We start from the raw sequence: 266,970 nt of genomic DNA on the forward strand, positions 1-266,970 counted from the left end.
TGTTAAAAATAGGGGCGGTTTCCCGTAGGCCTACAGGGGTTAGACTAGTCCTAGACTAAAATAAATTTAAGTTGCCACAAAATGCACAGAAGTAATGTTTTTAGTAATGCATGTTTGTTAAAACTAGTTAAACTGAGGCATAGTCCTGGCTTAAACTAATCCCTGTCCGGGAAACCACTCTTTTTTATATTTCCATATTTCGTTTCCAGTTATTTACTCACGTGTCAGGCAGTCGTGTAACGTAATAAATTACTTAATGAGTGATGACACGTATGTAAAAATTGAATTGGATGTTTAATTCTAATAAAACGACAACACAAACCTTTCAGTTTGTCCAAGCCAAGGTAGCATCAATATTGAAATCACCAGCCAATGCCTTTGTTAGTGAAGTTACGAGTAGTGCAGTTCGAAAGTCATACTTTCAGCAAACATTGGACGGTCACGGTCGTAAATCTGCGCAGATATAAAGTTTTGCTCTCATCCGTTGTAAAGATGAGGGGCACTTTATCATGTTCAAATTAAACTACTGCCATCTAGTGGCTGCTGTCGTCTACTTTATTTCAGAATCAACTCCCGTATGTAATTATTTCTGTTCAGTAAAAATTAAATGTTGGCAGGAAATTGAAATAAAACGTACAATTAATTGTTGATGAATTTTAATTACATTCAAAGTGGATATTGTTAAAAACGTATGTTCACTTTGTAACACTTTTTGGTAACAATTTATAATAAGGCTGTATTTGTTAACATGCATTATGCTATCAACAAACAATTCTACAGCATTTATTAATCTTAGTTCATGGTAATTTCAGCATTTACTAATACATTTTAAAATCAAAAGTTGTATCTGTCCACATTAGTTGATGCACCATACACTATATGAATAACTGTATTGGCATAAACAAACATTAACAAAGCTGGATGATATGCTGATGATAAACTATATTGCTTATTGTTACTTTATGTTAGCTAATGCATTTACTAATGTTAACAAATACAACCTTATTGTAAAGTGTTACCAATTTTTTATATTTTGTGGACATTTGATGTTGCTGAAATAACTCTAGTGACCTCTAGTGGAAAACAGATGATATAATATTATATTCAACAAATTAATGTTCACCTCACATTAACTATGTTTACTTAATTTTTTTTTAAATACATTTTTTTAAGTCACAACAACAATTTTATGAATTTGATTCATCATTATTTTACAATTCTTCATTCTGACTTTTTTATCTGAGAAAAATATGACCAGTTTAAAAGATATCTGTCTATCTTTAGTTATATAGTATTAGTACATGTACTGCATTTCTAGTAGTAATAGTAACAGTAATAGTAATGTGTTTTTTGAAACTCAGGACATTCACAGGTTAAGATCGAATTAATTTAATCATCTCCTCCACAGAGATTCAGAAGAGCTCTCTGGTAATCACCTTTAGTTTGTTCCTGAGGAAACACAAGACAAGGAAAAAAGTGATAAATAAGCTTCTTGAACAAAAACTGAAAAAATAAAAGGGTGATTAATAAACAGAAGAAAAAAGAGACCTAAATACTTACAGAAATTGTCTGGTGCAGAGATTTGCCAAAGTTCCTCCTGAACTCAGCGCGGACTTTCATGAGATCAATCTCACAACGAGAGACCATGATGCGGGTCACTACTTTGTCTTTAACACTTTTACCCTGCAAACATCAGAAAGGAAAGATTAAATGAATGAGAGCTGTGAGCTGATGTATGGTCTTTTTTATGCCTATTGTACATGTCAAAATGCATTTAGTTACTTACCTTCATGGCATCATTGAGTCTGCTGGCAAAATAAAGATGCTTGTTTTCCAAACACTCGACTGCAGAAACATAAAGAAAGATCTTAGGATAAAGTTTCATATTTTCCTCATAAATAAATGAATCCACTTCAACCCTAGCGGCTTTCAGTCACAAATGTATTTCTATAAGGCTTCTCACAAAATGTTTCTAAGCAAACAGCTTGTGATTAAGTTTAATAAAACATGATGGAGTGATTCCCAGAAGAAAGAGCATGAAAGAGTTACTATGCCAGCAGGCATAACCATAATCAAATGTGCCAAACAGATCTTTACATGCTGGTGTTTTGACAGCCTGGTGACAGTCTAATGAATGACAGATGGATGAGAGTTACCTAGTGTGATGAAGGATTTCTCCAGATCCCCCTTCACTTCTTTCCGAATGCTGTCCTTTATGTCATATGGACTGTATCTCTTATACCTTTCAAACACTTAGAAAAGGATGTTTTGATTAGGTGGTGCATTTGTTATAATAATAACAGTGTTAATGATAATAATAGTACCTTTTTGCAAGTGTGGGACACTCCTCTCACAGAATATTGATATCCAGGTGGTTACATCAGTTCCTTTTCTCTTGACTCCAGCATCATAAAGAGCCTGATCGTCACCATAACGCACAGCATTACAGAAAGGTATATGTTATGTTGATTAAACATGTTAAAGATATATTTTTTATATTATTTATTTGAGTGATTAAGGGCTACTTTGGTTGGTTCACTCACTCTTGCATCATTGTCGATCTTTTCATAGTCCACCACACTAGTTGGCTCATCCCTTTTGCCCTGTGAGCAAAAACATAGAGTAATGTTCATTCATTTTTTGTTATTCTGTATGATAGCCTATACTTTCATTTGATCTTACTGAACAATATATAGTAAGATCAATATCAAGATCATTATATAGCTCTTAAAATAAAGCTAAATAGTTTTATATACTAAAAAGGTGGTTCTTTTAGGCAACTTCAACTTTAATGTTTATTGGGGAACCAAAAATGTTTCTTAAAACACCTTGATTCATAAAAGTGTACAGTACACTATACATCCAGTACATTTAGGGGGCGTACACACCAAAACTTTTAAACGCGGCTGAAAACGCCTGGAGGCCGCATTGGTAGCTGTGATACTTCAGCTGTGAGCCGGTTGGTGGTTGTGATACTTGTCCCGCCCCTCCTCCACTGTGATTGGACGGGCGTGTGAGAACTGACATTGACGAGCGGAACTTTTCACCCAAAGTCTTTCAACTCTCAAGCTGTTTTCAGCGTGAAAAAAACGGGGGAAGGGTTTCATTTTTTTATTGAAGCTTCCCCGAACTCTGCCATTGATTAGCGGACCCCCACCTGCTGTTTGCATTCCTTTGACTTCCATTCATTTTGGCGTCACTTTGAGAGCGAATAACTTCGATGCATTTAAAGACTCCGTTTGTCCATTACTTATTTCTAAGAAACACGAAAATTTATAAAATGCTCCATTACCTTGTATCTTACGTTATGGCCCAGTAGAAGCAGTTTTTGTAAAAACAGGCTAACGATTGCGTCATAACCTGCGACTCTCTGTCACACAGTAGAGAAATTACCGTATGGACAGGAGGAGAAGCTCGCAGGCAATCTTTTACTGTCTATGAGGCAATCAGGTGGACATGGAGGCATAATGTCAAGGGAGAAGCCCATAGAGAGTCAATAAAAGCAACGGGACAAAATTGTTCCTTTTACTGTCTATGGGTGATTCAGATTTCTATTGGCACAGCTATTAGAAGACTCACAATCGTCAGACAGGTTGCTCAAGTGACATCCACGTCATCAAGCTCAGTTTGAGTATGCGCAGTACGCCAACCCCCAGGAAGTGCAGGCTTTTAATTGACTTCACTTGTCTTCGTTGAATCCAATGGGGTCGTTGTGTCCATTTTTTTTACTGTCTATGAAAAAACGCTAGCTGCTGGCTTATTTGAAAAACGCCGAGTTTCCATTGGAAACAATTGAAAACATGCGCACCAGCTGCGGGCGTAAAAACTTTGGTGTGCACGCCCCCTTACAGTACATTCTAGTTATACATTTTATCAGTTATGTGTGATCCCTGGGAGTTGAACCTGTGGTAACACAATGCTCTACCATCTGAGCTACAGGATCAGTTTGCAAGAACCCTAATATTATTTGCATATTTACATATGAAGTAAAATGACACTGTTCTATTACAAATATTTTCACCACAAATATTTATTACAAATAATTACAGTAAAAACTAGTTATATAATATATTTTACCTGTACAAGGGCCAACAGCAGTTTAGCAAAATCTCCAGATGTGTCTCCAGCTACATCCTTATCCAAATCCTTTTTAAACACTGAGATGGGGAGAATAATATAATGTATTGTATATATTTGTATATGCTGCGAAAGCCACTCATTCACAAGCTTTTACTTACTTTCTTTATAAACTTTCTTGATCTCCACCAGCTCCTCAGAATTGCGAGAGCACAAAATTTCAATAAGACTCTCCTCATCAGTGCCTAACCCCTGCAAAAACACACTGTTAACTACCTACAGAAATGATATTAATGTCAACTTTAATTCAAATGACAACAACTGTGAAACCACTTTAAAGCATATGCATGTCACATTCTAGACTTAAAGGAGCTGAATGGTGATTCTTCAGAAGTAAAGATGCATCATTCTGAACACACCTTCACTGAAACTTTTAGTTCAGAGGCATCAAACTGTGGTGTGCTCTTCATCAACCCCAGAATCAAATTCTCCAGAGAACCAGAAAGCGCCCCCTTCAGGGCACTTAGTAAATCCTACAACACAAACATACACAAAGGATCATTTATCCTTTTTATAGTTTTCTATACTTTTTATAGTAACTTCATTAGGTTTGACAATGCAGATTATATCTAAGAATGACGGTGTTTACCTTCTTTACTTTTTTCTCATACACAAACGCAATTTCAGTCCTTTGTAAGTAACTGCGTCTTGTTAGAATATCAATGATTGTCTGCTCATCCACACCTGAGTAAAAGAAGTCAAATATGAATCAATGACTGAGAGGAGGAGATGGACTAAAAAAAGAAAGCCACAAAACACATAAAGCATCATTTAGCTGGGGTTCATCTTCTGCCTAAATGACAGATTTAAAGGAACAGAATGTAGGATTGTGGCCAAAACTGGTACTGCAATCACACAACTGGTGGCCAATACACAAAATGACAACATAAACATCAGTTGAGGGCTACAACTCCCCTTTTTAAATGACAATATCCTGGCCGGACCACTGTGGTCAGTGATATAAGTATTTGAAATGAAAATGATTTCTTAATGTCTATATCAGGGTCATTTTATGATTAATTAATATAAATATCTTACATACTATTCCTTTAAATCCTTTTTGCATCTTTTTATTTAAACATCAATAAACAGAATAAAGCATTCCTAGCACATATTTCTTACAATCCCACTCGCACACTTAGCTGCTGCATGCATGGGTGTTATTTGGCATTACATTTATTATTGCTGCACTGCAATGAAGAATTATTAAGTAGACTTTAAAATTACACATGCCAGTTTTCTTTTATTGTGTATGGATGCAGAAGCTGGCAAACATCAAAAGTGATATAAGACACTGATTCCTATGTGACACCAGATCAAGTTATGTCTACAGAGAAGTACTCTCCACCCATTGTAGCTGAAGGCAAGTGTAGCTAAGTCTCAAATTTTAAATAACCACACATCCTGCTTAAGAAGACAGCCAACGAGAAGTCCAAAGAAAGTTTGCTCTGCTCTTAGAGCAAATATTGTGCACGATATAAGCTTTACAAAGAGCAGAAGTATTTGTGCCATCCCTTACCTTTGGTTTTAATGGCAGTTTCTATTCTGGCCGCATCCATTTCTGGATTAAAATCGAAAACTGGCAGTAGTGTAGGACATTTAGGTTCTTTCTCCTGAAAACACAAAATAATCATATAAATACATTAGAAATGCAATAAAAAGGATATGCACTATAAAAAATATAACAAAAAAAGTATAAATATTGTACACTGTAAAAAATGCAGCATGAAGTTAAAACTTGGTTTTGCAAGTCAATTCACTATAAAAAATGATATCAAATCAACATATATTTTTTATGTTACTTTAACTTAAAGGAATAGTCTACTCATTTTCAATATTAAAATATGTTATTACCTTAACTAAGAATTGTTGATACATCCCTCTATCATCTGTGTGCGTGCACGTAAGCGCTGGAGCGCACTGCGACGCTTCGATAGCATTTAGCTTAGCCCCATTCATTCAATGGTACCAATCAGAGATAAAGTTAGAAGTGACCAAACACATCAACGTTTTTCCTATTTAAGACGAGTAGTTATACGAGCAAGTTTGGTGGTACAAAATAAAACGTAGCGCTTTTCTAAGCGGATTTAAAAGAGGAACTATATTTTATGGCGTAATAGCACTTTTGGGAGTACTTCGACTCGGCGCAGTAACACCCTCCCTCTCCCATTATGAGAGGGAGAAGGGGAGCGGACTTTTCAGGTGAGTCGAAATACTCCCAAAAGTGCTATTACGCCATACAATATAGTTCCTCTTTTAAATCCGCTTAGAAAAGCGCTACATTTTATTTTGTACCACCAAACTTGCTCGTATAACTACTCGTCTTAAATAGGAAAAACGTTGATGTGTTTGGCCACTTCCAACCCCATCTCTAAATGGCACCATTGAATGAATGGGGCCAAGCCAAACGCCATCGAAGCGTCACAGCGCGCTCCAGCGCCCACGCGCACGCACACAGATGACAGAGGGATGCATCAACAACTCCCAGTCAAGGCAACAACACATTCCAACATTGAAAATGAGTAGACTATTCCTTTAACAAATTGTGTTAAACACAAAAAATAGTAGTTTGAATTGACTTGCATAACCAAATTGTTTTAACTTCATGCTGCATTTTTTTTACAATGTACTATTTTAAGTTTTGACTGTGATGAGTTGACATAACTTATAAAAACAAGTTGAAATTGTTTAACGTAATTTGTTAAGTTAAAGTAACATAAACATATGTGTTGATCTGATATAATTTTTACACTGTTTGTATATAATATTACATTTATGTCAAAACAAACAGTAAATCATTGCATATGTGTCATTACAATCATCTTACCCCTCCATAACTCAGTGTGAGCTGACTCAAAATCTGAGACACTAAGGCCATTGTCCTGCAGTCGATCGACAATACATGCAATGATCCACGACTGGTGAGAAACTACTGAAGATGAAATAAAAGACAAACACAGTGTTTTATAACGTTGTGCAACCTCACCCTTAGTTTCAAAGGTCTATGTGATGGTTGTCATAAATTATATTATGGGGCATTTCCCTTAGGGGACTGCATTAGTCTGGTGACTTTACAGGCAACTATGCATGCAGATTTCAATGTGCATTACTGGTGTATCTAAAAATGCATATTGCAAACATAAAGAGACTAACAGCCTGTTGTGCTGTTGTCTCTAGCAATATAACAGCGGGTAAACAGTGATAACAGAAAATCATTTTCTCTGCAGTATAAATTATGAGGTATGTTTGATTTTCAAATGAGAGAGGAGGGTTTGCTCAAAGTTTGTTCAGACGCACCCAGATCCACACCCAGTACACATTCCACAGATGAACCTCTGACCATCACACGCACGCACGCACGCACACTCACACACATTCAACTATTTCTATATGTTAACGTCGTCTTTTAATAAAGTTCACAATACTTCATCTATCTTACTGTAAAATTACAGTAAATGAGTAGAGCTAGATTAAATGTGTGTTTTTTCCACTGGGGACACACTAAGGACTTGTAAAAGCATTCTAGTACTGGACACACACTTTAAGATTGCTGTAACTGTAAACAAAGACTGAGCACAACAGGAAAAGACTGGGCCTGATCAGTTGATATGATGACTAAATGACATTCATAATCTGTGGGAAAAGCGTTAGGTGTGTCCCCATTTTAAGTTTATTAACTGTGAATCATAAGAGAGAAAGGTATGAATCTCACCTGAGACAGATGATGATGTGATGAAGTGATAAAGTGCAGATCCAGCTGTGTCTCTCAGAATGGGATTTACCTCTTTAATGGTGTCAGCAAATGACTCCTCCTATCAAAGCCCCACACACTCACTCACCTACTGTACTAAGTCATTAAACAATTACTCATTTACTAGGTTACACATACTTTATGAAACTTTACTATGGCAACCACATTTTCCAACCAACAATTCAAAGTTTCTATAGATTATTGTTTCCACAGCAACAGTATATTTGGTTTTGCAATAAGTAAAAATGAATTCATGATCAGAAACAGAAAGAGATTTTTTACAATAGGGATGCCATATAAATTATTTATTAGTTCAGCAGTCCATTTAACATCTGCTGTTTTGTCATATATGCGTATGCCATTTTTAAACCTAATATGAAGGGTCTATTTTTTATCCAAACATCATTTAAAAAATTGAACAATGATATGCATATACATAAACTGATTTTAACAGGATACTCGTTTTTTATTTAATTTACATTTTACTTTAACAGTGGATTCAATCTGCACATTTGATCAGTACCTGAATTTGAATGAATCCTCAACTATTTTTTACTCAATTTTCTCCAGACATGCCCACTAACAATGAAACAGGATTGACAGTGCAACATGCACATTTAATGTTCAATAAAAGAGAGTCAGAAAGTAAACGGGTTTGTTGTCTCAGAGGGAGAGGCAAAAGCACAATACATGGGGAAGGGGTGAGCTATGCCTTTTGTATATTAGTTTTAACTAGATCGAATGGAAAATGGACATAGGGACTTTATTACAATGTATAAAATGTATCAGAGTTACAAACTAAAAAGTTATCTGTTGATGTGTGTGTGGTATTAGGATAACAAGGGCACTTTGGGATTCACAGGAAGTTTGCTGAAGGTGGAGAAGCACAAATAATTCCTATCATGACCCCACCAGAGTCACAACCAGTGTCCTGTGCTCGCAGTCATAGCGATAAAGACGTGGGATGGGTTTTATAGTAAGAGCAGCCATCGCACACACATACATGTATTGTATCTCACTATAGGCTGAAAGTAAAAGCCAAGTATAAGGAGCCTGAAGAGTAAATAAAAGAAGAGGACCTCTTGGTTATAGACCATGTTTTCCTCAGCAATCATAAGTCAACAATCACACAGCACTATTAGGTGATCTCATTCACATAAAATATTAAACCATCTGTCTGTTGAGAGCAAACTCCATGTAAATATTTGTATTTTAAACTGAGATGGACTAAACTAACACCAAATATTTATTAGAGCTGTAATGTGTTTCTAGCAGCGAGATTGCAAATTGCAACCAACCTCAATTTCGAAACTACAGTCGTCGCCTAAAACAATGTAGGGGCAAACACAGGCTTTGTAAAACAGTTTGTCCGTTTAGGGCTACTGTAGAAACATGGCGGCGACTTCCATGAACAGTAAGTGGTTAGCGGTGTATGTAAATAAAAACGGCTCAGTTTATTATACTCCACTAATATTATACACCCACCTAAAAGATTATTAGGAACACCTGTTGAATTTTTCATTAATGCAATTATCTAATCAACCAATCACATGGCAGTTGCTTCAATGCATTTATGGGTGTGGTCCTGGTCAAGACAATCTCCTGAACTCCAAACTGAATGTCAGAATGGGAAAGAAAGGTGAAGAAAAGGCATTTTGAGCGTGGCATGGTTGTTGGTGCCAGACGGGCCGGTCTGAGTATTTCACAATCTGCTCAGTTACTGGGATTTTCACGCACAAACATTTCTAGGGTTTACAAAGAATGGTATGAAAAGGGAAAAACATCCAGTATGCGGCAGTCGTGAGGGCGAAAATGCCTTGTTGATGCTAGAGGTCAGAGGAGAATGGGCCGACTGATTCAAGCTCATAGAAGAACAACTTTGACTGAAATAACCACTCGTTACAATCGAGGTATGCAGCAAAGCATTTGTGAAGCCACAACACGCACAACCTTGAGGCGGATGGGCTACAACAGCAGAAGATCCCACCGGGTACCACTCATCTCTACAAATAGGACAAAGAGGCTACAATTTGCACAAGCTCACCAAAATTGGACAGTTGAAGAAAAATGTTGCCTGGTCTGATGAGTCTTGATTTCTGTTAAGACATTCAGATGGTAGAGTCAGAATTTGGCGTAAACAGAATGAGAACATGGATCCATCATGCCTTGTTACCACTGTGCAGGCTGGTGGTGGTGATGTAATGGTGTGAGGGATGTTTTCTTGGCACACTTTAGGCCCCTTAGTGCCAATTGGGCATCGTTTAAATGCCACGGCCAACCTGAGCATTGTTTCTGACCATGTCCATCCCTTTATGACCACCATGTACCCATCCTCTGATGGCTACTTCCAGCAGGATAATGCACCATGTCACAAAATTCGAATCATTTCAAATTGTTTTTTTGAACATGACAATGAGTTCGCTGTACTAAAATGGCCCCCACAGTCACCAGATCTCACCCCAATAGAGCATCTTTGGGATGTGGTGGAACGGGAGCTTCGTGCCCTGGATGTGCATCCCACAAATCTCCATCAACTCCAAGATGCTATCCTATTAATATGGGCCAACATTTCTAAAGAATGCTTTCAGCACCTTGTTGAATCAATGCCATGTAGAATGAAGGCAGTTCTGAAGGCGAAAGGGGGTCAAACACAGTATGTGTATGGTGTTCCTAATAATCCTTTGGGTGAGTGTAGTTACTATATTGCATTTCTGTCAAGGGCTTCTTCTAAAAGTTGCATAGCACCTCATGAAAAATGCACTTTCGATGATAGCTCATAATTAGTTAGAAATAAACCAGAACTATGTACATAAAGCCTATTTTAATACTAAAACATTACAGAAGTGATTATATGCTCAACTACTTTTAAGAGTTAAATGCATTCATTCCAAGCTGTGTTTGACACAGCACATAAAGATTAGCTGTGCTGTATCACACAATGCAAACATTGTTTCATCTCTTGTTCTGAAAAGAACAGATTCTCCCTGTAAAAACTGAGGTGAGCACTTAGCTCCCTCTAGAGGAGCAAACAAGCAATCACAAATCTTACTTGGCAGTACACTCAAAAAACAGTGCTAAATAGCACCAAAAAGTGGTTATTGGCTCGTAATCATAGAGGAACCATTTTTAGTGCTATATAGCACCTATGAAGAACCATACGAGGGTTATGTAGCACCAATATAGCACCACATATGGTTCTACATAGCACAATATGGTTCTACACCCGTGCTACACAGGTTCTTCATCGGTGCTATATGGCACTTAAAATGGTTCCTCTATGATTATGAGCCAATAACCACTTTTTGTGCTATTTAGCACCGTTTGCTTTTAGAGTGTAGTATTGCAGTGGTTCTCAAACTGGGGTCCGGGGCCCCCAGGGGGGCCGCGAGATGGTGCCAGGGGGGCCCCAGTTTTATGACACTTTATAAAATACATTAATTTATCATGAACTCTGTGAAATTAAACCAAAAAATAAGGCAGCACTACTTTGTATAATTTAATGTTTTGTTTAATTAAAATGTGAAGGAATGCACCATACACAAAGGGGGCCGCACGCTGAAAAAGTTTGAGAACCACTGTAGTATTGTATTCTTTTCAAGTGTAAGACACTGATGTCAATAACCTGAAAAAATGAAAAAAATATATATTTAAAATGCTTTAGTTAACATTCAAAAATATCTAGCAGATCATAGAAGGTATGACACTAATTAAACCAACCCACCATTAAACAGACAGCAAGAGATGATTTTCCATCACAAGCGGTGGGATTTTTATTGTCATCTGCACGTTCAACACACTATTTGTCAATGTGTGACATGCGCCTTTAATAAAATTTAGGGGGAAAACCTCTAAATACAAAATCACAACATTAGATGAAAACTGTATTTCAAGGAAAACAATACTTTTGCATTTTTGTACAGGTGTATATACAAAACAAAGGCGGAATACCTTAAAACAAACAAACAAACAAACAAACAGTAGGAGACAGGCTAGAGATTTACTGGAGCTTGGTGGATTACATCCAAACAAAGACCGTTTGTTAACCTGCTTAAAATCAAGGATGGGAAAAATGTACAGAGTCTTCTAAACAAAAGGAAGTTTTTATACAAACCGTCATCCACTCAAACGATTAGCATTACTCACAAATTAGCACATTATGGTGTGTATATTACTGTATACAAAACATTTGGTCATTTGTCAGTGAAAATATGACAACTGAAAAAGGGACTGTGATCATCTTTTTTTTAACATGTACATAGAAGATTAAGTGCCCATGCCCCCAAACCAAAGCAAGAGAAAAATACAATACTGCCTTAGTGATGGACGTTTAAAAGATAATTGGCAAATGAAAGAAACATTCCAGGTCTCTGGACTAGCACACAAATAACACCAAACATTACACGTGTCATAATAATAATAAACAGTTAATAAGTCATACTGAACCTTGACAATGTCAGAAATCAATGTATTTGATGAGCGTAAAAGAAATCAGTTTACTAACCATTTAAGTGCTAAAAAAGTTAGATATTACCAACACAAACAACAACAGGGTGATTGAAAAGATATTCACAGAGATTACACAGGCAAAATAAGGTCTCTGAAGAAACAGGAAGGAAATAATGATATCATGGAGATCCAAAGCAAATTTAAAACGACGTTTCGCATTTTTTTTATTCACATGTAAATGCCGTTCGCAAAATCTGATTATGCCACTATTATTGCTTTCTGCTCAGTATTTTTTGGGATAATTCTTCATTTACATGGCTGACCCTGATGCTAGAAGAGGACGAAACAATTTCACAATATTTTACTGTAAATTTTGCACACTTATTTTTCATACACCATCGCAGTCTCCGACACGTTCATTGGCCGCCTCGACTATAAAACAATAGTTTCCCTGAGCAGTTCCAATATACCCTTTAATGAGGTCAGATATTTAATGGATTGTCTTTCACGACATCAGATACTATCAACAATACTACAAGTAAAGCAGTGCCAGCCCTTACAAAAAACATTTAACGCAAATGTTAGATTGGAACACCTTTACTAAAGGTTATTGCTGTCCTTGTTATGTTGGCTCTGTGCTAAATGCATCAAATTTGGTTTGTGTGTTTGTCGGTCGAGGGCACAAAAGTGTTGACACAAAGATCTGACATCTTGTTGGGTGTTTTGTTTAGAAAGAGCCTGTGCACAAAGCTACAAAGATAAGAAAGACAATCGTTTCTGTCTCTCCTTTTCTCTGCTCAGCTGCAGTACCGTGTGCATAAAATACATTGAAACCACCTCTAACTTAATGACATTTAATATAAACTGCAAGATTTCCTGGAATGTCAACACATGCCCCTGTCAATCATCTCTTAACACAACTCTCTTTGATGAAAATCTAATTACACAATCACTATGGCACAACAGGGTGTCACTTCACCATCTAGAGACACAGAGAGCTGGCTTTAAACGACAGAAATGTAACAAAACACAGAAAAAAACAACATTTTAGATCTCACCGATCTAAAACAACAGCACGTTCCTTCAGATTTTTTTCTCTCGCACAATTTCAATTGTTTATTGCTGGGAAAAACACAAAGTGCTACCTTTTGTTAGGTTCTATACATCATACATTGCATGATTTAACTAACCATATAGCAAGTACATACATATATATGCGTGTAGTTGAACTCACTGCCTCAAAATATGCCATTTGATCATGAAAACACGACAGTCAACGTTTCACTACAATAGTGATTCAGGTCTCAGGTTCGAGTCCCACGTCATGCCTTGTGCGTCTCCGCTGTTTTCTCCAGGGGCCGTGGCAGTGTTTGTGCCTGTGATGTCCCTGCTGAAGGTCCGAATAGTGGAAGAGGTCAGAAAAGGGCAGTGCTGTCAAGTTAGCACCAACATGGGCTATACATTGTGCCACCGGTGGAGAAAGACAGGGATTTCAGCATCAGACGTTCATTTCCTGTCTCTGATTTACCCTCTATAACCAGTAGAGGGCACCGCTGGGGTATTTAAAGACACGCAGTGGGCGTGTCTGCTCGCTCTCAACACTGAGATCTCATGCAGTTGGGACGCTAAAAGATAGAATACGGGCCGGCACCCCGAGGACAGTTTCTGTCAACCGTCTGATGTTTCCTGTTCTTCAGATCACCCAGCTGTCGGGCGCATGGCCAGAGGGACGAGTTCAAAGTGCAGCTGGACTCTAAGAAGTGCTTTGTGAGAATGCAGTGTACATGATCCGAGGCTGAAGTGAGCTTAGAGTTCTTGTCAGCATGTTAGTATTATCTCTCTCTCTGTCTCTCTTTCTCTTAGTCTCTCTTTATGGATTCGTGCAGCATCGAGATGAGTCTCTCTCTCGTTCAGGCCTCCTGAGGCAGAGCCTGTTCAAAGTCCGAACCAAACAGCTCTTTATAGAGCGGAGGGAAGCGCGTGTGCACCATTTCTGGGTACAGAGCTCTAAACGCGCTCAGTTTCTCCATGTGACGACGGCAGAGCATCCGGACAGTGGATACTTTACAGACCAGCTACAGGGGATCAAAAATACGAGAGGTCAGATAAGTATATGTGAAAGTTATGCGTGCTTTTAAGGAGGAAGTCGTACCTTTGTGAGAATTCCCTCGTCCCTTTGGTTCATCTGTAGTAAATTCTGCAGGGCGACCTTGATCTTCTGCTGGAGTTTCTCCACTCTGGTCTTTTCCTGCACCCAGCAGCGATCTATAGTAGACACACAGAGTTCAGCATCATGTTAATGTCTACTTAATTCATCCACCGAAAACCACAGTGCTCTACTGATCATCCCTTTCACATTTGGTTTCATTCATGAAACACAAAAAGATCATATTTTCCACTTATCATTCGTAAAACTATTTGTGGGCGGGGCTCCATCAGTGTGATGTCACATTAACAAGAGAATCAAAACAGCATGTCTAATGACAGTGCTTTGATTTAATGGGATTTAAAAAGGAGCAGTGGATTTTTTTGTCCCATTTATGTCCCACCTTGTAAAAGTGGATTTTGCATAAAAGGTGCCCTTTAAAGGTGCAGTGTGTAATTTTTAGAAGGATCTCTTGACAGAAATGCAAAATAATATACAAAACTATATTATCAGGGGTGAATAAAGACCTTTTACCGTTATGTGTTTATTACCTTAGAACGAGACGTTTTTATCTACATACAAAGAGGGTCCCCTTACATGGAAGTCGCCATTTTGTGCCGCCATTTTTCTACTTTTTTTCCTAAGTTGTTTCCGACGATGACATGTTTGTCCGGTGCCAGCTACCGTAGCTTCTCTATGTGTTTCAAAAGCGAGGGGTGAGCAGTGGACTAAGCCGTTGGTTGCAATTCGCAACTTCACCACTAGATGTCGCTAAAATGTACACACTGCACCTTTAAAGGGGACATTTTACAATACTTTTTTAAAAATGTAAAATAAATCTTTGGTGTCCCCAGAGTATGTATGTGAAGTTTTAGGTCAAAATACCATATAGATCATTTATTATAACATGTTAAAATTGGCACTTTGTAGGTGTGAGCAAAAATGTGCTATTATCGGCGTGTGCTTGTCCATGATTATAGAAAAACACTTTGGAAAAGGGAGTTGGGCCGACTACAAAAACACACTTGTAGCCAATCAGCAGTAAGGGGCGTGTCTACTAACCGACATAACTGCATGGGTTGAGTATGTGTGGGGCGGGTCTATCAAATGAAGGTCCAGATTATATTGGGGTAAGGGCGTGTTTGTTCAGGTGATTTCAAATGTCAACATTGGCTTTCAGAGATCATGCACCCTGCCTTTAAATGCAAATGAGCTGATCTCTGCACTACAGGGCAGTGTCGTGGTTGGATAGTGCAGATTAGGGGGCTGTATTATCCCTTTCTGACATCACAAGTGGAGCCAAATTTCAATTATCTATTTTTTCACATGCTTGCAGAAAGTGGTTTATCAAAAGTTACTGGGTTGATCTTTATCACCTTTTTCTTTGTTGATAGAAGCACTGGGAACCCAATTATAGCACTTAAACATGAAAAAAGTCATGATATTTTAACTCAACAATTTGCACAAGAGTAGGTGGTTATGAACTCTTTACACCCAAAAAAATCATTCAGCTTGTGTTTCATAAGGGAAGCACGTTGTCTTTATTGTTCCCCTCTCACCTGCAGACATCAGCACGTATGCTGAAAAGAGGCCGATCTCATCTTCGGTGAGCTGCAGAGAGCTCAGGCTTTTAGCAAACTCAAACACCGAGCTGATAAGATCATCACAGCCTGAAAAAACACGAAACAAAACAAAACATCAGCAAGCGCTTCACATTTCTATGTGCTATTTCCGTCTGTATAAAAGAAATAACAGCTTTTAATGCTCACCCAGAGCTTTGAAGACCTCTGGCCCTGCGTATTTGCTGTCGAAAAAGACTGTGTTGTTTTGGGAGTTGTACGCCCGACACATCCTCACAAACACAACTTCTAAAGAACCTGGGGAAGAGAAAACCACGCTTATTATTAGTATTTAGCGGCTCTGCCACCGTTTGTCACTTCACTGATGTGTTGATGTTGGTTTGTGTGAAGCTGTGCAGACTTTCATCTGCGGCGTACCTGCTTTGAGCAGCACGATCTGATCGTTCTGACAGAGCTCCATGAATCCATCAATGCGCTTGGCAAACTCGACCACATACTGCACGGCCTCAGTGACTTTAACCGCACACAGCTGCCACATGTCCTCCTGAGACTAGACAAGAGTGCAGATAGACTGTATGTTACAGGGATCAATAAATGCCCATCCATCAGTCCACCCATCCATTCATACATAAAAGAAAACATGCATGAATTTGTTTAAAGTGACACTTTGTAGTTTTTCAACCTTGATAATATATTTTCAAGACTCTTGTGATGGTACATCGATAGGTTGAATGACATGTCTACAGTAGCCTGACGGGTCTATATCTTGTTTGCTCGTACTTTTAAACTTGGGGTTTCGGGTAGTAACCCGAGCACAAAAAGAACTACAAAATTCGACTGCTTTACGGCATACGTCACTTTCTCCACTTCGTCAAATTCGGACGTGAGAGCGCAACTATTTATTTTCCTGATGTTTTTGTCATGGCCGAAGCAGCAACTAAAAAAAGAAACCTAAGGTTTTGTCAGAGGAGACCAGAAAGAGAAAACGGGAAAGTGACAGAATAAAAGGAAGGACGAGTATATAAGTCCTGTCTGGCGCCCGAACACTAATAATTTTTTTTCTGAATGTGAATTTTGCTGGAGGCTACTTGGGGAGTGTGGAGAGTGACTTGTTCGATTCTTCTTTAAGGCAATATTTTTTTTTATATAAACTTTAACCAGGTGACCACCATTACAATTGGCTTGTAAACGTGAGCTACGTGAGCTAAAAATAAAACCCATGAAATTATATTCATAAGACATGCTGGAAGGCACCCCGCAGACTTTGTGACCTAAAGAGTTGTCTTCTTTTCCTTTGCGACAGTGCTGCGGCGCTTGTGGCCTCTAGGGGCGCTAGACGTGAAAAATACATATCTAGCGCCCCTAGTGACCAAAAAGTTCCATGGTGTGCCTTTAAATTGAGGTACTGTACATTAGGAGCATCAAAGTTAGATTTTAATCTTTGCATGATCTTACTCAATCAATATTAAATATATAATGGTTATTTTTTACAGAATGATCTTTATAGTTTGTTGGAGGATTTTATGTAGAAAACAGTAAATAAAAAACATTTTATAATTTTACTTTTTTTATAATTGATTTACTCTTTATGCTACATTTTTAAAGCTGCATTGCAACAATGCAAAAACATAAAAAGTGCTATAAAGGGTCAATGACGTGACATTAATTATTTTGTGTCCGTATGGTTCAATTAAGTGTAAAAGGGTTAAAATTTCAAAATAAATTTGCAGATAAATTGCATACATTCTCTTATTTTTTAAAGGACAAAGTCTAATATTTCTGGTTTTATTTTTTTTAAAGAATATTTGGGGGATAATTTCAAAAAATGTCAATGTGGTGTAACCAGTCTGTCAATTGGTGTAACTAGTATTTTTTAAATGAAAATATAAATATATTCATAAAGTTTTGAATAAAATATAATAATTTAGTTTAATGTAATATAATTTTTTTACATACAATTTTACATAATTTGTCAAAGATGATTCAGAAAACAGAGCTGATTTCAGCATATCCTGGACAAATATTACAATTTGGATTTACATTTAGAAATAACTAATAAAATAAAACATTTTATATGATTTTTTATGATTATGCTTACATGCCATCAAGGAAAACAAAAATAAAAAGGTGAATAAAAAACATATTCATAAAAAATGTGGAATAATATATAAACATCTAGTTTAGTGTAATATGATTTTTTACATACATTTTTACAACATTTGTCAAAGATTATTTAGAAAACAGAGCTGATTTCAGCATATGTCAAGACAAATATTACAAAAACACATTAAAATTTACATTTAGAAATAACCAAATAAAACACATTTTTAAAAAGATTTTTTTTGGTTTAAGTTAACATGCTATCAAGGTGAATAAAATATTAACTATTTCTCATTTTGTGGCGCAATTGGCGGTTGTAATTTTTTATTGCATAAAATCAAAATAAATACACTATGTGCACTAAAATAAACCTGATTTTTATAAAGATTCTCATCTTGCCAAACCGTTTTTTGTCTTTGGCCCAAAACTACATTTGAATTGAATAAGTGTCTGCTTTCGATTCAATTATTATAGAATAATAGAGACAATTATTATAGAATAATACAGACAATTAACAAAATTAACAATGTTAATTATCCTTTCACACACAAGGCGTGCAATAATTCTGGGTGTAAACAGCAGTTCGTCTCTGCTGGCCGAACCATTCAGATCACCAGAGACAACTTTTAATAAATACCAGGTGTAAACAAAGCCAAACAACCATAGCCAAACACCTTTTTCTGGTAGGCGTCCAGGTCGGCCTGTAGGACTGTCTGCCAGTTGCTGGGCTTTAGCTCTTCTCTGAGATACTGGCACGTCTCCAGGTGAGACTTGCAGATGTTCTCTGACAGATGGTCTGTGTCAGAAACACACAAATAGAGTCAAACAGCTGGAGCTGACACACAAACTTCATTCCAGCGTTTGGGAAATGCAAACATGACAAATGTAACTGTCCGTTTAAGAAAGTACAGCGTTTCGCAATAAGAAACCATTTCTTTTGTGTGAAAAAGACGCTCGAGATTTCTGTGACTCTTTCACTTGTCTGTGTAAACGAGGCACTTCCTACTAATGTCGTGTTAAATGGACTGTGGAGGAGAGTTCACAGACTCCTGCTGTTTCAAACCCCACAGCTGTCAATCATTCTTGTATCGGCAGCATCCTTTATAATTATTCAGGATGGCACAATGTCATTTAATATAATAATGTTTTCCTTTTTGTAATTGCTTATGAAATGATGCAAACAAAAATGATAGCACAATTGTGATAAAACTGCACTAATATTTCAGTCTTTCATCATTTAAAGCAATATGATCACTCAAAAATGAACTTAAAATGGTTTTCATATTTTTTACTATTAGCAGGCTCACACAGTATCTGCACTGAATCCTGCAGATTTCAGCAACCAATAAGAGTTGGTATACGATAACACTACCAGCTCAGTTTAAAACATCTGACCATGTTTACAATCAATGTCACTAAACTAAGTAGAAAGTGTTGAGATTGCATTTGAGCCGTCTGATAAAAGCTTAAAACTCTTACCCAGATCACTGTCAGAGGGAGAAGAGTCTTCATTGCTATAGCAACAATATTGATCTAAGCCAGAGTCTGAGCTGAGGTCACACACAGGTTCTAGTTTAATGCCATCCATGTCTAGACCCGATTGGTCTGGAGAGGGCTGAATGTCCAGGTAAAATCCACCGATCGCTGAATCGGCCTTACCCCCGTCCGGGGTCTGACCGTTCGCGTATCCGCCGAGGTCATCGGGGAGCTCGGTGACCCCATTGGCCGAGATGGCGTAAGTGGGCGTGAGCGGTTCCGCCTCTCCAGGAGGCTGTGGTTCCCGTCCGTCGTCTGTATCTTTACCAACTTTGTCTTGCTGCTGCTGTTGACGGTGTTTCTGAACCTCTGCGAACAGACTGTCCCTCTGCTTCTTAGACATGCGGCCAAACTTCACAGCTGTGAGAGAAAACAAGCACATCAATGCATTTACAATTGATGACATAAATAACAGTGTGCCTAAAACAGGGAGTTTTTATGGAATAAGCAACAAGGTTGTTTTAGCAGCACAAAGGTCATGGATTCGATTCCTAGGAAACACACCTAACATATATCTTGAAAGCACTGCAAGGCACTTTAGATCAAATGAATCTTTATCAAATAAGTGGTCATAGATATATACAGGTTCTGGGGTACAGTACATACAGTATAATAGTGAGTGGTGTAGTGGTTAAAGTTGATGACTGATAACTGCAAGATTGAAGGCTTGATCCCTCACAAAGTGTGAATTTCAGGAGGAAAGTGTTTAATAATTTTAGGGTGCCGATCTTTGGTGAAATTATGTAAAAGTGTTACAAGAAATCCGCTTGGCCCTGGGTGTATGCAAACAAATAATACTTAAAGGATTAGTCTTAAAAAAAATCTAGACAATTTGCTCACCACCATGTCATCCAAAATGCAGTTTCAAAGGACTCTAAACGATACTAAACGAGGCATAAGGGTCTTATCTAGCGAAACGATTGTCATTTTTGGCAAGAAAAATAAAGCATATGCACTTTTAAACCACAACTTCTTGTCTTTCTTTGGCTGTGTGACAAGCCAGCGCGACCTTACAAAATTACGTAATGACGTCGAAATCACGTGTTACATATATGAAACGCACATTTGCGGACCATTTTAAACAATAAACTGACACAAAGATATTAATTAGGATCATTCCACAACTTCGGAACGGTCCTTTTTCTCCACACTTGTAAACACTGGGGCGGAGTTTCGCATACGTCATCCGTGACCTCTTGACATGATGACTTATTATGTGAGGTCACGGTGGTGCGTCACAGGACCGGAGGAAGATGAGAAGTTGTGATTTAAAAGTGCATATTTTTATTTTTATTGCCGATAACAACAATTGTTTCGCTTGATAAGACCCTTATGCCTCATTTGAGATCGTTTACAGTCCTTTGAAACTGAAATGCCATTAAAACTGTTAAGTGTTGGGGTCATTAAAGTCCATCAAAATGAGAAAAATCCTGGAATGTTTCCTTCAAAAAACCTAATTTCTTCTCGACTGAACAAAGAAAGACGTCAACATTTTGGATGACATGGTGGTGAGTAAATTATCTGGATTTTTTAAAAGAAAATGAATGAGTTAAAATACGGATAAAACAATCTACACCCTCTTTCCTGAGTAATTTAAAATAATATTAAATTAAAAAATAATATTAAAGTATACAGAAGCCGATTAAGAATGTCGAAATGTTCATTATGCTGTTTACTGTAAGGGAGCTTTAATTCCACTATTCCAGTTTCCATGGTAACAGCGATTTATCTGATTGGTGGATTTCCTGCTTCTACAGAAGAATATACCATCATTAAAGTAACGGTAAGTCTGTAGTCATAGGCCATTAAAAAAGTGAAGCTCTCTACATAATCCTAAACGTCCAGCCGCATGCACACTGCGAGGTAAAAACATACCATCTCTCGACATCCCCACTGCTAAGCATTTCTGCAGGCGACAGTGTTGGCAGCGGTTTCTGCTGGTGCGGTCGATCAGACAGCTCTTCTGCCGAGGACAAGAATATGACACAGTGCCCTGCTGACTCCTCCTGAAGAAACCCTGAGAAAGAGAGAAGCAGGTCACCTCTAGCTTGCATCTGTGCAGTTGTTATTATACGAATATTTATACGTATCAAAATGGATCGGCATCTGAGTGAAAAGACTGTAATTCCCCTGACTGTCGTACCTTGCATCCCTCACAGGTGATGACTCCGTAATGAATCCCTGATGATTTATCTCCACAGATTTTACAGGGAATACTCTCAATCTGAGCTGCAGGCAGAGAGAGAAAAAAACCCTGAGTTTACAAGGACATTACAGAGGTTGGGAAAAGGACATAACTGTGACGTAAAATGGCACTGAGACACAATGAAAAAACTATCCAAAACAACACACAACATTAGAGGACAAGTTCGGTATTTTACACTTAAAGCCCTGTTTTCAGATTGTTTATGATACGGTTTTGACTGACATTTGGACATATGCGGCTGCCCCGAGAATTTCCGGGTGTTTGTTGTATCACCTCCCACCTCTACAATGGCTGCATAGGTGCACTGGAACAATCCTTCCTAAAATGCATTAAACTTTCGTTTACAAAGACGTGAAACTCAGCGAGTGGTCAGGGGTGTTCACTGATATGCTCACACAAAAATCGCTGTAAAAGATGCATTCAAACAGGTGTTTTAGCATTCGTTGTAAACTTGTGGACCTATTTTTCCAAACGCCTCACACCCGTACATTCTTCCGTTGAGAGTTTGAATAATAGACACTCCAGTCCAGTTGGTGGCGATAATCCACCTTTCGCCAATTGCAAGAATACAAACAACGTTCCAGGAGCGGAGTAATCCCGTACCTCATAGCACATCTAATACAAGTCAATGAAGTTGGACAAAAACTACGATAAAACCTGTTGGAAAGCATCTTCATCATAAACAATCTGAAAACAGGGCCCCAAGTGCAAAACACCGAACCTGTCCCTCAATCTGCACTATCCAACCACAGCACTGCAATTTAGTGCAGAACCGCCACATTTGCATTTAAAGGACACACCAAAAAACGGCACATTTTTGCTCACACCTACAAAGTGGCAATTTTAACATGCAATAATAAATTATCTGTATATATAATAATAATTTTTTTTATAGCACCACATGTAATGCAGAGCTCTAAATAAATCATTATATTTGAAAGCATACTGCACATCCAGTCTTCTCCTAGGCCTCGTACACACAAAAACACTGTCTCGAACAAAGAGACTTTAAGGTGGGACTATCCAAACAACCGAAAACAGGTGGAGTGCCTTTCTATTCCATCTGGTGCAGAAATGACACTGCAGATTTAGTCGAGAGACTAAACGGCACATCTAAAGTCTCAGACTACAGAAGTGCTTTTATAATTCTCAAATCAATAGGACACATTAGATCCAGCACTTCTGCTCCTTTGGTAAAGCCCCTTTAGTAACCTTTAACTCCTTTCAAGTGATAAACCGAAAGAGCCCATAATCACATACAGGCTAATTTTACAGCAAATCTGACCTTTGAGATCACCAATGCAGAAAACAATGCCAGTGCTTGTTAAATGAGGACTTTAACCGCAGACCTTAGCTAAAAGAACAAGAGAAAAACGAATCAAGGCTTGCAGCACATAAAACACTTTATTCAAGCTATAAAAAAAAAGAATTGGCTTTGACTGCTGAAATCGCCGCGGGACTTGCATCATCTGTAAGTGCAATCTGCACTACTAACATCTAAGATTCATTTGTGTAGCTACAGCATGACAATGCCATCCTCCCTCGAGTCAAAAGCTCGCTCATGACAGCACTGTGGTGCGTTTCGGTAAATATCAAAGTCAAAATGCACTCCTAGTTGGAGATGGCGGATGTGTGTGTGTGTGTTGGATCGTGCGCTGTAGTGGTGCGTAAGCCCCTCGGCGGCTCCGCTGCGGTTGGCTGTGGAGGAGAGCGCAGAGATGGTGCGAGAGGATGTCGAGAGGAGTGCTGGGGGAATAGAGCTGAGGAGAAATCCATTTAGAGAGGAGATGCAGTCTTTCTGGCAGCCCCGAGGCGCATGCAGCTCAGGATGAAAAAGTAAAACACATCTCATCACCATCAGGACGCTTTCCATTTCTCTCTCTCCGGCGCAATTCGTGCATTTTTCAGACGGAGACTCTATTTGCGAAGGCAGCAGGGCTATTTGAGATCGACTATTTTCTCATGATTACAGAAAGGCCTTTAATCCCCTTTGGTTCTGCTTGGCGTGTTCATTAAGAGCATCCTCACTTTCTCTCATTAGATATGTAAAACCAATCGGCAATAATTAGTTACTCTGAAGCACAAGACACTAATCTGGTCTGAATTATGGATTAATACATCAAAGGCGCAGGATTCTCCCCGAGCAACTGCTGAAGTCTCATGCAAGTGCACAGCTTTTACTGAGCTGCTGAATGAATGTTTTTAAAAAAAGCCATATAGTAGATAGATAAAGAGATCTGTTTTTTGGGAAAGAAATGGACATCTTTCCCTTTGCTCTTCTGTCGCTATTGATCATGAAAACGCATGATTTGTGCACAACACACGAGTGTACACAAACAGATGAGTTTGTTGGATATGTTGGACAGCACAGGCCGATGTTTGTCCATTTTGAAATTCAGCATTGGTCACAAACCACGTGTACTTGCCACTCTTAAAAATAAAGGTGCTTCATGATGCCACATATTAAACTTTTTGGGGCAGTTTCCCAGACAGGGATTCGACTAGTCCTAGACTAAAATAAACGTAAGAGCAGTCCAAACTGAAAACACTGACATATCTTAAAATACATCAGTGCCCTTTGTTTTTCTCCAAAATGTTCCACGGGTATGCATTATTTTTTGATAACCTGTCAAATGTCTTGAAATAACCACCAGAGCAATGTTTTAGCAATGTCTGTGGTAACCGTGGTATACGTTGAATAATTAACTCCAAACCTTTGAATTATTTGAAAATAATGCACACCAGTGCCGGCTGGTGACTGCTCTTCCGAGGGGCGCAAATTCAAAATATGTGTTCGGAGTGTCTGCAGCAGGCACTTATTTTGACAAAACACGTGATGCACATAGGATAACTCGACGTGCCGAACAGAAATTTTGAAATGACGAACCACACACATGACGGGTTACATACATGTTGTGATGAACTTTGCATCGTGCGCCCTCGAAAAAAGAAATCACCGGCCACCACTGATGCACACACACTCTATAACAACACGCTTTCCACATTACCACCTTGGGTGTGCAATATTTTCGAATAGTTCAGTGGCCCGTCATCAATTATTCCTTACATACAAATTTATTTAAAAATGTCTCTTTAAAGAAACTTTGATTAAATGGTTCTTTGAGGAACAGATAAAAATGTTTCACATTTTCTATTGAATTTTACAGTTTTAATTGTAGAAAAGTGCTCTTGTGCACACTAGTTACCCTTTTTAAGCTGCACTATATCTACATTATATGAAACGCCATCATGTGTAGATACTGCATGACAGTATCAACATCAGAGTTTCCCGCAGCACTTTGCAGTTCGGGTGGCCCACCTAAGCTGGAAAACCCTACTGCCTCAACTAGGTCGTCCAAAAAAAAGGCCAAAAGGCCGTCAAGTGCATCTCGGAGAATAGCGTGGACACGCTTCAAACCACGAGCGGGCACGCACGCCAAACGGCCGAAATGAAAGACGTGGTCTGTCACTGTCTGAAGCCAGTTGATAAAACGTATCTGTAAGTGGACTTATGTTTTGGGTTTATTTAAGCCTGTTATTGTATTAGTCTATAGTTTAAGCCTATTATTTTATTAGTCTATAGTTCTTGCAAATTTAAAGTAAGTTAGCTGGTGATTTTGTTGTTTGATCAACCTGCTAGCTAGGTTGCACGTGCCTGTTGATTCGATATAATTGTTGAGCGTTCTCGCTCACGTTATTTATGTCCATTATTTACATGCTACAGTAGTTACACTCCTTTAAGATAATGTAATTAATAGTGGGGAATAATCAATTTTTACAATCTTCGTGCTATCTATCATCATTCTCCAGACGTTTTACAACATATGCATCAGTTTGTGTTTATTAACCCTTTAGTTTCACTTCATCACGCAGCTATTCCCGTTAGAGGTATCTGTTAAAACATTTAATGCATTAATAATCTATTATGTGTTCATTTTCTGTCATAGTTTCTTCAAAATTAAGTTTTGAGTGTTTTTTTTATAAAAATATTTTAATTTTCATCATGACGCCTGCGCCCCACCCCTTTGATTGCCACGCCCCTGCCCACACCTAACACCTTAACTAAAAAAAATTCAATTCAATTGAGCATTGACCAGTAAAAAAACATTATTAGTCAACAAGTTACCCAGTCTGTGAAATCCCAGCTAAATTTCTTTTTGTGATTTACTGATCCTACATAATGTATAGATCATTCTTTGAAAATATAAAACATTGACCGAGTACGATCATGACACTTCAGCCTGGATTTCACAGACAGGGCCACAAATGATATTTTAGTCGGTTTACAGAAACGTGCCTATAAATCAACCAACATTTGAGTGTGTGTGTGTGCGCAACCAACAAACACGCACAGGTAATAAAAACTCTCACACACACACACACACATACAGGCATTCTGTTTGCATATGCCGCTTCCTCCTCATGAGATGTTGTGGTTAAACGTGTTTGGTTTCTCTCCTGTTGTGAAAGTGCTGATCGTCTATGTAGGAAAAATGAAAGCCAAAGCCTGCAGACGGACACACATAAACACACGTGTTCCCACCCTTCCTCCCAGCGTTTGGGGTCTGCTGTAATCTGTTGATAACACTGACTCACATAGATTTAAGACAAACCCTCCATCATAACAAAGAGAAAGGAACATTATGTCGACACAGTCTCATACAGAAGCGCACCTTACGCCGCCATCAAATAAAAGCTTTCTGTAAACACTGTCATTATTTACTTATCCACAGATCATCATGTGTTCACTCATCACTCCCATTATCTGCCATTAGAGTAAAAGAAACCATTTAACAAAAAGAACAAATGATTCGCTATAACCAAATTATGTCTGAACCTTTTAATTCCAGACAACTTTAGTTAATACATTTAACTTCTAATTAGCCCAGTGTGTTCCTGTGCGTGAGTTTGGTTTGTTCCTGACGTGTCGGATCAACTTGAAGCTCGGTCTTCACACAACAATGTCAGCAGATCGGCCAAAAGATTTACTTTCACAACCTCACACAACTGATCATTGATAACAAAACTTCCATTCGAAAACACTGTAGGAGGACACATCAAAAGGGTTCAAATAATCGCTGCGAAACAGCAACGGAGACTTTTACATTACGGTCCTTTCAGAGCACCAACCTTATCGCTAATAGATAATGACAGCTGCCAGCAAGACTTTGCATTGCGTGTGTATATGTGTGTGCATAAGTGTGTGTATATGTGTGCATGGTGATTCAAAGTGGGGGTGGGGGGATTAAGCAAAACACAGCCGTTGGTGGAATAAACAACCGGGCGGTCCTATGGCAGTCCACTTCAGCCTCTGCCATAAATAGGTCAGTGGAACAACATTCCCCAATCATCGTAGCAACATTCCCATGTCGTTCCAAACAGCCAACATGGCCGCCCGTGTATGAGCTGTCAGACAAACGGCATCACAGCACATCACTTGACTGGGCACTCACAAACTTATTTTTACATTTCTGCAGTCTCGAATATTCCCACACGGTCTTTGATGGCATTTATGTTCTACTATAAATCACAAAACGTCCAATATTCACTTTGCAATTCAAATTCAAACAAAGCATGTAAATGAATATGCAAAAGAGGGATTCAGGCAGCCCACAAGTCGATTCAAAAGCAAAACAAACACATTGAACATGCGAGCCAGAAACATGAACAGCCTAAAACATTAAAAACATAAAGAAAGGCAACATTGCACACACACGCATTTCCAAGGTTTATCCTAACTTATCCTACCTTTCATGGCTGTGATCATTAAGTACATCCTGAGGCTCTATGGCCATGCAGATGAAAGGTCAACTCTCTAGTCATGTGCAGGTTCGAATGCAGCGTGTGTGTCTTGTGTTGCTGACTTGAGCGCTGCTCTGCCTCCTGCCTCTCGCCTCTACCGCATGAGAATCCATGTGACCGTGACATAAGGACTCAGACGCTTTCGTCCCGCCCCCTCAAGCTGCTTTGAGCAACAGCCGTTTTATCCAATAGGGGAAAGGTGAGCGAGTTTTCAGTTGACTGAGTGTTAGTTTTAAAGGGCTGGTGCTGTTTCACTTTGCATTGCAACATGATATTTTATTAGCCTATTTACAGGAAGCTACAGGAGGTGAAAATGTAAAGCCTGCGTGTAATGTTCACAGTGTGAGTTGAGACAAAGTATTTTTGTTTCCTCTTCCTCTTTAATAAGCGTGTTGTACACCAACATACATAAACACTGCTATTACACATCTCTGTGGAATTGAAATTTAAAAAACATTCAAATGAAGATATGCAATGTCATGAATACATTTATTTTGGTCAGCTTGGAAAATCCGGGAAAAGCAGTACTTTTTAGTATTAGTTTAGTTCACTAAGGGGCGGTTTACCTAGTCCCAGACTAAAATGCCTTGTGCTGACATATCTTAAAGGTGCCGTATAACGTAAATCTGTATTTAGGCATACATGAATAATAAGAGTTCTGTACATGGTATATACAAGACATATCGTGAGCCTCAAACACTATTGTTTCCACCTTCTTATAAACATGCAAAAGACCGATGGTAAACATGCCAATCTCAACATAACACCGAACGTGACGTTACAGTCATGATACGCCCCAACATTAAATTACACATTAAATGAATTACAATGTTGTTAAAATGCTAAAATACAACGCAAAGCTGTGACTGCTGAGTTAGCGCTAGGGGTGTTAACAATTAATCGATCTTCGATTAATTGTCGATAAGAATTAAATCAATAAAACTTAACGATTGTCGAAAAAGCAAGCACGTGTGTCCGGCGCCTGCGCAAAGCACATACACAGCTGGTGAAAAAAGTAACCAAGCGCGAAGAAGTTAAACTAGCCATGATCACAACGATGCTCGATGCCAAACACGCTCTTGGGTTTTTTAACTTCATTCGAGGCGAGGCGAGGCTCGCTGCTAATGCAACGAAATGGCATCCGCAGTGGATCTGAGAGGGTCCGATGCCGAAAATCTAAACACAGTTAGGATACTGAAAGCAAAGACCCTCTTCAAGAAAGCCTGCAAGATTAGCATAGCAACGCTGCTAACGCTGCTTTACACAGGGAAGGAGATCAGAAGCTGTTTTTAAACAGATTAAAATGTAAAACTTAAAATCTGGTAAGAAACTGTTAAATGTAAACTGTAACTGACTGTTGTTACACTCTGAATGCCCACAACATATATCATTGATCATCATTATTGACTGGCTGAGGCGCTACACACTAAACACTGTTGCGGGTTTTCTAATGGAAGTCTTCATAATATAAGCATCTTTGCTGAAAGTACGCCGCAGGTCTAAAGCTGAGGTGCCGACGGGAAAAGTGCCCTTTGTGTGCTTCTTGGACATAATTACAACAAGCGGTGTATCAATGACTCGAAAAGCGAGGTGAACAACTAGAAAAATAACACTTTATGATAATGAAACTTTTATTTTGTCATGGACGCACGGACTTTCATCCGACTGTTCGGAGTGCCCGTTATGAGGCGGAGTTTACTGTGTCTATTAGTCATTATATTTCATTACGAGATTAAATTGATGATTCTTATCAAAACACCAACTACATTGACTCATTTTACAATCCCACTAGCATGTTATTTAGACAAAATAAAATCTTTTAGCTGGCGTTTTTACGCACACTCTTATGTCATTGGCTATGACACTGCAGTAAAGGCTTATTGCACTAATACTGTTAATGATTATTCGATTGATTGATCGTTAATTTAAAAGATCATCGAATATGGGAAATTGCATAATTTGACATCCCTAGTTAGCGCTATATGCTAGTTAATGCTATATGCTAGCGTTTAGGCTGAAGTTTTTCTTTTGACAGTACAGTTACCCTTTAAAGGTCCAAACTGAAAAAACACAAACCTACCACTCAGGTACGTCCATTAACAATCCCAAAATAATTGATTATTCCTCAAAATCTGTATCTTTGTCTGATGGTGCATTCACACCAGCCGCGGCAGACGAAGCAAAACGGGCTATTCGCTTCATTCGCGCGTGAAAGCCGCTTGTAAAACTCTAGTCACTCAAGACATTCACACGGAAATTCGCATCATGGGAGGGGCTTCTGCGACTGCGCTCGCTTTCTGTAATCACGTCACTACTACAGTAAGGTCCTGATTGGTTAACGTGGTGCGGAAATCCGCCGAAGTTCAGATTTTTTAACTTGCGCGTTTCCCACGGCAATGCTCTATTCTTGAGGAACGCGACATTCGTGCTACGCTTTCTGAGCCATTCGTGCCGCACCTACCGAGCGTACCGCGCCATATGCCTAATCATGCCTTTGCATTGACTTCACATTTAAATCAGTCACGCTTGTCACCTCTACCGCGTCTGGTGTGAACCCTGCTTTAGTCCACGCACCCGCGTCGAGGCAACACGCTGAACGCGCAATGCTGTGAAGCCGAACACAACTCACATCACTGAGGCACTATGGTTTAAAAGGATGCCATGGTTTTGGGATTCACTTTGGTAGAATGAAAATACAGTCAATCAAATGCAAAATGTACAGGGCCGTAATCGCATATTTAAACATTAAATGTCAACACTCTTAGAACGAATGTGTTAAAAACAACACATTAGTGTTGATTCTGGGACAACACACTAAATGCGTTGTCCCAGAATCCACCCATCTCGGTGCTAGTATTGAAACAACACATTTTGTGTTACTTTTAACACAACTGACACATAATGTGTTAAAATTACAAATAATGTGTTAAAAGCTTAACGCACAAAGATGTGTAAAAAATTAACACATCCTTTCTAAGATTGAAGAGATACCAGAGAGCGATACGAGCATATCTTGACTGAGAACAGGTGAGAGGACGACACGACAGCTAATCGCTAAAATGATAGCACATCCACAACGGGAGTTAAACTTTCTGTCCAGTACATAACTTAGTTTAAGTCTTGCATTTTGTGCAGATAGATGCACATACGGACTACCGGCACATCCGGGAACTTGACTGTAAATTTCTTCAACGCCCCTTTTTGGGGGATTAAAAACCAGACCTTCCATTGACTTCCATTCAAAATAGCGGAACAAAGCAACGCTTTTACACAGCCGGCAGGCGTAAATAACTTATGAAATCACTCAGATTAAACATGTTGAGTAATTATCTGTCCACCCTGCCTGCCATAGAGCGCGAAAAATACATTAACACATTTAATTTGGTCAATATAAAAATATGTCCCTTTCATTCTCACAGCGTCAAATTTGTGTAACAACGCCATCCAGTGATTGCTGGAAATATCGCTAAGCCAGTTAGTTGTATGGCTCGATGGAAAAGTGCACTCATTACTCTAAATATAAAGACATAATATATAAATACGAAGTAAAATCATTCACTTGCTTCCCTGTTGACTCGATGAGGTACGAGTAAATGTCCGGGTAAGACACCTCTGTCCAATAGGGAGCGTTGTTACACAAATTTGATGCTCTGAGAATGAAAGGGACATGTTTTTATATTGACCAAATTAAATGTGTTAATGTATCTTTCGCGCTCTATGGCAAACAGGGTGGACAGATAATTACTCAACATGTTTAATCTGAGTGATTTCATAAGTTATTTACACTTGCCGGCTGTGTACGAACGTACTTTGTTCCGCTATTTTGAATGGAAGTCAATGGAAGGTCTAGCCTGTTTTCCCCCAAAAGTGGGCGTGAACCTGTTCAGAGACATTCTATGACGTTGCGCCTGTTGTGCGTATTGTATAATACATTTATGTTGTATAAAAGGCTTAATATTATGTTGAGTGCGTCATAAAGAAAGCGCATCAGTTTGTGTTTATTAACCCTTTAGTTTCACTTCATCACGCAGCTTTGCCTGTTAGAGGTTTCTGTTAAAACATTTAATTAATCAATAATCTAGTATGTGGTATGTGTTCATTTTTATGTCATAGTTTCTTCAAAATTAAGTTTTATTTGAGTGTTTTTAATAAAATAAATAAAAAAATTCACAATGATGTATACGCCCCGCCCCTTTGATTGTCCCTCCCCCAGTTAGTCGAGTACTCTTTTTTCAGACCTGTGGATTAATCGAAATGAAAAAATGCACATCCCTAGTCCTAATATAACTAAGGCCTAGTCCTGGATTGATCTAAACACTGTCTGGGAAACTGCCCCCTTATCAAATGTTAAATAAAAAGATGTGTAAGAGTAAAGGTTCGGTTCTGTTTGACTGTAAGTAACTTACTAGTGCAAGTGTTTAATATGAAATTAGTAATAAACAATTTATCAATAATAGCAATGGCGATAAACAGCAGAAGTCTAAACTATGAAAGACTGCTTGAATCAATAACATTTTGGAGGTGGTGTGTCCAAAATCTCATATGAACTTCCATATAACCACCAGTATTTAAAGGAATATTCCATTTTCTTAAAAGAAAAATCCAGATAATTTACTCACCACCAAAGGACTATAAACGATCCCAAACGAGGCATAAGTGTCTTATCAAGCAAAACGATTGTCATTTTTGACAAGAAAAATAACAAATATACACTTTTAAAGCACAACTTCTCGTCTAGATCTGGTCGTGATGGTGACCCAGGTGACCCCACGCAATACGTCATCACGTCAAGAGGTCACAGAGGACGAACGCGAAACTCTGCCTCAGTGTTTACAAGTGTGGAGAAAGAGGACCGTTCCTACGTTGTTGTATGTCAACTGATACTAATTAATGTCTTTGTGTCAGTTTATTGTTTACAATGGTCCGCAAATGTGCGTTTTATATATGTAACGTTACCTCCCTACGTCACTACGCATTTGCGTTAGGTCGCGCTGGACCCGACCTAGACGAAAAGTTGTGGTTTAAAAGAGCATTTTTTTTCTTGTCAAAAATGACAATCGTTTCGCTAGATAAGACCCTTATGCCTCGTTTGGGATTGTTTATAGTCCTTTGAAACACCGTTGAAAAAAACTGTTACGTGTTGAGTTAAGTGTTAATTGTTGGTGTCTATTAAAGTCCATTAAAATGAGAAAAATCCTGCAAAGTTTTCCTCAAAAAACATAATTTCTTCTCGACTGAACAAAGAAAGACATCAACATTTTGGATGACATGGTGGTGAGTAAATAATCTGGATTTTTCTTTTAAGAAAATGGAATATTCCTTTAAGTCACAATGTTTTACTTTCAAATTAAAATTATATTGTGTACTACATAATGCATATTTTTGGTTAATCTAATCAAATGAAAGATATAAAAAATTAAAACCATCAAATGACATATGAAAGACGCAAACTAAAAGATAACATTATTTTAAACAAATGTGCATAAACATGGTACATCATTACAATGTTTTAAGCCATTGTAAAATAGCCAGTACGCACACACCTGTGACTGTACAAGGTCCGATCAATTAAATTTTGTTTTTGTAATGTGTCAAGTTGCAAAACATTTTGAAAACCATTAACAACCACCTACAGTTACACACCGGACATGAGCTGCATGTTATGACAAGTTCAAACTAAATTGCACCGATTATAATCAGCAAAGCTATCTTTTCAGGTGTCAGCTTTTTAAATGCTGTCACACACATGTCATTTCATAAATGGTATGTTACATTTTTTTCAAAGATCGGCAAGCTATGACTATGAGACAGATATGAACATAATGTATTTTATAAGTGCCAACAGCCTATAGATGCTCAAATATATCAACCACTAGTTAATCATTACTGTTTTATCTCTACTATACAACCATACGGTATATAAAAGAGCCATCGGGAACACAGCAGTGATTTCAAATCGCATGTGTTTGCCTACAGGATAACTGGCTTATTTGGAATTCTACCCATATGTGCATGCGCTATGGACACATGTGTGCATGTAGCCTTATACACTCTGGGTGAATCTGATGGGAACAGGGCCATCTGAATGCTAATGACCTGGCCAAGACCCAGCACAACTCGTACTTCTCCAATTCGCTATATTGAATTGGTCTCCAAGAAAAAGCCAAACTGAGCCAAGCATCAAGCGAATCACTTGCTATGTTTACATGGACACATTTTTCAATCAAAATAAAATGATTCAGATAATTAATGAATGTGAATATAGTGTTTACATAAAGTGATGTGCATGTTTTTGTGTCACAAGCTTATAATTAGGCTTGATCTTCCTATTTAAAAGTTTCCCAATCTTTACATCGGTCTTGTTACCTGTAAAGCCTGTTGCATGCCAGCTGGGAAGCGCAGCATCGTGTCATGCCACATATTTAAAAATCAAGCACGTTATTTTCAACGTAGGTCCATCAAAGAAGCTGTTTAAGTGACCAAAACTTTTGACCCGAGAGCAGTCGCTGTGTCTAAATGTTAACCTCCAAAGCTCACAGCTTCTAGAAAGATCGCCCACATGCTATCCAACTGAGGACTGAATAGTTGAAATAGTGATGCTGGAGCTGTTTCTGCAAGTCTCATGTTTCACTGGCATGACAGCAGTGTGAGGATGGGGTTGTGGTGTCTGGGGAGATTCTTATGGAGAAATAAATCCCGGTGCGGTCCTAAGCCCAAGCTTTCACAGGGCAGGGTTTAACTTAGCAAAACATGCTAATACACGCGCCCAGCTGCTGCTTGTTTGCCTGGCGTCTCCAACGCAAACACCAAAACACACACACACACACAGACATGCACAAACACACATGTGCAAACACCCACGGTGACTCTTTACACAACGGTATGCATGGACGGAAATGTATTTTATTTCAGAAAAGCCAAAGTGAATCTGAATGCACAATATGAAACTAATGAGCAGGCCAGGAATTTTTTCTAGTTTGATTGGTTTCACACGTCTTTTAATATGCTTTTTAACACTTCGCTTCCAGTATATTTAAGCCCACACGGGACCTCTCAGCCAGTAAAGGGGATTTCATATCATTGAGTGCACAAACAGGAAGCGTCTGTTGGTAAACCGCAGAAGCTTCCCACTGGTGTGCAGATATTTTTAAGCAGCTCCTCTCACCTTGACCCAGGTTTATCTCATATGTTGGGGTGTGTGTTGAAAGTGTGAATGTAAACATGGTTTTTGCAGTGTGAGAGGAGGGAAGAAAGTTGACCTCCAAATTTGGTAAACACAACTCTAAAGTGTGGTATATGAAGATACAGCAAAGCATATCTTATAAGGATCACACTTGTAGCATCTATAAGTATCCTTATCGTTTTCACTGATGGGAATTGGTGGGAAACAGCACTGTTTATACTGAGGTAATGATCGTAGTCATCTGATACGTGCCTTTCGCGAAGATCAAAGCATGCTTCTTGTCACTTTCCCACATTAAACCAAACAATGTGATTAAACCGAAAAAAGAACGAGGTGAAGATGGTTTTCAAAATGAGCGTCAACATCCTCTTTGAAACTTTAGTGTCTCAAGCCATTTAAAATTTTTATAACATCTTTCATTTGCATTTAAACAACTTTTGCCACAGGATTGCTTTAACAGTACTTACATGTGTGTGCTTTCTTTGCTGAGGAAACATCTGTAAGAGATAAGAAATGAAACAAATAACATTAAACAGAGCATGTGACTGTTTACACTATCTTGCCCCTGACCACAAAATAATAAATGTATATAGAAAATATATTATTTCAGATTAAAACCCTTTTAACTATGAGAAAAGATTCACCACTGAAGTTTATCAACAAAGACGAACTGTCAGCATTGCCAATGAATGCTTTTAGCATGATTCTTATTACTGTATGTTTCATCCACCATGAAGCTTTCAGTATCTTACATCATTTCTAACATCTTTTGTTTTCCACTGAAAAAAGAAAATCATAAAGGGTTAAACATCACAAGACAAAACTTGTGTGTTGGTTTTCATCTCTTTTCACAAATGAGAAATAATTTGCGCTACTATTTTAAAGATCTGATCAAAAGTGTCTTAAAGCGGAACTCCACCCTAAAACAACATTATGCTCCAACACTATATTTCATCAGTAGTTAATTGTGCTCCCATCAAATGTACTAACTCAAATTAAAGCTTTTAACTGCTACCGTAACTGTGATTTGACGGGTCATTAAATCACTGGAATAAAAAGACACGACTACATATTCTGAACGTTCTGAAAATCTCTTGAGGCGAGATGATTGACAGTAGATGTATCGTTCTTTGATTGACAGCTGCACCGGTTGAGCTAACGTTAGCTTGCTTTGCTCGTGTTGATAATAATAACATAATAATAACTTTCTACGTAGTATGTTTACCATAGTTACACAAAACAAGCAACCACTAAGCCAAATGATGTTTTAGATATTTTGACCATTTTACATTGCCTGAGTGAAAAACAGTAATCGAAGTCCTCCTGACGAAAGTGCTGGTTGCATATTCTAATTTTCGAGTAATCTGTTAGTGGTGTGTCAACTGAGGGTCGCGTTGAGGTAAACAATAAAAACTAACTCCCGGTGGCCTGAATTTGTTGTCCTTACATCCACATACTGCACAGGTTCTAGTCATCTTTTATCGAGGGTTTTGGTGATTTCCCCTTCAGAGACGGTAAAAGCGGAGTTACTGTTTGGTTGGGTTCGTCTGCTGGCTAACTTCAAGTTGACTTGATTTGAGAGCAGGTTGGGTGGTAAAAGAAGCTATTACGGTACATTCACACGGGACAGAGGCGTTAACGCTTGACGGAAGGCTTGTCTGAAGCGTGGCCAACAGCCAATCACAGTGGCCGCAACACATGCTCCGGTCTTCCATAAACGGCTGGCTCTGCCTAGGTTATTTGCATAAGGCTATCTGATCCACAATACAGTTCGGCAACGCATGACGTTACCATTAAAAGTGAATGGGAAGCATTAACGCGTACACCCCGTGTGAACGTAACGTTAAGCTTGTTCGACTTCATATGGTGACGCAAGAATTGACAGCTGGATGACGTCAAAGTACCGCGAGAGCGATTCGCGAAATCATACGGAGGAGTTTGCTTTAAAATCGTCCTAGCAGAACTTTGACGTCATCCGGCTGTTGGTTCTTGCGGCGCCGCATGGGGTCAAACAAGCCTGACGGTGCATTCACACGGGGTGTAACCGTTAACGCTTCCCATTCACTTTTAATGGGTGACATCATGCGTTGCCAAACTGAATTGTGGATCCGTCGGCGCCGCGTCAGTGCCGTTGCTCGCGGCAGAAGTTGAACATTTCTCAACTTTTCAAGCGCCAATCAGATCGCCTTATGCAAATAACCTAGGCAAAGCCAGCCAATTACATTTATGAAAGACCAGAGCATGTGTAGCGGCCACTGTGATTGGCTGTTGGCCACGCTTCAGACAAGTCTTCCGTTAAGCATTAACGCTTATGCCCCATGTGAATGTACCGTGAGGGCTGCATCGATCAGTGGTTAGTGGGTGGAGCTAATGGCTTCGCACAGTGCATTCTGGTTAAATGAGTCCATCAAAGACCATTACGAAAATTCCGCTTCAACACACTATCAATCTAATTTATCGAAATTGTGCAATGCAAAATAAAAGTAAAATGCAAAATAAAAATAAATAAATTACCAGTGATAACAGGCTAGAATGTCTAGGCTTCAATTCTGCTTTAATACCAGTATATAGTATAGTTCCACCCAAGCAATAATCCTAAAAATCTGTGGTTGGCTTATTGTTGCGATAATCTCAGAATGCCAAATATCAGCAGATTTATGAGCCAGACTGATATACTGCTCAACCACTTATAATGAAATAGCACATAGTGCATAATGCAGTCAAGCGAACGAGCTGAGGGCTCTCTGTAATCCCAAGTCATCAGAGGCCTTTACATTCAGTGTAACTCCGGCCAGCACAGTCAATCACCATTAATCCACCCACTCCCTTTAATCAGGGCTACTGTACTACAGCCAAGGCGGCTATTGTAATGCAAAGTGTCCATCTGAGAGAAACACCATCTCTCATAACTTGCGATACTGTTGAAACAAGATAGAATCGATAAATGGCAACTGACAATCAACAAAGTATTAACTAGCAAAATGTGCCAAAGACAATTTTCATCTGTTTGTAAAAATTAATTTCCAACTAGTGCTGCACAATTAATCGCATCGCAATCGCGATGTCAGCCTGTGCGATTATATGACAGCAAAATGTTGCAATTATTTTAAATAAATAAATATGTGGACTTGTTAACGCAAACTTTCTGATAACGTTTGATGATTTTCCTTGCTGTTTAAAAAAAGAAAGAAAAACTAACAAAAAAGGCAGTGCACGTGTGGCATGCACATGTGTGGTGTGCGTCGTCACTTATACCAGAGCGAAGATGGATGCAGAGGAGGTTGACAGTGATCTGGTAGCTAAAAAAACTCTACATCTGTTGTATGGCAGTATTTTGGATTTAGGATTACTGACACTGAGCAGTTGCTACATCACGTGGCAATACAAAAACATTTCTAGTTTTACAAATACACATTTTAGCTAAACTGTGTGTGGATTTTCCTTAAAACGCATCAAGTTGACTCATGATACCATTTAGTATAATCGCAACCGCACATCGCAATATTAGCATCAATAACCGCAATGGGAAAAATTACCCAAATCGTGCAGCCCTATTTCCAACCCAGAACAAATAAGTTATACGCATTGACTAATTGAACATCAGGTGGTAATATAACTGTTTGATGCATTAACTGGTATATTTATTAAACCGATAAAAACAATTTCTCTTTTCTTAGCTATCTCTTTCAAACGATCTGGCTTGCTGCTTTTAAGGAGGCAGAGGCACATTCATTATTCCTTTGCAGCTGAAACAGGAATGATGCAAAGAGAGGAGCTGACTGCGAACCTTTATTTATCCATCTATTTATGAAATGAAACAGGAGAGGCGTGAAGAAAGCCTTCCCTCTTTGTCTCCCTCTCGTCTCTACAATGCTAAGTGAAAAGAAGCTTCAGATCTGATGTTGCTCAGCAGCGAAATGACAGCAGATCTCCGACCGTTGTTCTTTCCACCCATTTCTAATTGGTTTAACTTCTCGGTCTTAGTGTCGAGCAGCGTCCCCCTGAGTGTCTTTGTTTCTGTCTGTTCACATTGAAATTTCCCTGTAATACTCCTTCCATGCTGAGTTTAGCTCCTGAGAACAGAGAGCATGTGGACGCGCATGAAAAATGGCTGAGGGTTGAGCGGATTAGACTGTAATAATGCTGAAACCTTACACAAAGGTCAGACGGTCCCTACTTTGAAAAAAATACTGTATATATAGATGGTTTCAGCAGCAAATTGCTTACATGGCCCAAACTAAACTTCTGCATTAAAGTAACAACAGAGTCCTTCTAGAGTAGATTATTTCTGATAACAAGCAAAATAAATAACATTTTACCTTAATTCAAATCAAAGCTCAAGCGTATAACCATTACACAGAGCTAACATTACGGTGTAAAATTAGTGTACCAGTGTACCCAAAACATTTTTTTTCATAGAAAAGGTCAGTTTAGCCACTAGCCAAACTATTAAACAAGCCGAGTCCGGAAGTTAACTTCGAGCCAGACGTGTAACCGCGACACCGCACGTGCATCTGATGAAAGCGTCTTACTTTACCGTATTTATACATATTACTGTATGCATATATAGTGATGCACCTTAATGACAATTCTGGACCAAAACCTAAACCAAAAGTTCTGGATATGCTTGACCAAAAATGGCCGCTTTTTCTCTCCACTAGTATAGATTATTAAAGGAACACGCCCACATTTTGGGAATTTAGCTTATTCACCGTATCCCCCAGAGTTAGATAAGTCCATACATACCTTTCTCATCTCCGTGTGTGCTGTAACTCGGTCTGACGCAGCCCCCGCTAGCTTAGCTTAGCACAAAGACTGGAAGTGAATGGCTCCAGCTTGCAAACTGCTCCCAATAAGTGGCAAAATAACGCGAACATTTTCCTATTTATGTGTTGTGGTTTGTATAGTCACAACGTGTACAAATAACATGGTCATATGAGACAGCGATCTTTTAACAGTATACATACTGGGAACTATATTCTCAGAAAGCGTGGCACTGCTACTTGGGCGGAGTGATTTGCTCGCAGCACCCGAGAAGTCCCTTGGTGAGGAGTAGAGAGTTCGGTCAGAGTTGTGCAAATCACTCCGCCCAATTAGCAGTGCTTCGTCTTCTGAGAATATAGTCCCCAGTATGTATACTGTTAAAAGATCGCTGTGTCTCATATGACCTTGTTATTTGTACCCGGTGTGACTATACAAATCACAACATATAAATAGGAAAATTTTCGCGTTATTTTGTCACTTATTGGGAGCAATTTGCAAGCTGGAGCCATTCACTTCCAATCTTCGTGCTAAACTAAGCTAGCGGGGGCTGCGTCAGTCCGAGTTACAGCATGCACGGAGATGAGAAAGGTATGTGTGGACATATCTAACTCTGGGGGATACAGTGAATAAGCTAAACACCCAAAATGTGGGCGTGTTCCTTTAAGTGACTACACTGTACATCATAAATATATATTTTAGATTTAGATATTTACATATTTAGAGACATAGTAAATGCTTATTTTGTAATTCTCACTACATGTACTAAATATTAAACAAAATTTTGATCGAATTTAGTATCCTTGATCTCAGGTTGAGAGGACACAGCCCAATGGATTAAAAAAAATTGTGTCATTGGGCAGTAATCGGGGAGGGGGGTAACATACTGGGATATTACATTTTTTAGGACGGCTTTTAGAGCAGAACATGTGTGCTTTCTGTATTTCAAGAGATTAGTCAGTGTGGGATGGCATGAAAACTGCCCTCAGGATGAAGGTAAAACAGATCACATGGTGAATCATACATTCCTATTTAAACGAGAGGTTCAGGAGGGCGACACAATCCATCGAATTAAGCTTGTGTGTATATATTTAGGGAGCCACATATTCCTTCAATGTTGAATTCATTTGTTTATTTATCAATTTTATTCATAACAATAAGCCTTAATTGCACTCTGTTAGCAGCGAAAAAGGTCACAACTTTGATCCCAGGGAGCACATATGCTGATTAAACATATATAGATTAAATTCGCTGTAAGTCACGTTGGATACTGTCTGCCAAATGCGTAATGTATAAATGCTGGTAGTCTTCTCAAAGTGAAACAATACAGATGATTCTTCAAATCTTCAGTTCACACCCCAAGGGCCTGATTACTTAACTCACTTATTTTAAGCAAAACCACAACTATAATGTGAACCCATGTGATTGTGAGTTGAATGGGTTCATGTGAGGTTGGTTGGGTTCACTTCTACACACTTAGGCTTTCAGGCCCCTGCTCGCTATCAGAGGCAATAATAGACTTTCAAAGTCAGTTGGTGTCAGAAAACTAATAAGAGGTTGACATAGTGACCTTTTAAACCAATTTGATTGCTTAGACTTGAACTATCTTTTCAAACAGATATCATCATTTAGGTGACTCTGTAAGGGGTTAGATTTATTTTGAAATACTTAGTAATTCAATGTTTTATTCAATAATCAGGCCTAAATTATAGCATTTTTTGCCACAAGTTGAGTTATTATCCTCAAACTGATATCCTTAAAGGAACACTCCACTTTTTTTGAAAATATGCTCATTCTCCAGCTCCCCTAGAGTTAAACATTTGATTTTTACCGTTTTGGAATCCATTCAGCCGATCTCTCCTGCACTAGCACCCTTAGCATAGCCTAGCACAATCCATCGAATCTGACTAGACCATTAGCATCGCCCCCAAAAAGAGTTTTGATATTTTTCCTATTTAAAACTTGACTCTTCTGTAGTTACATTGTGTACTAAGACTGACAGAAAATTAAAAGTTGCGATTTTCTAGGCAGATATGGTTAGGAACTATACTCTCCTTTTGGCGTAATAATCAAGGACTTTGCTGATGTAACATGGCTGCAGCAGGCGTAGTGATATTACGCACTGCCCGAAAATAGTCCCCTGCTATTGAAAGTAACCAACTATTTTCGGGCAGTGCGTAGTATCACTATGCCTTCTGCGGCCATGTTACATCAGGAAAGTCACTGATCATTACGCCAGTTTAAGAGTATTGTTCCTAGCCATATCTGCCTAGAAAATCACAGCTTTTAATTTTCTGTCTAACTACAGAAGAGTCAAGTTTTAAATAGGAAAAATATCGAAACTCTTTGGTTATTTTTTAGCGTGATGCTAAATGGATTGTGCTAAGCTATGCTAAAAGTGCTAGCGCCAGACCCGGAGATCAGCTGAATGGATTCCAAAACAGTAAAAATCAAATGTTTAACTCTAGGGGAGCTGGAAAATGACCATATTTTCAAAAAAAGTGGATTGTCCCTTTAACAAAAAAATTAACCCAAGAGTAAATGTAACACGGCTACTTGACATACAGTATTTATATGCATTGATGCTTTATACAAGGATTGTTAGGGTCATGGATGGATGAATGTGTGGATATCTATGTATTATAGGCAGAAATATAAAAAATATCCACCTTTAGTAGACAGAATTTTATTGAATTATTTGTGTTTAAACCAATTTTTAGCAGGTGTTACAATTACCCCACCTAGGGGGAAAGATGTAAGTTTGCATTCCTGTCACTTTCGGTGTAATTGTATGATAACAGTATGTCCCACAAACAAATTTTAAGTGTTCATGTGTAGCAGAAATGTGTGTATTAGGATTAATCTAACATAAATATTTTTTTAATTATAGAGCCAAAGCTACAAAGTTTTGCCCTGCTTTCCCTTACTGTAACTTTGACTGTGAAATCTATTGATTTAGGGCTATAAATACTACATCAGTCACATCAAAGCACCAAACCCACAATCCAAAACAGATTCATTTTGTGATCAGACAAAACAAATCAAACAAGCTTATACTGCTCATACATCACTGTGCTGCCAAAGGTATTATGCAGGAAAGGGATTGATTTATAAAGTAAACTGACATCAAACTAGAGTAGTTGGCATGAAATCATGCAGTAACAGAAATGCCCTGTGTTTGTGACATGCTTTATGTTACGCAATAAATATAAATTATTATCTAATAACATCATTTTATTTATATAAATAATATCAATTATTTTAATGACAGTCAATACATATCAAGACATTATATGGAATATAGTTTATATATAGATATTAGGGCTGGGTAAAAATTAGGGATGGGCATAATTAATCGACGATCGATAATTGATTGTTAAGAATTTCGTCGATAACGTTAATTTGTTATCAATTAATCGAATGCATTTTTTTATCTAACTCCTGTTTCACAAATACTCAGTATGCAGTGCGTTTGCGTATGTGTGCGGCGAATCCGTCAAGCACCCGTTGCAGTGCGCTGCTGACTGCTTATTCTGCATATAAAACGTTCATGTGATTGACACTTTCTGTGAACACTTTTCCGCATCATTTTTTTTCACAAAACAATATATTTTATATAGTATTTGACAGACTAGTAAGTGTGGATTAAGGATGTTTAAAATCTCTAGCCTGGTGGTCAGGATCTGAATGGATCAAATCAGCAGTTTTGCAATGCTTTATTTATCTCCACATATATCATAAATAAAAATAAGCAGAGTAACTTTGCAAGTCTACCCTTCCACATTATATATTTCCTACTATGTATGTATATGATTTCCAAATAATAAACGAGAGTATTCAACGACAAAAAGCGTCTCATATGGAAATAAATCCTCACAATATTATTATTTCTCAAAACTTTATGACAAAAATAAGCAACTGTATTCCTACAGTTATTCAAAGATGCAGACATTATTCCGCATATAATTTGAATATTATATAAAAGTATTCATTTAACGGAACGTTTCATATGGCAAATAAATATCCTCACATTAACATAACAGCATAATGAAATAAATAAACAGACAATGAAACAGGATTGAAATATAAATTGTATTATTATTACCGGAAAAAAGCAATATTGCTAAAATAATCTCTGAGGTAAATGCGTCAAAAACGCTGTTACCCGCACAATAAGCCTAGATGAGCAATAACAGTGAAAAAAGCATTAGGCCATGTCTCAAAACTTTATATGACAAAATATATTTAAAAGAAATGTATACTTACAGTTATTCAAAGATGCACACATTATTCCATATTACTCCCGTTTATGAGCAAGTTTGTCTCTGGCCTCGCTCTGTTATGTAATAAATTGACAGGTGCGCATCTCCGTCTTTCAAACATATATAATTTTGTAATTACTACCTTAGGAAAATTAGCCATGATTTTATCATTGTGAAAATGTTTTTTTTTTTTTTTTTTTTTGCAGATAAAAAACGATTTGTATTTCCGCAATTTTACTACAAATAACATGGTTATGGTAGGCTATATTGTGGAGTTGGAGACCATAGTAAATTTGTGTCTACTGTTGTTTTACAACAAATAAAAACTAAAAGACTATGTTAGTATAATTAAACGATGGTGAATGGGGCTCACAAAACGCACGCTGTTTCACACATACTCTGTATGCGGAATAAGCCAAGTTAGCGCTGAGGTACCTGTGCATCCCGGTCAGTCTCCTCAGAGCGGCTGTTTTCGGCGGCGGCTGGACTGACGGTCACCATGGGTTGCGGTCGCGTCGGACCCCAAAACATGTTTTTATTTCTCAAAAAAAAATCAGTAGACTGGTGCAGAAGTTTTATGCGAGTTACTAAAGTTAGTTATTTTTCACAAGGCTTTAATGCCTAATTTGTTATAGCCTAATGTTAGGAAGGCTAATATCTTGCACTTTCTTCTGGCTTGAATAATTTTGAGTTACATTTTGACAAAACCTTTCAGATCTAAGTATTATGTTTTTTGTTTAATTTAATGTTAAACATGAATCTGTTTTTTTTATTTTGGAACTAATAATGAGGTCTCTGTTTTAGAAGGCTGGCTCGCAGCTGCAGGTTCCGCTGCTTTGAGCACTGCACATGCACGCACATATATGTTTGAAACATAGTTTAACTGTCTGCCACAAATTGATCTTGTAATAAAGGTCTCATCGAGGAAAAACACGCTGTATATTTGTATTCATTGCATTTTTTAAGTATTAAAGTTAAATAACAAATTTTATTATAAAAAATATTAATGATTAATCGATAGTCGATCGTTAATTCTCCCGACGATCGACAAAGAAAACTTAATCGAATGCCCATCCCTAGTAAAAATATTGATTCATCAATGCATTGCTATTATTTGTTTCTCAATTCAATATCGATTCATCAAATCCTATGAATCGATTCAGCCCCCCCGGCAAGTGGCACCGCTGTGGGCAACACTCTAGTGAGAGCGTTCAGCGTTGTAAGACGCGCTTTATCAAAACAGAAAGATCAAAGATGGCAAACAGCAGCACTTCTTTCAAGCCTTGACCATCAACGTGATCAAACATTAGTAATACTACACACATTATTTAAAAATATACTCAGGTACTTAATTGCTTGTGTATTTACTTATTATTGAATCGATATCGAAGCAAGCAAATCAATTTTGAATTGAATCGAATCGAATTGAATCGAAGCCTCAAGAATCGAAATTGAATCGAATTGTGAAATTCCTAACAATACCCAGCCCTAATATATATATATATTATAAATATATACAAAGCTAAAAAGAGGCAGTATTTTTTTTACTTATACCACGGGCCTGTTGAATGCTTTATTCTGATTGGCTGAGAATTGTTCCATGGGTGTTGATTATTTTCTGTAAACTGCACACCTAACCTTTAAAATGTCTTAAAAATAGACACCAGAGCGTAGGTTTGTGGTAACCGTGGTATAAGAGGAATAATTGACTCCGGTCTTTTGAATTATTTGAAAATAATGTGCATTATTTTCTTATAATTCAACAGACCGTCATCAATTATTACTTACATAACTCAGACTGTATTGAGCTAAAAGAAGAAAGTCTTGTACACATCCAATGGCATAAGGGTGCGTAACTTATGAAATATTTTTTAGTTTAACAAAAACTCTTTTTTAATGATGGATGTATGTGCTTTACCACATAGGCTCTGATATAAAACAATAACAACATTTTAATATAAAATAATTTTTTCTGTTTAACTGAAGAAAAGAAGTCATGTATATTTGGGATGACATGAGGGTGACAGACATAATTTCATATTTAATTATATTATCCTTTTAATTCTACTCTGGTGGGAAAATACTCAAATACTCTTTTGATATAAATCTTTCTGTTTTGCTGCTTTCTCATCTAAACAAAAGAGGTGCCTCATTGTTTTAACCCTGGGGGCCATAAAGGCCAAACGGTGTCAAAGTTTCACAACGCTTACTTAGACATGCTCATTTAGACTATGAGACAAGAATTCAGTGGACGGTGAATTAGACAAGCCACAATGTTGTTACTATCTCTCTCTTTCTCCTGCACTTGACTCTTTAAACTCTTAACTCCACTGGCATCAGTGACTGTCAGTTATAATGACGACTGATATTATCTCCAGTTTAAAGATCACACTTATTTCACTGACAAGCTTTACACAAACAGGCTCTAGTATTGGCTATACACTCCCCCCCTTCACCCTGGAGCACAAACACACACACTAATAAACCCCTGAATTCATCAATGTCAAACACAAATGGAGCAGTGTCAAACAAAAATGATGAAACATTTAGTTTCAACTCTAAATTCTCATTGGACAAGACAAACTGTTTTGAAGCTGTTGTAAAGTGCACCTGTCACCAAATTCTTTATTAACCTGCCAAGTTGCTATGTTGCTTGGTAACTTTCCAGCCAGGTGACAGTCTTTAATTACTCTAATAAAACTGGCTCCAATCATATAAACTGGTGGAAGAAATGTTTATTATGATTATTCCCTTTGTTAATATTGCTGTTGTCACTAAAATATATGAGCAACAAGAGAATGTGTGCTGCAATGATAACAGATTCAGAATAGACAATGATAACCTCACAACTTCTGCATTTCTGCTGCTCTAATTTAGCTAAAACTGAAGAGAACTGATTTTGTGCTTGAATGTATTTTGCACACTGTACTGTATACTTGCCAATACATTTTCTTACCACTCAGTTGACAACTGATGAGACTCAAAGTTTCACATGAATAATTTTTGTCCAAAATCATTGTAATGTAAATATTTACACTAGAAAATAGTCACGAAGAAAAATAATAGGCTATATAAATAAGAAAATGATAAAAAATATATTGTGTACGTGGTTGCATGCACTGTAAGAAAATTGCTTTAGTTATGCAGCTTTTTCATTAAAAGGTTTGGTTTTAACAAATTCACAATCGAATTCACTTTATACGCGAAAAACAAAAAGAAAATACGGCGAACACGTCACTACGGCAAGCAGCAAGTGTCCAACTTGGCGACTCCGTCTTCAACTCCTCCCTCAACTGCAAGCGGCACACATCGCCGATCGGTGTGTGCAGCGCCGCATGAACTTGAACACACCTAAAGACTTGCAAACACCTGCCAGTAACACTGTAATTTCTACAAAAACATTTTTAGAGTGTATTTTCTTGTCTAAACACCTCTCAAAATTCCTGCTACGGATGCGAAAAACATCGAAAATTGAACCTGGTCCAAATTTTTTATGAATGATGAAAGTTTCGGAGGCAGTGTGGTTGACACAACATGAGGTCATATTTATTATTTTACGTGTGACAAAGACAATGGTCATTGAAGTCTTTCTGTGTTACCTCGCCCTAATTTTCTCCAGGTGTGTCTTGTTATCCCTGATTGCCATGTGTGTATATATAGCCTTCATGTTGCCATTGTCCTTGGTTCTCGTGTTGGTTCTTTTACATATTCAACGCTGCCTACCTGTTGAGTTAAAGCATCAGTTTTGAGTTAAAGCATCAGTTTTGAGTTAAAGCATCAGTTTTGAGTTAAAGCATCAGTGTTGAGTTAAAGCATCAGTGTTGAGTTAAAGCATCAGGGTTGAGATAAAGCATCAGGGTTGAGATAAAGCGTCAGTGTTGAGATAAAGCGTCAGTGTTGAGTTAAAGCGTCAGTCAGTGTTGAGATAAAGCGTCAGTCAGTGTTGAGATAAAGCGTCAGTCAGTGTTGAGATAAAGCGTCAGTCAGTGTTGAGATAAAGCGTCAGTCAGTGTTGAGAGAAAGCGTCATCAGAGTTGAGAGAAAGCGTCATCAGAGTTGAAAGAAAGCGTCATCAGAGTTGACAGAAAGCGTCATCAGAGTTGACAGAAAGCGTCATCAGAGTTGAGAGAAAGCGTCATCAGAGTTGAGAGAAAGCGTCATCAGAGTTGAGAGAAAGCGTCATCAGAGTTGAGAGAAAGCGTCATCAGAGTTGAGAGAAAGCGTCATCAGAGTTGAGAGAAAGCGTCATCAGAGTTGAGAGAAAGCGTCATCAGAGTTGAGTTACAGCATCAGAGTTGAGTTACAGCATCAGAGTTGAGAGAAAGCGTCATCAGAGTTGAGTTACAGCATCAGAGTTGAGTTACAGCATCAGAGTTGAGTTACAGCATCAGAGTTGGAGATAAAGCATCAGAGTTGAGAGAAAGCGTCATCAGAGTTGGAGATAAAGCATCAGAGTTGGAGATAAAGCATCACAGAGTTGGAGATAAAGCATCACAGAGTTGAGAGAAAGCGTCATCAGAGTTGGAGATAAAGCATCACAGAGTTGGAGATAAAGCATCACAGAGTTGGAGATAAAGCATCACAGAGTTGAGAGAAAGCGTCATCAGAGTTGGAGATAAAGCATCACAGAGTTGGAGATAAAGCATCACAGAGTTGGAGATAAAGCATCACAGAGTTGGAGATAAAGCATCACAGAGTTGGAGATAAAGCATCACAGAGTTGGAGATAAAGCATCACAGAGTTGGAGATAAAGCATCACAGAGTTGGAGATAAAGCATCACAGAGTTGGAGATAAAGCATCACAGAGTTGGAGATAAAGCATCACAGAGTTGGAGATAAAGCATCACAGAGTTGGAGATAAAGCATCACAGAGTTGGAGATAAAGCATCACAGAGTTGGAGATAAAGCATCACAGAGTTGGAGATAAAGCATCACAGAGTTGGAGATAAAGCATCACAGAGTTGGAGATAAAGCATCACAGAGTTGGAGATAAAGCATCACAGAGTTGGAGATAAAGCATCACAGAGTTGGAGATAAAGCATCACAGAGTTGGAGATAAAGCATCACAGAGTTGGAGATAAAGCATCACAGAGTTGGAGATAAAGCATCACAGAGTTGGAGTTAAAGCATCAGAGTTGGAGTTAAAGCATCAGAGTTGGAGTTAAAGCATCAGAGTTGGAGTTAAAGCATCAGAGATGGAGTTAAAGCATCAGAGATGGAGTTAAAGCATCAGAGATGGAGTTAAAGCATCAGAGATGGAGTTAAAGCATCAGAGTTGGAGTTAAAGCATCAGAGAAGGAGTTAAAGCATCAGAGAAGGAGTTAAAGCATCAGAGAAGGAGTTAAAGCATCAGAGATGGAGTTAAAGCATCAGAGATGGAGTTAAAGCATCAGAGTTGAGTTAAAGCATCAGAGTTGAGTTAAAGCATCAGAGTTGAGTTAAAGCATCAGAGTTGAGATAAAGCATCAGAGTTGAGATAAATGATCAGTGTTAAGTCAAAGCATCAGAGTTGGAGATAAGATAAAGTATCTGTGCTAAATTAATATCTGTTGGCAGCTGAGCTCAGGCCAGAGGAAACGCAGAAGACTGAAGATCAATCAGTGTGATGGCAGGTAGAGTTTCACATCTAATCGTCTTTTCAATCCATCTCTCTCTCTCTTCCACCCTCTTCACACTCTTTCTTTGTATTTTTCCATCAGTCTATTTCTGGCAATGGCTGACAAGCTTAAAAGAGATGATGATCACATTTACGTAACAGACACACACACGCGAGCGAGCACACACACACACACAGACACACACCCACAGAGATCCAGACAGCACTTCTACAAACACTCCCACTGTGTATTACAGCACAGCACAGAGATTATGCCAAATTGGGTTAGTGGAGCAGTCCCGGGTTACAAAGAACAACAAATACAGGGGAAGGAAAATAAAATGAAAGAGGAAAAGGTCGACGAAACCGCCCCGGTTCACCACACTGCGCAACATCTCATAAACATTCACAACATATTAATCTGAACAAAATCTGAAGCAAAAAGCATGTTGACGTGCTCCTGCCGGGCCTAATGAGGAGCCTATTGGACCCTACTGCGAGACAGGAAAGCGATGGTTGTGCACCAAAGGGAGGGAGAGAGCGGGAGATCACATAAAGAGATCACGGAGGTTGAGTTAGCAGCAGGATAACAGGGCTTAAACATCCAAAGGGATTATTAAAATCTAGTTTTCAGGGAATATGTGAATTTAGAGATCTATGTGCAAACAGCAAGAAAAAACAAGGGAAAGATGTATGCATCTTTATCAGTATCATGTACCAGTCCTTCCAGAAAAATGTGTAGTTTTTTGTGATTGATGCGTTCAAAAATCCTTAATCTTGCGACATGTTTTTTTAAATGTGATAGAATATGCGGGATATTATGCAATTTTATGCGATGAAATTGCGGGAACTTTAAAAAATTGCGGGACCTTGCAAAAATTGCGGGACCTTGCAAAAATTGCGGGAACTTGCAAAAACTGCGGTTGGGGTTTGCAGCTTTTCAATGATGTTCACCTCGTGTAATTACATCACTTCATAACGTTCCCATAACATGGAACATGGCTGCGCTTGTGTGTAGTAAATGCAACATTTTTCAAGATATATGTGACTTTTTGCATTGAAAATGTGGGGATGAAATCATGCAAGCCCCACATATTTTGCGCGCGGACATCTGCAATTTATGCGGCGAAAGTGCGGTGTATTTGAAAAAATGCTGCCCCCGCATAAATATGCGTACTTTGGCTGATTATGCATTAAATCATGCGATCGCATAATCCCGTTTTTCTGGAGGGACTGATGTACGTCAGATGAACAGAATGAAAAGCTACTACAAATAGGAGTAACTGCTGTTCTGTCAATAATGTGTTTATTAAACCATCTGGTGATGTACAGATGCATTGTGGGAAGATGTAAGCATGGATGCTTACGCAATATGTTGCTCTCCCATGACATGTTACCACAACAGCACTTTGAGATTTTATCTCATTTTACGGTAAAAGAAAAGGTCACAGTGAAGTATACTGCCCTCACATGGCTTATAGGATTAGTCTCAAGTAAATGTGTAGGTGTCATGCTATTAAAATTATTAGTAAATTTGATGTTTGTAAATAATGCTTCCTTTGTATAGCCTAAAGAGAAAATGTACAATTCATTTTTGCACATAACGGGAGAATGACACGGTTGAAAGGAGAATGTCTGTTGCTTTTTTATTTACAAGCATAAAATGTGAATGCGCAGAAAGGAGAGAGAGAGAGAGAGAGAGAGAGAGAGAGAGAGAGAGAATAAAATACACTTTAGACTTTATATAATCCCAATCACTAAGGATTAGCTTCATCTTACATAAGCCCACGGCTCAACTCACTGCTCCCTCCCATCCGGATACTGCATCTGTCAAATTACTCATTTTAGCCCCTGCCAGGTTTCCACTAACAACAACCTCACTAGTATCTCCTCTCGGTGCACATGCTCACTCCATCCCAGCTGAAATCTTTAGTGTACATTTCATAATCTGCACCAACTAAAACATTTTAGCGCTCTAACTGTTTTGCGTAACTGTTTCACCCACTCGTTTATAAAAACACTAGAAGAGGTGACTGTCTGAATGCATTTGAGGATCTTTTTCATGTCAAGCTGAAAACCTGCTGCTTAAAAATAAATGTGTACCAACACTTTAGTCAGCCATAAATTCTATTATTAAAAGCACTCAGAAAGCGGCTCTAAGAGTGAGATATCAGGTAAATAACCCGAGTCTGTCTTTCACCCGCTGTGAGGTGTGAATGAGAGCTGCTAATGCATCTGAGTCACCAAATCACACAGCCAGCCATTACATCCCTCAATTCAAGCAGACATCTATCAGTGCCAAAAAACCATTAATAAGCATCTTCTTCTCAATCACACTTGACAGATGTTTATCTGACTATAACTAGTCAGCAAAGGTGAAGGCATATGTGTTTATAACTACAGCACATTTAAACAGAGAGAGAGAGAGAGGATGAATTGTTTGAACAGAGTTACTAGGCTCAGCTTCAGGCTGATGTGTTTAAAAGGACACAGTCTGAGTTCAATGGAAAAATGGAGCAGCTTTATTGACGTCATCTCCGTTTTAAAATTCCACATCGGTCTTTCTTTGGATGCAGATTTCTCTGGGCCACAGGCCTACACTGCTGCTCGCTCTCACCATCTCAAATTCATCAAAGACCGATCCAGAAGACTAATGCGGTTTTTGTTCATTAACAAAATTGAACGAGTGCCTTTTCAATTCTGAACATCTGACACGACAGACTCGGGGCAGTGCTTATGCATCTAGTTTTAATTGATGCAGTGGTTCAGACAACAGGTTTGCCCTGTTTGGAGGTGGCCAACGTCACGCCTAAACTTCTCTTCTTGTCTCCACGTTTACTCTAAACACACGCTTAATGTAATAGAGACAAAAAAGAGAGAAAGTAAAAGTAAATACAGGTAAGAGTAGTGGACATTAGCTTTTTTGTATCCAGACATACATTTTTACCAAATGCATGCATTTAAATGCACAAACGAAGAATTGAGTATTGACTTGTTTTCTCTAGCAGTGGTTTTGTATGTCATGTTAAAAAAAAATCCAATTTCAAAGCTACCTTATTAAGTCTAATGTTTTTGTAATAATAGATGTTGAGTTCCATTTTATTACAAAGGTTTGCTATTGGGGCACGTTGACACATAAGTTCAAGGGCATCAACTGCCTTTTTTTATAATATATTCCCCATTGGTAAAGAAAAAGAACAGAACATACAAATATTAACAAAATGAACTAGCATTCACTATGGCCGCTCTGTACCTAGTATAACTAGATCTGGGTTTATAACCAGGAGAATGGTGTAAAGAGATTATGTTCTTCTACTTTACAAATGAAGAGCTCAGATGCAAAAGCAGCTAAATGCCACCTCCGTCAAAAATGACAATGCTCTCTGTACTATTATATGTAGTATACGTATAATATTATATATCAAATACCTTCGCTTCACATGTGCTTAATCCTGGTCTCGCGCCATTCAGAAATTTTTTTCTATCAGAATCTGATGAACTCCACGTCAATTTGTTGCCATGATCCGCTAAAGGCCATTTTTGTCTACTTGCCCTCTAAAGTCCGAAATACACTGCAGTATTTTGCACTCCTATAAGATCACTACCTTATCACACTGTGCGACATGGATCGTTTAAACTTGGGTACAACAAGCATGTAGACTGTCCGATGATGACACGGAAGCTTCAGCGTCACACGTTAGCGCCAAGCGCTCGTGGTAAACAAATACCAGTACGCAAGTCGTAGCAGCAAACACACTGTGATCATGCTGAATTTCTGACACTGTCAGAAAACTATCGTAAGCTATCTTTGGACGCAAGACCGGGAAACCAGCTGTCTTTGAACCTCTCTCACTGTACGATATAGGACCACCGATGAAGAGCCACGATCACAGAAATCGCGACGATTGTTTCACGATGGCAATCTTTCGTCTGGGACAGCCAATAATCGTGCAGTGAATCCCGGGCTTAAGTGCACAAAAATGTATTCGATGAATGACGACATGTAAAAAGATCATGGATGACATTCAAACTTGTGTCCACTGTGGCTTGGACCTGAATACAACCCGTATGTGGCAGTCACATGGACCACATTACTACCTAATCATCATTTGCGATGTTTCTAGTTACATCTTTAGTGATTTTGCAATTGTTTACTATGTCTTTTCCAAAAAAGTGTATTTTTATAAGTGGAAGTTTTTGCCACAAAAGCCTGCATGCACTTAAAAGTGGAAAAGAGGATGTTTGTTTAATACATTTTTGCAATATTACTTGAAACTGTCTTTACTAAATGATAAAAGACTATTTATTAGGTGCACTGAAAGTAATAATATTAATATATGTCATCTGTGCATAAGGTAGGGCCTTAAAAACATCAGCCAATCGTTGACGCAATCATCACGTCAACGTTTGGCGCTCTGGCTTGTCAATCACTGCCATTACATTCCTTGTGAGAGACGTGCACGCTCTAGTAACTTTACATGAGTGACGCATGCGCATGGCGCATGAAACTCCGTCTTTAGTTTCGGTTTGTCACTCCTGTTTTCCTCCTCGAATTTGCACCATAGAAGAGAAGAAACCTGAAGGAGGACGTAAAAGAAAGACTTTTTAAGTCGCTGAGAAGAGGAGAAAATTGTCAGAATAACGTAATCTAACCAGAGTCGTTATTGGAGAAACATTTCAAGTTCACAAAAATTCTCCTCAACAGGTAACAGTGATTATTCTTTCTTTGTGGAATAATTATTGTTGTAGTGTTATTCAGGTATATCGACGTTGTTCTTGTACTGTAGTTGTAAGGCAGTGACCAGTCTGCTACATGCTAGTTAATGGGAGTAGCGTCGACTGATCTAACTTTACGTCTTATGTGTTTATTATCATATCATTTCACATAATGAATCCACTGACGCGAGCGTTCCCTAGAAGTGAGCTGTGAAGGAGGGAGGCTATTCTTACGCATGCACTTATTTAAAAAAATCAGTAACGGTCTTTGGATTCTCAGTTGGCGGAAACATCCCCTATTGCGCCTTTAAGAAAGTCACAATGAAATTACAATGAATTGGATGAAGTGACATTTGTAAAAAAAAAATTACTGACTAATAATCTTTGCCTTGGCATTAAAGTGAACTTATGGAAACTAAACATATAAGAGCCTGATAAAAAAATGCTAATTTACAAGAAAACGTATGAAAAGCCCTCTTAAGTGCATCTGATATTATACTACATACAGTATACTGTACTGTCCAGTACTGCTACACTAAGATGTATGACTACTGGTTTCCTTTTCACAAAATCCCCCCCTGACGCTTGTTATCTTGTTCATTAAGAAAGCGCTTTTAAAAGGTACAATGCCTTTTATCACCAGATACAGTGAGTGAATCAGCACACCATATGCAAGAAAAACAATTGTTTTCAGGGTACACAGTACACATCCCAGCTCATTTACAGATGTGCTGTTTCTGTGTAGTTGAAGCACCTGCCTTTCCCAGTGGGAAAACTGTCACTAAAGACAAATAGCCTGGCCTCAGTCCAATAGCGTAATGAATTAGATGTTTACTCCTACCTGGCAGAATCCACATATAATGTAGTATACGGATGACCTTTCTGTACGCAAATAGAATAAAGATATCTTCTCCTGACTAAAACAATGCCTGATAATTACTCAAAAACTACATTATTTTGATAATAACTGTTTGTGCATTCTTCGTTGAAAGGTTCTGACATATTTTGAGCACATGACATTAATAATACTATTATAACATTTTTAAAAAGGTGCACTTTGCTCTCCAAAATAGTAGTTGGTTTTTTAATACTATGAACGTGATTGGGACTCATGCTCGGTTTAGTTACAAACATGCCTTAAAAATATCTTCCTTTGTGTTCATCGGAACAAAGACATTTATACAGGTTTGTAACAACATGAGAGTGAGAAAACGATGACAGAATTTTCATTTTTGGCTCAACTACCCCTTTAACAAGCGGATAAGATGGGCATTATTTTATATCGCAACATAGCAGAATTCCACTTCATTGCATTAATCATGCTGCAAAACAAAGTTTTAAATCAGTATGCCTGCACAGACCACATTAAAACAAAACTGCACTCTTACTAAACGTTTAATTCACTCACTTGTCTGTGGTGAATTAACAATGCACTGTTTAAAATTACAGCTTGTCTGCCAGCTGCTCTGACATCATTCAACAAAAGTCTAACTTTCCATCAATGCCACAAAATGTGCATCCATCCAGGAATGTGTGATTGTGTGTTTGTAAGAAAGACACACTGAGTATTCCTCCAGCTGCACAAGGAGGATGTTTTGCCCTGCATGTTTGACATGACACTGTGACAAACGACAAAAAGAGATTCTTATTGTTTAGACTGGGACTCTGTTCTGCGGCACACTTCTTTGCAAAAAACATCCAGCTCAAATGTCTTTTCCTGGAAGGTCAGTGTGTGTGCACTGACAGCTAATCTAGTTAAACATAAATTCAAGCGCTAACATTTCTGACACAAGAACATTATTATAGATTATTAGTTATTTAACAAAACATTCTTTCATAGAAAGCAACACTTCATAAAACTATGGGAGGGGAGCACAATCTTTAACTCCTAATCAAATCAGCCTTCAGTCACTCTATTGCACAATCAATAACCCAAGATCATTAACCCCAGAAACCTGTATGTGGGGTTGATCTAAATGTAAACAGTCTAGCAGTTTTTCACTGCATGCTGTGGGTGAAACAGGAGGCTGTGGTGAGGAATTCGTTCCAGGGTTACAGCCCAGCGGGGAGAACAGAGTACAGCGCAATGTATTCAGATGAACTCGGTCTGTACACTTCCCCCTGGCTCTGAAAGCATTCTTCTGGAATCTCACTAAGCAAGAAGGTGGAAACTGCAAAGCTAATTTCATCTTACATCCACGTCTTTCTCTAAGATATTTTAGAGTAACTTTCAGCTCAGACATTGCAAATGGCAGCATTGCAGACAATAACATTTGGGGCTCTATCTTAACACCCGGCGCAATGCAGCGCAATGTGCGACGCAAGTGTCTTTTGCTAGTTTGCACCCTGCGCAATTATCATTTTTACGTTTAGTGCCACGTTGTTTAAATAGCAAATGCATTTGCGCCCCCTTTTGCACCCATGGGCGTTCTGGTCTTAAAACGAGGTGTGTTCAGGTGCATTGTTGGCGCGTTGCTATTTTGAGGCAACTAAAATAGACTACGCCATTGACCAACAAAAACCTGCTCTAAAGTCTAAAGTCAATGACACAATATGTTTTTTGTTATTTAAAGAGCGCATTAGTAATATGCGCCTATAAATGGGATGACAACGCGGGTTTGCTTATCACATACATGAAACAAGCACAAAAACGCTTTAAATATGAAAGATTAAAGGATTGAATGTAAAAGATTATTATTGAGTCTCTTGGACATAAATGAGGACTAATTATGAGACGTTATAAGGCGCAAAGAGCTGCTTCACCTGTAGCCTGGTAAGTAAATAAATGCTTTGCTTTAAACAAATGCATCTGTTTTTAAATGTTTTTTTAAATGCTACCTCACGGATTTATTGTATATGATGACTCTGTACCTGTGGATATGGTGAGATGAGAAACATTTTTAAGTAATGCTTAAAAAAACTTGTAACACTGTCCAAGTGCTGAAACGTGCGAAGAGCCGTTTGTAAATTCTTTATCTCCTGTTTGTTACAAATAAAGTATTTTTAGAGTACAAACCTTTTCTTACATACTTGTAAATAAATTTTTTATGATATTGGATAGCCATACATTTAAAGCAATTAAAAGCCTGCATTTTTACTTCCATGACTAAAAGAAAACGGGTTTTAAAGGTTTTAATAAAAAAAAAATTTTCAATTCAAGTGAAAAACAACACAATTATTTAAAATTAATCTTAAACTGGGGATCTTCTTCCTCTGCTTATTTCTTCAGTTTACAAATAGGGATTAGACATAGCGCCAGCGCAACAGGCTTTTAAAGGGGATGAGAGCTGAGACTCTCATTGGTTTATTGCATGTTACGCCAAAATACTCCCATTACTCATAAAAAAAATAGGACCAACCCTTTTCGACCATGCGCTCGGCGCACAAACCATTTTTCCCATCATTAAATTGGCAAAAGTGGATTCGGACACGCCCATTTAGACGTTGCGCTGTGCACTTAAGACAAAGCGCTTAGATCGTTAAAATAGGGCGCTTAGTATTTAATGTTTCAAACTTAATACTGAGCCCATACGATTTCCTGGAACAACTGACTTTGGTAAATGAGAGTAAAATGAGATTCTCAAAATATCATGTAATCAAATATTTCGCCAGATGGACAACGCATTTCTCTTCGACCTAAAACGAACAGTTCTTCTTGCTTTTATATCGCTATAGCTCCTAAGCAACTGCATTTATAATCACTCACTTCACTGTTCTGCCCCATCTAAATCCACAGGAATTCTCAGGTTACAGTAAAGCCTGGTAAAAACCAGCTAATTAAACCAGTAAGTGCATCCTTTGAAAGACCCCATATACCCTCTGTACAAGAGAGACGCCTCATCTCACCAAACGTCAGCGTTCTGGCCACTTTGCGACTGTGGAAAGGAGTCTGCCTGGCAGCGTGTGATGGGTGCACCTGTAGCCAATTATGCCTGTCAACACTGCAATAACACTCTACTGCAGTACAAAATAACAGTATAGGGCGTTTTTCTCTGCCTCTGTGAAAATGTGTGTTAGTGTATGTTAATGTTTCTGTCTTTCCACAATTCCAGACAAGACTGCGTCATAGCCACGTCTAAAACACCAGTCGACTGGAAACTTGCTTGTTTTAAAGGCACTCTGGCCTGTTTTGCGCTTATGTCTCCGGGCATCCACACAACGCAAGACAATATTTTCCATATTTATTCCATTTATCCCTGTTTGTATTAAAAATTTATTTTCAATATCTAGAAAGCAAGGTGGCTTACAGCCATTATAATGCAGACACATTCATTTAGGCATTTGGCAGATGAAACAAGCTTTGAAAAAAGTATTTTTAAAAATCTTGTAGGCGTGCACCGATGTATGGGCCGATGATGCTTGCTATGCTTCTCAATGAATTACGGTGAAATGCTGCTACACTCAAAGCCATAGGCTGTTTCCCAATTCCAAGAACACAAATAACGGACTTGCGTTCTCGTGAAGACTGGTCTTGCCAGGCGACCTTGGAAGAACGAACTCAGAAGGTCGCGAGAACACAGAACGCACTTGTGAGAATTGAGATGAGTGCGATCTTCCTGTTACCTGACCTCCCCAGATATCAGCACCAAGTCTGCACTCGATGCATCCTCGATATCAAGAACACATCCAGGTATTTTCATGCGTCCTCTGTACTTGAGAAATGGAATTGATCTTTGACTGTTAATGATGATGTAGAGCGAGAACACAAGGACGCGAGATCGTCGAAGAACGCATATTGAGAAACAGCCATGCACACACAGCTATGACCATAGATATGTAAAGGCTAGATGTGTTACGGCGGAGTGAGTCTCAAACGTCATCACTTGCTCAATTTTCTACCAATTTTCAAACGGTTTGGTTTCTCACAAACGTTATTAATGTGGCTATAATTCTGGATGCTCATAGGTATAGGTACATCTTTGATGTTTATAACAAACTAAACCGTTTGAAAATCAGTAGAAAATTAAGCAATTTATGGTCATTTAAAAGTACCTGCACCATTAAAACTCAATGCTACGAGTGAGCGAGCTGCCTGTGGTAAGATGGCCGCCAAATGCAGACGTTCCACTCAATTGGCCAGCAGCGCAGGCGAGACATTTAGCCTTTAAACATATCTATGACTATGACACGCAGCTCCAGGAAATGGCTTAAGGATATATTTATATTGCTGGTCTTAAAACCTTTTCAGTTATTTTCATGATAATAAAGAATATGTATAATGATTGTGTTTGACGAGTGTTGCTTTTTCAAATGCATGTTATAAACGACTCAAACTAACAGTGATTTCAGATCGATAAGGACTTACTGATCAAAAGCCGTAGTACATAAAATTAGCTGTGTATAATATCGACTGTGCGATTCAAAATAGTTATCGGCCACATATCATCAGTGTATATCAGCATTTATCGTTGCACCCCTAAAAAGATGTCAATGCATATTTTTGAGTCAGAAATAATGTGTTTTGTAAAGTTGTATTAATTAACAAAAAATCAGTGCACAGGTTTTTTCTTTTTGACTGCCCTACCCAAAATTATCTTTTTGCCAGATAAATTGTAATGCGCTCCCTGGCATTTAAAATTATAATCCTAAAATGGTTTGAAAGTATAAAACAACTTCAACATAAAACTAACATTTGAGACCTATACATTTTAGTCTACACAATAATCTTTTAAGTATAATCTTATCTTAAATTTATTACAACTAAATTATTAGCTTATTATCATTATCATTTCATAGGGACATTGATTAAAATTGCACCCTTTCACTCGGAAGCTCCACTTGATCTTTACAACTAATTTACATTGAACAGGCTTCTGCTTGAATGCCAGTTTAAAATGTAGCCTTTGAAGTTGATAAATATCATTTTAATTACAATTTAAAGATGTTTGATGAAATAGTTAAAAATATTCCTAGTTTTACATGGGTTGTAACACCTGATACAAAAAGTACACCAGTCTAACTATTACATTAAATTAGCAGTTTTTCAGAAAATCTTTTCATTCAGCCATAATGATCATCACTTGAGTTTCTCTGGATGATGTAATGTCATGTTTACTGTTTATACTTGTTAACTTCTTAATAAATGATTGTGGTTGTACCACACTGACATTTGAAAACATCAGAATTGTTGGCCAAAAGTTTCTTTTTTAATTATCCAAACAGTTATTGATATTTGTAAAATGATTTGTAGGAAAGGGTTTGAACATAAAATAATGCCAAAGTATTTGAATTTTTAATAAACAACATTTTTAATAGTTAATTTGTTCATTTAGACAGTTGCCCATCCTGCCATTTTACAAGTTTGAGATACAAAAACATAAATGCATATTTATTCTTAAAATTATTTAAACTATATGAGTTTTATAGAGTTACATATTTCATAAGTGTATCAAGTCATTTTTAAAGTAAATAATGCCCCTGAACAGTGATTCATTCTTCTCCACTATAGAGATATGTTTTGTGTGTTGGAATAATACAGACATTTTTCTTTTACACTTGAGCACCAAGTCAGGCAGAATCTTGCGCCTCACTGCACAACAGCCTGAAGTGGACATAAGAGGCTCCGATATCGCCTTGCACAATTTTGGCTGAGTGCTAGTGTGTGTGCCAGTCATGTTGTCCACCCTTAAGCTCACCACCTCCAGACACTTTACGTAACATCATCAGAGTATGTGGTCCCTGTGTTGTGTAGAATATGGAGCTTTTAGAGACATTGCTGAGAGGAAGAGAGTAAAAGCTACTGGGGATGAAGACTAGTCTGCCCAAAAATGATCATTAACTCACCCTCATGTTCCAAAACCCTATGATTGTCTTTCTTCCATTCCATCTTCCATTCTCAAGGAAGAAATAAGGCATAATGTTTAACTTCAGTCACTTTTATTGTACAGATAAAACGATGAAAAGTAATATTACCAGTACCTAAATTATTCCTTTGTGCTAGTGAAAAGAAATAACGTCTTATGGGTTTGAAACATCATGAGAACATGATGGCAGTATTATTTTAGGAGAACCATATGAGCAGGCCCACACAAAATTTGCAGGCCTACATCATGGAATCATAAAATAGCCTACTACATATCTTTTTAACATTGATATTACAAACCATATCTGAAAAATGCTAGAGATTTGCCTTAATGATATTTCTCCTAATATCTTATATCCTAAAATTGTAATTTGTTTAACCTTACAATAATTTCCTTGTTTTTCCACCATGCTGTAAAATGTAATTTCTTTGGCGTCAATAACAGAGTTGCGTGCAAAGTGTGTATTACACAATTATTTGGTAATTAGATAGTTATAATTAAAAATAATTAACCAAACCAACGTGATGGATCATTGCCAGTATTCCTTAATTGACTACAGTGTGCACCAAATAAATAAGTGCACAAATGGTTTAATTAAGTTGTCTGACTGACAGTAATTTATGAGAAAACATATAAACACATCATAAAACACTGACGAATAAAAGCTGTACTTCCAACATGCATTCCCCACAATGTATTACTTTTTAATACCAAGCGAATCAGTTGGCAAGTCTGGGGTAAACTAATCTTAACCGAGCAGAAACACTAGAGAAAATAGGTTAGCAGGTTAGGAGTATCAGACCCTTTCACCGAGCCCTACTAAAGTGAAACTACTCAAGCGCGTGGATCCATCAAGCTACCTGCTTACGTAACCGCACAACGAGACAGCAACCGCGCGAAAAAAAGAAGGAAAAAAACGCGTGTCAACAACACATGGGTAAATAATGCTTTACACTGCTGTTCATAAACAGATTACTCTATCGCAGTGTTTTAACATAAACGACATAAACGTCGATTCGTGTACATGAAACAAATACTTGCAAAAAATATCCCTTCATGTCTTCTCCTTCTGTGTGTGACCTGTTACATAACAGCTACGCACACACACTCTCCACACAGGCGCGCGCGCACAAACTGAGCGCAACGCCTGCCAAACACACAGGCGGTGTCCAAAACCAAGTAAACTGCCTATCTAGACAGCATTTCAGGCAACATAGCATGCCTAACCATGCCGTCTACGCTGAGATCTAACCGTATTTAGAGACACTACCACAGACATTTCTGCCAAGCCAAGCGGAGCTAAAATCTGCTCGGTCTACATTGTGTCAACTGTGCTAGTCAACCGAATGACACGTTAACCGACATTTCTTTGACTTAATATCCTCAAATCAAAGACAGACAAAGGGGTGTGGCTGTCCCGTGCAGCACAAACGGCTTTCTGCTCATTTACACATGAAATCACTACTTTGCTATGCAAATCTAGCCCGTCTGTGATGTCTACTAGCTTCAAATATATGGGAAAAGGACGAATGTGAGCATTGCATTGAACAGTTTTTTTATTATACAGTGCCATTTTGGTCACAGCGCTGCTGTCTGTCGAGCAAGCGATCGAGTGGATAAAGCAGTGACAGGCGTGAAAACACTGCTTCATTCACTAGCGAAAAACATGTGACTAAAGATCAGAAATGACAGATACCAATGGCCAGCAATCCTGACTCGCCCATATTTCTCCATTATGTCCGAGACCACATTGGTTAATGTTTAGTGAGCATTTACACACGCTTTACTATGACCAGGCCTACATCTACTGTATGTTAAACAACATGATTTTCATCTCTTCAATCCACTGTAAATTTAAAGATATCGTGAAACATATCGGACTCGCAAGCAAGCAAGGACTTTGGAGTTCAACATTACGCTCCCCTACAAAGTCAAATTTGATCTCTGTTAACTTGATAACGCAGAGAAATCATTTACAATCAAGTTTTTTGATTTGCTTTAGGCTTACCCTTGTTTGTACTTGAGCAACTCTGCCGCTTAACTGCTGCTGGTTTGTCGGTTTCAGCCTTGCTGTCCGGTTTCACCGGGCTGTCCTCCAACGAAGCGCCCGCTTCAGAAGCGCTCTTGTCCGACAGCGTGACAGGCTCTGGCGGGGACTCCATATTTGTATGCGGTTATCAATTACTGTTACAATAGGATTGATTTGTTAAACAATTCCGATTACATCGTCTATTGGTGGTGCGGGTTGCACTTGAGTGTATGACAGATCTGTTAGTGTTCATGAGAGCGGGTGTGGCCGTTCTGTCCACAGGCAGCGCTGTTGAGCTCAACTCATGGTCACACCACACACGCAGTACAACGATCGTTTCACATTGAAGCAAGTTAGTTGCCATAATAATCTGCTATAAAAATATATAATCATTGGCAGTGAGCATGTTACCTTTTAAATTGTATAGCCATAATGTGGAAAAGGCAGGTCGTCAGTGTTTCAGGACTGTTTGGGAAAAAAACATTTTCAAAATTATGCAGTATATTAATTTAATATTTGGTCCGTCGTTGTGCTGAGATTTTGATGGCTATTTCCAGAAGGCCGTTCGCCAAAGTGCATGCGGGTTAGTTATTAATTAAAATTATTTAATAAATTCCCTCTGAATTTGTCTGCGGCTTCTCTCACACACGCATGCTGCCTGTGACAAGCGAATATGATGCTGACGTACTTCCGCTAAACGCGAGGTGCAATGCGTGTAAAATTATTGTATATAAGTAAATATTTAATGTAATCAAAACACAACAGCTTTATTACAAACGTGAAACTTAATTTCAAAAGTGTTGTTTGTAAAAAAAATATTTTCCAATTTTTAATTGTTCTCTAATATGTGTATTATTTTATTTATATAGAAGACCTTTTCGTATACAAAATACACTTAAAATTGAGCAAAATTCTATCAGAATTGCAGTATCTTCAATGCATTACATTTAATAGCCTAGCATTCATAAAGTTAAACATTCCTTCGAGTTAAACTTTAAGACATATTGTGCTGCACATAAGCCTTGAACTATGTAAGAGAGGGTGTAATTACAGCTACAGCACACTACATGTTTCTGCAAAGAGCTTTTATCTAGTGTCTGATGATGACATAAGAGAAGTCTTATAAAGGACAAAATGTCTGGAGATGATTCACACACAAGAATGAGATACATTGAAGTATTTACTATCACAAGGTTTCCAAAACAGTCTCACTTACAAACAAAATTGATGTTGTCTCTGTTGGGAAGCAGCATGAAGCTTGAGGGTGACATCATTTTCACACAGCTGAAGAGATAAAATAATTATGTCTCCAGCTGTGTGCTTACCGTCTACACACAAATGTATCGGCCTGTAGTGTCTGGTCTACTTTTGTAGCTTATAAGTACTGTAGGAGGACATGGAAAGACCCAGAGTAAAGGGCACGGGATAACCAACCAATCTATCCTTTCCTGCCCACACCAGAGGTTAAAGTGGTCATCTGCACCCACATACAGGAAGCCCAGTTACTTAGCAACATGAAGAGAATCTAATGCCAGGTGTTTGACCTTACATTTACTGTACAGTGCCATCAATTCAAAGAACTTGCCATAGACTCACACACCCTTTATTACTGTCTTGGTAACTCCCAAACAAACAACCAGAAAGGTAAAGTTCAGCTCTCATAGATTCAATATCAAATAGCAGGCGTGTCCTACCATTCATACAGACGGCAGAATAGCACACTGAATAAAATACATGTTCCTGAATCATTCTTTACTTTCAGGAAAAAAAAGGTACAAAACTGTACTTTTCTGTCACTGTGGTGGTATCCTAAGGTTCCGTTTTGTACATGTATAGGTATACTAAACAATGTTGTTCCTTTTGTGGTACATTACTGTATATTGAAGAGCACCTATTTCATTGCTAAAAAGCTCCAGATTTCAGTCTCTTCCTGAAACGCGCGGATTTGAAAAGCGCTGTGTCCCTAATTGGCCAGCTAATTTGTACGTTGTGATTGGCCTGAATACCTCTGATGTCAGCCGGAAATGTGACGCTCCTTACCATGTTTGAATGATTCGGTGACAATGTAATAATAACAGGAGTTAACTTACAGGCTGTGAGACAAAGCGGGAGGAATTATGATAATGTCAGTCTTGTCTACCTCACCAATTCCAGGAAGTAAAATGTTGCCTACAATCCGTGTGTTTGTTGTAGTCCAAGAAAAGAGATTTACGTTGGAGAATATAACTCGCGTCACCATTTACTTTGGGGTATGCACCTTTTGCATATCGTTAACATGTAGTTATCATGTAATACACACTTAAACACCAACATGTAAAAACGTGAATCTGACAAGCTCTTTAAGGATTTTTTACTCCTAAAATTTAAAAGTTATATACCCAAAAAGGTATATTTCAATGTGTTGTATACCCATAAAGGTACAAAAATGAATATTTGAGGGTACCACCCCTTAGTTTTGTACCTTTTTTCTGGCAGTGTTGAGCATATGGTTCTATAAAGAACCTTTACGTCCACAGAACCTTTCTGTTGCACATACGGTTCTTTGTAATGGATAAAGATTCTTCAGACTAGGAAGGTAAAAATGAATTGATTCTTTGACTATGGTTCTCCTATGGTGTCAATAATCTTATTTTTAAGATTGCTGCAGTGACACAAATACAGAATTTCTCTACATAAACTGTAATACACCAAAGAGTATTTCTCTGGTGGACTGCTGCGTAACAAACATGACAAACAAGACAAGACAAATGTGGATCTCTTATATTTGTATTTCTGTAGTGCTTAACAAGAAGAACAAAATCATTATACTGTTAGTTAATAAAGGAGTGACCAAAAAGTACAGTATATCACCATTTTTGTGTATTTATTTATTGAGTAATAGTACTGTATGCAAAAAATACTTTACAGGATTTAGTGTTTAGTGCAAATGGATCTTTAATTTTTTGACAGGATAGGTTCTCGACCGATTAAACTGTTATCATTTACTCTCCCTCATAACATTCATTCTTCAATTGAACACAAGAAGAGAAACTGATGAATACTGTCAGTCTTATTTTCTTTTTTTTTTTTACAATGAAAGTGCATTGGGGAAGTCTGTCCCTAATAATCTGGGCATCTCCTCTTGTGTCCCATGGAAAAATACAACCACAGGTTTGCAAAAAAAGAGGGCAAGTAGATTTTCAGTTTTGGGTGAACTTTCTGAGCTAAATTGCAAAGTCATTACATTACTACTTTATTTTTTGTAACAAATCCTTTTAACAAAATAATCTTTTTTCCATCTTATTTGTTTTCTCTATTCTAAGCTTCCAGACTGACCAAAAAACAAAACAAAACAAAAAATATATGGACATTTGCATAATCCTGTTATTCATACAAAACCTCGACAAATCAAGCGATACATCAACAAATCAAAAATTCAGTGATACATCAAAACACCAGGTAATTTAACGAAATTATTTTTAAACAAAACATATACATACTTTATTTGATACTTTGAGTGCTAGGCAGTAAATGAATCAGATTTTAGGCATATAGTTCAGGCAGCAGCAAGTTTATGTAACTAGACTGACTGATTTAGTTGTTGCCCATTTTGATAAATCGCTGTGACTTCTGTCGAACCATCCGATGCAGCTGGCGTGCAGTCTGGGCTTTCTCGATACCTTCTTGCATTTTCTGTAGGAGGTAAAGCAAAAGAAGTCATAAAGGCCACAATTTGTTCTTAAGAAAATTTTTATTCTTAAATTTTAATGCAGTGTATTCTTACTCAATACATATAGGGGCATAAAAGAACTAGAAACCTGTGTAAGCTGTGGGGTAAATAAAAAAAATGGCCAGTGTATACTGGGCACTTTTATGTTTACATGGCTATTTTCCTTTATAATTAAATGACACATTCAAAAGCAAATTAACATCTTTGAACAGCAGTTTAGAAAGGTTATGTTTTGTGTGATGAGTTTACCTCGGCCATGTCTGCATTTTTCATGTGTATGACTCTTATTGATTCCTGTCCATCCTTCCTAATGATGTTTAGTTTGTTCTGTTCCTGCACCAACACCCAGAGTTGGGTTAAGCAATGCAAAGCCAGTAAAATAAGTCTACCAAATAAATGTATAAATGTATCTAATAATGTCAATTATAGCATTTATGTACCCGGTAATAAATCTTTAAATCTTCTCCCTCGGCACATGGACGCCTTAGGAAATTCTCAAACTGGCATTCCCATTCTTTATTAAAATGTCCAATTAAATCGATTTCCTTAACACACATCACCCTCCTGCATGATAAATAAATGAACACACAGCACGATGCAGTGAAATATATGCAACTGAAAAAATTGGCAATAATATAAAAATTATTATTTTATAATATATGTATATGTATGTATGTGTGTATATATAGAAACCTATATATTTGTGTGGGTGTATGTATATATATATGTGTGTGTGTGTGTGTGTGTATATATATATATTAGGGATGCACCGAATCCAGATTTTTTAGGTTCGGCCGAATCCTGAATCCACCGTTTAAGATTCGGCCGAATCCGAATACTACTCGCATCCTTATTCCATTAACACACTAAAACACATTAATGAAGTAAACAACGTCCACAGCAGTGTATTTTTTATTTTATTTAATTTTAACTGTACATTATGCCAGGATGACAAGTTGGAAAAACTATTTTGACAATTACCATAAGCCTATGCAAAATGAAAGCGATGCGTTGCGACACGCTCGTTCTGTTTCATTCCTCCTGACCGCCAGAGGCAGTGCTAAACACTAGTGGATTATCGCTGCCAAGCCAGATAGGTCGAGAAAACATAAAAACAAAGTCACGTCGTGACGCAACCGAGACGCAAGGATAAGTACCGTAGCAGCTCGGTGCCCAGCCTCTTTCGCTTTCTCGCTGTGATAGGTCATTATTGTGCTGTCTGGTGCAGCTCACCTGAGTTGCGAAAATTCGCCCTCCCGAGCTGTGACAGCGCTCTCAATATCATCACCTTTGGAAGTTGGATTATTTTCTGCAGACGTGAGTCTTTTATTACTTTTTAATAGTGTTGGCGATACCTCGTGCCTCACGGTCCTACCGGTGGCTGGTTCCGACCACACTCAGATTGCGTGCTCTCGCAACGTGATATATTTCTTGATATTTTGTTTTGCCGTGTATTTTTTGTCGTGTTAGCGATACCCTGTGCTTCACGGTGCTATCCGGTGGCGGGTATCGGCTGCAATTGGGCTGTGTTCTATCGCAACCATACATAACTTAACGTGACTTGGTTGGTTTTGTTTTTTGTTCGATAATTTGCGCCTACGGTACTATCCGGTGGCCGTTATAATAACGTTGTTTTTTTCACGTATTTGAGCCTTGCGGTGCTATCCGAGGGCAGCTGACTCATACTCCTGTGATTTTTCTTGTTGGACGCGGTGCAACCGAGGACATATTCGAACTATGTCCCATAACGCTTTTCCGCCGACGTGCAAATTATGTCCGAACATCCTTCTTCCCGACGACGGACACGATCGATGCCCATCGTGCCTTGGAACCCAACATTTAAAGGAGGCTCTAACTGATCCATGTTTACACTGCAGCTTACTACCGCTATCAGAGAGACAGCTCCGGCTTGCTGAATTAGACCCCAAGTCTTCTGTTAGCCTCGTTCAGCAACACTCGGCACCGAAACGGGCTAAGAAGCGTGACGTGTCGGCCGCAGCTGGCGCTCCGCCAAAAAAGATTAAATCTGTACCACCTACCGATACAGCGGAGCAAACGCTGTCGAACACGGTTGCTTCTCTCTCGTCAGAATTGGCGGAGATGAAACGTTTTCTTCTGTCTTTACAACCCTCTATCTCGACAGCACCATCTGAGGATACATCCAAGTCAGGACAACATGCGGAGGTGTGTAAATCCCAGCCTCCACTTACTATGGATGTGGATGCTCTTTCTACAAGTGCCTCTAATTCACATTTTTGTGAGGATGAATTCGAGGAACTCGCCATGCCCCCCCCTCATCAGGACGCTCTCTCCAACCTGTCCGCGGCAGATGAATCGAGCGGCGGGTCTGTACATTCATCTGGTACAAATCCATCTTCTCCAGATGACATTTTGTCCACACTGCGCATGGCGGGGGCTCGTTTGGGTCTTGACACATCACCTGCTCAGCCTGCACAAACTATGGTGTTTTTCAGACAACCTGCTAATGAGACTGCCTTTATGATGCCACCGTGTAAGGACTTTGTAACTGAGTTCTCTAATGCACTAACGGGCTCCAACGTACCTAAAAGGAGATCCAAAACCGCTCGCACTCTTGCATCTATGGCCGAGGCTGATTCCGTTGGAGTGGGACGCGCTCCTGAGATTGAACAGCCGGTAGCAGCGCTGGTTGTGTCGCCTGATGAGGCACTGAGAGGCAACGTATGCTGCCCTAGTGCTCAATGTGGACGTACTGACACCTTGTTAAAGAGAGCGTATGAATCGGTAGCTTATGTTACTAGAGCAGAGAACACTATCTGCCAGCTGCTTCTTGCTTGCAGTACAACCCTACAGTCATCTAAGGTTGATGACTCTGTGCCTCAATTTTTACAGACTGCTTTGCTGACTATGGGTCATGTAACTCGTGAGCTTGGCACGCTTTCGGCTACACTTCTGACAGCCCGGTGCCAGATATGGCTAGCGCAGGCGAGGTTGCCGGAAGATTGTAAAAAGACATTGAGAGAACTACCAATCGTACCAGGTCATCTTTTTGGTCCGAATGTCTCTGAGGTCTTGGACAGGAGAATGAAGCTGTCGGAAGCCTCGCGTCAGCTCACTCAGGTCCCTCGGGCGCCTGTTTTTCGGATGCCAGCCACACCAGCTCCACCTCGTTACCCTATTCCGGACCAGCGTCCCCGTCATCACAATGTTGCTCAGCCCCAAACTTCACAGCGTCATAGGGGAAATGAGGCTGCTCAGGGGCGACGCTCCTTTCACCACCAGCACCATGGTGGAGCGCGCCAGCGTCCCCCCATTGCAACTAAAAGCAAATACCAGAAACCCTGAAGCTCCTGGGCCGGCGATCGGACGTTTTACCGTGCAACATCTGGATTACTGGGAAAGTTCAGTGTCCGACCCCTGGGTTCTGGCAACAATAAACCGGGGTTACGCCTTGCAGTTCCGACGCCGGCCTCCCAGGTTTTCAGGGGTTTTTCAGACGGTTGTCAAAGATCCGGCCAGATCGATGGCTCTCTCCCAAGAAATCGGTTCACTGTTATTGAAGGGAGCCATAGAGCCAGTTCCTCCCCTCAGTCAGAGGGACGGTTTTTACTCCACGTACTTCCTTGTTCCAAAGAAGGACGGGGGTTTTCGGCCCATTCTGGACCTACGCCGGTTAAATGTGTTCCTAAAGAAGCTCTCTTTTCGTATGTTACGGACAAGCGACGTTCTGCGTTCCGTGATGGAAAGGGACTGGTTTGTGACTGTGGATCTGAGGGATGCATATTTTCATATTCCCATTGCCCCTCACCACAGGAAGTTCCTTCGGTTCAGCTTTCAAGGGCAGGCCTACCAGTTCAGAGTTCTTCCTTTTGGCCTGTCCCTGGCTCCTCGCGTCTTCACAAGATGCATGAGTGCAGTTCTGTCTCCTCTTTGGTCCAAGGGCATGAGGATCCTGCCCTATTTAGACGACTGGTTGCTCTGTGCCCCAACAAGACAACATGCTCTGCAGAACACCAAGATTTTACTGGAACATGTCCAGCGGCTGGGTCTGACTGTGAACGAGTCAAAGAGTCACTTGGTTCCAACACAGTCTGTAACCTTCATTGGCGTGACTCTCGACTCTCTTGCAATGTCCGCAACCCTGTCACTTTCTCGGTCGGACAGTATTCACCAGTTACTGATGCATTTCCAGCTGGGAAAGGAGATTCCTTATTGTGTTCTCCTACAACTAATGGGGATGTTAGCTGCCGCCACCCCTGTGGTTCCCCTGGGCCTGCTTCATCTCAGACCTCTCAGCCAATCAGGTGGCAGATGCTCTGTCCAGGGACTTGTTGCTCCCGGGGGAATGGAGGCTCCACCCGGATGTGGTGCAGGAAATTTGGCGACGGTTTGGCAAAGCAGTAGTCGATCTATTTGCGTCAGAGCTGACCACCCACTGCCGTCTGTGGTTTGCAAGGACAGAGACATCCAGCCCGTTGGGACAGGATGCGTTGGCTCACGAGTGGCCGAACTGCCTGTTGTATGCGTTTCCTCCATTTCCACTGCTGTGGGAAACATTACACAGGGTGCTCCTGTGCAATCACAGAGTGCTGTTAGTTGCACCTCGATGGCCGGCCAGGCCATGGTTTCCCCTTCTTCTGAGTCTGGTACGGGGCGAACCATGGCAACTTCCCATCAGGAGGGATCTCCTTTCCCAACTACAAGGTCGTGTTTGGCACCCAGATCCGGCTCGTCTTCAACTTTGGATTTGGCCGCTGGGTCCAGTTCACTCTTAGTGGGTTGTGAACCAGCTGTTATCAATACAATTGAAAATGCTAGAGCTCCTTCAACACGACAGCTTTATGCCGCTCGTTGGAGACTGTTTTCTTCTTGGTGTGAGAATCAGGACGTCGACCAAGTTCATTGTACAGTACCAAAAGTTTTAAGTTTCTTGCAGCACTTGTTGGATGGGAATAAAGCAGCTTCCACCTTAAAAGTTTATGTTGCTGCTATATCTGCTTTTCATGCACCAGTTGAGGGTTCTTCTTTAGGGTCTCATACCCTTGTATGTAGTTTTCTGAAGGGTGCAAAACGGTTGAAGCCGGTTCGTCTTGCCCCTTTCCCTGTGTGGGATTTGCCTCTTGTTCTTGAGTTTCTTTGTTCGCAACCATTTGAACCGTTGGCTGTTGCGGATATCAAGTTGTTATCTTTGAAGGCATCTTTTTTGTTAGCTATTGCATCAGCTAAGCGTGTGGGAGAAATGCATGCGCTGTCAGTGTGTGAATCGTGCTTGCGTTGGCTGCCTGAAGTTTCTGGGGTCATTCTTCGACCGAATTCAGCTTTCTTACCTGAGGTTTTGTCACCACAATTTGTGAATCAGTCTATTCATCTGCAGGCTTTTCAACCGCCTTTACCTGACTCCGACGTTGATGGGAGGTCTCGTCTCCTATGCCCGGTGAGAGCCTTGAAGTACTATGTTGACGCTACCACTGCTTTCAGGCAGACTGACCAATTGTTTGTCTGTTACGGGGGTGTGCGTAAAGGTGCACCCTTATCCAAGCAGAGATTGTCTCACTGGATTGTGGAGGTGATTAAGTTGGCATATGCAAAATCTGGTCAACCCTTGCCAAATGATGTTACTTGTCATTTTACCAGGGCCGTCTCGACATCCTGGGCCGCTCTAAGAGGGATCTCCTTGATGGATATCTGCACTGCTGCTACCTGGTCTTCACCATGTACTTTTGCTCGATTTTACAAAGTGAATGTGGCTGCTTCTTGTCGCATGAGTTCTGCGGTCCTTCAAGATCAGCTGTGATTCAGGTGGGTGACATTCCTCGTGACTATGTTGGTATGTGTCATCCACTAGTGTTTAGCACTATTTTCTGTCACTCGGAATGCGCGAGAAAGCATTTCGAGGCTGGGCACCGAGCTGCTACGGTACTTATCCTTGCGTCTCGGTTGCGTCACGACGTGACTTTGTTTTTATGTTTTCTCGACCTATCTGGCTTGGCAGCGATAATCCACTAGTGTTTAGCACTGCCTCTGGCGGTCATCCGGAATTCACAGAACCACAGTTACATACGTAACTAGCGTTTTTCCAATAAGCAAGCAGCTCCGTGCTGAAAACTATATTTAACTTTGAGTGAGAAGCTCCGCTCGTCAATGTCAGTTTTCACACGGCCGTCCAATTACAGTGGAGGAGGGGCGGGACATTACCACAGCATCCAACCGGCTCACTGCTGAAGCATCACAGCTACCAAGCGCTCGGCTGAAAAACAGCTGGCATTTGGCGTCCTCAAGGCGTTTTCAGCCGTGTTTAAAAGTTTTGGTGTGTCCAGCCACTAAAAGGCTCACCGAAAGAAAAAGCTCATCTCCACATCAGCACCCGATGTGTGTAATCAACGGCCGCGTGACGTCAAACAGCGTAGCGCAAGCCTAGGGTTCGGTTCGGTGGAAAAAAAATCTAGGATTCGGCCGAACCCGAACCCCGTCAAAAAGCCCATAATTAGGCCGAATCCGAATCATGGAGTAGGTGCATCCCTAATATATATATATATATATATATATATATATATATATATATATATATATGAAGAGTTTGGTTCCAAAACGCAATAAACGCCATTTTTGAAAAAAATGAGTTACTGCCAAAATCAGTATTATATCAGGTCAGTAGTTAAAAGTAAATTCTTAATTTTACGCAAAATCCAATATCCGCCGTGTTATTCTGTCATCTTTTCTCCCTTTTTTCCCAAAATGCGACAAACGCCACTCCCACTTTTTTACAGAACGCATTAACTCCATTTCTGATATTACAGCCCACCGTTCACGCAATGTAAACAAACAATGGCGGACGCGCCGAGTACACGGAGTCCTGGTTTTCCTCATCTACTTTGTACTACGTGATCAACAAACAAAACAAAATAATACTTTAATGGCATCGCTAAACCTGTGATGGTTTTCTGTGATGGGAAAGAAACGTAAGCCATCAGCATCTAACAATTTCCCTGAGAGGCACTCGGGAGACGGGTGCTTGTTCTCCCGACAGCATCAAGCTTCTCATGCTAACACATTGACCCCAGAGGATCTTATGAAAAACTTTACATAATTTTACTCAAAGTCAACGAAAATCGAATTACAGTCGATCGCTGTGAAAGACGTTAAGCGAAGACGTCAAGTAACCGCAATGACAGTGATCTTAATATGACAAAGTAAGTGTTTTGATTAATAACATTAATGTTTATATTTTTAATTAGTGTGTACAACTAGTCAACTAAATGAATATAACATGGCAAAGATCAATGCACATTTATATAGGCTATTGATTCTATAGATTTATAGCATTTTGAATAAAAACTTGTCATGGATTTATTGCATTTTGTGGAAAAAATAATCCGTTTTTATAATAAATCTTTGAAAATCAACTTATGGATTTGAATTTTTTATGTTTTTATATCCTAAAGATGCTGTGTGAAAGTTTGTAACAGAAAATAGTTGTTTTCATCTTGTCACTTTCTTGGTATAGAAAACACGTTTTTACCAAAATTTGTCAAAATGGATTTATTGCGTTTTGGAACCAAACTCTTCATATATATATATATATATATATATATATATATATATATATAAATAATTAAATAATAATTGAAATCATGTTTTTTTTTCTGTTGAGAGCTTTTTTTACCTGTTGGTTATAACGATGTTTGTTTTTTTGTGCCCTGGATACTCATAATGTTCTCTGAAGATCTCTCCATCCAGTGTTTTAATCTCAGATCTCTGAAAAATATACATACTCAGTCTAACCAGCACATGGACACTTAGTGACCTTTGTTCATATTCAGCAATTAGAAAAATCAATCAAAGGAACAATTAGCAAAAAGGTAACAAACTGATCATTGGAAAGTATGGTTTTATTCCAGATCACAGGGTTATTTTTGACAAATCACAGAACCCAAGCAAGCTTGTTAATGCATACAATTATAACACAGTAAAACAACATTAAACATGTAATTACATAGCATTGAAAAATACATCAAACATTAATGTTAGCATGCAGTGTAAAATGCGGATTTAGTTGGGTATAAATAACTGTATTCACAATGTAGAGCATAAACATTATGTTAATATATTAACATTTTATATAGATCGTAATATTGTCAGATCTAATATTTACAGACACAAATGTAAAGAAATTAACATGAACTGTAGAAAAATAGACAAACTTTGCCAGATCCACATCCTTAATGAAAATATTGTTTGCTGCCATGTGGCTACTACTTTATCTAAATTTCAAATAATATGTATAATACACTGAAAAAATATATAATAACTATTAACTGATAAAAAATAAATTGCTGAGGTATAATACACAAACTAAATCAGTATGAAAAAAATATTTTAGAGACAAAAGAATATACAGTAGATTGGAAAAAGATGCACAAGACAGACAGCTTCAGATGCAGACTTAGGATATTACATTACTTCCTAAACAAAACAATGTGACATTCTGCTGGACTGGCATTAGATATTCGTTTAGTTAATTTGAATGCTACAAGCATTGTGTTATCAACTGTATTAAAAACATAAATTGATAAGATAATATTCCCCCCACACCCGTATTTTACACTTCCTCAGGCTGCATTTGGGAAAGCGCAGAGAAAAATAAGAGACATGTTAAATGACACAAATATTAGTAAAACAACATGCAGGAGTAAGTTTAGAACAAGATTAATGAAAATAAGGTCAGTTTTAATAAAACAGCAATTTTACCTAATTGAAATTAGTTAAGCTCAAACCCCATAAAACAGCAACTAAATTACTTTCGTTCGGTTTCAACGCCTTATTATTACTAGTTTCAATCTAGTCTAATGACCTCACCTGAAAGAGGTCATAGCCTTCAGATTCATGGTGGTCATATGGTCGTATGATGCCATCCTCTCGTATCAGACGTACTGGCCGTAATTTAGTCACCTCTTCAGTTGATTCAGCCACCCTGCAAATCAACAGTCAGCAACTAAATGCATTAGATTACTTTCTCAAAGATAACACATATCTGATTATATTTATGTAATGGGTGAGTCATCCTTAAGAACAAATAGTGAATTAAAGTGCTCAATTAAAGCATGCCTAAACAACCTTGAACTTAATGCATCTCAACAGTCATTACCAGCAAAAATCTAAAGTTTCCTTGTGCCATCGCATGCAGTGTCTTGATTTCTTAAGCCCTGTCTCACCTTTTGTTACTTCTACAGTGCAAGCATGAAAAAGCAATGTGATAAGTTTACATAGACTCTACAGTACAGTGTTGTTCAGGTGAGGTGTATAAGATGAAGCGATGAATAGATGGATGATAAAGCATACTGAATATGCTACCGAATAAGTGGGCAGGAGGGGGGCTCAACGCTGTTCCGGCTTGTTTTGAAAGTGATTGGCATGAATAAGCCAGGGGTGTGAACACTGTCAAACGCAACAGATTTGCCACTCATCTTTCAAGAGCAGAATTAATGGCATGGGTGGACAATGTGCTTGGTTAGCCTGGTCACTGACTGCCATTGAAAGCCTGATGCTTCTTTGCCATTGGCTGACCAGGCAACTTTGCGGTGCTGAATTATAGAGTCCAGTGTATCAGCAGTGCAGTTAGCTCGTGCAGTGAACTTGGTCTGACAAGCAGAGCAGTCGGAGAAAGAGGGACAAAAACTTCGCTCAGACATACATCAGCGGCTGTATTACAGAAACTGCAACAGTTTTTTAAGACTATAAGCTTTGTAACTTTGAAGATAATTTTTTATGCCTTAAAACCAACAATACATACTAAATTAAAAAAAACTGTAAAAAGCATGATAGGACCCCTTAAAAAAATAGAAGTCACACATTTCGGCCTGTGTGAGCATGTGCATGCATTGTTGCCTACAGTCACATATTGTACTCTGTGCTGCTCTGCTCATTAGACTTTCCTTTATCCCCAAAATGCACCAGTGAAAAGGGGTGTGGAGATCAGAAGCAATGTTACAATGATGGGAAAATAGGCACATGTTGATTAATCCACGTATAAGAGGGTTCTTGAACTGTACTTTGTACCACAGCTCACATCCTTTGCTTCCCACGATGCAATACTTACCTTCGAACCAATCACACCCTGTAGATTACAAATTCAGTCATGCTACTGAGTTTTTTTAGGACAAACCTGACTGATTTAACACTGAGGGATCATTCAACATTCACTGTTTTCTGGATTACATAGATACACATAGATAGATAGATAGATAGATAGATAGATAGATAGATAGATAGATAGATAGATAGATAGATAGATAGATAGATAGATAGATAGATAGATAGATAGATAGATAGATAGATAGATAGATAGATAGACAGACCTTCATCTATACACATACACACACATCCATACAAATACTCACTGAACTAAAAGGACAAACACATCCAGGAATTAACTCATGAAAAACATGAAAGAAAGTCACAAAATTAGTAGACAGACACAGAGGAAAAGAAAAGCAACACTACACAATGAACATAAACATGACAATAATGACAAAAAAGACGAAGACACACAAAATATGACACAGACACAGTTAATAGTAAATCAAAAATTATAGTCGCATAAAATTAATATTTTCCTGTCATTCTACTTTTCCTCTTGATAATGAAAGATAAAACTATTTTTAATTTAGACCAATATTAGACTTACAATACAATATACAATGTGCTAGCCGAAAGTAGGAGAAGGTACTGTAGGACCAGACACCCTATAAAACTGCTGGTGGACAATATGAGATTATGGGTAAAATTTAGAGCAAGCAAAATCTTTTGTGTGTGCATATACTGTACAAACTGTATGTCTGTGCATGTGTCTCACCTCTGAATGCCTTGAAAAGTGCTGCTTGCCATGTCTACGATGCCCCCTGTAGGCCTGGCAACCACTCCAACTAGGCCTTTCCCAATGCCCTTGAAGAAGCCTGCAGCCCCCTCTTTCTTTGCACCTAAACCCACGGCACATTATTGTTATATTTCTTTTCTTTTTTTATCAATTTAAAAAATAATAATTTTGAAAGGATCTTAGGATCTAAGATAAATCTAACATTTTATAATTTTAGATTAGCACAATTGTCAATAAAACTAATTTCAAACATTTAAGTATCTAAAATCATCAGAAAAATATCTATAAAGGTTTGACCACTATTGTATATTCATTGTATATGCAAAGTCTAGTGGTAAATGTTTAGCATATTATATTTATAGATTTATAGATGTGAAATAAATAAATAAATAAATAAATAAATATTACATATTTGTGACCCTGTCTGTGAAATCAAGGTTAAAAGATTAGTTCATTTTCTTAAAAAAAAATCCAGATAATTTACTCACCACCATGTCATCCAAAATGTTGATGTCTTTCTTTGTTCAGTCGAGAAAAAATTATGTTTTTTGGGGAAAACATTCCAGGATTTCTCTCATTTTAATGGACCCCAACACCTAACAGTTTTAATGCAGTTTAAAATTGCAGTTTCAACGCAGCTTCAAGCGACTCTAAATGATTCCAAACGAGGCATAAGGGCCTTATCTAGCGAAACAATTGTCATTTTTTTGCAAGAAAAATAAAAAATATGCATTTTTAAACCACAACTTCTCTTTTTTCTTCCGGCTGTGTGACGAGCCAGCGCGACCTCACGTAATTGCGTAGTGACACAAAGACATTAATTAGTATCATTCGACATACAACAACGTCGGAACGGTCCTCTTTCTTCACACTTGTAAACACTGGGGCGTAGTTTTGCATATACATCATCCGTGACCTCTTGACGTGATGACATATACCGTGAGGTCGCGCTGGCGCGTCACAGGACCGGAGAAATACGAGAAGTTGTGGTTTAGAAGTGCATCTTTCTTATTTTTCTTAACAAAAATGACAATCGTTTCACTAGATAAGACCCTTATGCCTCGTTTGGGATTGTTTAGAGTCCTTTGAAACTGCAATTTTAAACTGGATTAAGTGCTGGGGTCCATTAAAATGAGAAAAATCCTGGAATGTTTTCCTCAAAAAAGTTAATTTCTTCTCGACTGAACAAAGAAAGACATCAACATTTTGGATGACATGGTGGTGAGTAAATTATCTAGATTTTTTTTAAGAAAATTGACTAATCCTTTAAAGTCTCATAATCTAATTATGGAGCATCAAAATTACATTTTGATCATTGATATCACTTTAATTTCAATCTTTGACATGGTCTTACTCAGTAAATATGAAATATATTAAATTTTATTTTCAAATATATTTGTTTTATTTTCACTAGGGTTGCAAAATGATTAATCCTGACTAATAATTTGCAGAATAAAAGTTTAAAGAGTAAAACCCACATGCATGTATAATTTTAAGAAAAAAAATTGATTTATATATTAAGTATATATATACATATGTAAATATTTCTTAAAAATATACTTTCATCTGTGTGTATTTAGGTGAGTAAGGGATAATCCACAACTAGCCATGCATTAAAGGATTTTAATGCACGACGTAGAGGCGAAGAACCACCCGACGCAAATTAATCGTTTTGCAGCCCTAATTTTCACAGAATGTTCTTTACATTATATCTGATGATATGATGTAGAAAACAGTAAATCAATACAATAATTTCAGATGGGTTATATCAATAATAAACCATAAACCACCATACCTTCCACCGGTTTGGTCACAATTCCTGTTACTCCACCAACCACTCCCTGAAAGAGAATAAAGAGATTTCATTACTATCAGACACCTCGTAACAGCCTTATCTAAAAGGCAGAAAACAGAATGTAAAGTAAGTATTTATCTTAGTAATCTTCTGATTAAGAGCTCTATTATGCCATCAAGGTTTCAATCAAAATATTTGTCAAGATTAAATGAGAGAAATGTGTGCTTGGTACCTTGAGAAAGCCTTTGCCTCCTTTAGCCAGACTCTCTCCAAAATCTTTAGTGGGTCTGTTCATCTCCTCCCTCCTCTTTTGCTGATACTCTTTGTCCATAGTGATAGCAGCCAAACCTTTGCCTACAGAGCCTGTTATACGAGACACCATCCCAGCTGCGCCCCCTAGTAAGGAACAAGATAATAAAGTAAGGATGTTTAACATGAGTATGTTTAAGGGAAAAAGGTTAAGTAGCCTTACCAACTGTGTGTCCCAGTAAACTACGGACACCAATAACAAAACCTTCTGCAAATTCTTCAGGTCCTTGAACAGCCCCCTGCATAAACAGCACAAATGGGACCAACCTTGAGCAGACCACATCAAATATAACTTGATAAAAAAATCCACAATTATAGAGAGGAGTTATAAGCTTGGATCTAGTCAGTTATTTATGACTCAAAGCATAAGTGTAGATAAGGCAGCTAAATGTTTTTTCTCAAGCCAGACAGTCAGTGATGTTACAGTCCTGCTCTGGCACCAATACCTCAACCACATGAAGTTATTCAAGCTCCCGTTTATGGAGCCTACAGTATGAATACCTAACGTATGACTAACACTCGAAACACAGACTGAATTGAAGAAAAAAGCCTGAATGGATGGATAAATGCAAAATATGTGTCTGACCTGGAAGGGCTCGTAAAAGAAAGCCTCTACTCCTTCTGACAACCCACGGATCAGTCCGAATGGATTTCCAAGAACATCCAAACCCAAAACCAGCACGTACATTTGTGTCAGGAACTACAAATAGAAAAACATGACCATTTGAACTTTTAAAGAGTGATATAAAATGTATATGTGTTGTAAAGAGAGCATACATTTTGGTCTTGTAATAGACTTGGTGTGCATGAATGTGTATCTGAATCACTCACTTGTTCAGAATAGTGTCTGATTACTGCCCACATCAGTTTCTCTCGCCGGTAAAACTGATATTTCACCTCAAAATAAGCCAGTCTGTATAAAGTGTGGGAGGAAAAGGCGTGAAGCAAAACCCATGTGAATTAAAATTTCTAACTTGCAAAACAAAGCAGAAAATCTCACTTAAAGATCAAGTCGTCCACATCTGTGAGCGTGGCACCAATGCTTTTGAGCAAGAGGTTGACGGACTGGATGGCGACCATATCGCCCTGCTCAGACTCATCTCCACTGGAGCCCAAAGACAGACTCAGATGCAGCTAAAGAAACAAACATATGGTTTCTTGAGTCATACATAAAGATGTCTCAGGGCCAGATTTTCTAAACAAGGCAGAGCGCATTTTCAAAAAAATGGCCGATGGCAGAAATTTCTCCAGGATGATTTACTGACAAGGTTAAAGAACACAGGTGCAACATCGCATTTCCATAATGGCCATGGCTAAAGCAATTTAAGACATGCTTTTGAGCGCTCATACAAGTAAATGGTGCAAATACCTGTCAATTCAGAAGCACAAATGTTCACATTGCAAGAATTCTTTAAAAACTCAAGTGCTATAAATTTTGTATATGAAAGGGAAACTTCTACGAATGCATATGCAATAACGCCAGGTGAAAAACTGCGTGTTCTCATTGATTTGAAAATCGCCATGTCCTTGATTGGCCAGCAAATCTGTACGTTGTGACTGGCCTGAAGTTCCGGAAATGTAACGCTCCTTACCATGTTTAAAAGATTCGCTCACAATGCAATGCTAACAGGAGTTAATTTACAAGCTGAGTCCGAAGTGAGAGGAATTATGATAATGTCGGTCTTGTCTACATCACCAAAGAAGCTGCCACCAGACAAACATGTCATCAATGGAGACAACTTAGTAAAAGGTTAGGGCTGCTGTAGAAAAATGGCGGCACAAAATGCTGACTTCCATGTAAGGGGACCCTCGGTGTATGTAGATAAAAAGGTCTCATTCTAAGGTAATAAACACATAATGCTTCATTATGAAAGGTCTTTATACACCCCTGATAATATAGTTTTGTATATTATGTTGCATTTCTTTTAAGAGATCCTTCTAAAAATTACACACTGCGCCTTTAATGTTCAGAAGTACTGTATTTTCCAGACTATAAATCAGACTTTTTTTCATAGTTTGGTATGATTTCATTTTGACATACAGACATCTTTACCGTCTACATCCGCAAGAGTCCGCTATATGCTGGTCCTGTATTTATGTAATTCAATGAATTCAGTGATGTGGAATAACGAACCTGCGAACTTGATGCGCATTGGCTTGTTCTGTTAATTTAGCCTATTCAGCTTTACAGGCATGTTCAGTATGCTAATGTATCGTGTAAATAACTGATAATGTTACGTTAACGTACAGACATCTATTCAGCGTGCTGTTCTGTGTGCTATTGTTTGGTTGAACAACTTGCTTGCCTTTCTAGATTAAATGTCTGTTCTTCGGCTTAGATTTTGTGAAATAATTTTCTAAATAAATGCGACGTGTAGTCCATTGCGACTTATAAATGTTTTTTCATCTTCATGACACATTTTTGATTGATGTGACTTATACTCCGGTGCGATGCAGTCCGGAAAATACGGTAACTTAGTCTATAAGGTTATTCAATATATCACAAGTTAGTATTAACATTAATGCAATAGATACTGAGTGAAGAATGTGATCATAGATTAAAATGCGGTTTGTTTTAACATTGCTATAAGTACAAGACAATACAGTTAATAACACCTATATAACCTAATCCCTGTTATAACATTTTATTTAACCTGTTCTATTATGCAAGTGAGTTTTTGTCTAAAATGTAATAACATCGAAGGACAGTCATTAACACCACTCACGGTAAGTGTGTGACACTATTATATAACTATTTAATTTCACATTTTTAATGCATCTACCCTAAATAGGCTTGAAGGTAAAAACTAAGTGCATTTTAGTGGCACCAACTAGAATTGCAATCAGACATCATAATATTGGTTTAATATTGGGGAGGGACTGACAACGACATTAGAGTATTTGGAACTTCATTATTATTGCATTTCTGTTCAGTGAGGCTAGAAATGACAGCATTAATATGAAGCATAAGGCTATAAAAAAACCTCTGTAACAATTGAACTCGAATCGAACACAGGCTGTGAATTTTAATGAACTGTGGTGCTCATTTATTACTTTAATGGGTGAGATGTGGAAATGCTCGAAGAAGCTCAAGCCTGAGGTGTCTGTCATGGAGCTCTCCATCAGCTGAGCCTGTAATGCGTCCAGATCCTTCTCTATCAGCTTATTCTGGTGCACAGAAAAACATAAACACAAGTCCTTGGCATACGCAGAAGTACACATGAAATGCCACGTACATGATTGAATTAATGAAGCAGGTCTAATCAAAGAGTTCAGATGCAAAAGTCGCTAAACGCCACCTCCATCAAAAACGAGACCATGATATTAACCGAATCCTCTCTGCACGTAATATAATTCCATCAAATACTTTTGTGTCAAATCCCACCCTCAGGCCATTCAGAAATACTGTTTGTTAAGCAGAATCCATTAAGAGAGTCTCATAAAAAAGCGAATTAACAAGAAATCCTGCCAGACGCACTTAGCGCATTTGGAATCTGAACTTTACAATATTCTGACTATTATTAATCTTTTTTTAGTGGGCCACAGTGAGTCTTATTAAAGACACGCAGTGGTTACCTTCTCTTTGCTGTCCTGGGAGTCAGTGGTGGGCGTAAACAGGGCGAGGATCGCCCCCAAAAAACCCTGATCAATCTTTACTGCCATCTCCTGCACTAATGCCATGAAGTACCTAGAGATCAACAGTTCAAATAGGACACTTACTTCATTTTTAAATTCAATGTGGTTAGTACAATTAAGTGTTACTCTACAGATTAGTCCATGTGAGAGTGTTACAAAATAAAAGGTAAATCATGTGATCAGTGTGTGAGGACAACGTACTTAAACTGCATGACTTGGCTGTGCTCATTAAACCTTGTGATGACACTCACGTCAATAAATGGCTTTGGCTCTAAAGAAAATAAAGTGTGCAGATAAAGCCAATTTTCAGAATATTATTGCCAGATGTAGAATATAGAAAATCTTAAATATTAGATCAGTGTTGCTGGTGTAATTTGTGTTCATACCCGAGTCTTGAACAATAGACTTTGGAAGAGGAACGGGATGAAACACAGTGGGAAATATTGCTCCAGCCAGCTGATTGTCCACCTGGAACAAATGTTGAACAATACTTTTATGCCTCACAACTGAGCTACTGCCAATAAATGACACAAGTGTGACATGTAACAAGTAACAGATCTGCATTTGTGGGCATCACCTGAAGCCAGTGCAGCTGTGCGCGTAAACTCCTCTGATGTGGCGACTGTTTCAACTCAACGTGAATGCCGGGCAAAAAGTTTCTCCTTATGGTGGACAAAAACGGCTGTCTCATTAACATGGGCACCCTCCCAAAGTTCACCTGTTTTAACAAAGAAAGATAATCAAGAATACAGCAAACCTAAGCAAAATCTGTGCAATGAAAAGTCCCTAAAATCCTTTGGGGGTTTTTCATAAAGACTGACATAACGCATTCAATCATTTGTTCCAATAAAACACCCTTTTTTGATTTTTTAAAGTTATTTTTTGGACTTTATTTGATAGACAGTATGCAAAGAAAGGAAAGAAGAGTAAAGGGTGGAGAGAGGGGTACTAGATCGGCAGAGGACCTCGATTCGAAGTGCATCTGAAGAGTTTGGTTCCAAAACGAGATAAACACAATTTTTAACAAAAAATTAGTTACCGCCAAAATCAGTATTGTATCTGGTCAATATTAAAAGGTAAATTCTTAAAAAATTCTAAATTCAAAATCCAATATCTGCCGTTATTCTGTCATCTTTTCTCCCTTTTTTTTAAAATGCGATAAATGCCAGTCCTCCTTCTCTGCAGAATGCAATAAATTAGCTTAACCAATCACAGCGCACCATTCCACACATTGTAAACAATAATGGTGACGCCCCGAATACATACAGAATCCTAGTTTTCCTCATCTACTTTGTACTTCGTAATCAACAAACAAACAAAAACAAAATAATACTTTGATGGCATTGCTAAACCTGTGGTGGTTTTCTGTGACGGGAAAGAAACGTAAGCCATCAAAATCAAATAATTTATGTGAGAGGCACTCGAAAGACGGAAAAATGTCGGCTGTTGCTTGTTCTCACACGACAGCATCAAGCTTCAGTCATGCTAACACACTGACCCCAGGGGATCTTATGAAAACATTTCCATTATTTTACGCGAAGTCAACGAAAATCGAGCAGGACCAAAACATTTTACAGCTGATTGGTGTCCCAAGGATGACAGCAGCAATGACAGTGTTCTTAATATAACAAAGTAAGTGTTTTGATTAATGCCATTAATGTTTATTTTTTAATCTGTGTAGACCACTAGTCAACTTAATGAATATAACATGGCAAAGATGATTGCACATTTATATATTGATTCAATAGATTTATTGCATTTTGCGGAAAAAATAATATTTGCAGTTATTATAATAAATCTTTGAAAATCAAATTATGGATATAAATTTTTAATGTTATTATAACCTAAAGATGCTATGTAAAAGATTGTAACAGAAAATAGTGGTTTTCAACTAGTCACTTTCTTGGTATAGAAACACATTTTTACCCAAAGTAGTCAAAATGGATTTATTGCATTTTGGAACCAAGCTCTTCATCTGCACCATACTGTATGTCGGAGCACTGCCCACTACACCACCGTCTATGACATAAAACACCCTCTTAAAGGTGCAGTGTGTAAATTTTAGCGGCATCTAGTGGTGAGGTGCTGGTGGATTGCAACCAATGGCTCAGTCCAGTGCTTAGCCCTTGTTTTTTAATCACATAGAGAAGCTACAGTAGCTGCCACCGGACAAACATGTTATCGGAGACAACTTAGTAAAAAAAAGGGACAAAATGGCGATTTCCATGTAAGGGGACCCTCGGTATATGTAGATAAAAACGTCTCATTCTAAGGCAATTAACATGTAACGGTTCGTAATGAAAGGTCTTTATACGCCACTGATAATATAGTTTTGTATATTATTTTGCATTTCTGTCAAGAGATCCTTCTAAAAATTACAAACTGCACCTTTAAACAAGCACCCCGTAATCCCATTTACTTCTGACCAGCAACATCAAGTAGAAAATAATGTTTATGTCTGCAATGGAAACTGTACATGTATAATATAAAGGACACTGGGAATGAAAAATGGTTTTAATAAGAAAATAATCAACAAAGCCAGTCATTTTATTCACCTCTAAGCCAGTTTCCAGTTTAATCCAGTCTGGTTCACTCTTTTTGCTGATATAGTTCTGGTAGGCCTTTTCCAGCAGTGCAATGTTCTTGTGGTTAAATGACTTCCATCGATTCTTTGGTCTCATCTCCCAGACAACACCAGAACTTAAAGAGAGTCACATTCATCCTTAATCCACCAAAGTCAAATCATTTGTGTAATAATAATTCAAACAATGTGTAGCGTTTCTGGTCCACTTTATTATATATTACTCTATAAGGAATTTGAAATTATTACCACTACAAAAACACTTTTAGGTTTTACGGTTTGGGTTTATGTACCTGGTAATGCCAACGTATGCAATCTCCTGCCTGAGGTCACTGTTGATGAGTGACAGGCCTAAGTTCTGTAACGAGATATTGACTTCTTGTTGAAACTGCTCCAGCTCTTCTGCCTGCCTTGCCTTTGTCACTATGCCGACGTCTTCAGTAAAGATCAGCACCCGTTGTCGGCCATCCAGGAAAGACACCCAGTGTATCTCAACTAAGTTTTGGTAAGAAAACTGCCCACATTCATCCTAAAAAAAAAAAAAAACACAATACAAGAATGACATCTCAAGTAACATCAGGACCCCAGCAAATTCGATTACCCATAACCTCTCTTTAACCTTCACAAGATCCAGTTCTCCAGAATGGTCCTGACAGCTCCAACAAAGCTTTCTCACACCTGCTGGATCATCCCATGCAAACCGCTGGGCTTCACCGGGTTGAAGTGCCCAAGACTTTTCACAGCCACTGAACAAAAACACATTCACATAAACGTACACATACTATACATTGATGTGGATGTACAAGAGAGATTGAAAATACTCTCTTGATGTGAAAAAATAAGTATTTGGTTGCAACAAGGGATAGACACAAATGCCCAAATAAATGGAGTTATAATAGAATTTAAATAAAAACACAAAATTTAAAAGTTCATCAAAAGGGACATATCATGAAAATCTGACTTTTTCCATGTTTAAGTGCTATAATTGGGTCCCCAGCGCTTTTATCAACCTAGAAAAAGATCAACTCAGTAACTTAGTTTTTGAAAACCATTCTCTGCAAGCATGTGAAAATATATGATGCCTAGCCGATGCGCGACCAACGACCACCGGCTGAACCAGTTTAATCCGCTTACCCGCTTCCTATCCCTACCGTATCTATATATATATACATATATTAATCTCTCCCAAGGGTTTTTGTCCTTCTAGGAGTTTTCACACCGGGTTTTTCTCCTAGGGGGGGTTTTCATCCCCGGGAGAGTCAGCCAACTTTGGCTTGACTTAGCACTTTACTGTATACGTTACATTATTAATACGCTAGCTTGTACGGTTTAACCTTAGCCGTTATATTCTACTTCTTATATTATCTATTGATTTTCTGTGTTCTCCTTTACATCTACTCATGTTAACAATTGTGAAAAGCGCTATATAAATAAAATTGAATTGAATTGAATAGGTCATTGAAATCTGGCTCCAATTGTGATGTCAGAAGGGGATAATACCGCCCCTTAATCTGTACTATCCAACCATGGCACTACCATTTAGTACAGAGATCAGCTCATTTGCATGTTAAAGGACACACAAAACGGCACATTTTTGCACACACCTACAAGGTGGCAATTTTTACATGCTATGATAAATTATCTGTATGGTATTTTGAGTTAAAACTTCACATAGGTACTCTGGAGACACCAAAGATTTATTTTACATCTTAAAAAAGTTCTACCTAAAGATAAAAAAACATAAAACTCCTCAGAATTTCCCAATGGGACTCATTTATTTAATCTAAGTACAGTATTGCTGACCTCTGTTTGAAGTTGATAGTGGCAGCAGGTGTGTGGTTCACAAGAAGAGCAGGTGCAGCTCCATCATAGTAATCAGTGAAGCTGATGACAGTGGAGTGATCTGAGATATTCACATCCACTATTACACCACCATACTGTAACCAAACATACGGTTTAGCATTTAGTAGTAAAACTGGTTTAACAGCATCATGATTATTGCATGAAATAGTTCCCCATCGCACGCCCACCTGATCCATGCACAGTAGGGTCCCATTATCCTGCTTGTTAAAGAAGAACGATTTGGAGGTCGATTCAGATCCCACAACTCGTACACACAGCTTCCCTGTGCTCGACTCGGGCCACAAAGGCAAACACTGTGACACACACAACCGTACGGTCAACACACACACATACGTTGTGTATACAGTCGCCTCTGACAAGAGATTTTAAGCAGCTCTGACCTCAGTAGAGGAGATGTAGTGCCATTTGTTGCTGAAGTCATTGTTATTCTGCACCTCTCCAACCTCCAGCTCAAACGAGGACTTGTTGACCAGCGTGTAGAAAGGACTCATGGTTACGATCCGTGTCAGATTAAAGCTGCTCATCTGGATGCTGACCCCCACCTTGAACATCAAAAGAGGATTCAGACAGCACGCACACAGAGAGCCAGACTCGTTGCATTAAAAATGTTCAAAGGGTTTACCAGGTAGTCTCCGGCTCTGTCTGGACAGCGCACACACCCGTAACTGCCAACTGTGTCCAGCGAGAAGCCATCCGACCAGGAGCTGGTGGACACACAGAGCTGCAGCTGAGATGAAAAGGTTTGTGTTAAAACATGCCATACTGTTGAAACATGCCTATAGCACACAAAGATGTTAAAGGCGTGCATTATTTAGTTATTCTGAATGTTAGGCAGGCCCACAAAAACATCTAAATCACTGCACACATATTGACCACAAGTGTTTGACTACATGATGCCCAATCACTCAAACAAGTAGCTTTTATGTGCTTATATTATGTATTCCAATAAACAAAATAAAGAGACCAATGCAACCTTATTCTTGGTGAAGAAATTCTTCTTTTTGAAGGAGAACAGAATGACGTCTCTGAAGTCAGACGGGTGTTTGACACACGTGTCTTCAGCGCGATACTGTAGCACGCGGGACGTCTTATTGATGATCCAGTACGGACTGTAGATGGACAGGATCATTTTGCCACTCACGCGAGACACATGGACGCAAACGTCCACGGTCAGATCCTCGGAGGTGTCGCAGGTCAGGCAAACAGAAAAGAACTCTGGCATGTCCTTACTAATCCTCATTCGGCCGCTCCAGTTGCGCCCTTGGTATTTGCTCAACACAAACTCCATAATTTCGCCATTGATCTGAGAGTTTAGCACATCTGCCGTACTGCCCTCCTGAAGCTCGTAGAAATCAGGTGAACCCTGAGAAAAGATTAATATGATTAAAAAAGATATAGGTCGCGTACACGCTGCATATTAATTCGGTTGTCACTTCACCTTTTACTGCTTAATCCTGTTCTGTACACACACAGTTCAGTAATGTACAGGACTGAACAACTAGTAGTTAATAAAGTGTTCAAACGTGCATTATGGACATGACAGGTCTCTCTTTGGAAAAAATAAATGCCTAGAAGCGGAAAAAGTCTTATGTATGCAGGGTTTCTCGCAGAAAATTTGTAAGTTGAGGTGGTAGGTTTGGGTGTGGCAATCAAAGGGGCGGGGCGTACGCATCATGAAGAAAATTTAAATATTCTTATTTAAAACACTCAAATAAAACTTAATTTTGAAAAAACTATGACAGAAAATGAACACAAACTAGATTATTAATGAATTAAATGTTTTTACCTCTAACGGGAATAGCTGCGTGATGAAGTGAAACTAAAGGGTTATTAAACACAAACTAAAGCAGATGTTGTAGAACGTCTGGCGAACGATGATAGATAGCGCAAAAATGGTAAAAACTGATTATTTCCCACTATAAATTACATTATCTTAAAGTAGTGTAACTACTGTAACATGTAAATTATGCACATAAATAACGTGAGCAAGAGCACTCGACAACTATATCGAATCAATAGGCACGTGAAACCTAGCTAGCAGGTTGATCAAACAATAAAATCACCTGCTAACTTACTTTAAATTTGCAAGAACTATAGACTAATACAATAACAGGCTTTAATAAACCCAAAACATAAGTCCACTTACAGTTCTCACGGACACGCGTTTTATCAACTGGCTATCCTCAAGTCATGACCGACCACGTCTTTATCTCATTTCGGCCGTGTGGTGCACGTGCCCGCTCGCGGTGGGAAGAGCGTCCGCGCTATTCTCCGAGATGCAGTTTTACGGCCTTTATTGCAGCAAATTATTATTTTTTGAACGACCTAGTTAAGGTGGTAGGGTTTCCCAGCTTAGGCGGGCCGCCCGAACTGAAAAGTGCTGCGGGAAACCCTGGTATGTGCGGTGCAGAAAATGACAGAGGCACGAGCGTTGACTAGTGTTGCCAGACTAAAAAACAGCGAACAAGAAAAATCCAATAATAAACCGAAATAAATCCAAATGCTTTACCTCAAGAATCAAAATATTGGGACCGGCATCTTCACACTTTAATAACATCAAAAACTCGATCGCTTCATGAGCCAAAAGCCATAAATGGTTAAGGGCCAAAACGATATGCAGGTACAAAAAAGAAGAAGACCTGGCAACACTGCAAGACATCCCGCTGTTGAGCAGCCTCAAAAATACGTACAACACACAACGCCAAGACGGAGGTTTATTGCAAAACATAACGCTGTTAAATTTGTTTTGGTCAAAGCTGTGAGTGAAGCACGCGAGAGACGGCAGAATGTTGCTATGGTTATCTCTGTGTAAATCGTCACATTTCTGAAGTGAATCTTGTACCGCACAGACATGAAACGAACATTTAGGTATTTAAATTTAAGAATTGTCAGTTTTGATTTCATAGGTACTTTAAACATAGCTACTTTTCATAGGTACTTAAAAATATTTCATACCTCCAGCAGGTAGCGTATTGAGTAAGGCAGCAGGTTTTTGATGGTAACTGTTGGGTGCAGGTGGATGACATAAGCTGGGTCCCAGTCCTCCTCACCATGGCTGGCAATGTGACTCAGTTCATCCGGCACAGCCAGCGTGTTCACCACCACCGGCGGGAAGCTGCTATCCATGGCGGGACACTGCAGCACTGCTTGAACTTCTGAGCTTACGTGAACATGCTCCTTCCATGCGATGTACGTGGTTGACGAATGATACTGATCTTCTAAAGGACCGAGAGGCAGCAAAAACAACTGACTCCTATAAGAACACACAAAGAACAGAACGTTATTTAATGAACCACAAAAGCAGATGTGTTATTGATGTTTTGGACTTTAGATGGTTGTCATAAAAGGAATACGGCCGATGCAGCATGATTTGGTAAAAAATAAAAAAATATTGACACAGTATAAAGAGAGTGTTGTTTATGAGTCTTTAATGAGAGTCAATTGGGAGTCTCGGACTGCTACACACCTGTAAGCTTCTAAAGGAACATGACACTCTTTCTCAGGCTCAGCAACTCCTACATTAACCAGCACTCCAAGCTCAGAAGAATACTTCAGAATGGCGAAAGGCACCAAGAAATGGTTCTTTATCTGCAAACATAAAGAAACCTTGATAAAGTTCATGCTTTTATAACAAGAACAACTTCATGATGATTTGTTTATCTAGACAGGTGAACAGATGCATGGTCTCTGCAGGTAAACTGAGCAGACGCACCTGCAGCGGGGAGCGAACTGTGATGACCTTATTGCCCTCACTGGCATCGATTTGAAGCAGTATGGACACGGCTTCATCATTCATGGGGCTTCTAACATTATAGAGTCTGCGACTGGGTTTACCCAGGGGAATATTTGACATCTCACTGTAACCTGAGGGAACTATGCAGGAGACATTATTAATGGGGTGCTAGGAAGGATAAAGGTTGGGTATTACATAGGATAATGACACCTTACTTGGGGATAGTTCAGCAAAAATTACAATTACCCCATAATGGCTGCCACCAAAAGCTAGTTATAGTTTATGAAGTTTTGAATATGGATATTTTTCTTACACAATCACATCGATTATCCTCAGAAGGCCTTTATTAACCACTTGGAGTGATGTGGATTACTGCTATGAAGGCTGGATTCACTTTTTTGCCCTTTAGAAGTCACGTACCCCGTTTTCTACCATTATAAAGCTTGGAAGAGACGGGGCATTTACTTAAATAAATAACTGAAATTGTATACGTCTAAAAGATGATGGACAAATTAATCTCGGATGGCTTGACAGTGAGTAAATCATGGGGTAATTTTCATTTTTTGCTGAAATTTCCCTTTAAACATTCTTTAAAGCTAAATACAAAAGACTGGTCATCAAGAAACTTAAAAAACAATAAAGGTAATTCTGTTAAAGGGACACTCCACTTTTTATAAAAAAAATAGGCTTATTTTCCAGCTCCTATAGAGTTAAACACTTCATTTTTATCATTTTGGAACCGATCTCTGGGTCTGGCGCTAGCACTTTTAGCATAGCTTAGCATAATTAATTAAATCTGATTAGACCATTAGCATCACGCTCAAAAATAACCAAAGAGTTTGGATATTTTTCCTATTTAAAACTTGACTCTTCTGTAGTTACATCTGTACTAAGACTGACATAAAAGTAAAATGAAATTACGCAGCGCCCGAAAATAGTCCCCTTGGTAACTTTCAATAGCTGGGGACTATGTTTGGGTGCTGCGCAGCACAGTTCCTTGATTATTACGCTAGGATGAGAGTATAGCTCCTAGCCAAATAGGCCTAGAAAATCTCAAATGTACATTTTTCATAGTTCTTAGTACACAATGTAACTACAGAAGAGTCAAGGTTTAAATAAGAAAAATATCAAACTATTTGGTTATTTGTTTAGCACGATGCTAATGGTCTAATCAGATTCAATAGATTATGCTAAGCTATGCTTAAAGTGGAACAGCCAAACTCGGAGATCGCCTAAATGGATTTCAAAACAGTAAAACTCAATTGTTTGACTCTAGGGGAGCTGAAAAATGTGCATATTTTTAAAAAAAAGTGGAGTGTCCCTTTAATATGGTGAATAATACGTATATAAAAAACAAGCTATTCCAGATCTGACTTTAATTGCATTTATATAAGAAAATATTTAGGTTGTATTATAAAACGTAATGAGCTGGTATGTTTGAACATTCTAAGAGGATGTTATCCACTGTGTCTAGGTAGGCATCTCATTAGGTTTTGAGTCTACAGTTTATTAGGTGTAAAGTGGCCTTGTAACTGACCTATGCTGAGATTGAACAGGCAGCTTTCCTGCCTCTGCAGGGCAGAAAGTCGTGATGAATGCTCAAAGGTGGAATGCTCAAAATCCACACTCTTATCCATAGGTAATTCGTGTAGTTTAACCGATGAGGATGAGCCAGCCAGGCGCAGATTAGAGCTGTGCTGAATGATGAGAGGAATGCCTAATGCATTACGAATAGTGAAGGGAGATTTCTCTTTCAGAGAGTGGTCGAATGTGGAGGCTGTGCTCTCGGAGAACGCCTGATAAGTCGGGTCAAAAAAGAGAAATGCATAAAATATTTAAAAAGAATCTCATAGTTTTTCACATTCATTATGGACATTTATCGAAAAATGTAATCAAAAAATGAATTACTGAAACTGTACGAACAAGAAAACGTATACAGTACTGCTATGCATTCTGCATACTGAAAAAATGTTATCTTTGTGAATGCTGTTCTTCTTTATACCTTAGCCAGGTTGTTGAAGACACCGAGGCAGCATTTGGACACCGTAATGTTCATGGTGTCTTTGGAACATATGGTGATGGCTGTGCGAGGTTCTGGCAGCATAATAAAATCATCCCCAGGAACTGGACTTTTATCTTGTACAGGGTTATTCTTCATCTAAACACACACACACCAACTCAACAATCTGCTTTATATTTTAGAGAGAAAAAGACTTAAGACTGCGTCCGAAAGCTAAGGCAGCTGACTGCCTCGCTGCCTCATGAGGCAATGACTTCGGCGGCATGAAGGCAGCTCATACATTCGGACAACATTTCAAAGGCAGCGTAATGGAATTCTGTTTGAAATACAGTATAAACAGAGGGCCGTTGTCATAACTAATCCCATATTTTAAAACTACAATACTAATTTCTTGTTAGAAATGCAATCAAAAGATGTAAAAAGTCCAAATTTATGCTCCAGTTGCTTTCTTGGCCGCTATTTGATTTTTTCAAACTCGACCCATCACATTCTCCCACACACACCCACACATAGGCGGCATTTTAGAGATTTCAGACACAGCCTTAGAAAGAAAAAGAGATTTTCTACCTCTAATTTAAGGTTCCACCTTCGTTTTCCATTGTCCACTCTCTCAAGCAGTGGCTCCCAGACTGCATGAGTCTCATTATAATAATTCACCTAAAACAAAATGAACACTTAATATAATCGGTATTAAACAATAATAATAATGAGCATGTATGAGCGTGCACGCACCTCCAGTGTCATATCTGCAGAGACACTGAGCAATGACGACCAGTTGTGAGCGCTGCCAGTGAAGGAAGATTCGGCAATCAGCAGAGGAACGGTCCTATGTCCTAAACCTGACTCTAGTGTAACCTGCACCACCTTTACGTTAACCCCAAAACTCTCCCCATTCTTGCTGCTGACCACTTCCTTGAAGCTCTCAGTGACCTCAGAGGCGGTGTCCACACCCAGGAACCAGTAGTTAGCGTTAGCAACGTTCAACACGGACCAAAGACTGTTCAGGTCTTCGGTCGTCTGCTGCGATGCTTCTTCCTTTGGTTTGGGTGTCATGGCCGCCATGATGGTAATGACAGTGTTAAGAATGATAGGAGAGATCTGAGGGATCAAAATAAAAATATGTTTTAGTTTAACACAAATCACCAAATGGATATGTAAATTCATGAGCCACTGATTTTACATTCATTTCAATCTTTGACATGGCCTTACTCAGTCATTATTAAAGGGACACTCCACTTTAAAAAAAATATGCTCATTTTCCAGCTCCCCTAGAGTTAAACATTTGATTTTTACCGTTTTGGATTCCATTCAGCTGATCTTCGGGTCCGGCGGTACCACTTTTAGCATAGCTTAGCATACTCCATTAAATTTGATTAGACCATTAGCATCGCGCTCAAAAATAACCAAAGAGTTTCGATATTTTTCCTATGTGAGGCTTGACTCTTCTGTAGTTACATCGTGTACTAAGACCGACGGAGGATTGGAAGTTGCAGTTTTCTAGGCAGATATGGCTAGGAACTATATTCTTATTCTGGCGTATTAATCAATGACTTTGCTGCTGTAACATGGCTGCAGGAGGCGCAATGATATTACGCAGTGCCCTAAAATAGTCTCCTGCTACTGAAAGTTAACAATCGCAACTTTTAGTTTTCTGCCGGTCTTAGTACATGATGTAACTACAGAAGAGTCAAGTTTTAAACAGGAAAAATATCCAAACTCTTTGGTTTAATTTTTAGCGTGATGCTAATGGTCTAATCAGTTTAAATGGATTATGCTAAGCTATGCCAAAAGTGGTAGCGCCAGACCCGGAAATCAACTGAATGGATTCCAAAACGGCAAAAATCAAATGCCCAACTCCAGGGGAGCTGGAAAATAAGCATATTTAAAAAAAAAGTGGTGTCCCTTTAAAGATATCAAGGTTATACATTATTTTCACATTATATATTGTGGATGATTTTATATGGAAAACAGTAAATAACAAAAAATGACTCAATAGCTGGGTTTTCAGAGACACAATTTAGCACAAAATTTAAACAATAAACATAGTTGTTGATACTATTTAATTGGTGAAATTTGAGATTTTATTTTAATAAGCATACAGTAGCATATACTTGCATTATAAACAGCACTTACCTTTACTATGACCTCTTGTACAGTTACTGAACCAGTTAATGGGGCATTGGTTGGCATTTTAGTCTCAAGTTCAACAGAACATGGTCTCAGTACCTACAGTAAAACAAATGCATGGTATTGATTATGCAATGCATTTACAAAAACTCTTTTTAAAAGACCCTCTCCCTGTTTTCACACAGTATTTCAAGCAATAAACATACTGTGGTCACGGCCTTGTCACCATCTGCCCTAATAAAGGGGCAGGCAAGAACTTTGAGGCTCCTAATGCTGGCCTTCATAGTCTGACCGATGTCTTCAGACAGGAGGCTGAAGTCACACTGGAATGAAGCTACCAACGCAGGAGCATCTGCCTTCATCAGGTTAGCCACAAACACCACCTCTGGGTCCACTACAACCGCCCGCAACGTGGTTTTCTGAGCTGGAACTGCATGAAAAGAAAAAGTACAGTATAGACATTTAAAACTGCAGTAATCACTGATCAGGATTTCATTTTTACTGTCCACACCTGCTCCAGGTTCACTCTGAATTGTGGGTTCTGAGACGTGTTTCAGAGGCAGCTGATTGGCTTTGTCTCGCTGTGCAGGTGGGCTCGTGGGCATGGCTTGTACGAAAAAGTCACCAACAGCCAAAAGAAACTCCACGCTAGCACACAGATAAAGCTTCTGTAGTACAGCAACCACGGAGCGTTCATCTGCACTCTGAACGTATTTCACATCAATCATCGGCTCTGAGGTCTTTTCATCACGCCTTCCCAGCATCCTGCAGGACACGGCATATACAAAGGTTTTGTTTTTGCTGTTTTGCAGCATAAACGTATTGAGATCATGGTATGTTAATAGATGCTTCTGTGTGATGTATGTTAGTGTGTAGATAACCTGGATGTGACTCTCTTAGTACCACTCCTCATGTCGTCCAGCGTACAGGTGGTGAGGGTGGTGGAGACCTCCAGATTGCCATTACTAAACATTGTGCCTGAAGTATTCATTTTACACAGCATGAATTCCCCTAAACACAACTGCTCCTCATGTGCAGAAGGCTAGGAAGAAATATTTTTTATAAAACATTGATCAAAAACATTCAGCAATAAAAATGTATAGCTTGTGCATACATAATGCATACATTTAAATTTCTAGGTAAACTCACTCACCTGTGTAGGGTCATTACTATAGAGCATGAGCCCAAGTGAATCTACATTAAAGTTGAACTTGACACTCTCCAACAGCTCTGCCTCCTTTGGTTTACTTTCAAGCAGCTTCTCTACCACAATCTCTGACCCTGTGCAAAACAAATCAAGACAACCCACTGAGTTCCTCACAGGTTAAGAATAGGCCATTCAACAGAAGGATTAAACAGGACATCAGTGTGTGTGTGTGTTTGTGTGGTATATTTGCATTGTCTCACCAGTCTGTGTACGTGCTTTGACCTGCACGATCTCTTGTTTGAGGGCCGCATCTGAGCCGATCTGTGCATCGGGCTGAACAGCATTCGCCTCTCCAATGTTCTCCATTAAAATCCGCAAGAGCACAGTCAGGTCATCTTGACTCAAGGCCACCTGGAACACAGACAAAGTGTTCAGTTTCCATTCTGAGAGAGAAAACGGGACTTTCTCACAATCACTCCAACACTGATTATAACCAGACCCTGAGAATATGGATCATCAGCCAATACTTAATTAATCACTACAGAATGACAGAAAGTGAGATTAGATAAAGGCAAAGAATACTTGCTAACGCCATATGTACAGACCTTCATTGGCTTCAGATCTCCATCCACCTCTATGGCAGCCATCTTCTGGTACCACGACGCTGCCAGATTACGTTTGACAGACAGAACCAGGTTAACTGGCTCCAAAAGTTTGGTGCTGGGTTGGTTTGAGTCCTGCTTCATGGAAATTCTGAGTATGAGGAGGAAAGGTAAGAGGAAACAGATGAAGCATGCTAGGTTATCACAGACTAGAATCTGGCCTTCATGAAATTTATTTTATTTTAAAGGTGCACTCAAGAAGTGAATTATTTTGAGTTTCATATGTTTTAGATTTTTATTTATATGTTTTAGTCTTTTTGATGGTCTAATAGAAGTTTTTTTTTTTTTGGAACTACTGTGAGGTGACACTGTAGAATCTAGAAATCTTACAATTAGAGCCGGGACTCGATTAAAAAAAATTATCTAATTAATTAGAGGCTTTGTAATTAATTAATCGAAATTAATCACATTTTAATCACATATAAATATTTGACCTGAGAACATTGAGAAGTTATTTTTTCAGATGGATTTTTAGTATACCATGAATAATGCCTGAATACATAAGCTTAAGCAACAAAATATTGTTTATTTTTGTTCAACCAAGTCGTTGTACTCGGAGTCGGGCTAACGTCCATGCTAGCTGCTATATGTTTTGCATTGAGATGATACTTGAGGCTCGATGTGCTGCGGTGATATGCAAATTCATTGTTGCATAGCTTACACGCAACCATGCTCTTATCGACGCTTCCATCCGTTCGTTTTTTATAAAAAAAAAATTCCCATCCACGGGGCCAACCAAAGCGATCTCATCAGCTTCTTCGTTCATGTTCACTGTGGTTTGTTGTTGTCTGAAGTCATGACAAAGAGTCATGATGAACGCTAGTTGGTGCTCCAGTATATTCGGTCCGCCGAAACTCATCCAATGAGAAATGTTCCGCGGTGCAAAAATAAGTGTGATTAAAATGCGTTAAAAATGTTTAATGCGTTATTTTTTGTGTAATTAATTAATCTTAATTAACGCGTTAAAGTGCCGGCCCTACTTACAATGCATCCAAAACTGAAAAAGACAAAAAGTGAATTTCTCATATATGGTGACCTTTAATGTGTATATGTGTATTACCTAAGACAGTGGTTCTCAAACTGTACGGTGCATTCCTTTGCGGCCCCACCAAAGAAAATGTATCACAGAAACTGTTCTAAAATTTTACATTTTAATTAAACAAAACATATTAAGTTATACAAAGTAGTGCTGTTGATTAGTAGCCTTATTTTTTTTTTAGGTTTAATTACACAGAATTCATGATAAATGAATGTATTTTATAAAATGTCATAAAACTGGGGCCCCCCTGGCACCATCTCGCGAACCCCCTGAGGGCCCCGGACCCCAGTTTGAGAACCACTGACCTAAGAGATCACTTAAATTGTGAGTCGAAAGTACAGATTTCAAATCATAGCACATAATTTTCAGCTCACAGATCCAACACAGATGCATGTCTGTACTCTCGAGCCAGAATTTTTACTCTGACAGTAAAATAAAACAGACAAATGTTGCTTTAAAAAATATTAGATCCTTCAACACGTTTGCATGAAATTTAACCTTGATCAACACTCACTGCAAATTTCTATAATGGCACTGGTAACTTTTGCGTAATGCTGCTTTCATGGTGATAAATGTCACTATTAAAAACTGCTGTATGTTGCCATGGAAACGATCTGAAAAGAAACCGCAAAAGTGGCGTTGCGTTATCACTTTTTATTCCGCGTTTATACGAGCGTGCATATGCGTGCATATGGTGACGCAAAAGTGTGTGATATTCAATGTAGTATGCACTCCAGGCCGCTAGGTGGCAATGTGAAGCACTGTAACACAACAACACCAAGTCGGTGTGCCTGCGTACAACCTTCTTCCTGGTTCTCCCAGGTCTCGTCCAAAGCCGTCTGGTTTGCCTCCGACGAATTGGCGCATCAACAGTTTCAATGAGGTAATTAATGCGCCTTCTCTGATCAGTAATACTAGATGTGAATATTTCGTACAACTGCTGGAAAGACTTGTATATTTATCAGAGCTGCTATGGGAACTTGAAAATCCGACGTATGGAAGTAATCTTTAGATGAAAACGCGACGGTAAATCGTTTTTAAGATTTCCACTCTGGAGGGTGATTTCACTTTTTTGCATTTTTAAGCCCCCAAAACGCCGTCGCCGTGTAAACGAAAGGCACATCCGATAAAATATTTTTACGTTTTCACCCTCGAGCGTTCTCGTGTAAACAGGCCCTAAGGCACTGCAACATGCTTTAATGTAACTCTAATTTAATTTTCAAATCAAGGGTTTAAATGAGAGTTTTTATGCTCAGACCCTTGAAAAGAATCTTCTTTTCTTTAATATGTGGCCGTACCTTGACAGTTTCAGCTGAGTGAGCTCTATATCCATATTATCAATGACAGCAGGCAGCGGACGACCTTCCACTGGGAGCAGAGAGAAACCGTTTCCTATAGTAATGAGCCCCAAGTCCGCCTCCACGGCATTATGGGATGTGGAGGACTGGGGGATGATGATAAGAGGGGCCTTCAGTTTGATGTCCATGGCGAGTCTGAAACTCTTCTGAGCAAAATCTCTCACACTGGAAGCTGCTTTCTCAGCGGCCTGAGCCGTGGCAGCACTCAGAGCCTCTTTAGCTGTCTGGAAGTTGTTACTGAAATTCTTCGCAGAAAGGAAATAAGTTAGCGGTCAAAATCAACACATGCACTAGTGTGTGTGAGAGAGAGATACAAACTCACAAGCAATGACATGACAAATTTGTGCAGGTAGACCACTTGAATACAGCCCACGTTGAGTTTAACTTTGCCGTCGACCTTTGAAGTATCTGCATATCCAGCCCCCTCAGTGGCTTTAGGTGTGAGACTCATGCTAAAGCTAAACACCTCATCGCCTACGATAGAGATCGCCTAGAGAACACAAGAATAAATGTGAGAAAAATATCTAAATAAGAGATTACACAGAGTTCAGTTGTGATGTCTTTTTATCTGAACAGTGCTTTTATTTTAATTTGCATGTTAAGCAGCTTAATGGAAAATCGTAATTTCACATTTTTATGCCTCAGTGAGCAAAGTCTCCTTACTCTGGCATTCCAATAAATGTACATATGCCAAATGCTACAGTATGTAGTTTCACTATATACTGTATATATACTATACTATATATGTATATGTATATACTATATATTTAGAGCACTGTGTAAGCATTGCAAAGGTTAAAAAAATGTACAGCTTTATGAGTATCTTAGGATAAAAGCATCTGCCAAATGTATACATGTAAATGAATAATAAGAATGTACAGCACTGTATGTGGTGGCTCAGCTAACTCGCCTTCTTGTGAACTGTTTTAGGATCCACATTGATGACGATGAAGTCACGCAGACGTGTAGACATGTGTGTCTGAGTTCCCTGCATTTGGAGAAAACCATCCAAACCTAAAGTAAAGGAGGAGCAGATTTATGAAAGCAGTGAGACAACATCATTTGGGCTATTGCTTTACAGTATATGAATCCCTACAATAATTAACTATAGTTAAAAAACATATTACTACAGTTACTAATATAAAGTGTATTATTCCATATTAGCCACCAAAAAAACGTATATTATTCAAGTTTCTATAATTGTTTGAAGGAGGATCTATAATGATTTATAACCGCTTAACAGTTGTAACCATGTAATAATTATTTATTAGCAACTGTATCATCTATGGTATTTGGCAGTCTCACCCTGAATCTTGATGTCTGCCATGTTGCTCTTCTGGTCACACACCAAAACATTAAATGCGCCCAGCTGCATGTTCACCTTGAGGTCAATGATGTCACCATCAGAGGGGGAGCTCAGTGCAGCTGAGACACAAACATTTCCGTATTACATCATCCTTAATACAGCACATTTCCAAAACACAATTCAATCTTTGTCAGTTTTACAACAGTGGACAAATTCCAAACAGCAATTTTTTGCCTCTAAAGGGCAGTTCAGGCAGAAGACAAATTTTCACAAAGTGAACCACCCTTCAGAGTGTGTAGGGCACTTTCAGTTTGAATTTGTCCAGCATGTGCAGTATTTACTGGATTTGGTTGAGGTTGCTCTTATGTCATCCGTCTTTTTGCTTTCTCTCTCTGGTGAAGGGAGACTGCTGCTGGACAGGGCGGCAGACAGAAAGTCCATAGTAGAGAGAAGAGCCTCAGTATGCAGCATCAAGTCTAGTGAGGAGAACATCACCTGAATGCAGACACACACAAATACAAAAAATGCTTTTAGCATGATCCAAATGAACATTGCACAGTTTTCAAAATGGTAAAATAGATGCTTACATTGATCATCTGCTCAGTATTGTTGTAGACACTAGCAAAGTTGGGCCCATTTCGATCAGCCTGCAACAACAAGAATCAAATAAGGTAACCATTTTTATTCACTGGTCAACTCTTATTTATTTTCCAATTCATTCAATTCAATTTTATTTATATAGCGCTTTCCACAATTGTTAATTGTTTCAAAGTAGCTTTACATGAATAGATGTAGGGGAAAACACAGAATAATCGATAGATATATAAGAAGCAGAATACAGCGGTTAAGAATAAACCGCACAAGCAAGCGTAGTAGTAATGTAATGTATACAGTATAGTGCTAAGTTAAGCCAATGTTAGCTGACTCTCCAGGGGATGAAAAAAAACCCCTAGGAGAAAAACCCTGTGGGAAAACTCCTAGGAGAAGAAAAACCTTTCATCTTCCATAAACAAGATGTCTAGAGTAATGCATTCATAAATAATCTTTTGCAGACTGTTTCTAGAAATGTGACCTGATCCAGCAAAATGAGTCACAGTGACCCAAATTTCAAAATTGAGATTTTGGTATCAATGGAAAGAGGAGATCATAAGCTTTCAAATGATATCCTAGTCAAAGTCATACCTTGAATGGTTTTAAAGATATATACATTTGAATTAAGGTTGTCTGTCCTCTTTTTCCAACTGAAAACCTGAGAAAAACGCCTTTAAAGTTTTTTTGCCCGTTTTTTGTAGATATCTTTCAAAATCCATTGCATTTTTAAAGGGATAAACGATTTATTTTACAGCTAAGTTTGACCAAAGACATTAATATAAATGCTATTACAGTAAACCAAGAAACAAGCTTATAAATCAAACAGAATGATGTTTATTGAAAATGTGAAGTAACAAAAAGGTTTCTGTGATGGCTGGGGTTTGAGTTAGGGGAAGGGAATAGAACATTACGTCTATGGAATGTCCCCACAAAACATGGAAACCAAAATGTGTGTTTGTTTATGTGTGTGTGTGTGTGTGTGTGTTTGTGCGTGCGCGCGCGTGTTCGCGTGTACGTTTTCGCGTGTGTGTGTGAGAGAAATTGAGAGAGGCAGAGAGACAAGCAAAAAGAAAACAAATAATGCTTGCTTTTGCAATCATATCTTTGTGTAGATAACAGTGTAAACAATTCAAAAAGGAGTTAAATAGGAGAGGAGAGTGCTGCGAGACTGACAGGAGGATGGCTGGACCAATCGCGTGCCCCGGGGTTTCCCATTGACAAATTATCAGCGTTTATGAAGATTTCTGATTGGCTCTAAAACAACGTGTAACACCATATTTGGAGAGATACGTTTCAGGGGATCCCCGGGAGATGCTCCGAGGTGACGAGAGGATTTGAGAAAAGCAATTTCCAGCGAATTTAGTAAAACTGTTTCAACTTTAATAGTCATTTAAACACCTTTACTCAATTATTTGGACTACGAAACTTTGGGAGATTATTTTTTAATGTCTGTTCTTTGAAATTAGCTAAAAATATTTTTTTTTATAATTTCATTGTTTTTCAACATTATCGGCTCATATCTTAAAATAGAAAGTTGCGACTTCCGACTCATTTCGCCAGAGCGGGTCACAAATAATGCACAACTAACAACTACACATTTAAACAGACCATTTTCCTCTCTACATCTAAAAACAGTCCACTTGTGCGTGATAGACACTCCCACCAATTTAAAATGAAAAAGGCACTAAGTACCTAAAAAACAGCCACTCCACAAAGACTAAAGAGCTTAATGGGTATTTGGCTTTATCTAAATGCCCCAATGCTTGCATAATGCAGTAAATTCTTGTGCTGATCTGAATTAAAAGATGAGAGCTAAAAGCCTGTCTAACCCTGAATAGGCCTCCCACTGGATTGTTGCAATAACACGAGATTTGTCAGTAAGGGACTTAAAGTAAAATACACATCAGTGTAATGCATAGATGTAGGGCTTGATATTAACTCTTTCCCTGCCTTTTACAAGTTTACTCATCAATTAAGAGAAAACCCTTCCCTGTCAATGACGAGTTTTTCTGGCAATCCATATTTCCACTATTATCCACCAGGTGGCGCTCTTACCCAACTTGTAAAACCCAGAAATATTCCCTAAGAGCAAACAGTTCAAACTCTGTGTATGTTCCGATGATCGCTCCGAATCTGATCCCCATCAAAAGTCCTTCACAATGTATTATATATTAAATTTGGTATTTTTGAAGAAACCTACCCATATTTGAGAGATGATAAAGAGAGAACAAATTAAGGTAGGATGAAACAAGTTTTTCATTTGAAAGCAGAAGGTCTGTTACTTCATTTGATATATTGTATGTTTATATATTTAAAGAAGAAAATTTTCTGGATGGCATTAAATTTTTGTGAAAATCATGAAAAATGCTGGCGCTGGCTGGCAACTTTTTTTAAAAACGCTGGTGCGGAAAGAGTTAGCATTGTCATGTGGTTGTCTATCGAACAAGTAATTTTGTCATTCACAAAGTTACATTTCAGTCATGTGAATTTGGTTATACCTGATTAATATAAATAAAAAGGCTATATTACAAATAAAAGCAGTTATTTATTTATATATATTTTGCCTTGTCATTTCATTTTTTCACACATATTAACAGTTTATTTGTGGCAGCACATCCGACGAGGAGATGGGTGAATAATGGGTGACTAACATGTGGTCAGGTAGAATGCGGAGCCGTGTGCAATTTACAAAAATACGGTGGACACCGCCATGTGCATCAAGCGTGCACGTACGCATGGTTGTGTGCATGACATTTTTGTAACTTTGCGCATGCCTCTGCTTATGAAAATGCCCGAATGTCTGTCAAGTATAATCAGACTTAAATGAGGAGTCAGAGTCGCATCGGAGCGACTGACGCCACAGGTGTGTGTACAAACTTGTCAGGTCAGCATGTGAGAGAGAGGTAATGAAAAAAAATATTTAAAGAAATTCTCCATTTTCATAAAAAATTCATCCAAAATGTTTATGTTTTTCTTTGTTTAGTGGAAAAGAAATTAAGTTTTTTGAGGTAAACATTCCAGGATTTTTTTCATTTTAATTGCCTTTATTGGACCAGTGCAACCTCAGATAATTGTGTAAGCACGTTGAAAGGTCACGTGTTAGCCTACATATATGAAACATACATTTGCGGACCATTTTAAACAATAAACTAACACAAATAGATTAATTAGTATCATTCCACATACAACAACATCGGAACGGTCCTCTTTTTCCACAATTGTAAACACTTGGGCGTTAGTTTCGTATACGTCATCCGTGACCTTTTGACGTCATGGCGCATTACGTAAGGTCGCGTTGTCGCGTAACTAGCCCGTTTATAAACGGCTCATTATAGTCGTGCGTAGGTCCTACGGCGTAGCCACGATCGCGTAGGTTCCGCGTCGGTTTTCATTTATACTTTTGCGTCATCGTGCACGTCGACGTGCAAACACGCGCGTAGACTTCTGGTAGGCAGTATCCACGCGTGTAACCACAGTAGCAGCGCCACCGTCATAGAAGAAGAAGCTTGGCAAGTTAACCCACAAACGAAGAAGAAACAGCAACTTGTTGTGTATGATTTGAGAAGACCAGCAATGATGAAAGTAAATAAACAGCGAATTTTGTTGCAGTTTTAGTTAAATCACTCCTCAACTTGGCCATTCTTTGTTTTCACCGTCGCAAACGGAAATACCTATGATGACGCAGTTTTTTTACCTGACAAAAGGGGTTCTGGTGGACCAATCACAGCGCTTGCGGTCCGCGTAGAACTGACGCGCTGTTAAAATTTAGCTACAGCGTAGAACATACGCACGACTATAAATCGGGCTTAACACGGCCAGTGCAAGAGGAGAAGTTATGCTTTAAAAGTGCATTTTTTAATTTCCTTGACGAAAATGACAATCGTTTCCTTAGATAAGACCCTTATGCCTCGTTTGGGATCATTTAGAGCCCTTTAAAACTGCGTTGAAACCGCAATTTTAAGCTGCAATGAAATTGTAATTTGTTGGGGTCCAATAAAGTCTTGTAAAATGAGAAAAATCCTGGAATGTTTTCCTCAATTTCTTCTCGACCGAACAAAGAAAGACATCAACATTTTGGATGACATGTGGGTGAGTAAATTATCTGTTTTTAAATAGAATATTCCTTTAAGGCGGTCAGTTTAGATTATTTGGCAGGCAAAACTTGTCCAGTTAGGCAAGTAAAATTCTCTCTCACTTGCCAATCCAAAACATTCACTTTTCCCGGACAAGCGTTAATGTTGAGCCCTAATAGAAGTATCATGTTCTTGTACTAATACGTAGTTCAGACTATTGAGAAGAAAGAAAGGGTTACCTTAAAATACTTGACTTCAAGAAGATCGGTTCCTGATTCTGCTGAGGAACTGATGATACAGAGTGGTTCCCCATTTGAATCTATAAAAAAACTAAGTTTAAATCATCTTTTAAGTTGTGGTTAGTGGCTATCATGATCTTAAAAATTCTTCTAATCTAGCAAATTCAATTTCTTTTTTATATGAGGATTGAAAACATAGCATTACAAACCAGGGAACTCCAAGCACTTCATGGAGATGGTTTTAATATATGTTGTCGCCTCCATGTCATATTTTCTAACTTTGGTGTCGATTCCAAGCTGAGCTACATGCAGGACCAGAAAGGGACCTTCCTTCACATGTTTGGACTTCTTTAATTTCAGCATAACCTGAAAGGAAAAGGGCTCTCAGTCCACACCAGATGCCAAATAAACAACCTTGGAGTTCTTTAGTGCCATCTACAAATATCTGAAGTACTATTGAAATGAAGAACTTAAGTCAGTTTAATAACCTCCTTGATTTCAAAATTGAGCAGCACGTTGATGACATTCTCACTGAAAGTGCCATTAGTGATAGCAGCTTGACTTCCCGTCTCAACAGAAAGTGCATTTACCAGTCCTTCATTTGTAACGGCTTCATCTATGAAAGAAAACCAGGGTCAACATGAGCTCTAAAATATGAACCCATTGACAAATAACAGAGATGGAAGAAGCGTAAGCAATAAATCTCCTTATACCTTTAGTAAAAGTTTTCGTTTCTTTCACAGCAGCAGCTTTGCTTCCTTCACCAATGTTCTCAGTTAGGACACTCATTAGAACCCCAGTGTCCTCTTGACTAAGAGTCATCTATAGATGGCAAAACTCAATTTAAGGCTTCCAAACTTGCGTTGAACTCAAGTGGAAAACACTTCCACAACGTCAGGAAAAACTTACGTTCATTGACTTCAGTACTCCTTTGACCTCCATTCCTGGAATCTTGTTGAACCAGGCAGCAGCCAAATTACGCTTGACCAGTAGCTCTAAATTGATGGGGTCCAGAATATCTATATTAGGATGAGCATCATCATGCTTCAAAACGGTCCTGAAGAGAGAATACAAACATAGAGATGTGTCAGAGAAAGTGCAAATAATTCTTCAAAACATCTGCTTTAGGTTTCTTACCTAGACAGTTTGAGTTGTGTGAGTTTTACATCCATGGTCTCCAAAACAGCAGGCAAGGTAAAGCCCTCAGCTGCCAGCAGCGAGAAGCTGTTTCCAACAGTTATGAGACCCAAGTCAATCACGAATGCATTATGGGATGTAGAGGACTGGGGGATGATGATAAGAGGGGCCTTCAGTTTGATGTCCATGGCGAGTCTGAAACTCTTCTGAGCAAAATCTCTCACACTGGAAGCTGCTTTCTCGGCGGCCTGAGCCGTGGCAGCGCTCAGAGCATCTTTAGCGGTCTGGAAGTTATCCACAAACATCTATGGAGGGCAAGCAACAGTTAGTTACAGCCTTGTGTGACTTGACAGTTCTGTATAGTAAAAAAAGGTTTTAATGTAAATGTCTGGGATCCATACTAAGGAGAAATCATGCAGGTTTGCCTGAAAGCCAAATTTACAACTAAACGTTGCAAATTCAGACTGAGGTGAAATAAGCAATGCTTTCTTGCGAGTGGGATGTGAATAGGTTGTGAGTAGTGTTAGGTTATGGCAGGTGGACTCCTAGTACAGTACTAAGTACTTCTACTAAGCATGAAAGGAATGACAATTAAAACCAGTCATATTAAAGCATTCATGTCGTGCGAAATCTCATCCTGAATTTCTAAAATTTCTAGTTCAGTATGCATCATATGAACACAAGCAGACACATGCAACTAAAGTCATACATTCAATATCAAGTTATTCAAATATGCTACACTTCACTGCATTCGCGACAACCAACACTGTAAGGTAGATACATTTCTTTTTTAAAACATATCTCACAGAACATGAACATAGCAAGCTAATATGTGAACACTAATGTTTCCAAGCACAAGGATCTCCATATACCAGAGAAAACAACATTAAAGCTAAAGTTTGTCATTTTTAATGCTTGAGACATGAGTTAACAACTTTTATATGTCCTGAGCATGTGTTGAGTGAGAGTCCACTGTGCCAAAGCGCTGATAAGTGTATTTGCATTGCATATGTTGGTGAGATTATTTACGAGATGCACAGAAGGCTACCATACCATCAATTTAGAGATTAGAAGAAAAACAAAACATTAAAACTAACAGTATTTAAAATAAATTATATATCAGTGTTGCACATGAGTTTAATATTAAAATATTATAGACAAATATTATTGACTCCATTAGTAAAACCACTGAAAAGACTGCTGCTGTAGAGCAATAGATTTACAAATAGTAAGATTTCAGAATATATTGCTGTCGGGTGGAAACCTTATATGTCCAAAACCGGTACTTTTTAGGCAACGAAAAAACACTATTACAACTTTTAACACTGCAAAGTTAATATTGGCCACATCAGATGCAGTATGTGCATCGCATTGTTTTTAAGGCTACATTCAAACTGCAGGAGAAAGTGGCCCAAATCCAACTTTTTGCCCAAATGTGACCCATTTCTGATTTTTTATGATAGTCTGAACAGCACAAATACGATTTTTTCAAATCAGACCCAGGCTGTTTTTATGTGGTCCTAAATCGGAAACCTCATCGGAAATCTCATGCATTGCAATGGGACTTCAGTCTGAACGGCCATTTCACATTTGATATGACTTTTATGTAATTGAAATGTGACAGACGTCCCAATTCTGAGCTGTAGGACATCGTCTTCTGAGCATGTGGGTTACTTCAGGGCCAGATGCGGTTCACACATGAGACTGATGGCAGCCGCATTTAAATGATAATGTGAACAACAGAGGATTTTAGAAAAAAATACGAACTGAGCATTAAGACCTTCAGTGTGACCTAAGCCTTAATGGGAGTTCAACGATTTGCACGAGTAGACCACACACAAAGTCAATGCAAAGACGCGACCAGACGCGTCCCCGCGCGGGGCGATTGCGAATGATGCAACACGGGCAGCGCCCCCGCAGCGAAAATATGCGCTATTCGCCCAAGTTGAAAATACTCAACTCGAGCGAAAAACCTGCATGACACGAAGATAATTTGCGCGAGCAATCCAGAGAAAGCAACACGACGCCCCGCATCCGGCGCGCACGCAGCACCATGCATGGTTCACACCAGACGCGGCAGAGGCGGCAAGCGCAGGTGATTTACATGTTAAGTCAATGCAAAGACGCGATTCGGCATCCTGTGGCGCGGTACTCGCAAATGGCGCGTTCCGCGTAAATTGAGGGTTGCCGCGGGAAACGCGCGAGTTGAAAAATCTGAACTTCGGCGTATTTCCACGCCGCGTTAACCAATCAGGACCTTGCTCTAGTAGTGACGTAATTACAGGAAATAAGTGGAGTCTCAGCGGAGTCACAGAAGCCCCTCCCATGACGCGAATTTCCGTGTGAATGTCTCGAATGCACGAATGGAACGAGTAAACTCAAATGTTCAAGCGTCCAACTATGTGCAAATAGCGCGTTTTTGCCGCCTGTACCGCAGCTGGTGTGAATGCACCATTATGCCATGCACACACCAAACGCGGGTCACCGCCTTACTTGCTCTAGATTACTCGCGGGATTTAACTTTGTGTCATGTGAATTTTCCGCTCGAGTTGAATATTTTCAATATTTTGGGTGAAGACACGCTTAAGGCGAATAGCGCGTGTTCGCGGCAAACGCGCCGCCCACATCGCGCCACCCGCACCGCCCCACGCGAGGACGCGTCCGATCACCTCTTTGCATTGACTTTGTGTGTAACCTACTCGCGCAAATCGTTGAACTCACGTCTGGTGTAAACCCACAGTTAGAGTTAGAAGATACTGTAGCTTTGTGGGCACTCATTTTTTTTCTGGGATTATATACATACGGCATTGTACATTGCAAACAAGCAAAGACCAAAATATGTGTAGCAGCACTATTCATAATAGAGGCAGGATGGAGATGTGAGGTTTCACTGACAATTTAAGGAGCAAGTGGCATTAAGATGTTTAGTCACAAATAGTTTAAATACTTTCATTGGTTAAAAAAAAATCGTGCAAAACCCATAGACAGACATGGATAAAAAATGCTGAATTATGGCAATACAAGGTTTCCACTTGACAGTGACAATATATGACAATAATGTTTTGCAAAACAATATTACTTATTAAGTGTAGTAAAATTAAAAATAAGACTAAATCAGTCATATACATTGCTCTCAATATGGGACCTAAATTAACATGTCCTTCAAAATTATACATAAAATATACACAAAACCCAGCTGAGGTTTAGTTTTGGGTTTAGACGTATCTCAGTGTGTGAGAATGTGCACAGGTGCATTTCAAGTTATGCTGCAAAGCAAAAGATTTGAATGCAGCATGCCCAAGCCTGTACCTCATCAGCAGAGGGATACTGATAGCTAAAAGAGTCCTGGAAAAAGGAAGACACAATTAACGCAAAATAAGAGGGAGAGAAGTTCGGGAACAAAAAATAACAAAGGGAAAAACACAAACAGGTAAGGACATAGACAGAAACTGACAAACATAGATTTTTTTATGTTCCCATTTGTCTTGCAATAAGGAAACAGTGCCTGTGCTCTATAGGTAAAAGAAATCCTTGTCATTAACTTTAGACTACGGACATGCACGCAAGTACAAATATTACAAATGTGAACATGTAAGGTGTGTATTTAAACTCACCAATAAAGACATGAGGAACTTGTGTAGGTAGACGATCTGAATGCAGCCCAGCCTCAGGATGACTTTTCCATCCACTCTGGATGTGTCAGAGTAACCATCACCTTCTGTGGCTCCGGGATAGAGAGTCATCTTAAAACTGAACACCTCCTCTCCAACAATTGACACCGCCTGGTGTTATCGAAAACACACATGGAGCTTACAAACATGCCTATAATAATCTAACAATGCTAAGGGTCACTGTAAATGATCTCTCACCTTTTTATGAATGGTCTTTGGATCCACATCAAGAACCACAATATCACGCAGACGACCAAAGACCTCAGTTTCTTTGGCCTGGACTACCACAGATGCATCAATCCCTAATGCATATAAATACAGGTTAACTGACAGAAATGTCCTCAAGGTGAATATTGGTGCTTCAAAGATATATATTAGTACATTAAAGGTTCAAAATGGTACATATTAGAACCTTTTTAAAAGGTACTGGCCCAACGACAGCTTTTGTACCTTAATTAAAATCTGTAATCAATGCATATGTATAGTACCCATTTTATTTACATAGGCATCTTTCAGATGCCATAGACCCCTACATAAATACTGGAATGTTACATCATTTTAAGATATTCCAACTTTACAGCAAACAACTAAATGTTGACTTGGAAGGCAGACTTCCAATACTCTCGACGTTTCTACCTTGGACTCGGATGTCAGCAATGTTGCTTCTGTCATCACAGACAGACACTCTGAAGGAACCAAGCATGGCAGACAGCTTAAAGTTCACAACACCAGAATCCTTTGAGCCCTTGGACACTAAAAGTTAGAGAAACACTTCAGTAAAAACAAGCATTATTCATACACCACATTTGTTTGACAGCCTGATACCAGTATAGTCTGCATCATGCTTGTACACAAGCAGAATCAATACATTTTCAAACTGCTGTTAGTGCATTACAAGACAAATGCAGTCTAAGAGAATAAAAATATTTTAGTTACCCATGAAAAAACCTACAAAGCAGAGACAAAGACAGCATGGACACATAAGCGATATTTAGGGTCTACCTAATGACATTATATTAATAATTCACATCAAAACAAAACTAATTTTGTTTCACAACATAAAATACAATGCGTGTATGATCACCTGTTTTCCCTGCTGCTTTCTCAGTCTGTCTCTTGGTTTCTCTCTCTTTGGAGGCTGTAATCTCATCTGGTAATGCTGAGTTCATGTAGTTGATGGTGGAAAGCAAAGCTTTAGTGTGCAACAGAAAGTCCAAAGAGGAAAACTCCACCTGTAAAAACGAACCAGATTAACTCCCAACAAATAAACATAATAGACCAATTTCACCAACAATTGGCAAATCAATCTTTTCTAACAAGGCTATTGTTCCTAGAATTGTCTCATCGCGATTGTTTGACCTCATCGCGATGATTTCAGATCACCGCAATGATTGCATATCTCTTTAAAAACACATGGGGGAGCTGCAGAACAACTTTCAGAACATGCTGTCTATGCTGTCTTTGCAAAATATTATAATATCGTTTAGATGACATTGTATCATGTGCTCCTCAATATAGTGTCTGAATTTCGGTTTACCTGCTGATAACACCCAATCAGTAACAGAACAAATATTGCATTACGAATTATCTCCATGATTTTGCTCCTCTTGCTTTCCCGCACCTGATAATTTGTGTCCAATGAATGAACAACCTTAATACACATGTGGTTTTGTTTACAAATTTTGGTTCACTTGCAAAAAGCGCAGTGTGAATGCGAACCGCACCAAAAAAAAAATAATAATATTTTGTCCGGACCAAAGCAAGTGATCTAGCGGACTTTCCTGGTGTGAATAGACCATTAGACAGATCCGGGTTCAGTACAAATTTTTTAACCTGTGAAGACCTCTACTTTATGGCAGTTGCATTGCTGTCAATGGGGGGGGGGGGGCAAAAAGCTCTTGAATTCCATCAAAAATATTCCAAAGATGAACAAAGGTCTTATGGGTGTGGAACGACATGGAGGTTAGTAATTAATGACAAAATTTTCATTTTCATATTCAATCCGATACAGTATTTCCGTCAATACAAAACATGCAGATACCTTCAGTGTTTGTTCTGTGTGGTTAAAGGATGTGTGGAAACTGGGCCCATTCACATCAGCCTAAAAATTTTAAAAGAAACAGAATCATTCACAGACCCTCATTAGCATGTCTGAACACACCAGCACAAATTAAACCATTCAGCGCACAAATCACAGTCAAGAGTCTTTTATAAAGGGTTTGATCAGTGGGATGTTTGTGCTCACTTTGATGAACTCCACTTTCAATAGATCAGAGCCGTGCTTGTCTGAAGAGGTAATTAAATGAAGGGGCTGATTTTGTGCATCTGAAACACACAGACAACCAGTCAAGAAAACAAAAGTTAAAATGCATGAAATACTTTAAACAGAAAAAACTGCTGATACTGTAATCACTTGCAATCCAGTGTAACCGGGAGCTAAATGCACTGAAGGTCTCAAGTATGCTGCATTTTTATGTAATATGGGCTTTTGCGTGTGTGCTTGTGCAAACCTCTTATCTCACAGTAGTCGAGGCTGATCTTGCGGAGGTAAGATGTGACAGTGAGATCAAAAGTTCTTATCTTGCCCTCTGCACCCAGTTGAGACACATTTAATGCCAACACCACGTCCTCATGGGCGGCCTGCCTGGTCAGCTCCAACAACACCTACACACATATGTACACACACACAAGCACTGATCTACACAAATGCAAACATACACAAAATAATTGGTATGACTTGTTGCAATGACATCTTTTAAAAAACCGGAAGCCACTGATAACTAAGCTGTCTTTGTAAGCTGTCTACAGAGAACAATGATGAAGCAGATCATACCGCCTTGACTTCAAACTGAAACTGCACTTCTGTAAGCTCTTCCTGGGTTGATCTGAGAGTGTCTTCATCCACAGACCTCTCACTGGTGTCTCCTTCAGAGTCTGAACACACACATACACAATTACACAGATATTTGAAGATACAACACATCGTCACATAAACAGAGAGTAGCTTTTGACTAAGAATTATTTCATGTAAATGAAGTAGTAGTAATATGATTTCCTCTTAGATGATAGTTAGTGCATATCTATTATTAAGACAGAGAGAAAAGATGGGATTCTAACCTGACTCAACAGTATAGGACAAAACTGCAGGGTCTAAGCCCAACACATTTGGTCTGGCATCAGATAGGGGCATCGCCAACACCTTCAAAAGAAGATCATAATTGTTATCCAAACAACGTCAAATTATAAAGAAAGTGACCAGAACAAAAGTGCATATTTTATCCATTAGTTCAGCATTCGTACATGTGCACCCAAGATGGTTATAGATAATTACACATTTTGTGAATAATGAATGTTTATATTATGTTGGTGTTTTTATGTGAGTTTTGCAGAGGCAGAAACATAGGAGTTATGCTACTGTAAAGTTAAAGGAACAATATGTAGGATTGTGGCCAAAACTGGTACTGCAATCACACAACTTGTGGCTAAAACTGGTACTGCAATCACACAACCGGTGGCCAATACACAACATGACAACATAAACATCAGTTGAGGGCTGCAAATTTACTTTTTAAATGACAATATCCTGGCCTGACCACTGTTGTCAGTGTTATAAGTATTTGAAATGAAAATGATTTCTTAATGTCTAATGACATATCAGGGCAATTTCTTACATACTGTTCCTTTAAAGTAACTCTTCATCTTCCAAATATCAACTAAACATTTATTTACTTATATCCATGAATAAATTAAATTGAACAAACATAAGCTACAGAAATGTTATTCATCATTTATTCTGCAATGTTCACTACTGTAGGCTTTTTTGTTGTCTGGAAAGATGATCATCACAAAGCTCATTGGTTTATTGCAGACAGTGATGCTGATTGTAGTCTTTCCTGAGCTCTGTAATGTGTGAAACCCAATGCCTTGTGATGCCCACAGAGAAAATTCAGGAGATAAATATAAAAGCAAGAAGCTCTTTGTTTCAGATTTGGCACATGAATCTCAAAGCTACAGTAGGCAGGCTGCAGTTTGTTTTAGAGGCTTGAAATATAAATGGCTTTCAGAAAAACAACAATCAAATATCGATAGGTTTTTACGTAAAAATCATCCTACAGAATGTAAAGAATATTCTGTTAAAATATAACCTTGTTATCTTTAATATTGACCAAATAAGGCCATGTCAAAGAGACAAACACATTTGGATTTATTTTAGTCATTGCTTGTCCGTGCTTATAATGGTAGAAAACAGGGATCAGGGAACAACTTTGACTTTGAAGCCCAAAAAAGTGCATCCATCCTTCACAGAAGTAATCCACTTAAATCCAAGGGGTTAATAAAGATCTTTTGCAGGTAATCACTGAAATATTGTAAGAAAAATATCCATATTTTAACTTTATAACTATAATAACTAGCTTCCGGTAACAATTCCATCTTACACCCAACATACACATGGCAATGAACGCTCATTGACCTAAACTCCCGGATGATGCAGTTACCAGAAGCTAATTATTACAGTTTATAAAGTTTGAAACATGAATATTTTCCTACACTTTCTTTCTTTCTTTCTTTCTTTTTTAACGCCATACCAGCTTCAAAGGCTATATTCATGGTGAGAATAAAGTATAATTAAATCAAATGAAGATTAAAAAAGATGTTTCAAATTTATTTCCTCTAGAAATCTTAAAACCATGCTTGGGCTCACTTGATTAAAAACCTTTGCAAAACTATCAACAGAGTAAAAACGGTTTCTCACAGGGGTAAATGTAATACAGTCTAAAAGGATATGTTTATTTTTCCTACACAATCACATCGAGAAACATTTTTTGTTATACTGGTTAAAAGTCTCCTCACATTCTGAGAGCAATCACTATATTAAGTTGTTTAAATGTATTTGAAGAAATTTATGTAATCTGTGAAAGGCGTAGGACCAAAAAAAGTTCAACCAATCATAGATCTTGGTCCGAACGGACGTTGCCTTTTTTGTCCCTCATCCGTAAGCGTAATTTGAATGCCAAAGCGCGCAGCTTCTTCCGCAGACACCATACGTCATCGGTGCATTCACATGCGTTCACCTCCCGTCTATAAACAGAGGGAGAACGGCGAACTTTCCTGCTGAATTGACAACCTGCACAGGAGCCACAAAACGAAAGACATGTTTTATAACAACAACAGCAAAAACTGCCTGGATCAGCAAAGAGCAAAAACCCAAATTAACATCGATAACTTTACTGCTTTACCACGAGATGCAAACAGCTGCAGGAGGCAAAGGGTCTGAAAGGTTCATTGCACTGTTTATTTTGGTAAGGTAGATACGCGATATGTTTGTATTGAGATGGATTCAGATATTCTACTTTGATGAAACATTGTGTTGCATATGAAATTTGTGTTCGTTTATGGATTAGCGTAACGATATAGTTACTACGTCTACACAATCGAAAGTGTGCTTAAACTAATTCTGATGTAAACCAGTTGTTTATGTTGGTTAATTTGGTAATGTTATTCACTTTGTACTGCAAAGTTTTCTCACTGGTGAATGAGACATGAGATGTGACCGTCTGATCTGTACGTGTTCATGTGTTTTGAAAGAGGCGTTACTTTGGATGCCGATTTGAATGGAGGGTGGGATCGTGATTTCATTGCTAGTCAGCTATCGTTAACATTTTTCAAAATGTGATACCCTACCTTTAACCGCAGAAGACCTTTATTAAACCATTGGAGCCATGCAGATTAACTCTGCGAAGGATGAATGCGCTTTTTTGCGGTTTAAAGTCAGAAGTGATTCCCTGATCCCTGTCCACCACCATCACTGAGACTGGAAAAGCAAGGACATTTAGTAAAACAACTCCAAACGTGTTCGTCTGAAAGATGATGGACATGTGTATCTTGGATTGCTTGAGGGCGAGTAAATCATGGGGTTATTTTGGTATTTGGCTGGAGTATCCCTTTAGATAATGGAAGTCAATACAGAGTGAACATACATTGTATACTGTGTGCCTGTCATTTTGTTTTTAATTAGGAAGTATTTCTGTGTTTTCTGACCTTTCCTGTAGGCGTGGATGGTGGGCTTGAGTTAGTCTGTGGAAGAGGAACGCTGTCCACGAGCTGCAGAACATCCTTAATCTTCTGATCCGAGATCTTGACATGCAGCAAGGGCAACTCTCCAGACACTTTGAACCTGGACAATAACAGACTTCAGTGTATGTACAAGGATTATGAGCTGATAAGCACAGTTGAGAGTGCACAAAGAGCTGACCTGGGCATACGTGAATCATTGTCTACCATACATTTAGCCAGCTGAAGAGTGAAGTCCATTGGCTGAAGGATGTGCTGATGGGAGGAACCTTGAAGACGAGCATTTTTCCATTTTTCTCCTTCAACACACATAAATCATTGGAAATAATCTTTGTAGTCACACCTAAAACATTGGCTTATTAGCTGAGCAGATATCTCAAATGGTCACTTTTCTTTTTTTATATACTTTTACTATCAATAAAGAGATCATCATTATAAATGCCAGTTATGTTATTTGTTTTTATTTATTGTGTTCACCTGACTTGCTGTACAGTATCTGGACACTGCGAAGCTCCAAGGAATATCTTTCATATGCTCGATCCATGATTTCCTCTAGAGATGAGAAACTGGCAGATACCTGCTGATGACTGCCTTGATCTATGCTGTTTAACTACATATATACACAATACAGTCAATATCAGTAACAAATGTATTTCTCCATGTTTCTTAAAATGTATTTAGTTCGCTTTCTTACCTGCAGGTAACCAAAATCAACGATCATGAGGTCTGATTTGCTGTCATAGAAGCCAGACTTGGGCAGTAGCAGGTAGGAGGGTTTAAGATCAATCCTCAAGTCAAACACCTTACGTGTCTCAATAATGTGAGACAAACCTGGTTTCAGATGAAGAGAAAGTCAAAGTATTACTGGCAGCTACCTTACTTTATTATTGTGATTATACTGTGATCATATCTGCGGGGAAGATGGGTAATGAGGATAGGTTTACCGGCAGCCGTCTTCTCTTTGATCTCCTCAAGTTTGCTGAGTGTTGCTGAGGTGATGGCCTCCAGGTCAACTCCTTTACCCGTCTTAAAGAATTCTGTGATGCTGATGACGGTCAGCTACAAAGCAAACCAGAAATTTTTGACATACTGCTTTTTATTAAACCACCAAGAAGATAAATTCTGAATATTGAAATAAAAAACACAGTTTTGGCTAACACCATCACAACCACATGCCCTACCTTCAAAACCTTGCCTCCCAAAAAACATTTTGATCAATCAACCCAAATGTGATGATTTTGACTATAAAGGGCATTGACAGGTAACATTCAACATTAGTCTCTATTGCTCACAGCATCATAGATGATCTCCACAGGCTGCGAATGGACTCTGAGGAGCTGGTCGGCATTGCTGTTCTCCGGGTTGAGCTCAAAAAGCACACTGAGCAACGAGGAGTCTGAGCCTCCCACAGACGCTATGAGAGATGGCACCTCGCCCTGCTGTTGAAGGCCAGTCACATACCAGTGCTCCAGCTTAGCCTCCACTCTACACAACACATAAAAACATAAAAAATAACATGTACACTAAATAATTTAGTACAGTTTACATACTAAAGTACTTTTTTATCCAATCCAACCATTAAAACAATAATATTTCATTCCCAATGCTGAAGCTTTTCTGTGTATACATAACAGACGTACTTGATGGCCTGGGCTCCAGGTCTCTGTGAGATGGCCGTACTGAGGTCGATTATTTGCACTTTGAGGATCTCGGGAACGCCGGGCCTCTCTCTGAGTGTTACTGAGGTGCTCAACAGCTTAAAGGTGACGACTATTGCTACATACTACACATGTGCACAGAAATAAAAAAAATATATCACTGTGCATCCAGACTAAGGGGAAATTTTGTAATATATACACAACATGTTTCACTACATTGTAGCGGTTATAATTTTCACTCACGTGCTTTGGTAAGGCAAGGTTATGTGAGCTTTCACTGTAGCCAATGGCTGTGTAGAGTTTGGCCTTTTCCTCAGAGGTCATGAGAGAATCTATACCTGTCAACACACACACACACACACACACACACATACACTTTATGTAAATAAATGCAAATCTATTTAAATTTACATCTGTGTTATTACAGACAGAAAGGCAAATGTATTGGAGATAAACACTAACTCTCTGCCTCTTTTTCCTCTTCTTCCTCCTTTTTCTTTCCTTCTTTCTTGCCAAAAAAGCTACTAAAGAAGCCTCCTCCGCTCTGTTTCGGAGTGGCAGACTTTTTAGCGACAAGCTTCTGTCCCACCTGCGTAGAAAGTATGATTACTACAACTGCACCACATTTCAAGAAACATTAGTAATCTCTTAGTTTCGGTAAGTGTTTTCATACCTCCATCTGAGTTTGCTGTCTGGCTAAAACAATGTTGAACACATCCAGAGCCTTCTCCAGCTCCTGAGAAGTGGAAAGAGACAGACAATAAAAAACACACGTACAGATGTGAATTTAACGTAATCATTTTCTGCATAAGAATAAATAGTGTAAGATTGGGCCAGACCATTGGACCACATCTATTACTATCGGTAGTCAATACCTGGATCTGTTTCTCTGTGTCCTCTTTGACCTTTCCCTGTGTAAGTTTGCATTTGTACGCAACTTTGTAGGCCTTAAGCGTGTCCCTGTGCTTCTTGATGTTTTTCCAGCTCCACATCTTGTTGAAGCGTTTGATATGCACCTCCAGTATACTCCTGATACTGTATTTCCACCTATTGACCATTCAGAAAAAACACATTAGTAACACCTGGTTAATTTCTGAATCTAATTTGATCTAATTCTCACAGAGAAGCAAACTGATGTCTACCGTAAGATCTAACTGTACTTACCAATCCTTTGCGTTTTTGTGGACCGGAACATCAGGCCTGAACTTTCTGTATGGGATGTTCTTCACCATAAAGTCTACAGACTCCAGAAGATCCACCATAGACAGGTACTAAAAATATTAGCAAAAAACATTATTATTGGTTACCTAAGGCAGTATATATTAAATAAAATAGATTAATTTAAAATATTTTGAGTTTATGACATACAAGCTATTTTTATATACTGTATCTCACTATTAAGCGCCGTTCACACCAGACGCGAAAGAGGCGGCAAGCACGAGTGATTTATATGTTAAGTAAATGCAAAGATGCTAAGACGCATCCTGCGGCGCGGTAAGCGCGAATGGCGAATTGAGCGTTGCCGCGTGATCTGCGCGAGTTGAAAAATCTCAACTTTGGTGGATTTTTGCACCACGTTAACCAATCAAGAGCTTGCTCTAGCAGTGACATGATTACAGGAAGCGAGCAGAGGCAGAAAAACAAAACAACAATCATCATCGCTACACGAGACATCTTCGTACTTTTACAGGAATTAAAAGGATCTTGTTTGGAAGAAAGTAAGCGAGGAGGTCGAACAATCTGGTAAGTTTACTCAATTTGAGCTATATAAGCCCCTCCAACGACGCGAATTTCGTGTGAATGACTAGAATTTCACACGCAAATGAAGCGAGTAAACTCAAAATGTTCAAGTGTCCAACTACAAGTGAATAACGCGTATTTGCCACCTCTTCCGCGTCTTGTGTGAATGCACAGTTAGCATGCTATGTAAACCTATACATGTTGGTGACTACAGTTGTACCTGAGGTTTAGTCATCTCTATTGCAATGTTCTGAACCTCAAGGTGCAGATTTGCTTTGGGTGATTTGAGCTCAACTTCAGCATTTGGGTTGATGCACATCTTTGCAGAGGCGAAAATGGGTTTGAAAACTGAACAAGGAAACAGATGAGTTTATCACAATGGACACAAATATTTCAGATGTGTATAGGGTTTGAAGAGTTATAGACCTGAATGTTAAATGTAAATTAAGTTCACATCATGTTTAGCTGTGTTTATGTATTAGAGGGGCGTGCTGTGTGTGTGCATGGTTTTAATCATACAGTTTGTTCAAACAAAGCATGAAAAACAATATATGAGCACACACCTATGTTAAAGTAGTATTCAGATAAATGAACAATTTAGAGTGTAAACTAAACTGAACTGTTGACTGGAACTACACTTATCCTATATCCTGGACATTAATTGATAAAATCAAGATAATAATGAATACAGTCATAAATAATAGATAATAAAATACATACTGTATTGATAACCTTGCAGTTCCTCATTTCTTGTGCTGATTCCTGCTTTCAGTTTGCTCTAAATAAAAAAATATATATTTAGGACAATTTTTTAAACAAATGTGATAAAATTATGTGGTTGAAACAAAATATTGAAAATGCTAATCTTAAAACAATTTTAAAAATCTTATCCAAACTGCACATACAAAAAGGGATTGCAAACAGCATCCCTGCACAACACAGGAAAAAGTGTTACGAAATCTTTCAGTTTACTTTGCAGCAAAGTCTCAGAATATACTAGGAACTCTTATGAATAGAAGTTTATCCTCTTGACCACATTAAGCACAATATCCTCCTCACAGATTATACACACCACACCCTTAAACACACATGGCATCAGAAAACACAAGCATGATTGACGAGACACTATTTTGCAAATGGCAACTGAATACCACGATTGCATAGCTAACTATGAAATCCAGCCAGGCCATATAATGAAAAGAATCCACTCATTTTAATCTCCATTAAACCAAAGCAGTCTCATTAGACATACTGTTTTAATTCTTTTACCAATGTGATGTCACACTGATAAAGCCCTGCCCATGGTCACTGACTGACATTACAATAGTTTCCGCCCTCAACGAGTTGTACGCTGTCCACCATATCTCAATAGTGAGATACTATTGTCTCAGACTGTATTTACAGGAATCCTGTAAGCACTCACTGTGTCTTTTGGTAACGGAGTGAGGAGCAGTAGCTCATTTGCTTTTAAAGGTACAGACACGAAAACACTGTGTTTTTGCCCCCACCCAAATATCGGGCATTTTGACATGTTATAATCAGTGGTGTAGTCTAGATTTTTGTAGTGAGTATACTGTGATTTTTCCCTCTCACCCTTATGCTCACTCGTCCCAGAGTGACACCCCATAAGCACCACCACACTTACAGATGCATACAGTATGGATCTGCATGTAATCGAGAGCATTCTGAAAGTGTACTCATAAACACATAAACTGAATGTGTTATTAACATGTCAGTTTGTTATAAGAAAAAAAGATGTTTAACAGTCAATGGGTTTACAGCTGGGGAAACTGGATGGATTTTTAGACTGGTTTAGTGTTAATCAACATCTAACTCAGGGCTAAAAGTTACTCAACTGTTAATTAAAATTAAATAAACTGTTTCCAATCTTCAATCCGTGGCTAACACATGCATTGAAGGAGAAAAAAATATCCACTCTTTCAATAGCTATTATCTGACAACTATTGATAACATTACCATGTGTAATTTAATGGTGTAAATGTTTTTAATTAATACACATTTAAGATGACCATGAATTAACTCTAATTTTCATACTCATTGAAATAAAAGCTTATTTTATGCATATAATACAAGCAGTGTCTAAAAATGAAAATAGGCTTTTACTTAATTATTATTACAAGACCATCATGTAGCCTAATATTAGACACCCAAACCAAAGTGAAGAAACTTATCTTTAATTTGCAAGTCTGAACTGAATATCAACGCAGACATGATTTTCCTCACAAAAGTTTAAGATCATATACATCTTGAACGTAGATATATAAATTAACACAGAGAAGGAAAGTTTAACACTATGAACCACAAGCAAACATGCTGAAAGCTAAAACCATCAGGATATAAATTACGGGCTTATTTTATTGCATTTGGAGCCTTACCTCCAGATAAACTAATAAACTGGACTGATGTTTTAAATGTTGTCTACTCACATGTGCGTTGTTAACTCTCCGGATTTTATATTGCAGCACTCGTTCACCTCACATGGTTTGTTTACAGTGTCGCGTGAGCAGCTACACTGCAGGTTCGACTTCATTTGGCGCTAAGCAGACCCTTTGGTGATGTCAAAGTACCGCGAGAGCGATTCAAAGCAGATTTCTCCATGTGATAAATGTAATCGCTCTCGCGGTACTTTGCTGTCACTCGCATGTGGGTTCTTCTGGTGCCACACCAGTCTGCTCCCCAGTCACTTTCGCGCCGCTATGGTAATTTGATTTCATACGCGAATCGGATCGCGCAGTTCGGCAGGAATTCAAACACACCAAATATATAGCCTAATATATATGCAGTTCAACCCGCTAAAATAGCAAGTGTAGCATGCTACTGGTCAGTGCTTTACATCTGAATTATGACTAAAAGTTTGAAATGTCAGAAAACCATGCTGTTACGCATCCTCAAGCTATTTTTAGTGGGTATACGGAAATCCTTGACAATTTCTAGTGGGTATACGGCGTATACCTGCGTATCACGTAGACTACACCACTGGTTATAATAAACAATCTGTGGGATATTTTGAGCTGAAACTTCAGGCCCCTTCTGGGCACACATGAGGTTTAAATTACATCTTGAAAAAAAAACAGGTGCCCTTTAAAGTCACATCTGTGACCCGTGCTGGCAAACGGAGTCGAAATGAGCACATTTTAACAAATGAATTATTTATATTTTGACATTCTCGATTAAAAAACAAAACTTTGAATTCTAAAAAAAATTACAGAACTACATGTGTTTGAAGTTGATAGAGTCAGCAAAGTCAATTATGAGAAAAACCCGAGTTAAAGATTTTTAAGGTTCAAAAACAAAATCATTGCATTCATACGTTACAATCACTGGTAAAACTAATAGATTTGGCACACACACAGTAAAAAACAATTCTTGAGGGGAAAATATATGTTCAACTTTTTCTTTCTTTTTTATTGTTTAATTGACATTGAGACAGGCAGGTTTACTAAACCTCATTACACAGCACTTTGGTCTAAAAATAACCCCATAAATTGCACTGAAAAAAAATGATTCATTGAATTTAATCAATTTTTTTAAGGTAAGTGGTTGCAATCAATTTATTTAAGCTACATTTAAACAAAAGTTTTATATTTAATTTTACTTTACTAATCTTTTTTGTTTAAATGTAGCTTAAATAAATTGATTGCAACCACTTACCTTAAAAAAATTTATTAAATTCAATGAATAATTTTTTTCAGTGTGCCAGACAGACTTCTGTGTGAACACAAACATGTCCCATAAATGTTCAGGGATCGCTCCTGGAAAGATGACCTAGTATCATTTCCATAAATTTCCCGGAAAACCCTCTGTGTGAACAAGCCACAGAAACCAATAATAAATCTTTAAACATCAAGAAAATCCTGCATTTCTTTTTTAATTCCTGCATGTTTTAAAACTGAAACCAAAATGTCAGACATGCATGTGAATGCACGTATCTTTGTACTAGATTAAGCATTTAGGATGGTACACCTCTCAGAAAACGTACAAATAAAGATTTTATTTTAGATGTTTAATGACTTTTTAGAGCATTGGGATCGCTAGACGAATGCTTAATGTACTTATTTTTATGAAGACCAAAATCAATATTTATACTTTCTTTCGCCTGTAGCTCAAAAAGCACATTCTGACTCATTTTGCCAGCATGGGTCACATTTAAGAAAAACAAAGCTCATGTGTGATACTGGCAGTTTAAAGAAATTAGTCTCTATAGTAAATAAATTGTAAAAATACAGCTATAGAAATTCCCACAGTTCAGCTGTCATTTGCTGTAATAAAGCAAAGGTTTTATAAAAGTTGGGCAGTGAAAAGGATCACAACTGTTAGACAGACAGCATGTACAGACTGTGTTATCTTGATGAAGCAGTTTGCTGTTTTGTGCTGATTACATAAACCTCTGTTAGCAACATGACACATTTCCTTTTGCATCTCTGAGAAAGAAAATAGAAAAGCTAAGAGCAAAAGCACGGTCATTATCACTCTAACATAAATATCAAAAAGCTTGAATGATAAGCCATTGTTGTACCCTGAAGCTGGTTCCCTTCCTACAATACAAGGTCTTCAGACAGTGACCCACACACACAGCGAATAAACACAGCCCTCTATCAGCTACTGACATCAAAGATATTTAGTACATAACATGAAAGAACTATGCTGTACCAGTTTTGCTTCCTGTTTTTATAAAATACAAACAATAATCAAACCATCAAATATATAGATTATTTTCTCTGATTATGTTTCTGATTAACCCACTAAAAATAAACTCAATCTGAACTTTACTTAACAAAGCATGCCACGCTTCATTCCAAGATGTACAAGTAGTTTCATTTCTAAACCCTAATGGTTGCAGAATGTGGATAAAACCAGTAACCAGTTTAAATATTTTGAAATGACTACTACACACTGAACCAGTACACGCAAAAGCATGCGTGTCTTGCATAACTGGTGTGAGTCATGATGAAAAACTTGTAACGGAAAAGTCTGCCCAGATAAAACAAAAATAATTAAAAAAGGAAGCGAGGAGTGGTCTCGCAAATAAAGTGTTTAGAGATGGGTTTGCACAAACACACACTCTACAAACATGTAAAGGGGCGAGTGCAAACAAACTGAAGAAAAGACACTTTGCTAAACATCACGAAAATAAGATAGAAATGGCTGCCTCATTAGTGCACACTCATCACCAGGACAGCACGCATCCCCATGCAATGGCATACAACAAAAAACCTTAAAGGCACTTAATATTCGGTGGCCGGTACAATGCAATGCATGCTTCCTGTTTGTGCAGCATATAACTTTTATAAAAGGTTTGTACGGTTTAATCTGATGAAATATGCTGCACAGTAAATGGCTAAACAAAATGAATACAATAGAAATCCATGACACAGTAAAGGTCTTTAAAAAAATACTAAATACAGAAAAATATTACAGTCACATTACCACTATCTCCTCCCAGGAGTCCCTGTAGAAGATCGGGCTGTTGACGTTCCAATAAGCACAAAAACACTCCAGGCGCCCCAGCTTAAGAAGAAAATGCAAATACATGAAGACACAAAATTAAAACTGTACTATTGTCAGACAAATCTTACTATGGCAAATAAGAGAAGCATAAGGATCATACCTTGTAGATGATCTTGGCTGCTTCATTTAAAATACATGTCTTCCAGTTTTCATCTGTTGTCTGTAAGAGAAAAAAAACTGTGTGAATTGCAATTCCTGGTTTAGTAAATCGATATCCATTGCAACTAAACTTCACTCTATGTGGCATATTTATAATACTGTATATTTGGAGAGATCACCTGTAAACTGAGTTCAGAAAGAGTCATGCCCATAGCAAGGGGTCTCTGAGGGTCCGACACCTGAAGTACAGATAAAACACATCGGTCATATTATTATTTAAAAAAAAACATTTATTACACCAGGTCCATCATTTCATATTACAAATGTTTATGCATGGGGGTCTCTCTTTCTGGAGACCAATGAATGAGGCCATATTATAGAGGGCCCATCTTCATCACATAGCCCAGGATGAACATCACCAGTTGTCTCCTGCTGTCAACAGCCATGATGAATGTGCACAAAACAAAGCACACATGCATTTAGATTCAATACTCACATCATCCTCATATCTGATGTGAATACTGGTGATTTTTACTTGAAGGTTTTTGATAACTTGTGTAGCCAGTTTCTCAGCGAATGTGTCTTTCTTTTCCTCCTGTGGCTTTTCTGCAAATAAAAAAAGGTTTACTGTAACTCCATCCCATTAACCAATCAAATACATTTTCTAGCATTCACACTCAACAAATGCAGTTTTTGAAAATATCTGCTCATCATGTTTGGGGCTCCAATCACAGTCATCTGCAGCCACCCACCTGCTTTATGTTCATGCTTTTTAGATCTCCTAAAGGGTTTTTTATGCTTTTTAAGCTTACGTCCTTTGTCTTATAAAGCGCAGCGTTGGGAGAAAGAGAAAAGCCGGTCAGGAAGAATAAAATGACAGTGCATACCAGTAAACACGCATGCACGACTAAGAAAAGATACGAGAATTAGTTAAATGAATGCACATACATGCAGTCATAGACAGACTTCAACAAATAATGCACAGAGGCGCACAAAGAAAAGAGAGGCAAAAAGTTGGTCCCTCAACATGTTTTTCAACACATCACATAAATCAATGAACGTCTCTCAAAACAGAAGATGGACAATTGACTGCTCTGCTACTGCAGTGAGTTATGTACGTACCCCGTGGGTTCTTATACACATAATTCTCCAGATTAAACACAAGCTCTCCATCCTGAGAGCCTGTGGTCCATCAGATGCAGCACAAAGCAAACACACACAACCGTTAGAGACAAAAGGGTTGCATAGTTTGGTGTATGGACAGACGGAGAGATGGTTTGGTGTGGGGATAGATGGATGGTTTGGTTGTGGATTAATATGGATAGATGGCGTGGTGTGTGGATGGATGGTGTGATATTGACAGAGGTAACTCACCTCTGTGTGCAACCATTTGCAAGGTTTGCTCAATGCGTTGCAGCTCCTTTTGCTTGGCCTCCTGTAAGTAACGCTCCTCTTTGGCTGCATCATACTTAATCGCTTTAAACACACAAAACACACTTAGTCACAAAAGTTATACAGAAGACATTCATTACATAGATCTGCCACCACCTTTTAGACGACACAGCAACACATCATTCACTGATCATTTGATTCACATAAAAATGGCAACCTCAGTCAAGTAGACTTGAATTTTAAAAGCAACTTCCTCCTCCGATCTGGCATCTACCTCTAGCACCTACCACTCTCTCAGAACCGGTTCAGTCAAACTACATGAGGAAGAAAACCTTTAATGCCTGCTATGGTATGTGCAAGCACTGTTTCCTTCTCCACACATACTGTAGATACAATTAGGTTGTAGAACCACTCAAACAACAATGACAATTAAAGAAATTGCTGTAAAATAAAATGCTCCAAGACATTTCCAAGGCAATTCTGTCTATTACAGATAAACTGAATACATTCATGCTATTATCTTGACTAAAACACTATAGCACACTGTTAAGTGCATGTAGCTGAGATGTTCCCAGCTCAGGAATAAGAAATCTGGCATGTTCCACTGGTTGACCGTCCGCATTCCAAAAGATGCAAAGGAGAAATGCACAATTTCAATGATTTTACATATGTTACAAAAGCAATAAGTTTTGATGACGATAAAGTAGAGCCCCAAAGAAATGCCCAACATGACATAAAATCATTGTAAAATTTGATGAAGAGCATACATATTACGCACTTGATTGGGGCATCACCAGTAAACCCACCAGTTGTTATGATTAACCATTCTATCCATAAACATTGGAATAGAGGTAAAAAATATGTAGGTAAAAATAGTTAACCATAACAAAAAAAAGGGCTTAGAATCAGATAAACATAAGAGTCATTGGTCCATGTCCCAACCTGCCACCTGGCTACCCACCACACTGAACCTTGCTTACCATTGTACGGTGAGGTTAATAACTTAAACTCAGCTGCAACATGTAAAAAACAATATCAGACAAAGACGTCCAAGTTAAACTGAATATAATATACTGGTATATTTTTTTTATTTTAAAGTATTTTCTATCATTGCTGCAACAATAAGCAAAAAAAAAAAAAAAACAGATCTACACCCTAAAAAAATATTTGACCCAACAATGGGTTAAAACAACCCAGCATAGGTTGCCCAACAGGATGGGTTCATTCTTTTTTGACTTAAAGGTGCAGTGTGTAAATTTTAGCGGCATCTAGTGGTGAGGTTGCGAATTGCAACCAACGGCTCAGTCCACTGCTCACCCCTCACTTTTGAAACACACAGAGAAGCTACGATAGCCGCCACCGGAAAAACATGTCTTGGTCGGCTTAGTAAAACTTAGCAAAAAAGTTTGTCCGTTAAGGGCTTCTGTAGAAACATGGCGGCACAAAATGGCGACTTCCATGTAAGGGGACCCTCATGTATGTAGATAAAAATGTCTCATTTAAGGTAATAAAAACATAACGGTTCATTACAGGTCTTTAAACACCCCTGATAATATAGTTTTGTATATTATTTTGCATTTCTGTCAAGAGATTTTTCTAAAGATTACACATTGCACCTTTAACACTGGGTTGAAAATAACAATTATATATAGAGTATATATATATATTAACAAACATAAGTGAATTTTAGGGTGTTAAATAGTGATAAGTGATTTCAGCCAGAATGTTCACTGTAAATGGATAATATAAGATTCTTTGGGAATGAGTACTGTACTTAAAATCAACAAATGTTACAAATAACAAGGCCAAAAAAAATGTAAGTACAAAATGTGTTTCTGTTAAATTTTTGCATTGATATTTTATTTATTGGATACTACATTCCTATTTTTCAAGACAATTTCACACGTCTGGTAAAGCACAATAATTGATCTGTGTTATAAAAAAAAACATGCAATATTTAATACTGACATAATGGAATGGAGATTTTATAACAGGATGTTATAATATAATGTGGTAGTATATAAACTTACTTGCACCAGGAACCACAAGAAGATATAAACCATCTAACGTAGCCACCACTGCCTCATTGTAAAGGTTTTTCCAAGGGATCTTCAGGGTCAGTTTACCTAGAAAACAGGCATTTTCAGTTTGGTGTCAATACATGAAACCTTACAATGTGTGAATTTACTTCAAAACAGGCTCTGTAGCGTTTACAAAAGTTGCTGTTTCGAGGATTAAAACCTCGGAGTAGTGTGGACGCCAGGTTTAACTGCAGTAAAAGGTATGGGTTTTAAAATGTGAAACACAAACGTAAATGTAGCCTAACATATTTGGGTTACAAAAGCAAAAACGTGAAACTGCAGTACATTTGAAAAAATGCAAGCTCTTGCATTATAGCTTTTTGTGTACAATGTTTGACTAAACGACAAAAATACAGTAAAAGATTATCTACACTTGCATGCCATTCTTGTTAACTAATAATTTTTAACAACCTTAAACTTTCTAGCAGGTGTTCAATGTCATCTGACTAGATCATGGGATAACATAAAATGATGACCTATTTAACAAGCTCTCTTTTATTGCCAAGACAACTGTCTGATATTTTTTTATACAGAATCAAAAGCTACACAATTAAAATTCTAACAGACTCTTAAAAAGTTTTAATACATTTTTCTAATTTTTCACAGCATAACTAAGCCTATTGAATTTTTACATGCATGTCACACTAAAGGAATAAATCAAATATAGATATTAGATTGTTTGAAAAGTTACATTTTCTTCCTCAGTGAAAGATGCAAACTTACCAATTTGACCAGCTTTTATTTTAAAAGGGACATCAAATTCACTCTAAAGCACAAAGAAATACAATGAATTAAATGTGAAATTTACATGTAACACTGCTCACTACTTCAATCCTCTGTAATGCAGAAAATAAAAATATATATTTTTTATACAACACAAATCACTGTTGGACACATGCATATACACACGTTTGTAACAATGCACATATTAGAAATAGTTCAATTATCATTGTTTTCTAGACAGTGAGTCCGCTTTGACACTTCCTGTGATTTTACACAGACTACCACTAACCACAGTGCTACTTTATCATGTAGCACTGTAACATTTTGCCACTTTCTCAGTCTGTAGTAAAATGGCATTACTTTAACAATACTTTAATAAATTAAAAGAAAGTAATTTAAATGAAAATGGTTGTCAAGTAAAAACTTACCAATGCATTCTCTTTCACCCTGAGGTTTTCTAACACAACATTACCTAAAAGATACAAAATAAAACATTAAACTTTTTGAAAAGAAATGAACATCAATCAATAGATCGACATAAATGAGCAGCATCTCAAGCATGCTCTCTGTAATAAAAGCCAATCCTATTAGTATACAATGCCATGTTAAGAGTTTAGTTGGGTATTCCCACCAGGATCAATATTTTGTTCACAAAATAAATCAATATTTTTTATGATAATAATTCAAATCTAGTTGCAACATTTTATGACTCAAAAGCACAGACAAAATTGCACATTTAAAACAAATCATATTATTAATAATAATAATACTATTGTCCTTGAAATTTTTAAACTGAGATACAAACAACAGTGTTATCTTGTGTAAACTAAACTGTTTACATTTACTCTGAATGGAGTATCAGTGGCATATATCATCATGTTAAGATAAACACAGATGCCACAGATATAAATCTATAGTAAGATAAACCTCATGGACTATGCCAATGTTTGTAGACTGCAAGATTAAGTGAAATAATACATATTTACAATTCTATCAAGCAAAAATAAAAAACATATTAAATCTCGTCTTTATTTCTGCAACAATATCACTTTTAAATGTGAATTCCCAGCGTAGCTTAAAGGCCCAATGGAGTAATCCCTTAAAGCAAGATAAAGTATCAATAGAATTAATGACACAATCAAACACATTATTGTCTGTAAAGGTGTGGCCACTTGATCTTTACTTAAACAGTGTAGCTTAACATTCAACGAAATAGAAGCAAAAACAAACAGCAATGTTTGCTATAATGACTGTGTGTATGCTTACATTAGCTAACATTGCGGTTAACCCTATTCTTGTGCTTAAATGTTATCCTTTTCAAAATAGGATTCACTGGACAAATGTCCTAAATATAAATACTTATATCTATAATAGCAGAGTGTTTGAGTAATGACTTTCTCCTCCTCACAAAAAGAACAGAAACCATTTTATTAAATTAAGATACATGACTCTGTTCATCGCCTCAGTTTCACATGACACGGATGATGGTGGTGGTGGTGGGTGGGGAATATGCAACTTAACAGACCTAACGGAACCGAAACCAACCCAACAAGCATATATGACATTACTAGACATTGCAGTGCATTTGCACCAAGATTGCGCTTCATATCAATAGCAGACAACGAACATTTTCCACACAATCCAGAAGAGCGCTTCTTGTTGACAAGCTGTTTGATGATATGCGCTTACCTCCCCATATCCCAATCTTCAGCTGCGACTTGTCCAGGTTTTCCACATAGTCTCCTATAAACCTGTTTAAGAGATCGCTGACTAAAGACTCAAACACCATTGTGACTCGTGAAGAGCAGCGACCCTGTCACAGGGAACGCGCTAAAATGCCACATACGCGTTTGATAAGGTTACTTCCCTCCCTGTGTGACAGGCGTTTAAACAGCAGCAGCATCGACTCAATCGGTGATCGACTTACAGGGCCTGCGTTGTGGTCCCTGGGATTACTTTAATATGAACAGACTGACTAGTTGATACAAGAACTTAGATTTTGAAAGTGAGAAGTGAAAGTGTAGAGTGGTCTGATGTTTACCAAATGAAAGAAGCCAATATTATTGATTAACTTATCTACAAGATAATTACTACAGAAACAATACAGAAAGCATTTTATTTCTTTCAATATAGCATACAAAGACATTGTACAGTACAACCTTTTCAGAGAGAAAAATTTTTTATAAAAAAGGTTAACTGGAATCATTCTCCTTTGCAGTCTTAAGAAGATGGAAAAAATATTAAAAATATCGAAAATGTGTTTGCATGTGTAAACTCCTTAAACTCTGTTTCTCAAATACTTTTTTGACTCCTTGAATAAAGGAGTCTTTGAAAATGTGTGATTAAAACATTTATAAAGATGCTATCTTTTATAAACTAAAAAAGATTAAACTTTATATATATAATAAATAAAAAATATATAGGACCAAATTGCTGCTGCATGATAGCATTGAGGTAATTGTTACTATTATATACCGTACAAATGCATATAATGCATGTTTAATATTTTATTGATATTCGCAGATCTGCACAATCCACAATGTGGCAACTTTGATATTTAGGTGCACAGTTTAGACCAGTAGTTGTAGATAACTCAAATCAAAAGTCTTTTTCTTTGTTGGATGAGATAAAATATGTTACAAAGTACTGTACTGTGGGTTTACATGTACAAGGAATTTGTCTTGGTGTACGGGTGGACAAAGAAAATTGTACAAAACATATAGAAATATCAACAGTGAAAAATGACATTCATTGTACATAAGTGCAGGATATATAAAGTGGGCCCAAAAGCACACATTTGAGGTAAAATGTGTATTTTTGAGAGTTGTGTGCTTAGAAGTTGGATTTTTGTTAGTGGAAAATTAATCTGTTATAAAGTGTAATTCCTGTGTGATCCCCATGCAACCTTGAAAAGCAAAGTTATCTTATATGGTGTCTGGACATACATAGGTTTGAAGTCTTTTTGTGCTAAATGTTTTATGTCTAAACATGTTGTCTCAAGATCTTAATGGAGTAAATAGACACTGTTAGTATCCACGCCCATTATTCACATTGCCATTGGGGCACTCTTAAGTCCTCTCAATGGAGCAAGAAAGGGAAACAGAAAATGACATTTAACAATATTATTGCAACTCACGTACATTCAAATTAAATGTGTGTGTGTTTTTTTAAGTATGCTTTTCACAATGCTGATATTTTTCATAAGCTTTTTTAAAGCATGGTGGCAACCATGGGAACTGGAAGGTAGTGTGTTTAGATTAGCAGATGACGAAACCTTGTAAAGTACCAGAGTTGGGGTAGCACATATCTCCAGGCTGTCACATTCAAACAAATTTATACAAACATGCACACATGCACAAAACTTGTATGACAAAATGTATTACATGCACAAACTGTTGTTGGATGTTAATTATTAATCTATCTGATATTAAAATAAGCTACAAAAACTGCAGTATATTTGTTTTGTATTCAACATTAAAAACAATGGCATCTGTTACAAAGAAAAGCATGGGCTGAATGCCAAATGCCAAACAAACACGCCATCATAAAGTAAACGACAGACTGCACTGTAAAGAATTTATGTGAAATAAAAGTGCAACAGCCCCACCTACAGGCAAATAGCTGTAAATGTAGCTTTTATTTATAAAGTAAACGCACCGACTCGTCCAAAGGCGAAAGCTGTAAAAATGCCTTGTTGCACTTACATTTTTAAGTTTAATCAACTTGAAATTGCAATCAATTTCAACTTTCTTGACTAGTGAGAAGTTGCTGTACATTATAAAAATAATGTAAAGCTGTAATTCAACTTAATTTTTTATAATTTATCAGCTCCTTACTAGTTAAGATAGTTGAAATGAATTGTTAATTTAAGTAGATTAAACTTAAAAAGTGCAACAAGATTTTTTTTTCCAACATTTTAGTGTATCATAAATAAATCACAAATAAACTGTGTTAAACGTTGTTTTACATATATGCAAGCTTAAATCTGCAGCCTATATCAAGATGTATATTTGTATATGAAGGATTTTGAATTATCATCAACACTGTGTTCAGTTTGTAATTTTTTTTATACCAATATCTTTACATTTTTAAACCCATTTTTAAATTCATGTTATAGATGTTAACCATGTTTTATATGGTAAAACTAGTATTTCTTCATACTTAGCCAGTTAGAGATTTATATTATTAAAGTCTCACGGAATTCATTTCATTGCTGCAATAAAATATTTTGTGTAGTTGTTACAGATATTTTAACAATATTAATACACCTTTTAAAGCACAATCCTTACTCACATAGCATAATTGTGATTTATTACAAGTGACAGAAGTGATGATGTGACAAAAGGGTGAGTTATTTACTTTCTATTAGTCATTTCGTTTGATTTATTTAAGCCAATTTGCGAAACGTATGCAAAAATGTTAAAAAGTGTAATGACAAACAGCAGACAGGAAATATCAATATTTCAACTCTGTAGTCCTGGGAAATTGGGAATCTAAAGATACCTTGAAACTATTCAATCCAAGCTTGATTTGTGTAATTCTCTTTGGATTTTATGACCAGTAGATGGTGCTGTTTCCAAACCGACCAGATGCCGCAGGTCATTATGACAATCACTAAATCACTTCAAAGCATTGCTAAGCTGTAGCCTCCCATAATCTCTCTTTTCATTAACTCAGCACAATGAAGAAACTTGAGCAAAATGTTTTTAGATCATCTTCTATTTTGTCTTTAAAGATTACATTTAAATAAACATGAACAAACACATAGGGACCTGCATACCTCCAGGCTTTTTGCAGGTCAACTGTGCAGGTCAGTGATCTACCTGAGCTCTGTCATAATGAGTCCTTACGCCCATGCTCTCTGGTTTCTCACTCCACAGACTATAGAATTACTTAGCGAGTGTCAAATGTGTGTCCCCTTTAAAATTCTAAACACCCCTACAAGCAGCCTTAAGTAATTCATTGCATGTTTTACATTGAATGGGTTACCACCATAATGTGTGTGTTTTCATCTGGAAGATGTCACTTTTACACACCATGTAAGTGTTTGCAGGTGCTTGCTGTGTTCCACATCCAGAAAATCTCTGAAACATTAATATACTGCCCTTTTTTTGGAACAATGGCATTGGTCACTTTTACAATACCAATTAGGTACAATAGTTTTTCCATATATTACTATATAAATATGACACCTCAATGTGGTAATAGTTTAGAATACATAATACATTACATGCAATAAATGATTATGTATATAAACTGACAACAAAACACTTTGGATAGAGGACTACACGTCGGGACTACATTCCCAGTCATTCCAAAATTTATGACGCATTTCCTCCCTTGCCCCGCTTTAGTAATCGGCTGCGCTCGGTGAATTCCGTAAGTCGAGAAGGGATTTACTCTAAAGAGGCAGGAGGAGACCGTAGTTTACTGTGCATCGAGGTGTTGTGAGCTTGCAATGAAACTGCGGTAAACAAACTCACCGGTAAGATTCAGTGTACTCGCATTTTAGTCCTCTGCGAAATGTGTGGAAAATATTTCGTGATCGCTCTTTGTTTTAATGTGATACGCGTTTACATACGATCAGTGTGTGTTGAATGGATTGGGATTTAGAGGTGCGTGGAAATAAGCCGTGTGTGCTGGACAGGGACGTGCTCTCAGAGACCTTATCCGATCTGACATGATACACATGCTTCAACAGTTGTTAATGACGAGATGATTGTGTGAATCGATAAAACGCATTGTAATAATGCGCATTGTTTTTTGGAAGTTAAACAGCATAGACCTTGCCTCTTAAATGCGAAGAGTGATTTGTATTTGCATCAAGGCAAATTTTCGTGTTTGTGTTGCCCTTATTTTTTCACGAGATCTTTAGTGGCTGTCTATGAAAGAAAACGTAATTTTTGTATGAATTACACGAGTTTCAAACTTAATGAGTTTTTTTTTTTTTGGTCTTTATGAGTGATTGTTAACTTTTGCGGACTAAAATTGGAAGCCGCCACGTTCAACATCTAATTCAGCTGCTTGTGTGTTTAATAACTTTTTTGCTATTTCATATAACACATTGCAGTTTTTTAAGGGACGTTTGCTTCCAATGCTTTATCAGGACAATAGCTATGATTAAAATAATTAATTCGTTTAACATACTCATGTTTGTTTTTAACCAAACACTATACGATAGTTGTAAATCCTGTACCACTCAGTTTAAACGCGATATATCGTTTTACATGGTTCTCTTTTATGTTTCTCATTACACTATAAATAACATTTTAAAATAAAACGTGTTTGAACGTTGTAAACTACATAGAAAACATCCCCCAAATAACATCACAGGATGAGCTTCAATGGGAATACGTGTTTTTTATTTGACGCTTCAGGCACATGTAGCCCATGCTGAGGCCACACCCCTTTGCGTCATCAAATTTAAATACCCCACATGCATAACAACCATATAAACATTATGGTGTTAATTTATCTTTGAGGATGATTTCATTCATTGTTTAAGAAATGTTTTGTTATACTTAAGCAATTTTGTGGCTTTTATGGTGTTGTCATTTGATTTTCATTGGCAGTGCTGTTACTGCGTTGCAATCATTTTGTGGAAATTTGGCAGACATGTTACATTTCATCTTCAGATTGTTATGACTAGATAGTGATAGGCATTTTTGATTAATCATTTGGAGAAAGTTAAAACAAGTTTTTTTTTTTTACAATTTTTTTGACACTTTGAGTTAATGTAATAAGGTCTGCCAGCTCTTTTCTGTTAAGAGTTCAGATTTGCAGATTAAGACACATGGTCTTGATAAAGTTTTATGCTCTTTTATCTTTATCAGCACTCTAGATTTTCTGTTCTGCTTTTAAAGTATTACGTTTATCGCGCAGTCGTCTTACTGTCTGCTTACTGTGTGAGTCAGCTTACAGTCTATGGTATGGAGTGATGGACTGCTGATGCTGATGAACCCAGTAGCTTGGGAAAAGGCATCAAGTAGAGTAGTGTCTCCTATCCTTTGATAAACTGCAGCTGCTGTTTATCACATCTGTCCCTTTTAATGGTAGTTGCCCATGGGTCATTCCTTTTGGCAAGAATCCTTGTATTCAGGATTCAGCATATATATATATATATACACACTGTATATGCGAACATGCTTATTGACTTTTTGCTAGTGAGTCATCACTTGTCATCTTCTGCACTATACCATTGCATATTTTCTCTCTTAGTTACATATCATACTGTAAAAGTAAAAGCATAAAGCAAGTGTGCACAAATAAATAAACTTAAATGTTACTTTTCTCCAGATAATTTACTCGCCACCATGTCATCCAAAATGTTGATGTCTTTCTTTGTTCAGTCGAGAAGAAATTATGTTTTTTGAGGAAAACATTGCAGAATTTTTCTCATTTTAATGGACTTTAATAGAGCCCAACATTTAATTCTTAACTCAACACGTAACAGTTTTTTTCAACGGAGTTTCAAAGGAATATAAACGATCCCAAACGAGGCATAAGGGTCTTATCTAGCGAAACGATTGTCATTTTTGACAAGAAAAATAAAAAATATCCACTTTTAAACCACAACTTCTCATCTAGATCCGGTCGTGATGCGTCAGCGTGACCCCACGCAATACGCCATGACGTCAAGAGGTCACAGAGGACAAACGCGAAACTCCGCCCCAGTGTTTACAAATGTGTTGAAAGAGGAATGTTCCTACGGTGTTGAATGTCAACTGATACTAATTAATGTCTTTGTGTCAGTTTATTGTTTACAATTGTCCGCAAATTTGCATTTTATATATGTAACACGTGACCTCCCTATGTCACTATGCATTTACGTTAGGTCACGCTGGACCGGGTCTAGACGAGAAGTTGTGGTTTAAAAGTGTATATTTTTTATTTTTCTTGTCAAAAATGACAATCGTTTCGCTAGATAAGACCCTTATGCCTCGTTTGTGATTGTTTATAGTCCTTTGAAACTCCGTTGAAAAAAACTGTTAAGTGTTAAGTATTAAATGTTGGGCTCTACCAAAGTCCATCAAAACGAGAAAAATCCTGGAATGCTTCCCTCAAAAAACACAACTTCCTCTCGACTGAACAAAGAAAGACATCAACATCCCGGATGACATGGTGGTGAGTAAATTATCTGGATTTTTCTTTTAAGAAAATGGAATATTCCTTTAATGTTTTAAAATGCATTTTCATGATACCAGCATAGGCTGGTATTTTAAATGTGAACTTCAAAAAGTCAATTTATTTGGTCTCTTTTCTTTTTTTAAATTGAGTTGCACAAGATTTTTTTAAAGTGGTAGTCTGGGTTAACACAAACCTGTTGCTTATGTAAACGGTATAGCATTGGTTTATATATATGCATTTGCCTATACAGCTTACACTGGACCACCTACAGTCCTAGTATATTGAGGGACATGTGTTTGTTTATTGCTGAACAGGAATGGAAGCAAGTACACAGGTGTATGTGAGTGCATACTTTTGAGGTTTTTAATTGGGTCTGTCTCAGCACACCTCCCATGTGATGGCCAAACCCACACTGTGGCCCAATGTACTATTTTCTAGGATACAATCCAGAGCATCAGAAAGCGTTTCTTGCAGTATTTGAACATAGTCTTAGTTTTAATATGCACAGTTTATACATAACTTGACGTGCCAACCTAAGTTTAACCCCCACCTCCATATGCAGCGGTTATAATTAGCAGGGGTGTCAGTGGGTGTGTGGTGGTTGTCACATCCTTTAGCTGAAGTCAACGGCATACTAGAGTGATTGCATACTATACTTCCAGATATTACATTGTCACTGTTATTTTTTTAATTCTGACCTATACATTTACTCAGATCATTGGATACGTTGTCACTCATTGTCCTTTTTTGTTTCTCGTTGTTGTGCACTTTTTTTGTAAATGCTGTTGACGTATTACATTTGTAGGTATTACCATTAGGATGGTAACGCTTCACAGTAAGATTGTATTTGTTAACATCATTATGCATTAACTAACATGAGCTAAAAATTAACGATACCACAACATTTTTTAATCTTAGTTCATGTTAATTTCAGCAATATTTAAAACAGAATGCAACTGTTAACATTAGCTAATGCAAAATGAACTAACATGAACAATTTTATTGATTAACATTAGATTTTCAGCATTTAATAATCTTTGTTAAAGTGGTTCATGATTCCTAATTCATTTACTAATAACAACCAAAGCCAGACTATCAAGTGTTTCCATTAGAACTACGTAATGATATATAAATAGTTATGTGCTAGTTTGCTGGGAAATTGGTTTGGTGCAAAAGTGTTCTTATTTTCTTAATAAAATAAGATGCATTACCTTTCATTTGTAACTTTCTCATTTTATTTGCAGCTTGATGGACTCAAACCAAATAACATTTTATTAATTTAGGCAGACACAGAATATCTTTATAAAAGCCTTGAGGTCTAAGGCCTGCTGTTGCTAAAAAACAGATCCAGGTCAGCCTGATATATCAGGAGCGTCTGCAACTGCTTCTCTTCAGAGTGGCTCACTGGATCGTCATGTTCCCCTTTCGTTTGCTAGAAGGGGCTCTTTAAAAAGGTGCTATTCCCAGTGCTAAGGTACTATGGAGGTTCTTGTGAGCCGCTGTCACGTGTGCACATTCCGCAGGAACGGTAGATGAGTGATCAAAGGAATGTGTTGAATGTCTTCCTAGAAAGAGAGAAATACAGTGGACTGAAGCTAGGATTGTTGTACAAATGCATATAGTAAAGGACATCACCCAGGTCAATTGAATGAAACGGTATAGCATGGTGCTAGCAAGGCCAAGATCAAAGTTTGAGTCCTTGGAGATGTATTAACAGATAAATATACCTTCAATGCAATTTCAATCGCTATTTTGTTTAAATGTCTTGCGAACGCATACATTTAAATCAATAGAGTTTAAGGAAACGCATTGTAAAATTCCATACGCTGCTCTCTCTTTAAGTACAGTTCTTCTTTGGGAATACAGCGTAATTTTGCCCTTTGACACAAGGCTCAATATGGTTACATGAAATCAGAGAGTGTGGAGGCTTTTTTGAGCCAGTCTACAGCTGCCTTGGAGGTGTATATATGCTACATGGATGCTTCCCATTTCCTTTTATTGTAGAGCTGAACATTTTGACTTTTTTTAAAACTAGCTTTTAATTTAGTTTGCAATGTGATGATTTTGAGTAGAAAGCTGCTTAAATGGTTATGGGCACTAAGATGTTTTCCTTTCATCTTTTTTGGCATGCATACAATTTTAAACTGTGGATAGATAATGGGGAGAAGCATAGGGCATGCACAGAGAATCACCCCTATCAAAACCTTATATTTAAAGGGACATTCAACTTAATCGCGCTAAAAATAACCAAAGAGTTTTAATATTTTTCCTATTTAAAACTTGACTCTTCTGTAGTTACATCGTGTATTAAGACTGACAGAAATTTTCGAGGCAGATATCGCCCCATTCAGACAGCCAACGACAAGCAGTAGCAGAGCGACACGTTCTCATTCATTTCAATGGAAACCTGGCGACTTCCGGCGACACGAGCGAAAGTGACCGTTGGCGACCGTATGGGCGTGTCCCTGGACGCGAGAAAGTTAAGAAAAGTTTAACTTTATGCAAATGTCGAGCGACTTTCGGGAGCGACTACCAATGAGAACAAAGCAGTGGAGTTCACGTCATCCTTCTCTCGTCAGTTACTGGCGTGGATGGTACTCATTTGTTTATGACAAGCAGATTTAGAAACGCCTCATTGAAAGAGACAAGCGACACACGGCGATAACGTCGCTGGCTGTCTGAACGAGGGGTATGGATAGGAACTATACTCTTATTCTGGCGTAATAATCAAGGACTTTGCTGATGTAACATGGCTGCAGCAGGCGTAGTGATATTACACAGTGCCTAAAAATAGTCCCCTGCTATTGAAAGTAACCAAGGGGACTAATTTTGGGCACTGCGTAATATCACTACGCCTGCTGCAGCCATGTTACATCAGCAAAGTCATTACTCTCAAACTGGCGTATTAGTCATAGTTCCCAGCCATATCTGCCTAGAAAATCGCAACTTTTAATTTTCTGTCAGTCTTCGTACACGATGTAACTACAGAAGAGTCAAGTTTTAAATAGGAAAAATATTGAAACTCTTTGGTTATTTTTTAGCGTGATGCTAATGGTCTAATCAGATTCAATGGATTATGCTAAGCTATGCTAAAAGTGCTAGTGCCAGACCCAGAGATCAGCTAAATAGATTCCAAAACTGTAAGATTCAAATGTTTAACTCTAGGGGAGCTGGAAAATGAGCATATTTTCAAAAAAAGTGGAATGTCCCTTTAACAAAGAGTTTAGGTGACCTAAAATAGCAAAAAGAGAAGATTAAGAGCACAATCGTGTTAGCGGAGGTAATAAAGACTGACACCTTCTGTTCACCTTGTTCATCTCTTATTCTGTGTGTCCAGCAACTCATTGCAAGTATTATAAACATGCAAACAAGTTCACTTACATTTATATATCTGTAAATATAGCTCTGTATATATAGCTTAGCAACACAGTTCTTTAAATGTCTCCCGTGGTCCCAAATGACGGAGGGTCTATAAAGTGAACATTGCGTGGGTATTTCTTCATCACATGACAGCATGGGTCTTGGGTTTGTTTTTTTAATATTCTTTTAAAATAACACCTTATTATTAATGATAGTAACATTTTAGAAACATACTTACTTTAATTGGTTTAATTAGACATGTTTTAGGGTTTTCCCACAGTTCTGTTGGGAAAGCATGACATTTATTTGACACCTATATGGTGATAAATAGTCAGGTTTTGTGAAGAAACTGCAGTGACCTAGGTTTGACTCAGGATATCAAGGCTTAGTTTAGTTTAAAAGCACTTTTCATAAATGTTAGTTTGACTGGCAAAACACTTCCCCACTCATCTTTATGCAGTGTCCAAAATTATCTGTCTCCGAGAGTCTAAAAGATAGACCGAATCTCAGCTTACTACTTTCTTGGCCCCTCTCTGTCTTTCTAAAGTTGGAATCTGCCTTGACGAAGAGATGCTAATATTTGCCAACCATCCAGTTGACCTTCACAGTGCCCTGTGTTGAGTAACTTATGAAGATGTTTTGAATTTAGACGTGAACTTCATTTGTTGAGCAAGTTCACATCTGCATCTCTCTGCATTCAAAGACAGTGCTTGGTTAATTTTACAAAGGGAACCATTTATAAAAATGAGAATCCCTTTCAGTCAGTCAAGTTTTTCCAAACACATTGAGACCAATTGTTTTCAGAGAAACTCAAAATTGCAAGTCCTTCAATGAAAAATTGTGCTCACTATGTGACATTGCTAGCATTCATGTTTCCATACAATCCATACATTTACACAGATCATATAGCAGACTTTGGAGCCCGGTGTTACCTCTCAAATCTCTATATAAGGTGATGTGCTGTTTGTTTATGGGTTGAGGGCCACACCAGTGGGTTTCCAGCTAAGATCTAGTGTTGTATGTCTGGGTTAACAGGAAAAACCTATCGTGTCCTGCTCCGTGACACCTACCCCCTCTCCTGCCTCTCAAATATGGAGGACTTTTTTTAAGAGAGTCATGAGAGCCCCAGCTGGATTCTATTACATGTAGACTGCGTAGTACTAATCGAATGTTGAAAATAGCCTTTTATTTGTGCTGAATACTCATGGAGTTCCCTAATGCAGCTGGATGGATAAACCGACCAGAACAAATTATCCAGGCCAATAACTCTTGACTGGCATGTTTACTGGAAGAGAATGCGATGTATCTTCTGAGGTGTACTTCGTCGTACGAGACATGACGTCTGTGACCTGATCTTTGATCTGTTACAGCTGTGTGCTCTGATGTCATAGTTGTGGCTCTGAAAATCGTATAATCAGCAGCTTAGATGTGGGCAGCGTCACGGCGGCGGTTTCTTCTGGCAATATAAGTCATTTGTTAAACTATGCAAATTATGTTCTAGTGACTACTCGTAGCCTAAATGTGTATATTTGGAGCAGAACATTTGTGATGCTGAATCTAAATGATCTAATTTGTTGTACATGCAGTGTGAGTAATAGCCTCATTAGGCAGAGGTTTTAGTTGCTCATTTATATTCATATACAGCTTTGATCCGAGTTGCTCATTTTTCACTTGAAAGGATGTTTTATGATGGTTTTTGAAGGAGTATAGAGACAGAGCGCCGTTATGCAAATTTGAAAACCACGCCCACCGGGGGGGAAAGCGATCCAACAGTCTCCATTGACTTTGTATTGCGAGAAGCCGCCTCCTTGTCATTTCTGGCTTATAACAAAAAACTGAATAATGCCTAAAAGCTGCTGTGTGACAATATGTACAGCTAACAAGCCAAAGAACCCAGAAATAAGTTTTTATAAGCTGTCGAGCCGTAAAACCCAGTCTTTAAGGAGAATAAAGTGGATCACCGACTACGTTTCCCCCTAGTGGACGCAGTTCTACTAATAGTATTACTATGAAAAGTTGGCTGTATCCATTTCTGTGTCTTTAAACGCTCGTTTTTTGGGGTCGACAGCTTATAAAAACTTATTTACAGATTAAACTTAAAAACAGATTAATACCTAAAAGCTGCTGTGTGACAAGGTGTACATCTAACAACCCAAACAAACCAAATACGTTTTTATAAGCTTTCAACTTCAAAAAAAACGAGCGTTTAAAGACACAGAAATGGAAACAGGCAACTTTTCATAGTACTCCTATTAGTAAAACTGCGTCCAATAGGGGGAAACGTAGTCGGCGATCCACTTTATTCTCCTGGGTTTTACGGCTCGACAGCTTATAAAAACTTATTTCTGGGTTCTTTGGCTTGTTAGCTGTACATATTGTCACACAGCACCTTTTAGGCATTATTCAGTTTTTTGTTATAAGCCAGAAATGACAAGGAGGCGGCTTCTCGCAATACAAAGTCAATGGAGACTGTTGGATTGCTTTCCCCCCGGTGGGTGTGGTTTTCAGGTTATGACGCGCTGCGCTCTGTCTCTATGGCGTGCAGGGGTGTAGTTTTCGGGGGTGATACCCTCCCAGTATTTAAACATTTAATTAAAAATTCTTTTTTTATATATTGACACTTCAACCCCCCAATGTTCAAACCAAATCTTCCCCTTGTCTCTGATGTGTAGTCAGAGTTTAGTTACAAGTTGGGTGTTGGTGTTAATACAGTCATTAAACCAGCTAATGACTAGCAGAGGGTGCTGATTGGGTACTTGGCTGCAGTGGGAGGAGTTTTTACAAATGTTAAAAGCCCTATTCGGACGGGATTAGGTTTACAGGGGGACCTCTGAGAAAATTGTGCTTCTCAGAGGTCCTCTGTGTTTTTAATCCTGTCCGAATCGGCCATGTCTGTGTTTTTCTCTGACGACCTCCATAAGAATTCCAGAGCAATTTACCTACTGTTTTTCGCCGAACTCAGAGGTCCTCTGAGAAATGCAATCCTGTCCGGATGCAAATGTCTGTGTTTGCCTGCAATATCTTAAAAAAAAGCAGTTCTTGTTGTGTTTTGGCCAACGTGATCTGCCGTAAGGTCTTACTAACGCGCTTATATTGTACTTCCTGAGTCCCGTTCATTCAGATATGGATTTTTTTACAATTCGGCGAAATAAAATAATTAAATCAAGATGGTCTGTATATTAAACACTGTTAAGACTGGCCACTGTAATATCAGTAGGCTATAATGTAAACTGAACCTTATTTTGTTTAACTCCGGAATGGTAATGTTAATTAATAAAGATAATAAATTGTTATTAATCATTATTTCTTCATTTCTTTGGGTTTATTATAAGCTAGTTATTTAAAATACGTAGGCTACGTTAGTAGGATTTGTAAAAGTTCTTTTGATTGGTTAAAGTTAAATTAATAAATTACATCTGTAATAATTTGCAAAACATCAAACATTACAAACACGCATATCCAGAGCATGTGGTCTTCTGCAATGGCCAAATGCATGAAACAGACACACCCATCTCTTGAATAGACTGAAAATTGTAATCCCGTCCGAATCGGTACATAAAATCACAGACGTTGTGGGGTACACGCTGAAACTCAAACGTCGTTTGGAAAACTAATCCCGTTCGAATAGTGCTATAGTGTTGCATGTGAAGTCTCATATGATGCAAGATGTTTGCTATAGCTTAGAGAAAATATGTGCTAGGGCCGGGTAAAACTATAAATTCTCTGATTTTAATCGATTTTAAATTAAACTACACAATATCAATTCATAAAATCCCTAAATTAATTCTTTTTGTGCATGCTTTACTTTAGGGAGGGCTTGTAAGGAGTGCCAGATGGCCCGCGGCAAGAATAAATGATGGCCGAAATATCACTTGCATGCTTGGTCCAGTGCAACATTGTCATGAAAGTTTATCGGTTTGCACGTGTTTTAGGCTTTGCCAATTTAAATATTCAATGCTGGGTTCACTTTTCCTTGTGCTTGAATGCACATATTTACACAAAATTATTTCAAAATGCCACAATTATCCTCGTAAACGTAGTCTGTTGTGTAAATGTGAACAATTCAGAAAATAAGCGCATGTGTAACTGTATATTGGATCACTGCATTATCTGTCGGACTTAAAGTGACAGCACACCAAATAAACGGTATTTTAACATGGTTTAAGAGTTGGGTTCCTCATGCTAAACATAGGCAAAGTGTCAAAAAGCAGTTGGACGTGTTAAAGATTATTCTGTGCCGAATGCACCTAAGACCTAAGCCTTACGTAATCGTATAATTTCTTTTTATGGCCAATTCCCCCAGAAAAGCACGCCCACACGTCAATCAGCAGGGGAGCAAGAACCAAGTATGCTAGAAGTCACAGGCATCACTTCACGCGACAGCTTTGTTTTATATCAAGACTCAACAATGGCACGAAAGAAGAAGTGTGTTTTTGGATTCAAGGAGAAGAAAGCCAGCATTATGGAAACATTGGATATAGTTTGCTTATCCGGGGTATCAGCAGAGTTTTGCGTGTGTGTTTGTTTAATGCTGGATTTTGTTGAAAAGTCCCAACCGGGTCATGAGTTGCATGTGGTAAGTAAGACGTCTGTGTTATGTTGGAAATAGGCGCGTAAGTGCATATTATATAAACGACACGAACATGTAGTGAATCATAAGTTATCCAGTGTTGTATACAGTGTTGCTTGGCTCGTGACTTGCTCCTCCCGCAGCTTGTGACTCGAATGTTTTTGTTCGTTTTCGGAAAGAATCGCTAGAGCTGATTTGTCTTTTATAAATCTGACAAGACTATTTGGAAATATGAAGGATGTAATATTACTCTATAGGTACTCAAGATTAACATTAGATATGCAGAAACAGCGTGTGTTATGGGAGCTTTAAGATAAAAAAAGGATCATGTTAGTTTTAGTGCTACACAGGTCTTTATTTGGATTTTAAATGTGTACAGCTTTGACACAAGACTGTTCATTTCAGAATTGGGCACCAAAATCATCACTATAGCTTGAGTCTCTGTACAGGCTTTTTCCCCTCAACACATCCATTGACCCCTGATAAAAAATCACACTGTTTGACGGCTTAAGCTAAGAAGAATAATTTGTTTTTCCACCCGAAACATAAAAAATGTAATCATTACCTTAAGGACAAACGTCATCTGCTATAGACCCAGAACATTCTGCAGGCTTTTCAGAGTTTCTTCAGAATAGACTTGGTTTACATTGTAAACTCAATCAGGCAGAACTGAGAGTTATTTTTGTAGTTATAGCTAACTAACAGCATAATTAAATTAGCTTAAATATTTAATGACTCATCCTTCAAGTTGCTAGGTAAAAATTTGTGAATGGCAGGCGCTCTACTGTAATTCTGTCGAAATCTGCAGCATACACAGATTCTGTGAGCTTGGCGATGGTTTACTAACTGCATCTCAATCTGTATCCCTACTATCAGTTTTTCAAGCCTGGAAGCTTACAGGAGAGTTGCTGATCCAGCAGCAATGATGCCTGTCTTTACATCGCAAGGCTGGCTAACTGCTAAGAGTCAACTGATCCATGTCAGCACCTTCACCTATGAATGGTTGAATAGAATTCATATCAGCCAGCTATTGGGAGATATTGGGATGAGTATGCTATCTATGCTTACTGTAGGCGTGCATGTGAGTTGCAGGATAAAAAAGAAAGTGATGATATAGTTGAACGTATATGGCACCCACAACCAAATCAATTTATGCATTTAGAACTGTTGTTTAGTTAACATTTATTAATGTATTTAAAATATCTGATTAAATAAATGTCACAGCTTTTGCTTTTGTGTGTCCGTTCACAAACTGAAGAGGGTCCACCCATGCAGGGGAGGCCAAGAGATTGACATGGGGCATGGGTGTGATACCAGTAATGCCCAGTTCAGTGATATTTTTAATCAGTGATTGACCAGAGCGAATCCTGCTTAAACACAGCAAAGGCTTATTGTTTATAGGATCTTGCAATAGATGCATAAAAAGCAAGCAGGATTGGCTGAGGATTGTCCTGTGAACTTCACTACCTACACATGCAAGTCATGCATGCTAGTGAGAGTCATGGCTGTTAGTCTCAATCCTCCCTAGGTATCATACTTTCTCACTCCCTAAATCTGTATTTCTCTCTTTCTCTTCGTCTGTCCTTGTTTATCAGAATGCTGTCTGCAACAGTCAGCAGCCTCCGAACATTTCATCTTCAATATTTTTTTCAGTGTTTTCTACAGTGCTGCATTTGGGAATTATCAACTTTATTTTGTAAGTATTTCGGTTCAGTGGTCTTTAATAGTTCTCTATTGGCTTAAATTACAAAGAGCTGATTTGATTATAGACTGTGAGTGAATTTCTTGTGGGTTTCATTGCATTCTTGTCAGAGCAGTGCTTTGAAGGCCTATATTCTGTGTCTGTATTTTGGCCAGGATTTGTAATGTTCTCCTCATCACTTAAATTTCCATTAAATGAAATAAACATGGGACTTGTTCCTTTAATTTTACAAAAATTATTTGAAAGCACCAGAGTGTACCAAAGTGCATCCTATGGTATAGTGGATATACTAGTATGCAGATGCTATGTATGCTTATGAGCACTACTGTATAAAACACCTGTGTATTTACAAAATAACTTGAGCATATCGTCGCTGTCCGATGAAAACCACGTATGTCCATTTTTAGACTGATTGAATGTCCAGGTTCATTTCCGTATACAGTATGCATCACACACCTGATCTTTTGTCCCCACCACTTTTCAACACAAACCGACGCCCCCTGCTGTCTAGCATTACCATGTCAGTGTATTGATTCATTGGGCCTTCATAGCTTGCAAGAGACATTTAATACACTTATAATTAATATTAAATAAAGTAAGCGTATTTAACTAAGACGTAGGCTATTTAATAAACTTAGCGTATTCATCTGTCAATATGAAACGCGACTTGGGCATTCTAATTAATGATCGGAAGAACGCGCATCGACCACAGTTACTGTAAAATATGCACGTATGTCCATTTAAACTCAATTTTGGTCAAATGTGGATTATATCATTACACTGGCAAGAATATGGTTACATGTAAAGATGCCGTACCAAGTATGACAACGCTACATTTAACTGCTTTTGATATACGGTGTTTTTTTCACTTCCTGAAAAGTAACTGTTTTGGACATGCGTGAGTTTCATCGGGCAGTGACGATATATTAGTTGTGACTAGTTATTCATTTCAGTTTACATAGTTTTAAAATTGGTCCTATTGTTGATGCTTACCTGTTTGTAATTGTAATAAATTAACTAATTATACTAAGTGTTCTTGTAGCTCAACCAGTAGATCAGTATACATAAAATGTATACCTTTATAATGTGTTTTGGATAAGCGCGTCTGCCCAAATGCATAAATTTGAATGTGAATAGTGCGTCTGCATTGCTGGTTGCGTGTGTGAGGTTGACGTGGTTCATAAGTTTTGAGTACATTAGTCTCCACTGGACTCTTGTTGAACTCTGTGGTGGCTGTATGACAGCAGCTGCAGCCCAGATGTTTCTACCACTCAATGAGGTCAGTTACCGCACTTATGATGCAACTCAATACACTGGCATCAGCTCTGGTTTCCTGGCCAATTGCATGCCCGATGGGTGGTTGAAAAAACATGGATAAATAACACCAAAATGGTTTAACATTGCCCACACTACCCACTATGACATCATCACACTGTAGCTAGCTGCTTTTTTATTTTCTATGTCATCCTCTGTCTTTATACATTCATTTTTCTTGATATGTTTATTCAAGGCTGTTAAAAGAGTATTTTCTTGTGTAAATATGAAACAGTTTTCTAAAGCTATAACTTGGTGTTTTCGCCTAATGGTAAAGGAATATTTCTCCCAAATATGAAAATCTTCTTAAAATTTAATATTAATCTCCTTCATGCCAACCCAGATGTATTTGATGTATCTATATACGCTCAGTATGGCAAAGGGATTTATGGATTGGTGGATGGGTGGGTCGATCGGTGGGTAAGGGGATGTTAGGTGGATGATTAGGTGGGTGGATAGGTGGATGGATGGATGGGTGGATGGATGGATGGGTGGGTGGATCAGTGGATGGGCAGGATGGATAGGTGGATGGGTAGGATTGATGGGTAGGATGGATGGATGGATAGGATGGATGGATGAATAGGTGGATGGATGGATGGATGGATGGATGGATGGATGGATGGATGGGTAGGTGGATGGATGGATAGGATGGATGGATGGGTAGGATGGATGGATGGATGGGTGGATGGGTGGATGGGTGGATGGGTGGATGGATGGATGGATGGATAGGTGGATGGATGGGTAGGTGGATGGATGGGTAGGTGGATGGATGGGTAGGTAGGTGGGTGGATGGGTAGGTAGGTGGGTGGATGGGTAGGTAGGTGGGTGGATGGATAGATTGGTGGATGGGTAGGTAGGTGGGTGGATGGGTGGATGCGGGTGGTTGGTTGGTTGTTTGGATGGATGGGTGGGTGGATGCAGGTGGGTGGGTATGCGGGTGGGTGGATGGATGGATGGATGGGTAGGTGGGTGGGTGGATGGATGGATGGATAGCACAAAAACTTACTCCAGTGGGTTTTTGTATGTCTTCTGAAGTGAAATTATATATTTGTGAGAGACAACGATTTATATTTTGAGCTTATTAGCGTTCAATACGTCACATCCATGGAAGCATACAGATCAGTGCAGTAAATGTAATTTTGGTAAGACATCGATAGCTTCACAACTCATTGGTGTTCATGTCTAGTTGTTAATATGCATGTTACTTTCAAGAACCAATTAGATTTGGTGTCTGGAATGACATGATGACATGTAAATTATACGAGAATTTTCATTTAATTTGATTTTCATGCTTATTCCGTATGGAATAACAGTCTGGTTTGGAAACTTGTCTGTTCAACTGAAAAATAAATTGCTTCATATTCACAAAACAGCTATGAAAATTATAGGAATAAAACTATATGTCATACAGTCCTTGTATGAACAGGCAACGATGAGAAGAGCACAAAGTATCAGTACTGACGTTAAACATCCTCTTTTTAGCAGACTCTGCCATCAGGAAAGAGACTAAGAATGCCAATTTGTAAAACTTTGTTCCTGCCTCGATAAAAATGCTGAATTCTACCAAAAAATAATGCTCATACAACATATTAGAACATTGTGTATATGAACTTGACATTTTAGATTTATTAATTGATGTATTTTTGTTTATTATTATTATTATTATTTTTTCATTTCATTTTATTGTCTGTTCGGAACAACACTGTAGCACCGTTGCCCAAGACAAATTTCTCTTCGGGGACAAATAAAGTTTAACATTAACTATTCTTTTAATAAGCTTACTTAGCAGTTTAGTGCCAGCTCTTGACTTTTAAGAGCATTTATAGATTTCTGGCCTTGTCTTAGCTCTGTAATGAGATCTTTAGTAGATGAACTTGGGTTAATTACTCCTTCATTAATTTCTTATAGGGCTGTAACCAACACATTTTAAATGAGCCGCTTTACCTTTCTCTTTTTAAACTAATTTATGTCTTCAGTCTAACGTTGCTAATGATGAGAATAACATTTGCACTGAATAGCCTTCTGTTATTATAGCATCTACAATACCAACAATTTAGCAATCTTCTTCTATTGGCCACAGGCATGATGGAAAAGGAAATGTTTAGCTATTATGTGGGTTAATGTAGGGGATGACCCTTGTCAGGTCCTTTTTGAAAATTAAACAGAAGACCTTTCTGTGACTGTTGTTCCATTTAAGTATCTTTTGATGAGTTGAAACAAATGTTAATAAAGTAATTCATGAAACATTAAGTCTTTGTTGATCTGTTTGCCTGTCTGACACATTCTTCCTTTTTCCTGTCTCCAAAGCTGTGAAGATCTGCAGGGGCTTCAGAGTCGTTTACACCACAAATTTACGGTGAGATCAAACCCTATGTTCTTCTGTAGAAAGTTTTTTTTACCATTTGACTGTTCGTTTACACAAAACCATGCAAACTTTTGAAGGCGGGTTTAACAGTGCGAGTTTTTGATACCGACGCTTTGTATATTTTATAAACTGGAAATTTGTAATAATTGTGACGTCATGCGCATGTGTTTAATTCGGTCTATAGTAATGCACGAAAACAACAATGACAGCTCCAAAACAACAATGGTGGCCTTCAGGATGGTGTTTGTGCTGCTCAAGAATACCCTTTATTAACATCTCCAACAAAGTTTTAAAACTTTTTGTCGCTTTATAGTCCAGGGTCACTTACCTCATCCAGTGATAGACCGATATATCGGCCGGTTTTTGCGAGTTTTATGTGTATCGGCATTGGCTGTTACGCGGCTGCTGTGTTCACCGATTTTTTCTGGCATTATATACTACAGACAGAGTTCTGGAAGCGGCAAGCGATTGCAGGTCATGTGACTAAAAACAACAAACCTTTTCATGACAACATCGAAAGCTCGGCCTAACAGCTGATCATAGCTGGATAAAGTGGGTTTTTATTTCTCATCTCTATATATATTTGCAGTAGTAAAGTGCTAGAAATCAATATCCTTTGCTGATAGTTCCTCGTCATTGTGGAGAGTGCAGTACATTGTCCCATAGCACCCTCACCTGTTTTTACAATTTGTTAAATATAGTTTCATAAATGTTATTTTTTAAATTGAGACTTGTAACATTTGGCATCATCGTGTCATTTTTATGATGTAAATTGTTTGAGCAAAAGCAGTATCGCCTTCAAATATCGGCTCAAGAAAATCGGCAGCCTGTATCGGTCATCGGCTAAGGCTGATGAAACAAAAACTGTATCGGCATCGGCACTAAAAAAAATCTATATCGGTTGATCCCTAACCTCATCGTCCATCTAAACAAAGTTGCTTGATGCGTTCGCCATCTTAATTGCTTGTTTTTATTGCTTTGTGGAACAATGCATATATGATCAGGTGTGTAGTGTCTCTTTACAAGGTATCATTGCCATCTGCGGGCCTGGTACACATAATATGGCGTATTTATAGTGCATTGGTAAAGAACAACGTTATTTTGTGTATTTGATATAATACAATGTGTTTGTGTGGTTTATGGTTAAAAAAACACATTATATTCCACATTTCGTACATTTTTGTCTTCTTGTACATTGTACATTTGTGTCTTCTTGAAACGCACTGATTTTGTACAAAACTCATCGATTTGAAAAGCGCGGTGTCCCTGATTGGCCAGCTAATTTGTACGTTATGATTGGCCTATATGCGTCTGATGTCAGACGGAAAAATGTGACGCTCCTTACCATGTTTGAAAGATTCGGTCACAATGCAATGCTGACAGGAGTTAACTTGCAGGCTATTCATGTCTGTTCAAACTTAAAACTTTGTGATGGGTGGAGTTTAGCAGTATAATGATATTTCAGTAGCTTTTAGTTCCCATAGCAACATTGTCGGCAGACATGACTCAATATGACTGTATGGGGGAATTTGGCAGCTGAGTCTCACTGATATATGGCAGAAGATGTGTCGATTGACCGTCTGCATGAGTGTATATGAATTACTGTAAGATCATGGGTGAGTAATCAGGCTTGTATGTCAGTCTGCTAACCTGAATGTAGCTTGTTCTCTTGTTGAAGGTCTATAAATGGAAGCGCATTCTCCGGAGTGTTGTGATGTCTTAGGATCTCTAGACCCACCAGTGGGACAGTTGACTCAGTGCTGTATGATCTGTACGGCTGGAAACATTGAATACAGCTGGCTGCAGATAGTTTACACCTCATAGGACAGAAACTTTTTCGGCTTTTTGTGGGGAAATAATAGTTGGATTTGAACACCTCACTGCTCCGCCCCTTCAACTTCCTTCTGACAATTTTCAGTCAAACTATTTAAAACTCATGCCACTGGTTAAAGGCGGAGTCCACGATGTTTGAAAAACGCTTTGGAAAAAGAGACGGGCCGACTACCAAAACACACTTATAGCCAATCAGCAGGAGGCGTATGTGTGGGCCGGGTCTATCAACAGAAGGTCCAGATTCTGTTGGGGTAGGGGCGTGTTTGTTTAGGTGATTTCAAATATCAACATTGGCTTTCAAACATCGTGGACTCCGCCTTTAAGGCAGATGTTAAATGGATAGTTCGCCTGAAAATGAAAAATCTGTCATAATTTTCTCATCCTCATGTTGTTCTAAATCTTTATGAATTTCTATTTTCTTATGAACACAAAAAATAAAATCTTGATTAATGATTGTAAGCACACAGCTTATTGTAACCATTCACTTCCATAGTAGGAAAACAAATATTATGGAAGTATTGTGTTAAATGATAAAGAAGATATTTTGATAATGATAGTAAGCACATATAGTTGACAGGGAACCCATTGAATTCCATCATATTTGTTTTTTCTACTATGGAAGTCAATTGTTACAATCAGCTGTGTGCTTACCATCATTTATCAAAATATCTTATTTTGTGAGATAAATTCATAGAAGTTTATAACATAAGGTAATAACATAAGGATGAGAAAATAATGATAGAATTTTAATTTTTGGGTGAACTATCTCTTTAACATTTCAGACCGCTCAAAGCACAACAGAGGAACATTTGAAAGGTCAGCCTGCAATTTTGAGATGTTTTTACACATTAAACAGGGATTGAAGGGTTCACACCAGCCGCATTTGGGGCATCAACTTCGCGTCTACCGCGTCTAGTTTGGCGCTTGAACATTTTGCGTTTACTCGCTTCATTTGCACGTGAAATTCTAGTCATTGAGACATTTACGCGAAAATTCGCATCATGGGAAGGGCTTCTGCGACTCCGCTCGCATCCTGTAATCATGTCACACGAGGTCACATCTGATCGCGTCTTTGCATTGACTTTGTATGTAATCTACTCGCGCAAACCGTTGAACTCGCGTCTGGTGTGAACCCACAGAAATACTGCATTAGTTACTTCACTTTTATTAAAGTAGGTGACATGCAAGAGGATGTTTATTAAAAAAATGAATGTTCATCAAAGTAACCTTTAACATATCTAAAATAATTTACATTTAAATATTGTAGCAACTATTACATTTTCAGCAGTGCTGTTCTCAGTCTATATATATCTCTCAAACAGTTCAAAGCTCTACAGCTTGTCCCTGGCATACTAGTTTAGATCACTAATGCCAACATTCTGTGTGCCAACTGTGTACAAGGGCATCCTCCTTCACCAGGGACATTTACAGACTAAAGATGAGCTTTATCCAGTTAAATCCTAAAAATTCAGGTTCCGTCAAGGTCATGTTTATAATGCTGATTTTTGAAGTGACACCATTGAACTGTTAGAGCTGTTACTTTAGATTTCTCTCTATGATCCAGCCAGACTGTCACAGTGAAACTCGATCCTCTGTTTGGATTATGTTGTGTGTCTGTGACTCAGTGTATGTGTGTTACACTAGACATTGTTTCATTTATGTGTAGTTTGAGTAGTGTTGAAAGTGTATGTGCAGCTGACAGAGTTCAGGTGTTAAAAGTAAAGAGACGTGTTTTGTGAGTGTATGTGTGTGGGAGAGAGAGAGCTGATGGACAGAATCCAGATGTCTAGTTAATAAAACAAGATGATAAGAATAGATGTCAAACGGGAGTATTCGTTATAATGCATGCACTGTAAAAGGACACACACACACACGTTGGCATATGTGGTTTTATGGGGATGCATTACGCAATGCATTTTATACTGAAGAGGAGAGCGGGGCACAATCTAATGCTTTTTGGTTTTGGCTCAATCATTGTAGGGGCGGGTCTATCAAAAAAGGTCCAGATTCTATTTGGGTAGGGGCGTGTTTGTTTAGGTGATTTCAAATGTCAACATTGGCTTTCAGAGATCATGCACCCTGCCTTTAAATGACAAACAATTGCAATATGATTTTTATCTTTATAAATGTATTTGAACACAAACCCACACACAATCTCTTTATTTTCTGATTGCCTCATCTTTCTCCCTGTCCATCTCTATACAGGTGTGGACTGGTTGTAATACTTGAGTTGGCAGGATGGTGGTGCTGTCTCTGAAGATCTGCGTCAGACAGTGTAATGTGGTGAAGACTATGCAGTTTGAGCCGTCAACGGCTGTGTATGACGCATGCAGAGTCATCAGAGAGAGGGTACCAGAAGCCCAGACAGGACAAGGTGGGAATTGCCTTACTGTTTTTTTCTTCTTCTTAATATCAGCATATGCGTGCATGCATTTGTGAGACGCTTATACAAAGCAACTTGCAGTGCATTTTTAGGCACACATTTTTTTTAGGTGCCTTAGTAGTGTTACCAGCTTCATGCCAACTACAACAACCTAATTAAAATGCATTTTTCACCAAATGTACAGAGTACAAGCTCTAATCCAGCATCGGTTGTTTTTCAGCATCAGAATATGGGCTGTTTCTATCAGATGAGGACCCCAGGAAGGGCATCTGGCTGGAGGGTGGCCGGGCGCTGGATTATTACATGCTGAGAAACGGGGTACAGCCTTTGATGTTTTATGTGTTGGTTCCAGCTGATTTTACTCATGCCAAATGCTCTGTGATCTGTCTCTGCACGGCTGACACTTTCTTGTGCTGAAATATGAGAGGATTTGGAGGTCACTCTTAATACCACTCTAGGTCATTTCAATGTTTTATGCATATAAGTGAAACTGGAAAGACTTCTCTTGGCCTCTACACTTACTGACAGTAGCTAATGCCATTTGATTGAAGACAAGCATTGGTCACAGCACTGTGTGGACTGTGTTTGTTAAGGCTCTCTGTTTGTACTATGAAGTGTTTTAAAGATAAAGCAGAGAAGTGTGTTTAAAGAAAGGTTTAAGGATAGGATTTTTTCTCTCAAAGCATTTTATTGTCTCTTTCGTAAATACTTTGTACACTTGGTTATAATGTCTGTCTGTCTGTTCTTTTCTTTTACTTGTTCGCACACTTTCATTTCCTTCTCCTCTTTCTTAGGACATACTGGAGTATAAGAAAAAACAAAGACCTCAGAAGATAAAAATGCTGGACGGGGCAGTTAAAACTATCATGGTGGATGATTCCAAAACTGTGGGAGAGCTGCTTGTCACTATCTGCAGTAGAATAGGCTAGTGACACTTGTTGAGTCTTTACTAAATTGAATATATCAAAATTAATTTGATTACATTTTGAAACTATTATCATGAAAATTAAGTTTGTCATGTTTTCTTCTTAAACATTAAATTCGTTAAGCTTAAAGGATTACTCCATTTTCTTAAAAAAAATCCAGATAATTTACTCACCACCATGTCATCCAAAATGTCTTTCTTTGTTCAGTTGAGAAGAAATTATCTTTTTTGAGGAAAACATTGCAAGATTTTTCTCATTTTAATGGACTTTAATAGAGCCCAACACTTAATACTTAATTCAACACTTAACAGTTTCAAAGGACTCTAAATGATCCCAAACAAGGCATGAGGGTCTTATCTAGCAAAGCGATTGTCATTTTTGAAAAATATGCACTTTTAAACCACAACTTCTCATCCAGGTCCGGTCCTGTGATGCGCCAGCGCAACCTCACGTAAATGCGTAGTGACGTAGAGAGGTCACGTGTTACATATATGAAACGCACATTTGCGGACCATTTCAAAAAAATAAACTGACACAAAGACATTAATTGGTATGATTCCACATACAACAATGCAGAACGGTCCTCTTTTCCACACTTGTAAACACTGAGGGAGAGTTTTGCGTTTGTCCTGACCTCTTGACGTCATGACGCATTTACGTGAGGTCGCGCTGGCGCATCACAGGACCGGAGATAGACGAGAAGTTGTGGTTAATTGCATACTTTTTATTTTTCTTGTCAAAACATGACTATCGTTTCGCTAGATAAGACCCTTATGCCTCGTTTGGGATTGTTTATAGTCCTTTGAAAATAACTGTTAAGTGTTGAATTAAGTATTAAGTGTTGGGCTCTATTAAAGTCCATTAAAATTAGAAAAATCTTGCAATGTTTTCCTCAAAAAACATAATTTCTTCTCGACTGAACAAAGAAAGACATCAACATTTTGGATGACATGGTGGTGAGTAAATTATAGAGATTTTTTTTTTAAGAGAATGGACTAATCCTTTAATAGAGCCAAGTACAAAATACGAGCATCGCTTCATTGCCAGTATATACAGTACATGCATTGGCAAAATCACAGGCCAAAAGACAATGTCTGCTCATTTCTACTTGCAGGAATCACAAACTATGAAGAGTACTCTCTCATTCAGGAGGGGGTGGAGGAGAAGAAAGACGAAGGGACGGGTACACTTAAGAAGGACAGAACTCTCCTGAGGGAGGAGAGGAAGATGGAGAAACTTAAAGCTAAACTGCACACAGATGATGACTGTAGGATAAACACTTGACACGTGAAGTGTTAAAAAATATTTGTTATACAATGAATGTTTGATTTTCATTGGTCTACGTGTTTTCTCTCTTGCAGTGAATTGGTTGGATCACGGGCGTACATTCAGAGAACAAGGGGTTGAGGAGAGCGAAACTTTGCTGTTGAGGCGAAAGTTCTTTTACTCCGATCAAAACGTGGACTCTCGAGATCCTGTGCAGCTCAATTTGCTCTACGTACAGGTCAGGTTCATGTCATTGTTATATCATATTGATGTGATGTAAAGGCCGTGCACAGCACTTGACAGCCTTGACTTAGTTCCAATGTAATTCTTGCTACGATGATGTTGACCTACATGCTATATTGTCCCAGTTCAATATAATGTGTGTGCTGTAAATCAGATATTGACACATGCTGCCAAAGGCTACTTTTCTATATGTGTCTATATGCATGCATCACATTGATCTGTTCAGTAGTGCAGCGGCAGCCCCATTAACCTTCTGTAAGCTCTCCGGCTTTAAATCATGATCAGGATTTTTTTTACTAGCTTTTATAACTAAATAATCCTTTCGCATTTGTTTCCTCAGGCACGTGATGACATATTGAATGGTTCTCATCCGGTGTCGTTCGACAAGGCTTGTGAATTTGGTGGCATTCAAACGCAGATCCAATTTGGGCCTCATATAGAACATAAACACAAGGCTGGATTTTTGGAGTAAGTTAGCGTTCCAGTTTTCCTGGCCGCCTTGTTAAAAAAATCAACGTAGTTGCATTAGTAAAAAGACACTTTTAAATCATTATTCATATTAACAAATATGCAAAACAGTATATGTTTGGTTAATGAGTGAAATTTCACATGAAAATTTAAGTGCTTTTCAAATGTTAGTTATTGTTGTTAATGTTTATTGTATAGCTGTAATAGAAGATTTACAGTGCATGAGTCTTTAACAGGGGGCCTGGGGACCCTTAGGGGTCCGTGGTGGTATTACCGGGGTCCTGCATAAATTGTTAATTTTTAATATAATTTAATTCAATTTTTAATATAATTTAATTCAATTTTTAATATAATTTAATTTAATTTTTAATATAATTTAATTTTTAATATAATTTAATTTAATTTTTAATATAATTTAATTTAATTTTTAATATAATTTAATTTAATTTTTAATATAATTTAATTTTTAATATAATTTAATTTAATTTTTAATATAATTTAATTTAATTTTTAATGTAATTTTTAATATAATTTAATTCAATTTTTAATATAATTTAATTCAATTTTTAATATAATTTAATTTAATGTTTAATATAATTTAATTTAATTTTTAATATAATTTAATTTTTAATATAATTTAATTTAATTTTTAATATAATTTAATTTAATTTTTAATATAATTTAATTTAATTTTTAATATAATTTAATTTAATTTTTAATGTAATTTAATTTAATTTTTTATATAGTTTAATTTAATGTTTAATATAGTTTAATTTAATGTTTAATATAGTTTAATTTTATGTTTAATATAGTTTAATTTAATTTTTAATATAATTTAATTTAATTTTTAATATAATTTAATTTAATTTTTAATATAATTTAATTAAATTTTTAATATAGTTTAATTTAATTTTTTATATAATTTAATTTAATTTTTTATATAATTTAATTTAATTTTTTATATAATTTAATTTAATTTTTTATATAATTTAATTTAATTTTTTATATAATTTAATTTTTTATATAATTTAATTTAATTTTTTATATAATTTAATTTAATTTTTTATATAATTTAATTTAATTTTTTATATAATTTAATTTAATTTTTTATATAATTTAATTAGAAAAATGCATTAATAGGCTAATTTAAAAAACTGTATTAAAATTAAGGACATAATGTACCCACGATAATCTCTATTCAGTTAAAATGTTATGTATTAGGCTAAAAATTATTACTTTAATATCTTTATATTAATTTTTACAATAGAAAGCATATGAATCCAGTCCTAATTTGATGCATATACTCGGGGGTTCCTGGTCTTCCTATCTATTTATTAAGGGGTCCTTGGCCTGCAAAATTTAAAGGTGCAGTGTGTAACTTTTAGCGGCATATAGTGGTGAGGTTGCGAATTGCAACCAACGGTTTAGTCCACGGCTCACCCCTCGCTTTTGAAGCACGTAGAGAAGCTACGGTAGCTGCCACCGGACAAACATTTCATCGTAAGTGACAAGTTGTAAAAAAATGTCCTTTAAGGGCTTCTGTAGAAAAATGGCATGTTCCAATTCCATGTAAGGGGACCCTCGGTGTATGTAGATAAAAAGGTCTCATTCTTAGGTAATAAACACATAACGGTTAATTATGAAAGGTCTTTATACACCACTGATAATATAGTTTTGTATATGATTTTGCATTTCTGTCAAAAGATTGTTCTAAAAATTACACACTGCACCTTAAGTAAGGGATAATGTAGAGGCAGCCGGTAGTTATCGGGAAATAAGCCCCGACAGTGTGATCAGGACCCGACGTGAAGCGGAGGGTCTTGTATCACACTGAAGGGGCTTATTTACCCGATAACTACCGGCTGCCTCTACATTATCCCGCTTATTACACGGCTACTTGCCACATAATAAAAAAAACTGGACATGAATATGAATTTGAAACATTTTATTGGCATATTTGTTTTAAATTAACATTTTTATCCTTCCGCAAAACTTTGCACAGATGCATAAAATGATCGTAATACCTTATTAAGATCCTCTGCTTCATACTTGTCTGTCTCCAGTCTTTGAGAAGTTTTAATGCCCATTCTGTATTTTTTTGAGTGTTGGCTTCGTAGCTGTCATGCTCTATTTTGTCAAGTTCAGTCTCAGTAAGCTCTCTGTGTCTTGTCGTTTGTTCGTTCTTCTATCCACTGTTTAAATGTTTTGTTTTTTCATGTTAAAATGAATGTCAAAATATTCCATTCTTAATTGTGGTTGTCCAGTGTTTGTCACAAGATGGCGCCAAACAGTAATCTTTGTTGGCGCGGAGGGATTTAAAACATACAAGTAGTACCGGCTATGCGTTATTACTTTGGAGCGGTTATTATTTGAAAAGAACGAACCTGCAAATGTCTCAACTGACCAATCAGAATCAAGCATTCCAGAGAGCCGTGTAATAAAAAAAAAACACTGGTTTAATGGATTTTGACTGTTTTTCTTTATTTAATTCAGCTTGAAAGAGTTTTTGCCTAAAGAGTACATCAAACAAAGAGGTGCAGAGAAGAAACTTTTTCAGGTGGGCCATTTTACCCTGAGTCGGTTGTTTTAGCAATTTACACATTCACATATGCATCAGATAAGCAAATGTTTAATTTGAAAATATTTGTGCTTTATGATTCTGACAGGAGCATAAGGCTTGTGGTGAAATGACAGAGATTGAAGCCAAAGTGAAGTATGTGAAGCTTGCGAGATCCCTCAGAACATACGGGGTGTCTTTTTTCTTAGTGAAGGTAAAGCAGGTGTTACTGCATGTTGTACTTATCTATACAAGTATGAAAGCTTTATAGCATGTACATACTTTCTCGTACTTTTTCCGCTCTTAAGAATAATATTTCTTTTTGAGTCAGCTCATGATATTTTAAAGGTGGTTTTAAAGTCAGCAGTCTTAAGTCACAAAAATCACTTGCAGTAAATGTAAAGGTTATTTTGCTCTCTCCAACTTCAGATATTTCATTCCACCTCCAGAATTTTTTCACCCCACCCCCATCTATTCCGGTGTGTGCATGACTCATGGAGGGATTGCGATTCAGTTCTGCTCGAGTTGTAACGTTAAGGTGGAGCAGATGTGTGTTAGTGGCTAAAACGCTTTAGAGATCAGAAGTTACCGATTTGATTTCCGTTATTGCTTTCTCTCATTATTCTCTGTGTTCGTAATCTCAAACCATTTCCTGCTTTATTTTGGGATTTATTGGTAAATGCATTTGTGCAGAAAATTAAAGTGAGAAAGAGGAGCACTGTGTAGCGCTAAACCTCAGACAGGACAGTAAAGCTCATCTTATCAATCTGATGACAGCTGAGAGAGAGCGAGAGAGAGAGAGAGACAGAGAGGCATGGTGTGAGAAAGCAGATAAGTGTAAAAGCCTGGCGAGATAAAGGAAAGACTTAATTAAAAATGTGTAAAAAAAGGTTGTCCTAAAGATATATTATACAGGATAGGGCAAGGCTTCACACCTAGCAGGTTTTTGACAAAGTGTAACTTGCACAGACTAAGTTAGGTAAATAGTGTGTATTATAAAACTTGCTTTCCTCGCCTTAATGTGTTTCTTAGGAGAAAATGAAAAGCAAGAACAAACTGGTCCCAAGGCTGCTTGGTATAACCAAAGAATCAGTGATGCGAGTGGATGAGAGAACCAAAGATGTGGTTCAAGAGTGGCCGCTAACCACAGTGAAGAGATGGGCTGCATCACCTAAGAGCTTTACACTGGTACTTACACACACACATACCCACAGACTCAGACTTGAAATTGATCCAATAGCTTCAGGTGCTGCTAAAAATTCCAATATTTCAGTGTTTTTTTTACACTGTTATAATAAAAATGTGTTTATCTATGTGCAGGATTTCGGGGAGTATCAGGAGAGCTACTATTCAGTTCAGACCACCGAGGGCGAGCAGATATCTCAACTTATAGCTGGTTACATTGACATCATCCTTAAGAAGGCTAGTATTAAACCACTTAGTGCCTTTTACATTAAGATGTATTGACACAACAATTTAAGTAATGGCTTTTGTTGCCATCTTTGAATTATGCTTCCAAAAAATGAATGAACGATATACTGCAGATCTGATAACTCGACACTAGTGATTTTTTTCCCAATAATTTTCTTTAGAATAATTACAAGATTTTCTTTTGCCCCTCAAAAAAAAACCACTCACACTCACCTAATGGATTATTAGGAACACCAGTTCAATTTCTCATTAATGCAATTATCTAATCAATCAATCAATCAATCACATGGCAGTTGCTTCAATGCATTTAGGGGTGTTGTCAAGGTCAAGACAATCTCCTGAACTCCAGACTGAATGAATGGGAAAGAAAGGTGATTTAAGCAATTTTGAGCATTGCATGGTTGTTGGTGCCAGACGGGCCAGTCTAAGTGTTTCACAATCTGCTCAGTTACTGGAATTTTCATGCACAACCATTTCTAGGGTTTACAAAGAATGGTGTGAAAAGGGAAAAACATCCAGTATGCGCAGTCCTGTGGGTGAAAATGCCTTGTTGATGCTAGAGGTCAAAGGAGAATGGGCCGACTGATTCAAGCTGATAGAAGAGCAACTTTCACTAAAATAACCACTCGTTACAACCGAGGTATGCAGCAAAGCATTTGTGAAGCCACAACACGCACAACCTTGAGGGGGATGGGCTACAACAGCAGAAGACCCCACCGGGTACCACTCATCTCCACTACAAATAAGAAAAAGAGGCTACAATTTGCACGAACTCACTAAAATTGGACAGTTGAAGACTGGAAAAATGTTGCCTGGTCTGAACAGCCTCAATTTCGGTTGAGACATTCAGAGTCAGAATTTGTCGTAAACAGAATGAGAACATGGATCCATCATGCCTTGTTACAACTGTGCAGGCTGGTGGTGGTGGTGTAAAGGTGTGGGGAATGTTTTCTTGGCACACTTTAGGCCCCTTAGTGCCAATTGGGCATCGAATAAATGCCATAGCCTACCTAAGGATTGTTTCTGACCATGCCCATCCCTTTATGACCACCATGTACCCATCCACAAAATGTCCCCCACAGTCACCAGATCTCAACCCTGGATGTGCATCCCACAAATCTCCATTAACTGCAAGATGCTATCCTATCAATATGGTCCAACATTTCTAAAGAATGCTTTCAGCACCTTGTTGAATCAATGCCACATAGAATTAAGGCAGTTCTGAAGGCGAAAGGGGGTCAAACACAGTATTAGTATGGTGTTCCTAATAATCCTTTAGGTGAGTGTATACACACACTGGTATATTTTAAGATATTTCAAGACCGCCTCACATCCATTTTAGTTTGAGACTAAACTGAGGCTCTGTCCAGAAAACTGCCGTCTATAGCAGTGTTTCCCAACCAGGGGGCTGGGGGGCACAGGGGGGCCTCAGCAGATTTACAAGGGGGTTTCAAGATGACTTAAAATTATTACAAATTAAAAAAACAAGCATTAAAATAAGTTAAAACAAGCAAAAATCAAGATGCTTCTTTTTCGCATTTTAGTAACGACTATACATCTGTCTAGTCATTCCAAGCTCTGGTTAATTTTATTTTGAGTGGGGGCCTTCAAATATTGTCGTGGGCAACTAGGGGTCCTTAAAGTGAAAGGTTGGGAACCACTCGTCTACATTACATTAATCTTAACTTTTAACATTAGTAGATATTCATGTTCACAGTTATCTCGATAATATCTAATATTGTCTGTAGCGCCTTAATTTTATAACCTTATTTTGGATTGTCACACTATGTATTAATTCATGCAGAATGCAACAGATGAAACATGGTTTGTGTAAATGTAAAGTGTTTGTCTGTGACTGGCCTCACAGAAACAAAGCAAGGACCGATTTGGCTTGGAGGGAGATGAGGAGGCCACCATGTTAGAGGAGTCAGTTTCTCCGAAAAAGTAATGCAGACCAAACACAAACACACACACACACACAAACGTACAATCTGAATAGTCCGTAGAGATGATAAACATGTTTCTTTCATGGTTTTGTAATTTTATGCCAATTATGTTTGGAAATACTTGTGTAATCAGGGTGGGATAGGAGGAGGATGATGGGAAAGTAAAGGAAAACCACAGCTGAAAATAACAAGCTTATCTCAGTCTCTAGTTATCTAGATGAAGCTGAGGTTACCTATTGCACTCACTTTTTCCATACTCCGGACCTTCTTTTTTTCAAACTGATGCTGAATTCTGCAACTCTCGAATAATACATGAATGCCATAGTACTTGCACAGCAGAGATTCAACTAGAGTATAAACCAAAACTAAAACATTAACTAACACCCCCCACCCCGTATTCTATTTACTATAGATCCACTATATTACAACAGCAGTTTAACCGTGTTGAACAGGCAGAGCATGGCTCGGTTGCTCTGCCAGGGATCTTGAGGTCGGGTTCTGTGGGTCCAGAAACGCTGAACATGGGAACAATGCCATCTCCACAACAACAGATCACCACTGGACAGATGCATCTTGGACATATGCCACCCCTGGTGAGGATGCATGCAAAGAAATGGTCCCATTGGTATCAGTGTGTTGAACAGTTAATGAATGTTTAATTTTTGCCACCCGTAACTGGTTGATCAGAGTGCAGCCCAACAGGCCCTAGTGGGCACCATCAACACCAGTATGCAGGCGGTGCAGCAGGCACAGTCAGACCTGGAGGACGTGGAAGAGCTGCCACCGCTTGGAGATGATATGGTGAGTTAATGAATGTGGAAATGTGGATTAAATACCTCAAATTTGTTTTGAAGTAAAAGCAATAATTCAATACTATTTAAAAAGCAACCCAGGTGGCACCTAATGAATTTGGATGAATGCCCAACGTGTGTAGAGCTGTGATCTAGATATTTAATATATATTTAATTTTCTGTTTGTGTCCCGCTCTTCATTTTGCTGTTGTTTGATTTTCTATCAGGCTTCTAAGATGTGGATTCAAAACAAGATGGATGAATCCAAGCATGATATTCACTCTCAGGTGGATGCCATCACAGCTGGAACTGCATCTGTGGTCAATCTCACTGCTGGTATGGTTTTGACTCCACTTTACCAGATATTTTGTCCTACATGCATATCAGAATGTTAAACCTGACATCTTTGAAATAAATTTTTTTTTACAATGGATGCATACCTATAGCGTATAAATGCTTTATTTTTCCAGGTGACCCAATAGACACAGATTATACAGCGGTAGGCTGTGCCATCACCACAATCTCCTCTAATCTGACGGAGATGTCAAAGGGTGTAAAGCTGCTGGCTGCTTTGATGGAGGATGAAGTGGGCAGCGGGCAGGACCTGATGAGAGCCGCAAGGACTCTTACTGGAGCTGTATCTGACCTGCTCAAAGCTGTGGAGCCCACATCAGGGGAGGTGTGATGAAGTTTTATTTCTGTACATATCATCTGTAATTCATAGTTGTACAGGTCTTGCCTACTTTATGGGTCAATGAAACAATGAAAGTCAATGGAAAATACCCACCGCAGTAGAAACAAACTTTATGTGTTTTCATTCAGCCACGACAGACGGTTCTGACCGCAGCTGGTAGTATCGGCCAAGCCAGTGGAGATCTTCTTCGGCAGATTGGAGAGAACGAAACGGACGAGCGGTTCCAGGTACACCACTCGCCCCTTGTACATCCAAAAATGTTCATTCGTCAGTCATACACATCCTAAGATTATCTGCATGTGTGCTATAGGATGTGCTGATGAACCTGGCTAAAGCTGTGGCTAATGCAGCAGCCATGATGGTTCTGAAGGCCAAGAACGTGGCTCAGGTTTCTGAAGACGTCGTCCTGCAGAACAGGGTTATTGCCGCTGCTACCCAATGTGCCCTCTCCACTTCACAACTTGTAGCATGCGCAAAGGTACATGCAGGAAACGTAGTGTACCCATACAGATACACACATGTGCTTCTAATATAAATTGACTTTAAAAATGTTAAGGCCTATAAATGTGACCCTGCCTGTCAGTAAAACATGTCATTAGATTGTTACAAAGTTAAAAATAATATTTGTACATCAAAAATTCAAAATGTAATTATTCTATAAATTTTGGTGTATGTAGTGCAGTTCCTATTCAATGAGTTTTAAAAATAGCCATGTGGATGATTCTGAATATAAAGTATTTCTGATGTAACCTTGTTTTAACTCCTGTAACTGTGTGCATCAGGTTGTGAGCCCCACTATCAGCTCACCGGTGTGTCAGGAACAGCTGATTGAGGCTGGTAAGCTGGTGGATCGTTCAGTTGAAGGTTGCGTGAAGGCTTGTCTGTCGGCTACCAGTGATGGGGAACTGCTGAAGGCGGTCAATGCTGCGGCTGGCATCGTCACCCAGGCTCTCAGTGACCTCCTGACGCACGTGAGGAACTACGCTACACGTGGCGAGCCCATTGGACGTTACGACCAGGCGACTGACACCATCATGACCGTTACAGAGAGTATTTTCAGCTCTATGGGTGATGCTGGTAAGATACATACTTTTGTTTACACTTTCATACACAATGTATACGCTGTATATTGTTTAAGGATGGCAGTTTTATTTACCTTAGCTGTATTTTTGTGTTTTGTGGTTTTATTTAACGTTCAATTTTGTAGGGGAGATGGTCAGACAGGCGCGAGTTCTGGCCCAGGCGACCTCTGACCTGGTTAATGCAATGCGATCAGATGCTGAGGTGGAGATGGATATCAACAATTCTAAAAAGCTTCTCGCTGCTGCCAAACTGCTTGCAGATGCCACTGCTCGAATGGTGGAGGCTGCAAAGGTATGCGGTTTTTAAGTTTTCTTTTGAGACATAGTAGTGCAGTGACTTTACATTTTTATGTAAGAGAGAAATGTTTATCCTGGCAATCAAATTCAATTACACAGGTGCTATTATTTTTTGTCTGGCTTTTTGTCTGTAATACTTGCTTTAATGCTGCTTTCTGGACGACTTGGATTTAGGATATTTTCCACTATAAAACCATAAAAACATCTGCATTAAGTAACATTTAAAGTATTTAGTAACATTAAAACAATTAAAATGGTTAGTAACACTAAATGTGCTGTTCCAGACATTATTTCTGGGTTGAGTTGGGAAGTATCCTAAATCTGCAGCACTAGATATTTTTATCATTCTCCTCTCTCATCTGTGTTCATTCATTAAAAGCTCACGGCTTAATCAGTGACATAACAGGATGCAATGCACTGTATTTCTTATTAAGCAGATTAATTTATATCAGTCACAATAATGTGCAAGCAGACAGTAGAAAAAAAGAAAAACACAGAAATGCGAATTAGGTGCGTTTCTATCAAGTTGTTGGCGCAAATGACGGTGGTATTGGGAACATAGTAACCAACAGTAAATAAAGCAAGGGATGCTTAGAAAATGAAGAAAAGACTACATTAAAGCTGTGTCCCAATTCAAGGGTTGGGACCTTCTAAAGACGGCGCGACCTTAAAACGTGAGCACTCTGGTTTTGAAGGTGGCAGCCCCGAAGTCTGCGTAGATAACTGAAATGAGACGCTATAGCTTTCGTAGGACCCATAATTTGCGTACGTTCTGCTGTACGCTCCCACCGTGCCTGTCAGCAGGACACAGCGGAGACATTTCTGACTTATTAATTAAAATAAATATTGAACCAGAAAAATATTAACTTTATTTTAGAAAATATGACACAATGATGTAGATCAGGGGTCTCCAACCTTTTTGTGAGCATGGGCTACCACAATAAATAAAACAATCCGAAGGGCTACTTTCTGATATAGTCTACTCAAAATGTTTTGTTTTACTTGTTGATTTTATTTTATTTTACTTGTTGATATGTTTTATCATTTAAAATGTTAACATGCATAAAAGAAGCCAAGCTAATATAAAAATATTTATACCATGGTCTGTTTAAATACTCGATTCTGATTGGCTGGAAGGTGTGCATTAAAACCGTTTAATGCACTGGTAGTTTCAGTCAGTTTGATTACAGTTTGAAATTAATCTGCTACTATAAATATTGGTAACCATAGTAACACAGTTACACTTGCAGAGAGAGTGAGCGAGCGAGCAGGACATAAGTGCGTCTCTCTTTAAAGTGCGTAGGTTTTATTTCAGCACTACTTTATTTAAAGATGATGGAGTGCGAGCCTTAACTTAAGAAAATGACCGTCATTTTTACCCGTCTGTTAAAAAATTACACTGTAAACATTAATTACAGCTTTAACTTGGCAAATAACCAAGGTATAAGCGGGATGATCCACGGCTGGCCGTGCATTGAAGGGTTTTAATGCACTCCGCTACGCGTCGGGTGGTTCTTCGCCTCTACGTCGTGCATTAAAACCCTTTAATGCATGTATAGCCATGGATTATCCCTTACGTAAATATTACAATTGAGACTATTTATAGAATGTGCTTTGGCGGGCACCTCATGGATTTTGTGCGGGCAACCTGGTGCGCACGGGCACCATGTTGGAGACCACTGATATAGATTAAACTAACCAACAGTATGTCAAATGAATCAACCTTAGAAATATATGCAACATACAAAGAATAATATTAACTCTTTCACCGCCAGCGTTTTTAAAAAAAGTTGCCAGCCAGCGTTTTTCATGATTTTCACAAAAGTTTAATGGCTTCCAGAAAATGTTCTTCTTTAAATATATAAACATACAATATACCAAATGAAAGAACAGACCCTCTGCTTTCAAAAAAAAAACGTTTCATCCTACCTTGAGTAGTTCTTTTGTAATCAGCTTTTGAATATGGGTAGGTTTCTGCAAAAACACCACATTTTGAGCAAAAAGCAGAGATAATTCCATTTTTGTGACGTACTTTTCATAGAGATCCCATTCAGAGCGATCTTTAAAACAGACACGGACATGCAGCAGCTTGCCATAGGGCAATACTTCCGGGTTTAAAAAGTTGCGGTGGTGGATAATAGCGGTATTGTGGAAAGACGGAAAATCTTGTAATTGGCGGGGAAGCGTTTTCTCTTAATTGACGAGATATCTCGTCAATGGCGGTGAAAGAGTTAATACCAAACTTATAATAGTAAAACGGTTACAAGAAACTTTTTTCTGCTGAATACACACTTTTATTTAATAAAGGTTTTGATTGTTTATTTTAAAATATCCAGCCGTTATATTCAGCCGTTACAGGTGCACAATAAATCTTGGGATAGCCTTGGCTGTGAAGGATCCATTCGGTCTATCCTAAAAAGCGTGGAGAAATAAGAACGCATTTTGAGGCTTTTTTAAGCATCCTTCGAATTGGGACTGCCTTACTAGCCTTAAGTCTCGCTGCTGTGACGCAGTCTTAAAATACATCCTTAGAAGGTCGCAATCTCCGAATTAGGTCACAGCTTTAGTTACGATTGGGCAAATTGTGAATTTACTAGCAGTGCAGCTTGTAATTGCCGAACTGAATGCTGTGCACAGAAGATAAAAGGCAGAATTTTTTATGCAGGCACTAACAGAAGGCATTTCGACAACGCCGAGCCCCAAATATGATAAAGACAACGTCCTTTGATACAACTAGACAGTTAGTCATGTGGGTCCCATTATTGGCATTTACTCCTTTTCGCATAAGTCAAAAACCACCTAAAGCAACCGTAAAAACTTTTTTGCGAAATAAACGATTTTTATTCGAAATTTGGAATTACTTGAAAATGGCATAAAGTCGGAATGATAGAAACCCAGCTGCCAAAGAAACATTATCTACAGCAGTGGTTCTTAAAGTGGGGTCCGGGGACCCCTGGTGGTCCGTGATCCTTAGCAAGGGGGTCTGCAAAATATTTTTATGAACTACTCAATTGTGCTGTATTATTAAAAATGGCAAAATCTAGCTACTGTTGACTTAAAGCTTTTAAGATGATTTAAATGTAAAAAGTTTGAGTCAAAATGTATTTTATATAAAATAATCCTCTGAATGAACATATAAGTGGAAGTAACATTGTACAAGCTGAAATGTTTCTTACTTTATCAGTATTAAACAGGTCTTAAAGGGGACATTTCACAAGACTTTTTTAAGATGTAAAATAAATCTTTGGTGGCCCCAGACTATGTATGTGAAGTTCTAGCTCAAAATACCATAGAGATAATTTATTATAGAATGTTGAAATTGCCACTTTGTAGGTGTGAGCAAAATGTGCAATTTTTTGGGTGTATCCTTTAAAATTTTCAGGGTGAGAACAGTTCTCAAATTGTGGTAAGCATATGCTTTATAAATTGTCTCTCCTATAAGGGGTCCATGAACTCAAATAGTTTGAGAACTCCTGATCAACAAAACAAGTAAATGCTCTGTGACTTTCACATATCTAAAACCAACATGTAGTTCATGCTAAAAATAGTATTCTCTCATGAATTACTCACCCTAATGTCATTCCATACCAGTAAGACCTTTGTTCATCTTGGGAACACAAATTAAGATATTTCTAATGAAATCTGAGAACTTTCTGACCCCCCCCCTCCCATTGACAGCAATGCAACTAATACTGTTAAAGCCCAGAAAGGTAGTAACATGTAGTAACAACCACTGTAGTCACATGGTCTATTTTAACATTATCTTTACTACCCTTCTGGGCCTTGAAAGTCTTAAATCTTATGTATTTGTATTTTTTAATACCTAAACCTGGCCATGAACATAGCCATACAGTACAGTGGAACCTGGCGTGGTATTAAAAAGTAAGAAGGTAAAAAGAGAAGCAGACTCTAATGCATGTTACATGTGTGCAGGGAGCTGCAGCGTACCCTGAGAATGAAGACCAGCAGCAGAAGCTGCGAGAGGCTGCAGAGGGTCTGCGTGTGGCCACCAACGCAGCTGCCCAGAACGCCATCAAGAAGAAACTCATAACAAGACTGGAGGTGATGACTGGCTAAGATTGTAATTGTTAGAAAAGCACTAAGATTTAGAATTAGGCATAGTCTATGCAGTACAGTAAATATTTATGAAGTGGCATTTAAAGAAATGGTAAGTTGTTGAGTGAAACTGTGATGGATATGAACATTTGGACATCTGGTGTTTATTTCCTCAGAACGCTGCTAAACAAGCTGCTGCTGCTGCCACTCAAGCCATTGCGGCGGCCCAGAATGCAGCAGCCTCTAACAAAAATACTGCCGCCCACCAGCAACTTGTTCAGAGTTGCAAGGCTGTCTTTATGCATGTTTTAGTGTGTTAGGATCTGAATTGTGAAGTTTTTTATATTGAATTTTTAGTCATTTGTTGTTGGTGCCCACTTGCTCTTCTTTTCCTTCTGCTTGACATTCATGACATAAAAGTTTTGTGCACTTTTTATTATATGATTTGATAATACATAAGTCCTTCATGTGCAACTGTTTATTGCTAACATACTAAATAAACATACCACATTCTTGGTTTGGATTTTGGTTTAAATAACTGAGTATGTGTTTATTTAATACTACAATTTGTTTGGCTTCTTATAGACTAGAACACTAGGTAATAGTGGTCAGTGTCTTTTTCCCGAAATATCCATGTGAAAACCTAATAAAGACTTTTGGCATAATATCTACACAGCAGATGTTGCACATTTTATACACCGTTATGATTAGCTTGTATTTGTTAACATTAGTTAATGCATCAACTAACAATTTTTAATCTTCATGTTCATGTTCATTTCTGTATTTACTAAATAATTTTAATATCAAATGTTTAGTATCAGCATTAACATAAACTAACAATATATTCAACATTTATTAATCGTTGCTAATGTTAGCTTATCCATTAATTAATGTTAACAAAAGTTACCTTGGACCTGTGTATTTTACTAGTAGTGATGTGCACTTTAACCTGTTGTGTTATATTACTGTGTATTGTATGTGCTTGCTAACATTGAATTGTTTATTTTTGTGTATGGTGTTAGGCTGTAGCCGACCACATCCCTCAGCTGGTGCAGGGAATTAGGGGCAGTCAAGGGCAGCCAGAGGATGATAGTGCCCAACTTGGCCTTATCATTGCCAGTCAGAACTTTCTTCAGGTAACAGCTGCTTTTGGTTTCACTGATACTTCATGGTTATCTACCGTCACACAGATAGCGTCAATCTGTAAAATAACCTTGGTATTAAAGTGACCACTGCGTTTTCTTCACAGCCCGGTAGTAAGATGGTATCCTCGGCCAAGTCGTCCGTACCCACGGTGACTGACCAGGCGGCAGCCATGCAGCTGGGACAGTGTGCCAAGAACCTGGCCACCAGTCTGGCCGAGCTCCGCACGGCTGCACAGACGGTACTGGATCAATCCACAAACATATTTAAAAGGCACAATATCCTCATGCATACTTAAAGCAAAAGAATCTGATAAATTCTTCTCATAACATTTAGGCGCATGAGGCATGTGGCCCAATGGAAATCGACTCTGCCCTCATAGCAGTGCAGACACTTAAAAATGAACTCCAGGATGCTAAAATGGCTGCTTCTGAGGGACAACTGAAACCTCTACCTGGTGAATCGGTGAGTAGAGGCTCATTCAAAAACTTTAAAGGAAAACACCACAGTTTTTTAATATTTTACTATGTTCTTACCTCAACTTAGACTAATTAATACATACCTATCTTTTTCAATGCGTGCACTTAATCTTTGTACAGCACGTTGTGAATGTGTTAGCATTTAGCCTAGCCCCATTCATTCCTTAGGATCCAAACAGGGATGAATTTAGAAGCCACCAAACACTTCCATGTTTTCCCAATTTAAAGACATGAGTAGTTACATGAGTAAGTATGGTGGGACAAAATAACTCGTGGTGTTTTTTTTAAGCAGATAAGAGCAAAAGAGCACCTTAGTTTGCAGCACTTCGACCTCAGCGCGCAGTAACATCATCACTTCTGACTCCTCCCCCTCTCGCTCAAACTTCCGTCAATATTACTGCGCCTGAGGTCAAAGTGCTGCAAACTAAGTGCTCTTCCGCCATACAATATAGTTCTCACTTTTTATTCGCTTAAAAAAATGTATGTATTAAAATATTGAAAAATGGTGGTGTTTTTATTTAAACTTCTATTTGTCAATATTACAGACCTTTGTGATGTGTGGGTATTGACTGATTTTATGTGGGTTATGCATTTACGTTGTGATGTCATTTAATGCTTTAGTTGGATAAGTGCACTCATGACCTGGGTGGTACTTCTAAGGCTGTTGGCTCCTCCATGGCCCAGCTGCTTACCTGTGCTGCACAGGGGAATGAGCATTACACAGGTAATGTGCCCACTCACATGCACAAACACATGCAGCTTGTTTGTTCACATGTAGATAGATGTTTACGTATTAGGGCTGCACAATTATGAAAAAAAATCATAATTGCAGATTATTCACTTTGATATTGTAATTGCGATTATTTTTGTTGATTTAATAACTTTTACATTGAGTTTTTGAAATATTTAAAAACTTTCTGTGAATCAGCTGCATGGTAAATTCTAAACATCCAAACTAACTAAATAATATAATTGTTAATAAGCAAATAACAAATAATTACAGTATGTTGTTAGTAAAAAATCTTACACATTTTAAAAATCTATGATTCGCCACTGCATTTGGTGCCCAAACATACTGCCCAAAGCCATTTTTTGAAAAGTTGCCCACCAGCATTTTTTGTGATTTTCACAAGTTCCAAAAATGCCTTCCAGGAAATTTTTCTTCTAAAAAAATTAACATACAAATATATCAAATGAAAGAACAGACCCTCTGCTTTCAAACATACTATATCTATATTTTTTCTCTGCATATAAACTCTTAAATATGGGTTTTTTTCTTTAAAAATAAAAATTTTTTTTAGCAAAAAGCTGAAATAATTGCATTTTTGTGAAGGAATTTTGTTAGAGATCAGACTCAAAATGATTATCAAAACATACATAGAGTTTAAAATTTGTAAATAACGTTTTGGCTTCAGTTTTTCTAGTGGATAATCGTGGTATTGCAGATTAACATAAAAATTCTTCAAAAACACTTTTTTATGCCAATGTTGTTTCTCTTAATTAACAAGATAACTCATCAATGGCAGGGAAAGAGTTAACACAATATGAAAATTGAATATACATGTTTACAGGTATAGCCGCAAGCGAAACGGCCCAGGCTCTTAAGACTTTAGCGCAGGCCGCGAGGGGCGTTGCTGCTACCACGTCCGACTCTGCGTGCGCTGCAGCTATGCTGGATTCTGCACGGGAGGTTATGGAAGGATCGGCCAAATTGATTTCTGAAGCCAAACAGGCGCTGGTTGCCCCTGGTGATGCAGAGCTGCAGCAGAGGCTGGCACAGGTGTGTTTTCCCATCAGATAGTTCTTACTTCTGGGAAACGTGTAAAGTATTTTACTAACTTGTGATATATTTTAATGTTGCGGTTGTTAGGTAGCGAAGGCAGTGTCTTACTCACTCAACGCTTGTGTGAACTGCCTGCCTGGCCAGAAGGACGTTGATATGGCTTTGAAAAGCATTGGAGAGGCCAGTAAAAAACTGCTGGTAGAGACGGTAAGCTATAGAAATCACACATGGGGTGGAAGTTGTATGGGGTGGAGTTACTGAAAAGATTTAAGCTGTGCCAGTTTGCATTGATTTGATTGTCTGTGGTTATCGTGAATGGGTTTGAGGACAGAATATTGCTATAGATTTTTGAAATATTTTATAACCTCATTTCTGCACTACAAATCACTTAAGTGATTTTTTTTCACTTTGTAATGCAAAGTCCTTTATTGAATTTCTGATGCACAAGATGTCTGTGTTGATTTTTGTGTCTATTATTTTAGCTTCCTCCCTGCAGTAAAACCTTCCAGGAGGCTCAGAGTGACCTCAACCAGACGGCAGCTGATCTGAACCAGTCTGCAGGTGATGTGGTCCATGCCTCCAGAGGAACCACAACCCGGCTTGCAGACGCTTCAGGAAAGTTCAGTGAGGACTTTGATGAGTTTCTGGATGCTGGCATTGAGATGGCTGGTCACACTCAGGTAAAATCTGCAAACAGGTCTATAAGACAAGTGTAGAATCGCACTTAGACTTTAAACTAAACATCCTCTTTTCTTAAAATTGGTTGTTTTAGAGTAAGGACGATCAGATGCATGTGATTGGGAATCTGAAGAACATCTCAATGGCGTCAAGTAAACTGCTGTTGGCTGCGAAGTCTTTATCTGTGGACCCTGCAGCAGGAAATGCAAAGAACCTTCTTGCTGCTGCTGCCAGGTTGTGTGTGTGTGTGTGTGTGTGTGTGTGTGTGTGTGTGTGCGCGCGCGTGTGTGTGTGTTTTATACATCCTCTTTCTTTATTTTTAACCTCTTCTTTATGTTATTCAGGACTGTCACTGAGAGTATCAACCAGTTGATTACCCTGTGTACCCAGAATGCACCAGGACAGAGAGAATGTGACAACGCACTAAGAGAGCTTGAGGTATTATATATGTACTGCATTCAGTTTACACTAATAAGTTTTCTTTATTAGAAAAAAATAACACTTTTTATTTGGGATACAGGCTGTTAAGGGGCTGCTGGATAACTCGAATGAGCCAGTCAATGATCTCTCTTACTTTGACTGCATTGAAAGTGTCATGGAGAACTCTAAGGTAACATTGATCATTACCTATAATGTTTGAGGTTTTGCAGATTTTTCTAAATTAAGTCGGCTTTTTAAATACAGTTAAATGAATCTAAACCACAATACAGTTGACTCTTTAAATGACGATCTGTAATTAATTTGTGTTCTGTATATATAGGTCCTTGGTGAGTCTATGGCCGGTATATCTCATAACTGTAAGACAGGAGATGTTTTGGCATTTGGAGACTGTGTGGGTGGAGCTTCGAAAGCTCTCTGTGGGCTGACCGAAGCTGCTGGACAGGTAAGAAACTCGTACTCGTAAATTTTGACCTTTACTTAATAAACAGATCAATATTCTTCAATGGTTTTTGGTGTTTCCACAGGCCTCTTACCTAGTGGGTGTGTCTGACCCTCGCAGCCATGCCGGACATCCAGGCTTGGTGGATCCGATCCAGTTTGCTCGAGCTAATCAGGCAATCCAGATGGCTTGTCAAAATCTAGTTGACCCAGATAGTAGTCCTTCACAGGTGAGCTTTGGACTGCCAGTCAAGTGACATCTAGTGCATTTACTTAAGAGACAAATAAATATCTTGATTTTTAATGAAATTTGCTTTGGATTAAAGCTGTATATGATGTGGCCAAAATGTGTGTTGCAGGTACTCTCCGCTGCCACCATTGTTGCCAAACACACTTCAGCGTTGTGCAACGCTTGCCGTCTCGCCTCCTCTAAGACTGCTAACCCTGTAGCGAAACGCCACTTTGTGCAGTCAGCCAAAGAAGTGGCCAACAGCACAGCCAATTTGGTCAAAACCATTAAGGTTAAACCGCTACCCTTTTAAAATGAATTCAACTTTGAACCAATCAGATTACCTTTAATTGTGTTCTTGTCTCACCCATCATAGGCTTTGGATGGGGATTTCTCTGAGGAAAACCGCGAGAAATGCCGCATTGCAACAGCACCGCTTCTTGAAGCTGTTGACAATCTGACGGCATTTGCATCCAATCCAGAATTTGCTAGTGTGCCTGCGCAGATAAGTAGAGAGGTATGTAAATTTAACGTTGTTCATTAACTCTTTCGCCGCCATTAACGAGATATCTCGTCAATCAAGAGAAAACGCTTCCCTGCCAATAACGAGTATTTCCGTCTTTCCGCAACTTTTTAACCCCGGAAGTATTGCCCTATGGCAAGCGGCTGCATGTCCGTGTCTGTTTTAAAGATCGCTCTGAATGGGATCTCTATGAAAAGTCTGTCCCAAAAATGGAATTATCTCTGCTTTTTGCTCAAAATGTGGTGTTTTTGCAGAAACCTACTCATGTTCAAAACTACTGAAGGTAGGATGAAACGTTTTTTTTTTTTTGAAAGCAGAGGGTCTGTTCTTTCATTTGGTATATTGTATGTTTATATATTTAAAGAAGAACATTTTCTGGAAGGCATTAAACTTTTGTGAAAATCATGAAAAACGCTGGCGCTGGCTAGCAACTTAAACAAAAAATGCTGGCAGCGAAAGAGTTAAAGGGGACACATCATGAAAATCTGACTTTTTCCATGTTTAAGTGCTATAATTGGTTCCCCAGTGCTTGTATCAACCTAGAGAATGTGAAAAAGATCAACCCAGTAACTTAGTTTTGGTGAACTCTTCTCTGCAAGCCTGTGAAAAAAGATCATCGAAATTTGGCTCCCCTTGTGATGTCAAAGAGGGATAATACTGCCCCTTAATCTGTACTTTCCAACCACGGCACTGCCATTTAGTGTAGAGATCAGCTCATTTGCATTTAAAAGGACACACCCAAAAACAACAAATTTTTGCTCACACATACAAAACGGCTATTTTAACATGTTATAATAAATTATCTATACAGTATTTTGAGCTAAAACTTCACATACAGTACGTACTCTGGGGACACCAAAGATTTATTTTTCATCTTTAAAAAATCTTTGTCCCCTTTAAACTGAATTATTTATGCGCGTTGTTAATTTTGCCGCTTCTGTCATTTTAGGGTTGTGCTGCACAGGAGCCAATCATCCAATCAGCACGCTCCATGCTTGACAGCTCCACCCACCTTCTGAAAACCGCACGGTCATTAGTTATGAACCCTAAAGATCCACCCACGTGGTCATCACTCGCAAGCCATTCACGCATAGTGTCAGACTCCATTAAGAGTCTCATTACTGCTATCAGGTAACATGCACATGCTTGAGTTTAGTTTGTTAATATGTACAGAATAGAATAAAATAAAATAAGCTGGTATAAAGTCTTTTCCATAACTGGTCTTTTTGTTTGAATGGTTTTTTACAGGGATAAAGCTCCTGGCCAGAAAGAATGTGACTCAGCTATTGACAATATCAATAAATGCATCAGAGATATTGAGCAAGCCTCTCTTGCAGCTGTTAGTCAAAATCTTCCTCGTAGAGATGAAATTTCATCTGAGGTAAATGTATAAATCGATAGTAGCAACTCGATTCTTAGCTTTTTTGCTTTAATGCATGTAACCACTGTATTGTGATCTTTAGAGAGGTATTTCTATCTTCAACAGTTGTTTGAGATGCATTGCTTTATTATGAAGTTGATGACCAATTGTCATCCTTTAGACTTTTAAAGTGATGAGTCTCATCATTTACTTTTCACTGAAAGTTGTATTGAAAGTACAGAAAATGGTGAATGAGGCTGTCAGTCCCCAACATTCTGTCCTTGGTGTTGTATGACAGAAGTATAGTTATGAAACACCGTCACCATAATGATCCTATAATGGTTTCACTAATTTTGAAGGTCATTTGTTAATGCGGTTATTGTCTTAAACCATTGTTGCATTTCATCTGAGGCTTTGCAGGAGCAGTTGACATCTTCAGTTCAGGAGGTGGGTCACCTCATTGAGCCCATCTCTACTGCAGCTAAAGGAGAAGCAGCACAACTGGGACATAAGGTGACTGCTAGTCATTCATCCATGCCGATTATGAACTCTAAACTTCATTTTCATAGTAAAACCTATTCAGTGCTACGAGTGCTAACTCAAAACCTGCTGCTGTGATTTAGGTCTCTCAGTTGGTCAGTTACTTTGCTCCTCTGGTCTCAGCCTCTATGGGCATGGCCTCCAAAATCTTGGATCACCAGCAGCAGATGAACCTTCTGGATCAGACCAAGACTCTTGCTGAGTCTGCTCTGCAAATGCTTTATGCTGCCAAGGAAGGGGGTGGAAACCCAAAGGTACGTCTCACCAGAGAAAGACTTGGATGTTTCCAAATTCAAATGAATGGCTAATATTCACATAAAGAAAGCAGGTTGTTTTTTGCAGAACCACCAATGTGTACTAAAGGTCAAATTGCACCATCCACATGGCATTATCTAAATTTTTTCTCTTGATGAATTTTTATATGTATCTAATAGTCAATCTGCCTATAGGCGACTCATACCCATGATGCAATAGCAGAAGCTGCCCAGCTCATGAGGGAAGCAGTTGACGATCTCATGGTGACCCTGAATGAAGCTGCCAGTGAGGTTGGGATGGTTAGTGGTATGGTGGACTTAATCGCTGATGCCATGGGCAAGGTAGGAATAGTCACCCAAATACATTTTTATGATGAAGCAATAAGTAGATGTATGTTAAAAAGATCACACTGGTTGTGTTGTCCTGCAGCTGGGTGAGGGTACCCCACCAGAACCAGAAGGTTCATTTGTGGAATACCAGACCACCATGGTGAAACATTCGAAAGCTATTGCCGTCAGTGCACAAGAGATGGTGAGCATCTTTTTATTTTTTTACACTGTCTGCGGTATATGTCATAAGGATCTCCTCTGTATTTATTTCTCATTCTGTGCATTTATCCTCTCCCTCAGATTACTAAATCCGTGAGCGCCCCAGAAGATCTGGGCAGTCTCGCCTCTCAGGTCACGGCGGACTACAACCAGCTGGCAGTACAGGGTCGTCTGGCTGCTGCTACTGCTGAGCCGGAGGAGGTAACTAACACACAGATTCAACATAACTCACCCTTTTTCTCAAACACACACTGACCCTTGTGCTGGTGATTGCAGATCGGTTTCCAGATAAAGACACGCGTGCAGGAGCTGGGGCATGGATGCATTGTGCTCGTACAGAAAGCTGGTGCTCTGCAGATCACTCCATCGGACTCTTTCACAAAAAGAGAACTTATCGAATGCGCTCGAGCCGTAACTGAAAAGGTGCTGATACAAACACAACATCCATTTGCATAAAATTTTCCTCTGTTATATATAAATATATCCCCTTCTCTATTGTGACTGAGAATTGGTTCTAACACTATGAAATCTGTGTGTGTTTTCTTAGGTTTCTATGGTACTCTCAGCATTGCAAGCGGGTAATAAAGGCACTCAAGCCTGTATCACTGCAGCCAGTGCTGTTTCGGGCATCATCGCTGATCTGGACACCACCATAATGTTCGCTTCTGCCGGCACACTAAATACAGAGAACGATTCTGAGTCCTTCGCTGACCACAGGTATAACGCATGCGTAAGAAACTAGACATTGCATCCAAATATAAAGAATTGTTGTAGATCATCTTTAAAAATTCATCACCCTTTCATCGTTTATTTCCAGGGAGAATATTTTAAAGACGGCCAAAGCTCTGGTAGAGGACACCAAGAACCTTGTTTCAGGTGCAGCTTCAAGTCAGGAGAAGCTGGCCCATGCAGCCCAGTCCTCTGCCAAGACCATCACGCAGCTTACAGATGTAGTGAAATTGGGAGCGGCAAGCATAGGTCCAGATGACCCAGAGACTCAGGTAAGAGCCGAGATGGACACTGAATGTGGACTCTTTAGGTAGTAGGCTTGTAAACAATTCAGCCTTACAAAGGCAAGAGGTTTGTTTTTGGTCGAAAATTAGTTATTGATATTTTTGGGACATTCAAGACCTCCTGTATCATGTGGATAAGTATCTTAAGTCAGTTTTATTGCTTTTTTGGGGGGGAAATAACCAAGATGAAAACAACTGACAACTAAAAGTCACTAAAAAGTTTACTTCCACACTATAGCTAGTAAAAGGAACAGTATGGGTTTTTAGAAGCATCTATTGGTAAGATTACTAAATTGCAACCAACCACAATTTCGAAACGCAATGAGAAGCTGGGTAGCTGCCCCAGGACAAAAATTTCAAAAATAACCAAAGAGTTTAGGTATTTTTCTTATTTAAAACTTGACTCTTCTGTAGTTACATCGTATATTAAGACCAACGGAAAATTAAAAGTTGCGTAGTGATATTACGCAGCGCCTAAAAATAGTTCTCTGCTATTGAAAGTTACTAAGGGGACTATTTTTAGGCGCTGCGTAATATCACTACGCCACCTGCAGCCATGTTTTGGCAGCAAAGTCCTTGATTATTACGCCAGAATGAGAGTGTAGTTCCTAGCCATATCTGCCTAGAAAATCACAACTTTTCTGTTGATCTTAGCTTTAAATAGGAAAATTATCAAAACTCTGGAATGTGCACGTGTTATAATTCATCTTCATCTTATTGATTATATTTAATTTTTCAGTATCAAATGGTCAAAAAATAAAATATTATACTTTAAATAAGGATAGATTTTTTTTATTTCAGGCAAATTGATGCATTTTAAGTCTTTACTGTTACAGACTAAAAAACAATGTTAATAAAGTTATTCTTTGTTGTAAGTTGATCGATATTTCTTTTTTTGTGTTTTCTTTTTGTGTTTTCTCAATGTTAATAAGGATACAATGTTTTGCAGATGTGTTATTTTATAGGCAAATTATACTATTTACAGTCGCGGCGGAGAGTTGGGGGGGGCGCGAAATGTTTACCTCTTCCTAGGGGGGCGTGACAGAAAATAATTGAGAAGCACTGGTCTAATCAGATTCAATGGATTATGCTAAGCTATGCTAAAATTGGTACCGCCAGACCGAGAAATTGGCTGAATGGACTCCAAAACGGTAAAAATCAAATGTTTAACTCTAGGGGAGCTGGAAAATTAGCATTTTTTTTTTAAAAAAGTGGAGTGTCCCTTATGCACCACTGATAATATAGTTATCTATAGACCGTTTCAGCACTAACAACATAAACAAGCGGCTGTCGCGGTCCGCATAAACTTCCGGTAAACTCCGCTAAGAATAAATAACAACAAAGTTCTTTAAACGTAGTTTATTTATATAACAAGCAAAAAAAAAAACGACACATAGATTACGTAGGAAACCAAAACATTTGTTATTTTCGACGAGGCATTTGTTCAAGAGATCAGTTTAGCAACTAGTCAGACCATTAAAAAAACAAAACCGGAAGTAAAGTTCGGATCCAGACGTGTTTCATGTGCGTCCGATGAAACCGTCTATATTATATTGCATTACTGTCAAGAGATCCTTCTAAAATTGATAGATTGCACCTTTAAGTTATTTTGCCTTTGTGGGCCAGAATGCAAGTCAGGTATACAAAAGAAATGGTAAACAGAATCATATATAATAAATGTTATATAAAGGTAGAAATATAGTGCAACATATAATTTACTAGGTACAAGCGTTGGATGGATGGTAAACAAGGTATTACAGTATAGTAGTAGGCCTATACCTATTCATTCACTACACTTTGAGAAATGTCCTTGTCACTAGACATTAATAGAAAAAAACTAAAAAACTTGCTAAAAGTTATGCAGTCAAAAGGTAAATGCACTTTTCTTGCCATCTGTACAAAAAGAAAAAGTCTCGACTGGGACTGTACATCAGAAATCCGAGAACATGTCTGGGTGTTAGACATGGAGAAGGTGATGAGAACAGATAAGTGAGTCAGCGACAGACATTTGCCAGCAGCCAGTTAGATGTCATCACACTGGAATGTGCACGTGTTATAATTCATCTTCCCTAGGTCGTGCTGATCAACGCGGTGAAGGATGTTGCGAAAGCTTTAGCTGAGCTCATCAGCGCCACCAAGTGTGCAGCAGGAAAAGCAGCGGATGATCCCTCCATGTTCCAGCTCAAGAATGCAGCCAAGGTATCACATGGCCTGTCAAAAAACACTTTTTTCTGTATAACAAGTATTATTTATATGGCACAAAGCTTGGCAAGAAATTCTCCATCTAGAAAGTTTAGCCAAAATATGTGTTTCTGAACACAGTTGTCCCCCAGATTGCTGGAGGGTGGGCTGGAATTGTCTCCTAACTCAGATATGAGTAAAAGTGTTCTGGTGAGCAGCTGTGTGCCATTAATCAGATGAATTAATAAGGAAATTAATCTCTGTTGTTCTTCATTATTTACATCCCATTGCACACTTAGTCCCCTACACTACAGTTCAAAGTGAACTACACGCTCTATTAATGGCACAGCCCTGCATGAGTTAAGTCATTAATTTACATTGTAATAAAAAGTAACCTTAACTTTATAATAACTTTATTTATAATAATGTATGTAGGGTTGTAGTATACAGACACTTTTGTAGTTTTGTTTTTACAAATCACAATTTGTCAAAAACAATCAATATTGTGTGATTCTGTAAAAGTGTTATCAAATGTTATTGATCTCTCTCCGTCTGTGTGTCCAGGTTATGGTAACTAATGTGACGTCTTTACTTAAAACGGTGAAGGCGGTGGAGGATGAGGCATCGAGGGGAACCAGAGCTCTGGAGGCCACTATTGAGTGTATCAAACAGGAACTCACAGTAAGACCACATTGTATTATTTTACAGTATACAGTTTTTTCTTTTCATCCTTTTTGTTGTGCAACTATCCGTTATTTATATCCGACTTTATATGGGACAATTTTTAATAAGCACTAGATAAAACAAGTACTGTTACATGACTAAATGTCTTGCTAACTGCGTTGTCATTTCTCAGTTGTTCCAGTCCAAGGAAGCCCCAGAGAAATCAACCACTCCAGAAGAGTTCATACGGATGACCAAGGGCATCACCACGGCAACCGCCAAAGCCGTCGCTGCCGGAAACTCGGCCAGACAGGAGGATATCATCTCCACCGCTAACCTCAGTCGCAAAGTCATAGCAGATATGCTGAACACATGCAAGGTGTGTATGTAAGGTTTACTGCCTTATCCACATAGCTAGTTTGTAATTTCTTAATTTCAATTGGACCAAAGTGTCTGCTAAATGAGTAAATTTGACCACGGATGACAAAACCGTCGTAAATTGCACATTTTTTTAACAAAAATTTATTGCATGGGTCAAATTGATAGATTTTTCTTTTATGCCAAAAAGTGTATTTTCTAAAGATCATGTTCCATGAAGATATTTTGTACATTTCCTACCGTAAATACTGTATATCAAAATGCAGCAAAATCACAAGCAAAATGTTGTCCAGAAACTCAATTTCTTCATTCAGTCCACAATGTTATTACAGTAATAAGCCAGTAGAGAGCTCTAAAACAAACCTTTTCATAAGTAAAATGCTGTAGACTTTATTTGGACTTTGAACTTTAAATGCGATTTTCTCAATATTTAGATTTCTTGCACTCTCGGATTCCAGACCTGCAAATAATTGTATCTCATCCAAATATTGTCATATCCTAACAAGCCATGCATCAATGGCAAGCTTATTTATTTAGCGTTGGTTGATGTATAAATCTCAATTTACCCTTACGGCGCATTCACACGGGGCGTAAGCGTTGACGCTTCCCATTCACTTTTATTGGGTGACGTCAAGCGTTGGCGAACTGAATTGTGGATCCGTCGGAGCCTTCCATCAAGCGTAAACCCTTCCGCCCCGTGTGAATGCGCCGTTACGGTTTTGTGGTCCAGGGTCACAAATATAATTCTGTTTATACACTCTCAGAAATAAAGGTACAAAAGTTGTCACTGGGACAGTACCCTTTCGAAAAGGTACACCTTTGTACCCAAAGAGTGCATATTAGTACTTTGAACTGCCAAAATGTACCTTTAAAGGTACATATTTGTACCTAAATGGTACATATTAGGACCTTTTTTAAAGGGTACTGCCCCAGTGACAGCTTCGTACCTTTATTTTTGACAGTGTATGTGGGGTACAAGGGAACATGTTATGTGTCGTTATTAAAAGTTACAGTAATAGTTACAGTTGATATTTGCCCTCAGCAAGCGGCATATCATGATGAAGTGAGTGAGGAGGTGAGGAGCAAAGCTCTGCTATATGGGACTGAATGTACCAACGGTTACATTGAACTTCTGGAACATGTGCTTCAGGTATAATCTCAAAATCAATTTACACTTCGGTAAACCGTTATGCATTTGCACAGAGTGCTGCAGGTTCATTCACAGTTTGTACTTTTATTTATTTGAAGGTCTTACAGAAGCCAACAGGCGAGCAGAAGCAGAAGTTGGTCGTTTTCTCCAAAAGAGTCGCTGCGGCTGTCACTGAACTGATTCAAACAGCAGAGGCCATGAAAGGTAGGAGATGCCATCTGCAAACACTCACCTTTATAAACACACACATTATTATTATTATTAAGTGTAGTCTGGAGATTTACTGTGCTGAATAAAGCTTCCTGTCTCTCCTGTTTTGCTCAAGATGAGGGTGAGTACAGTAAATGCCAGTACTCTTCTTTTCAGTCTTCATTTGGAACATTTTCTTTTTTTAACCATATTTCCCCTCTGTACCAAATAATTTTCATGACTTTTGCTTCCGTTAACGGTTTTTGTACATGTGTTCTTCCGCACCGAAGTATGAAACCTTCACTGCACCCGATGTAGTCCGATTCTTGCATGACTCTTATGAGCTGGTTCTTTTTAGTGTAAGTTGTTGTATCTGTTCTGTTGAAATCTGCAACGATTTCTTATTTAGCAAAATACTGTGGCAGTTCCTATTTCAAAAACAAAAACGTAAAGGTGCATTAAAGGTGTAACTTTTAGAAGGATCTTTTGACAGAAATGCACTATAACATACACTCACCTAAAGGATTATTAGGAACACCTGTTCAATTTCTCATTAATGCAATTATCTAATCAACCAACCACGTGGGAGTTGCTTCAATGCATTTAGGGGTGTGGTCCTGGTCAAGACCTCCTGAACTTCAAACTGAATGTCAGAATTGAAAAGAAAGGTGATTTAAGCAATTTTGAGCGTGACATGGTTGTTGGTGCCAGACCAGGTCTACGTATTTCACAATCTGCTCAATTACTGGGATTTTCATGCACAACCATTTTTAGTGTTTACATAGAATGGTGTGAAAAGGGAAGAAACATCCAGTATGCGGCAGTCCTGTTGGCGAAAATGCCTTGTTGATGCTAGAATGGGTCGACAGATTCATGACTGTAACACTCATTTCCACTACAAATAAGAAAAAGAGGCTACAATTTGCACAAGCTCACCAAAATTGGACAGTTGAAGACATGTTGCTTTGTCTAATGAGTCTAATGAGTCTCGATTTCTGTTGAGACATTCAGATGGTAGAGTCAGAATTTGGCGTAAACAGAATGAGAACATGGATCCATCATGCCTTGTTACCACGGTGCAGGCTGGTGGTGGTGGTGTAATGGTGTGGGGGATGTTTTCTTGGCACACTTTAGGCCCCTTAGTGCCAATTGGGCATCCACGTCCTACCTGAGCATTGTTTTGACCATGTCCTTCCCTTTATGACCACCATGTACCCATCCTCTGATGGCTACTTCCTGAAGGATAATGCACCATGTCACAAAGCTCGAATCATTTCAAATTGGTTTCTTGATCATGATAATGAGTTCACTGTACTAAAATGGCCCCCACAGTCACCAGATCTCAACCCAATAGAGCATCTTTGGGATGTGGTGGAACGGGAGCTCCTTGCCCTGGATGTGCATCCTACAAATCTCTGTCAACTGCAAGATGCTATCCTATCAATATGGGCCAACATTTCTAAAGAATGCTTTCAGCACCTTGTTGAATCAATGCCACGTAGAATTAAGGCAGTTCTGAAGCAGAAAGGAGGTCAAACACAGTATTAGTATGGTGTTCCTAATAATCCTTTAGGTGAGTGTACATAACTATATTATCAGTGGTGCATAAAGAACGGTAAAAATGAGCTTTATTGTTTTCATTATCTTCGAATAAGCCGTTTTTATCTACATACACAGCAGAAGCCGCAGTCATGTTTCTACAATTGCCCTAAATGGACAAACTGTTCTGTAAAGCACGTTTTGACACATTTTCTCAGACGATGACATGTTTGTCCTATGGCGGCTACCGTAGCTTCAATATGCGTTTCGAAAGGGAGGGGTGAGCTGTGGATTCAGCCATTGGTTGCAGTTCACAGTCCTACACACTGGAAATTTTAAGTACTTAAAGTATTGCTAAGGAATCATAAGGACAGGGTAGGCAACGTCGGTACTGGAGTGCTGATGTTCTACCGATTTTAGCTCCAACCCTGATAAAACTTTGACTACCTGCAGTTTTCAGGTGACTCTTTAGTCCACACTTTGATGACATCATGTAGTGCAGACCTTAGGTATCCTTGTCGCGAGTCTACTGGTGCACAACGGTGTTGTATTTTGGGACAGACTTGAGCGTCACGCCTTAAATAGGAAGAGAAGTTGACCATCTGTGTGAACTCCTCCCATCTGTTGTTTTCCTGCCTGAAAAAAACAGCATATTCCAACAAGCCCAGCATATGTTGTGATTTGGTGCTGGTTTTCTGGTGCCCACCAGCATAGACCAGCATAATTCCCATAGTGGTTTGGTGCTGGTTTAGCTGCTGGTCATCAGCATACCAATACCAGCTTCCCATGCTTTTCATACCAGTTGTGTTTTGGTGCAGGTATGCTGGTGACCACCAGCTAAACCAGCACCAAACTAGCATGGACCAGCATAGGAATGATGCTGGTCTATGCTGTTTTTTCAGCAGGGCTGATTCGTCTGATTGCTCTTTCGCAAGGACTTCTGTGTTGGTATAGTGCGTGAAGCTTGCAGCAGTGCGTACTTCGCCAAAGACCGCATCAAGGGTGCAAAGGGGCCGCTGATGAGCACACTTCGGAACGTAATAATGACAGATGAGACACTCTACGGACTAGTAGACTAAGCGAGCATGCACAATTTAAGGCCAAAGACAAAAAGTCCACATGAAGTGCGCCATTTCGGACAGGGCCTTAGACCTGTATTAGCTACATTAGGTGTGCTTTATTAGAGCTGGAGCTTAACTCTGCGGGACATCGGCAATCCAGGACCGACGTTGCCTACCTCTGGATTAAGGTTTAGCTAAATGTAAGCAGAATTGAAACAAAAATAGGCAAACTTCTCATAATTCCTGTTCCTATTTGTGACCTGTTTGCTTGGTGGTACCGAAGCTTTGCAATATCTCTCTGTACACCGTAGTGGCTGAATTATTTCATCTCTATGTTATACAATTCATAGCATGCATGATTACTGAAGTTCTGCCTCACTCATTTTACGGAGCATGCCATATATACATTTAAACACATACATATACAGGCTTTGCCATACAACACTTCATTGTATATTGTGTTTTTTAGGCACTGAGTGGGTCGACCCTGAGGATCCCACAGTGATTGCAGAAACAGAACTATTGGGAGCGGCTGCCTCGATCGAAGCGGCAGCCAAGAAACTTGAGCAGCTCAAACCAAGAGCCAAACCAAAGGTAACATGCTATCATACATGCTTCGACTATGCTATCTATTTTCATAGTGTTAGAATTTCACAACAGCCTCAGCTCAGTGTATGCAGTTACACAATATCTCAGAGCAAACTTGAATTATATAAAAACCTAAACTGAACTTGTCATGATCTCTTCTCACAGCAAGCTGATGAGAGTTTGGACTTTGAAGCGCAGATTCTCGAGGCAGCCAAATCTATAGCTGCAGCGACCAGCGCCTTGGTCAAATCAGCTTCAGCTGCTCAGAGGGAACTCGTAGCCCAGGGCAAGGTGAGACATTCATGCAAACTTAGCCACAATACAATATACAGTATATACACCTGATTGGCCAGTGAATGGTTTATCAAGAACTGCAGTCTGTACATGAATGCATCTTCCTAATCTTCACACATATATCTCTTTTCTAAAGGTGGGAGCTATCCCTGCCAATGCTGTAGATGATGGTCAGTGGTCTCAAGGACTGATTTCAGCTGTAAGTTCTCAAAGGCTTAATTTGTCTCATTGTTATGTGACTGCTGTTTTTTATTGTCAAAATGTAAAAAAAATGTTTTGGTACAGGCTCGGATGGTTGCTGCAGCCACCAGTAACCTCTGTGAGGCGGCGAATGCATCGGTCCAGGGCCATGCCAGTGAAGAGAAGCTCATCTCCTCTGCCAAACAGGTGGCTGCATCCACTGCACAGCTGCTGGTGGCTTGCAAGGTCAAAGCCGATCAGGATTCAGAGGCGATGAGGAGGCTGCAGGTACACGTTTAAATATATTAGAGATGTCAAATGCTGCTCCCAGAGGGCTGCTGGAGTTTAGCTCCCAGCCTAATGAAGCAGGTTTTTAGCTTACTTAAAAATTACAGACAGGTGTGCTTTTCTGAATGGCAAGAACAAGACTTAAAAACTTGTAAAATAACAGCATCAAGCAAAGCATTCTGGGAAACAAAATCTGAAGCAAAAGACAGAAAAAGGTTGATGATGATTTCTGGTTCCCAGAATGCTTTGCACGAGGCTGTTATTGTATAGTTTTATTCTATAAAGATAAAGACTTGTTAATATTTAAAATTTATTTAACTTTGAACAAACTCTTGCCAGTAAATAACATGAATTTAAATCTACGGTAAGTTGCCGGCAACCAGGTGCAAGTAACACTGTAATTTCTACTGAATTTTTTACAGTGGATCTGCTTTACGGGAGCGATCCCAGAACATTTACGGAACGCGTTTGCATTCAAATACAAGCCTCTTTGACAATTTTACTGAAATTTTCTGGGACCAAAGTGATGTGTGAATGAAGTTTTACTGTCACCATTGATCAAGCATTTTACATGCAGCTTTTTTTAACAACTTGTAACGTGTTATGTGCAGGCTGCAGGAAATGCTGTGAAACGTGCATCTGACCATCTGGTTCGAGCAGCCCAGAAAGCAGCTTTCAACAAATCTGATGATGATAATGTAGTGGTCAAGACCAGGTTTGTTGGGGGAATTGCTCAGGTAAGATTTACAGACTGAAACAATTAAAATCTTTGTCATACAGATTCTGTAGCTAAATGGTATTTATGGAATCTAGGTAACACATACTGATAAAATGTATGCGCTGCAAGTCGCTTTGGATAAAAGTGTAAATAATAATTTAATGTTATGCTATTTCACAATGGGTATACAGTTCTTAAAGTTGTTTTTCTCCACTGTCTCTTGGTCCAGATTATTGCTGCTCAGGAAGAGATGTTGAGAAAGGAAAGAGAGCTAGAGGAGGCCCGAAAGAAGCTGGCACAGATCAGACAACAGCAGTACAAGTTCCTCCCAAGTGAACTCCGAGAAGATGACCATAAATAAACATAAATGTCCAATTTCACCTGATAACGGGAAGTTTTCCACAATGATGTTTGCCAGCAGAGCACAGAAGAAAATCGCTTTTACAGTCCGTACAACACCTACTGAGCTGGATCGTAAATTTTTAAGTATTTAAACTGAAGACATTCGAACCTTGGATGCCTCCTCCACCACAGAAATATTTCTGGCATAAGACGTGTGCATGAAGTTTTCAGAAATTGTTATTTTTGGAGGTGCCTGCAACACAGCAGGAATGGCATGTTTGGAGTGTTGAGCAAATGCAATGAAGATGAGATGATCTCGGTCATTAAAATAAAGCATTAACATTTTTTAGGTTTAAAATATGGGGTAGTCTTCAGTGTTCGGTTTACTTCTTGTCAAGATGAAGAGAAGCCTCCGCTATCAACAGCCTTTTAAACTCAGCTGAATGTTTAACCTTTGTAAATTTGTAAGGGTAAAATACATTTTTTATGCTTTGCTTTCATTGCTCTAAAGTTCACAAAGTATACAAATAAAAGATATTTATATGTAGACAATGTAATGTGTGTAATTGTGCAATTGCATTTTCACCATTGATTGGTTTCTTGCTGCCCATTGCCTTTAAAAAGAAATTTTCCCCTTACAATGTGAGAATATATGGAGAATATAATTCATCTTTAGATGGACTGAAGTTTCAGCTTTACCTTTCTCCAAGAATAAACCCAAATACTGAGTGTATGTGGTTAATAAATATACCAGAATGGCTCTTCTCTGTTGTCTGATAAACGGGGCTAAATATATTGTCATGCTGTAACGTTAACTTAGACTAACGTAGACTACCGCAGTCTTTTAAGAGTTGTGCCGTTTCTAGCTGCTTAGTGTGAAACCGCTCTCCATCTCTCATTTTTCATCATATCCTTCACCTCTCAATGGTGCTTTATTTATCTGCCATGCTTATTTCTGTTAAACACTTGATATTTGTGTGAGATCCTGTAAATTCTTATCCTGTAATGTGATTTCACCTTTTCTCTATTCCATGTTTTCCTGCATTGCAACTCTTGGAAATCCTACTCTTACCTTATGGAAATTCTGTATCCATTCAGTACTTTATTGCCTTGCCAACATCACTGCTGTCATGTATATTAATCCTACTGGTTTCACATGCATTTAGTTTTAGTGCCTTAGTTTCTCTGTCTATAGAGGACAAATTAGACCTTGGTTACACATGCATTGCATGTAGAAGATGCTTAAACATGCTGCTTATCCATGACTACCTTCACGCTCTGTAAAAGGTTTGGTTGTGGACTGATTGTAACAAGTTGTTGTCTACTTAAAAGTATTCTTATGAAAACCTCTTGTTTCTCCTATATGTTCAGCAGTGCCCCTAAAGATATATAAAGGCCTGTGTCAGTCTGCTAAATGATGCTGTAAATGTATAATGTAATACGAGTGTATTGCTATGTATGTTAAGACGGCACATTTTTGTACAGCATTTCTTGTGCATGCTCCCTAAAACCAGGCCATATAGCTCTGAATGATCAAAGTCTGTCTGCAATCTGATGCATTGCGTAAATGACATTCAGAAGAGTACATGAAGGTGTTTTCGAATTGCCTGTAATAGCATTACGGTAAATACAAGATCTGATGTGATGTGTATGTAACGCATCTATAAGAAAAAATAAAGGGTTTTAAAAATTAGTGCATTTATATGATACAGCCTACTTCTACTTTACCGCAGGCGTTCGGACCCACTTGTCCATGTTGTAAAGCGGGTCATGCAAAGTCACTTTGCTGTTGTGGTGAATGACACAAAAAACGTTTGTAGGCTACCATAAATAATTTTTATATTTAATTTACACTTACAATTCATTAATAAAATGACAAAGAAAAAATGACTTGATTATAAAACATGTAAAATGTATTTATATTTTCATTTAAAGGAACAGTATGTAAGAAATGTATATCAATTAATCATAAAATGGCCCTGATATGTCACTAGACATTAAGAAATCAATTTCATTTCAAATACTTATATCACTGACAACAGTGGTCTGGCCAGGATATTGTCATTTAAAAAGTGGAGTTGCAGACCTCAACTGATGTTTATGTTGTCATGTTGTGTATCGGCCACCAGTTGTGAGATTGCAGTACCAGTTTTAGCCACAAGTTTTGTGATTGCAGTACCAGTTTTGGCCACAATCATACTGTTCCTTTAAAAATATGTTGGTGGGTCCCAGGATACCTATTTGAGAATCCAGGACTATTTTGGTAATACGTTTGTTCAAAGAAATAAGCGTTGCACACCTGAAATGAATAGATAGGTGGGTGGGATAAGAAGACAGAAAGTCTCATAACATACATGAAAAGAAATTCCCGCACACTATCTGCTTGCTGAAAAATGTAATAAATATTGCAACGTTTCGATCTATTGGGAAGATCAATAGATTGAAACGTTGCAACATTTATTACATTTTTCAGCAAGCAGATAGTGTGCGGTAATACGTTTGTTAACATTATTTAACGAACAATACTTTTAGCATTTATCGGCATACCGGTAATACATTTTTAATAAAAAAGGTGTAACTATTAGGTAATTGTGCTAATACATAAGGAACTAACATGATCAGATTAATAAATAGTGAAATCTACAGTATACTGCTCTTTATTAGTTCATATTAGCTAGTTAATTTATTATTGTATTATTAATACACACACCCAGGGATGTAGGTGTGTTTAAACTGATTCAAACACTTCTTTCAAATCGTGTACTTGTCTTGTAACTTTCCTGTCCTGGGCTTTGCTGTTGTTCTAAAACTGAATTTGCTGATCCTAAATCAACTCAAAACACATTGATCTGCTCTGAGCTCAGCCTGACTGCACCTTTAAGTTATATGGTTTCTGGTATGGGGGTGGGACTGGGGTGGTATGTCTTTAGTCAGCACCTATAGTGCTATATTGGGAGGGAGTCAGGGGGTGTTAATTTTAGTCCCCTGAGGGAAGAGACACATTTACAGTTGTTACAATTAGATTTACAATTGGCTTAACACGAAGAACTGTTTGACTCAATCAAATATAAGGTAATGGCAAATATCAGGTAAAGTTAAAGTATTATTTAGTTTGATCTCAATTGCTAGGCAATGGGAATTAGGCAGATCTGTAAACAGGGTGGAAAGAGAAAATTAGAGGTTTGGACTTTCCTTCAGAAACAAAAAGCCAATGTGTTTTACTACACTGTAAAAAATAAATTTTTTGTTGAATCAACTCAAGATTTACAAGTCATTTCAACTTACTATTATTTATCTTGACTAGAGATTCATTGTTATAACTACAGATGAGTCAACTTAATTTTATAAGTTGTAGCAACTCATCTCTAGTCAAGATAAAAAATAAGTTTAAATGACATTTGACGTTTTTTTTACACTGAACGTTTCAGTTTCATAAGAGGTTTAATGATGAATGAATATGCTTATTGATGACAGAATGTGCAATTTCCTCAGATGAAATACACACTGTAAAAAAAGGCAGCACAGAGTTAAAACAACTTAGTTTTGCAAGTCAATTCAACCTACTATTTTAAAATTTGGCTTAAAAAGTTGATAACTTATAAATTCAAGTTGAAATTGTTAAACTTATTTTTTATGTTAAAGTAACATAAAAATATGTGTTGATTTGACAAAAATGTAGTGCATAGTGAGAACTGAACACATTGTGAACATGTGTGCTTACACATCTCATAACCTTACAGTTGTTTAGATTAAAACTGTAAAAAACAAATGCAGCATGAAGTTAAAACAACTTGGTAATCAATTCAACTTACTATTTTAAGTTTGACCTGTGACAAGTTAACATAACTAATAAAAACAAGTTAAAATTGTTTAACTTAATTTTTTAAGTTAAAGGAACATAAAAATTGTTGATTAGACAAAACTGCTGCATTGTTTTTACAGTGAATAGCTTCCCTTTGCAGCACCCAAATTTCTGTACTGTAAATTTACTGTATTTTAACATCGAAATGTCAATATTTACAACAATTTTATACTTACATTTTTCAGCAAGCGATTGTTTGTTGTTATATACAACTCTTTTCATATTGTTCATTTGCATCCAGCTCAAATCATATTGCAAGTCATCTTTTAAACTATACAAAAAGCCATCATGAGATTTTTTTCATAGTTTGTTGCCCTTCTTTTTCCTTAAACGACAACTACACCCCCGCTCAGATTGCCAAAATATTGTTTTGTTAGTGTAAACTGTCAGCAATTCAGTTAAATCCAGTTAATGCTCTGCAGCATCCAGAAAATGTGGAAGTTAATCAAAGGCATTTAACAGGTTGAGTTACCAGGCCTAAAATGCATTGTTGAAAGCTTTACTTCTTGAGATGACCTCATGCGCCTGCTCGCGCGTCTCTGGCAATTAGTAGAAAGACTGAAGTAAAAAAAAACATAAGGAAACAGAAAAACTATCTGAAGGCCGTGTACAGATTGAGTGGTGCTGAAAAGAAAAATTTGCACTACATTTGAAGATATTTTGATAAATAGTTGTTAGCACACTGTTGATGGTCCTTCTTGACTTCCATAGTATTTTTCCTAATATGGAAGTCAATGGGTACCGGTGGGGTAACACCATAATCAAAATACTTTAATAAATATATATAATATTTAACATAATATAATATAGGCCTATTTAACATAATAAAAACTTCATACTGATTTAGAACAACATAAGGGTGAGGCATGAGTGGGTCTATCCCTTTAAAAGTAAGTGCAAAAGTTGCTTTTGTATTGCATTTGAAAGTTAAAAGGAGCTTAATGGAAAAGTGCTTGTGTATGTTGTAAAGCCACTTTTGTAACAGCCAAGAAGAGACTGTGGCAGGTGCTTTCTTTCAGGAGGTTTAAAAATAACCTCCTTCAGAAATGTTCGTGGAAGTGGTGAGAATGAGAGGATAAACACTTCAACACTACAAAAAGAGTAAACTAAACTACAAACACTTAGCTACTACATCATTTTATGAGATTATCAGATTATGGGTGTTAGGACAGCAGCAGTCTTTACATGCACAAATAAAGTCGCTATTTTCTCTCCCAAATGGACCCAGATGATAATGTGTACAATATGTTTCTTATCCACATGGGATGTAATGACGTAAAAATATTCAATTAATAGCGTAGCGACGACAGAATAATGTGGCGTTACGCTACACGCCAAGTCTGATAGTTTGTTTCGCGGCATGGCTGACAGCTGTAGTAGCTTTGCGGCGACACATCGTTGCGATGCCAGGAGCTTTGGGGTTGGGGGGGGGGTCCTGCTGATTAAAACAACATAGTGTTTGCCAATGAATGAACGCCGTGCATCAACCCCACAAGCGTGCTGAGAGATTGTTGTCCAACAGCCACCATATCTTATGCTCTTCAGATTATGAACAACACCCGTGGGACTCGTTGACAAGCTTATCTACTTTATCACTGACCCATTAAAGACATCTTATGTGTCCCCCACGTGATGTAAAAAATAAAGCAATTCTGTCACTAAAGGCGCTATATTTTTTGTAGAAACATGTGAATATATACGACCACCCTGTGTAAATATTAAAACAAATGCATTTTTAATAAATTAAAAATAAATACTATATCCTGAAATTTGGTTTTAGAACTGGACACGAAGTAAACTGCTTTCTGAACAGTTTTACTTTTCTTCCTCCGTTTTTAATAGTGAGTTAGAAATAGGAACGTGGCCCCTCGCAAGACGTCTTGGCCTTCAGATCCCATATATAGCCATATGAACGGTCAAATGTCTGAGGGTAGCGAATCGCCGTCTTGATCTTTTAAAACAGGAGCGACGCGGGGGATGCGCTATGGGCCGTACCCAAAAAAGTGTTGGGTGTCTTGCGGAACTTGTTAGGCACCTGTGAAGGCACATATTTGACAGGGTACAGTGTGAGGAGCTCGCACTCCAGCTCAGCGTTCAGTACAGCACAGACGCTCATCGCCGCTCTCAGTCCAGTGTTTGGTGCCAGCACCCGTACTCACTAACGCAGCCATGGATGCCATTAAGAAGAAGATGCAGATGCTCAAGCTCGACAAGGAAAATGCCTTGGACAGAGCAGAGCAGGCTGAGGCTGATAAGAAGGGAGCAGAGGACAGAAGCAAGCAGCTCGGGACATGAAACAGGCCTTCTGCTTGGGGATAATCCCATTCACAACATGTTGGTTTACTGTATAGATGAGACAACGCTGCCTTGACAATCATGTGGATTATATATTTATTTACTGCCTTGAGAATTTGATCAAAATAAGTATCTGTTGATTTTTTTCGTCCGAAATGTTTAACTGATATTGTAGCATAAAGATTGATATGTTAGGCCCACGTGACTGATTGTTCAATGAAATGTTACTTTTGAACGAATAACGCTGAGTGTATTGCATTTAAAAACAAACGCACGTGAGCTCTTGCGCAGCTGTTTTTGTCTGTCTCCGTTTGTATTGATACGTGCTCTCCCTGCAGCTCGAGGATGACCTGGTCGCCCTGCAGAAGAAGTTGAAGGCAACAGAGGATGAGTTGGACAAATACTTGGAGGCTGTGAAGGATGCTCAGGAAAAACTGGAGCTGGCTGAGAAGAAAGCTGCTGATGAAAGAGCATTCACTGACATACAGGGTTTATCCTGATCTCACGCATCCTGTGCCCACTCCTGCCAGTCAGTCTTAGTTAGGCCTTCTGGTCTTATATACCAGTGGTTTCATAATTACCACCTGATAGTTCTGATATTGTTTTCCAGTATACCTTCCTAATTAGAAACATAGTCATAAATGATTAAAGACTGTTCTTACTTGTAGCAACACCACCTGGTTAACAAATACCGAGGCAGATGAATAAATAGCATGCCATATGCACAGTCGTAAAACAGTGTATGTAAACGGCGAGTCAAATTTAGCAGTGCGCTTTATAAGGCAAGGTTGGCGTCTAGAGGTTTGTTTGTGCCCACCTACAAGCGTTTTAATGAGGGTCCGTGTAGAGTTTCACCAAGCGACCCTTCTTTAATCTAGTTTGAGTAAAAGTACAACAATTTAAAAGAAAAAAAAATATGAATAGATACCTAACAGTTAATACTAAGTCAAGATAATAAAATGCGCCTATAAATTAATATTTATATGTCATGTAAGTCATATAGAGGGTCACTTTTGTATTTCCACTTATGGTTGTTTATCAGTTAAAAATAAATGTAAACATAATAAAATTACATGCCAGGGCCAGATTCACTAAATCTTAATTCTGCTCTTGCGGAGAAATTGGTCGCTTTAAGTTTTATGAATGTATACCACTAGATGGCGCTGGAAGCTCACACAATCATACAGATTGCGCATGTTGCGCCGTATTCGTTTTGTAAACGAGTACTAAATCTGTTATGGCTACAAAGTGAAACCAGTGAACAGAGTTATTTACTAATAATAATAAGAAAGAACAAATATCGGTATTGCAGAGCATTGTAGTTTAATAAAGGATTTCAACATTGTATTTATATATTTTTACATAGTTTCTAATGTTCTTTATAATTTTTATCACACTAGTGACAATCCCTTACGTGTTAAAAGTGTAGTAACCACGTTGTTTTAGTGTATTGATTACTATCAGCAAAACCATGGTTTTCTACACTAACCATGGTTTAACTATGGTTTTGAAAAACCATGATTGTCAAAACAGTAACCATGGTTTTTTGGTTTTAACTGTAGTAAAACTATCAACTTAATTTTCGTAAGGGATGACACAGTAAATGCATTCAAATCTTTCTAGTAATTAATAAAACAATGAGGTGGCCAAAAGTAATCCTTCCAAAACAAAACAAAAACAATAATGTAATGTATGTGATGATGCGGAAAGCAAAACATTGACACTGCAGCGTTCAGCCAAACGATCTGTGAGCTTACATAATCATTTAAGTGCATTCGCAGACAGACTCATATCGGATCTTACCAACAACCAGGATAGATCAACTTTGTTTGTAAACAGCAGTGATTTTGTTGTGTTAGAAAGTTTGCTATAAATATGTGAACAGGTGCGGTCTGAATAAATAAAGAGGGCGATTATGATTTTTGACAGGTTGGTCCCCCCTTGCCTCGTCTTTCAACAACACATTACTTCAAAATTAAGTAAATTCCTAGAAGTTACCCTTTCATTTTGTATTGTATTATTCAACACAACACATATTGTGCCCAGTTGGTGTTCCTATAGTTCAATTTATCAGAGCATTGCGCTAGCAACACAAATGTCATGGGTTCGATCCCAGGAATTCATGACAAAATGTATATGCATTTGATTTTTGGTTTTAAAGATTTCTCTCTGACGCACTATGCATCACATTATATCGCTGTGGATCTATATACTTAGTATGTAGCCTTTTGTGAGTGTTGATGAACTCACTGCTTTTTCTGTATGCGCAGGCTGAGGCTGATGTGGCTTCCCTGAACAGACGCATCCAGCTGGTTGAGGAGGAGTTGGACCGCGCACAGGAGCGTCTGGCCACTGCTCTGCAGAAGCTGGAGGAGGCCGAGAAGGCTGCTGATGAGAGTGAGAGGTGTGTATGAAACCATCATAGGTATTCTTCACTGTAGAGTCGTATGAAATACATGTGAGACTGTAACTTTAGTAGTGATAATAACACATTAAATCTGTTCATCTCTCTCCCAGAGGAATGAAGGTTATTGAGAACAGAGCTTTGAAAGATGAAGAGAAGATGGAGATTCAGGAGATCCAATTGAAAGAGGCCAAGCACATTGCTGAGGAGGCTGACCGCAAGTATGAGGAGGTCAGCTTTCTTTTATTCTCTTTTTTATAAACAGTACATAAATTATACTTTGGAAATGACCAATTTCCAGTACTTTCTGACAAACATGTACATTGATTTTATTTGTGATGGTACACAGGTGGCCCGTAAGCTGGTGATTGTTGAGGGTGAGTTGGAACGTACAGAGGAGCGTGCTGAGCTTAGTGAGGGTAAGAGAACTTACATTAACTCTTCGTGTGCTATTATATAATTGTAAACTACATATTGGCAGGGTAGTTAGCTACTTATAAATGCATGGTGTACTCCTAAGAAACGTGTCGACCAAATCTGAGAGTGCTGTTTATTTTTTCAACCAATTCTCTACCTGTCAATGTTTGTTTTAAATTTCAATCTGTCCCACTTCAGTAAATGCTCTGAGCTGGAGGAGGAGCTGAAAACTGTGACCAACAACATGAAGTCTCTAGAGGCACAGGCTGAGAAGGTAAACAAAATAACACAATGTGTTTATGTGCTCATGTGCAAAGGGTTAGTTGTGTACCGGTTCAGCTATACTTTTATTATATTTATTAAAAAATAAAACATATCAGACTTGTAAGCAAACGGCCATCACTTATAAACAATTTAATGACATGAATGTATTACTTTAAATGGAATGATGTCAATGGGGTGTTTAAGGTTTATGTTTGGGTGGGAGATTGAAAATATCTTTAGCTGGTATTATAACAGTGGTCCAATAAAAGGTTTAAACCTCTAATAGATTTCGTCACTTGTATAGTGAAAGACACGTGTGTGTTAGTATGAGTGATCCTTTGTGTATTTTCATAGATCAGTGTGTTGATGTTAACAGACAGTCGTCTAATGGCGCTTATGTTTTCAATTAACAGTACTCCCAGAAGGAAGACAAGTATGAGGAGGAGATTAAGGTCCTGACAGACAAGCTGAAGGAGGTGAGTTCCCCTATTCACCATATTTCATATCATGATATTTTTTGTGTCTGATAAGCTATAAAGAAAAACTCTGTGTTGTAGGCCGAGACTCGTGCTGAGTTTGCTGAAAGATCAGTCGCTAAACTTGAGAAGACCATTGATGATCTTGAGGGTATGTCAATTTGCAGCTCACTATTTTTTCATTCTGGAATTAGACTCAGGTTAAATCATATGACTTTGTCAATATGAAGAGATGGTACCGTGGTTATGTGTCAAGAGTATCAGGTCATTTGCTAAATCCATTTAGGCAATTCTAGGGGTATGTAAGTGAATTAGCTAAATAATGCTATAATCTGTTTAATGATGGCACTGTTACTGCGCTTCATTTTCTCCTCTCTCTCTCTCTCTGGCCGTTTGTCACTGTTTGATCCATCATTGCACTGCTTGTTTTTCCATTTCTTTCCACACAACCACCCACCATCACTCCCCCCATTAATTGGCAGATATAGATGAGTTGTATGCCCAGAAACTCAAGTACAAAGCCATCAGCGAGGAGTTGGACCACGCTCTCAACGACATGACCTCAATTTAACTATCACAACCTGCAAGAGACTGCACATATAAGCTTTTAACTGACACACAAACCTGTTCTAGAGCAGTCCGCATTCTGTCATCATTCACTTGATGTCTTCGATTGAACACAAAAAGAAGATTTAAGGCAGAATGTTAGTGACTGACAGCATTCAAATTTCTCTGCTTGTGTTACACCAAGGCAGTTCCAAAGGTTTGAATAATATGAAGTTTAGTAAAAGAATTTTCTTTTTAACACAAAGTATATTATATGTAGACTGAATGTAATATATAGTGAATAGCCTGCAGCACACAAGGCTTTTAATCGATTTACTAAGTAAAAAAACTACCATAAGAACATCCATAAACACACAAATACACACTTTCTGGCATTTGAATTGACTTTTTGTTATTTTATATTTCTTTTAACTTCTTTTTCCTTTTCCCTTTCTGCACAGTTAAATTTTGTACAACTGATCTCTGGCTCCGGGCACCATCTTAGCGGCATCATCTTCTGTTCCTCAATATTTATTTTGTTCTCTATGTTGCCACTTTTCTCCATCACACTCATTCTCAGTGGGGATGGAGCGCTTAGCTCTATGGTCTCATTATTTGTACAGAAATTTTTGCTTTCTGTAAAATAAACTTCCTCTCATCTCTGTAAGCTCCTTCCTCCACTCCTTCCTCTCTTTATTATGTCTTAACTCTTTTAATTTCATATGTTCTTAATTTATTTTCGAGAAGCTTAAATAAAATCTTTAGACGCTTCTCTCAACACCTCATGTTTCTTCTCCCTTTTTGCATTCATGTCCATTTTTAATCATGTAAATTTCATAAACAATTTTTCAGGTTCTATCACTGAGATGAAGTCTAGTGTATTCTAAATAGTAGATCCAAAGAAAAAAAATACTAAAAGTGTATTATATGTAGCCATATAATATACTAATAACTTTGTAATACAAATAAACTTTAATAACCATTTATCCTTCTCTTCTATTCATATCATTGGCTTGATTTTCTGAAGTCATGGCAAACAGTTCTATGCTAGTATATATAACCTTTACTTTCAGTTTTTCTTTTGATGTATGTACACAGGATTGAATTCATATAAAAAAGTAGTAAGTTGCCTCAGCTTTATAACTCAGACATTTTCGATTATGTATATTACCAAGGATGTACCAAGGATGTGTTGTCTTCTATTAATAATGTCCAAAGAACAGTCCACATTTATCACATTTAAAATCTCCAGTTTGTAACATGTGAATGTAATGCATAACCCTCAGGTACACAAATAAAAATGTTTACATTTTTTGCAACTAAATTATTATTAATTTAATATTTAGGAAAATAAAATCGATTTAATAAAAATGTCTGTGTTTTTTTAATAATGGTGTTATTTTAATCATATTATAAATGTTTATAATATTAAAATATTAAATCTTTTCTCATGTGTAAATATTATTTATTGACAGTTCTGGTTAATGTCGACCGTCAGACTTATTTATTTTATTAATGCATCAAACATTTAAAAGACAAAACATGAACAGTAAACAGATAGAACCTTTACAGGAATAAAATTACAAAAAAAAGATCCATGTAAAGTTTCACAAATAACGTTAAGAGAGAAGGGAATAGAAAACATAAATAAATAAATACGCCAGACTTTTATCTTACTTCCGGTTCCACCTGCGTTTCGTTCGTACGGTCAAATGTAAGAAGTGAAACCTTGTGAAAATGGAAGGGGATGAAGTTCCTCCAAACATCCTGGCTGGGAGTAAAGCAGGATATATTTTGAGTAATGTTGCCGAAGTCGTGGAGAGGATTTTAACATTTGTTCCGACTAAAACTCTCTTTAAAATAGCAAGGTAAAAGTCACTCGCTGAATGCAAGTGTTTTGTCTGTTAGCATGTGGCTAATCAAAACATTCAGTTACAGTTTTTTGTGTTACAAAAAACGAAACCGTATGTTAACTAACAACTGTTGTGTTATTAAGTGGATTTAGTTTTGAAAAGTCTTCTCAAGCTGTCAGCTTGATCTCTTGTTTTTGTTTACGTTAGACGCAGAGTTTAACCTGTTAACACATTCTGACTGTAAATTAGGGCAGCACGATATTAAAGGGAAAACGTTGATATGTGATAGCTCGCAAAATTATGGGATAAACGATATAAATACGATAATGTTTACGTTTGTAAAATCAATTTGAACTTATTACAATATATTTTAAAACTGTAAATTATTATATAAGAAACAGAAGCGCTTATTTTTCTGCATCTTTGAAAACTATTGCGGTGTGCACGTCAGCGATATTTCGATATACTGTGCAGCCCTAGTAAAAAATCAGTTTATTTCTGTTAGTCGGGTATCGTTTAATGCAGTGAAATGGTGAGTGTCACAACTTAGAAAGTAAGTGATGATTAACAGTTGTTGAGGTTGTTTATCTAGTCAGAGTAATCACAAATGAAACTGTTGTTTATTGCCCCAAGTTTACTGGAATAGCAAATAATACCCTGTTTTATGAAATGTAAGAGTAACACTTATAGAAGTGTTTATCTCTGTAGTGTTTGCAGACTATGGAGGAACTGTGCACGGCGAGTCTTGAGGACACAGCAGAAACTGACCTGGCTCTCAGCCTCCGGCTCATCCATATATGAGGAGCATGTTTTACTTAGAACAATGGCAGAAGACTTAGAGGTCTGATGGCTTGGCATTTGCCACTTTTGGCTGAAAGTTTCCTTTTAATACCATAGTGTGCCTTAATGGATAGATAGATAGAGTGCACATTTTTTTTCTGATTTTGTTCCTGCAGAATATCTATCTACTGCCCCAGACAGCTCTCTTAATGGTAGATGGGGAAAACTTCAATAGGAGTGTTGGTTACAGACACAAAAAGGGTAAGATACTTAGTTTCTTTCCTTTGCTAAAAAACAGCAACTCCCAATCACGATGAAAAGTTTTACCTGGGTGCTTTATGTTTTGCTGCAGCCAGGAAGTGTGGGAGTGAAATGGTGTCAGATCCTGGTGAAAAGCTAAAACGCTTGTTGCCTAGCAGTTGTGACATAGTAGGCCTCCTTGCACCAGGAATTGTGGGTAAGGCTCTTTTACTTATACCTTAGATGGTATTGGTAGTACATACAAAAATGTTTGATATTTGGCATACATGATCTATGATTACTGTTAAATGTCATTTCATACTGTAGTGACCCCTAGTGGTTCACCTAGCAGCCCACCGCAGGAGCATGAGGAAGGGGAAGCTGGTTTCAGTCTGCTTTTCCCTGCAATAGATGGTGTTAGCATTCGCCCTTTTCACTTCTGCAAAAAGTGCCTTAGTGAAATGGCAATGCAGGAAGCAGGTGAGTGACGTTTCATACGCATACAGGTCACTTTAGATAGTGCAGCAACACAACTATTTAAAGTTTTAATTTTTTTTAATGTAGTCAGAGAATTGTACATTTGAACAACTAATAAAAATGGTGAAGTTGCTAGCATTCTTGTCTTATATTGAAGTTAAAAACTAAGATTTTTCTTTTACTGATACTTTTTTCAGCATTGACTTATTGTTGTAAGTAAGTCATGTTACTATGTCCTGTATTTGATTCTTAGGGCTGACAAATAACCCCGATCTAAAAGTGGTGCTGATGTTTGACTATGAAACCTATAAACCTGGAGGTGGGCGCTTTCTCAACACGCTACTGGAACCCCTTTCCCAAAGTAATGTACTTATTGTGGGAGGACAAGTGGAAAAAGTGTTTTCCAGTGATGCAACCTGGTATGTAAAATAACTTTTCACTTTGATTGGTATTGGCAGTGCAGTCAAAAATGTTTGATATTTGGCATACTTAAAAACATATATACACATTGCATATTATAGTGACCATAAAGGGCTAATTATTGTGTAGGACACATGTCAGTTTTCATATATACTTCTGTGCAAACACACATGCAGACCGCTGTTAGGCAGTATCCATGCGTGTTACCACAGTAGCAGAGCGAACGTCAATGAAGAAGCAGCTTGGTCAATTTATCCCACAAACGAAGAAGAAACAGCAGCTTGTTGTGTATAATTTGAGAATACCAGCAGTGATGGCAGTAAATTAACAGCGACTTTTGTTGCAGTTTCAGCTAAATCACTCCTCAACTTTGCCCATCTTTGTTCTCACCGTCGCAAACGGAAATACTTATTATGCAGTTTTTTTTATCTGACGAGAGGGGTTTTAGTGGACCAAACACAGGGCTTGTGGTCTGCGTAGAACTGATGCACTGTTAAAAATTTGGTGTGGTGCATGTCAAGAAGTGCAGAGGCTACAGATAACCTACGGCGTAGACCTTACGCGTTTCTATAAATTGGACTTTAAAGGATTCCTCATGCTAAACATGGATCAGACAACTTGATTCCTGTTTTTTCCTCATGAATTTCGGGTTTTTGATATATAGTTCCCCTTTACCTGTTTTAGTGACATTTTGCAGTTCCTCAAGTGTACATAAACACGGCTCTGTGATGAGGCTGTGTCATAAGATCATAAGTGTGAATGTTCTCTTGCTGAAGCACGTGAACTAGGCATGGGCCGGTATACCGGTTTCAAGGTATTCTGGTTTCAAAACCACTAAAATTTTCTGTGATATCGTTTCCAAGGTATGAGCTGTGTTTATACAAAATTCATTAAGTCATGTAATTGATTTGATGTTTACTAGGGATGCTCATATCAGTTAATTTTCCCGACCGACAACCGTAGCTTCTAAACCGAACATTAACCATTTTAATATGAAATTGTCATTGAGTAAAAATACAGTTGACGGTTGTATGTGAACTAGTAAAAACAAAAGATTTAATTTGAACGTGCAAACAGCAGCGACAGATCAACAACAGAACCAGATTCATACATTATCAGATATTCACGCAACATTACCTTATTAAAAAGCACGTGATCAGTCCAGAGGATTAATATCCAAAAAGGCCAGATTGTCTCCGTTTCATTTACCACAGTGGTCATTTCTAAAGCAGGATGCTTTTCAGAAAGTTTTGCTTTTGCGTCGTCTTTCTCCGTTTGTGCAAAAAGAGAGATGTTTATGGCAGGGTCAGAGGCCACCAGCGAACGTCTGTCCGGATGTGAGCGAGACGGACCGCGTCATCTTGCGCGGACACGCACGCGTCTCCGTTCAGCTTCCAAAAACACGCATACAAATGATTTCTCATACAAATGATTACTTTATCAGACCGTCAGGGCAGCAATAATTTGTGTCATTTACAGGACATTCACAAATTAAAGATAGAAAAGTGGCGAAATGTCTGTCAGCTCATGACGACACGCACCATGTATTAACAAATATTTTTTTATTTTAACTGATAATGTTAATCGGTCATAAATTCTTACCTTCGGTTAACGGTTAAACGGTCAATGTGAGCATCCCTAATGTTTACATTACGAAAATATTATATATTTTTAAAGCATATTTTTATTTAAAGGCTTTATTTTTACATAATTTTACCATATTTTACTGTTGCAATGGCAATACTGCAACATTGTGGTAAAACCGTGGTATTTTTGCTTAAGCTTATCATACTGCCAGAATCTTATACTGGCCTATGCCTAACATGGACATGTTGCACTGTTTCTTTCCAATCACTGATAATGTCAGAAAAATTGTTCACCTCATAGACTCAGAAGGTTAGGACCTATAGGCTGAACTATCATCCGTGTGTGCATGTACTGTACACTAGAGCTGCACGATTAATCGTTAAAAGATCGTGATCTTGATCCGACCCTCCGAGCGATCTTAATCCAACATTTCTACAATTCAGGTATTTTATTTTCATGGAGGAAAGACGCAGTCTCAGGAGTTCTCGTGACAACACGCAATCACCAACAGCAGTCTTGACATCAGATCGGGTATTGCGCAAGCCAGATGTGCTCGTGTTCGTGTTTGCGCGCCGGTACAGCGGATACTTTCGCCGAGAAGTTAGACAGAAAGAAACAGAAACTAAAGAGTGAGTAAGGCAGAGGCGCAGAGCAATCCACAGGTACGTCTGACAAGAACCCTGATGTTGTTTTAGTACCAAAAAGAGGCTCTTATTCCGTATCTTATGTCTTCTGAAAGGGTTTTTAGCACAGACGGAAACATTGGCTGCGTCCAAATAACCACACTTGCAGTTTTTACACTTGACCACTTACATGACGTTTTCCTGCATGTAGAATTATTCACCTGATGGGACACACTTAGCAAGTGTAATATTTCAATCCAGGTAGTGGCAACAATTCGCACCAAACGTATTCGTTTTTTTATTTAGGCTACTTAAAATATATATTTTTAATTTTTCTTTAAATAAAATAAACGCACAATCACTTTTAAATTAACATTTGCTGAACTTAAATATTATCTACACTTATCTGAAACTTTCAGAAGCAGAATTCGTTGCACTTTTAAAAACTAATGTTAACCTAATGTTCAGGGTTTTTAAATCTTTAAAATAAAAAAGTTTTTCAGAATCTTAATCTTTATTTTAAGCAAAAGAATCGTGATTCTCATTTTATACAGAGTTGTGCAGCTCTACTGTACACGCACAGCTGGATTTGTAAAACTCTCTGTACAATATAGTATGTAGCCCAGCAGATGCATTGCATTTTGTTACAATGCACATGCGTCAAATGTCTGTGTACATGTACAAGTCAAATAAATGCCTTTGCAAGACGTTCAACCAGTGCGTGTACATTTGTGTACTCGTAAAAAAGGCTATACTCTGGGCTTATAGTTGGGACACAAATCTAGTGATATTACACGGCATAATTTCACACTCAGCCCTCCAGGTAGTCTATATTAGTTTTACTTTCTGCATATTTTATAATGTAACTTTGCCATAGTGACAATTACATAAAGTTGTTGCTTTTTTATTGAATATCTTTGCATTTTGCTTTATTGTTTCAAAAACCAATGGAAATATATTTGAATTGGTCAAGTTCACTTACTTTCCTTCTGTATTCTTTTTGCAGCTGTTCTCCAGGTTCTTACGGAGCAGTGGGACTGACCTTCAGTGGCTCTAAGATTCAGGGTGCCTCAGTACTGGTGGAGCAGTATGTAAGCAGCCCCAAAGCAGCCGAAGCAACTATCCAGCGCCTGAAGGCTGCCAATATCCCAGAGAGAAACACCATTGGCTTAATGTTCGCCTGTGTGGGCCGTGGCCGCAACAGCTATAAAAACCAGTGTAATGTGGAGGCTGACGCTTTCCGCAAGGTCTTTTCCAACATTCCACTCTTAGGATTCTTTGGAAACGGAGAGATCGGCTGCGACCGTATCGTCAAAGACAACTACACGTTGAGTGAGACTGAAGTTGATGGACTGCAGCACTCTTTTACAACAGTCATGAGTCTGGTGCATTTTGGCTGAGGCGAACGGACTGTGATGCAATGCAGATGATGGTTTCCTTTATGTTTCAGGGCAGACTCTGAGTACAGAAGGTCTGATGTCAATCGGGTCCAATTCTTCTAGGTTTTTTACCTTGACGGTTTCTTACGAGATGTCCGAGGGACATTTCGCTGTTTATTTACATGACATACACAAGATGTATAATTAGAGATGCCATTTATGTAAAATTTAGTAATGTCATTGCAGTTTCGGCATGAAGAAACAATTGAGCTTCGGAACTAAAAAGTCTTATTTTTATAGAACGCTCGTTTTCGCTAAACTCTGACATTTGACTTCTAGTTTCTATGTACTCATCACTGTACATCAGAATTGAAATATGTTGAAACATGTCGGGAGAATTTTTGTTTGGTCTGTATGGCTCACTTATGCCTTTAAATAGAAATTCTGGCACTTTTAGGATGAAAAGTTAAATGTGATGGAGTGGCTAATGAAGCAGTCATTCATAGACCTCTATACTGAGGTTGGGACTTCCTGGAATTCTTTCACTTCTGGTCCTTTACTGCTAGATAGATTTGATCTGAATTAATACTCATTCCAAATTGGTTTCAGGTTCATTTCTTGTATATATACATGCATAAGCAAGTCATCGTCCTGTAAAATGTTGTCTGAGTTATACAGACTGTTCAAAATGCTGTTAACCATTTGAAATCAACTGAGCGTTTCAGAGACCGAATGAAGAAAGTTCAGTCTAATATCTTCATGTAGTAACTGTGTAAATGGCGTGATAAAGCGCAGAAAACAGAAACTTTTTTTAAATGTATCTTCTGCACCCAGAACAAAATACCCTCATACATGTTAAAACCCCTCCAATTATCAATGGATAATTTTCCATTGATTATTAAAATGGGAATATTTTTATTGCTATAATAACAACAAGGTAATATTTCTTTATTTGTGTGTTCATCAGTTGAACCATGGTTAGGAGATAACCACTTCATTAAAGCATTAAGCCTCTGTGCACTTACTTAACTTCATTGCAGATTAGTAAAATCTCTAAAGGCCACCTGCCTGAGATGTTGAACATGTTCAAGGTCAGTTTAGTTAGACCAGTTTCATTGGCAAATTTTTTTATTTTTACTGTGTTGATCAGATACCTAGTTTTTTATTGTTCACTGTGTTTTGAGAGAGCTTTACTTCGGTCATATGGTTTGTTATCTGTATACTGTCATATATCTCATTTTTACATCTGCTGCACATTTTTGAGTCAACCTGTTTTATCTACTGTCTTCAATTATGTGATCCACTGTACAAAATAAAATCAATGACTGCATCTGTCAATCAGTGTTTGCTGTTCTGTTTTATATCTCCAGTAGATGGCCTTTTGTGTAAAATCAGGAGTAATCCTGTAAGTCTAGCCTAAATGATCTGTAAACAGTTAGGGTTCCCACGGGTCCTTAAAAGTTTGGGAATCTCGGGGGCGGGGGGGGGGGGAATTAAGGCCCTGGAAAGTTTTTGAAAATATAAATACATAGATACAGGTCATTGAAAGTGCTTGAAACTATTTTATGCAAGATGTTTTCTGGACAAAAAAATCCATATTATTCCCTATGTAGTGTAGGATAATATAAAAATTCTAGACTTTTTAAGCACACATGCTAAACTGTTCGCTTTAAATGCTGATATCTTCCTGTTGATTCATAACAAAATGCTTTTTGCATAGTTGTGTTTGACACATTATTAAAATGTCTTGGGTTACGTATGTAACTGGGTGATTCTCACGAAAACTTGGTTTTAAAAATGTCAAGCATGAAAATGTAAAAATTGCTTAAATTTACTTTTTTTCGCACCAGACATTGAAAAACAAAGTCTGGAGTAAATGGGAACATTAATTTAAAAACTTTTACTTATCATTTAACACTTTTTGTAACATAATTTAAAAAATGAGTCCTAAAAAATCTCATTACCGCAACAGTCAGAAAACATCAACACTGACATATTTTCAAATTGACATGACAAACCTGAAAGAACATAATTTGGAGATCCTGCACATGCATTTAAAATCAAAGTATTATGCTTCTGTTAATTAAATTAACATTTAATAAGCATCTGTTGCGGTAATGATAATCAAAATGTCGTGTAAGCATTCTGACAAGACAATATTTCAAATTAACTGTAAAAAAATGAACTTACCTGGTAGCCATCTTGAAGTAACTGGTCCATGTGCTTGGTCACTCAAAATCAAACTTTATTAAAATTCTGTATGTGTGCTTAAACTGTTCTCAAAAAGTGTTGCGGAGGATGAGAACATCAGGCATCATTATACATGAATATTCAGTAAATATTTTTTTCTGTCATCTAAAGTAGTCCAGCAAAACATCCATTTATTTTTTTCCTTAATATTTTTGTGTTGATTTGATTAAATTACAACATAAAGCATGTTCAAACACAGCCGGACACATTGCGGTAATGAGAATTTCAGCAGAAAATGAGATAAAATTTACAATTATAAATTCTTATGTTGAAATCACACATTGTGCAAGGTAGAACACAGTATTGTGTTAATTCTGATGCTTTTTAATGTTACTATATTACACATTTTAAAGCTAAAATCATTAGTGCCGTGGTGTTTCAATGGTTTCGTGAGAATCACCCAACTGTTGTTCCCTGAGAAGGGAACGAGACGCTGCGTCTCCCTTGCCATACTTCCTGCGTCCCTGTAAAGCCGTCTTTGGCAATATTTGAGATGCCGATATACTTCCTGGCTCCCGCGTCACCCTGTCTTTGTCATTAAGCTCTACTATTGGTTGAATTTGATATACACATTCAGACACACTTACCCCTGGAGGCGTCCCCAAAGTGTCACCGCAGTGACACAGCGCGAGTTCCCTCGAAAAGGAACTGTAACAATGTATCTTAAAAGTGTAACATGATGTAACCTTGCTCTCACTTGAAATTTGTCACCACAAGGTAGTGGACCTGGAAAGTCCTTGAGTTTGATGTTAACTAACTCGTCAGTTTTTAAACCAGGACTAGGCCTTAGTTTAATTAGGAAATATAACTAGTTTTACGAAACATGCCTTACTAAAAACATTACTTGCATTTTGAGGCAAAACAAAGGGATGCATTTTAAGATATATCAGTGCAAGTATTTTTTTAGTCTAGGACTGGTCTAATCCCTGTCTGGGAAACCGGCCCTATATCTTTTTAAATTAAAATAGTTAGAACATTTGGTTCTCAGAGGGTGAAAATACAGCTAAAGTACTTTTTTTAGTGATCATCTGTTTTCTACCCCAAAATTAACCAACAATGGGGCGGTTTCCCGGACAAGGATTAGACTAGTCCTAGACTAAAACATTTTTAAGAGCTCTCTAAACTGAAAAAAACTTGCACTTACATATCTTAAAATATATCAGTGCCCTTTGTTTTGCCTCAATATGCACACAGGTAATGTTTTTAGTAAGGCATGTTTGTTAAAACTAATTATATTTCCTAATTAAACTGAGGCCTAGTCCTGGATTAAGCTAATCCCTGTCCGGGAAACTGCTCCATAATGTTAAGCACATTCTGTCAAAATATAACCTTGATATCTTGATTTCTAATACTGACTAAGAAAGACCATCAAAGATTTAAGCTAATTTGAAATCAATGAAAAAAAATAAAACTTTTTGATGCTCCTAATCTCATAATTAGATCATGATACTTTAGCCGGGATTTCACATTTTATGCAGAGTACACCACAAAAGGCCAGGTCAATGGTAGCAGATGGATTCCTGTGGTTAGGTAGCCTGGAGCGGGTCTCAGTCAGAGTAGTGGTCAAATAGTGTATTGCCTCAAGACTAATACAAGCAAAAACCATTGTGTTTCACTAATCCTCATGTCCCATGACTGCACTGCCGTGGCAAATGAAAGCCTCCCACAGGTAACGAATGGATTGTTTTGCAGTCCCTTCACCACCAAAAGAGTCAAAACACCTGTTTTTCCTCCTAACCGTTTCTCTTGTCCACATTCCACAGACATTTGCCTCAGACGCTTCTGCCACTCAGGGGGATCCCCAAGGAATTGTGGTAAATCTGGCTTGCAGAAACAAATGTGGCATTTTTCAGGAACACAACATGTCCATGTGCACTAAAAGTGTGGTTAGAGTGCAGGTGTTTTTTAAACATGTACGTTGTCGCCCCAGGGCTCTTTGAGCTTCACTTTAAGACTCTTTCCCTGTTGAGAGCAGCCTCAGAAACAAGACAGACTGACCTGAGCTTTGGGACCATTGTCATGATGGCCAGTGTTTTATAGGTCACGCACAGATGGTGGGCCATGTTCATCAGAGTTATACATCTCATGTGCAGAATTTAGTCAGGCATTTACAGGAAAAAATTTGGGAAATTGTCTTGCAAGTAATGGAAACAATATATTACAAAACCTTTAACATTTTCAAAATATGTACACTCAGATGTCACTGGGGCAGTAACCTTTAAAAACGGGATATGTTGTCACATTTTTCACATTGTCTAACATTTGCTGAGCACCATACATCACTATGGTATAAATCTCATACCAAATGAATGAAGGAAGTCTTGGGCACATATGTTGTATTGATTACATTTTCATATCTTATCATCTTATTACAGAGTTGTAGACTAATGAATAGAAAATGTTCACTTGTGACAATTTGCCCCATCAGCGGGTAAGTTGTCACACTAGATTATTTAAAAAAAACAACACAACTTAATTGTTGTTATTGATTTTAATTTTTTTATTCAAACCAGAGCTGGAAATATTAACTCTGAGGCTTTTCACGTTGCGCTTAACCCTGGGTTATCTTTGTTCTAAACCATGGTTTTAACCCTAGGATCGTTTCACATTTGTATTTTAGAAGGGGGGTTATCCCTGAACCCCGGGTTTAGTACGGACAGTGTGAAACGTGAAACAGATACCAGGATTCCGTTAACCCGGGGTACATATTTTACGAGTTGGCTAAATTGAATTCATATGAAGTAAATTGTGCAAAAACGTACGTTTATCATAAAAAACAATAACAAATCCCCAACCCTGCCCCTAACTGCAACAGCACAGGGGCGAAGGCAAATTGTACAAAAATATATAAATATAGTCCCACAAATTATTACGAATTAGCCGCCTCGTAAAATATGTACACTTTAAAAATGGCTGGATTATTTTTTACCCATAATGGGTAAATATTGGACGGAATGCACCGCTGGGTTGGAATTGACCCAATGCTGGATTGTTTTAACCCAACTGCTAGGTTATTATATCCCATGGTTGCATGACAACAAGCAAACATCATTTTTAACCCAGCACGTGTTCTGTCCAAAATAACCCATAACCCATTTTTGGAGTGTATGAATTGCCATGAGATAGTGTTAGAGGTTCAGTATCATAACACAAAAAGATGTGTAAAAAATGAACACACCCTTTCTTAGAGTGCAGAGACTTTTGGTCAAAAAGGGTCGAGCCCAGCCATTAGGTTTAAATAACAAAAAAGTTTATATTTGACCCAACAATGGGTTAAAACCACCCACCATGTTGGCTCATACTGTGTCAACAACTATAACCATCAAAGGAACTAAAAAAACCTATATACCCACATACAAGGACACACACATCCATATGCTTACATGTACCCTAAATTCAGTTTTTTAAACGGATGAATCCAAGGTCTCAATAATTTAGCAGAGTTACATTACCATTGGGTGGAATAATGGACAGTTGAGAATTCACAGGGGACGTAATGTACATGTTTCATCTGACTAACTCTGGGTCAGTCAAGTGATTGTGGTTACAGACCAAACTTTTTTCTAGCAGCCCTCATGTACAAAGTGCAAGCAAACTAGCCTAAAATCACACTTGTATATTAACAAAGCAGACACAACATTAAATTAACACAGACACTTGCTGTATTTTATGACATAAACTACTCCCTTTGTGGGTATATTTATATTGTATTATATTCCTACAGTTTATTTTTATAATATATATAGGATATACCACCTACTCAATGTATTTGTAAATTACATTGTCAATGTTAATATAACTGATTTTTGAGGAATTGAGTATCAAACAGGTTCTTTGTTGACTGTATGGTTCTATAAAAAACACATTTAACATCCACAGAACCTTTCTTTTGCATCAAAGGTTATCTGTGGTGGAAAAAGGTTCAGAACCAAAAACGATTATTCTATATGGCATTGCTTCGAATAACCTTTTTTAGCTCATTTATTTTTAAGAGTGTAAAGTAAACCAGGCCTACATTGACATTGACAAAGAAAGACAGTAAGTCACACATTGAAAAGATTGAGGGTGGATATGTGACATCACAATCAGAAGCAGTCGAGTGCTGCTGATCTGACCATTATACAAAGAGCTCAATAATTCAGACCTTTTATAACAGACATACCTGAACTGTGACTCCACTCACATTAACATTGCATGACTACATTTAAAAGTTTTTAACAGCATATTTTTCCTTAGCCACCACTAGCTTTGTTGTTTTAGCAACGTTTAAATGAACATATTTTTCATATTTTTCAATCTCTTTATTAGAATACAAACAGAAAATACAGGAGTAATGTACATAAAATGTAAACAGGACCCACAATTTTCAGAACAAAATGGCTTTTTCAGGCAAAGATTGGTTTAAGTGTGACCTCTCTTGACACTTTTAAACACATCTTGAATTCTTTTGAGGAGAACGACCTTTTATGTTTAAGAGAGTCTGCAGTAAGTGGGCTCACACTGTAGTGGTGGCTTAAGACTTTTGCATTCTGTGTATATTTTATAGGATGGACGTGTTTAATTAAAGAACAAAATAAACTTCCGACCTTAAAAAGATCTGTCACACTGTTAACCCTCATGTTGTTTTAACCCAAATATATAAGTACACTTAACCTAAACCCTGAAAAATGTCCTCCATTACGCAAGTTTTAAAGTTTAATGCAAGAATTGCATGATTTCTTTCATTCCACAAGAAATTTTGAGTTGAATCAACTTATTTTAGCTTATTTAAGTCTCTGGATTTGAAAATGTTACCCATCATGCATTTTAAAGCATGCATAAATTAACTGCTACTGTTATATAAGTGTTGTTTTGCTGTTTGTTTTTCTTCATTTATACAACTGCAGTTGTTTTTGTTATCATTGTAGCATATTATTTTTGTGGTAAAGTTCAAGAGCTCATCTTTTGAATGAATCAATTGAAATGGCCTGTTCAGCAATTTTAAGTAGATTTAACTTAAAATTACTTGTTTGTTTAACTTAAAATTACTTGTTTGTTTAACTTAAAATTACTTGTTTGTTTAACAAACGTTTTTAGGGCAGCGGGTTACCCTATGCTTTTAAGTAGAATCAACTTGTCTGGGCTTACAAGGCTGTGACAGATCTTTTTAACAATCTAGAAAAAAATCTTAAAAAAGCAAAGAAATTCTAAATTACTTTGCAGTCAATTAATTTGCTAAAAACCTAAAAGTATTAAAAAAAAATTGGATTCATAGCAAATTAATGTACAAGTTACCTAGACAAGAATTCGGTCTGTTGTAGCACACAGTGGTGGCCATCACATCTAATTCCAAACAGTCTTCCGAAGAGATCCGAACCAGGAGAAAATGCAAATAAATTATACATATTTTAAAAAGCTTCTCAGGTTTCCTTTTAAAACATTCTTCTTAAGTGCACCGCATCCCAGCAAAGTGAAATTGCCCAGAAGACAGCTACTCCAGAGACTGTTAGCATGGCTACAGGGGAGTTTTTACATTTCACATTTACATAAAAGTTTTCCACTGGGTGGAGGAGGAGTTTATCCTCCACACTTTCTGTTAAAGAAGTGGGTCAGTCAAAGAGTGAAGCTGGGAGACTAATGAAAGCTGGATTGAGCTGGAGGAATAGGAGCTATCTCAAGATAGAATTCAGTGACACTTCATGGGTTAGAACTGAACAGCATGACATTGTTTGTTCACTAGTCAATTGTTCTGGATTTAATCAGATTACTGTGCAACTTGATGGAAAACTTCAGTGATGTATATCCTATCTATCTCAAGTATTGTTAGTTATGCATGTCCTTAAAGGAAAACACAGCCGTTTTTTTATATTGTACTATGTTCTTAACTCAACTTAGACAAATGAATACATACCTATCTTTTTTCAATGCGTGCACTTTTAATCTTTGTACAGCGCCTCGTGAATGTGTTAGCAATTAGCCTAGCCCCATTCATTCCTATGGCTCCAAACAGGGATGAATTTAAAAGCTACCAAACACTATGTTTTTTCTATTTAAAGACTGTTACATTAGTTACACGAGTAAGTATGGGGGCACAAAATAAAACTTTTGTTTGGAGCCATAGGAAAAAATGAGACTAGGCTAAATGCTGCATTCAAGAAGCACTGTACAAAGATTAAGAAGTGCATGCATTGAAAAAAGATAGGGATGTATTAAAGAGGCCATGGCATGAAAATCTGACTTTTCGCATGTTTAAGTGCTATAAGTGCTATATATGATGTCATAAGGAGATCTTATTATAATAATACCACCCCTTAGGGGCCAGTCACACCAAAAGCGCTTTAAACGCTTGCAAACGCAAGGCGCGACGCACTGCCTTTTTAAAAAAAGAGCAGTGCGGCGCGGCTTTTCATATTGCTAAGCAACCACCGAGTCAGCTGTCTTGTCAATCAAATATTGAAGCGTGAACGCTCTTTTGCTGTTAACTGTCATATTAGCAGAAACTTTAAAAAGAGGACGCTTGCTCTGACCTTGTTTGAGGGTGCGAGGTGCACAAACACGCAGGAGAGAGTGAGCGAGTGGAGTCCGGTTCTTCAAAGCAACTGTAAACTTCCCTCACCACAACGGAAGGCCCGCCTCTCCCCTCATTCGATTGGACAATGGAAGACGCGAATGACGTCAGGCGCTTCTCCGCTCTCAGCGCTCCTTCAAAAACGCGTGCGCGGCAGGCGGCAGAAAACCGCAAGGCGCTCGGCGCGCATAAACAGCGCGCAAACGCGCCCTGCCCATAGAATATCATTCAAAAAAGGCGCCTGCAACTGCCATAAACGCTTTTGGTGTGACTGAGCCCTTAATCTGCACTATTCAATCACGGCACAGCCATTTAGTGCAGAGAGAAAGAGTGAGAGAAAAAAATTCACAGCACAACTGAGTTTTAATTGCAACAAACCACCATCATTGTGATCAGTGTTTGAATTTCATCAGCTCATTTGCATTTTAAAGGACACACCCAAAACGCAGCATTTTTGCTCGCACCTACAAAGTGGCAATTTTAAAGCAACACTATGTAGTTTCCATGTAAAAATGACTTACAGCACCCCCATGTGGTTGAAAGCCCAACAGTGCCTGGTATCAGACACTCTTCTGCAGGCAGGGGGAGGGGCGGAGCTGTGAACAAACACTTGCCAACTATCCTTACTGAAAAATCCAGCTAAGACCAGCATAGGCTGGTGAGCTGGTCCCCAGCTTGGTTTAGGCTGATTTTGCTGGTGTATGATGCTGGTTTTGCTGGTGTAGCAAGCTGGTCTAGCTGGACTTAGCTGGTCATGCTGGAATACCAGCTGGCCCACCAGCATTACCAGCTTTGTCAGGCTGGGGGGACCAGCGTAAACCACCTTAAACCAGCTGGGGCCAGCTACCAGCTTGTGCTGGTTTTGGCTGGATTTTTCAGTAGGGATATCTCATCTTAAAAAAATGTCTGCATTTCACTTCTGTTCTAGCTTGTGTATTCATTTTGGATTTATGCTAAACAAATTTCTTGTGATGTTTTCTCAAAGTTGCTTTTGATCAAATCATTTTTTTAGTCTATTATGTTTTATTATAATTTTAAACAGCGTGCATTTTATGCAGTGTTAACTCTGCAGACAATATATTTCAACACAATAAACCTTCTTAAATAGAATATAGGTGACCCATTCTGTGAAAACCCATGCAAAGTAATTTTTGTGCTTTATGCATAATGTGATTTATGTGATTCTGCATAAAATCATAAACAAAACCACCTTCTTTGAAAATATAACCTTGATACTTTTAATATTGACTGAGAAAGGCCATATCAAAGATTTAAATCAATGAGTGAAATCAATCTTTGATGCTCCTAATCTCATAATTATTTATGGTTATTACGAATCTCATAATAATGCTGGATTTCACAGACAAGATAACTACAATAATAAAATGAACCAAAAAAATAAGAGATTGAACTTCACAGATCTTGCCTTATGGACCTCCAACCAAACCAGCTCTTTGACAGCAGATTCTCTCCATACACTAGGCACAAGAGTCTGAGGGTGGCAGGGGGAGGTGAGGGACGGCGCACGGATCAGAGCCCAGCAGCACTTCCCTGTAACCCCTCCTGGGAGCCGCCCCATCAGCTGTGCACTGCTAAATGCACTCACATATTAATATTTCAGTGCCACTTAATGCTCCTGCTGCAGCCTCCGAGGAGCCCGGCATCAATTTGTGAACATGCCGTTAAAAGCCAGGACGTATAATCCAGAGTGAGAGCTGCTTCTCTTCCCACCAGGCCCTCAGTCCCAAGCTACTAAAAGATAGCTTTGGCAACTTTCTACTGCACAGACTCTTCTGACTTTCCCCACCCTGACTCAAAAATACAGTACGTTTGAGTACAGAAGTGGACAAATGGCCTGGCAGTTTATCTCTGGTTGGTCATTTTTTCCAGAGCGCTTGTTGATGTGCAGTCTGCTGTCTGTTCGGCGGTGGAGAGGGCAGTGATATGTGTTCATCTTCTGGCCCCATGGTGCTGCTAAAACACTCACATGGTACAGAACAGGGAATATAGAAAAAACATCGCCTGTTGGTCCCGTGGGAAGCTGCTACTGTACATACAGAGATATACATACCCCATTCAACCAAGTGTGAATGTGAAAACATTAGCATAATTAACCTGTCCTAATCAGTGCTTGTAAGTTAATACATAACAAAAGATCTAAGGATAAAAGTCATCACATTTCATCAGAAACAGTAAATGAATGTATTACACTATAAAAATGTTGGATTGTTTGGGTAAAATATTGAAAAACCCAGCAAATAAACCTTAAATAAACCTAGAAAATGTCTATATTTGACCGTTGGGTTCAGACAACCCAACATATTTTTGAAATGCAGACTTAGTTAAAATTATGATGTCACAAAGAAATCTATGCATTTTCATGATAATGACACTTTATTATAGCAAACTGGTCTCATTGTCACCGTACTGTATTAAAACAAACCCTTGAGTGAATGTATACAGCCTGTAGTCTATTGGAATAGAATTGAATTTCCAAATAATCACAATAACATGAAACATGTAAATTACTAAAATGTAAATTGTATTCTTACATTTTTATTAACTACATTAATTATTAATACTACATTAATACATTGACCTACAATACAATGTATTAAGGACATGACAGTATCAGATGGTTATTAGACAATAAAGTTAAACACAATACATTTCTCTAACTGTAAAGATTCAATACAAGACTATGAAGAACCCCTTAATACAGCTGAAGAACTAACAATGCTGTACACTGTATTGTGACAGCACGCAAAGGAGCTGTTACCTTCATTAGAGTGACAGACACATTTGTAACAACTCTTAATGAAATTACAAGAGCTGTTGTCTGTTGGATGGAGCAGAGATACAAGCTCCACATTTGTAAAATAAAAGGCCAGAATGACAGCAACACTGTTAGGATGATAATTTAATCTTCTTCCACTGCCAACAATGCCGAAAAGCCCTGAGGCGACAATCAAAAATTAATACTAATTATTTTGTGAATGCTGCATTAAATCAGACATCTTCTGAATTAATCATAAGCAACATGATTCTACTTTTAAAGAAGTGTGCAAGAGGACCTGTTGTTTTTTTATCATGTTACTGTTATTCTATAAGCTATGACAATCTTTTATGAAGCCTTATTAATATAAGGTAAGTCTCTTTATATCAAAGGGAAAACTAAAGAGAGAGATTCACGTGCAGTTTTGAAAATAAAATAAAACATGAAAAGGCTTGAGTGATCCGCACTATCAGTGCTGCTTATGCACAGTGTAATTTTCTTTTGATAATGTATGTGCTGTGAATCTTGACTGTGTTTTTGGCACATGCCATTCTGGGGCTGGCTGAACACACAGCACTTTAAATCTCATTTCTAATGAGAGCAATAAATAATTTAGGGCTTAAAACTGCCATTAGCCACACTTTAACTCTGTTAATGCAGACCCCTGACAGATGCCCTATATCCCCCTATTGGATGGGACCACAGATCAAACGGTTCTGAATGAAATAATAAAAGTACCACTCAGAGTGGACACTTTTTTTTTGAAAGTTTGCTTGTTCTACTGGTTTTACCATTGTAAAAAGTAAAAACTAGAAAGTACTTTATGCTTAAATAGACACATGCACATATTAACACACGTTCAATGTACAAAAACAATTCGAGAGGGTGTACATCAGGGGCGATTCTATGATTTTCATTTTAGGGGGGCTCAATAAAATAGAATAAATAAATAAAATAAAAAATTGTTCTAATACAGTAGGTTAGGCGTATATAGGAACAGTGGCAAAGCTAGAATTAAATTGGTTGGTCAGGGGTGCTGCCAAAGGCTGTAAAAATTCCTTGCTGTCTTAATTTTTTTGTTTTGTTTAATCAACCCAGATCTACAAGTCAACTTACTGATTTATCTTGACAAGAGATGAGTTGCTACAACCTATAAAATTAAGTGGACATATTTCAATATAGGTTAAAATAACCCAAGTGTAAGTTGAAATGACTTGTTAATCATTTACAGTGAAGTCCATGAAAGAAAATGACATGCAACCTGTAACAAAAAGCATGAATTAATTTCATGATTGCTGATTACGTCATATTACCTCACAATAGATATAGGTGTGGATGCATGCATGGATTACAGACACAGATGTAAATGTTAGGAGGCAGAATTTTAAACTTTTCTATTTCTCAAATCTGATTTACTGTCCGTTAATAAAACATAATATCTCATGTTGCAACCCAATATCACGCAAATACGTGACTATTTCACGTATGGACCAATGTGAAAATGTCACGTTTTGCCGGTTTTGAACGTGAGCATGTCACGTTTTCTGTTTGTGTCACTTTCACGTTTTGGTTACTCAACTTTTTTGTCCTAATTTCTTACCATTGTCGCTTCGGTTTAGGGTTAGATTTACATAAAATGACATCCTTACCTAAACAAACTCTAACCCCAACGTCAGGCGACAATTGGTTAAAGTTTAGAAAATTGTATCTTTTTTTTATAAACCAATACTTAAAGTGACAAATACTTAAGGTGACATATAACACAAGCACCAAATCTAACCCTAAACCGAAGCGAAAACCGAACACTGAAAAAAATTTTTTTAAGGTAAGTGGTTTCAATCAATTTATTTAAGCTACATTTAAACAAAAGTTTTATATTTTATTTTACTGTACTAATCTTTTTTTGTGTAAATGTAGCTTAAATAAATTGATTGAAACCACTGACCTTAAAAAAATTTATTAAATTCAATTAATCATTTTTTTCAGTGAAACTGTGCACCATCTTCAAGCCTACGATCAAATTAAACTTTTCAACGTAGGCCTATGCAACCCCGCCTATGTTAATATTTTCTTAATATTTGTTTTTAACAATTTGCTGCGCTGCCGTACATGGAACCCATTCTCACCAAAAAGGTACAAATGACACGCAGTGTGATTATCGTGGAATAGATACGCCAAATTCCGCTTTTGCGTGCATATGATACGCCAGTCCTTCCCATTCACTTATATGGCGAATCGTTTCGTGTCGTTTGATTTATTGGTTTCTCATTTGTTTTCTGTTTTTTACCATTGTCGCTTGGGTTTAGGGTTAAAACAACTTTTTATATAAAAATTACATCCTAACCCAAACCCCAACTCCAAGCGACCATGGCTTAAATATAGACAAAAACATACACTTTGCATACTTTGCAGCCTTCAACTTTTTTGCTAAATCCACTCAGATTTACAAGTCATGTCAACAGAGATGAGTTGTCACAACTTATAAAATATAGTTGAGAAAAGTCAACTTCATTTTATAAGTTATAACAACTCACCTGTAGCTATAACAACTCATCTCTAGTCAAGATAAATAATAGACAGTTGAAATGACTTGTAAATCCGAGTTGATTAAAAAAGGCAGCAAAGTATTTTTTACAGTGTGGAAGGTGGTGCACCTGCAAAATATTTCTAGTTTTTATTTAGCAAATTTTGCTATAGTTTATAATACATAATCTAGTGTCAATATCATTCAAGCATGCATCCATTTCAATTTTACTTTTTTAATTAACAAATACAGGATACAAGAAAGTACAAGTATGCTAACATATTTATTTAATTTTCCTTGTGGTGCATCACTCACATGCAGCCAACACAGTCATCTTCAATACATTTGTCCTAAATAATCTTACTACATTTACTATTGTTGTTGAGAGAGTTCAAACACCAATTTAACTCTATACTTTCATCTGCACACACATGCATGCATATTCATGACACAGTGAAGAAAGATTTATTTTAATTTAAAACAATACACATTTACTTGTTACAATTCTATTGCTTGACGACACAGATCGAATAAACTTATGTGACAACCATAAGCATGAGAAATGCCATGTGAATTAGTTTAAATGTCAACGATATCTTGTTTAATTATTAATGTTACATACGGAGCTAAAACAAACAAAGAAACAAACAAAAGTATGAAAAATACATTGCCAAACGTGTAAGCTGTTTTACTCATTGTCAATAGGCTATAATTAAAAGCCATATTTTTATGCTGTTTCAATGCATTTTATTATAATTATTTATAACGAAAGAATAACGAAAGCTGTATAAATTAAAACGGTGTTCATGTATCATCCTAAAACAATAAACTGTAACCAAACAGGCTGCTGGCAGATCAAGCACAATTCTCTTTTGTCGTAAACACTTCACTGTGTTGCCTGAATAATGTTGCTCGAAATTATTATTGAGATAAAATTATTTGTCTTTTTAGATTTCTAAATCAAGTATAGCCTAATTCAGCAACAATAACCTTGCCTATAGAATTTTGCTTGCGGTTGGCTGGACAGGTCTGGTTCAAACTTTAATATTTACAGTAATTTCATCCATAACCGTTGCGGTTGTTTCGGCTATGTACTTAAGCTTATCAACCAGCAGATGTCACCGTATTGGTGCTTTGATTTGGCCAATCACCACATGGCAAGCATAAAGTCACACAGCCAAAAAAACATGAAATAAATCTATTTAAATACCTAAAATATTTTTTTTCTAATGTGTGTCTCACACAGCCCAACTCACAGCATTGGGCTATTGAATTTAAATGTTTTCAGATTATATCAGGCTGTCATGCGATTATGTCTGGGCAGTGGTACTGTATGAATCAATAGCTACCTAGTGCACTGTGACATGTTGCCCCCTACTGGCGCATTTTAGTGGGCTTTGCGCCTGACGTCACGTCTCGTGTGGTAGACAGCGCTTTCTGCCCCCCCCCCCCCCCGTGTTTACCCCCCTCTCCATCTCTCCTCACTCTGGACTGAAGTTGCGGGACAGCCGGGAGCGAGCAGTACCTTTTCTCTTTATTTCTATACACGCAGTCTTCATAGTCAACCTGTATGGTGGATATAATATTCAGCTCTTCTTTTTTGGATGATATGGGGGATCGTTCCAAAAGTAAGTGTTTACAAATGATTCTTTGCTAAGGAATTTGTGTCTTTTAAAGTATCAGTTATTGCTGTTGCCATAAAACAGTAGATCATTTGTAATATCACGTTCTTTCTGATTCCAGTCATTCGGATAAAAATGTGTATCCGCTATTTTTATCTTCATTTTGCAATTGCCCAATTTTAAAATGTAGTAACGCAAAACGTGTTCACTTTACTTTCTGTAATATTGCTGTAAATTGAGTAAAAGATCTATATCAATTTAATTAAATCCTAAATAACTCCAGGCTCTAATTCAGTCTTGTGTACTGATGTACCTACAGAGAAGTCTGGACTTGCGATGTGTGTTGGCTGTGGCAGTCAGATTCATGATCAGTACATCCTGCGGGTCTCCCCTGATCTGGAGTGGCATGCAGCCTGTTTAAAATGTGTAGAGTGCAGTCAATACCTGGATGAGACATGCACGTGCTTTGTACGGGACGGAAAAACATACTGCAAAAGAGATTATGTAAGGTAGGTTTTTGTTTGGTGCTACGGATCATTTGTATACATTTGTATTAAAAAGTTATTTAAAAACTGTGGAATTGTTTGCAAAGCATTTTCATATGTACCAAATATTGAATATGGTTTTAAGAAATTATTTTAGCAATTAAATCATCTAACGACAATCGACAATTTCAACGCAAAAATTGTATAAACGAAAAATTAAAGTTTTGTAATTGCACTAAATGTAAATTCTTTATTACAGGTTGTTTGGCATAAAATGCGCAAAATGCAGTTTGGGCTTTAGCAGCAGTGATTTGGTCATGAGAGCTCGGGACAGTGTTTATCACATCGAATGCTTTCGCTGCTCGGTGTGTAGCCGGCAGCTTTTACCCGGGGATGAGTTCTCTGTCCGGGATGAGGAATTGTTGTGTCGAGCAGACCACGGTATATCTCTGGACCACGGCAGTCCTCTTAGTCCGGGAAACATCAACAGCAGATCCTTACATATGGCAGGTCAGTAGTAGGCTACAATTAAAATGAACTGTTTTGGGACTATACTGTAAATTTAGATAGGCCTACTATTGTCATATCTTTGTCGATTATAAACAATGCGTATAGCCTATATAAAAACACTAAACGTTTCAATACTAACCCAACATAAAATATGTGATATATTTAGAAATATCGAAAATGGAGATTATTTTTGTAATGGTTCTTTTTAAAAGCTTCCCCCGTCATAACAGGTTAAACTGATATGTAATTAAAGCTGCTGTGGGAGGAATCCTGTACTGTTGTTACATAATAGCTAATTACAGTCCGATGCGCTTGATAACTTTGTTTAGTGAACTGCTGATAAGCTTAAGCAGGAGAGCCCTAAAGACGACGAGCTGTAGGCTACTACTCGCAATAGTGTGTTTAAAGGTTTTAAGGCCATTGAGTTAGTATACAGTTTATTATCAGTTTAAAAATATATTTAAATTGCATTTAAATATTTACACTCTTAAAAAACATTTTTAAAAGCTTTTTTTGTCAGCTTGGTTGGTTCAATGAAGTGGCAGAATTACCGTAGATTTAAAAAAATTTCAGGAATATGTTTGAAAAGTATTAAATACAAATCATAGCCTTTATTACAAATTACTAATATATGAATATATTATATACTGTAAAATAACAACAAAATAATAACAACAACAACATAATAATAATAATAATAATTACAATAACAATTATTATTTTATTTCCCATAAAACTAAACTTCTTTTGTCTTTTTCAGCTGACCCAGTGTCAGTCCGACGGAACCACATGCACAAGCAGTCAGAGAAGACCACACGGGTAAGGACTGTGCTAAACGAAAAACAGCTGCACACTTTACGGACGTGCTACAACGCAAACCCGCGTCCAGATGCGCTCATGAAGGAGCAGCTGGTGGAGATGACAGGCCTGAGCCCGCGGGTCATTCGAGTTTGGTTCCAAAACAAACGCTGCAAGGACAAAAAGAGATCAATTCTCATGAAACAATTACAACAGCAACATGGCGATAAATGTGTGAGTGTCTTTCTTTTATATTTGCGACAAGCCCACCATGTGAGAAGAATTGACGATTGCCTTTGAATGATCCCCGACACTTGATATGATCTGAGATTATGTTAATTAGGGGTGTAATTCCATTTCCCTGTTGGCTGGAAGTAAATCATAAACTCCTCCTAGTCCGTCGTCTAGTTTTGGAAAACTCAGTTTCTTCTGGCTTAAAAATGCATAATACATTAAAACATGGGCATTGTTTAACCCTGTTTCATTTTGCACCCCTTTTCTCTTACCATATGTATATTAACAATATTAACAGGTTTGTTTAGCTATGTGCTTGACAGTGTTTTTGGTTCAGAATCTGCAGGGTATAACGGGTACCTCGCTGGTTGCAGGCAGCCCAATAAGACACAACCCTTCAGTGCCGGGACACCAGGTGGAAGTGCAATCTTATCATCCACCCTGGAAAGCTCTCAGTGAATTTGCACTCCAGAGTGACTTAGATCAGCCTGTCTTTCAACAGCTGGTAAGTGAAGACTCAGATATATTCTAACGTCGCTTTTGGCATTTTCCTTTTTATGGTTGCCCAGTTTTATAATCTAACTTCTTATTATTGTATGACTATAGATTATTTGTAATAATAATAATAATAATAATAATAATAACTATTTATTTATTTATTTAGGCTACTTGAGGAAACTTCCTTTATATGAGGTGTTCATGTAGCTCAATTGGTAGCACACTGTTGCATGTGTGTATTTTGAATGCATTTAAGTCGGTTTGGATAAAAGTATCTGCCAAATGCACACATAATAATAAAAAAATTCACTTGCAGGTCTCCTTCTCAGAAACCGGCTCTTTAGGAAACTCCTCGGGCAGCGATGTGACCTCTCTTTCGTCACAATTACCAGACACACCGAACAGCATGGTACCGAGCCCGGTGGAGACGTGAGAACGACTGCTCGTCGGTTTCACTGCAAATCAAACTTTCCTTAACCCTTATCACCGACGCGGCCGTGGGAAATGATATTAGTAGCCTATCACCGGACTGCTTCATCAAACCTCTTGCAACAAACTTTACTGAGGGCAGAGGAACCATTCATACGTCACCAAATGGTGTGTCTGGAATAAGATTATGGAAAGTAGACCTTCGGTAAATGAGGGACCACGCTCACTCCAAATGGATTTTCGTAATGAGTTATTTGCGGTTTCTGGATTTTTGAAAAAATGTCTTTTCGAAAGACTCAGCAGTTTCAGAAGATGGGATTTTTCCTTGTGAAATGTACTAGCAGACCGGAGTCTCTGAACAAAATTAAATTATTGTTATTTATTGTCACACGAATTTGCAGAAAATAAAAATATCAGCACAATTTTTACTTACATTTTTTATTTAAAAGTAAATTCAAATTACTCTAATCAAAATGTTTAATTTGTGCGGACAAATCGAGAGAAGTAGCGTTACAGACGGTTAATAATAATACTTAATTATTGTTGCAATATTGCAATTTTTGTAGCCTATAATTTTTATAGGCTAACGTATCTATTTGCTTCAGTGAAGTCATTAAAAACGCGCAGATGCTTTAGGCCAAATTAAGGAATTTTAAAAACATTTTAAACGTATGACAAAAATGGCATAAATATAAAAAATGCCATAGGGACCTACATTTGTTATCTAAATTTTGTAAAAAAAAAAAAAAAGGTTTTCTGGAGGTACCAAACATTTCAAAGATAAAAGAAGATTGAAAGCGGCATTCAGTAATTTGAATTTAAAACCTACATTTTTAACTTTTTAATACTCAACCTCAATTTTTAACAAAACCTCACTGAACGTAAAAACAATGTAATTGTTTACTTTGTCTTTGAAAATAGTATTTTTAAAGCAGGGTTAGTTTGACCGGTAAAACCAAATTTAAAACAGGCCTATCATGACCATAAACTCTTTAGCAATTAAGATAATACGAAATATGAATACAAAACGAATACGATTTAAACGAAACATGTTGTTACAGTTGATCCCTGCAAAACTGAGTACTTGCAGAATTGTTACTCCAAAAATGCTGGGTTCTTTTCAACCCAGGACCCAGGTTTGGGTCAAAAAAGGGATGACTCCAACCCAGTGCTGGTTTATTTCAACCAAAAATGCTGGGTTGTTTGCTTTTTAAAAAATAACACCGCATTTTTTTTAAAGTGCAAGGCAAAGATATGCTAATAATACATTAATACACACACCAAATGTATTAGAATTTATTAAGGGCAAGCATTTATTATGTTTGTTATGTTTCGTGTACCAAAATCGAATCATGCATGCGATCATTCTTACCACAAACAGAAAAGTGTTATTTCAAACCTGATGCCACAACAAGATATAGCTGAAGGTGGAATGAAATTTGCAAAGCAGGTTGATGCTATTAATATGCCACAGATGAAAACTAACACAGGCCAACACAAGCACAAGACAGGGATTAGCACTCTGTTTTTGTGATGTAATCAATCAGCCAGACAGAAAGGTAGGAAGACACTGATGGGAAGATAAATTGGAAATTTAAGAAACGTATAAGATAAATCTGTACGCTCATCAAGTGATATTCTGACTATGAATGTAGCGAAAAGACCTCAAAATGTTTCGGTTACGACTGTACTTGTGATCAGATCACCTAAAATGGATATTAATAACAAGTTTAACCAAGTCCTACAAATGCTGGCACTGTTGCTTGTTTCAAATAGCTTAAATCAGTACCCATTGTGTTATGGGTTTAAATATCAATGTGTGTTAATGTTCACACAGATCTTACAGCAATTTTTTTTATAAATAAAGTAATCCCATGACATTAAAATACAACCATGAATTCCCATAAGGACACACGCACGCACACACACACACACACACACACACACACACACACACACACACACACACACACACACACACACACACACACACACACACACACACACACACACACACACACACACACACACACACACACACACACACACACACACACACACACACACACACACACACACACACACAGTGCCATTAGCGGCATAAAGGGAGGTCAAAGCCACCCACTCTACAATAACAGACTATAAAACTCAGTTAAAAATGACTTAAGCATTCATTTTACAAGCAGAAATACAAACATCTGCTGTTTAAGACAATATCAAATTCTGTGACACTGTGATAAATAATGTAATTCCTTTGCAAGACACAAAATTAGTTTAAGGTTCCTAATAAATGGATCGATAAGATCAGACAAAATAAGCAAATGTAAAACATGTTTAACCCCCCCCCCCCCAAAAAAAAAACACACACACATTCACGATGATATTAGTGGGATTTTAGTCACACATAGGTACAGAGCTCAGGCCAAATTAAAGAAGAGGGTGGGGGGTGAAGTGGCAAAACCATGGCTTCATAAATAACCAGGATTTATTAGATTCTAAAAACACTTTTAACAATACCGACCTTAATGCATTCTGTGTTTGATAATGCACTCAGGGTCTTAAGAGCGGGATAAACACACCCATAACTCATGTATTTTATCATTCCAGCATGGGGAGAACTCAGAATGTTCTACAGCAGCGTTCAAAGGGTCACTGCAATATTGCTTTCACATTAATGGCTACTGTCAAAGCAAACAAACCATTCTCAAATTGGAGCCATCCCTTTAACCTGAAATTGTTTAATGTTTGTAAAGGTCTGTAATAGATGTTAGCAAAAGAAAAATGACCACAAGAATGATATTGAACATGTGGGAATTTAACCTTATATTTACGTTATTTCGGTAGTATTTTACAATAAGGTTGTATTTGTTAACATTAGTAAATGCATTAGCTAACATGAAATAACAATAATTAATACTTCTACAGCATTTATTATTCTTGTTAATTTCTAAAACATTTTTAAAATCAAATGTTGTAACTAACATTAGCCAATGCATATTTAACTAACATGAATAACTGTATTGACATTAACTAACATTAACAAAGATGAATAAATGCTGAAAAAGAGATTTTAGGCTACTCAATGTTGGTTCATAATTAATGCATTAACTAATGTTAACTAATACAACCATGCAACCATTATTTCACAAAATTGAAAGGAAATTACCAATGTCACTTCATTGTAGATGAATCACTCATAATTGATCAAACATTCAGTAATATTAACAGTCTTATGATAAATAGTAATATATTGTTTTATAGTTTTGCCAGCACAGTGGGTGTAATATGAGTGATTGATTGTTTCATGTGAATCTTAAAGACAAATCTGCGACTAAATCAATAATATGATCATGCTGGCTGAGTTTGATTCAGATATATTTTGAGGAGAAAAAAATTAATCCTCTACTCCTGCTCTTTGCCAAAGACCTCTCAAAGGATATTGGGAGATTAAATAAATCATAATCATAAGTCCATCATAAAAATCAGGAAACTAATGTCATTGCAGTATATTACAAATTGACGTTCATTATGTACAAAGCAAGCATTCGATATACAAGGGATTTAACTTTTTAGGTTTTTCCAGATTAATTTGTACAAAAAAGGCTCAATGCAGAATCTGAAAGTTTATAGGCATAATGTGAAATTTGTAGGGCATTAGGGACAAGATACAATGCTATTTACAGAATTTAAGGAATAAATCTTGCCTAGAGACCTGTGACTTGCACTTGAAAATGTAAAGCCAGGTTTCTGCTTGCAAATTTTACTGCCTTTCAACTCTAAAAACTTTCTTTTAACTTTGCTATACTGGCTTTATGCTTAAACATAGCATTATTAATTATAGATATTAATTAAAAATTTCCTGCGAATAAACTTTTGCACTGCGTACACACCAACTTTTAAAAAATGCAAGCATTTCTAATAGAGTATAATTACTGTAGATAACAATTATGCCAAATTTTCTTTGCTGCATACATGATGCAAGTTGTGTGTGATGTTGGTACATGTATTTGTAGATGTAAGTAAGGGCAAGCTTAAAACCTCAAAAGACGTGTGTATACTTTGCAACAGAGCACATCTTCCTCCTATCACGGTCCTCTGATATTACACACAGACACACAAACACACACATACACATACACACATACAGGCAAGCACTGAATGAATGGGTTGTGTCAGAAGCTGGCCTTGAGGTCAGCGTTGCTTTCTTGTGCCAAGACTGTTTATGTTATCCTGGGAGAGAAGAAAGAAGCCGAACATGTTCCCTGCCAAACATTTATCCAGTCTCAAGCCTGCAAGCCAACACATTCCAGGAGCCTAAACTGACCGATACTGCCCTTAACATCAAACATAGGAGATGGGTACTCGTAAAAATGGCTCTGTGATGAACTTCACCAATAACAAAACTCAAGGAAAGAAAACAGAGTAGTACTGTAGATCAGCAGTGGGGCATACTCCAAAACACTTGGTTGGAAGGTGTAAGAGATTCTGCAAGAGTAATCGACAGGTAAGATCTTCATGACAGCATACATGGTTTAGGTTTTTCCAGATAAATTGTTAAATTTGTACAAAATAGCCTCAATGCAGAATCGGAAAGTTTAGAGGTTTATTACAGTAATACATATTGCATATATTTCCTTAATTTAAAGTTAGCACGATTCAAACTAAAAAATTACCAGAATGGAGACATATGTGAATGCAACTAACTGCTGCACGGCCTTGCAAACATCAGAGAGGAATCAGGCATATCACTGGAAGAGGATGTTATTTTCATATTCTTTTTTATATTGTCTTGAATTATATAATTTTATTAAATAAATAAATGCAGAAAATCCAAAAATATGAATATAGGATAATATATAAAATATATTTTCATAGGAAAGATTACATAAATAAAAGATTAATATAACATACATAATTGTAGGTATTTGGTATACATTTTGTATATGCCAAAAAATTTTCAGTTTTCATAATTATGGAACAAAAGGTGTGTGAGTAATCTATCATCATTTAATCATCATTCCCCAGTTGAGTTTAATATCTCCTTTAATAGTCATACTCATACCAGATGCAAATCATCTTAGATATATAAATTAAAAACTATAAACCTAGCTAAAACCTTAAGGAAAGCCATTAAATGTCATAAAAATGGCAGCATATTCTTTAATAAGGGTCAAGAGATTTTATTTGAAGCTGTAACCTGACTGTAAGTTGGTAAGTGATGGTGGGTCTCATGAGGACATCTCTTTTATTGGAATATATTTCCAGAAGAGTTGGCAGAACATGAAAGGACAGAGAGCAAATGGCACATGCACGCATACATGAGCTAATTGAGAATATAAGTACTGATGTATTTGGGCATGTTCAATTATTTACAGAAGATGCATAGCCTACGCTTGTACTATATTCCTCGGGTATTCTGCTGTATGTGTAGATACCCTAGCTGTGACAATAACAACAAAACACATCACATAGTGTGGGCTATAGCAGAACATTGGTAAAATGGTTAGAATCTATATTTGCCTTTTAATACTTTTAGCTTTGTACAGTATTACAGAGCTCCTTATCCTCCACTTTAAAAGACTGGTTAGTTTAGGATGTGCTAAAGCCCCCCCAATGCTGTTCTGCAGGGCATCATAGGGAGAACATCAGCATCCATATGCTGTCAAAATCGTAATCCAAGCCAAAGCGGAGATCCAAAAATGAGAGCTTATTAACTAACTGCCTCTCTGCTGCAGACTTCAGAAGGTTATTAGATAAGAGACCTTCTTGTTCTCCGGGTGAAAGCTAAACACCCTTTCCAAAGCCCAGATACTTTACTCTAATAAACTAATCAAGTAATTAGTCTGAGCCATTAAAACCCAAAACCTGCTGATGTAGCTTGAGGGAGACACTCAGCATACATAAACACAGACGTGTTTACTCGCTGTTTAAAGAAGCAAGTCAAATGCAAGGCCAATATGTAGCGCTTTAATACCAGCCTTTGATTTCAGCTGTGAGCAAGCTTCCACCACTAATACCCACTTCCTCTTCTAAATGCCATAGGTATGTATTACCCAGCCGAGTGCAGCGCCCTGAGGAAAGGAACTAAGTGTTGATACTGTAAGTGAACGGGATGCTGGGAGAGCTTTCTGGTCACACTTCATGCTTTGCTAGGCTCGCTGAGACTAGTATTAGATAACGTGTCACTGCCAAGTACCCGCCGGTACTGCATGGCTAGCCGTGGACAGAGTGCTCTTTATATAAAGATTAAGAACGCTAGAAACATAAAGATTTTACTTTTTACCAAGAACTTCAGCTGAATAAATGCAGCACTCATATATACAGAGTTAACAAGAAAAACAACCTCTGTGAATTTTATTTAATTTTAAAGCTAATGTAATAAATTGTGTACATGAGTAATTTTTACTTCTTATATCTTTCATTAAAGCACTTTGCTATATGCTTGTATGGAATGTGCTTTATACATTTTGACTTGCTTTCTTTAAAGTAAAATATAATAGTGATTCATTTTTCTTTGGCCTAAAGCAATGCATTTAACAATAAAATATAAACAAACAAATCTAGAGATTTAAATGATTAGTCCATTTTCATTTAAAAAATCCAGATAATTTACTCACCACCATGTCATCCAAAATGTTGATGTCTTTCTTTGTTCAGTCGAGAAGAAATTGTGTTTTTTGAGGAAAACATTCCTGGATTTTTCTCATTTTAATGGACTTTAATGGACACCAACACTTTTTAATGCACACAGTTTTAATGCAGTTTAAAATTGCAGTTTCAAATGACTCCAAACAATCCCAAACGAGGCAGAAGGGTCCCATCCAGCGAAACGACGGTCATCCCTGACAAGAAAAATAAAAAACATGCACTTTTAAACCACAACTTCTCGTCTATCTCCAGTCCAGTGAGGGCCAGCGCAACCTAACGTAATTGAATAATGCTGTGGAAAGGTCACGTGTTATATGAAACGCACATTTGCGGACCATTTTACACAACGTCAGAACGGTCCTCTTTCTCCTCTTTCTACATTTTTATTTTTCTTGTCAAAAATGACAATGGTTTCGCTAGATAAGACCCTTATGCGTTTGGTCTGTTTAGAGTCCTTTGAAACTCTGTTGAAACTGCCATTTTAAACTGCATTAAAACTGTTACGTGTTGGGGTCCATTAAAGTCCAGAGAAAAATCCTGGAATGTTTTCCTCAAAAAACATAATTTCTTCTCGCCTGAACAAAGAAAGACATCAACATTTTGAATAACATGGTGGTGAGTAAATTATCTGGATTTTTTTTTTAAAAAATTGACTAATCCTTTAACTTTTAAATTGACTAACTACATTCAAACTACATTCAATATTAGTCTATAAAGAATTACAAAGCCAATTTCTGCTGATTTACAGTTTTAGGTAATCTGTAAGTTGTCCTGACATGAATAGTCTTGAATTTTAAATGCAATTTTAAAAGTTAAGAAAAAACTACTATTTAAATATGTACAAATGTAAATATTTTATGTGGAAAATTTTGTTTTCACTCTGCAATGTTTGTTTGGTAAATTAAATGTTAAATTACAGTATACAGTAGCTTAAGAGGATTTCATGTTAATTAAAATTTTTTTTACTCTTAATGGATTCTGTCTGAAAACCGGTATTTCTGAATGAGCTGAGGGCGGGATTAAGTTTAATGAACGTAGAGAGCATTCGGTTACAATCATGTTGCTTCTGAACTCTTATACATGCAATTACTAGCCCTACAATTATACAATCCTATTTTATCTTGACATATTCTTTAAATAATATCATGGTTGGCAGCTACAAACATTGAAAAGGGATTAAGTAAAAACGTCAGCAACAAGAAGAAGCTGTCAATGACTGTCAGTCATATTGTTTGTTTGATGACATCACAGCAACATAAGCTACATCAGCATGCAGTTACTGTAATACATTAAAAACACACTCAATACACAATGCACTGCTAGAAGGCCTATAGTACCCCACAAATTTGTAAAAACCAAGCTAAAGCCATTTGATATTTTCCATCATCCTGCATAAAGTAAAGACCATTCTGTGAAAATATAACCCCTATATCTTCCATGTCACAAATTGAAATCAATGAGTGAAATCAAACTTTGATGCTCCTAATCTCATAAGATTTTGAGACTTCACAGACAATATTTTATACATAAATGTGTGTACACACCTTCCATTACAAAGGCAACTGATGTATTGAAGTATTAAACCTTCCAAAACCACTTCTAGTCACTCTATAATTTTAGACCGCATTACAAAGCTTAGATTCTCAGGGTAGGATGTGACCTCTGAAACATTTACAAAGGAATTCATGGGAATTGTCGTACAATAGAGAAGTAGACATCTGATAGCTTCCCTTTCAGCATAAGCCAACTGCAGTAGTGCATCATGGGAGCAACGGTTAATTTGTCTTTGAATGACAGGTCATGGGAGCTCATTTGCTCTCCACCCACCATGTAACAAATCACAGCTAATTGGGTTATTAGTAAGTCGCTCATTCCCCCACTGTCCTACAGCAACTGACATCTCAGAACATTCGTTCACGGCTACTGCATTTCTAAATGAGAAATACAGTAACAACAGAAAGAAATACATTTAAGTTTGTAATGTACCTAAAAATTCAAGTAAACACAGAATTCCAGCACAACCCATCAGCAGCATCCACAAAAACATCCGTTGTCTGTCAAGCAAATTAAGATACCAGTCGCTAATACTGAGACCAAAGCTAACACTAATCTCTGGCACAAAATAGCGCAGACACGTCTAAACAGCAGAATGGCAGTTCAGGCTGATGATTGTAATGTGGGACCAAACCCACCTAACCACAGCCTGTACCTCAACACCGTTTCTGACCTGACATGTCAGAGCTTTTGAGTAGCAATTTGGGAAAGTGACAGGCCTCTCCTTCTCTTGTTACAGGTCAACTATGCGCAGTTGACTTGGTGCAGCTCCAAATGTGCAAAAGCACACAAATGCGCTCACACAGTCTGCTGCATTCTTCCAGACCTGCTGTCAGAGTTCACATCCGATAGTGTTGGGCTCACTCAAGCGGACTCTTCCTTGGACTCTCTCTGTCTTCGGTGGGTGTAGTTCTTATGGCTGGCAGCCATTGAACAACAGCCATATTGTTCATCTTCCAGTAATTCTGCCTTATCTTGTAGCGGTGGGATTCAGTTTCAGAGTAGCTCCTGACTGAAAGACTGTGCATGTTTGTATGTGTAAGAGAGGCCGAGAGGAAGCCAGTGTGTTTATGTATGTGTTAAGGGATGAGATTAATATGAATTGTGAAAAATGGAGTGCTGACAAGATTAAACAGCCATCTACAAGGAACCTTTCCAACATGGTCTCACGACAAGTTGTGTTATGGTCACGAAAGGTTTGATTATTTTATTCGAGTCAATGGCACGAATGTCTTTCTCGTGTCACTTAGCGCGAATTTCTGTGGATAGTTTTTCATGTCCGTGGCATGACTTTCTTTTTCGTGTCATTTTGTGTATTTTTTTTTATTTTTCCTCCTTTATTTTAATAGTTTTCTTGGGGTTGGGGTTACATTTGGGGTTTGTGTTAGGATGTACTTTTATGTATTGGTTTCTACATGTTTATCTTCTGCTTTTAAAACTATTCTCGCCTGGAGTTGGGGTTAGAGTTGGGGTTTGGGTTTCTAAAAATGTAACAGAAAGTGATTCTAACCCAAGCGACAATGGTAAGAAAACAATGAGAAAACAACACACAAAATGACACGAAAAAGAAAGTCGTGCCCCTAACACAAAAACCTATTTACACAAAATTTGTGCGAGTGACACGAAAAAGACATTTGTAAAAAAGCTGAATTTCGTGCCATGGACTTGAATAAATTAATTAAAGGAGCATTTCACCCCTAGAAGCATTAATCTTTATTGAAAGTGCGTCATATTTGTAGTCGAAATGTAACAAACATTTGGAATTTGGTGCCTATTTGACCGAGAAAAGGGGTGTTTGTAGTCTCAGACCCTCAACAAAGATATTGGACTTCCTTCTTTCAATGATGCAAAATGATGATTTTTACATCATTGAAAGAAGGAAGTGCAACGCTGAAATCTGTATTTCTCCTGTCTCAGCGGAAACAGGAAATGATGCACAACCATTCAAAAACATGACTGGGGTTCTAACTATACACAGCTTAATGCAAATGGGTGAAGTGTCCCTTTAAATTTAAATAAACTTTCGATCCCACAGCAGTTGAGGGCTGCTTTACCTTTAACGAACACAACCATATAAACAATAACCCTATTTTACAATGTATAAGAAGTCAAAATGAAGAGTTCGGTTCCAAAACGAGATAACTCTGTTTTTTAAAATTTTTGTCAAAACATGTTTATTATTATGTGATCATGTTTTTATTGTGTTTTATTGTTCTAATTTGCTGTATGTTTTTAGTTATAAAGGCTTCAATCAAAACAAACCAACTGCAGATGATTAATATTAATTTGAATGCATCAAAAACTAGATAAAAAAAGTTATCTGGTTTCGGAACCAAACTCTTCAAATGTACAATGTAATTCGTCATATTCAAATGTCCTTAGTGATCCTTTGTGACTTTTTAGTAGCAGATCTTACAAAATGTTATTTATATATAATGTTAAAGCAACACTAAAGACTTATTGCTCTTTGCTCCCCCTACAGGTTAGAAGTGTAATTGTTCATTACCATTGTCGTAAATACTGCAGCATAACTGGCTCTGATTGGATTGTAGGTCTGCCGTAAAGCAAGTTTTTGTAGTTTTCACTCGAACTACAGGACCACTACCCGACGGTTGGAAACTTCTTTAGTGCGGTTTTGGCCAATAGAGGGCTGCAAAGCGAATGTGAAAGTGCCATTCACCCAGTTTTGAGTGGATGAACCACTGAAACTTTTTTGGAAACGTTATTTTAAGGTAAAAAAAAAACTCTTTGGTGTTGCTTTAAATAGATTATTTTGTGTATTGAATGACATGAATGAGGTAGGGTATCACATTTTGAAAAATTAAGTTAGCCGAGCAATGAAATCACGATCTCACCCTCCATTCAAATTGCCATGAACACGCACAGATCAGACGGTCACATCTCATGTCTCATTCAGCAGTGAGAAAACTTTGCTGTACAAAGTGAATAACATTACCAAAATAACCAACATAAGCAATTGGTTTACATCAGAATTAGTTAAAGCACACTTTCGGTTGTGTAGACGTAGTAACTATATTGTTACGTAAATCTGTAAACGAACACAAATTTCATAAGCAACACAATGTTTCATCAAAGTAGAATATCTGAATACATCTCAATACAAACATATCGTGACGCACCTTACCAAAATAAACAGTGCAATGACCCTTTCAGACCCTTTGCCTCCTTACCCTTTAAAGCAGTAAAGTTACCAATGTTAATTTGGGTTTTTGCTGTTTGCTGATCCAGGCAGTTTCTGCTGTTGTTGTTTTAAAAGATGTCTTTCGTTTTGTGGCTCCTGTGCAGGTTGTCAATTCAGTAGAAAAGTTTGCCGTTCTCCCTCTGTTTACAGACGGGTAGTGAGCGCACGTGAACACACTGATGACGTATGGTGTCTGCGTGAAAAGGCTGTACGGATGAGGGACAAAAAAGGAAACGTCTGTTCCGACCGGGTCTATGATTGTTTGAATTTTTTTTTATTATTCAAACAATTAGATGAAATATACAATCACCTTCAGGAGAACATTCTCAAATAAAAGAAAATAGAAGTCAGAAAAAAAGGAAAAAGTGAAATAAAAAACACAAAAGGGTGGTTGAACATTTTTTGGTCCTGCGCCTTTCGCAAATGACATAAATTTCTACAAATACATTTAAACAACTTAACATAGTGATTGCTATCAGAATGTGAGGAGACTTTTAACCAGCATAACTAAAATGTTTCTGGATCAAATAAGATACCCTGCCTTTAATTAGAAATTTTTGTGTAATGTGCTTTCTATTCTGTATTAAGAAGGCTTTAATGCTCAAGCATTAATGTAAGAGCTTCACAACTGTCACTTCAGGTTACTGAAAGGTAAATCTGTGTTTGTAAAGTGTTAAGTAAATATTTACTGTTTCCTGTCAGCAGATTTTTCTTGCTCAGTGCTGCTTCCAGCTGGTGTGAGTACATATAAATACATACACTACAAAATGACTTATTTAGCCTATAGGAGGAGTGTAGTATTACAAAAATCACACACATCTATACACAGTGTTTTGTAATATGACATAAGCCTCTCAAATAAACATTTAGATTTTTAATCATAATGCTAAAATAAATCTACTGTATAATTTATACATAAAAATTTCCTAAAGTGATTTTATATGTATTTGTGTGTGTATGTAAGAAGAAGAGCAAAAAGGACAGACTGCATCTGTATTTGTAAAAATCTCAGGTACCATACTTGTCCCGACGAAATGCCACATAGGTGTGTATGTGTGTGCGGCTAAAGCAGATAGTGTGCACCCCTCATCTGAAAGTTAAGCTGACCTGCATTGTTCTGGGAGGGAAGAACAGGAGTTCTAGTCAAAAGCAGCCAAGCAGAGAAGGGGATCACATTGCTCCAACAGAGAGAAGAGATTTACCCATGGCATCTCTCTTTCACTCCATCACTGGCCTTCTCTGTCTGCCTCTCTTACTTGTTATTAGTTTTTTTCTTTTCATTTCGTTGCCACCCCTCAGTCTCAAATGAATTAAAATACTCATTCCCATGAAGCAAGTGTCTCTAAAGATCTGGGTTGTCACTGCCATATCAAAAATTAATTCTAAATATATACATAGAAAGCTTGTATAACCATTCATAAACACTTTCTGGCAATGAAATGTTTTATCATTTATGATGAATGATATGTTTAAAGAAAGAAAGAAAAAAGATGCTCACATATACATGTTTTTATTTAATGATCAGGGATTCTGAAAGTGTCAGTGAAACATACTGTATCAAATAGCAATTTGAATCATCATGAGGTCTCAAATTACATCTGAAGCCGTGATGCAGAATTATGAATAAGATCATGACACGCTTTGCTTCAAAAGTGCAGACCACAGAGTGATAGCTGCATGAATGGCTTGTGAATGAGCGTGTGCCCAAGCGCAGGTTCCTTTACTTGTTCTTATATCGTACAGTAATTTGACACAACAGAGAAAAAAAAGGACTCGATACACAGACAACTAATCAATAACACCCCACAGCTTACTATAATAAAAATCAAAAGACTTTTGGTTTGTGTGTCAATGGAAGTGATAGCAAGCCTGTTTGAGAGAGCTAAAATGTTTCGACCACAAGAAACCATAAACCATACAGTACCTTCATCTATGCACAATGTTGATTCTGTGAAAATAAATTCTTGTAACAAATACTACATTAAGACTCTCCAAACTGGTGAGTTTAGAGCCATTGGGGAATAAACACACCACTCACAGTGTCGCCGCCACCTAGTGGATACCAGCCTTACGTCACTGCTTGGCAATCTATAACAGTAATAAAGTTACAGCTCTGTTACACAACTTATAACATAATATTGTGAAACATTTGGGCGGCTGCAGGGTTTCAAAATAAACTTTTTATGTGTACGCCTGTACTATGTCAGCGGATATATTTTTCTTTTTTATCTTGCAAAGTCCTCCCTTACGAAAATTAACCATGGTTTTATTGTGGTAAAAGTGTAGTAACCATGGGTTTTTGGTATATTGATTACTCTCAGCAAAACCATGGTTGTCAACCCTGCTGAAAAAAACAGCATCAAACCAGCATGGGAATTATGCTGGTCTATGCTGGTTTGATGCTGGTTTAGCTGGTGGTCACCAGCATACCAGCACGAAAACACAACATATGCTGGTATGACCAGCATGGGATGCTGGTGCTAATGCTGGTTTGGTGCTGGTTTAGCTGGTGTTCACTAGCAAACCAGCACAAAAACACAACATATGCTGGTCTTGCTGGTATGCTTTTTATCAGTAGGGGAAACCATGGTTATTTTGTAGTTACTATGGATTTACTACAGTAACCATGTTTTTTTGGTTTTAACTGTAATAAAACCATGGTTAATTTTCGTAAGGGCTTGCATAGTTTTATTTGTAATTGGCACCTAATTGTTTCGATTGACTTTTATTGAGTGACATGATTTGAATTATGCCTTAGACATAAACAACAAATTGCAAGCCTTTTATCCTTATAAATGCTAATAAAATAAAAAATTGTTATTAAAATTAAACATTGTTTGTCCCTTTTCCATCTTTTTATGAATTCTTGGGGTCGAGAGCAGTGCACTATACGATACCCTTCACCTCTGACCCTCTCCAACTGGATGACAGCTTGTGGTGCCTCAATATCCCCCATTTCTCTTCTCCTATTACACAAAGGTCCTTCTGCTTGCACCGTCTCCAATCCTGCCTCCCATTTTATTTTTATTCATGTGTTCCTAAATCACAGCGTTGTCGTTACACATTTATTGTTTTTACTTTATCATCACACCTACAAGTCTCTTTTAATTTTGTGACTGACATCAGTTTAATAGGCGACATGCTCTTTATAATGGGTCTGTTGATCATCTGATCTGTCACATTTGATTTAATTTAATCAGTGAAGCTGTAATTTTACCTGCATTAATGTAGCCTACCATGCTTTACTCTTTAGACACATGGCTTTCGGACCGAGCACATCAGCCAGAGCCAAAGAAGCGATTGATTGATCTGTGTGTCTGCCTGTGCACTGGGTAGGCCTGTGTGTGTATGTGAGAATGAAGGACAGACGACTTGTCCTCCACCCTCAGTGTCGGAATAAGGGGGAGATAAGAGATAAAAGAGGAGGAAGGGTCAGCAGAGGTCGGGTGAGTAATAGGAAAGGTCAAGCGATGCTGGTCTGTTTATTTTACCCTGTCTATGATTTCCTGCCTGCTCGGGATTCAACTCATTCTCATCTGTCCCCTAAACAACCTGGAAATGGCCTTTGATGTATCTGTCAAATACATCACTGGTTTATCCCATAAAGTCTGATCTATTTGTTTTTTTTTAACAATGGAGATGCTAATAACTACAAACTGCCATTGGATTCCTGTTTAAAGAAGCATTTTTATGCTTTATTTGATCCACTCATCCAGTTCCATGTAAAGTATGCAAAAACACAAAATGTGTGCTTATGTGTCCTATAGAGTCCTTCACATTTTATCTTTAAAAGATGCTATTTATTTATTTAAATCTAAATTTTTTACTGATTTGCTATCTCACAGATTCTTGTATTTAAATGCCATGTCGTGTTCATGTACAAATAAATAAGTAAATATTTTTATTATATTTATTTTATTATATAATATGTTTATACCATATAGTATTAATATGTATTTATATAAATATTATATTTTCCAGAGAGAGAAAGAAAAATTGTAATAATCCAAACAGAGGCATTGATCCAAAGAACTCAAACCAAACATTTATCGCTAGACTTTGTCTCCTCATTTTCTCTCTCTCTCTCTCTCTCTCTCTCTCTCTCTCTCTCTCTCTCTCTCTCTCTCTCTCTCTCTCTGACAGCCAAACAGCTGGGCTTCCTCCAGGCTCACTCACATATCAGCATTTATTTCTCACAATGTCACAAGGATGTGGGAGAAGACAGAATGGGTGTGTGTGTATGTGTACACGTGTTGAATGTTTATAGGGCTTTGGCGCCAACACTGTGAACTTCTGCTCACATATGTTATACTCCTCAATCAGCCAAACTGACAACACTTCACTCAATCAGAATTATTAACACTCCTTAAATCACAATTTTTTTATGAATCACCAAAGCTTTCATGGAGAAAAGAATAGTAGTTCAGGAACACAGCATTGTTTGTCCTATATTAGCAGAATGCTCTTCTCTGTGTGTGTGTGAGAGAGAGAGTCAGCTTAAGGATGGAGCTGATGTGACTGATGAATTGCCCTCCGCTAACAGGAGGCAGACAGACGCCAGGTGACACCACTGACCAAAGATCAGTCATTCAGCATCCTCGACAGATGAACATAGCAGAGCCTGCATCACTAAAACAAGACCTTAAAGACCAAGAGAGTGAGGAAGTAACAGCCTTGTTTCAACACTTTGAAAATGTGGATTATTTTTAGTATTATATTCTGACAGAGCAACAATTCTTTGGTTCCGCTTTAGTCAGACATATATGGGTTAAAGTCTCATAATCTAATTATAGTTTGATTTGATCACATTGGATTTAATATTTGACAAGGTCTTACAATATTAAAATATCAAGGTTTACACAGAATGCTCTTTACATTATGAATTTATGTAGGAACAGTAAATCACAAAAAAATGACTTTAGCTGGGTTTTACAGCCGGTGCACATGACATTTGTTGCTTGTTTATGTGTGCATCAGTGAGAGTTATAGAAAATGACTTGTGTTGCACTTACCCCATTTACTTGATGGAGCTCTAAGGTTCATAAAAAATAAATATATTGTTAAAAACTGATAATATGTTATATTATATAATAATAATGTAGCTATTATATTTTAAATATATTCTTATATTTAAGAAACAGTGATTTAATGATAAAAATCACCTCATGTTCCATCATATGCTGGCTGAAGTCATGGTTATAGTGGGATGGTGGCAAACAATTAGCCGAAAAGCTCCTAAAAGGTGTGAAACAGATGGATCGATCACAAGCTTTATGCTTTAATCACACAGAGTGGCTATGAATCTCATCTGAGAGCCTCATCTGTAAGTTTATACACGCATGCACAAACACAAACACACACGCACGCACACACAGTGTCATTTAACCATCATTTAACAACTTTACACCTACATTTTGACAATGATGCCTTTGTGCACTAATGGACAGATTGCTTATTTCCAAACACTTCAATTGGCTTTGTGTTTTATGTTAAAAGATTGTACAGACAGCCCCAATAGACATTGTTGCAACTAAAATGGACATAATGTTTTTATATATTTTTTAAATAATACAATTCATGCGGACAACTTAAATAGATATATAGCAAATAAATGCATTGGTAATGGATATGTTACTTTGAAAATGAAAGGGATGTGAAGTTTACAAAGGATGTGTATTTTTATCAGGACAGCTAATAATTTAATATTATAGGTAAAAAGAAAAATACTTCTCTAAATCCACCACCAATATTAACTTTGGCTTTAAAAACATTATTTTATACTTTGATGAATATTAGAATATAGGAGCAAAACAGATGTGTCCCTTACATTGTAAAGCTAATATGCCCTTTACATGTAGCAAAGGTTTTTGTATTGTTTTGAACATTCATTGACCCTTAAAGGGGACATATCACGAAAATCTGACTTTCCATGTTTAAAGCGTAACTAAACCCCTGGTCAGAACCTGACTACACCCACTGGCAATATTTGAAAAATGCAAGAAAAGTGGGCAGATCCCAGCGGAGATAGAGGGGACGAACTAAGTGTGTGGTGAGATCGTAACAAGGGCGTGGTGATCTTGAACCTGCTTATGTCACAAATCATTTTTTGGACCCACCATCCAATAGGAAAATTCAACTGCAGTAGCCACCGTTCAACCTGAAGAGGGCAGCACTCAGACGTTTTTACACCATATATTGTAGTATTGAAACACTTATTATCCAAATGTCAAAAAACTTGCTAAAATCAATGAACAGCACTAATAAAGCCCCATTCTTACAGATCATTAATTTAAAAAAGTTTGGTTTAGGGTTTAGTTACGCTTTAAGTGCTATAATTGGGTCCCCAGTCCTTCTATCAACCTAGAAAATGTGAAAAAGATCAACCCAGTAACTTAGTTTGGGTAAAACATTCTCTACACGCATGTGAAAAAATAGGTTGTTGAAATTTGGCTCCCCCTGTGATATCAGAAGGGGATAATAACACCCCTTAATCTGCACTACCCAACCACAGCAGCACTGCCATTTAGTGCAATTTTAACCTGCTATAATAAATGATCTGTATGGTGTTTTGAGCTGAAACTTCACATATGTACTCTGGGGACACCAAAAATTTATTTGACATCTTAAAAAAGTCTTGTGAAATGTCCCCTTTAAAAGTGACATAAATTAAGTACACGGTTTTTGCACTCTAGATCGGCTTTATATGTGTTTAATAGTTCAGCCAAAAATTATAATAAACCCATGATTTACTTATCGCGAAGCCGTCCGAGATGCATATGTCCATCATTTTTCAGACAAACACATTTTCAGTTATTTTAGAAATGTCTTATATCTTTCAGCTGCTAAACAGTAAAAAACACTAAACAGGTTCCACGTCCTTCAAGTCCAACAAATGTGCATATATCCTTCCCCAAAGAAATCCAAACGGCCCACGATGATAAACAAAGGTCTTCTGAGGGTAATCCGCGCGGTGTTGTTGTAGAAATATCCATATTTAAAACTTTATAAACGAAAATAACTACCTTCCGGTAGCGCCGCCATCTTAGACTCCTCTGTTTTCAGGAGAGAGTATTAGCCTAGTGTACGCACTTGTCTTAGTGACGTATGACAAATTCGGAGGGCGGGGGCACAGAGCACCAGCAGAGAAACCTCCGTAAACTGCGTAAGCTCTCATCCTAAATGCGGACGCGACTAAGATGTTATTTTCGTTTATGAAGTTTTAAATGTGGATATTTCTACAACAAAACCACACGGATTCCCCTCAGAAGGCCGTTGTTTATAATCGTGAAGCTGTTTGGATTTATTTTGTGAACGATAGATGCACGTTTTTTGGCCTTAAAGGACCTGGAGCCCATAACTTCACATTTGATTAAATGAAAGATCAAAGACATTTTCTAAAATAACTGAAAATGTGTTAGTCTGAAAAATGATGTATATGCATCTCGGACGGCTTCGGGGTGAGTAAATCATGGGTTTAATATCATTTTTGGCTGAACTATCCCTTTAAGAGCCTGAATTCAGACCCAATCAGACATATGTAGGGTGGGCCAAGGTCTTTGAACTGACTGTTGCCCCCACACACTATTCATTTTCCAGAGCCCAGAGTGTTTTCTTTAAAACAAAAAAAAAAACTGTAATAATGTGTCATATATTTTTTACTCATTCACGTATACACACATACAAACCCACACAGGGGCCATAGGTTTTTTATGCCAAGAGTGCATTGATGTAAATCAATAATTTCATAATCCTTCTTTAAAAATGTATCATAATCCGTTGCTTTACTAAAAAATGTCTCAAAGAGTTGGACACTTGCCACCCATGCATGCATATACTGTAGGATCATGCACTACCTGGATCAATACCTCTAAGCGACCCACACTGGACATTGTGACCATTGACCTGTGATCAGTCATTCATTTCTGTGATCAACATTTTCGACATATGAACAGCATTACAGAAACATGATCTAACAGAGCGAGAAAGTGAGTTTTAAAGCTCACGCAACACATGCTGTTTCTGCATTTCTGATGTTAATCTGAAGTACCTATAGAGTAGTATGACATCCTTTATATCTCCGAAGAGTCTTTAGTTTAATCAGATTTATAAAAGAAAGATTAGCTTTACCGAATCTTTCCGATAACGTACGAAAAAATGAAGAAGGAGGAGTTACTACTGCGGGTGGAGCGAGTACGAGTCATGCAACACTATACAACACTTATAACTTATGATTCACTACATGTTCGTGTCATTTATATAATATGTTCGCGCCTATTTCCAACATAAGACAGAAGTCTTACTTACCGCATGCAACTCATGACCCGGTTGAGACTTTTCAATGAAATCCAGTGCATCAAACACACACGCAAAACTCCGCTGCTACCCTGGATAATAAACTATATCAATTGTTTTCATAAGGCTGGCTTTCTTCCCCTTACATCCAAAAACACACTTCTCCATTCGTGCCATTGTTGAGTTTTGAAATTAAACAAGGCTGTGGGGCTTGATAAGATGTTTGCAGGTTGTAGCGTCTCCCGCTGATTGACGGGTGGGCGGGGATTTCCGGGGGGAGTGCCCATATAAAGAAGTGTTACGTATAGAAAACCCTTGAAACGTCAGTTGGACCTGTAATCGAAAAAACTTTTAGAAACTTGAACGAATCTTGGCGAAGTGCATTCGGCACAGAAATACTCTGTAACACGCTCAAATGCTTTTTTGACACTTTGCCTACGTTTAGCATGAGGAAACAATTCTATAACCATGTTAATGAGTCAGAATGCTTGAAATACCCCCCCCCCATGTCAGTGGCCATCCATGCAAAAAAAAAAAAGTCAGAATAAAAATAAAACAAATAAAACAATGAGATCAGAATGATGTTTAACAGCATAATTTCTCTGACCAATAACCTCCCCCCAATGCTTTTCAGGCAACCACATCATCAACCATACCACACAATGCCTCATCGTCTGCAACAAGAGAATTGCACAAGAATTATACACCGTAGGCCTCTTGAAACTCTATACCATCTGTTTCAATTCACTTTTGAAATCCATCTGAATCATCCCCACAATATTTCCATCTCTGACAGAGATGTTGCTCAACAAAAATACCCAACACTTGCATGGGAAGTCATTCCTTTATATTTACTTACAAGAAATAATAGTTGTGTCATACTTTATTTATGGCAGGAAGTTATGGTGAAGGGTGTTTATAGATGTGAAAGATTATCTTGGTTGCAGTATACTTGGTGACGCAGGTTCAAACAGAGCAAAGATTCACTTTCACAACCTTTTAGTGTTGAACTGTTTTTCTTACCTGTTTTCTGTTCTGTTTCTTTCTGTAATACTTTATAACCAGCCTGTATTCAATTTATATATTTTTTGTAAATCATCAAATGATCAGAAAAATGAACATTTAACAAATCTAACTATCTACTGTCCTGTGTGAACTGAGCACAAGAGAATGTTAAAATATGGCGTGACTCATGGAAGTTATTGAGGTGGTCCTATAAATCGCAATCATTAATAAAACTTTCTTCATGGCGCCTTTACCAGTGAGCCTGTCAACTATGCCTATGGTGTCAGACAGGGGTCAGACTTGTCTACCTGAATCATACGGAGTCGAGTTCAGATATACAGTGAGTTACCTACATTCATAAACTGACTGTTGTTCCTGAAATGAAGTTTGTTAGTGTTACAGGAGGTGACTAGGAGCCAGCTGACCCCTAACTGCGTCATTAAAACTGAGACAGACCGCAAGGATGATATGACTCATGTGCAACTATGCTAAAATTTAAAGCATTTGAGTCTGAGGTCAGCACTTGCTATAGGAGAGTACAGCTGTGACGTGTTGTTCTATTACAGATGTGATTAATTACAGTAACACAACATTCTATGGTCAGAACTGAACCCTGAACAGTGCTATTATCAGAATGTCAAGTGTGTATGCACACACTGGGAATTTTCTTTGGAATAGAAGCTTACATACATCCAAGTGCAACATTAAAGGCGGAGTCCACGATGTTTGAAAAACGCTTTGGAAAAGGAGACGGGCCGACTACCAAAACACACTTATAGCCAATCAGCAGTAAGGAGCGTGTCTACTAACCGACATCCTTGCCGGGTTGCGTATGTGTGGGGCGGGTCTATCAACAGAAGGTCCAGATTCTATTGGGGTAGGGGCGTGTTTGTTTAGGTGATTTCAAATATCAACATTGGCTTTCAAACATCATGGACTCTGCCTTTAAGACACTGGACAGACAGCTACTGTATAGTGGGGTCTTGAACTTCCATAGTGGTGAGGAAAGTACAACCTTTCCTGGACTTGTTGTGTGCCGTGTTTCTCCTAAAATCCACTATCATCGCCACTCTCTTGAGCATATTTAGCTCTAGTTTGTTTTGACTGCAGCAGACAGGCAGCTGTTAACCTCTCTTCTATCAAGATTCATTGCCATACCAGTTGAGGCCAGTGACTGTGATATCTCAGATGACATCATACGTTTGGACATAATTTGTAATTTTAATCATTTTAAATTGCCTATAATTTAGGAGTATTAATAACAATGAGTAATAGTTGTTGTGTATAGCCAAGGACTGGGACTGTGTGGAATAACAAAGATAAAAGCTGCAGCGGGTACAATCAATAAACAGTGTGTACCAAAAAATATCTAATATTACAGGACATCAAAGCCAAACATTGTAATTTGTTAAAAAAACAGACACTTAACGTCACTTAAAGGGATAGTTCACCCAAAAATGAAAATTCGGTAGCACTTTATTTTACAGTACGTGTACTTACCTTGTACATATATGGTAAATAAGTTGTACTTACCGACAAATGTGTGGTACTTACGTTTAGGTATCTACATGGTAATTAACTGGTATCATTACTGTACTTACCAGTGGTACATACTTGGTAGTTATTATGTAACTCTAGATAAGTACTGGGTAATAACAGATACATACTTATAGTGTAGGTATACTGTAACTAACGAGAAACATTACTGTACTTACAAATAAATTTACAACACGTTAGTCACAGCGTTTGCCAGATCCTAGCTTAATCTCAGTTAAGTGTTTAGTTATTGTCTTGCGAGCATTTTGTTAATGTGAGCGTCTCTTTTATGATAAACCCTTTTGACGCATGTGCAGCAGGCACGTATTTTGACAAGACACATGATGCACATGGTTTACATGACGCAACAAACACATATTTTGACATGATGAACCACACACATGACGGGCTAAATACTGTACGTTTTGATTTTGCGCCCCTCGGAAGAGATAGAAGTCAATGGTTTAGCTGTGTTCTTAATATCATCATTTATAAAAATGTCTTCTTTTGTGTTCATCAGATAAAAGAAATTCATACAAGCCCAGAACAACACGAGGGTGAGTAAATGAAGACAGAATTTTCATTTTTGGGTGAATTATTCCTTTAACAAAACACAATGCCTTCAGTGCAATGCCACAATGCAGTTTGCTAAGTTACAGCACCAAACATTTGACACTTCATGCTTCTTGTTATGGCTAGATTTAAAGGTTATCACTATGTCAAGCGCTGTAATTTCTTATATACACACACCCAGAATGATAATTTAGATAACCTAATTGAACCAACAAAACTCAAGACTCAAACCCAACTCTTCTGTAGACACTGACTCATCGTAGATGCAGAGAGTTTCTAGAAACAAACACTGTATTACTATATTATGTTCCAAACATAATAAAAATAATTGGATAAATAAAGAAATCTTCAACTACTTAAATAATAGTTATAAGCATAATAGCCCAATCTTCAAAGTTACACTGTATTTAAGCACAGTTTAAACTCAAATTCAAGCAGGTTTCCAATCATTTCATTTTGGATTCAGCTAAAGCAGTAAAGAGTTCAAAACTTATGTGAATACAACTAGAAATCAAATATTTGTTGAAAAAGTACAGACTTGTGAAACTGAATGCAGAAAGAGAATGGACAGCAAAGCTAAAGAATAAGTGAACTTTGTCTCTCTGAGACGCCAGATTATCTGCTTCACTGCTGAAGTGAAACACATTAGCAAACTGGATTTTTCAGATCAGTGCTTCTGTGATGAAAAGAAAGACTGTGTGGGAAGTCATCTGCTGTCTTCTATAGCCATTGCCTTCTCTACAGTAAAAAACGATTAGTTAGACAAATCTATTGACCTCTTCATCAGCTATGATTTACTGCAACTGGAAGCAATTTGTTTATCTGTGAACTTTTTCTGAAATAAACTTTAAATCCCTACATTATCTTGTATTTCACATTGCCAGATTTAGGTGGACATTGGGAATATATGACAACAAATTAGGAGTGATTAGCTCAGTGAGCAGTAAATGATGACATAGTGGTTTAAGAAGGTGAAATATGAATACCTGTGGCAGCGAGGGAGAGAGACATTGTAGACCACAGACTGACATGTCATTAAGTGCTTCAGTCAACAGACAGTTCTGAAGAATCATTGAGTATTTTGTGACCTGTCACACAGATTTACAACATCAACAGGAACATGTTACAGATCCCTGCACAGATTGAGATGAAAGAAACAGTTGAAAGGAATCAGGAACAATTTCACACAGTAGTTGTTGATCACAAAAAATCATTTGTGGCCCTCCTCCTGCTCCTGTAGCTCAATTGTTAGGGCTTGGCACAATCTTAGGATGTTGTCGATGGTTGGCAAGGTATTCTGGGTGGTTGCTTACTGATCCAAAGTCTGGTGCTGTGGCTCATTGATAATGTCCATGTTTGTGCTTCAGTGCAAAGTCTATTATTTACCAATCTGCTGGGCACATCTAAAAAGTATCATCCCTCAACAAGCCGCCCAGTTTGAGATATCATTTATTTCTACAGAACATGCATTTAATATTTTATGGAATACTTAGGATTTCAAAGGAGTGGTGAAAGCAATAGATACTGTAGAGTTATGCAGTGCACAAAAACACACTTTCATGGTACTCCCAGTGGAGTTATTGATCTATGGAGCTTTACATCACATGACGAGAAACTCGATCCAGAGGTGATCCCTGATTTGACAATCTGACACATGATAACCTAATCATATACAATGTAAAAAATATGCATTGTTTTTGTCAAATCAACATATATTTTTATGTTACTTTAACTTAAAAAGTTAAGTAAAAAAATGTCAGCTTGATTTTATAAGTTAAAATAGTAACTTAAAATAGTAAGTTGAATTGACTTGCAAAACCAAGATGTTTTACCTCCATGCTGCTTTTTGTTTACAGTGTAGGTACAGTATATGCACAAAACATAATGATTTGGAAAATAATTGGCCTACAAAGAATGAACAAAGAGACACAAAGGCAACTAGATATAAGCATAGACATACACAAACAAATACACACACTTGTTGAGAGGTGAGGTAATCTTATGCCTTCTAACAGAGCAATCAATGATCACATAGCCTTCAGGATATCAGTCAAACCGATCCATCTATCATCAACTGAATTATTCATACACAACCTGACATTGTCTGTGTGTGTATCTCTGAGAGCATTTTTAATAGGACAGTTTTTGACATTTGGCTATTTGTTTTTGTTTGTTTCATGTTTACCACAACTGTATTACACAAAAATTACCTCTCTTTTTAACCAATACCTGAAAAATAAAATTATTGTTGGGCAAAGATTAATTGCAATTAATCGCATACAAAATAAAAGTGATTTTTTTTGCATAATATATGTGTGTGTGTGTAATGTGTGTTATTATATATATATACACACACACACACACACACACACACACACACTCACCTAAAGATTTATTAGGAACACCTGTTCAATTTCTCATTAATGCAATTATAATTGTGTTCCTGGTAAAGACATTCTGAATGTCAGAATGGGAAAGAAAGGTGATTTAAGCAATTTTGAGCGTGACATGGTTGCTGGTGCCAGACGGGCCGGTCTGAGTATTTCACAATCTGCTCAGTTACTGGGATTTTCACGCACAACCATTTCTAGGCTTTACAAAGAATGGTGTGAAAAGAAAAAAAAAAATACCAGTATGCGGCAGTCCTGTGGGCGAAAATAGCTTGTTGATGCTAGAGGTCAGAGGAGAATGGGCCGACTCTGATTCAAGCAACTTTGACTGAAATTACCACTTGTTACAAACGAGGTATGCAGCAAAGCATTTGTGAAGCCACAACACGCACAACCTTGATGCGGATGGGCTACAACAGCAGAAGACCCCACCGGGTAACACTCATCTACACTACAAATAGGAAAAAGAGGCTACAATGTTTTCACCAATTGGACAATTGAAGACTGGAAAAATGTTGCCTGGTCTGATAAGTCTCGGTTTTTGTTGAGACATTCATATGGTAGTCAGAATTTGACGTAAACAGAATGAGAACATGGATCCATCATGCCTTGTTATCACTGTGCAGGCTGATGGTGGTGGTGAAATGGTGTGGGGGATGTTTTCTTGGCACACTTCAGGCCCCTTGTGCCAATTGGGCAACGTTTAAATGCCACAGCTTACCTGAGCATTGTTTCTAACCATGTCCATCCCTTTATGACCACCATGTACCAATAATGCTTTATTCTGACTGGTTGAGAAATGTTCCACGTCTATGCCTTATTTTTCGTTAAACGCACACCTGACCTATCAAATGTCTTAAAAAAACAATTTCCGCTGTGTGTCATGCTGCATTATCACCTTGGGTGTGCATTTTCGAATAAATCAACGGCTCATCATTAATTATTCCTTACATATACAATACAGCCTACCCACTCTCATCTGCGTATAGACGGTTTCAGCAGTAACAACATAAACAAGCGGCTGTCGTGGTCCGCACGTAACTTCCGGTAAACTCCGCTAAGAATAAATAACAACAAAGTTCTTTAAACATAGTTTATTTATATAACAAGCAAAAAAACAACACACAGATTACCTAGGAAACCAAAACATTTATTAGGCATTTGTTCAAGAGATCAGTTTAGCAACTAGTCAGACCATTAAAAAAACGAAACCGGAAGTAAAGTTCGAGACGTGTATCGCGTCAGCTCACGTGCGTCAGATGAAATGTCTATAAATAACACAACTTTTCAAAATCATGCAGTGCATATGCCAAAGTCCAATTTTGTGTGTGTATGATACGTCAGTACATTTAGGCATATATTTGTGTCATTTTAAGTATGGGGTAAGGGTGAATAAATCGACAGTTGGGCATCATTTATGTCCTAAAATGTCAATAGATGCAGACAGCGCAGACATGGTTGCTGCAATATTTCTATAACGATTGAGTGCTAAATATAAACAAAAAATATTAAACTGGGTACAACAGAGTCATTTTTTTCTAATTATTGATCAATGAAAGGATATTAAATGCCAATCTGCATTTTTGTAATTCACAGAACAATGCTAAGCCCTGTTTATAATCTCCTTGACACACATATACACACTTATGCACCTACTCACGCAAATACACACACACATATTACCGACAGTCCGGAACACACTCATCAGTCTCATTCACACTTTGAGAGCTATTCTGGTCTGCTTCCTGGTGTGACTGAGGCATAAGATATCTCAAACCCCTTGTCTGCAGCAGGACACAAACATACTGGCAGCAAAGGTCATAGCAAACCGCTGCTTATCTCAAACACTTAGGCTGGATTTACATTGCGGATCTTGATGCCCAACTCAGATTTGTTGACTTTATCCGATTTTTTGACGACCTGCTTACATCACCTTTAAAAGCGACTCGTATCCGATATCACCATTTACACTAAACACTTGGGAGGAAGTAAAACGTTGTGATATGCGATGGACACAGACGAAATGATTTTACAATGTTACAAAACTATACCGCTTTATTTCCAGTAAGTAGAGCCATCATTTGTTTACAAATCATACTACTGACATGGCCTTAGGGTCCATTGATACATTTTTAAGCAAAAGCGGGAATTTGTTTTTTTTCACTTCATCTACATGACAACAGCATTTTGGTGTCCTGTAAGTGCAAATTTTTTAAATTGGTTTCAAAACGCACGTTTTTGAAAACAATGACTTTATCTTTTCTGAAAGCGCAAATCTGTTAAAATGGTGACAGCATGCGGATGCATATTCCCCTGTGACGTGGGTGAGTACATGGTCGTTTCTCAAACGGTAGGCTGCATCCTCCGGAGGTTGCATATGCAGGCTGCATACATCATCAAGCGTGATTATTTCAATTAACTGAGCATTACATTCGCAAGCTATAAGCATATTACACAATTTATGATTAAATAAGTGTAATAGTAAACTTTATAAATGCTAATATTCTGAAAAAGACAATGAATATGCAGCCTACAAATGCGACCTCCGAAGGATGCAGCCTATCATTTGAGAAACGGCCCATGACAACCATAATAACAATAGATTTTTTTGTTATTTTGCAAATAATAAATGTGTGTGTGTGTGTGTGTGTGTGTGTGTGTGTGTGTGTGTGTAGTAGCAGATCCCCTCACAAACTGTCACTAAGGTGGCCACTACAGCTTTTGTTACATGATCCCTTTAACAGAAAATGCACAAGAGGAGAGGGGGAACAAGTCAGAGGGAACCAGAAAGAGCAAGAGGCAGGACAAAAGCCCCTAACAGCAGTGCTGTCCTGTAGGTAAAAGTGGAGCTATCCCAACTGGCTGTGTTCGATTGGTGTGTAATGCATTCTGGGGACTGTCAGTGGGAGCAGGACGGATGGCGCCATGCTGCTGGCCGACTGATACACTACACCAGCAAACAGAGCCCAAGGGAAGCACCCGCGTCAATACACACACACACACACACACACACACACACGCACGCACGCACGCACACACACACACACACACACACACACACACACACACACACATCCATACACAGAGCACCTGCAGGCCAGCTGGAAACCAAAATCATCTGAGAGGCTGTTAATGGTAATTATTGCAAGTAAATGTATATGATTGTGACAGGATAGGGCACAAGAAGGTTGTGTGCGTGCTTGTATTTATGTTTATATTACTGCTTTGGGGTTTTAGCAAGGAGCAGATATTTTCCCTCACTGCTGACACTGAACTTGCATGTATTTGTGCGTGTGAGCCCCTACTGCTCTGAAGGTCATCCCTCAACCATTAAAAGTGAGAAATGTCAGATCGATAGTGATAAAAATACACCTGCAAAGGGCATAGACACACCCACATACTGACAGGCCCTAACACTGTGTATAATGATACAGCTTTCTAGGAATAAGTAAGGGATAATGTACAGCCAGGTTGTTATCGCAGAATAATCAGAATTCGAAGTGGAGGGGTCTTGTATTACACTAAAGAGATTTATTTCTGATATCAACCAGCTGGCTGGAGATTATCTCACTTATCACAAAGCTACTTGCCACATGAGTATGTATGACAAAATATGACCCTGGACCGCAACACCAGTCATAAGTACCACAAGTATATTTGTAGAAAAGGCCACAAATACATTGCATGCATGGGTCAAAATTAACAAAAAAATGTCATGCTAAAAATCATTAGGATATTCAAAGATCAATGTCCCTGAAAATATTTTGTGAATTCTCTAAATATTTCAAAAGTTCTAATTTTCTTATTGGATGCTGTAAAGGTATTTTCTCAATATTTAGATTTTTTGCACCCTTAGATTCAGATTTTTAAATAGTTGTATCTCAACAAAATTCTGTTAACAATGTCATGTTAACAAACCATACATCAATGAAAAAATTGTTAATCCAGCTTTCAGATAATGTATAAATCTCAATTTCAAAAATTTACCCACACTGCAAAAAATACTTTGCTGCCTCAAAATTTTTAGTTAAATCCACTCAGATTTACAAGTCATGTCAACAGAGATTGACTTTTCTCAACTATATTTTATAAGTTATAACAACTCGCCTGTAGTTATAACCACTCATCTCTAGTCAAGATAAATAATAATAATTTGAAATGACTTGTAAATCTAAGTTCATTCAACAACAAAATTTAAGGCAGCAAAGATTTTTTTTACAGTGCATATTTTCCTGCAGAAAAAAACAGCATAATTTCCATGCTGGTTTGGTGCTGGTTTAGCTGGTGGTCACCAGCACCAAAACACAACATATGCTGGTCTTGCAGGTGTGACCGGCATAAGATGGTGGTATGCTGATGACCACCAGCTAAACCAGCACCAAACCAGCATGGAAATTAAGCTGGTTTATGCTGGTTGTCACCAGCAAACCAGCACCAAAACACAACATATGCTGGTCTTGCTGGTATGCTGTTTTTAGCAGGGTTGTAGTCCAGGGTCACAAATATTAATTTAATATATTTTAGTAGTTAATTTGTAAGAAGTGCAAAACCTTCTGTGATTAAAACTCGTCTTTTAACAACTTTAAGCCAAGATGCATTGAAACAAGTAAAAAAAAGATGAATATGCATTTGGTTTAAAGGTGCAAAAGAATAAAACATAGATGAATAATAAGAGCTCTGTACATGGTAATCAGTGCTTTAAGCAGTGTTGGCAACGTTACTTTAAAAAAGTAATTAGTTATAGTTACTAGTTACTTCTAAAAAATAGTAACTGAGTTAGTAACTGCGTTACATCATTATAAAAGTAACTAATTACCAGGCAAAGTAACTATTGCGTTACTTAAAAAAAGTTCAAATATTTCAAATAACTTGGATGCCCCCAATAAAACATTTGTTGAATGAATTAGACACTAAAGAGAAACCACTAATTTTGTCCCTTACGAAAATTAACCATGGTTTTGCTACAGTTAAAACCAAAAAACATGGTTACTGCAGTAAAACCATGGTTACCACAAAATAACCATGGTTTTGACAACAAACCATAATTCACTATGGTTACTGTGTAAAACCATGGTTTTACTGATAGCAATCAATACGCCAAAAAACCATGGTTACTGCACTTTTACCACAAAAACCCCTGGTTAATTTTCGCAAGGAGTGGCAGCATGTGACGATGTGGGGCGCTTTATTAAATCAGAATTACAGACGTGAAGAGGCTCTTTCTTACTCTGCATAAGTTGCACATTACATAAACATTCTTGTGTTTCACCTCAACGATGGAATAGTAGTGCTTATTATACATTGTGTTAGCGACTGCTACCTTTGAGTTTGTTGTACTAGTCATCATCGCTCTGTCATTGCGGGTGTGGGACTCGCGGACTGCAGCGCGAGGTCCGGGCTGCCTGTGAGTTGGTAGCAGCATCAGCCGCTGCTCGTTGAGAAGAGAGAGCGATACATGCTCTCGCGTCAGTCTCACGCCAGAAAAGATCGCTCGATTTGTCCTAGTCGCTTTTAGTAAATAAAGTCGCTAAAGGGGTTTAGAAAGTTGCTAAACTTAGTAACAAAGTCACCAAGTTGGCAACACTGCACTGACTGAACTTCTCGGACTGTGCATGTGTTTGCATATGATCTCTGCCTGCCTCTGGTTGGCTAGTGATGGAAATTAAGCCAATCATCACCGCTTATGTGGTTGTCCCACCCCCTCTAACACACACTCACACCAATCAGCATCAGTTATGTGTCTCTCAGCCCCCAACACACACACACACACACACTAGAGACAAACATTGCCTGTCTGCATGAGAGAACCTACTCTGGTGAAAATCGCTTTAGTGAGATTAATTATAGTAACGCGCAGCATTTATTGTCAATAACGGTAACGGCGTTATAACGGGAGAAACAGTAATTTATTTGATTACTCGTTACTGAAAAAAATAACGCCGTTAGTAACGCCGTTTATTTATAACGCCGTTAGTACCATCACTGGCTTTAAGTGGCCCAAAAGAAGTGCCGGAACTCTGTTTTTCTTTTTTTCTTTTCTTTTTTTTGCTGACTGGACTTCTATATTGAAGGGGTTTAATATTCAGCAGTCAACAGACGACCTTGTAAAAAATAATAAATCCTTATATAAGTTTGTGGATTTGCTTGAGCTAGAAATAGCTATTGAACATACATAAAATGTGCAAAAGGTAGATATATAAGTAAAATTTTCAGCATGGTCAAATGCTAAAACTAGTTAGAGCTAGAAAGAGCTTAAAAACAAAAACTTTAAAATGACACCAAGACCATGTCTATGGGTTCAAGAATAACAAAATACTGGCAATTTAAAACTAGAAAGTCGTCACTTTATTTTTTCCCATTGTTTTCCATTTTGCGGGTGGTAAAACTACTGTGCGCATCGTTCAAATTCATTGAAATTTTGTTGGGCAGTGTCCCAAACCAAAAAGGGCACTAAGGGGGATGGTACTATTAGTATGGTTTTAATAAAGTATTATAATTTTATGATGTGTTATTACTAGCATCAACTTAGACAAGTGATTATAATGGGAAATATAATAACAAGAATTAAAGTGTGACAAAAAAATATTCAATATGATTTACCTGCTGGCTTGATGGATCTTTGAATCCATGTTTGCAATGTTGAACTGCCTTTAGAAGCAGCCTCCCTTTCCGTTCTCTGTCTTTATTTTGTGAAGGCATTTGTGTTTTTTGTATTTTTTGCCTACAAAGTGTGCCAACAACAGCAAATTTAGTGTTTATATTAACTTAGATCTGATCGGGAACATTAAATCCATTAGACAAGCGATAATAGTAAGAATGTGGATATTTTGTTGTTGTTTGCTTGCTAAGTTGTTAGCACTTTTACATTTTACAAATACATAAACAAACTTCCAAATGAGTAATTCTGCGGTTTAACAGCTGATATAATGTAATAAATCTACCTGTTAATCCAACGAACTTCAGAAACTGTCGTCCAGGCAGAAAGTGCATACAGAGATGCTGCGGACTTGTAAACTCAAGGGTGTATGGGTAATGTATTCTCTGCTCTCGGTGGGACGAATTAAGCTGGGTACACACCAAAAGATTTTTTACATCTTATAAGATTTTAAAAATGTGATGGACCACAAACTTGAGGATAAAAAATCCTAGATTTATCCGTTTTGCTCCTATAGTGTGTGGTGTGGTGTGCCATTATGTGTTAAAGACAGCACACCACACACAAACAGATTTTTAATCAGAGTCTCGACTGTGAACACAGGAAATCCCACAAAATCTTGCAAGACTTCAAAACAAGCATGGCGGATGATATGCAGGAAGACATTTCAATGATAGTGCTTGGAATAATTTTTACAAGACAAGTTGTATAAACATTCATGCTGTTGCCACAAATCAACAAGCTGATCCACCATCTCTGCGGTCCACATCAACTTCACTTTGGCCGTTTCTCAATCCGAAGGCTGTAGCCTGCGGTGTCACGGTTCGTATAACCGGATAATGGAAAATAAACAGAAGACGAACCCAAACGCAAGATGTACAAAAATAAACTATTTATTAAACTGAAACTGAAAACACCCACGAGGGGGTAAAAACAGAAGGAAACATAAACACTGTGTAGGAACACAAAATAAACAGAATACGAGAAACCAGAACACTTGGATTTAACAACATCAAACATCAAACAACGCACGCACACCACACAGAGAACACAAGGGCATTATAAAGACACCACATCAATGGGGAACAGGTGAACATAATTAATCACTTAAGACATGATTACATAAGGGAGTAGGGTAAAAGTGACAAGACACTGGGAATATGTGTTACACAGATATGATGTGAATACACACGTATTCCCACATAAAACAATGCTGCCCTGGTCCTGCCCTCTGGATAATAACCAAGGTCAGGCAAGACCATGACAGCCACAAAACACTGGGAACACGTGTCACACAGATATGATGTGAACACACGTGTTCCCACATACACACACTGCTGCCCTGACCTTACCCACAGAACATAGACCTGATCTACACTAAGGTCTGGCAAGATCACGACAGCAACAAGACACCGGGAACATGTGGCAGCCACACACAGAATGTGATCCCACATGTCCCCACACAGAACATGATACTGCCACGGTCCTGTCAGATGCACTCAGACCTACATCTAGCACGGATGTCTGACAGGACCATGACAGTACCCCCCACTTAAAAGACGGATACAAGACGTCACAAACAAAAACAAACAAAAACATTAAACACGAGGAACGAAAGACTGCACAACAGAAGACAACCACGACAACATTACAACGAACAACAGAGGTAAACAAACATAGGTGACAAAAGGATTGGGGTGATTTAACAAAAACAATATATGATGAAGGGGAGGTGGGGACAAAACAGGGGAAACAAAATGTCCATGGGGCACATGAGTCTTAGGGTCCCGCGGCTGAAAAGCCGACCGGTGACGTGTCTCCGGCTGCGCCGGCGGGTGACGTGTCTCCGGCTGCACCGGCGGGTGACGTGTCTCCGGCTGCACCGGCGGGTGACGTGTCTCCGGCTGCTCCGGCGGGTGACGTGTCTCCGGCTGCACCGGCGGGCGACGTGTCTCCGGCTGCACCGGCGGGCGACGTGTCTCCGGCTGCACCGGCGGGCGACGTGTCTCCGGCTGCACCGGCGGGCGACGTGTCTCCGGCTGCACCGGCGGGCGACGTGTCTCCGGCTGCACCGGCGGGCGACGTGTCTCCGGCTGCACCGGCGGGCGACGTGTCTCCGGCTGCACCGGCGGGCGACGTGTCTCCGGCTGCACCGGCGGGCGACGTGTCTCCGGCTGCACCGGCGGGCGACGTGTCTCCGGCTGCACCGGCGGGCGACGTGTCTCCGGCTGCACCGGCGGGCGACGTGTCTCCGGCTGCACCGGCGGGCGACGTGTCTCCGGCTGCACCGGCGGGCGACGTGTCTCCGGCTGCACCGGCGGGCGACGTGTCTCCGGCTGCACCGGCGGGCGACGTGTCTCCGGCTGCACCGGCGGGCGACGTGTCTCCGGCTGCACCGGCGGGCGACGTGTCTCCGGCTGCACCGGCGGGCGACGTGTCTCCGGCTGCACCGGCGGGCGACGTGTCTCCGGCTGCACCGGCGGGCGACGTGTCTCCGGCTGCACCGGCGGGCGACGTGTCTCCGGCTGCACCGGCGGGCGACGTGTCTCCGGCTGCACCGGCGGGCGACGTGTCTCCGGCTGCACCGGCGGGCGACGTGTCTCCGGCTGCACCGGCGGGCGACGTGTCTCCGGCTGCACCGGCGGGCGACGTGTCTCCGGCTGCACCGGCGGGCGACGTGTCTCCGGCTGCACCGGCGGGCGACGTGTCTCCGGCTGCACCGGCGGGCGACGTGTCTCCGGCTGCACCGGCGGGCGACGTGTCTCCGGCTGCACCGGCGGGCGACGTGTCTCCGGCTGCACCGGCGGGCGACGTGTCTCCGGCTGCACCGGCGGGCGACGAGTCTCCGGCTGCACCGGCGGATGACGTGTCTCCGGCTGCACCGGCGGATGACGTGTCTCCGGCTGCACCGGCGGATGACGGGTCTCTGGCTGCACCGGTTCCGAGGCCCTCTTCGTCCTTCTCCTCCTCCCTCTCGACGCAGGGAGAGCAGGTCCGAGACTGGCCCCGGGAGTAGTCTCTAACACCGGGGAGACAGGAGTAGACCTCTCCAGCCGGGTAGCCCCGGTCCTAATGGCCCTCAAGCCGGCCTGCGTCTGGCGGGATCCAGCAGGTCCGGTTGGCCGCCGCCTGGCGTGAACTTCGGGTCCGCATACGAGTGGGTCATAGAATTCGTAACCCGACTCGTATGCGGGACGTGAACCCCTTCCCCGTACTGCCAGGCGGCTACCGGCAAACATCTCGCTGGGTTCTGTTAGTTGCGTGCGTTATGTCACGGTTCGTATAACCGGATAATGGAAAATAAACAGAAGACGAACCCAAACGCAAGATGTACAAAAATAAACTATTTATTAAACTGAAACTGAAAACACCCACGAGGGGGTAAAAACAGAAGGAAACATAAACACTGTGTAGGAACACAAAATAAACAGAATACGAGAAACCAGAACACTTGGATTTAACAACATCAAACATCAAACAACGCACGCACACCACACAGAGAACACAAGGGCATTATAAAGACACCACATCAATGGGGAACAGGTGAACATAATTAATCACTTAAGACATGATTACATAAGGGAGTAGGGTAAAAGTGACAAGACACTGGGAATACGTGTTACACAGATATGATGTGAATACACACGTATTCCCACATAAAACAATGCTGCCCTGGTCCTGCCCTCTGGATAATAACCAAGGTCAGGCAAGACCATGACAGCCACAAAACACTGGGAACACGTGTCACACAGATATGATGTGAACACACGTGTTCCCACATACACACACTGCTGCCCTGACCTTACCCACAGAACATAGACCTGATCTACACTAAGGTCTGGCAAGATCACGACAGCAACAAGACACCGGGAACATGTGGCAGCCACACACAGAATGTGATCCCACATGTCCCCACACAGAACATGATACTGCCACGGTCCTGTCAGATGCACTCAGACCTACATCTAGCACGGATGTCTGACAGGACCATGACATGCGGAGGTCGCATATGCAGGCTGCATACGTCACAAAACCTGGTTTAATCAAGTTAACTGAGCATTACATTCACAAGTCATAAGTTTATTAAAACAATATACGATGAACAAGGAATAATAGCCAATTTTATATATTCTGAAATAAGACAGTCTTGATGACGTATATACAGCCTGGAAATGCGACCTACGGATTGAGAAGCGGACATTATGCTGCACCATGACTGCTTCCGTCTTCCCTCATCTCGCTTTCTGATTGGATATGGTTTCGTTTCACGTGATCATCTCAATAGCGTGCTCGCGTTTGTCCTCGGGATTCCCCACACACATCAGGATTTCTGATCGTAAATATTCAACATGTTGAATATTTACGATTCGCGATCGGCGCGGCTCCGACGTTCTTCCAAGCAGGTTCGGACACTCTTAACACACCTCACACGAAGGGACAATCTGATAAAATAATCTGTAGAACCATAGCGATACTCGGGAAAAATCTATTGTCGGAAGGGGGAAAATCGGCCCAAAATAAGCCCGATTATCTTTTGGTGTGTACCCAGCCTTAGGAAGTGTACATTGTGAAGATCGCTCTGAAAAGCGGCAGCGCAGCCAAAGGTTTAAAACCTCTGATTTAAACAGAGGTGCAAATGAGCGTTCCGGTACGCTAAAAGCACGTTCTGGGCTCAGGGAGAGGTGGTGGTACGCTCAAGAGCTATTTTTAGAAGTGGTGGTACTGAGTACCGGCGTTCCGGCCCACTTAAAGCACTGATGGTAATGACATATCGTGAGCCTAAAAAAAAAACACAAACTTACCACTCAGAAACGTCTGTTACAGTTTTTTACGCTTGCTATGACAGATTTTTCAATACTTTTAACAAGTTTCCAAAACTCTTAACACAGTTAGCACTACATCCACCTGTGTAAGCTATATTATTAACACATTTCTTGTTGCTTTAAAGGAATAGTCTACTCATTTTCAATATTAAAATATGTTATTACCTTAACTAAGAACTGTTGATACATCCCTCTATCATCTGTGTGTGTGCACGTAAGCGCTGGAGCGCGCTGCGACGCTTCGATAGCAGTACTCCCAAAAGTGCTATTACGCCATAAAATATAGTTCCTCTTTTAAATCCGCTTAGAAAAGCGCTACGTTTTATTTTGTACCACCAAACTTGCTCGTATAACTACTCGTCTTAAATAGGAAAAACGTTGATGTGTTTGGTCACTTCTAACTTTATCTCTAAATGGTACAATTGAATGAATGGGGCTAAGCTAAATGCTATCGAAGCGTCGCAGCGCGCTCCAGCGCTTACGTGCACGCACACAGATGATAGAGGGATGTATCAACAATTCTTAGTTAAGGTAATAACATATTTTATTATTGAAAATGAGTAGACTATTCCTTTAACACAAAATGCATACAATTAACACAAATTTAAAATGATTTAACTTCTTTTACAGACAAGCTCAAACAAGACCAAAACAATAGATTTTAAATGTCAAATTTACAAATGCTTTCACACAGCATGTCAAAACAGATAACATCATGTGCTAAACCTCACTTATAGTCAAAAACAGCTGTTTATATGATGAATTGAAACATAAATATATCCCCTTTATTTTATTCCATTGGGATTGAAAAACAACTTATTGTACCAATGCAAATATATAAATCACAGCTGATTCCCACCTAAGAAACACACTCAGGTTCTTTCAATTGCACGACTATGGTATACAATAGAGTAAAGGAAGGCCTCTATAGGTTGATCTTGTGTGGAAAAGGAACAATATGAGCAACACAAAAATAAGATATATGTCTGCACGAGCCAGCGGAAGACCACCAGGACAAGGGGATGGTTTTCCTCCAGTCCCACCTGGATGTAATAGATGGTGCATTCCCAGACATCACACCTGAACACTGTCAGAGGTGGATAAGACATGGCAAAAAGTTCTTCACAAGATGCCTTGCCAGAGAAAAATCAGGTGTAATGTGAATGAGAACATGTGGCCAAATAGAAACGCAATAGATGAGATGATGGGATTTTCTTTTTTTGCTATATTCTTCAGTGGCTTTTTCGGTTTGTAAATGGAAGTAATATTGAATATGTTTGTTATCTTGCAGTAATGTCCTGTTGTAAATACTGTAAAGTCTTTACAGCAATTCTGTCTACGTTTTTTCATAAACTGTACTCTAAGATGAATGATTCATTTTTGTCTTGAATTGCTGCAGCAAAACAAACATAATACATGCATTTACTAAACCCAACTAAACAAAAATATAACCACGTTTTCAAAAGAAACTGCAGTGCAAAACTCAGTCTATAATCAATACAATCTACTGTTTATTGTATAAGGACAGACTTAAACATAAACGTATGCAATTTTTGTTTTTCCATCTTATGTTTGTGTTTTTCATGACATTGTGTTATGATTGACTAAATGTTTCTGTTGGAAGAGAACATGTGTTGGTGATCAGGTATAACTAGTTGATTCTGAAACATTTTTTACAGTGTTTTTGTAAACAGTGTGAGAGTTTAGTTTACAATGTTTGATTTTGAGGATAAAATTAATTGTTTTGCCAGTTGTGTGTTTTAGGTGTGTTGGTGCGTTAAGAGTTTAGAAAATTTGTTAAAAGTATTGAAAAAAGTGTCATAGCAATTGTAAAAAACTGTAACAAGATTTAGTTTTTTCTCAAAATCTGTATTTTCATCTGATACAGGCTCAAACATATTGGGGCGGTTTCCCGGACATGAATTAGCTTAATCCAGGACTAGGCCTAAATTTAATTAGGAAATATAACCAGTTTAACAAATATGCCTTACTAAAAACATTACCTGTGTGCATTTTGAGGCAAAATAAAGGGCACTGATTTATGTTAAGATATGTCAGTGCAAGTTGTTTTCAGTTTGGACAGCTCTTAAAAATGTTAGTCTAGGACTAGTCTAATCCCTGTCCGGGAAACCGCCCCATAGTCTGTTTACTAATGTGAACTACTGGCATGAGTCGCAGAGCAGAGCAATCAGTGCAGAGCCCAACATTATTATTCATGACCCTTCTAAATATGGCAAAAATAGACCATTTCATTCAAAAGACAAATTTGTAAATGGACAAGTAAAACATTTCTGGATCATTTTTGCACTTAATAAAATTACAAACCTTCTATGTAAATATCAAAGAACAATTTAACATATTATTTCAATGCATTCTTTGGCACCTTTAATCATTTGTAAATACAATCTTTTATATGTTATTAACTATACATAGCTACTATATTTATATTTGTCACTCCCTGTCTATTCTTCTGCCTGTATCCCCTGTTTTTACCTTCCTCTAGACTACATTACCCATATCCTCCACGCTTCCTGTTTTGTATTAGTCATCATCCTCACTTGCCAGCCATAATCCTTATTATCTCCACCCTATTTTTATGCTCCTGTTCCCCTCACCCCTTGATCATTGTATTTACTGTATGTTTACTTCTTGTCTGTTTACGTCTGTATTTTTATAATTAAAGTTTATCATTTTGTTTCACTCAATGAGTCTCATGCCCGCTGCTATACACGTCGTAAAAATATTGAATTAATGTGAAAGTATTAAATTGCACCTGTCCAGATGACTCCTGGATGAGGCTGTGTTATTAGTTTAATATAGTTGTAATTTAGGAATAACAAACTTCGGAATGTTGCTATTGTTTCAGAGTGCCTTGTAATAAGCAACAATATTGAGTAATATTAAATCGAATGATCTAAATAAACACAGATATGTACAACAGATATGTGCTTATGATATTTTATTTTTCTTCACTTCATTGATTTGCAATATGAAGCTCTCTTTATTTCAAAACTACTATATGACTTCAGTACCTATATTCCTTTCAAACATGAAAGAGCCTAAATGCTTCAAAGCGGACGTTCACAGTACACACACATATATATATATACACCCACACTACAGTACGTCAGTATGTCTGCATCTTAACCACAATCCTCCTGCCTGCTGTGGTGACCGCAAGCAGTCAACAATGCCACGCTCAGCATCATACTGTATAACAGAGTAATCAATACGCACACACACACAAACCACCACCACACTGTTCATCACATCGATCAATAGTTATGTACACCACCACATAGATCAACAAAGCAGTTATGTTTATTTCAAAAACTGCTTTAAAACATATATTCTTAATTCATGGTTCTTAACTCTTTAAACGTAATGT

At 38.1% G+C, this 266,970-nt stretch overlaps 7 protein-coding genes across 22 annotated transcripts; 4 read left to right on the plus strand and 3 right to left on the minus strand.

Annotated features, from left to right (window-relative positions):
* Positions 1 to 1,206: 1,206 nt before the first annotated feature.
* Positions 1,207 to 7,995, minus strand: anxa2b (annexin A2b). 2 transcript variants are annotated; one of them, XM_055202470.2, is made up of 13 exons: positions 7,850 to 7,995; positions 6,965 to 7,069; positions 5,657 to 5,750; positions 4,727 to 4,821; positions 4,497 to 4,610; positions 4,239 to 4,329; positions 4,078 to 4,157; positions 2,544 to 2,603; positions 2,325 to 2,418; positions 2,157 to 2,252; positions 1,787 to 1,845; positions 1,561 to 1,683; positions 1,207 to 1,449 (listed from the first exon to the last, which is right to left on the minus strand). In XM_055202470.2, the coding sequence occupies exons 2-13, from the start codon at positions 7,013 to 7,015 to the stop codon at positions 1,390 to 1,392; spliced, it is 1,017 nt and encodes a 338-aa protein (XP_055058445.2). In that variant the 5' UTR covers positions 7,016 to 7,069; positions 7,850 to 7,995; the 3' UTR covers positions 1,207 to 1,389. The 2 variants fall into 2 exon arrangements, with proteins under 2 accessions (XP_055058445.2, XP_055058453.2); XM_055202478.2 differs by having other exon boundaries at positions 6,965 to 7,066; positions 7,850 to 7,915.
* A 4,583-nt stretch (positions 7,996 to 12,578) lies between these two features.
* Positions 12,579 to 63,625, minus strand: rorab (RAR-related orphan receptor A, paralog b). Of its 2 annotated transcripts, XM_055202492.2 has the most exons (11): positions 63,034 to 63,625; positions 35,355 to 35,384; positions 21,840 to 21,925; positions 21,572 to 21,713; positions 19,640 to 20,056; positions 18,835 to 18,956; positions 16,478 to 16,610; positions 16,250 to 16,357; positions 16,040 to 16,150; positions 14,487 to 14,599; positions 12,579 to 14,409 (listed from the first exon to the last, which is right to left on the minus strand). In XM_055202492.2, exons 1-11 carry the CDS (start codon positions 63,185 to 63,187, stop codon positions 14,245 to 14,247), a joined length of 1,581 nt encoding a protein of 526 aa, XP_055058467.2. In that variant the 5' UTR covers positions 63,188 to 63,625; the 3' UTR covers positions 12,579 to 14,244. The 2 variants fall into 2 exon arrangements, with proteins under 2 accessions (XP_055058467.2, XP_055058474.1); XM_055202499.2 differs by lacking the exons at positions 35,355 to 35,384; positions 63,034 to 63,625 and adding an exon at positions 27,651 to 27,814.
* A 2,268-nt stretch (positions 63,626 to 65,893) lies between these two features.
* On the minus strand, positions 65,894 to 132,120 carry vps13c (vacuolar protein sorting 13 homolog C). 10 transcript variants are annotated; one of them, XM_073858921.1, is made up of 87 exons: positions 131,886 to 132,120; positions 130,625 to 130,668; positions 130,197 to 130,239; positions 129,423 to 129,518; positions 128,373 to 128,405; positions 127,375 to 127,476; positions 127,123 to 127,182; positions 126,753 to 126,821; positions 126,497 to 126,606; positions 126,180 to 126,239; positions 126,002 to 126,061; positions 125,821 to 125,901; positions 121,093 to 121,150; positions 120,593 to 120,720; positions 119,797 to 119,903; positions 119,508 to 119,679; positions 119,306 to 119,368; positions 119,095 to 119,221; positions 118,876 to 118,970; positions 118,615 to 118,757; positions 118,267 to 118,459; positions 117,919 to 118,033; positions 117,669 to 117,805; positions 117,452 to 117,584; positions 117,156 to 117,273; positions 116,942 to 117,077; positions 114,020 to 114,101; positions 113,736 to 113,836; positions 113,413 to 113,566; positions 113,148 to 113,227; positions 112,944 to 113,003; positions 111,987 to 112,134; positions 111,539 to 111,655; positions 111,101 to 111,204; positions 110,846 to 111,013; positions 110,541 to 110,576; positions 107,232 to 107,536; positions 107,004 to 107,151; positions 106,808 to 106,916; positions 106,583 to 106,710; positions 106,304 to 106,460; positions 106,095 to 106,174; positions 101,779 to 101,838; positions 101,533 to 101,686; positions 101,191 to 101,310; positions 100,796 to 100,899; positions 100,208 to 100,375; positions 99,826 to 100,130; positions 97,432 to 97,579; positions 97,087 to 97,237; positions 96,833 to 96,960; positions 96,561 to 96,721; positions 96,191 to 96,444; positions 95,886 to 96,109; positions 95,686 to 95,778; positions 94,285 to 94,650; positions 94,120 to 94,209; positions 93,535 to 93,690; positions 93,070 to 93,328; positions 91,512 to 91,672; positions 91,266 to 91,387; positions 90,755 to 91,052; positions 88,773 to 89,162; positions 88,422 to 88,526; positions 88,180 to 88,341; positions 87,967 to 88,092; positions 87,740 to 87,873; positions 86,556 to 86,682; positions 86,230 to 86,465; positions 85,911 to 86,055; positions 83,933 to 84,073; positions 83,742 to 83,823; positions 83,557 to 83,626; positions 83,296 to 83,407; positions 82,774 to 82,887; positions 80,720 to 80,853; positions 80,551 to 80,632; positions 80,306 to 80,419; positions 79,883 to 79,958; positions 79,643 to 79,806; positions 79,411 to 79,456; positions 77,595 to 77,718; positions 75,599 to 75,713; positions 74,406 to 74,497; positions 67,204 to 67,327; positions 67,013 to 67,096; positions 65,894 to 66,726 (listed from the first exon to the last, which is right to left on the minus strand). In XM_073858921.1, the coding sequence occupies exons 1-87, from the start codon at positions 131,983 to 131,985 to the stop codon at positions 66,628 to 66,630; spliced, it is 11,280 nt and encodes a 3,759-aa protein (XP_073715022.1). In that variant the 5' UTR covers positions 131,986 to 132,120; the 3' UTR covers positions 65,894 to 66,627. The 10 variants fall into 10 exon arrangements, with proteins under 10 accessions (XP_073715022.1, XP_073715023.1, XP_073715020.1 ...); XM_073858922.1 differs by lacking the exon at positions 110,541 to 110,576; XM_073858919.1 differs by having other exon boundaries at positions 67,013 to 67,090; positions 95,886 to 96,444.
* Positions 132,121 to 135,535: 3,415 nt separating this feature from the next.
* On the plus strand, positions 135,536 to 191,954 carry tln2a (talin 2a). 4 transcript variants are annotated; one of them, XM_055202526.2, is made up of 59 exons: positions 135,543 to 135,681; positions 151,577 to 151,625; positions 155,673 to 155,841; positions 156,071 to 156,168; positions 156,645 to 156,774; positions 157,891 to 158,043; positions 158,138 to 158,280; positions 158,626 to 158,753; positions 161,247 to 161,310; positions 161,420 to 161,524; positions 162,343 to 162,498; positions 162,631 to 162,732; positions 164,609 to 164,685; positions 165,100 to 165,280; positions 165,375 to 165,488; positions 165,706 to 165,814; positions 165,949 to 166,157; positions 166,301 to 166,399; positions 166,483 to 166,650; positions 166,955 to 167,249; positions 167,380 to 167,546; positions 171,485 to 171,613; positions 171,784 to 171,897; positions 172,630 to 172,743; positions 172,857 to 172,991; positions 173,087 to 173,215; positions 173,851 to 173,953; positions 174,801 to 175,009; positions 175,100 to 175,219; positions 175,495 to 175,692; positions 175,785 to 175,924; positions 176,035 to 176,128; positions 176,211 to 176,300; positions 176,451 to 176,573; positions 176,656 to 176,799; positions 176,929 to 177,090; positions 177,175 to 177,315; positions 178,271 to 178,452; positions 178,570 to 178,702; positions 179,093 to 179,194; positions 179,305 to 179,475; positions 179,671 to 179,817; positions 179,906 to 180,007; positions 180,106 to 180,225; positions 180,301 to 180,447; positions 180,572 to 180,741; positions 180,842 to 181,025; positions 183,111 to 183,236; positions 183,360 to 183,428; positions 183,783 to 183,899; positions 184,075 to 184,260; positions 185,302 to 185,409; positions 185,508 to 185,613; positions 188,668 to 188,792; positions 188,952 to 189,077; positions 189,217 to 189,279; positions 189,366 to 189,548; positions 190,160 to 190,285; positions 190,496 to 191,954. In XM_055202526.2, exons 3-59 carry the CDS (start codon positions 155,706 to 155,708, stop codon positions 190,625 to 190,627), a joined length of 7,704 nt encoding a protein of 2,567 aa, XP_055058501.2. In that variant the 5' UTR covers positions 135,543 to 135,681; positions 151,577 to 151,625; positions 155,673 to 155,705; the 3' UTR covers positions 190,628 to 191,954. The 4 variants fall into 4 exon arrangements, with proteins under 4 accessions (XP_055058521.2, XP_055058501.2, XP_055058530.2 ...); XM_055202537.2 differs by lacking the exon at positions 135,543 to 135,681 and adding an exon at positions 147,866 to 147,949; XM_055202546.2 differs by lacking the exon at positions 151,577 to 151,625 and having other exon boundaries at positions 135,536 to 135,681.
* Positions 191,955 to 196,471: 4,517 nt separating this feature from the next.
* Positions 196,472 to 201,539, plus strand: tpma (alpha-tropomyosin). The gene is made up of 10 exons (XM_073858928.1): positions 196,472 to 196,749; positions 197,100 to 197,229; positions 199,036 to 199,169; positions 199,283 to 199,400; positions 199,519 to 199,588; positions 199,784 to 199,860; positions 200,264 to 200,326; positions 200,408 to 200,477; positions 200,815 to 200,893; positions 201,334 to 201,539. The coding sequence occupies exons 1-10, from the start codon at positions 196,640 to 196,642 to the stop codon at positions 201,335 to 201,337; spliced, it is 855 nt and encodes a 284-aa protein (XP_073715029.1). The 5' UTR covers positions 196,472 to 196,639; the 3' UTR covers positions 201,338 to 201,539.
* Positions 201,540 to 202,556: 1,017 nt separating this feature from the next.
* On the plus strand, positions 202,557 to 209,569 carry fbxo22 (F-box protein 22). 2 transcript variants are annotated; one of them, XM_055202562.2, is made up of 7 exons: positions 202,557 to 202,740; positions 203,434 to 203,566; positions 203,682 to 203,766; positions 203,858 to 203,962; positions 204,073 to 204,225; positions 204,476 to 204,641; positions 207,859 to 209,569. In XM_055202562.2, exons 1-7 carry the CDS (start codon positions 202,610 to 202,612, stop codon positions 208,250 to 208,252), a joined length of 1,167 nt encoding a protein of 388 aa, XP_055058537.2. In that variant the 5' UTR covers positions 202,557 to 202,609; the 3' UTR covers positions 208,253 to 209,569. The 2 variants fall into 2 exon arrangements, with proteins under 2 accessions (XP_055058537.2, XP_055058545.2); XM_055202570.2 differs by lacking the exon at positions 207,859 to 209,569 and adding an exon at positions 206,673 to 206,894.
* Positions 209,570 to 223,132: 13,563 nt separating this feature from the next.
* On the plus strand, positions 223,133 to 227,330 carry isl2b (ISL LIM homeobox 2b). The gene is made up of 6 exons (XM_055202711.2): positions 223,133 to 223,956; positions 224,270 to 224,459; positions 224,695 to 224,945; positions 225,706 to 225,977; positions 226,315 to 226,482; positions 226,792 to 227,330. The coding sequence occupies exons 1-6, from the start codon at positions 223,899 to 223,901 to the stop codon at positions 226,906 to 226,908; spliced, it is 1,056 nt and encodes a 351-aa protein (XP_055058686.2). The 5' UTR covers positions 223,133 to 223,898; the 3' UTR covers positions 226,909 to 227,330.
* Positions 227,331 to 266,970: the final 39,640 nt, after the last annotated feature.

The sequence above is a fragment of the Misgurnus anguillicaudatus genome, chromosome 21 (assembly GCF_027580225.2).
Source record: "Misgurnus anguillicaudatus chromosome 21, ASM2758022v2, whole genome shotgun sequence".
Taxonomy (NCBI): domain Eukaryota; kingdom Metazoa; phylum Chordata; class Actinopteri; order Cypriniformes; family Cobitidae; genus Misgurnus; species Misgurnus anguillicaudatus.

Excerpts from the sequence above, each read along its gene's own strand:
- anxa2b (XM_055202470.2), bottom strand. The coding sequence starts at position 7,015 with ATGGCCTTAGTGTCTCAGATTTTGAGTCAGCTCACACTGAGTTATGGA. Across the intron at positions 4,158-4,238 it reads CAAGAAAGTTTATAAAGAAA|TGTTTAAAAAGGATTTGGAT; the intron begins GTAAGTAAAAGC and ends TCCCCATCTCAG. Across the intron at positions 2,419-2,543 it reads AGATCGACAATGATGCAAGA|GCTCTTTATGATGCTGGAGT; the intron begins GTGAGTGAACCA and ends GGTGACGATCAG.
- rorab (XM_055202492.2), bottom strand. The coding sequence starts at position 63,187 with ATGGAGTCCCCGCCAGAGCCTGTCACGCTGTCGGACAAGAGCGCTTCT. Across the intron at positions 21,714-21,839 it reads TCACCTGTGAGGGATGCAAG|GGTTTCTTCAGGAGGAGTCA; the intron begins GTACGACAGTCA and ends TCTCTTTCTCAG. Across the intron at positions 14,600-16,039 it reads ATACGTGCTGATGTCTGCAG|ATCGCTGCTGGGTGCAGGAA; the intron begins GTGAGAGGGGAA and ends TGTCTACTATAG.
- vps13c (XM_073858918.1), bottom strand. The coding sequence starts at position 131,985 with ATGGTGTTTGAGTCTTTAGTCAGCGATCTCTTAAACAGGTTTATAGGA. Across the intron at positions 125,902-126,001 it reads CAGCCAAGATCATCTACAAG|CTGGGGCGCCTGGAGTGTTT; the intron begins GTATGATCCTTA and ends TTTCTTCTTAAG. Across the intron at positions 93,329-93,534 it reads TCTTCAACAACCTGGCTAAG|GCGTTCTCCGAGAGCACAGC; the intron begins GTATAAAGAAGA and ends CCGACTTATCAG.
- tln2a (XM_055202546.2), top strand. The coding sequence starts at position 155,706 with ATGGTGGTGCTGTCTCTGAAGATCTGCGTCAGACAGTGTAATGTGGTG. Across the intron at positions 161,525-162,342 it reads TGTCTTTTTTCTTAGTGAAG|GAGAAAATGAAAAGCAAGAA; the intron begins GTAAAGCAGGTG and ends TGTGTTTCTTAG. Across the intron at positions 184,261-185,301 it reads ATATGCTGAACACATGCAAG|CAAGCGGCATATCATGATGA; the intron begins GTGTGTATGTAA and ends ATTTGCCCTCAG.
- tpma (XM_073858928.1), top strand. The coding sequence starts at position 196,640 with ATGGATGCCATTAAGAAGAAGATGCAGATGCTCAAGCTCGACAAGGAA. Across the intron at positions 199,861-200,263 it reads TAGAGGCACAGGCTGAGAAG|TACTCCCAGAAGGAAGACAA; the intron begins GTAAACAAAATA and ends TTCAATTAACAG. Across the intron at positions 200,478-200,814 it reads GACCATTGATGATCTTGAGG|ATGAGTTGTATGCCCAGAAA; the intron begins GTATGTCAATTT and ends TGGCAGATATAG.
- fbxo22 (XM_055202562.2), top strand. The coding sequence starts at position 202,610 with ATGGAAGGGGATGAAGTTCCTCCAAACATCCTGGCTGGGAGTAAAGCA. Across the intron at positions 203,567-203,681 it reads CAATGGCAGAAGACTTAGAG|AATATCTATCTACTGCCCCA; the intron begins GTCTGATGGCTT and ends TTGTTCCTGCAG. Across the intron at positions 203,767-203,857 it reads TGGTTACAGACACAAAAAGG|CCAGGAAGTGTGGGAGTGAA; the intron begins GTAAGATACTTA and ends GTTTTGCTGCAG.
- isl2b (XM_055202711.2), top strand. The coding sequence starts at position 223,899 with ATGGTGGATATAATATTCAGCTCTTCTTTTTTGGATGATATGGGGGAT. Across the intron at positions 223,957-224,269 it reads TATGGGGGATCGTTCCAAAA|AGAAGTCTGGACTTGCGATG; the intron begins GTAAGTGTTTAC and ends ATGTACCTACAG. Across the intron at positions 226,483-226,791 it reads AGCCTGTCTTTCAACAGCTG|GTCTCCTTCTCAGAAACCGG; the intron begins GTAAGTGAAGAC and ends ATTCACTTGCAG.